Genomic DNA, 220298 nt, shown 5'->3' on the forward strand with positions numbered 1-220298 from the left:
AAAAATCTCATTTTTTAAAATCTTTTTAAAATTGTGTGTTTGTGTGTGCAAGCATGTGCTATGGCATGCGTGTGAAGGTCTGTGGATGACTTGCAGTAGTTCTCTCCTTCCACCATGTGGGTTCTGGGCCGCAGACTCAGGTTATCAAGCTTGTTAGAAGGCACCTACTGATGCCTCCTGTCAGTCCGATACCTGGCTTTTGTTCTGTGGGTGCTGGGATCTGAAGTCAGGTCGCCAGGTTTGGGCAGTGACTGCTCTTATCCATTGAGACCCTTTCCTAGGGAGGGAAATCAGGTTAGCACACTGCCCTGTTCTAAGACCTGTAGAATAAACCAAAGTATCATCCAGCACTATGCATAATGCAAGATGTCAGAAAATACATTAATATTACGCAACCCAAACCCTTTCAAAAAGTGGCATAAGCCAGGTACGGTGGTATATACTTGCAATCCTAGTATTCAAGGGGTTGGGAAGGAGGATCAAGTTTGAGGCCAGGCTGGGTCAGACAGTAAGACAGGTCTCAAGCAAAGCATGACAGAGACCTCTGAAAGGTAAAGTGCCTTACCTGCGGTTCCTCAGCAGCGGAGCAGCCTGGGTCCAGCCAGCATTCTCCAGCTGTATTGGGAAACCATCCCATTCTTCCACCAACGTACTCACTCACCTCCTGCAGCTCTGCTCTCACACCTCTTCCACATAAATCACTCAATCCAGGCTGCTGTCAATTTAGATTTCACGCAAGAGTTTATTAAGCAATGAAATTAAGCCAGGCGGTGGTGGCGCACGCCTTTAATCCCAGCACTCTGAGGCAGAGGTAGGTGGATCTCTCTGAGTTCGAGGCCAGCCTGCACTACAGAGCAAGTTCCAGGACAGGCTCCAAAGCTACACAAAACCCTGTCTAAAAAAAAAAAAAAAAAAGTAATTAAATTAAGCAACTTTAACTCTCCCTTCACCTCCCTTCCCATCAGATGTGGGTGGGAGGGAGGAGGCAGTACCGTCCTCGGAACAGCTAGCTATTCTGCAGAATTCACCACGTGTGGTCTCAACCCTGAGTCCTTCTAAAACAGGGCCATTGTTCAGCAAGCAATGGGGCTACCCTGAGAACATTTATGTCAGCTGCCATCTCCTGAGTTCACCGGTCACATCTGTCACTGTGGTTACACGCAAGCCATCAGTGGTCCGTCAAAGGAAGACAGAGCAAAGGCTGTTGAGGGAGTAACCTCTGGCGGGGCAGGGGGCAGGGGGCGGGGGCGGGGGTAGACTCACACAGATGCTCAGTATGTTAAAGTGCTCACTGTGTAGCCCCGACTGGCTTGGAACTTGTTATGCTGTATAACTAGGTTATCCAGGCTTGTCTGGAGCTCACAGAGATCCGAAGCTCCTGCCTCACACGTGTTGGGATTAAAGGTGTGCGCAACCACACCTGTTGCATGTTCAAGTACATTTTTAGAAGGACTTTTGGGGAGGTGTCTCCTGGTGAGAAAGCAAAGTACAACCTAGAAAGCTTCTAGAAAGAAACAGCAGGAAGAAGTATAGAAACAGAACACTGCCAACAGTGTGTGTGTGGAGGGGGATGCTTGGGGCTTAGTCTGACAATTACTGCGCTCTGAATCAAATACATTCCTAGTCGGAGACCAGCTCCCTTACCTCCTGGTGAAGAGGAAGTAAAGTTACTAGGTCATTTTGTTCCAACTCTTCGTTCACCAACCTAAGTCAATGGTTTCCTCACTGGCCACCAATACAAGAGGGGCCCTTTAGGGTGAGTGGTCAAAACTATGACTTTCCTACAGTCTGTTCAACAAACAGCTGGACTGAGAAACCTGAGCTTCCAAGTACACCAGGATGAGGCCCATCCCAAGAGCAAGGGGTCCACAAGCTATATAACCTCCTGGACTACCCAATCTAGGACTGAGGTGGTGACGGGTGAGAGCCCGTCAGCAGCAGCGGCTACTTCTAGAAGTCGGTACAGAGCGCTAGCTGTCATTTGTAAGTCCAGTGGGCAGTGCCCGAACCCTGCCCTTTGCACAAGTCCCGGTGGCGAAGGTAAAAGGCATGGACACGAAAGCGGCGGCCGCAGTGGGGACAGGCATCCAGAGCTTTGGCGTGGGTCCTCATGTGCTCTGTGAGGTGGTGCTTCAACTTGAAGCGTTTATTACAGACTCCGCAGCCAAAGGGCCGAAGGCTGAAGGTCAGCATGATGTGCCTGTCTCGTTTGGGCTTCACCGCAAAGCGCTTTCCACACAAGCAAGCAAAGCACTTCCCATCTGCTGGCGGCGTCCCTCCCAGCTTCACAGGCCCGTGCACAGCTTGTCCCGATCCTCCAGGCCCTCCAGACATGATTTCATTCCCATGAAGGTCCACTGGTTTCCAGGATGGGTCTCCTGACCCCGATGTTTCTCCTCCTCCTGAGGACAGCAAGTATCTTAGCTCTCCCTTTCCCTCAGAGTCTGCTTCAGAAAGAGCTCTGGTCTTCTCCTTCGCTCCTCGAGGCATAGTCCTACTTTCTGATGTCTTCTCTACAGACATAAGGGGTTCCAGATCAACCTCTATGACATGGGAAGCCTGTACAGGAGGGGCAGGAAGCTCAAGGGTTGAACTCTGGTCCTCTGGAGGCATGCTGGGGAAAGCAGACACAGGCAGGGGGTGGGATCCACAAGCTGGGGGAAACTCTTCGGGTAGTCTCTGAGGTTGAGTCTGGAAGAGGTGGGCTGCCGACCCCTGCTCTTCCTCCTCCTCCTTCACCTGAATCTGTAGCACTTCTTCCAGCTCACTCTTCTCCCCTCCAACGAGGCTCTCGGCGAAGGCAGAGTTCTCTGTGGAAGCGGAGGACTGCGCTGGGTTCTGGAAAGAGGAGGAGCGAATGCACCAGCCTCCTGACGGGGTTGTGGAAAGCAGTGTGTGGCAGGCGGCTCCTCCGCCGCCTGAATTTCCACCGCCTGACGTTTCCAGTTCTCGAAGAATCTCTGAGCACTGATTCACGACTTGCCACATCTGCAGGCCACTGGCTACAAGGAGGTGGGCAGGGAGAGCATCCAGTGGCAGGCGGAGGCGCCCTGAATAAATGAGCTGAAGCAGTCCCTCGAAGGCATCTGCCTCAATGACACTGGGTAAGGTGAGTCGGGGCGCGTCCCCCAAAAGCAGCTTGTCATGGAAGTAAGGAGAGGCGGCAGCCAGCACTGCTTTGTGAGCCCTAATTTCCCTGCCCTGAACCAGGAGGGACACATCACAGAACTTCCCCTCCAGCCTGTGGCGATTCAGGGATTCTAGCAGCGAAGAGCTATGGTGAGGGAACTCGATATGGATTGTCCGTGAGGTTAGGCTGCAACTCGGAGAAGTGGGTGTAGGAGGCTGAGTCGAAGCATCCATGGCCAGCTCGGGAAAGAGAAATCCCAGGGAGTCGGGAAAAGCAAGACTCTAACGACGGCTGCGGAGGCAAGAGACTGGACAGCTCGGGACAGGAGACCTGTCTCAAGCTGCTCCCCACAGACGCCTGAAAATCCTCCCGTGACAGTTTCTGTCCATTAGTCCCGCCGACCGAGGACACCGATAGAACATCCAACAACCAGGGTGTTTACTCCCAGGCCCTGCGGAAGCCGAAGAGGGGACTGTGCCCCGCTCGCCGGCTCGGGCCGCCCTCGGCTGCCGCTCGCCCCGCCTCACCGTGCTCCCACTGGCCGGCTCCGCGAGCTCCCGCCACGCGCAGGACGACCGACACGCCCCCACCGCACGGGAGACCTTCTCGGAACTCCGCGGCCTCCACGGCGTCCGGTCGGCCGGAAGCGACGGCCGCTCCGCCGGACGCCGGGGCTGCTCAGCGCGCAGGGCGGGGCCGGGTCTGCAGCCAATGGGAGGACGTCAGCCTACAAGCCTCCTTCTTATTGGCTGTGTGGCCAGAGGGGGCGGGGCCAGGAGCCGGCGGGCTGCCCGAGCGTCGTCGGAGGAGCGGTGGAGGTGGACGGCCGGTCCGCGGGCACCGGGCCGCGGTGAGGGGCGCGATGGGTTCGGCAGCGCGGGGTGGATCTTCCCTCCCGCCGCGCGAGATAGGTGCTGCCGTCCCCGGTGTGCACGCGGGGTAGCCAGATCGGAAGTCTGGAGCGTCCCCACACTGAGCACCCTGATCCTTTCCTCCATTTCGCAGAGGCGCGTCCTAGCCGTTAAACCCTGCATGGAGAGAGTTTGGGAAGACTGTTCACTTGGGCCCTTTCAGAGAGCCTCAGCGCCTTCGCGGCGAGTGGCGAGCGGGAGTGGAGGTTCGGCCAGGACGACGCTGCGGTGTAGATTGTTCTCCTGACTGGGTGGGACAGTGTAGCACTGATTGCAGGCTGGCAGCTTTCTCCCCAAAAGTAGTTACTGTCACCCCCTCCTTGGGACTTCAGACTAAAATGTCAGCCCAGTGCTGGGCCAAGTGGCGCACGCCTTCAGTCCCAGCACTCGGGAGGCAGAGGCAGGATGATCTCTGAGTTCGAGACCAGCCTGGTCTACAGCGCGAGTTCCCGGACAGCCAGGGAAACTGTCTCGAAAAACCAACTAATAAATAAAATAAAGGTCAGCCAAGCGATAAAAGAACAATCTCCGTTTATTAAACATGATTTTTCTGTTTCACCACACACTCCAGAAAAAAAGGAAATGGGAGTGGGAGAAAAGGGGGGTGTGGCAGGGCTGGGAGCAGGGGAGGTAAGGAGAACAAGTAAACAAACAAACAAAAAAAAAACGAGTAAGAAGAGCAGCTCCCTACTCTTAAGGTGGTGGGTGGGGAGAGAAGTGAGGGGCGGGCTAGGGAGCCAGGAAGCTCTGTACAGAGGGGTCGCCTCCCAGTCCCCACCCCGGTTATGTACAGTACAAACCCCAGATAATTACAACAGCCAAAGAGAAGGAAGGAGGTAAAAGGGTAGGGCCTGAAGTGGGGTAAGCAGAGGAAAGGGCGCGGGATAAAATTTCACATATTTACAACTTTTATATAAGTATAAATTTGGCCCCGGCTGGGTGGATGTGTAGAGGGTAAGACTGAAGGAGAGCTGTCCATACAAAAGGTCGAGTCTGGAGTCTGGGAGGAATTCTCAATACCAAACGCAAGAAGGGGTGAGGAGACAAGTCTGGGCAAGGGTCAGCAGTCAGAGAAGAGGGGGTACCCAGGAAGGATTTCTCCCCTTCCATGGCCTACCCACCCCAAACCCCATCCATCCTACCTCCCCTATCCCGCCAGAGAGCTATGTACAGAGAAACACCGAAAAATCGTGGAGCTGGCGGGAGGGAGGGAGACTGGGTGAGGGGGGAGGGTGAGAGGGAAACCCAGCCCTGTCCTACCTCCCCAGGGGACAGAGTCATGGAAGGGGGCCCCCAAACACCCATCCTCCAACACAGGTCCCCCACCCTGGGGGAGAGAGACATGGCTTTTCCTAGAGTAAATTCCCCCCTCCCCATGGGAGTAGAGACAAAGAGGGCAAGGGTAGGGGCTGGCTGTGTGTCAGGGTAGGGCAGATCAGCTGGTCTGTCCTCCACAACCCAACACACAAGGCCCCTAAACCCTAACCCTTCATCCGAACCTCAGTTCCACCCCACCCAACACACTGGGGGAGGGGAGGGCATAAGCCCCCTCACCCCGCTCTGGGACCAGCCAAGAGCAGATCAGGTGTGGGAAGAAGGGGAGGCAACTCCCATTCCCCCCTTGCCGCCCCCTCCCTGCCCCGGTGGCCCCCTCCACCCCATCTGGGTTCTGGGTGGGGAGAGTAAATGTAAGAGTGGAAAGAGGAGAAGGAGTTTGTGCGTGCTGAGCCCCCCCAGACGCTCCTGAGAAATCAAGGGGTAATAGGGCCCCTTCACCTGGGGTCCCCTCCCCATTACAAGGGGGACAGGGGAGGCCAAAATGGGGTGGTGGAGGGGAGTTAGATTGTCAGCTCTGGTTACTGCTAAAAAAATCACCCTGAAGTTGAAAGTTTGGAGGTGCCACACCCCCAGTGTGGGGGTGAGGGTCTGTCCCCCAGTGCTCAGGGGAACTATGAGGCAGAGGGTGGGGATAGCACCCCGGAGTGAAGGGGTTGGTGGGGTAGGCGGTGTCCTGGGGTGAAGGTCCCTGGGGGTGAAAGAGGGCAGCTAAGGGTCCCACTCTCCCTCCTAGAAATGGTGCAGTGGAGGTGGCGGATGGGTGCCTCAAGGAGGCATTAAGGGAGGCAATCCTGCTGTCCCTCGGTGACGTCCAGTCCTGGTGGTTGGTGATGTTCCGGGGTGGGGTGCACAAGGAAGGAGGTCTGTGATGCTGGGTGGGCTAGTGGTCTGCGGTGTTTCGGAACTCGCCGTTCTCTGTGATCTGCAGCCGGGGTGGGGGGGGTGGGGCTGGAGGGGCCAGGCCGTTCCAAGGTGGGGCCAGCGTCACACGCGGGTTTGTTGGACCCAAGGGGGGAAGCTGCCTCTCCTGCAAGACACCAAAGAGGAGAGCGCGGACTTATTGAGACGCTTCGCGGGGCAAGGATGCTAGCCCCAAGCAGTGCTCTTCACCCACGGCCAGCGTGCTCCACAGCCATTCCACCCGCCTCCAGTTTTGTTTGCACCTCCAGGGGTCTTGGGGGATCTGGGAGAGAGCTCACACCAGAAAACCAGCTCAAAAGCAACTAGCTCTCACCTTCCCTCTGACATAACTTCTGCTTCAAGAACTGTGTTTCCTCCCCAAGTCCCCTTCCATGGAGTCCCTCCCAGCCCCCTCCATCCCAGGCAGGAACTTCAGCACTGAGGAACCAGAGGAGGCAGTACAGTAAAACCTCATTAGTCCAAACCCCTACAGATTTGCAAGTTTGCTCATAATTTGAACAAAACCAGGTATTGAGTTTTCCTTTATCTGAGAAGAAAGGGTGAGCTGAGCAGTCCTGGGAATGTGTCTGTGGGCGGAGCCCTGGCTACAGCAGCAGCTGGACTTCAGCTGTGCTCCTGAGGCCAGCGCAGGGCCTTCTTTAGGGTTCTACTTACTGTGTTCTGAAGACAGGCACTTCACTAAACAGACAACTGTCACTCAGTTCTGCCAGCTACTCAGAGTGGACCTCTCAAACAGAGCATCCCCAATTAGAGAGGGTTCAGGGAAGTGGTCGGGAGCTCCTCACGCCGGCAGGAATGACAAGGGTCTAGAGCAGTGTCTCTCAGCCTTCCTATCAGTTCCTTATGATGTGGTGGCCCCAACCATAAAATTACTAATGTTGCTACGTCATAACTAATTTTGCTGCTGTTATGAATTATAAATATCTGATGTATGACCCGTGAAGGGGTCATGTGGGGTCACGCCCCACAGGTGGAGAACCCCTGGTTAAGAAACGTCACATAGCAGCTCCACTCCTTCCCACCCTCCTCCTTTCCAGCTCCTCTCCGCGGGCTTCCGGCTTGAGCAGCAGACCCTGTGCCACCCCTGTATCTATTTTCAGAACATTGGGTGGCTCTAAGACCCATTTCCTGGTTCCTGCCCTCAACCCACCCTTCTGTGCCTCTGCTGGGAGAAGACCACCTGGGTCTCCAAACTCCTGGATACTTAGTTGGCTTTTAAAAATCTAGCTCAAAACTAATTTTTATTTTTCCTAGCTGGGCTGCAGTGGGACCAAACCCTACAAATGGTTTGGAACAAATACACAAGTTACTGTCTGCCACAGACTTTAGGTAGGGCAGCGTGTAGCTACCTGTATCTGACCCTGTCTCCAAAGGATACAGGAAATGACGGTTTCCAAGGTCAGTTGTCCTCTATACCAGAACCAAAGACTCACCTGGTCAGGGCCACTCAGAATATAACTTTAGTCAAAGCTGTGCTCATGGCTATGGGGATCTCACGGGCAGGCAGGGAGAGAACAGGGAAGGAACCCTCAGATGCCCCCACTCTGCTCATGACGACACATGGGCATGCCCCCTACGCCCTCATGGACTCACATTTAGAAACTGGATAAGTTAGGATCCCATTATTCATTTTACAAAGAATTCACTGCTGGAGTCCTTTAAATGGTGAGGTTCCCTGGCGTCTTTCAGTGTCTACAGATCACTAACGACTTTGACAGAGAGGAGCCACTGCCCACCACAAATGAGTCCCACAGGAGTGCGTCTCAGGACTGAGGTGTGCCCGACAGCTTCCCGGTTACTGGCTTCTCAGTAGGATTGTGTGTCCTAAAGGCTACTGGGCCGCAGGAGAGGGAAAATGAGTGGCATTAGCAACTCAGGAACTTAAGCTCTGACAAGAGAGGTTCTTTAACATGCTGTTCCTAGTGTCCCTGCCTGGGACCACAAATGGCTACTGAGCCCTTGAATACATTCTAGGAAGCTGTTTCTCCTCACTTCTGTAACAGGCCACATGAAAATGCCCAGCCTGACATCTGTCCAGGACTCCTGCCTGTTATATGCCATCCACCTTGTTGACATGTCAGGACATCTCAGCAGCATCTCCCAGGGTCCCTTAGTGTCGCCCTAAATTAACTACCTGCTCCCATTCTGCCTTCTGCCTTACAAGAGCAGGGAGAGCAAAGGGAGAGAGCGGGAGGGGAGGAATCAAGAAGGACCGAGCAGACCCCACCTACCTGATGTGGAGTCAGTACAGCCCCCTAGCCTGGCCCCAACCCAATATCCCTCCACCCTGTTACACCCACACCAACGGCCCAACTCCCAAGGACGCTCTGGTGAAATGGGGGGTGACAGACAGACACTGGATAGGTAGAGGAAAGGGAGGATGGTGTCAGGAGGTGGCTGGTGGGGCCAGTGTGGAGAGAACCAAGGAAACTGTAAATGTGCTTGATCTTTGTAAGGGTCAAATTTGGTACTGCTAAGGCGTCAAAGGGTGTGGGGGTGTCCACAGGTGCACTCTGGCTGTACCTTGGGAAGGGGTCTGTCTGTGCAGAAAGTGTCAGGAGGGTGGGGTCTGTGGAGGATCTCTGGGTGTAGTGGGCAGCAGTGAGGGGGGAGAGGCTGCAGAGAGTTGGGAGGGGTGGGCTTCACCACCAACCTGCAGTGGTCCGGAGTCACCTCCCCCAGTGTCCTCCGCCCGTGGTCAAAGCGGAACCAGGAGAATTACCTGATGAGGAGCTGCAGGGGGAGAGAGTGGGGTCATGGGGTCAGGAGGCTTAGTTGGGGAGGAGCAGTGAGTCCTGGTGGTCAGAGCAGAGGGAGGAGGAATATGAATAGGAAAGAGCAGGGGCAAGGGTGCGGAGGGCCTGGAAGCTGGCAGCTGAGCAGAGAGTGTGGTGACAGGGACACCAGAGGCCAAAGGCAAGCAGAATTTGAACTATGGAAAGGGGCTTCTGGGAGAGGCCTTATGATCTGAAGAGTCAGGAGCAAGAAACTACATAGGATCTACTAAAGAGTCAGAATGGGGAGTCAAGAGAACCCTGAGTCTCTAGGGTACCCAGAGCTTGGAGAAACTACAGCTCAGATTATCTATGTTCCATTCTATCAGTAAAAACTTCAGCCTTCCTGGATGAAGAAGAGCTGAGGAAGCAGACAGGAGTGGGCTAGTAAGAGGTACAAGTTCAAGGGCATTGGAGAAGATGGGAGCTGAGAGGCTGAAGCTCTAGTGGAAGGCCCTAGGATGCAGGCAAGAGTGGGAAGACAAGACAGGAAGGCATGGGAGTGACAAAGGCGCAGACAATGGGATGCAGATGATCACGAGGTGCTGCAAGGAAGCAGCCAGTAGACAGACAGGACCACGGGAGACAGATGGTGGTGGGGCCAGGGTGGCTGGTGCAGTGAGTGCACAGAGACAGTGGGATGGATGGGGATGGGACACGGAGAAGATAAATGACATTGTAATTTCCACCTGAGCGTCGAGCAGCCTCTTCTTGGGTTCAGGCAGCGGCTCAGCCATGGCGGGGTGGTCCCGACGCAGCTCCTCCTCCACCAGCATCAGCCTGAAGGGACGGGCTTCAGTGGGGTTAGTGGCGGGCACGGGCTCAGAGCCCACCTGTAGTACCCTGGGGAACCCTTGCAACTCTGGAAGAGCCTTGGACAGTTTCCCCTCCTTGCAGAGTTCTTGACCCAGAAGATGCTCTGCCACGCAGGAACCTTGCTTTCCACTTCCTCCCAGGAGTCCTCATGCCTGCTTTCTGAGGGACTTTTAAAGGACTTTTTTCTACTTATTTATTCATTCATTTATTTATTGGTTTCTTGGACCGCCTCACTATGTAGCTTTCACTGGCCCGAAACTAATTTTAAACTCAGAGATCTGCCTGCTTCTGCCTCACCAGGTATAGAATTAAAGGCATACACCACCATACCCAGCTTATTTCTTTTCTTTTCTTTCTTTTTTTTTTTTTTTTTTGTTTGTTTTTTGAGATAGGGTTTCTCTGTAGCCTTGGAGCCTGTCCTGGAACTAGCTCTTGTAGACCAGGTTGGCCTCGAACTCACAGAGATTCGCCTGCCTCTGCTTCCCGAGTGCTGGGATTAAAGGCGTGCGCCACCACTGCCCAGCCTATCCAGCTTATTTCTACTGTTATTATTTATTATTATTACTTTTTTTTTTCTTTCTTTTTTTTTTTTTTTTGGTTTTACAAGACAGGGTTTTTCTGTGTAGCCCTGGCTATCCTGGTCACTATGTAGGCCAGACTGGCAGACTGGTCTCAGGTCTCACAGAGATCCTGCTTCCTTCCATGCTAGGATTAAAGGTCTGTGCCACCACTGCCCGACCTATTTCTGTTATTTCTATGTATCTGCGTGAGTGTGTGCATATGACTGCAGGTGCCCCTGGAGCTGAATTTTTAGGTAGTTAGGAGCCACCAAATGTGGGTGATAGAAATTTAACTCAGATCCTCTGGAAGAGCAACATTTCCTCTTTACTTAGTCACTTCTCCAATCCTAAAAGTAGATTTGACCTCTCCCTATTGTTTTTTTCAAACGAGTTTCACACTGTAGTCAAGTAAGCCTAGAATGCACTATGTAGCCAAGGTTATCCTCCTGCCTCTGTCTCCTAAATGCTGGGATTACGGACATGGGTACTCCTGAATCCTGAGGTTAGATTTGTGTCATTTTGTTTGTTTTTTGAGACAGGGTTTCTCTATGTAGACCAGGCTGTCCTGGAACTCTCTATGTAGAGACCAGGTTGGCCTCACACTCACAGAGATCCATTGGAAAGCTTGGATTAAAGGTGTGCACAGCTATGCCCAGCCAGATGTCTGTGTCACAGAGATCTGCAGCTCAGCCATCCCTCCTGTGCCCTAGGCCATTGTAACCAACCACTGTTCCTCAGTCCTAGCCATGGCTTCAGTGGAGTAACCATTTTCTTCTAATTAAGTCTCACTCAAAAACAGCATCCGCAGCAGATCAGAGTGCAGCTGCTCTGGCTATAGTGGCCTCCATATAAATAACATAAGGCTGCTCCTTTGGAGGAGTAACAAGCTGAAAGCCCATTTCTCACGGAACCCCTTCCCACAGCTGGAGAAGGAGCTCTGCTCAGGAACATGGGAATGATTAAGGGCTCCTGTGGCTAAGGATCACTGCTTAGCTTTGTGGTGAACCTCACAGTGGGATTAAGAAAAATGGACAGGGAGTCTAGGCCTAAACTAAGTCCAGACAGTGATGTTAGACAGTAATTGGTGTTTTCCCCCGGACTTCAGAAGTTAGTGTGTAAGCAGTGTTGGGGCTTGGCAAGGGATTGTTCCACGTCTTAAGCAGGCTTTCCCACGTCCGTCTCCCTCCAGCCTCAGCCCCTTCCCACCCCTCCCCGGGCCGCCCCTCACCTGCCAATGATGCTCTTGATCTGTGAGTCCTTTTCCACTTGCTGCTGCCGCAGGCGCTTCTCACTCTGCTCCAGGCGGGCTTGATATTGCATCAGGATCTTGCTTGTCTGCTCCTCCTGCGACAGCAGCCTCCGCTCATACTCTTCCAGCTTCCGGTTGGACATGTGCAGCCTCTCCTTCAGTGAGTGGATCTCCTCCTCGTACTCCTTCACCTGCCCGCCGGGCACAGGACCCCGCACTGTGAGGGCACCCTGCCCTGGTTTTACCAGCCTGCTCCCATCCCCGTCTGTTCAGTCATGACACAAGGAGCACCCAATCCTTTCTCTGCCTGTTGAACATACTTAATCTGCTTTTAAGAAAGCCCTGATGTGATAACTGAGGCTTCCTCAAGATGCAACAAGGTCCAAGTCCCACATCTTAGAAGTGTGCCATGACCTCACACATGCATGGGGGTTATGGGGGGCCCATAGGGCACCCTGGAAAGACTACTGGACAGTCTTTGAGAAGCATTATCTAGAAATTAAAAAAAAAAAAAGGAACTGTATTTCCAAACCAAGATTAAGGACATGGCAGGGAGTGAGGGCAGGCTGTCTCATATGTGACTCCCTCCTTAGGCCTGCCTTTCTTGCAGACAGGAGACCAAGGGGACCCCAGGCTGGAAATGTTGCTATTCATATGAGTCTGGGTTTCCAGGGTCAGAGGAGCTCAGACCAGTTACTTCATTTTCCCATTGCTTAATGTAATTGTCACATGTAATTCTTTGGTTTTATTATTTTCAGTGTTAGGGATCAAATCCAAAGCTTCACTTACACATAGCTATTTAAAAGTTAAATAACTCTAAGATTTTAGTTCCTGAACTACAACAATAACATGTGTCATATAGGTAGCCACTAGCTCAGGCAGTGTTATGTTCCCAGCTCTGGTGTCTAGTGCTAGGCCTGATCCTTCCTCCCAGGATTCCACCTTTGAAGCAAGGACAAGAAAGGCAATCTGAGAAGCTTTACCACCCTGTGAAGGTCCATACCTAAGCAGTTCCATTCTAGACACACAGGAGAGAGGAATCCATGGCCTAGGATGTTGCCTTGGGAAGGAGTAGACTTGTTGATAACCAGGGTTTCATACACTCTAGGCAGACATTTCACTACTAACTGTATTCCACAGCTTTCTTTTTTTATGGTTTATCTGTAACTTTGGAACCTGTCCTGGTACTCACTCTGTAGACCAGGCTGGCCTCAAACTCTCAGAGATGCACCTGCCTCTGCTTTCTGAGTGCTAAGATTAAAGGCCACCAAACTGCCCGGCTTACTTTTTACTATTTATTTTGAGATAGGGTATCATATCATAAAGTTGCCCAAGCTGGCCTTGAACTTGACATCTCTTGCTGTAGCTTCTAAGTAACCGTCGGCAGACCTGTGCTACGAGGTCTAGCTTGGGTGGTGTTCTTCCTACATGCCCTACTCCTTCAGTTAGACAGACCAGTTCTCTCCAGTCTACAGTGTATGTAACCCACAAACAGACTGATACATAAGGACCTAACAGACTAGAAAAGAGGTCTGCCTATCTTTCCTTTTTCCCCAACTAACTGAGCATGGGTCTTTTTCCCTTGGAAGGACTAAAGGCCTTCCTTGGCATGAAAAAGGAGGAACAGGACTGAGAGGGCAAGGCCAGCGTACCCTGTCCAGGCGGCTCTCATCCATTGATTTTGAGTACTCCTTGAGCTTGTACTCTTCCCGCTCGATGTGTGCACTCTCGATGTCAGCTGACAGGTGGGGCATATTGGAGACCCAGGCGACCGTCCGCTCCGAAGCCGGCATTGTGGGGTTCAGCGTGGATGGAGTCTGGGAATGCTGAGATAAGCAAGGCAGGGCAGAGAGCAGGAAGGTGGGAAAGGGAGGGTGTGCTCAGAGGAAGAAAACAGAAGTACAACCCAGACCTGTACCTGCCTTTTTCCTTCTGCCCTGAGCACTAATGGGGTAACTGATCCTGCCTCCCTTGGGAGTGAGTGCTGAGGGTCGGGTCCTCCACTGATCATCTACATCCTTAGTACCTGGACAGCTCACAGGACACTGCTGAGGCCCTCTCATGCTTGTAAGCTTTTTGTTTAGAGACACGGTATCAGTACCTAGCCTCCTGACTGCTGAGAATACAGGCCAAATGCCACTTATTTGTTTAAAGAACAGAGAAGGTGAGAAAATTGTAACACCCACTATTCCAACCCCCATTTCATTCCCTTGCTGCTCTCCACCCACCCTACCTCCCCCTTACCCTCACCTACCTGCTTCGTGATGGAGGGCTTGAGCCCCCCACCCCCTCCGCCACCGCTGCCCCCGCTGCCCCCAATGCTGCCCTCTTTGCTGAGGCTCTGTTGCCGTGGACGGGCAGGACCATAACTTGGCTCCGGGGACTGCAGTAGGTTCCCGCTGGATGGCCGGGGTTTCTGGGCAGCACTCACTGTCAACTGCTGAGACTTCCCCCTCTGCAAAGGAGGTGGCTGGCTCCCACCACCCCCACCACTGCCCCCACCACTCCCACCTCCGGGCCCTGAGGGAGCTGGCCTCTGGGGACCGATGGTGATCTGGGGAGGGGACAGCATGTGCTGAAGGTTGTCCTGAAGTGAGAGCTGCCGACGGGTGAAATCAGTACCAGAGGGTCCAAACTCATCACTGTAGCTGTGGCTGTGAAGGATGGAGGCAGCAGGGGGCTTAGGGACCCCTGAAGAGAGGTCCTCGCTCTTGCTATAGCCATGGAATGGGGCAAAGGTGTCTCCTGGGGGCTCTCCACCTCGATGGTGGTGATGGTGGTGGTGGTGGTGATGTGAGGAAGGTGGACCATGACCACTGCCCCCTCCGTGGCCCCCTGGGGGCCCTGGCCCATCAGCAGCCATGTGGAAGAGAGGGTTCTGGAAGGAGAGGGGAATGCGCAGTTGCTGGGCAGGGACACCATCCGTGGTGACACCCATCTGGCTAAGGCGCATGCCGGCTGCTGTGATGGAAGAGCCACTCCCTTGGGAGAGGCGCCCGGCAGGTGCAGGCCGCAGCCCTAAGGCTGCTGTCAATGAGGCCTGGCTTGAGTGCAGCAGGTCCCCAACAGCTGCCAGGTTGGAAACACTACTACTGTTAAGGCGGCCCCCAGGCCCATCACCCTGAAGGTCCAGCATGGATACGCTCTTGTTGACACTTAGCATCTTCTGCTCTGGCTCTGTGATGTCCGAGCTGCTTGTGCAATATGCTGGGGATGACCGGGCCAGTGGTGGCCGGCTCACATAGAACAGGTCTTTACCCCCACCGGGTGGTGGTGGTGGTGGCTTTTCCTTGGTTGGGGAGGGGAGGCGAGCCATGTCCATAGAGCTGTTGGAAGGGAAGGCACACACAGGTAGAAGTAAGGCTAGGACTACTGGCTCCCGAGCCTGTGGTCTGGTGAGAAGTGGGACCCACAGGGAAGGGCTGAGCGCTGGTGGTAGCAGCTCTAAAGAGGCAGGCAGGGAGGATGGGAGGGGAAGCTGGAGAAGGGAAAGGACAGGCCTAGGAAAGGGGTAAGGCCTGGAAAAGGAGGTGGGGGCAGCAAGAGAGGAATGAGGGCTGGTCTGGGCAGGCATGGAGGAGATGAGGTGCACTGAGGAGGAGAGGAGCAGAGGTGGGAGAAGCAGCAGGACAGGAGGGTGGGGAGGACAGAAGAGCCCTCACCTGTTGAGGCCTCGAGCCATGAAGGACTGAAGGTCGATGGAGCTGGAGAGAGATGCAAAGGGGCAAGCAGACAGGAGAAGGAGAGAGGTGGAGATGATGGGAGGATGGCGGGACGGTGTGGTGTCACAGATGGAGACACGGGTGAGGAATAGCAGAGCAGTCACAAGATGAAGGACAGTAGCTGAGGCCCAGCCCCGCCCCCATCAAACTGAATGCCAGGCTCCGGGGCCCACTCAGCTCTAGCTGCTGCTTCTCTGGATGCTGGGTCATGGGGAGTTCTCTGGGGCAGGGGTTGTTAGGTCACGTAGAGACACCTGAGTATTTTGGTACCACATGGCTGAACTGCAGCCTACAGGAGCATGGGCTGGCAGAGGGACAAAGCAAGTCAGCTGCAGCAGAGTCCCTTTGGCTTCAGCTAAGCCTGGAGCTGAGGAGCCGCAGTATTTCTGGCTCGGTATACATTTCTCTCTCTCTGGCCCTAAAGAGTTCTCAGCCTCCCACTGCCTGTACCCTCACCACTGTTCCTAAGAACTTGCAGCTTCCCTTCTGAAGTCTAGAGAGATGCATCTAGGGCCCCGCAAGAAGCATCCAGGAGCGATCAGGCTCCCAGAGCACAGCAGAGAAGGAGCAGGGTGCTCACCTATTGAGGTCCCGCATCATGTAGCCCTGCATCTCGGCTGATGGTCCTCGCAGCACCACGGGCTGAGGCCGAGTCCGTTCACTCTGGCGGCTCGGCTGCCTTTGGATGTTAGGGTTCCTCAGGGCTGTGCTGATGTCATTGAGGAGCCGGGGCAGTGGACCCAGCTTCAGGAGGGCTTCCTGGAAGGACAAGGCTGTCACCTGATGAGTAAATGTCCAGTTCTAAAAGGGCCTCAGAGGGCACAGGCAGAGGTTGTGTGAAGTGTGCTGGAGATGGTGGTGGTGGCGTTTCCAGGAACAGCTCTATGCAGAGAGGAAAGCGCCTGGGGGCAGGATAGAGGAGACAGCCACTAACCTTGCTGAGCTGGGGCAGCACCTCCCAGAGCAGGGCATGAAGTGTGGAGAGCTCGCGGCCCAAGTCTATGTAGCCCTCAAAACTGCTGCTGTTGGTCAGTGTGTCCAGGTTGGATATCTCGTACAAGAACTGCTGCATGGAGCCCCACTCCAGTTCCAGAAACTCATTCATGAAGCCTAGGAAGTCCTCCTTTGAGGTAAACCTGCTCAAAGGCACAGATGCTCTGGTGACTCAGGAGACCCTTCCAGAAGCATAGCTCTTCCCCACCCTTCCTCAGGTTTCCCTCACTTGGAAAAGTTGGCCAGGTTCTGGATGACCTTGGCGATGAGGGTGAGGGTTCGTGAGGTCTGCTCATCTGGGTACTCCTGCATAAGCCCAAACAGACTGGGCGACATGATGGCTGGGCAGAGGAAGCGCAGGAAGAGCGAGGCGCTGATCAGCCTGTCGGCAATGTCCTCCCGGCCCCGCTCTGCACAACGCAACCGCCAAGATGCAAACACCTCCTTCAGCTCCCTCGGGAACACGCTGGGGGGAAGGGGTGGGGAGACAGAGAGAGAGAGAGAGAAAGAGAGACCGGGACTGAGCCCCAGAGACCCTCAGCTTCCAGGGAACATGCTGAGGGGGTGGTAGGAGGTGAGGGTGTGGAGACAGGTGAGAGAGACCAGGAGGGAGGGACTGCAGGAGAAAGACAGGAGGCTGCTGAAGAAGAGGGCCATGGTAGAGGGCACAGATTCTGAAGAGAGAAATGGAGAGGGAGAGAGGGTGAGGAGAGAGAGACACATGGGAGAAAGACGGAGGGGTGTGTGAGAGAGACAAGGAGAGGAGGAGAAGAAAAACAGACACCGGGGAAGAGACAGAGATGGGAGAGAGATGGAGGGTCACTTGAGGTACAGGGAGCTCGGACCCCCCAACTCTTCTGGATTCCAGGGAAATGGGGATGGATGTGCCCCAGGCATGATCCCCAGTCCCTGGAATGGCTCAGCTCATTCTTCCCCGCCTCCCAGTGCCACTTCAATGTCCCACTGACACCTTAAACTTGACTAGTGTAAAATAGAGCTCACTATCGCCCCCACACTGCCAGCTGGCTCCCTTTGACTTCCCTGGTTCTGTCAATGAGGCTGTGGGTCTCATGCCCTCTAAGTCATCCTGACTCCCTACACAACCCTCAGATGACAAGTGCTGATCCTTTCTGTAGAGGACCCTAAGCAGTCTCTTTCTCAGCCTTCTGACTCCACCCTGATTCAAGGTCTGGTTTTCACTCCTGCCCATCAACCATAGCACCAATGGTCTGGACTTCTTTCTTTCCCTTCCCATATGGCTCACTTGACTCATGGGCCAGTCTCAATCATGCTACTTCCTGGTACCAACAGACACTCCAAAACATTCGGATAACTGCAACTCCTGAATCTAAGGCTTTGCAGAGTCTCACTCTTCCCCAAGCACACCGCTTTCCTATGGCCTCCACTATAGCCACAGCTCTTCTAAGCCTGTTCCAGTTACCAGCCATCTCCTGAAAGGCTCCCACACCTTCTCATATCCTGTGTGTTATCTCACAGCCCTGGAAAATGTCATCAGCCTACTGTGTGTAGATGCCAGCACCTGTCCCCAGTCTTCAAAACCTAGTCCTGGACACTTTTCGTGTGTGATTTTGTCACAGCTTTGCCTTCTCTGACTGGATGCTGCACAAGGGACCCTCCCTGAACACACATTATAATGGTTCTGTGGCTTTTTGGACATCTCATGTCCCTACTTATTTTGGCTGGAGGCCCTCTGAAGTCAGGGACCATGCCTCGTTCACCTCTCTGCTCTACAACACCCCAGAATGCTTTGCCCGTACTGATGCTCAGTCCTCTGAGGATGGACAGATGGATGAACAGATGAACACACAACTGCCCGACCCTGGCCCCCCAGCCCAGCGTTCCCAGTCTCACCAATGGGAGTTGACCACCTTGCACAGGGCCAACTCACAGCACATCCGCAGGTTGGCCTGGTGCTCTGCCAGACTGGACGCTGTGCACTTGATGGGGTCCACTTCACAGTTTTCCTCAGACTCGTACAGGGCACGGATGAACTCCCCTGGGAAAGGGGGTACGACAGGGAGCGGTCACACTTTCCAAGGGCAGGGACCGGGGGGGGGGGGCTCCCTGGGTTGAAGGAATGGCAGAATCAGATGGTTGGAGGCTGGGGTCCTGGGGCTCCGAGGAAGGGTGAATATGGGGTCTGGGGTGGCCAGGTTTAGGAGTGATGGGGTGGGCATGAGGAGGTTCAGGAACAAGGCCTGATGGTGGGCCATACCAATGGCATCCTTGAGGTATTTCTGACCAATCAGTCTCATATACTCTTCTATGGCTTTAGTGGCGAGCGTGTTCTCGCGGAATATGAGGTGTTCCCGTTCCATGAACCGGTCTACCTCTGACATGGCCATGTCTGAAAGGAAGTCCTGGGGCCAGGAAAACCCCAAAGTCAGCCTCTGCAGAGCCCAGCCTCCTGGGTCTGCTCTCCCTTCACCACCCCCGGACCAGCACCCATTCTCACATCATCTTTCCCTGGGGGCAGAGTACTCACCTTGGCCTTGCCTGTACTCTGCAGTATGTGAACCAGTGCACTGGCAACCTCCTCCTTGCCCTTGACATTCAGGGCGGGCTCCAGGACTGCACACAACATCCGGTAGTGGTTGGTCACATACTCTGCAAACTCCTTGTACAGCTCCATGGGCAGGATGCTCATTGTCTGGTAGCGGGCTTTCAGCCTTACAGCAGGGCAGCCTCCTTTCCCCTTGCCCCCCGAGCCACCCCCAGACCCCCCTCCTCCTCCCGAGCCCATACCCCCAGAGCCCCCACTGCCTGTTGGCAAGGTCACAGGGTACCACTGCTCTGTAAAGTGGCGCCCAGCCAGGGTGGCCACGGGTACAGTCACCAGGCCAACATAGCCTGCCTTGTCTTTCTTTCGTTTTTTGTCTGAGTCACGGTATAGATGCAGCCGTAGGGCCCGGACAGCCGGCAGGTTGTTAAACTCAAAATGCTCGCCCCAGAAGACAGTGTCTCCTGAAGCTGAGCGGGGCTTGGAGGTGGTTCGTGCATACAGCATGTCGTCCAGGCACAGCTCGCAGTAATATCGCTTCTTGGGGGGCAGCTCTCGAGCTTCTATGATCCATAGTTTCAACACGTTATCTACCCGGCGGCTGTTGTCCTGGCATGCGGAAGCGGTTAGGGCAAACAGAATGGAGAAGTCAGCACAGCAGGAGAGACAGCGAGCATGTGGTGTGGGACTGGGGTAGAAGCTGCGAGGCAAGCACACTGGGCCCGAGTAGTGCCCACCAGCCAGCACACTGGGCCCAAAGAGTGCCCACCAGCCAGCACTCTATTTTGCCTTGTTTCTGGTTTCTGAGACAGCCTCACCAGGTGGCCCTGGCTGGTCTCTCTAGAAACTGAGGGTGACCTGAGGTGGAAATAGGGTCCTGGCAGATGTAATATAATTAAGATGAGGGCATGTTTGATTAATGTGATCTCTTAATCCAGTGACTGACTTTATCACATGGAGAGGGTCATTCAGAGACACCCAGAAGGAAGCTGGCCATGCAGAGATGGAAGGACTGAACTTAAGAGCTCGAGAATGGACACGGCCCTGCTTATGTCTGGACTTCAGACCTCCTGAACTGAGAGAGGATAGTCTCAGCTGACTCAGTTCATGGTGGCTTTTTACAGCAGCCCTGGAAGCTATCAGAGAAGGGTAGCCATACACACCAGGGTTAATGTCGAGAAATGCTTGAGCACCCACAACACAGTGGAAGGAAGACCCACTTTCAGAAAGTTGTACTCTGGCACATGTACATGTGCACTGTGGCACCCCCACACCACAACACACCCTATATAAATAAATAAATGTCAGTTTTTATTTCATTTATTTGGGTTTTTTTTTTTTAAATAGAATCTCTCTCCATAGCTCTGGCTGTCCAGGAACTCACTATGTAGACCAGAGTGGCTGAACTCACAGAGATCGACCTGCATCTGTGCTGGGATTAATGGTGTGCGCTACCACAACCAGCAACATTTTTTTTTAGTAAAGAAGACCTAAAGGTGGGAATGAGAAGTCCTGCAGAAGCATCAGATGTTGCAAAACAGAATATGTTGCAAAACAGTTGCATACGCATAGGAGCAGTGAGACTTGACCAAGCTCCTGGTCAGGGTCATGTGACACGGCCATGTGTGGAAAGCAGTGTGGCTCACATTGTGTCTAGCACTTTAAGTGGGATTCCTTAATAAAGGTGCTGGGAAACGAGAGGATGACGGCAGGACTGTGAGCTGGCTACAAACTGTGGTCAGAGACCAGCTGACAGGAAGGCAGCTTTTCCTTGGGGAACAGAAGACTTGGTTGGAGCACAGATGCACGGGGACTCTGTCAACGGAACCTTGAGGTCACCTAGGTCAACCATATTGCACAGACTTTATAAAGAGAATCAGCGTTCACACAGAACACTGTCAGTGGTGCTGGGTAAGCACCTGTTAGGTGTGAGCGAGGCCTTCTATCTGCAGGGAAACCAGACCAGAGGACTCGAAGAGCCCTGTCGGCTCTCTAAATCTATGGCTTTCGTTGTAGAAAAGCAGAGTGTGGTGTAAGGTAGCAGTAAGGAAGAAAGGGAGCCAAAGGGAGGGTTCAGAATAAGGAGAATCACCCCTGGCTGTCCAGGTCTCTTAGACCTCTGTCCCCTCCTTCTAAGCCCCTATCCTTTAGCCTACAAGACCCCCCCCCCCCACCAGCCTCCTGTTTCCCCTTCCTCTCTAGTACCTTGTTGGGTTTTACTGCCCGCTGTAGATTCTCAATCCATTTGTCCCTTTCGGCTGCAGACCGACAGGCAAAGCACTTTGTTCCAGACGATGTTGTTACCTGGATCGGAGTATGGATTTAAGACGGTGTTTCAAAGAGAGACAATGACCACCATGTATTCCTTCCTAGTCCCAGGTTTGTTTCTGGGATATTCCTATATGCGGCACTTAGTCGTGGGCCCCTTTGCCCCAGCCTCCACCATCCCTGCCCGCCACCCTCCTCAGTCCACAAGAGCCGCTACCTCAAAGCAGAACTCCTGGCCCAGGATGGAGCTGTGCACCGGCTTGATGATGGAGTCTTCATCTAAGTTGAGCTCCAAGGCCTCAGCAGCACTGCTAGGACTCAGCAAGGACTCATGGGAGTGGGACTCCTTAAAGCTTTGCATCAGCCGGGCCCTGGAGGGCAGGAGGTTCAGAGAAAGATCAGGGCAAGAAAGATCTCCCCTCATACTCAGGACTCTGCCTCACCAGAGGTTCTGGAAGGCAGCCTTAGAAAGAAGGCCTCAATCCTTCACACACAGACTCGCAGAAGGAAGACCAAACTCCCTGGGGAAGGACAAAAAGCAAAGCCCTTCAACAGACTTCTCTACTTCAACTCATACTTAAGGAGTTGGGGTACCTAGAAATAATTCAGAATTGCTGGGTATAATGGCACAGACCTTTAACCACAGCACTCACAAGACAGAGGCAGATAGTAGATTCCTGCTAATTTTGAGGTCAGCCTGGACTACCTAGCAAGTGCCGGCTAGCCAGGGCTACATAGTGAGATCTTGTTTTTTAAAAGAAGAAACAAAGCCAGGCATAGTAGCGTACACCTTTAACCCTAGCACTCAGGAGGCAGAGGCAGGCGGATTTCTGTGAGTTCTAAGCCAGTCTGGTCTACAGAGTGAGTTCCAGGACATCAGGGCTACACAGAAAAACAGTGTCTCAAAAAAACCAAAACCAAAAACAAACAAACAAACAAAAAGCCAGGTGGTGGTGTTGCACGCCTTTAATCCCAGCACTTGGGAGGCAGAGGCAGATGTATCTCTGAGTTTGAGGGCAGCCAGGGCTACACAGAGAAACCTTGTCCCGAAAAACCAAAAAGGGAAAACAGACCCCCCCAAAAAACAAAACAAAAAAACAGGACAGAACAAAAAAACAAACAAACAGGGAAAAAAATGTCCTGGACATGTCTACATGGCTCCAGAAACCAGAATCTCAATACATAAAGAAAAGAAGCACAGAGAAAATGCAGTATTGTCTGGATTGGACTTGGCACACAGCTAGTGCCTAATAAACATTTCATGATTCAAACTATGAATGAAGTAAGAGAACAGTTTTAGCACAACCCAGGGAAGAGAAAAGCACAAGAGAATGCTGTGGGCAGAATGGAGCAGAATAAAGGTCAGAGACGGGAGAGCACATTTGGGAAGAGGAGGCAGACAGCAGCCGTGGAGCAAGAGCAGGTGCAGTGAGGCTGAGGAGAGGCAGCAAGCAGCACTGTGCAGAAGACAGAGACCAGGCCAGCAGTGCACACAGCACTGCAGGGGAGCACAGAGAAATAGGACCGAGGGACTAGAATGAGGGGAGCCGGGATAGCAAGTGGTGTGGAATGGATAGGGGACAAAGAGTAGGGAGCATGGGGAAACAGGAGGGAGAGCTCGGGTGTGGGAGCCTCCATGAAGTTATTTATAGCAGCCCCGTCATCACAGGCTCTGGCTGCCGTCAGCACCACGCTCCCCCGGCCCCCCCCCCGCCCCCGCGGCCAGGAATACCATGCCCTCACCCCCTGCCAGCCCCAAATCCAGCACTGGTTACTTGGAAGTGGGGGCAGGGAAAGGTGTGACTCACCTGATCCCAACCTTCCTACCCGCCTAATCCCTGGGCCAGCCAGACACAAGGGAAAAGAAGGACAGACTCTCTCCAGGGAGTAACTGGACTAAGGGGAAGCCCAGAGAAGGACAAAGGCAAGCAGCCAGTCTCCTTCCTCATCCCTTGATTAACCCCAGCCTTTGCCTCCATTCTGTTACCTGCATACCAGACCAACTCCCTTCCAGTTGTTCTTCCCTCCAACGACTACTGGGGTCTCTTAGCCCTAGCCCTCACCCAGCAGCAACACCAGCTACCCCTCACCCATTTCTAACCTGCTGCCCTTCCTTCCACTCTAAGATCCCCTCCTTCCCTGCCTCTGCAGGTCCTCCCCATCACCTCCCCTTTCCTGCTACCTACAGCTTAGCCCAGCTCCTCTCTGATGCCTCTGCACCCCAACCAAATGAGCCCCCGCAACCTCTGTACTCAGGGAATCCCCCAGCCCACTCAACACCATTATACCGCATCCATCTCATTTCAGGCCCGGTACCTACCGGTCATGGTCAGCACTTCGGAAGCGAGGCAGGATCTGACGAAAGCTGCTGGTCCGGTCAAGTTTGGGTTGTGACTTTGTACGTTTGATAGAGCTTTTTAGCCTCCGGCTCAGGAAGCCTTGCTGGGGAGCAAATGGGAATAAGGGTGACTGGGGCAGTACAGAGTCTCTCTAGACACCCCTCAGCAGGCAGAGAATCCCTGGAAGAACATGGAGCAGGGAAGGGGATAGGAGCCCTGACACCAGTTTGTCTTCTTGCTCCCACGGATGCTGTGTGATGTGAGCAAACACAAACACACATACTAGCTTGAAAAAGGTGGGAGGGCTGGTCTAAGAAGTAGGGGGCAGAGCCTAGAAGGGGTAAACCAAAGAGGTGGTGATATGCATGCACACTCTTCCTTGGTCCTTTGTCAGAATCCTGGGACTCCAGCTGGGGCTGGAAGGGATGGGGCCCAGCTGGGCCACATCTGGCAGGCACTTCCATTCACTCACCGAGGGCCGGAAGGGCGCTGCGGGGGCGGCCTCCATGCTGTACTGCTTCCCCCCTGGGACACTCTTCCTCCTCGAGCGACCCAAGTGGTATTCTAGAGGGGAGGAAAGGGCCCGAAGGAAGTTGGGGAAGGGGACAGGGGATTCTAAGTCCCGATATCCATCCTGGGTCAGTGCATTCACCACCTCCCTCAGTCCCTCAGCTTCGGCCTCACCTACCCCCCGGAAAGCAGCAAGAAGAGCAGCGGCGGCGGAGAGGCTGGCGGTGGGAAGGAGGGGGCAAGGAACCTGAGCCGGAGCCCCCTGATGGGGTCGGGGTGGGAGGCCTTAAGCCCATGACTGGGGCTGACAGTCAGCAGAGGGGCATAGTCAGGAGGAGAGTCAGTAAAACCTCCGTAATGAATAATACCCACGATCCAGGTAGGCTCGGTCCCCCGGCTCCCACCCAAGAGAAAGAAGGGGCTTGCTTGCGGGGGAGATGGGTTAAAGGTCATTGCCCAAGGATGGGCTTTCCTCTTTTCTCAGCTGGGCACATCCTCCACCTGCCCCACACCTCCCCAAGCCCCTGTCTATCTGGAGGTCCAGGGCTGCCTCCCATGACCCCCTCCCAGGACTGGAGGGGGGTCTCAGAAGAGACCTGTGCTGCGAAGAGGGGAACAGAAAATCCGAGGAAGGGGCAGATGGAAGTAGGGGCGAAGGAGCCGGTTCCACGTGCACTGCAGTGCTAGTGAAGGGTTGAAGAGGAGAAGGCAGGGGAGTGGGGAGGATGGGCAGTGGGGTTCTAGGGACTCCCCAGTAAAGGCTGGTGAGGAGGAGGAGGGGAGGTAAATGCGGATGAAGCTCAGCTTGCCAAGAGTCTAGTGGAAGGGAGCTGAAGGTCTGCTGCTAGGGAATTTGGAGGGGATAAGGGGCTGAAGGAGAATGAAAGTGGGGGGGATGCCAGGCTCCGGCTCCAGCTCCAGAATGGCTGCCCAGGCCTGGGCTCCCCCCTCAGCCCCAGTCACCACTGCAGCCAATGGGGGGGCCGGTGCTGCATCAGGGGCGGGGCCACCATCTCCATGGCAACAAGAAGCTACAGGCTTGGGTGGGGGGGTGGCGGCGACCGGAAGAACTGCCTGTTAACCCACTAGGTTCCAGAATAGAACAGTGAAAGCCACACTACATTTTCCTGCCTGCTTCTAGACTGCATTTTGCCTCAGAGCCAGTCTGTCCCTGCTCCTTTTATAGACAAACTCAGGTCTGCACACACAAGTCTGGATCCCGAGACAAGAGAACCCGCTCAGTCTCCCAGGAACATGTGTAGAGCACAAAAACACACACTAAACAGAGGTAATAACGTGTATATCACAGCTGCAGTATGAGAAATAAGAGGGAACTCTGTGCTTCGGAGACATACAGACAGCCTGGAGCATAGGGGCACTAGGGACCCACATTGAGACCCCAGGCCCACACACCCCACATGCTTAGACATATGCGAGCACTGTACAGGGGTATACATTCTTGAACTCAGTCAGCCATATGAGAACTGCTGATGTGGGCAATACACTACATAAAGGGACATGTAACCCTATAACAATTCATGTTCCAAAGGAAGGGGCATGCCAGTATGAGCCCAGAGACACATGCTTAAGTATACTGTGGTCCCATGTGTCATCCCTGCACCATGTACACACATGATCTCGGTTAGATAAAGGAAGCTCCATGCCCCTGAAGCACAAACACTCAGAACTCACACTAAGGACAACCACAGTCACTGTCTTTGGACAGCCTCCCATCCCCCTGCTTCCTTCTAGCTCTCTCATGACTCTACACCAGCATCTGTGATGGCTAAGAGAAAAACAGAACAAACAAAACAAGAAATGAGGATCAAATGTGTTAAGTAACCTTCTGTCACACAGTAAGCAGTGCACCCAGGGGCCCAGCCTGTCTCCCTCCTAATCCAATCCTCTTCATCTCTCAGGTATGGCTGCCTTACTCTCATTCCAGGGAGCCCAGCTCAGCCATTCCTTTCACACATAAGCATCTCTATTAAAGGCAGAAAAGCCTTAAGCTTAAATCCACTGAAATTCTCTTTTGGAGCAAAATGCATTCACAGAGGGGGAAATAATCTGCTAATTGCTTTGCTTAGTTTCTGGAAGCAACACACATAATGCTAAGAACTCAGAAACAAGTCCCAGGAGCATGGAGGCCACACACATGTGCTCACAAGGACTCTGACACAAGGAAGAGAAAGGCAGAAGCACAGAGGAAAGCGGGCTGAGTGACAGAAGCACAGGATATCCTGTCATTAGTGTTGCCTGCAGTGACAATCCACCAGCACACAGTCATGTACACACACAAACCTGAAAAGCATACATTGCCACGCTGGGTCTCCATGTCCCATCCCTGCACGATATATACACTCATGCACACACATAACAGCCACCTACACAGGCCCGTAACACAGGCATTGTGCATACACCCACACAGTACACACCCTGTATACACACACAATTGCAAGCAAGCAAGCACACACACTCACACACAGAGCAAGGGCTTGGACTCCGCCTCTCCAATGTCTCTAATCTTGCCATCACCCACAAACATTTCTCCTGCCCTCCAATCCCCCAGATCCCTACCCTTCCCTGTAGCCTTTCTTCCCCATACCCAGCTGACAGTTCTGGAAGGGAGCCAGGGAGAAAGGTAGCCAGAGAAAGATGAGGAGCAGGGTTAGAGAGGGAATAGAGAAATTGAGGGGAGGGCATGCTCTGCAGTCTGTGGTGACAGGCCTCATTGGGCACCAGCTTCTATGACTGGATGGCCTCCTGCACCACAACCAAGCCTGATCCTCCAGACCTGCACCAGCCTAGGCTCTCCACCCTGGCCGACTGCTTCACAGAAAGACCTGGCTCCTCATCTGCCTCCCCACTTCCCTATATTAAGCCCAGTCTCTTTTCTAAGTCCAGCTCAGCTCTCTTACATTTCCATTTCTTCCTGGCTCTTTGCTCTCCTCTTTTTGACTTTCTCATCCTTACTTTCTCTCTTCACCCCACTCCTTCCCTTCAGGCTTTCCTGTCCCCATCTGGGAGCAGGCAGAGGCTCACCCTGCCTATCCCTAAGGTGTCTCATGCAGTCAGACTACAGGGAACCACTCACACACTTTGTCCCCACCACTGGCATACCACCCACATCCAGACACGCCCTGGACACCCATGCGAGGACTGACACAGATACTCAGGCCAGGGCTGGAACACACATGCAAAGACACACACCTGCCACCAGGGACACTGAAAATTCTGCACATTCGACCAGCCACACATTCCTACACACTTCAGCCAGGGACATGCACGCTCAGGGTCAGAGGTGACATGAATCAGTATGTCCACAAACTGCCCCATAAACCAGTGGCTGGTCCCGCAGGCCCTCTTGCTCTTCACTGTCAGAGGCAGGGCAAGACAGGACATACCTGCACAGTGCTGGCTACACATGTGTGCAAGAGGAACTGGGCCCCATGTGCACATGGCACCGACACACGGAGACACCAGCACGGTCACGATCACACACGCAAACACCAGGACTGCCCCTCCAACAGGGCTCCAAGACCCCCCCCCTCACACCAGCCACCCCCACGCGTGCCAACACCCTGCCCCCACGAAGATGCCAAGACCCCCTCCTCCCGACCTCTGCTGCCCCCCTCCAGTTACCATAACTCCCCCCACTCGGAAGATGCAGCGAGAACATGCGGAGGGAGCAGCTGCCGCCGCCGCCGCCGCCACCGCGGCCTCCCCAGCCCCCTCCCGTGCCCACGCACACGCGCGCCCCCGCCCCACGCGCGCGACCCCCACGCGCGCGCCTAGTCTGCCCGGCCCCGCCCTTACCTCGCACCGCCCCCCGGGGGGTCGAGGGTGTCCCCCGATGGGGGAGGGGCCCGCTCTGCGCGGGGGAGGGGCGAGTGCGGAGGGAGAGGGGGCGGCGGCCCGGCTCGCGCCGCCCGGCGCTGTGGGGCGGCGGCGGGGCCCGGGACGGCCTGGACGGCCGCGCGGTGACAGCCGCGGGAACGGCTCCCTCCGCCGCCGCTCCCGCCGCTGCCGCCGTTGCCCGGGCCCCGCCGCCGTTGCTAGGCGACCGCTGCTGCCGTGGCCGCCTCTGTCACGAGCCCCGTCGCCCGGAGACAACGCGAGAGAGACGGGGGAGGGGGACAGAGGGACCCCCAAAACCAACTAGGCCTCCCATCATCGCCTCCTGAGCAAGACCCCCACCCCCAAAAGAGAGAGAGAAGCCCTTGAAGAGAGCGAGGGTTTGCAGCTCCACCCAGCAGAGGAGGAGCCCTGGATTCCAATGCCCTCAAAGGTCCGGCGACCTCTCCCGGGCTGGAGCGTCCACAGCCTCAGCAAACACCTTTGCAGACCGGAGACCCCAAAGCCCCAAAGACCTTTATGTCCCCTGCACACCCTTCATGCCCTCTACACATTCTATTTCCCTCAGAAGATCCCAAACGTTCATCAGCTATTAACTTCCACTAAACCCTGTCCCCCCAATATATATATTTACCCTGGAACCATTCCCAGCCTCTACAGACACCTCCTACAGTAACCTCCACAGACCACCTTAACTCCACCCAAAACACAGGAGACCCACACCAAAAGCCTCAACACTCTGAGGACCCAGCGTAAGGAGACAGAGAACTGTGTGGGCAGAGCGGCCAACCGCAGGACACATGACGAACACGCTCTGTGATCATGTTACCATTCCGGTGCACACAGGTACACACTGCACACACAAAAATTATGCACCAGACACGGACATGACAGACAGACATCATCCATTCTCTACACACTCTCCACCACCACACACTGGCTTGCCTCACAGTGCTACTACCTACACCCCTGTGTCAGTTTCCATGACAATGACACACATCCCTGACCACAGGTCCGGGGTCCCAAAGCTGCCCCCCCCCCCCGAGGGCAGTGAGGCCTTGACCTATCAGAAGGCAGAAGGCAGCTGGCTGGAGCCAATGGATAACACAGGCCACTGGTTCTCTAAGGAAGCAACTGGAAGCCTGGATCCCTGGGGAGGAAGAGATGGTGGGATAAAGGGGTCGCCTGGGGTTGAAATGGAGGTCATGGAAGGGAAATGCTGAGGACCCGGGCAGTGGCAAGGGGGTTTCCGGGGACTGAGGGCGTCTCTTTGCACCTCGGCTGCAGATCCCTGTTCTCTGCCTTCATCTCCCCTCACTGTTCCCATGGAAACCTTTTAAGCGAACTTCTCAGAGGAAGACAAAAATCTTTTTTTAAATGACTAAAGGGGGGGTGGGGGGCAGAAGGGAGGAGGAAGGGGAAGAGACAGATGGAGAGAGGGAGAGACCGTGAGGAGATGGGGGTCTGACAGAGTTCCACCCAGAGCGAGGGGAGGGACAGGGGATCAAGAGGGAAAAATGAGAGTGGGGAGAAACAAGAAAGCAGACGCGATACAACTGCAGGAAACAGAATAAACTGACGAAAGAGGGGCAAGAAGAGGGAAAGGCCACAGACCTGAAGGTCTGGAAGAAGATGAGAGTTCGCGGTGGGACACAGGTCTGGTGGGGCGGGGACTAGGTCAACCTCTCCAAGTTCTCAGACGGAGGATGTCAGGGCCGTGGCCAGGAACACGGACGGGGGATTAAAGATCTAAGGAGACTATTTTTACAAGCACCGGGAAACAGTCAAACTTCGCTGCTGGAGAGGAGCGAAGCAGCGTTGGGACACGCGGGGGCCGCTCACCAACAGCCCCGGTACCCCACGCAGCCCGGACGAGGGCGCCCTGTCCTCGGTATCGGGATCACGGCAGCTCTCCGCCCCCGCCCGCTCCCAGCGACTGTCCGGGGCACGAGCCTGCTCGGCCGCCGTACCATGCTCGCCGTGGGGCCGCCCCTCCACCGGCACAGAGACCGTGCGTCTCAGCAGTTTGTTGCGGCTGGACTCGCTCCTCCGGTCGCGGATCAGAAGGGGGTGTATCTAGGGGATTGGGGAGTGTGTCAGACCCCACGGGTCTGTGCCGCCCCCCACCCCTTCCATTGAATGCCGGCCCCTTGCCAGCCCGCCTGCCCCTTCCGTCCCTGACAACTTTACTTGGCCCTGGTAAGGGGACTTTCCGTTCCCTGATCTCCCTCTTGAAACACAGTCTAGAGAATTCTCCCAAACCCCACTCCGCGCTTCCCGCAACTCCACAGGAGTTAGCTGCCCCCTGAATCTGGTTTCCCCTTGACCTTCAGTTCGTCCATTCTCCCTGCTTCCCTCCCAACCTCCTACCTTCCTCACCCCCTCCCCTCCCTCAAGCTTGTCGCAGCTGCATTTATAATCAGTTCCACAGCTTGTCTCCCTCCCACAGCCCGGCTTGCGGCCAGACTGGGACCCAACCTCCCCTCCCCCAAGAGGGCCTGGTCACCTCCCCCCTTCATCTCCTTCCTTTACCCTCCACCTGCAGTTCAGTTTCTCTTCCCTCAGCCCTACCTTCCCCTGGGCCTCACCTCAACTCCCCCTGGGAATCGTCATCCTAACTTCCACCCCTCCCAGAAGCTAGACTCCCACGAGGCCCCAGCCCCACCATCCACCCAGCTCCAAGTCCCTAGGGCCTTCATTATTCCAGCTCCATCTTTGCCTTCCCACTCCCACCTTCCTACCAGCCAGGCTATTCCTGCTGGCCTCCACGGCTAGTGGGTCCTCTCTGTCTCCATCTCTGTGGCTCTCTCCTTCTCACCCCTGCACCGGTTCCCACTCATGCTGGTTGGTTCTCCTCTTCCCAGTCCATCCAAGGGACTTCAGATCCTTAGTGAGGCTGATGACCGATGCCAAATCACTTAAACGCCTTCCAACACCCCAGACTTGCACCTCGCCTGCAGCCAGAGTGACCCTGCTTCCCCAGACGCTTCTGTTTTATGGTCTGGTGGTCTCTCCACATTCTCACCTGCCCTCAAGGTTCCTCTCCACCTTGGTTAGCCCCAGTCCAGTGCCAGCCCCAACAGTTCTTAGAGACACCTCTCACCACCTCTTCCAGGCTAAGTCTCTAAAGATGGCTCCCCAGCCACTCTCATGTCTGACTCACTCCAGAGGGCCTCACCTTCTTCTCTGATGAACTAGCTACTACTGACCCTGCTCCTCCTTTGGAAGCTATACTCCTCTGACTCAGATCTTACATGGCCACTCCTCTGTCCACCCAAGTCCTATTCCTGTACACAACTACCCATGCTCTGTTGCCCGCCTCCTCGGGCCTCTCCTCCTTGCATCTGTCTCCCTTTGGGAAACCTACCCAGCCCTACAGAAGCCTATGTAAACCCTGGTCTCAGGCCCACACCTTCTCCAAGAACCAGTGACCGCTGGTTCTTACTTCTGTCAGTAAGATCCAGATCCAGTGACCGCTGTCACTTCTGTCAGTCCCTCCAGTCCCTCCCACTTTTCTCAGGGTCACTCAGTCCTGGTCTGAAGAACTAGGGGTGGCAGGGGAGAGGAAACAGGCTCACTCACTCTTTCCCTAGCTCTTCATTTTCCCTCCCTGGCTCTAACCTTTTCCCAGAATATGGATGGAGCTGAACTGGGAGGCACACTCAGACCTGAGAACCTTAGCTCCTCCCAGCACTGCTAGCAGAAGTCAAAGGATGGCTATCCTCATCATAACACCCTGACCATGTCTCAGCGGTTGCCCTCCTTCCATCGCTCCTTGGGGTGGGCTCTCCCTTCCCAATCGTCCTCTCCACCCTCTCCCACTTTTCCCAACCTCCTCACCCCGCTCGCTCACCTCATCCTCATCCAGCATGAGCAGCTGGTTCCCCGAGATGATGCAGAACCGAGGGTTCCAACCAGGACGATCATACGGGGAATGAACGTATTGGGTTCGGTGCATAGGGGGTCCCCGTACATCTGGGGGACAGAGACACACAAACAGTAAGGGAGGGTCAAGACTTTGGGTGTCGAAACCTAAAACAGAAAGAAGAGCCTGCAGGTGGGAGGAGGAGAGCCACCTGCCTGGAGAGATTTGTTGGGCACAGGTGGCTCTGGGAAGGAGTTGAGGATGGCTTCAGGGACAAGAATTAGTCTCACGACATAGAGGGGCTTTAACAGGGGCAGGAGAAGGTGAAAACTCTGCCCATTCACTTGTGGGGGAGTAAAGACTTATTGAAACTGGCAAAAGATCCAGCGAGGTCAGAGGGAGGGTGTTAATAATCCACATACAAAGGATGTGGCCCCAGTCATTTAGGAGAATGAGAAGTACCTAGCTTGTGGTAAAGAAAATGGGTGTTTAAGAACATTTGGGTCATGAGAATCTGAGAGCTAAACATCTGGAAGGCAGGAAGGCGGGCTTCTATGTTCAAAGAAGTATGGTGGCCTCCCTCCCTTCTCTGTCCTTTCCTCCCTGGTCCTACCCTGTTCCTCCTTTGGGGGAAGTTCCCAGGGAGAAGATGTTGAGAAGGATCAGGGTGGGAGACGGTGGGAACTGTACTGCTGGGATAGCAGAGACCAGTCAGGCCTCTGTCCATGACATGCTCAGCAGTCAGGGGTCAGGAAGGGTAAAGGAAAGATTGGAACAGCCAAGCCTCGTGACAGAGGACGACCCCAGGATGACATATGAAGAAGGGCAAATTTCCAGAAAAGAAGGGACCTTCAAGGACTGAGGTTTCCTGCTGCGTCTTTGCTGCCTTGCCAGCACCATTCATGGAGGGACGATGACGGGCCTTACGGGAGTCAGGAACATTAGACTGGTGACAACACTAGGCTTAAGACATTAGTTAGAGAATGTTCACAGGAAGAAACACCAGTGCTGTCACCTCCATGGGATCATTAATTTGACACATTTCTGGAGAAATGGCCTTTGTTTGGGGCTTTGTTCTGGTGCCTTGAGTGAGCTCTGAAAAACTCCATCCTCTTACTGATTATGGTAATTCCTCAGATTTACCCAGCCTGCAGGTCAGAGATAAAGACGAGCCCCTGGGATGGAAGTGTCTAGAAATCATGATGCTTTCAAATTTTCACTGTGCTTTCTTGGAGACCCTGACAACATTCTCCAGACACAAAGGTCCCTGACAGGGCTGGGGAGCATAGCAGCCCCAGCACTACAACAACTACACCATCACCCATAACTTGGACTACAGACGCCCAAGGCAACAAGCCTACAGTGTCTCAACACATGGGGAGCCTGAGGAAAAACTGTTGATACATATAATCATAACAGAACAGAGAAGCTGTCCAGGCTGCAGCTGGGGCGAGTAGGTTAGACCACAGGGGACAGGAAAGGGACACAGGGAACCTTAGCTTAGGAACAACTACAGACACACACACACACACACACACACACACACACACACACACACAATCTAGACTTAAGAAAGATGATGATCCTGGAAGGCAAAGGAACAGGGCACAGAGGAAATGGGAAATGTTTACTGCAATGACAGCTTCCACAAGAGTTCAAGACAGGGAGAGTTCAAGACAGGGATTCATTAGAGCCCCTGTTCCAACCATCACAATCTGTGTTTTGGTACCCCCAAGTCCCCATCACCCCAGGAAGCAGAGGGGACCAAAGAGGAATGCTGATGAAGGCAGGGTATACAAGGAAAATAAACAGGCACAGACCCTGGCGACGAGATGGGATGGGGTAGGAAACAGAAGATGGGTTGAGGGACACATAACAGAGTAGATCTAAAAGAAAAGAAAGCAAAGATGAGGGGAGATGCCTAGGAACAAGGAAATAGATCAAACGGTTTAAACCAACATGGGGCAGAGAGAATGAGGAAGACCTAACAGGGGCAGAAACATGGGGGTCCAGGAGCAGTGATGGTGTAATAAGGAGTTATTAGAAGAGAGGGAGAGGGAATATATATGAGATAGGGGATTAATACAGGGGAAGGACAGAAGGGGGACTCATATAACAAACGGACACCATATGGGGGGAAAGATATAAGTGATGGACAGCAGAGGAAGGGAGGGGGAATGGAAATAAGAGGTGGGGGAAGGGGTCAAAGTGCTGAAGTGAAGCAACCCCAGGGGTTGCATTTCATGATCAAGAGTCCTGATGAGGGTCAGTCACCAGCAGAATAGAACCTGGCCCTTGCTCCCATGACTCAATCTTACATCTCCCCTGACCCCCCCCCCCAAAAAAACCCACTTGGTCCTCCCTCTTCTCTGGCATCCCCTCCCCCAATCCTTTCTCTCTCTCCTCTCTTCCCTCCATCTGGACCCCCACCCCCCCCCACCGCCACCCTCTTTCTCCATCTGGCCCCTTCCCTCCCTCCATTCTCCTCTTTTCCTACCCCTACCATTCTGAGCCCCTCACCAAATTCCCTCCCCATCTTCTCGGTCTCTCGTCCCACCTCTATGTTTTCATTTTCCCCTTCTCCCCCTCTCCTAAGATCGTGCCTCTATTTCCTTGATATTTTCCTCCTCACACAGCTCCCAAACCCAAATAATTTCTGCAGCGTTTCCCCAAACTCAATCCTCCCTTCTCATGCCGTTCTGACGCTCCTTCCCCCCCATCATCTTCCCCTCAGCCCCCTTCAAGGCCTGTGTCCCAACCCCTCCATCCCTAACATACCCTATGCCTCTAACCTCCAATCCCTCCTTTCCCACTGTTCCCACCTCTGCCTTCTCAGCCCTCCCCTCTCCCTCCATTTCAGCCGCTCCCTCCCCTCGGTGGCCCCGGCTCTCCCCCGCCCCCTGCCCCTCCCCCTCTTGCCCCCCCATCTGGCCCTCCCCCTACCCCTACCACCACCGTACCTCTGAAGGGGGCATAGGACATCGCGGGGATGCTCCCCCGATGGATGGAGGCTCGAGACCTGCTCATCAGGCCTGAGGGGGAGGGGGCGGGGGGACGGGGGAGAAAAAGAAGAGAGAAAGAGGGGGAGAGAAAGGGGGAGAAGGAGGAGGTGGAGGAGGAGGAGAGAGGAGGAGAGAGGAGCGGAGAGGAGCAGAGAGGAGGAGAGAGGAGGAGGAGGAGGAGAATAAGAGCCAACGGCAGCAGCGGCAGCACGGAGAGAGAAGGGGGGCGGGGGAAGCGAGCTAGTGAGGAGAGAGCGGGAGGAGGAGGGAGAGACTCTGCAGCCCCCACCCCTCCTCAGGGAGACCCGGAAAAAGAGAGAGCGAGAGACCCCTGACTCATACACACCGGAGGCAGCAGTCCTGAAGAAGCTGACCCCAGACCCTGAGACAGACCCCAGACCCAGAGAAAGATACCTCATCCCTCACTCCACACTCAAATTAACCTCGCAGACCCAAATCTAGAAGGAAAGAGACCCCTGATCTCAGAGGAAAAAGTCACCCCCCCTCCCAAGAAAGGAGTCCTAGATCAGAATCTGATCCTCAGACCCTTCGGACCCTAGAGTGTTAGTTTTGAGGACCCAAAACAGAGACCCAGACTCAAAGAAAAAGATGAAACCACTATTAGAAAGAGCCCCAGGCCAGAATTAGATCTTAGGACCTAGCTAGAGATGAGAAACCCCGCATTCATATCCCAGAGAAAATACACTGCAGACTTGGGGGTAAGAGAAGAGGCATTCAGCTGACCCAAAGATGGAGAAAGAGGACCACAAGAGATCCGAAACTCATTAAATCTGAGAGATCTTAGTCGGTGATTATGGACTCAATTCCCACAAACGACTCGAAAAGTAATTCAGACCCTATAAAGATCCCAAATATTGGACTCCCCCCCCATACACACACACAAGGATCTCTGAGGCAGAGGGATCGCCCCCAACTCAAGAGGAAAATTAAAGAGCCTGAACTTCAGCCTGCGGGAATCCAGCACTCGTGCCAGGGACCCCAGACCTGAGAGGAAGGGGTGATTTTTGGGTGGCAGAGCCTTTCCCCCGCTGCCTCCTCCCTCTTCTCTGACCTCTCTCTGGCCCCCTCTCCATTTTTGGGTCACTGGATGTGTTTGGGCCCCAGGGAGGTTATGTAGGGCAGGTCCTGGCTCCTTAGGGGAATTGGATGAAGGTGAGGAGACCCAAGACAGAGAGGTGGGTGGGCCGATCCAGGGGAGAAGGATCAGCAAGGGAGAAGGAACAGGGCCATCATTCCGAACCCTAACTGCCACTCATTTCTCCTCGCCACTCATTTGCGGGTTTTCGGCGCCTCCCATCACCGAGCCCATATACAGGTGTCACCCCGTCTTTTGATTATGGCCGTGATGGCCATGGCTGAGCCTGCCTGCCCGCTGCCCCCTACCCGGGGACAGCTGGCTTCCCAGCCCGGTGCTAACGTGCGGGCGGGCGGGCTGGCGGGGGCGCTGTCCGCACCCAGCATCGCCTGCTCAGACCCTCGCCGCTGCCGGCCTCGGGGTGGGGAGGAGGAGGGGACTGTTACTAGGCACATTCCGGGGCTCAGGACGACTCCCCGGCCCCAGCCTGACGCAGCGCGGGCGCCGCTCGCCAGCTCCCGCGTCACGTGGCCCGGAGGCCGCCGGCCATTGGCCGCCTCCCGCAGCTCCTGAGGCGGCGCCGCCTGAGAGGGCGAGAGCCGTCACGTGACGGCGGCCGCCGCAGCGGCGTCCCCCAGCCAGAGGCCGGCTTGGGCTTCACGGAAACGGGCGGGCCATGTCGGCACACGGCCTCCGTTCTAGCTGCCGATTGGCCAGAGGGCCATCCGCCCCGCCCCTTCAGGAGGCGGGGCAATCGGCCCACTTAAGGGCCGGGATTGGCCAAATCTGAAGACAGGAAGGCGAGGCCGCTCCTGTCACGTGGCCGCCGCCCAGGTAAGAGGAGGCTGCTCCTCTGGGGCTCTCGGTCCCAGCTCCGCGAAGCGCGCGGCTTTACATCCCTTCCTTCTCCTCCAGCCTGGGCTGCATGAGCTGGGGGCGGGCGCCCCTTGTCCTGCTCGGCGGAGGGGTGAGTCTTGCCCCGCCCCTTCCGGTCTCCAAGTTTCACTGGGCTTCTGCACCCCGAAGCGCCTAGGGAGGGTCCGACGGGGTGTTCCAAGTGTCTGTAAGTGTCAGGGGCCGTATTCCTTGCTGGTGCAGAGGAGGCCGGGCAGAGGCTTGGCGCCTGGCCCAGGGAGGCGCCCGGCGTGCTGTGTCCTGGGGCAGTTGTGGGTACGCTGAGCCCCCCCCCCCCCCCAGGCCACGCTGCTCGTGTCGATTCTTTGGATGCCCGCGCTGCTGCCTCTGGCTTCCCGCCTTCTCTTGCTGCCCCGAGCCTTGCTGTCCATGGCTTCTGGAAGCCCTCCATCCCAGCCTTCTCCGGCCTCGGGCTCCGGCTACGTTCCAGGATCAGTTTCTGCAGCCTTTGTCACTTGTCCCAGTGAAAAAGTCGCCAAGGAGATCGCCAGGTGGGGACCTGGGGACCGCGGCAGGATGACCTACAGGGGAGAGCTGGGCTAGGGGAAGGGTGCTGCCCGCCCAACTCCAGGCCGGCCGGGCGCACTGACTGTGCCCGCGCTTCACCCTCAGGGCGGTGGTAGAGAAGCGCCTGGCAGCCTGCGTCAACCTCATCCCGCAGATCTCGTCCATGTGAGTCGCCACACAGAAACTCAGTCTAACTGGAGGGGCTGCAGCTTTTGCTGGTGCAGGGTGGGTGTGTGTCATTCTTCCCCAAGATTTTGTGCCCTTCTTTCTCTGACCTCTTCAGCTATGAGTGGAAAGGGAAGATCGAGGAAGACAGTGAGGTGCTGATGGTGAGAATCCCCCTCTTGTCTGGCTCCTTGGACAGCTGTGGCCCTTGCCTGGCAGCAGTTCCACCCCTTGGTTGAACTGTGTCTGTCTTTGCCCTTTAGATGATTAAAACCCAAAGCTCCCTGGTCCCTGCTCTGACAGAGTTCGTTCGGTAAGAACTTTGTTTTCTTTGTGGCGGTACTGGGGGACGGACCAGGGCCGCGAGCATTTCACGCAAACCCCATCTCACTTAAAGAGCTCTGAGGTGGACTTTGTTGGGGTGTGCCTTTGGGTGAGCGAATAACCCCAGCCCTGTCCCTTCTGCAGATCTGTGCACCCTTACGAAGTTGCTGAGGTGATTGCATTGCCTGTGGAGCAGGGAAATCCCCCGTACCTGCATTGGGTGCACCAGGTCACAGAGTCCGTTACAGATTCTGGCATAGCCCCCTCCTCTGCTTAATGCCCCCTGGTTTCTAGGTGACGACTGAGCCCTCAATAAATCCTCTTCTGTTCTGTCTGTCTGTTCCCGTGTAACAGATGTGGGTGGCGGAAGATCAAAAGCGCCTCTCGCCCTTGTGTTCTGCCCCTCTTTCAAAATGACCATGTTTGCCACGTTCGTTTATTTCTCTTTATTACAGTCATACAGAGTCTGGAATCCTGGACCACCCCCATCCCCATCTTTCTACCCAGGGGTTGAATAGTTTTAAAAAATACTTTAAAAGCTGTAACAAAATAACGTCAAAGGAAATGAGAAGGATGAGGGGTCAGGGGTCATGAAGGGGCAGAGGAGAGGACCTCTTCCCCACTCCCCTGGATTCCAGCCTGGGCAGTAGGGAGGACTACTCCCCATCTCTCCAGGTACATCCCAGCTGTAGGTGAGGTCAGAGGTCAGGGCATGAAAGTGCCAGTGTGTGGATGGGGAGGCGGGCAGAAGAGGGCTGTCAGAAGATGCCCCCTCCTCCCCACTCAACTAGGTACTGCACAGAGCCGTCAGGTCGTACTCTTCGAGCAAGTATCCTGACGGGGTCCCCTCGGGACAGGTAGCCAACCCCACCTCGGCCTCCTCCCCCAGTCCCCGGAGACAAACTAGGACACAAGGGGGAAGGGGGTGCTGAGCGTCCAGAAAGGCCAGGGGTGGGGGCTGGGGCTGGGGCTGGGGCTGAGGAAGGTGAGGCAGTCACTGAGTGGGGGGAGCTTCTAGGGATATCTGTGGGGAAGCCAATGGGAAGTCCCAGGGGTGATCTGGAAGAGAGAAGACAACAGTAAGACCAGACAGGCCAGATGTGGGTGGGTTGTACCTTTAATCCCAACACTTGAGCAAGAAGGGCTGCCATCTGGGCTACAGAGACCCTATCTTACAGGCATGGAGCCCACATGTGGATCAAAGGAATGAAAATATAGTTTGAGACTAAGGAGCCTAAGCCCACAGAAGGAAAGGAAGGAGCTGACCTTAACAGAGACACACTCACCTGTCTGGGGGTTCACTGTCCCCAGAGGTCCCTGCAGTGCTGGCAGAAGGGTGGAAGGAAGCAAACATCCGGATGGGGCTGCTGAGGTGTGGGACAGGCAAGTCAGAACCTGAGGACGGCAGCGTGTCTTCCCCACCAAGGGCAGAGTTCAAACAGTTGCTAGTGCCCTGAACTCCCAGAATACTGGGTGTCATTCATGCTACAAGTCTCTTAGAGACAAGAATTGAGAAGCGAAGCGGAAGGAGGAAAAGAATCGCAGGTGATAGTGGCTGGAAAATGGAAATAACTGGGGCTCATCTCGATCAGGCACTGACCTGGGCAGACAGCGGGCGTCTGTGGGCCGGAAGTTGTAGCCGCTGCTGCCCTGATAGCTCTGGTTAGGGCTGGGGGGTGGTGGAGACACTGAGGCCTATAAGAAAAGCCAGAGGGATCCTGTAATGATCCCTGATCCTTCTCCTCAATCCCACCAGTTTGCCCAACAGGATTCCCCTTGCCCTTGTACCTGCAGTGCCCTCCGTAGACGAGCCCGCTCCCTCTGCTCCTGGGACCCATGCCGACTGTGTGCTGCTGTGGATGGCCCCAGCTCCTCCTCTTTCCCCTTCTGCCTCCTTCTCAGGGGTTCTGCCTCCGACCTCCGGCGTTTCCCCAGGGGACGTGAGACCCCTCCCCCAGGGCCCTGCCCTGAAGGGAAGCTGTAAGAGGCCTCCTTATCCCCCCAGCCCCCTCCCAGGCACCCCAAGACCCCCCATTCCTATACATATACCCTCCAAACCGATTCTATCCCCCCTGGACCAGTGACCTGGTGGGGGCTCCATCTCCAGTGATAGGCTCCACAGGAGGAGGGGTCCGAGTATGGAGACCAAAAAGACATTTCCTCTTTTTAATCTCCCTCCCTGAAATGAAACTAGGACAAGGAGAGAATCAGCAGGTCAGTGCTGTGGCAAAGCTCCCCAATCCAGACTCCATATCACCCCGTGCCCCTTTTCCTGACTACCGGTCCTTGTGGCTGTTAAGTGCAGAAAGGAGCTGGGAAGAGCGCTCTCCCTTGGGGGTGTCTGAAAGCTGAAGGAAGAGGGTAAAGGTCAGGGAGCAGTCATTCTTCTTCATGTCCCACCCCAGGTCCCAAACATTAGAACCCTTACCTCCCCCAGAAGCAGACTGTCCCAGTTCTCAGAGGTGAAGGGGAGGATCTCTCGGTCAAAATCGAAGTACTTCTTCTTACAGCAAACACTGAGATGGTAGAGGACAAGATGGGCTACATCCACCCTAGGAGGAGCATAAAGTCAGCGTTGTGGAAGTCAGGAGTCACTGGGGTACAGTAGCAGGCAATAGAATTGAGGGCACAGCCGCCTCACCAGCGAAGCTGTAACCGTCGGACCTTCTCAGGGCCACCGCAGCACACACAGCATTCAAATTCATAGAATCTGGACGGAGTAAGGAAGGTCAAGAAGGCACCTCCTTCAGCCTTCCTGCGCAACAAGTGACAGCGGGCCAGGAAGGCACCCTGGGCAGTCTCCCTCGGCTCACCTGTCTCCGTAGAGGAGGGGCTTGCTCAGACACTGGGTGCAGGCCTCATGGAACCACTGAAGGCAGCGCCGGCACTGCAGCATCTTCAGGTTCCACCTCAGAGGAAGACAGCGTCCTGTGCCTCCGCTGCCACGGGGCCCCTCACCCTGCTCGCTCCACCACCACCACGCCCGCCCCCAGCTCGCACCCCTCATCACTCACTCCCCAGGACCTCCACAGTAACAGTAGCTCTGTTGCCGGTTGCTCAGATGGCCAGCATCCCAGTCCAGCCCCTTTAGTCCGTATGGCAGAGAGAGTTTCATGCCCAGCATGGCCCGCGCATAGGGCCCCTTCTTCAGCGCGCCTCCCCTCTGCAGAGGAACAAGTGAGGACCTCAGAAGCAGGAGGGGAAATATGGAAGGCTCCCACAGGAAGGGGCAGAGAGCTGCCTTTACCTTGGTGGCAATCGCAAAGACACACTGGCGGCAGACCCAGGATGTGCTCTCTCCTTCTCCAGGGGCTGGGGCCCTGGGAACGTGACAGTCCTGGTGATAGGCTGAATAAGGACAATGTTGAGAGTGACCACTGTATGCACACCTCAATGGGCTTGGCACTTGGACACAGCAGCCTTCCCTTGTGCATTTAAGTCCTGACCATGGTCCTGCCAGGTGTGTGTGCATTATCCTGACTTTGCAAGCGAGTTAATGGGTATACAGTGGATAAGGGCCTTGCCCTTGCATGTAAGCTACCTTCAACCTGGCGTGGCATATGTCACCTTCATCCTATGACTCCCTCTCTACTGAGAGATGAAGTGACAGGGTGAAGACTGGCCAGGACAGGAGACACAAAACTCATGCTAGAAAGGCTAGTGGCAATCCAGAAGACCCAGGGCAAATTCTACCATTCAAGTACCCTCTGCCCTCTCACCGTGGCGACACTTCTCACAGCTGACCAGCTGGTTCCCAGGGACCACAGTCTCAGAGCGACAGACACAACAGAGGAGCTCCTCCCCAGGGAGGGCAGCTATGAGGGAACAAAGTGTCAGGAGGCTGGCTTCAAGCCAGCGCCTCCATCCCCTCCAGCTTCTGCAGGTGTGCAGCACCTCCCAGCCCCTCCAGCTTCTGCAGGTGTGCAGCCCCTCCATCCCCTCCAGCTTCTGCAGGTGTGCAGCCCCTCCAGCTTCTGCAGGTGTGCAGCCCCCATCCCCCTCCAGCTTTTGCAGGTGTGCAGCCCCTCCATCCCCCTCCAGCTTCTGCAGGTGTGCAGCGCCTCCCAGACCCTCCAGCTTCTGCAGGTGTGCAGCGCCTCTCATCCCCTCCAGCCCTAGGTGTGAGGGATCTCACCAGGGCTGATGTCCTTCCATAGAACCAGAAACTGGGAATCGTCCTCAAACTGGACCAGGCATACCTCCCGAGCACTGTCCACCTGGAACAGGTGAGCAAAGGTTATAAAGTGAGAGCAAGAGTCAGGAGAGTGAAGAGGTGGCAAGAGACCAGAGGTGACTCTTACCTTTTTGATGGTGCCCAAGTACAATAGCCCATCAGTCCATCTGGCCAGCACATCTTGACCCTCCCAAAGTCGAGGTCTGGGGCCTGAGGGAGCAGGGGAGGCTGGATCCCAAAGAGAGGGTGCACCCAAGCGGCTCAGCCGGGGGAGCTGCGCCATTGCATCCTGGGGGGGTGCTAATCAGAAATAAGGAGAGTTTATGAATGTTAAAGCTTTCTGCTTTCTTTGCTTTTTTTTCTGTCACGGGTAAGGACCAAGCACCTTCAACCCCAGCCTCTTAATCCTTTAGACACCTAAGGAGGTGGGTCACCCTGGCCAGCTTCTTGACTCCACTCCTCTTCCTACAGTCTTCCCAGCCTAGTTCTGTAGCATCCTACCTCCCAGGGACCTCAGGAGAAGAGATGTTTGCAGGACCAAGGTTACCACTCAGGTTCGCCTTTCCCAGCTGTTTAAGAGTTATCCTAATTAGGATGCTCTGTTGCCTTTTGGGATATTTTAGGAGCTTTTCTGGATTTGTTTCCCTGAGTAGAAACAGCTGCCTCCCTGGGCCCGTGTGTCTCATTTAGAACCACTATCCTGGTGCCAGGTTATGTTAGGTCACCCTCAAATTTGAGGCTCCTTGCCCCAGGATTAGATAACTTCCCTGAGTGCCCCAGGAGGGGGGCGTGTCCCTGTCCAGGTCTCTACTCCCCTACACCGCTAGTCTGAAGAGGGATTTGAGTCATCCCAGCCCAGATCCTAAACCGGGACCAGGAGACTGTCATGTCTCTTCCTGCGCACCGACCCCCGCTCCCTGCCCCCGCTCAAGGCCTCCCGCCTTCTTACCGGTGACAGCTGGGGCAGCTGGGAGACAGGCAGGGGCAGACCCAAGAGACTTGGGTGAGCCTCGAGTGCAGGAAGAGTGCGTGTGGACGCCGGAGGGCGTGGAGGAGGAGGCCAGGGGGTCCCCGGGCCCAGCCCCTCCGTCCTGGCGGCTCTGGGGCGTATGACGCAGCAGCCAAAGCAGCGGCAGCGGCAGGAGGAGTCGGCAGAGGGAGGGAGGAGAGTGGTGGGTGGGGAGCACCAGGAGGAGGAGAAGCCGGAGGGGCGGGCAGCACCTCCGGCAGGCCCGGAGGGCACTGCACGGTTAGGGGCGCGGCCGGTCGGGGAGGACGAGGGAATCCTAGCAGCCCCCTTTTCGGGTGGGAGGCTCGCTCCAAGAGCAGCAGGAAATAACCCTCTTGGCAGCCAGCCTGCAGGTCAGGGCTGGGCCCCGCCCCATGCCACATCCGTTAGCTGCCCCGCCCCCGTGGCCACTCCAAGCTCCGCCTCCGCACACGGCACCGCCCTCCCCCCATTCACACTTCCTGTCGCCCCACCCTTTTGCGCACGCGCGGCCCCGCCTGGGCGCTGCACCTGGTCGGACAGCCACACCTCCTGCCGCGAGAACCCTGGTATGACTGAACTCCTGGGCTTTGGAAAGGACGTCGCGGCTAGTACCGGGGCGGTGACGTGTCCACGGGCAGCCAATGGGCAGCGTGCGGCAGAGAACCGTAGTTCGAACCGTTGGGCAGGGAAAGGGAGAGAATGTGGAGCGCACTGGCACTCACACCAGGCAAGGACATTTCTATCCCTGACTGGGCCTGGTGTGGGCAGCTATGGGTACAACTTCCTGTGCTGAAGGATAGAAAGGGGCATCGGGACAGTCAAGTTCTTGGCTAAGTGAAATGCCCACAGCCTCACTCTGCAAAACACAAGGCAACGGACACTTGTACTTGCTTACAGATACTGTTCGCGGTGGTGGCGCACGCCTTTAATCCAGGCGGATCTCTGTGAGTTCGAGGCCAGCCTAGTCTACAAGAGCTAGTTCCAGGACAGGCGCCAAAGCTACAGAGAAACCCTGTCTCAAAACAAACAAACAGATATCTGTTCACAGTACCTTCCTCTAGCAGCTACACCTGCTAACAAGACCTTTATACAGGCAATGAGGACTGGAGAGATGGCTCAGCTGCTAAGATCACTTACTGCTCACGCAGAGGACCCAGGTGCTGCTCCCAGAACCCACTAGCCACTCACAGCCCTAATTCCAGTTTCAGAAGACCTAAAGCTCTCTTCTGAATTCAAGGGGCACCAGACAGACACATGGTGCACATGCGTATACACCCAGGCAAAACAATTATACATAATAAAAAAAATCTAAGATTAAGAAAAATGTCTTAAGCCTGCAACAAAATGTCTTTATTTGATAGTTAGGTACATAATGTTGTCCACCAAATAAAAGCATCTTTCACACACACACACACACACACACACACACACCAGGTACACACACACCAAAACACAGACACATGCACACTCGCTTGTTCGGGAATCAGGCGCGCTGGCTCCAGCTTCATTTCTTATTAGCCTGAGCAGTACCAATAACACACTGGTTCACCTGTGGACAATAAGGTTATACAAGATCAAAGTATGCAAGGTAACTGGAACAACCTGTCCATTCCACCCCCAGCCCCTGCCTTCAGGAATGCTGAAATAAGGGCTATGAAAGTAGGCTCAGCCTGGCTTCCCTTAAAGATAACTGTCCCATGTTCACTAAGCCTAGAAGAGGTCAGAAGCCTAAAGAGACGAAGCCCTATAGTGCTGGGTAGTTTTATGTCAACTTGACACAGCCTAGCTCTCATTTGAAAAGGAAAAAAAAAAAAAATCAACTGAGAAAATGTCCCATCAGATTGGCTTATGGACAAGTCACTTAATTTGTGATTGATAGAAGAGGACCCACAACCCTATTGTGGGCACTATTACCTAGGCAGGTGGGTTCTGGGGTGGATAAGAAAGCAGGTTGAGGAGCAACCCAGCACTCAGGAGGCAGAGGCAGGCGAATCTCTGAGTTTGAGGCCAGCCTGGTCTACAGAATGAGGTCCAGGACAGGCTCCAAAATTATAGGAGAGTTTTGTCTTTGCATCATATGCATGTCTGATGCCTGCAGAGAGTGTAGCAGATCCTGAAGTTAGAGTTAGGGATAGTTGTAAATCAACATGTGAGTGCTGGGAACTGAAATCAGGTCCTCTCCAAGAACAGCAAGTGCTCTTAACCACAGAGCCATCTGCCCAACCTGTACATCACTTTAAAGCCGCCTCCCTCCGTTTTGAGTCAGGGTCCCTATACATAGCTCTGTAGACAAGGCTGGCCTCAAAACTCAGAGATTTGTCTGCCTGCCTCCCTGTGCTGGGATTAAAGGTGTGAGCCACTACCACCCAGCTTGGGGGCTGCTTTTCAGAGCAAAGTAAAAAGGGATTAAAATACATACATAGGAGGGAGGGAGTCAGAGCACAGACACATCTACATAATTCAGAAGGCAGTAGTTAAAAATGGAAATCAGTGTGCAGTACCTAAGATGCCTATCAAGTTTTAATTCTATTTGGATACATGTGCCCCAGCCTAGAAAACAGGAGTCATGATGGAGATGCCTCTAAACAGCCAGCTGACATATGGGCAGATGTGGTGCCTTAAACGAGAAGGCCCCCATAGGCTAACACATTGGAATCCTAGGTCCCAGTTGGTGGACCTGTTTGGAGAGGATTAGAAGATGGAGCCTTGTCAGAGAAGTGTAGTGGGGGTGGGAGATTCCAGTCCCAATCTCTCTGTTCTCTGTCTCTAACCCCATCTACCTGCCTTCTGCTGTGCCCCACTGCCATGAAGACCATGGACTTGAACCCTCTAAAATCGTGAGCCCCCAATAAACTACGACAGCAGGGTAGCAATTGTACCTTGGAGGCAAAGCGCAGTGAATTGAGAGACTCGGAGACATTCTCTTCCAAAGGGGAAATGTTCACAAACATGAGCCTGTGGAAAGAGAAGGCCCATGCCAGCATCAGTGATACCAGCAGTAGCGGTCTGCCAGGCTGAACACACACACACACATCCCCTTCAGTCTGTCCCTTCTACTCACATCTTGGCACTGCCACCCAGCGAGTTCTGCAGCAGGTAGGTAAGCTTGCTGTTTCGGTAAGGTACATGAGACTCCTAAAGGGTAAGGGCACAGGCAGTTAGGCCAGGGCAGAATCTCCACAGCTCCTGGCGGCTGGCCCCTGCCTTATCTGCCCATGCCATCCACTCCTACCTTATTGCTCAGGGCCATTATGACCAGTCCCAGTGTAGACAGACTGCTGTTGATAGCCTGTGTTTCCCGAAGACGGTCACGCTCCCCAGGGCCTAGGGCTAAGCCAGGGTCTAGCCGCTCACTCCCAGCCAGGTCTATAAGGTTGAGGGGAGCGCCACACTGCAGGCCCCGAGCAGCATGCTCTCCAGAAATCTGCAGCTGGAACACACTGTGACTGCGTGATGATCTCTCATTCTGGGCAGTGCGGGCCACAGCCCGATTCTGGCGGGCCAAATGGAGCAGAGCCTCCACCTAGGGATTGTATTAGCAAGGCGTAGAGGCAATCAAAAGTTAGGCCATGCTGCTGAAGTCTGGTAATGAGTACACCCCTGCCCTCTTGGAGCGAAATCACAGACTAGCAGAATGAGAATGAACACATTTAGACAGAACAGCCTGGGGTGGGCCTTATTGTACAGGGCTGCAATGCCAAGCACTTGGGAGACTGAAGCAGAGCTGAAAGTTCAAGGACTCCTTGAGATACAGAGGGTGTTCTAGGCAACTTAGTAAGGCCATGTCTCAAAATAAAAACTGACTAGGCATGGTGGCTTGGGCCTATAATCCACAGCACTCAGAAAGCTAAGACAGGAAGATTGTATTGAGTACACAGTCAGCCTGGGCTGGAGTGCAAGATTCTCAAAGTGAATAAAAGGACAGAGAAGGTGCAGTGGAGCAGCCCAGCCCCTAAGAGCCCTGAGACAGAAACAGCCAGGTAACCATCATGGTTGGGGTGAAGAGCAGAAAGAGTCCTGATGTCCCTGCCCCTGGGAGGCGTCTGGTGGCAGTCGCCCCTCAGATGCACACTTCTCTCTACCCCTTGGAGCTAAGTCTAGTGACACCCATGCTCGCAGCCCATCCTTGTCCTTTGGTATGCTCTTGTCTACACCACCCTGCCCACTTCTCCCACTCCAGCCCCCACTTGCCCTCACCTCTTTTTCACAGGAAACAGGGACATAGCGTGCATTGGTGACAGTGAGCTCCTCACTCCCTGGACCTGCTCGACGAATCTCACACTCGCCCCCTTGCCCTTTCCGGGTCCCAGTGGCTAGCAGGTCTCGGACGGTCTCATTGTAGATCTCTACGTAACTTGCCACAAAACTGTATGTCCAGCCCTGGCCACCCATCTCCTGGGCCACGGAGAATAGATGCCGCAGGGCCCGAGGGATCAGCCCCTCCAGTTGGGGGTCTCCCCCAGGCCCACCCTCCATAGTGAAGGTCTTGCCACTGCCTGTCTGTCCATAGGCAAAGATACACACAGGGTAACCATCCAGTGCTGACTGGACAAGCATGGAGATCTCCTCAAATACTTCCTCCTGCTTGCTTCCTGGTGGGAATACCCGATCAAAGGAGAAATCATGGCGGGTAGTAGGTGCTGGTGCCCCGGTCAGGGTGGCACGTCGATCATCAGACCGTGAGAGGCTAAGGTGGGTTGGGGGATCAGAGGGTCCAGCAGGCCCATGGGGAAATAGGAGGAAGCCAGGGGATGGAGTGGGCTCCCCTGCAAGGACAGGGCGCACCCGGCAGAATACCCGGATATTGCCCTTGAGTTCCTGCAACTGGTTGTGGAGTCGACGGCGCTCCATCTCCAGGCCATGCAGCCGGTCTCCTTGCTCAGCCAGTAAGGTCACCTGGGCTGCGGTCTTCTGCCGCAGAGATACCACCTCTGCTTCGCTGCTTGACAGAGCCGTTTCTGAGGCCTGTAACCTCCTCTACCAGAGCAGAGGAACAGAAGGTGGGGTACAAATAGTAATTAGAACAAGGTGCCAAAATGGGGTAGGTCTCTTGTCGCATGGTCGTCACAGTCTGGTAAACAGGTAAGAAAGCCAGGCAGTGGTGGCACATGCCTTTAATCCCAAAACTTGGGAGGCAGCCAGCCAACCTGGTCTACAGAGTTAGTTCTAGGACAGCCAGGCTATATATCAACCCTGTCTTGAAAAACCAAAAAGTAAAAAATAAAATGCAACCGGGCAATGGTGGCACTCGCCTTTAAACCCTAGGGAGGCAGAGGCAGGCGGATCTCTGTGAGTTCGAGGCCAGCTTGGTCTACAAGAGCTAGTTCCAAGACAGGCTCTAAAACTACAGAGAAACCCTGTCTCAAAAAAACAAAATAAAATAAAATGCAGTAAGAAAATGGGTGTGGAGCTCCTTGGACTAGAGAGATCGCTCAGTGAATAAAAGCCATCAGTGTGAAAGCAGGAGGCCCTGAGTTAAAACTCCCAGCATGCATGGAAGAAAAGCTGGGCATGGCTCCATGTACCTGTAATCCCAGCGTTGGGGAGCTGAGATGGGCAGATCTGGGACCCTGCTGGCTAGCCAGGAAGATGCCATCAGAGTGGCACAACAAAGGGGGACGGGGATGTGCTATCACAAGTGCAGGAAGTGAGACAGTAGTGCCAGCTAACTGGAGCTCACCAGACTTCATGGACATGGGAAGAGGGAGAAATGCCAGAGGCGTGAGCAGGTAGCCTAAGGAGATGGAAGGCCTCTTGAGGTTTCTGGGAGCCTGAGGAGGGGAGGGAGGCAGCACTGTGAGAGTCCAGCCCTTACCTCTTGCTCCTCCAGGCGGGTGGCCAGTGCCTTCTGTTCCTCCTGCAACTCCAGCTTTTCTTTCTGGAGCTCCTGGAACAATCTTTCCTTGGTACCCAGACATTCCTCCAGCTCCAACACACGGGCACACAGAGTCTCTAGCTTCTGCTGGCTCTGCTCAGCCTGGGTCCGAACACTGGCCAGCTCCCCTGCCAGGGAGTTCCGCTCTGTCCCCAGCACTGTGGCCTGCTCCTGGACTTCTCTGAGTTGCTCCTGAAGCCCCTGGTTCTCCTGGTCCAGCTTCTGAGTCTTCTCCCGATAGCGTTTCAGCTCTTCATTGAGGTCACACAGCTGGCCCTTCAAGTCCCAGGCAGGACGTTTACCAGGTCTCTTCCCTGCCACCATTGGGGCAGCTGATGCTGACAAGGCACAGAAGAGGCATGGGTCAGGAGTCTGCCTCTACCCGCAGGCCTCTAGCCCTCACACCACATCCATCTCTCTCTTCTCCAGACAGGAAGGCAGCAGATCTTTTCTGGGCACTCACCACCTCAGCTTCCCATCCCAGCCTCTCACCCAATGTTTATGTGTCACCTACTGCCAGGCTTCTGGGCAGGAGCAGCAGGAGCAGCAGGAGCAACAGGAGCTGCCTTCGGGTTCTTCAGCACTAGAGAATCAGAGTTGCCGTGGAATTAGAGGTTGGACATGCTAGGACACACCTGTAATCCAGCACCTGAGGTCAAGGCTGGAGAATTGCCAGTTCAAGGTCAACCTGAGCTCTAGTGAGACTCAAAAGAACAAATAAGCACAAAGGCTGGGCTGGGGGGACGGCTGAGCAGTCGAGAACAATGATGCTCTCTCTCACAGAGGACCCAGGCTTGGTTTCCATCATCCCTGTCAGGAGACTCAGAACCATCTGTAACTCTAGCTCCAGAGGATTCAATACCTCTGTGCACATATCTGCTCATACACATAAAGTAAAATAAAAAAAACAACAGATCTTGGATCTGGAGAGATGGCTCAGCGGTTAAGAGCATCTCTTCCAGAGATGCTGCTCTTCCAGAGGTCCTGAGTTCAATTCCCAGCAACTACATGGTGGCTCACAACCATCTGTAATGAGATCTGGCGCCCTCCTCTGGCATGAGGGCATACATAGAGGCAGAATGTTGTATACATAATAAATAAATAAATTTAAAAAAATAGATCTTAAAAACAAGCCCGAGGGTTGTGTGTGGTGTGACTTCATGGTAGAGCACTTCCTGACATGTGCAAGGCCCTGACTTGCTCCCCAACACCACCCTACCCTACAGAAAAGACTTGCAGGACCAGAGCTCCTCAGAAGCCACTCTCCCTCACAGGGACCCAAACCCCTGGTCAGCCCCACCTTAAGCACTATTACCTGAAGCAACAGTAGTGCAACCACGAGGTCCTGTCTTCTTAGGGCCTTTCTGAGCTGTTCCAGGATGCAAGAGAGAAAAAAAGTACAACAACCACTGCTGTGGGAACTCCTTCAGCCAACAGCCTGCTAGATACCGGCCCATGGTGGGCACAGGCTCATGTACTATAAGTGCAGATGAAAAGTGTGTGCAACCCCTTTTCTGCTGGATTCCGGCCCCGTTCCCAGCGCACACGGAGGACTGTGGACCGCTACTCTTACTGTGAGTTTGTCCCCAGGTAAATAAACCTTTGTTATCCTGCATTCTGGGCTATTGTGGAACTCTTCAATACGACTACAGCCCGCTCTTGGGTAGCACATACTGATACATATCTCCAGGGTTAGAGAGAACTCTCCTTGCCCTGTGAGTCTCCAGCCAGCTCCTAATGTCCCTTGTAGGACCAGACACAACTCACTACACCAAAACTCAGCCAGTAAAGAGTAGGCAGAGCTATTCTTCTTGTCTGCCTTCACAGCGTGTCTCCTCAGACTCTTCGCAAGCATAAACAGCTACCCCTGAAGAGCTAGACTTCAGAGAAGAACTAGACTTTGAAGAAAAGAATTTCACTTAACAACCTTTGTGCCTTTGAAATTCTGAGCCAAGTAAAGAGTTATTATTTACTCAAACTGAATGAAATTTGGAAGAAAAAAGAGAGCGGTTCATGCCTCACTCTTGGTCCAGCCCACCCGGAACCCACCTGCAGCAGGGCCCTGTGTCTGTGACACTGTGCTGAGCACTGGTCCTCTGGGGCGGGATGTGTCAATTTTAGTCACTGCACCCAGGCCTCGTGTCCGTTTCTGGGGAGAGATAAAGATGGGGTTCCACAGTGACCTGTCCTTGTCCCTCCCCACTCTTTCTCACTCTCTGCTCTCCAAATACATCTCACCTTTGCAGGTTCCAAGGCATCCTCCATCTGGTCAGGACCCCTCTTGAGTTTGCTTCCTGGAAGGGGCAGTCGGGAAGAGGCCTTGACCAGGGTTGTCTTCAGCTCAAAGTTCCTCTTCACTTCCAACAAAGGGGGTCTCTGTTAGAAAAAGAGGCTCTTAAACCAGGACCAAGCTGGGCATGTTGGCACATGGGAGGCAAAGGCAGGCGGTTCTCTGAATCTGAGGCCAGTTTGATCTACAGAGCAAGTTCCAGGACTGCCAGGACTAGGCAGGGAAACTCTATTCTAGAAAATCAAAACAAAAGACAGGGTCAAAACCCACAAACTCCTCTTTTTGGGAGCCCCCCAACCTTAGTTTTCAATGTTGACTATCAGCAAGCATTAACTGAGTTGGGCTGTGTGCCAGTTATACAGCATAAAGGGATGGTGAACATGCGAGGAGTCGGGCTACCTTCAGGGGGAGCTAAAGGGGAGCTGCTACAGCTACAGAAACAGATAAGCTGGAAGACACAGTACAGCCACGAAGCCAACAGGCCTTTCTAGTTAAAGCTAGGACTGTACAGTAAAGGAGAGGGTCCCTTGCCAGGAGGAGCAGGCTGTTTATAGAGTGCCATTTTAAATGCTTCCTCTCTAGGCACCATTATTAACTACTTAATTCTGCAAACAGGGGAAAGCAGACACCAAGAGGTGAGATGCCTATCTGAGGTCATGTCTGTGCACTGTGCATATACAGTACTAGTGGAGGTTGTCAGACCCCTCAGACTGCTGTTAGCCACCACGTGGATGGTAGGAATTGAACTCAGGTCCTCTGCAAGCCCAAATGGGCTAAGCCATCTCGCCTGCCCCTCAGCTTGCTTTCTTGTCTATCCGTGGCCCACCTGCCTAAGGATGGTGCCATCCATAATGCAGGGTCTTCCCACATCAACATAAATCAAGACAATTCCCCAGTTAAAGTTTCCACCACTCAAGTCCAAATGGATCAAAGACTTCAACATAAAGCCAGCCACACTGAACATTATAGAAGAGAAAGTAGGAAGTACACTTGAACACATGGGCACAGGGAACCACTTCCTAAATATAACCCCAGCAGCAGAGACACTGAGAGAAACAATGAATAAATGGGACCTCCTGAAATTGAAAAGCTTCTGTAAAGCAAAGGACACGGTCGGTCAACAAGACAAAACGACAGCCTACAGAATGGAAAAAGATCTTCACTAACCCCACATCAGACAGAGGTCTGACTTCCAAAATATACAAAGAACTCAAGAAATTGGACACCAAAAGATCACATAATCCAATAAAAAAAATGGAGTACAGACTGAAACAGAGAACTCTCAACAGAGGAGTCTAAAATGGCTGAAAAACACTTAAGGAAATGTTCAACATCCTTAGTCTTCTGAGAAATGCAAATCAAAACAACTCTGAGATTCCATCTTACACCTGAATGGCCAAGATCAAAAACACTGGTGACAATTTATGCTGGAGAGGTTGTGGGGAAAAAGGAACACTTCTGCATTGCTGGTGGGAATGCATGCTGGTACAACCCCTTTGGATGTCAGTGTGGCAATTTCTCAGAAAATTAGGAAACAACCTTCCTCAAGACCCAGTAATACCACTTTTGGGTATATATCCAAAGGATGCTCAATCATGCCACAAGGACATGCGCTCAACTATGTTCATAGCAGCTTTGTTTGTCATTGCCAGAACCTAGAAACAACCTAAATGCCCCTCGACCAAAGAATGGATAAGGAAAATGTGGTACATTTACACAATGGAGTACTACACAGCAGAAAAAAATAACAACATCTTGAATTTTGCAGGAAAATGGATGGAGCTAGAAAACATTATTTTGAGTGAGGTAACTCAGACACAGGAAGACAATTATCACATGTACTCACTCCTAGGTGGTTTTTAAACATAAAGCAAAGAAAGCCAGCCTACAAACCACAATCCCAGAGAACTTAGACAACAATGCGGACACTAAGAGAGACTTACATAGATCTAATCTACATGGGAAGTAGAAAGCAGAAAAAGACAAGATCTCCTGAGTAAATTGGGAGCATGGGGACCTTGGGGGAAGATTGGAGGAAGGAGAGGAGAGGCAGGGAGGGGAGCAGAAAAAAATGTAGAGCTCAATAAATATCATGGAATAAAAAATAAATAAATAAATAAATAATAAAAAAAGTTTCTACCACACATGTTCTCAGGATCCAGTTCAGGTGGTCAAGCTTGGCAACAAGGGCCCTATCTCTCACAAGCCCTTTAAGGTACAGTTGATGCAGTCTTTTTTTATTTATTTATTTATTTACTATGTATACAATATTCTCTCTGTGTGTCTGCCTGCAGGTCAGAAGAGGACAACAGACCTCATTTCAGATGGTTGTGAGCCACCATGTGGTTGCTGGGAATTGAATTCAGGACCTTTGGAAGAGCAGGCAATGCTCTTAACGGCTGAGCCATCTCTCCAGCCCCAGTTGATACAGTCTTAAGGATGAACAGGTTTCATGAGCATGGCCAAGGACAAGTGCCAGTAAAGAAGCAAAAAGGGGCACATGGAATAGCACTGTCCTGTTCAGATCAATGGGACACCAGAAAGGGAGGAGGAAACCTGCCAGAGGGAAGGAACTGCTGGCTGGTGTTGTGATGAGAAGTTTGGACGCTCAGGGGAAGAGGCACCGTGGGTCACACGTGGCAGCACTCTGACCCTAGCACTCAGGTGACTGGGACAATATGGTCATAAGTTGGAGGCTGGCTTGGCTGGACTACAAGCAAGATCTTGTGGGGAGAACAAAAAAACAAAAAACAAAACTGAGCATTTGAAAAGGAATAGAGGTAGTAGAGAGAAGATGCGTAGCATCCCATGCAGAGACTATGTTATCCATCCACAGGGGCTGCGAACATCTGCCTTCTGGCAGACATGGCACTTGTCAGGAGTGGTGCACCCCAAGTCCATGCCTTCTCTGTGCTTATTTTCTAGGGTAACTGCCAAACTCTTGAATTGTACTGAGTGCCTGGGACAGAACCTACCTCACTGCATATAGTGACTAGGTGCAAAGGATGCATTTGGGCACCAGGGCTGCACGCTGATGGGACTCGGTGAGACTGTTTCCAGGGTCTGAGCACTGAACACAAGCATTCTGAAGGAAGCCAGTGTTGGTGTGATTAAGAACTGGCTGGGGTTGGGTGCGCAGGAGCTAACATAGTCTAAGCTAACCCCAGGGTGCCAACTACTGTTCACTACCACAGCAATGGAGGAAGGTCTGATTCAGTTCAATTATTTTTAACTATTGCTCTGGAGAGGGGGTTGGGTGTTGAGCAGAAACCTGAAGGTTATTGGGGGGAACTGAGTATTAGCCAGCCCACTGGCCAGAATCTGTAGTCTGCCCCAAACCCAAATCGCTTGTATACTGGCTGAGCCTGGAGCATCAACTAGATGGACAGAAAGGATATCCAGCAACTGAGCCCCTGAGGACTCAACACATAAAGGTCAAATCTGGCCAGGCAGTGGTGGCACACGCCTCTAATCCCAGCACTTGGGAGGCAGAGGCAGGAGGATCTCTGTGAGTTCGAGGCCAGCCTGGTCTACAAGAGCTAGTTCCAGGACAGGCTCCAAAGCTACAGAGAAAACCCTGTCTGAAAAACAAAATAAAATAAAAAAAAGGGCAAATCTGGAAACCGTAATGAAGCCTAGAGAGGGGTTCTGACTACATAAGCCCTGGTCGTCCCATGTGTCACTGACAGTGCGGGGAGCTAATCAGCTCACCTAGTAGTGAATTTAATGCAGGAGAAGAATTAAAACATTTAATGACACTTGCAGGGTCATCAAAGTGGAGTCGCGCAAGAATGAGTTGTGATGGCACGGAATGTGAACCTCCTCAAACTCCTGCACACATTACAAAGCCTTAATGAACCAAGCTGGCTTGGCCCAGCTTCAGGAAAAGAATCTTTGTGGTTCCAGTTATCTGAGAGGGTGAGGCAGAAAGAGGTCAAGCTCAAGGCTGGCCTAGGCAACTTTGCGTGACTGTGTTTACCAGAGCTGGAAAAAAGACTTTGGGAATAGCCAATAGCGTGTAGCAAGAGCCGTTCAGTCTCCTGCACAAAAACAGAAAGAGATCGGCAAGGTAGTTCAGGAGGTAAGGGCGCTGGCTGCCAGATCCGAAATTCAGCGCCCAGAACTACAACTCCAGAAAGCTGTTCTCTGCCTAAGCTCTGCAAGGACGCCATGGCACACGTGTCCCCACTCCCACACACGCAAGACTTAATACATGGCTTGGCTTTGCTAGTAGGATAAACTTACAAGCTGACAGTCGCACCACGACTTGAATTGTATGGCGATGAACACGGACATGGACCTGCTACTGTGCAGAGGTGTTAAAAGCTGTCCTGGCCAGCAATCTTCAGTACATAAAATCCCAGGTCAGCCTCGGCTACATGGGTTGGGGGCCGTGGGTTATCCTTGAAAAGTGACTACAGTGGTGGGTTTTGTTTTGTTTGTTTTGGGGGTGGGTAGGTTTAAGACAGGGCTTCGCTGCAGTTTTTGGAGCCTGTCCTGGCACTAGCTCTTGTAGACCAGGCTGGCCTCGAACTCACAGAGATCCGCCTGCCTCTGCCTCCTGAGTGCTGGGATCACATGCATGTGCTATCACTGCCCAGCCAGTGGTAGGTTTTTGTTGGATCTCTTTCCCAATTTCCATTAACTGCCATCTACAAGCCATGTGCATGCCAGGCTAAGCCAAGAATGAGGTGGAACACGAACATGTGTGTAGATGACAGCGGTACACCACAATGTCCAAGAGGTTAGACACTCCTGACAATGATGTCTAAAAGATGATGCTAGGGCTAGAGAGATGGCTCAGAGGTTAAGAGCACTGACTGCTCTTCCAGAGGTCCTGAGTTCAATTCCCAGCAACCACATGGTGGCTCACAGCAATCTATGAGATCTGGTGCCCTCTTCTGGCATGCAAGCATATATGAAAGGAATGTTGTATACATAATAAATAAATAAATCTTAAAAAAAAAAAGATGATGCTAACATGGTTCCCATACCTTTTTACAAAGAAAGTGACATCCCCCCACCCCCCAAAAAAAGTCAGGCATGGCGATCAGACACTTTGGCAGCAGAGCAGGTGCATCTCTGAGTTTGAAGTCAGTCTGATCTACATAGCCAGTTCTAGACCAGCCATAGCAACACGGTTAAGACCCTGTTTCAAACAAACAACTTTATTGCTGATGAAAAGCATTACCTTTGGGGCTTGGTTTTTGTCCTCCAGTGACTTATTTATTGTGGACACCTCTAAGCACTACAAATGGTATTTCTCTCCCTTCTATAACGGCAGAGGCGGTGACCGACTCTCGGAAGCATTTAACATTCACTACAAGGAGACATACTCAATCCTTTCTCTCCAGAAGATCCTAAACAGAAGTTTTTCACTCTGCTCAACTATCCAATCAGTGTACAGCAGACACTACAATTTCCTCCAACCCCCAAACCTCCTCTCTCCACAGTGCTCCCTGGCAGATACTGCCTTTCACTCACCGCCCTGCTCTTTGGAACAAAATTTCTTTAAAATTGTATCCAGAGCAGGGTTTCTCCACCTACGGGTCACCCCTTCACAGGGGCATAGCAAAACTACAGCTATGAAGCAGCTTTCGTTGTGGGGCCACCCACATGAGGAACTGTATTAAAGGGTCACAGCATTAGGAAGGCTAAGGACCACTGATACAGGACATACATTGCGTTCAATTCATCTTCTAAACAAATTTCACTTCCACCGTCCCAACAAAACTGCCATCCTCAAACCGGGCAGTGGTAGTGCAAGCCTTTAATCCCAGCACTTGGGAGGCAGAGTCAGGCAGAGTTCTAGACTAGCCTGGTTACAGAGCAAGTAGTTTCATGATTTCATAATATGTTTCTTTTCTTCATTTGTTGAGACAGTGTATCGCTGGTCTGAAACTCAAACCCTGTCTCAGCCTCTTCCGGTTGACCTCAGAAAGGTTTTGTTGCTTTTGGCAGCTGGGTTTTTGGATTAAGGGTTCCTGGGTGCTTGCCTAGCACCGCACCATCAAGCTCCTCCTTCCAGCCTTTAGTCAGTTAATGGTCCTCCTCCTCCGCCTGGCTTTCTTCCCCTGAACTCGCCTGAACCCTCTCTCAGCCAGCATTCACTGCCTTCCAACAGTTTATTGACTTCTGCCTCCCCAGTGAAGATCAGCTCATTGGTGGCTGGGAAGTCTGTCTCCCACATAAGTACAGAAGATGCTCTGCAAGTGTTGCATGAACAGATCCGAGAAACCTCTGGCATTTTTACGGTCACCTGTCACAGTGTCTCCTTTTTGGCTGAGTGTACCAGAAAGTCCAAGTTGAACGCCGACTGTGGATCAATCTAAGTTGAAATACAGTAAACAAAGAATGCAGGCTGGCATTTCCTGTCACTAGAGTTCAGAACGTTAATTGCCATACACCTTAGATGGTTGTAAGTGGAGCGAGATACCCATAAAGTATTCAACCAGTCTCACTGGGCAAAAGAAAGAGATGAGAGAATAAGAAGTCCTTTATATAGATCGCCCCATATCTCCTCTCCCTTCCTCCACCCTGATCCAGCAGCAATGAGAATCAACACAACAGAGCACCGGCAGGGATGTGCCTTGGGACAAGGGACAGGGCCTCTCGGAACCCTCGCTTCTACCACAAGGATATCTGTAAAGAACTGAGACGCAGAAACGCGTCGGATCCGCTTGAGAATTAGAAATGGAGAATGCTGGAGATAGCTAAGCGCCGCACGACGGGGGCAGAGGGCCAACATCAATGCGACCGTCTTGGGAGCCTCGCTGCCTGTGGCCTGCACGGCCTCGGCCGCCCGAGTGCAGATCTCGAGACTATACGGCCCTCCCCTGGCAGCCGGGCATGCATGCCCCGGGCCTGGTCCCAAGGCGTCTCCGCCGCACTCACCTGCGCCTGCATGTTCATTGCGCTCCGCACAAGACGGGATGCAAAGGAAGAGGACAGGGGGACGGCGCCCCGGGATCTGCGTCCTCTCACGGGCTCGTGGGACGCAGCCTGAGCGACAAAGGGGCGTGCAGCCGGGCCACCTGCCACACCCGCCACTTTTGAATTTCAAACCGCCGCGCCGTGGACTCACCGCTCAATCCGAAAGGGCCAATCCGCGCCGGCGACACGGCCGCGAGCCAATCACAGTGCCCTCCGCCTGTGGGGCTCCGCCCTCTCGGCGATTCCAGTTCCCGTCACCTCAGCGCCGGAGAACCGGACCCTGGGATTCCACTTCCGTACCAGCTTTTCCTGCCCCCCTCCCCTCCTGGACGGGGAGCGCGCTGCACTTCCGCTGGGCTACGTCAGACGTGCGCGTGTGTGGAGGAGTCCGGTAGGGGAGGGGTCTGCGGGACGGACGACAAAGCGCATGTGCAAAGGCGCCCCGCGCAGCGCCGGGGTGGAGCGAGCGCCACCCAGCGGAGTATTCGGGAAATGCAAGCCTCACCGCCAACCCTTTGGACCCGAGACGCTGCAGCCGGGTCGCTCAGGTCCGAAAAGCGGGAGGTGCTTTGATGGCGCCAGCCTGTCTCCGAAGAAAAAAAGTGGAGGTCTAGCGGTATGACAACAGGTGTAGCGTTTACCTAGAGTGCTGAGGCCCTGAGTTCAATCGCCAGCGTAAGAGAGAAGGAATAAGAGAAAGGAGGGGGGAGAAAGCACGAGAAGGCGAACAATCAGAATACAAGACTCTTGTAGTGTGTTCTCAAATGTCGTGCAATATGGTCATAAACCAGGCGGTGGTGGCGCACGCCTTTAATCCCAGCACTCGGGAGGCAGAGGCAGGCCTATCACTATGAGTTCGAGGCCAGCCTGGTACAAGAGCTAGTTCCAGGACAGCTAGGACTGTTACACAGAGAAACTCTGTCACGAAAAAAAACCAATTCAAATCACTGGGCAGTGGTGGTAGATTTACAACTTGATGTAAAGAAACATACTATTTATTTATCTGAGAAAGGGTCTCTCTACAGAGCCCTGGCTGTCTTGAAATTCACTATGTGAACCAGATTGGCTTTACAGAGATCCACTTCCCTCAGCCTTCTGAGTGCTGGGATTAAAGGCATGCACCACCACCACCACCACCACCGGGTCTGAGTTTGTCTTTTATTGTGTTGGACTCTAGTGTCCAAACCGAGGAGTCGCCCCCAGAGACCACCTCATATACCACAGCCGATGTAAAAGCATGAGGATTTTATTAATTCTGTCATGACAGGGTCCCTCAGCGTTCGGGAAGCCGAGAGACCTCGAATAGCTGGTACAGTCTACTTTTAAAGGAGAAGGCCCCATAGAAACAAGGGGGTTGTTCTTTGATGATTGTGATTGGCTTATACGAAAGGGCTAATACCAATAATTGGCTGGAGAACTATTGTCAGATCAGATGAGGTAAGAGGTCATTTTGACCCCGTTTCCCAGGGGACTGAGTCAAAACATACGTGTAGGGTAATTGTTCAGGAACTGAGTACGTGCATGTGTAGCTGTTAGGTCCTTGGTTCCCAGGGGAAGAGGGGAAGCACTAAGGCACGGAGACTGAGAGGGTTCAGAATTGTCAGAAATGGCTGCAGAATTGTCTAAGATCTTACAATTGAAACCTGCTTTTTGAGTTTATCTTTCTTAGCATGAAGCCTGACAGCAAGGTAAACGTGCTGGTGAGTTTTTCCATATGCAATGTATTGACCTGGCAGCTGCAGCCTTTGGGGAGGCGCTGGCTCAGGTGGGCTTGCTGCTGCAGAATTGTTTTCTAAAGCTAGAGCCCCCGTCAACGCAGTCACAGGTGTCCGAGAAGGATACATTAGAGCAGGAAGTGTAAACCAAATGGCCTCTTATCAATTCTAATGAGAGAGACTTACCCATAGCTAGCCTGAGATCCTCCACAATGAATCATCTCTGGATGGCTTTGTCGGGGGCAGAGGTCGGCCTTCAGCTCTCACACTGGGCAGCATCGGCCTTTGGCAACCAGACCCAGAAGGGCTAAGAGACTTTTCTGTGGAGGAGGACCTAACTTAGGAGAATGAATCCAGCGTGGTAGACCCAGTAGGACAGTCAACTCAACAGTCTCCTTAGTTTGACCAGGGCCCTGCCAGCAGGAAAGGAATGGGCAGTTCTTTGCCCAGTGGTCAGTGTTCCTACGCCTGAAGCAAGCTCCAGGTGAAGTCAGTTGCTGCCCATCTTCTTTGGAAATCGCCTCAGCTGCTTACTACGAGAAACTGGTATTGTGTCTATGAGGGAATGCCCTTTACATTAAACATCTTAAATGCACATTCAGAAGATTTCTCTGAGGAGTTTGAAGGCTGTCGTCTAATCTATTAAGTATACCTGATTTATTATTTATTTTTGAGACAGGTTTCTCTACGTAGTCCTGGCTGTCCTGAACTTGCTTTGTAGACCAGACTGGCCTTGAACACACAGAGATCCGCCCTGCCTCTGTCTCCCAAGTCCTGGGGTGAATGGCATGCTTCATCATCACTGCCCAGCAAGTATACCTGATTTTTGTTTGTTTGTTTTTTCCAGACAGGGTTTCTCTGTAGCTTCGGAGCCTATTCTGGAACTCACTCTGCAGACCAAGCTGGCCTCTGCCTGCCTCTGCTTCCCGAGTGCTGTTACAAGTTTAAGCTATATTTGTTACAGATTTTAACCACACCCAGTGAATTTACAAATTCTGAGATATAAAAACTTTATACAATGGTCTTACAAATCTTGAGATAAAGTTATACTATAGCAAAAATTTCAGAGATGTAAGAGAAGGGGGTACCCTAGATAGTTAAATAAAACCTAGAAAAGGAGTATGGGATGAGCAGTCCTAATCTCTATTGGGAGCAGTTTATATTTTACCTGTTTGGTTTTGTTGTTATTGTTTTTGAGACAAGGTTTCTCACTGTAGCTCGACTGTCCTGGAACTCGCTCTGTAGGCCAGGCTGGCCTCAAACTCACAGAGATCCTCCTGCCTCGGCCTCTGGAGTGCGAGGATTAAAGGCGCGCAGTGCCGCCACCACCCACCGATTTTACTTGTTTTAAAGTGTGTAGCGTCTTCTCTTGGCCTGTTTGTGCCATGGTAGATAAAGGTTGTCAGATCTATGAGGAGTTGGAAATCGTGGGTGCCATCTTTGGCCATCAAGCTGCACTGAGGCCAAGCAGTGAAACAGTGAGGCTTTAAAGAAAGCCGAGTCTGAGGGAAGAGATAAGGAGGCTCCACCAGAAAGAAGAGCAGCAGGGGCGAGCTGAGGGCAGGGGCAAGCTGAGGGACAGGCGGGGAGTGGGCCAAGAGAGAGACTTCAGGAAGTGGGGTTGCTAATGGGCAGGGAGAGCAAGGATGGAAGAAAGAGGGGTCCTGGTAGCAAGAATTTCAATCCTGGGTGTCTCCAAGTGGAGTGAGAGACTTGTCATCGAGAAATGTCCCAAATCACAAAGGAGAGGTGCCCCTTCCTGTGTGATAGGTGCTCAGAGGGTGAGAGAAGCTGCCTGGCTCCAAGAGCCAGCAGACAGCTCCAAGCTGACACCCACCTGACTACCATGCCAGAGCACAGGGGAACAAAGACGTGACTGAAGAGGCAGACTCTAAAATTCGGACTCAGATATAGGGTGGGTGACAAAAGCCAACAGGAACAAATGACCCACACCTAGGGACAGCCACAACAGCACCTTGGTTCAGCTCCAAGAGCCCAGGCCCCCCAGGAAAGGAGTCCATTTGTGTCCTTCCCAGCTGTTCAGCTGTGTTAGCAGATGACGTGACCACAGGAAGGTTTTACTACAGACATCTGGAAGTCTGGAACAAGAGGGAAAGAGAGAGAAGTGGACTGATCTTGGCCAGCAGATGGGACACCACCAGGCCTGTCAGTGAGAGACAGGAGAGGTTCAGTGGACACAGACTAGTGGAAGCAGCAAAACAGCAGGCACATGTGGCAGAACAGCTGGGTTGCAAGAAGAATGAGCAGGATGAGCAATTGGGGGAGGGAGAGTTTAAAGAGAGTTTAAAGAGGGGTAGGACTTTAGTGTGGACTTTTTTCTTCAGTTTAACTTTATTTTATGTGCATTGGTGTGAAGGTATCAGATGCCCTGGAACTGGAGTTATAGACAGTTGTGAGCTGCCATGTGGGTGCTGGGAATTGAACCTGTATCCTCTGGAAGAGCAGTCGGTGCTCTTCACCACTGAGCCAGCTCTCCAATCCCCTCTTGTGTGGATTTTGACATGTGTAACAGGTATTCGTGATACTGAGGGAGCCTGTGTAACAGGGCCACAGATCTTAGCACAACTGACTCCATGATGGAAGTACCACTCAGGCCATAAAACTCAGCACGTAGACAGAACCACCTGCCAAAATGAAAAAGCAGAGACCTCATCCATCAAAGTCCATAGTTCTGGGAAAGTCTCTAAATGCACTGGCCTTGCTTTTTGGTTTCTATATTTCCGTTCCTGACTAACTGTTCTTGCTGCCTAAAGTATGTCAACCCAGAGGACCCCGAGAAAGGCTTCATGCTGTACTGGGATCCTAAGCACCCAGTGTAGTCACCGGCCCGCTAATAACGACTCCTTATTGACTTAAACCTGTGTCCAAGCAGACTTCTCTGGTGGAGACTTCACAACTTTTCTGAAGGTCCCATCGAGATCCCCAGATACCAAACCTCAAGACACCAGGAGTCTCAGGGCCCTCAGAGTAAGGCAGAGTAAGGCAGTGGGGATCAGGGAACTCTGAGGGCATGAGATGTTTCAGAGCCCCATTCTCTGCCTAATGGAGAAGTCCACTCCAGAAGAAAACAAAGTTGCTTGGTCTGTCTCCTCCAGAAGTAAGTCTGGTTAAGTTACCTCTGTTTAGACACATAGGGGAGGTTGGCCATGCAGCTGTTGTAGTGTCTGGGATCTGTGTGAGATGTTACTGGATTCCAGTGTGTGTGTGTGTGTGTCTGTCTGTCTGTCAGATCCCCCCGGCTTAAGACTTGTGCCCTCTTGTTCAGGATCTGAATTCTTTTTTTTTTTTAGTATTTATTTATTATGTATACATAACTCTGTCTGTGTGTGTGCCTGAAGGCCAGAAGAACACACCAGACCTCATTACAGATGGTTGTAAGCCACCATGTGGTTGTTGGGAATTGAACTCAGGACCTTTGGAAATGCAGGCAATGCTCTTAACTACTGAGCCATTTCTCCAGCCCCAGGCTCTGAATTCTTTTTGCTCTGTCAAGTCCTCCAGAGAACCCTCCCCCACCCCAAGACCCCTCCCCCTGTCCCACATGGAGCGCTGACTTGTTTCATCACTTGCCCCCCACCCCCAAGTGGCACACACACTCACAGCCCCCAGATCATTCCAGATCAGTCCTGGTCCCTGTGTGGTGTCTAGGAGGGGCGGAGTCTCAACCAGGGTCCCCTGCCATCTAAGCAAAATACACACATGAAGGGGGAATGAGTTCCCTGAGGTGCATTCCCTCTGTTCTCCTGCGGGCTCTAAGCAGTCCCAGAGAAGGGGAAAGAAGTTCCACTACTTCTTCTTTGACCATGTATGTCTTCACTTCAACCATTGATCTGTAGAAGTGGAAAATAAAACCCACCATTCTTTGATGAAAAAAGTAGATAAACGGCCTTTGGGTGAGGTGGGTGATGCAGGGGGTGGGGGTCACTGTGGACAGTACAGCCTGGACAGGACAGACTTTCCCTTCTGTCCAACACTGACCAAGGAGACTTTAAATAATCTTTGCGGGGCTGGAGAGATGGCTCAGAGGCTAAGAGCATTGCCTGCTCTTCCAAAGGTCCTGAGTTCAATTCCCAGCAACCACATGGTGGCTCACAACCATCTGTAATGGGGTCTGGTGCCCTCTTCTGGCCTGCAGGTATACACACAGACAGAATATTGTATACTGTGGGAATTTTGAGAAAGGAGGGGCCTGAAGTCCTGCCAATCGCCATGTTCTCCCTTTGGAGACTGAAAGTCTGGGTTAAGCAGGCTTTGAAAACAACAAAAGAGGTGTTATCTAAGATTCAAGACAGTGAGACTAAGGCTTCCCTTTGTTCTGATATGGCTTCTGCTATGGAGGCCAAACCGCTCGCTCGCGGGGTAAGGTAGAGGAGAGAAAGATTAGGAAAAAAAACCTCCAGACAGGGAGGGGAAAATGAGTCACGGGACAGAGTTTCCTCTCAGAACTTAGGAGCTCGTCCCAAACTCACAATTCCCCCTACTCACCTACTGGCATTTTTTGGCAAGGGGGAACCCATTTATTGGTTGCTTTTACCCACTTCCCCTAAGAAGGTGGTGACCCCATATTATGAAATGGTGCTACAGCTTCTATGGAAGGCATATGATTTTAGTTTACAAGTTTTTGGCAGGATCCCAAATAAATTTCTAATCCCTTATCAAAAAGAGAAAATAACAAGGCTACAGAGGGTTCAAGATGGATGGACCTTGTTCATCGCAACGACTGGAGCCATTTTTGATAACCATTATCCTGATTCTCATTTAATTTTATTTTTTAAGAATCATCCTGTTATCTTTCCAAGAATTATTAAAACTTCCCCCCTTAAGGGAGTGCGCTCAATGTTTACTGATGGTTCTTCCAAGGGCTATACAGTAGTGATCTCTGGTTCAGTTAAAGAAAAGCAGCCCCTAGGTCCAATTTCTACCCAAGCTGCAGAACTCATGGCCTGCCTTATGGCCTTTTCTCTCTTTCAAGGATCAACCCTTCAATTTATATACTGATAGTATATATGTGGCAAGTATTGTTGGGGCATTGGAAACCTCGCCATATATATTACCTACCTCTCAGGTTTTCCACCTTTTGGTTCAGCTGCAAAGTCTTATATGCCAAAAAGTGTTTCCTGCCTTTGTTGGCCACATTCAGGCCCATACTGATTTGCCAGGGCCCTTGGCAGAGGGAAATAAGCTTACAGATTCCCTCACCCGCCCAATGGCATTGTTCCTTTCTGAGAAACAACGAGCCGTCATCTTCATAAAAAGTGTCATTTAAATGCCTCTTCTCTAAAGTTTCACTCTGGCTGTACTCTAGCCACAGCTACTCAAATCACATCCCAATGTCCAGCTTGTGCTCCATTTCATAATGCCCCCAATGAAGATGTTAATCCTCAAGGCCTCCGTCCTAACCAGAGAGCAGAAACAAAGTTATGAAAGTTAAAACAATTTAGGTTCCAGTTGCTGGAGACAGGCCAAAAGGTGTTTGACATCAGAGAAATGAGCCGGGCAGTGGTGGCACATGCCTTTAGTCCCAGCACTCAGGAGGCAGAGGCAGGTAGATCTCTGTGCGTTTGAGGCCACCCTGGTCTACAGAGTGAGTTCCAGACAGAGAAACCCTGTCTCGAAAAACCAAACAAGAAACAACAGAGAACTGACTGGGCCAAGACCTTTGCATAAATTGAGGCCACCGTCACCTTCTCTGACGATGAGACACAGACCTAGAAAAACTTTTGGTGTCTTGGTTGGGTCTGGTGGCGCACGCCTTTAATCCCAGCACTTGTGAGGCAGAGGCCGGTGGATCTCTGAGTTTGAGGCCAACCTGGTCTACAGAGTGAGTTCCAGAACAGCTCGACCTGTTACACAGAGAAATCCTGTCTCGAAAAAACAAAAACAGAAAAAAAAAATCAGTGTTTTATCCTCTGTCAGAAAAATACCTCATAGCCTCCAATCAAAAAAGATACATTTGAGGTGGCTCAGAGGTTAAGAACACTGACTGTTCTTCCTGAGGTCCTGAGTTCAATTCCCAATAAAGATATGGTGGCTCATACCATCTGTAATGGGATCTGGTGCCCTCTTTTGGCCTGGATGGATACAGGCAGGCAGAACACTGGATACGTAATAAATAAATCTTTAAAAAAATACAGTTCGGCTGAGCAGTGGTCCTGAAACATCCGGAAGTGCATGGGCTGACCTGAAGTCAGAGCTGTTTTCAAAGCTGCAGATGCCTTTAGGAGGTACACACCTCTAATCCCAGCACCCAGGAGGCAGGTGGATCTTTGTGTGTTCGAGGCCAGCCTGATCTACAAGAGCTAGTTCCAGGACAGGCTCCAAAACTACAGAAAAACCCTGTCTTGAAAAGCCAAAACAACACAAAAAAAACCCCCTCATCCTGAGAAAGGCTCGATGCTATATTAGGATACCAAACACCCAGTGTAGTTGTTGGCCTTCTAGTAAAGACTTTCTCTCTTTTTTTTAAAGACTTATTTATTTATTTGATGTACACTGGTGTTTTGCCTGTACATATTCTGTGTGAAGGTGTCTGATACCATAGAACTGGAATTAGATAATTGTGAGCTGCCTTGTGGTTGCTGGGAATTGAGCCTGGGTCCTCCTGAAGAGCAGCCAATGCTCTTAAATTGCTGAGCCATTCCCTCCAGCCCATAATGAAGACTTTCTATTGGCTTAAACCCACGTCCAAACCTTCTCCTCTGGTGGAGACTCCACAATGGCCTCAAGGCCAGCAAACACTTTGATATGTTGACGGGAAGTATATGCTAACATGCCGACGGTAGTCATGGCAGTCCCTTCTGTCACAAGTTAGGGACAGGACTCCTCACAGCTCCTGAAAGATGATGGCTTCATGTGACAGACAGAAATCCTCCAGTCATCTGGGCTGAGCTCATTTCTGGATATCCGGACTGCCTTTTGGGGTTTCATTTGGCCCTGACACCCTGGTGACAAGAACGTCAGTCCGCAGCCTCCCCAAGCAGATTGAGAAACTGCAGAGAGAAATGCCCCAAATCACAAAGGAGAGGCAACTAGATGTGATTGGGTGCCCAGTGAGGTGAAGCTCCCTGACTCACTGACAGGGCTTTTCTGGTAGTAGCAGGCTCTGGGGACTCAGGGACAGGGGACGCCAGAGTAGATAAGGACAGACGGTAATGCAGGAGAAGAAAGTGAAGAGGTTGACCCCAAAATTTAGATTTGAACTTGGTGGGTGTCAGGAGCCAGTGAAAGACCCCCAGTGTGGGGAGACTCTCACTCACGTCTCGGGATAACACGACCCCCCTCACCAGTAACTCACGAGAGACTGTCCTTGCTGCAATCACACGAGGTTTAATGACAAGACGACAAGACGGAAACCAGTGCACTGGGGTCAAGACTCAACCCACGCAGGGGAAGAGTTCGACCCCGAGCAGCTGGGAGAAGGGGTTTTTAAGGGAAGAAACCACAGCCCAGTAATCCGAAAGGGGTAGGGAGGTCCAATGATGGTCACAAGGGGGCAATTCCCTGTTCCTCAAGGTTATTCAAGATTATAATCTGCTAGTTCCTGAAACACAGCACCCCAAAAATACCAATGATAATCACAAGGGGGGAAACTCCCTGTTTCTCAAGATTATCCTCAAGATTATAATCTAACTTTATCTTCAGCTAGTTCCAGAAACACTGAAGCGGCTAATCCTAGATTTCTGAGTCTTCCCTCCCTGCTTAGATTTTTGGCTCTGTGTTTTCCTGCTAGGGGGATCTGGATTTATCCAGGTCTTTCACCAGCAGAAACAAATGTTCCATATCTCCAGAGAGTCACATCAGTGGCTTGGTTCAGCTAGGAAAGGCCAGGCCCCGGGGAAGGGGGTCCATTTGTCCCCTCTTGGGTGTTCAGCACCTGGAGATGAAATTAAGAAACTGCCGATATGGCTGTTTTTTATTGCAGACATGAGAGAGAGAGAGACAGAGAGAGAGGCCAGAGGCATCTGGAAGAGTCCAGAGCAGAGGGAAACAGGAACAAGCTGGACAAGTGGAGCCCTGGAGAGAGTGGAGACTGAGATAGGCAAGGGATAGAGAGAGAGGATGGGGAATGGGAGAAGGGTAGAGGGTATGAAGGATGGATGGCCGTCTGACGGGAGAAGGGCCAGGGTGCCAGGGTTTTGGTTTTTTTTTTAAAAGATTTATTTATTATCTATACCATGTTCTGTCTGCATATATGCCTACAGGACAGGAGCGGGCACCAGGTCTCCTTCAGGATGGTTGTGAGCCACCATATGGTTGCTGGAAATTGAACTCAGAACCTCTGGAAAAACAGTCAGTGCTCTTAACTGCTGAGCCATCTCTTCAGCCCTCAGAGTTTGGAAATGTACAATAGTACTTGTGTGAATTAGGATGGAGGGAGCCTCAAGGCCAGCATGGGCTTCAGAGTGCTGCTACAGGTACATGTCAATGGAGAGCTATTATGTACCTTCTGCCAGGTAAGGAAAATGTCTTCTTTTGGCAGATGACAACTGGTTTCAAAGTTGCTGAGGAATGCTGGCTTTTATCTAACTGCCAGGAACCCTCCTGTAGTCCAGGTTGAGCTGGGCTTAGACTTGGATAGAGGCTTGCCCTTTTAGAGGCAGGGAAATATTAAGTAACCTTTGGACTTGACAGGGGCAACCTTTAAATGTTTGATTTTGCTGGGTAGTGGTGGAGCAAGTCTTTAATCCCAGCATTAGGGTGACAGAAGCAGGTGGATCTCTGAATTTGAGGCAAGCCTGGTCTATAGAGTGAGTTCCAGGACAACCAGGGCTACACAGAGAAATGGTCACAAAAAACAAAACAAAACAAAACACAAAAACCCCAACAACAACACCTTTGCCCCCAAAAAGTTTGATTTTAAGATATGAAGTGAAGGGTGGGCTAATACTGTCAGACACACGCTGCTTTTCTGATTTTATTTTACTTTGTTTTTAGATTTATTTATTTATTATGTATACAACATCCTTCCTCCATGTATGCCCACACACCAGAGGAGGGCACCAGATCTCATTACAGATGGTTGTGAGCCACCATGTGGTTGCTGGGAATTGAACTCAGGACCTCTGAAAGAGCAGCCTGTTCTCTTAACCACTGAGCCATCTCTCTCCAGCCCCTTATTTTACTTTTTGAGACAAGATCTCACTATGCAGCTCTGGCTGTCTTGGAACTCACTGTGTTAACCAGGTGGTTCTCCAATTCACAGATAGGCCTCTGCCTCCTGAGGACTAGGGCTAAAGAGGGGCCCCACCCTGCTTCTTGTTTATTTGAGACAGGAACCTCAGTGTCCCAGGCTGACCTTGAATTTGTAAATGACCTTGAGCTTTTGACCCTCCCCCCCCCCCCAGTTCCCCAGGGTTGGGATCCTTGAACCTCCCCACCCTGCAGCTGTTTTTGTTTTTGTTTTCCAGTGCCAAGTAGTAAATCCAGGGCTTTCTGGAAAACAACCAAAATTCATTACATGTTTAAGGGATGAACTACTAGACAACAGAACAACTATCATTTGAAAAATATCTGTAGCTCTTGTTCCAAGAAATAAAACCGAACACAGTACCCTGCATACTTAATCCCAATGCTTAGGAGGCAGAGGCTGGGGATTGCTCTGAATTAAAGGAGGCACAGAAGTCTTTGTGCACACAGATAAGCACCGGGGCAACCCAGAATGTTAAAGTGCACACAGTTCTATGAAATACCTGTGTCTGCCCAGAAGTCTGCAATGGACTGTCCTCTGGTGCTGCGTGACTAAAGATCTTTCTGGCACCGGATCCTCCACAGACCCTTATCGTAAATTTATTTTTCTCAGTCAATCTACAGAACCTGATTTTACAAAGAATTTCAATATTTCCTTCTATTTGCTTTACTTTGTTTCTCAAGGGGATGGATGTAAGCTTTGTTGTGAATGTGGAACAAAGCTAATTATCACCAGGATGATGTTCACCAAACTGCGCTCTGCTTAAATATGCTGGAAATAAACCACTCCAGGAGTTTGAACCAACATCGGCCGGAATTGTATTCAGCCGAACTGCCTTCTTGCCTCACACACATTGTTTCTCTGCGACTGTGAAAGTCATTGAGCCACTCCCGAAAGCCTGGGCTACCTGGTGAGCTCAAAGCCAGCCTCCAGAGCTACAGAGAAACCCTGTCTGGAAACAAACACAAACAAAAACAGAAAGAAGAGAAAAAGAGGAAGGAGATACAACCCAGAAGTCAGACCTTAAAATTAGGTTCAAGTTTTGATTCTAGCTGGGCAGTGGGGACACACACTTTAACCCCAGCACTTGGGAGGCAGAGGCAGGCCGATATCTGTGAGTTCAAGGCCAGCCTGGTCTACAGGAGAGCCAGGACAGTAACACAGAGAAACCCTATCTTGAAAAACAAACAAAACAAAACAAAAAAGAAAGACAAAACAAGAAGAAGAAGAAGTTTCGATTCTACACGCTCAAGTCTTCATTTCCACACAGATGCTCTGGTAGACAGCCATGTTCGCGTCCTCCCGCCCCCATCCCTGCATCCTGATTATCTCTGCCTGGCACTGGCACTGTTGTATCTGTGAGAAAGCCCGGCTTCTCTTCTTGTTTCTCCACTCACCCTTTTTTTTTTTTTTTTTTTTTTTTTTAAGGCAGGGTCTCACTCTGGAGCTCACTATCCTGGAACTCACTCTTTAGACCAGACTGGTCTCAAACTCGCAGAGGCCTGCCTCTGCCTCTCAGTGCTGAACTTAGCAGTGGGGTGGGTACCACCATCCCACCATGCGGGGGCACCTTCCCGTCAATTTAACAAGTGGGACTATGGGGTGCCCTGGACAGGGTTTAAGATGATAAAGTCAAACCAGGGCCCACTAGGATTGCACAGAGGTTCCAGGAGAGACCCTGAAACTATGGAGAAAGTCCTTCCAAGCTGCTGACTCAGCTGAGAGACCCTGACCAGCCTCCTGTACAGGGCACCTTTCTTCACCTATGTCCCCATAACTCTCCCTTTTATCTTACCTCAGACCTACCCTGCTTCCTCAGACTCGGGCATGAGACTAAAAATGTGAGACCTCGGATGGATGCTTGGTGTCTCTGCTGTCCTTGGTGGCCATCTTCCCGATGCCAGAGGGCTCCCCTGTAAGTCACCCCACTAGTTGCTCTCACAGGCACCAAGGACAAGCTTCACAAGTATCTGTTTAGAATCCAACACAAATGTCCCTCCTCCTTTGGTGGCCCAAGAGTCAACACTCACCATCAGACCAACCACAGGTCCTCTTACAAACATCTTCAGTGTGTTCATTCCAGTTAAGATCCCCCCCCCCAACACACACATTCTGCAGGACCAGAAGTCAGGGGGTTCATTTGTTTGTTTGTTTTTAGGATTTCTTATCTTATTTTCATTTAATTACTTAGATGGTTTGCTGTTATTTTGTTTGAGACTATGTAAACAGACTCACCTTAGACTTGTGCAATCCTGACCCTCCTGCCACAGCATCCTGCAGGCTGGGATTTCAGGCACCTCTCAGTCTCCTTAGATTTCAGTCTCCCAATCTGAGGGTCACCCACAGAAACCCAGCAGGAGGAAACCAGCCTGCTTGGATTATAGACATTCTTCCTTCACCCTTCCCTTCCCCTGGTTAGAAGAGACCACACCCACCTAACCTGTTGTCACAGCTGCTGGCTCCTTCTCCATCCTGAGAGACCCTAGACTGACGCTTGAACATAGCGGCCAGGATGCCAGTTCATTCCAGTTTAAGTGTCTGTAATGGCTCTTCAGTTTCCAAGGCAGAGTTACATATGGTAAAGCTGGACAGGACTTAGTGACCATAGAGTGCGACATCAGGTTAGGAGATTAAATAATTGTCCTGGGCTAGGGAGACAGCTCAGCAGGTAAAAGTGCTTTTTGTGTTAGCCTGATTCTGAGTGCGATCCCTGGACCCAGGGAAGGGTGGAATGAGAAAACACGCTCACGCAGTAAAACTTACAAAGAAGTAAAAAATTGCCCCCAAACTCGAAAACCTTTCTCTCCTTTCTACTTGAGCTCTGGAATTAGGGTCAAACCCATCCTGATAGGTATGGGGTCATCATAGCCACGCCCTTTAATCCTGGCAGTGCTGAGCCAGGCCTTCTGAACCTGCACCGAGCCAGCCAGCTGTCCCGCAGTGGTGAAGATGGCAGAGGAAGAGGGCAGTGTGGAGGAGGAGGATGTGTTCCTAGCATTCGCCCAGGGTCCCACTCCTCCTCGGGGGCCCCTGTGGCGTGCTCTGGACAAAATCTTTCTCACCTTCCTGGTCCTCTTCCTGACTCTGCTGATGCTGGAGGCTGCTTACAAGCTGCTGTGGCCCCTGCCATGGGCGACGTTTCGGGACTGGCTCCTGCAGACACCCGAGGAGGAAGGGGCGCTAGAACTCTGAGCGTCGTCCTGTAGACACCCCGTCTTTGCGACTGAGGTGAGAAAAGGAGACTTCAGAGAGACTGGGGTGGGAGGGATAGCTTAGGCCAACATTCTAAGATCCTTTCTGTTCATGCATACGTGAGTGGGTGTCTGTGGCTGTGCAGGCGCCCAGAGGCTAGAGGGTGCTGGATCCCCTGGGGCTGGAGTTACAGGAAGCTGTAAGTGGGTCCTGGGACCCAAACTCATGTCCTCTGCCACCCCCCCACTTTTAACTTCATATACACATACAATGTATTCAGATCATATTCATTCCTCAGACATCCCCTCTAACTCCTCCAGGATCCCCCTCCCTCCCTATAAGTTTAAAAAAATTAACTTTTTAGTCAGCATACGAGTGATGGGCTGTTTCATTGTGACATTGCCATATACATCATTGTGTTTCCTGCCTCCTCCACTGCCATTCGATCCCAATCCTTGCTGGTCCCCCAGGGCCTCGTGCCGCTTTGTCACCTGTATCCCATTTCCCTCCCTTGAGTCGCCCTCTAGACTGCTTCTCCCCTTTCTAATCGCATGCCCTACACATATGAGCTCACATACGAACACACATGAACACATACACACACATGCAAACACACACACCTCTCTGTATACACACGGTCTATAAAGTTTTAAATCCAGATTCCCACATATGAGAATAAAAGGGATAATCTATTCTTTAGAATATAGCTTAGTTTTCTTGAGTGATTTCCATTTCCTCTGCTTTCCTTCTAATGTCACAACTTAAGTTTTCTTCCCAGCTGAATAAGACCCAGTGTATATCTGTCCCACATTTCTTTGTTGATGGACATTTAGGCTGCATCTATTTTTTTGGCTTTTGCGAGCACTACAGCAATAAACATGGATGTATGTGCAGGCGCCTCTGTGGTGTTCTGCCTTAGGCTTCTTCAACCACCGCTCCGGGATTGACACAGCTGGGACAAGTTTGATCTCAGGCCGCGCATATGTCCAGAAGTGATAATCTTGGCCCACCTCAAACTGGGCTATAGAAGGGTTTCTGGCAGATAGATAAAAGTCAGAATTCCTCAGGAATTTGTGAATCAGGTTCCTGTCTGCAAAGAGGACTGATTTCCCTTGCCTCTGGAAAAAGGGACAGATGGCTCTCCATTGACATGAATGCTTGGTGTCTCTCAGCATATAAGAACCCATGCTAGGGCTGGAGAGATGGCTCAGGGGTTAAGAGCATTGCCTGCTCTTCCAAAGGTCCTGAGTTCAGTTGCCAGCAACCACATGTTGGCTCACAACCATCTGTAATGGGTCTGGTGCCCTCTTCTGGCCTGCAGACAGACAGAATATTGTATATGTAATAAATAAAAATAAATATTTTTTTAAAAAAAGAACCCATGCTAGCCCCCAGGTTCCTACAGTCCCCATTCATAAATACCTGTTGTCTCTTTCAAAGCTCCATTGCTAACATCCTGGCCCCCCTCACCTCTTCCCTAAACTGCCAGACCTGCTCCAGCTCCGGGTTTCCATACCCCAGCTGCTCATCCTTCTTATAACCTGGTACTGGGGACCAGCATGGCACTCACAACTCATCCCAGGGGCCAGTAGCCCTCTTCTGGTCTTTGTGAGCATTAGACATATATACATTCATACACGCAGGCGAAACACCCACAGTTCTGAGTAGCTGCAATTATTGCAAGAACAAAAGTATGCAAACAGCACAAACCCATGTTTATATTTATTCATTATGTACTGTATCCTGCCGTTTTCACCTCCATTACTCCCTCACACCCCCTCTCACTCCCATGGAAGATGTTTTCCAAGTCAGCATTTTCCCCATCGTCCTGCGCCTTCCTTAGTTCCATCCCCTTATTCCATGTTACCGCAGCCTAGGACTTGCAGTTAGTTTGCTTAATTACTAATTTAAAAAATATTTGTTTTACTTTGTGCTTATGTTCTGCCTGCATGTATGTTCATCACGAGCATGCCTATTGGAAGGCTGGGAACGGGGTTACAGGTGATTGAGTCTTTATGTAGGTCCTGAGAACCTGCGATCGTGCGCGAGGCACACAGACAAAAACAGAAAATAAAAATTGTGAAAAGATGGGCAACCTTCATTTCAGGCATCCACTCAGGAAACCCAATGGTATGGAAATTAAATCCTTCATTATCTTTAGAGTCCCGTTAACTATTGAAGAGCTTTTCTGTTTCCCAATTTAAATGCCATAAGCTCAGAGGACTGGACAGGAAGCGAGGTGGGTTTTTTGTTTTGTTTTTTAAGCGAGTTTGAGGTTCGGGTCCTCTGCGAACCACTGGACTTCTTGGCTCCGCGAATAGGCAAGATGTCCAACACCTGAGGAACGTGGAAGGCTGCAGAGGGGTGACCATAGCGCGAAGGGTGTTCACTTCTGGCTTCCTCAGCAACACACGTGCGGGCCTCGCCTCCCTAGCCGGCGGGCGTCACAGCGGATCTCCCGGACCTCTTTTCTCCGCAGCTCCGTGAGGAGACGCCCCGAGGGATTTTATGAGCCTCTTTTCGTCTTCCGCGCTCCCAGCGGCAGTTTACGCGGCTTCTCCACAAGCCCGCGAGGTTGTCCCGCGCCCTGCCTCCGGCCCTGCGAACCCCACCGTGAAGCACAGCCCTCTGGTCAGGATGACCCCCGGAGGAACAGAGGGCCGGCCGCCACGTCGGTGGTGCCGCGTGGGCAGCGCTCACCGACGGCAATAATAACAATACCTCACTTGCGCGGCGTGCTGTGCTCATTCGCGTGCATGTGCGTCCGCCCCTGAGAGAGAGACCGGTAGCGAGTGTCAGGCTTACACCAACCCAGCACAGGAAAAAAAAAATATTCCGTTCCCTGGGGCCGTGCACAGCTGTAGAGAGAGCCCAGCACTTTAGGTACTGTGCGGGTTTTTTTTTTCCCCTTCTAGGAGCCGGGGTTAGATCTTCCCCGCCCTCGACCAGACTGTGTCGGGGAAGCCCAAGGCAGGAAGATTCCGACTGACCAGTCGGAAGGCACCTCGGCAGGCACCAGGTGCAGAGGCAGAGAGCTCCACGCCTTCCCCGAGGAGGGTTGTGCAGGCCAGGCCGGTGCCGTACGGCAACATGGCGCACCCCATACTGGAGTGCCAAAGCCCCGCCCCCCGAGCGTCTGCGCACTGGAAGCGGCATCCTAGGTGGGCGGGTCACGCGACGCTTCCGGCTAACGAGAGGACTAGGTGCCGTACAGCAACATGGCCGCCCGCAGGTGCTACTGGCGGAAACTCTACGGCTTCCGGTCCGTAGTGGGGCCTACTGTGGGGGTTGGGGGAAAAGGAAGGCGGAGGGAACCATGCGAGGTTCTGTGATCCGCTGTGAGGGGATCCTCGAGAGACCGTTTCAGAGGTGGGGGCCGGGCCGTGCGCGGAGCGGGGCTGACGGGGCAAGAGTGGCGAGGGCGAGGGATCGGCTGGGCCTGAGTGCCGAGCCTGGAGGGGCTAGCTGTATGGTACCTTGCCAGCCCCGAGGAGGAGTGAGGCGGCCTAGGGCTGAATTGGGGGAGGGGGTAGGTCTCAGCTTCTTGGCGGGAAGCTGAGACTGGAGACTGGCCCCACCTGCGGCTGGGAGCCCAGATTATCAGGAGTGCCCAGTGGTGAGCTCGCTGTCGGTTACGAGTCAGAGAATGGGAGGAACCGGGGTGCGGTGAGAGGCAGGGGACTTAAGGTGGAAATCTCCAGCCTAAAGTCCAGGTTGAAGGAATTCCAATGGAAGATGGAACATGGACAGAGCTGTAGGAGGGGAGAGGGGACTGATTGCGCTTCACCTGGCAGTCAAGAGTTGGAGTTAGGGAAAAACTCGCAGAAGCCAGGCGGTGGTGGCGCACGCCTTTAATCTCAGCATTCGGGAGGCAGAGGAAGGGGGAATCTTTGTCAGTTCAAGGCCAGCCTGGTCTACAGAGCGAGTTCCAGGACAGCCAGGTCTACTCAGAGAATCCCTGTCCTGAAAACAAACAAACAAACAAACAAAAAGGAAAAACTCGGAGTGAGACGGTTGTCGTGTTTGAGGACGGAGGTGGCACCGACGGGGTGTTGGTTTTTGTGGACGGAGTCAGGGAAACTCAGGGGCCAGCGTGGGACCTTTTACTGGAATGGGGCGTAAGAAAGAACTTTCCAGCTGACAGAGGGAGGGGAAAACAAAACTGAGAGACCGGAAATTGAGGGGTGGAGTTCAGGGTCGGGATTTAAGATGATCTGGGAGGTTTGCCCCCAGAACTGCTTTAAAGTTGTTGAAGACAGGGAAGGTCCAAGCGATTCCGAGATCAGGGTATGTGATGGGGCGGGGCCCTGCAGGAGGTGCTCCTCCTGTGGCCCCTTCCCTTCCAGAACTCTGACCTTCCCAACCCTTCCCCCCTTAGGGGGATTTGATCCCCCATGGCCGCCGCTGACAGTGTCATTGTGCTGGATGATGACGACGAGGATGAAGCAGCCGCACAGCCGGGGCCCTCCCACCTGCCCTCCAATACTGTCTCACCAGGGCCAGAAGCCTCTGGTCCCTCTGAGTCCCATGGGGATGGAGGAAGCAGTCAGTCAGGTGGCAAAAAGTGCTACAAGCTGGAAAATGAGAGGCTGTTTGGAGAGGTAAGCTTCTGAGAAGTCTTTTGTTTTTGAGACAGGGTCTCTGTGGCCCTGGCTGCCTGGAACTGTCTAGGTGAGGCTGGCCTTGAACACTAAGAGTTCCACTTGCCTCCTGACAGCTGGGATTAAAGGTGTGAACCTCTATGACCTGCTAGGGAAGATGGAAGGGGATTGGATTGGCTATTGTTCTGGCTTTCCCACTAATTCCATTTTTTTTTTTTTATGCCTTCCTTGTCTCCCACCGTTCCCATGAACTCTCTCCAGTTCCTTGAACTGTGTAAGATGCAGACCGCGGACCACCCTGAGGTGGTCCCGTTCCTCTACAAACTGCAGCAGCGTGCCCAGTCTCTGTTTCTGGCCTCTGCAGAGTTCTGCAACATCCTTTCCCGGGTTCTGTCTCGGGCCCGGAACCGACCAGCTAAGCTCTATGTCCACATTAACGAGCTCTGCACTGTTCTTAAGGCGCACTCAGCCAAGAAGAAACTGAACTTGGCTTGTGCAGCCTCAGCGCCCAGCGAATCCTCTGGTGATAACCCTCCCTCTGCTCCCTCCTCCGACCTGACAACTGCTGAGAACACTGCCTCCGAGGCCTCAAGGACCCGTGGTTCCCGGAGGCAGATCCAGCGCCTGGAGCAGCTGCTGGCACTGTACGTGGCAGAGATACGGCGGCTGCAGGAGAAGGAGCTGGATCTCTCAGAACTGGATGACCCAGACTCCACATATCTGCAGGAGGCCCGCTTGAAGCGGAAACTGATCCGCCTCTTTGGGAGGCTGTGTGAGTTGAAGGGCTGCTCTTCTCTGACTGGCCGGGTCATAGAGCAGCGAATCTCTTACCGTGGCACCCGCTACCCAGAGGTCAACAGACGCATTGAGAAGCTCATCAACAAGCCAGGGCCTGATGCCTTTCCCGACTATGGAGATGTGCTGAGGGCTGTGGAGAGGGCAGCGACCAGGCACAGTCTGGGCCTTCCCAGACAGCAGCTCCAGGTCATGGCTCAGGATGCCTTCCGGGATGTGGGCGTCAGGTTACAGGAGCGCAGACACCTTGACCTCATCTACAACTTTGGCTGCCATCTCACAGATGACTACAGGCCAGGTAGGAAGCCACTGGGATACCTCCTATGGGTCCCTTAGGTCACAGAGGCTGCATGATCTGACCCCGCTTTCTCACACAGGCATTGACCCTGCACTGTCAGATCCCATATTGGCTCGACGCCTTCGGGAAAATCGGACATTGGCTATGAACCGGCTGGATGAGGTCATCTCCAAATATGCAGTGATGCAGGACAGAAGCGAGGAGGACGAGAGACAGAAGAGAAGAGCTCGGCTCCTGGGCACCTCTTCCCAGTCTCCAGGCTCCCCCAAAGCCTGCTTGGATTCTGGTGAGGTATGGAAGGGGCAGCACCTGTCAGAGAGATCTTGTCCTCAGCCTGCACTGACCACCAGGGCTTCCAGGGGGCTCATAGAGCAGTATGTGGAAGCATGGGAAGAACCAAGTCCTCCCTCGGGGGTGGAGATTTGTGGCCTGCCTCCCTAGCATTCTGGAAAAAGGAATTCCTTACAGAGACTCCTTTGTTCCCCAGGGTCCTAGTGGACTGGTGTCCCAGGAGTGCCCTACTACCTCTAGAGCTGAGACTGATGATGATGAGGAGGAGGAGGAGGAGGAGGAAAGTGAGGAAGAGGAGGAAGAGGATGAGGAAGAGGCCACTGAAGATGAAGATGAGGATCTAGAAGAGTTGCAGGAAGATCAGGGGACTGATGAAGAGGAAGAAGAAGGAGGTACATGTGTAAGCAGAACAGCCCTCTGGGTCAGTTCTGCTCTGTTGGGCCACCCCCCCCAGCTCCTTTGCACACACACACACACACACACACACACACACACCCCTGCCCCAGTCCTCACTCCACCCCTCTCTTTTCTTTTCAGTTAATGAAGGAGAAAGCCCCAGGTCCCCATCTGAACCCAGGAAAGGGCTCATGTCTCCTGCTGAGCAGAAGAACAAAGGACTTAGAGGGCCAGCAGCATCGCCCCTGGGAGAACCCCTGGGAGAATCCCCAGACCCTCCCAGCGGGGAAGCAGAAAGCAGTGGGGAACAGCTCCTGGAAGAAGAGAGTCCTGGGTCCCAGCTTTTTGAGCGAGAGATAGAAGCCTTGCCTGAGGATGCCACCCCATCCCCTGAGGAAAAGGACATTTCCGTTTCCAGGAAACAGTCAGAAGACTCCCTCCCCCCCATCTTGGAAAATGGGGCAGATGTGGTTACCTCTACATCCTTCAATGGGCGTGTTGTCTCTTCTCACACTTGGCAAGATTCCAGTCCCCCCTGCAAGAGATCTCGGAAGGAGAAGCAACTGGGATCTGGACCATTAGAAGACAGGTAACAGCAGGCGGAAGAAGAAGGAAGGCAAGGAGCTGGGGCTTTCTGATAGCAGACCCAGTTCCGCACCGGGCAGTCTGCAGCACAGGCCCCTTCCCATCGTTCCTTAATTCATTCTCTTTATCCTTAGCTATCTAGAGAAGCAGACAGCTCAGCAGGGAAATGGGAAGAGCGAATGGACTCCCTTGGCCCCCCTGGCTCCTGTTGCTGATTCCTCCACAAGGGTGGACTCTCCCAGCCATGGCCTAGTGACCAGCTCCCTCTGCAGCCCCTTCCCATCTCTGAGAGCCCAAACTCCTCAGTCTCCATTTCCCCGACCTTGTATTTATAAGGTAAGCTGGGGCTGCTATGTTCCCCTGAGAATTTATTTCTTACTGTCCCTTGCCTCTCTGCGGGGTACTGCACCTGCCGCCTCTGTTTCCCTGTCCTGTGTCTCTGTGTGTGTGTTTAGGTTTATTCCCTGTCCTGTGTCTCTGTGTGTGTGTGTGTGTTTAGGTTTATTCCCTGTCCTGTGTCTCTGTGTGTGTGTGTGTTTAGGTTTATTCCCTGTCCCGTGTCTCTGTGTGTGTGTTCAGGTTTATTCCCTGTCCCGTGTCTCTGTGTGTGTGTTCAGGTTTATTCCTTGTCCCGTGTCTCTGTGTGTGTGTTCAGGTTTATTCCCTGTCCCGTGTCTCTGTGTGTGTGTTTAGGTTTATTTTGCACAGCACAGTGTCTTATGCATGTAACCCCAGCACTTAGGAGGCAGAGGCAGGCAGATTTCTTAAGTTCAGGCCAACTGTCTTGTCTACCCAGTGAATTCCAGGCCAGTCAAGGTTACATACCCGTGTTTCCCTGTGTCCCCCCACCCCCTTAGAGAGACAGGGTTTCTCTGTAGGTTTGGAACTTGTCCTGAAACTCACTCTGAAATCAGACTGACCTTGAGCTCACAGAGATCCACATGTCTCTGCCTCCTGAGTGCTGGGATTAAAGGCCTGCTCTACCATGCCTGGCCAGACCCTTGTTTTAAACAAAATGAAACAAACAAACAAACAAAAAAAAACTGGTTTATTTTATGTGAAAAGGTGTTTTCTCTGCTTGTATGTCTGTTCACCACATTTGTGCCTGCTGCTTGCAGAGGCCAGGAGAGGCATCTGGTCCTCAAGAACTGGAGTTACAGAAGGCCTGGAGCTGCCATAGGAGTCTGGGTACCAAACCCAAGGTCCTCTGCAGAGCAGCTGGGTTGTCTTTCCAGCCCTCCTTCCTAGTTCTGTTTTGTTTTTGAGACAGGGTCTTTTCTATGTAGCTCTGGCTGTCCTGGAACTCTGTTCAGACCAGGCTGGCCCCAAACTCAGAGATCAGCCTGCCTCTCTCTCCCATGTGCTACCACACTGTCTTGACCTTCATAGTTTTTTAATCTAACTCCTTCCTCCTGATTTATCTGCAGACGAGTGTGGCCACGCAGTGCGATCCCGAAGAGATCATCGTGCTGTCAGACTCTGATTAGCAGCCTCCCTCCCGCGCTCCCCGCCTCCAGAATGTTTTGGATGGCTGTTGGAAGATGGCGAGAGGCAGATGACTGAGCAAAGGATGGACTGAGCGCCTCCCCTTTTGGTGGTGTTTCTTTTGTGAAAAACATCAGACGTTTTAAGTTTTACACAGACACATTAATAAACAATGAATTTCTTTTCTTACTGTATTCTTGCCTTTACCTTGTTTTTCTGCTGCGACAGTGACACCTTCTCGGGCGCTCTCATCACTCTTCCATGAGCCTTCCCTTAGGCACTTGAGAAGATGGGCGCTTCGGAAGCCTTCCTAAGCCGCCTTACTTTCTCACTTGGAGCGGTTGAGTGGAAAGGCCAATCAGGGGCCGCCTCAAGGTTATTTGGCCAATCCGAGGGGAGGCGGGGCTTCAGGAGCACTGTCATTTGCTGGGAAGAGGGCTGTTAGATCCCGCGAGCCGCTAATGTCCACAGCTCGGGGTGGAGCCTGGACAGCGGAAGCCGGTACTGGTCGTCAGTGGGAAAAGGCAAGCTTGGAGGATTAAAGGGGAACGAAAGCTTCGGCCAAACCAAGTCCTGGGTCCGCAGCGGCGGAGGGGACCTGGCACCTTTAAGGTGGACTGGCGCGCTGGTCCTTTAAAGGAGAAGCGTCGGCGTCGGTCGAGTTTTGCCCAGCGGCACGGGAGGGGTGCTGGCCTGCGCCTTTAAGGTCGCAGGTCCGGGAGGCGGAGCGGAGGCGGAGGGCGGAGGGAGTCGGCACAAGATGGCGGCGGGAGGGGCCGGGGCTGCGGCTCTGGTCGCTGAGTGAGGGGGGGGCCGGGGGCGCGCGGCCAGGTAAGCGGGGATGCGCGGGGCTGGGGGGCCCCCTCGGGTCGGGGAATCGTCCAGGGCGCCTTTGGGGCGGAGTGGGGGGGCGGGGTTCTGGGGGCGGGGGCAGACACGAGGCGGGGTCGGGGACCCAGGAGGCGGAGCCCGGCAGTAGCTGGGGGCGGCAGGGGGAGGGGCCCGAGAGTTGAGGGGGACACCCCTTCGCCCCAAGAAGTAGGTACAGAATGCCAAGGAGGTGCGCGTTTGGAAGAGAGGCGGCCGTGGGTAGGGTGGACAGCCATTCCCCGAGAGCCCCGGGTCTCCTAACCTAGGAATGCGCACTAACGAGTTGGGATACTTTTCTTTTGCTAGCGCTGCGGTTTGATGTCGTTTGATGGCTGCACTTGGATGACTGACTTAATCCTTCTGAGCCTCAGTTGCCTCATCTGTCCCATGGGGTTGAAAGGTACACCTACCCCAGTGTTACGGGGGATTACTAAGGCTGACACAATGTTTTTATGCTGTGACGGGCTTTGACTTTTCAAAATCCTATCATTCTTCTCTTTTCCCCCCCCAGAGACCCCCCCGGCCGCCCTCTTCTTTCCTTTGTTCCTGTGGCTGGGGGGGTATCTCCTCCTCCCGCAACATGGAGCCATCTCCTCTGTCACCCAGTGGGGCGGCTCTCCCGCTGCCTCTCTCGCTGGCTCCGCCGCCGCTGCCTCTGCCCGCAGCTGCAGTGGTGCACGTGTCCTTCCCTGAAGTGACCAGTGCCCTCCTGGAGTCCCTCAACCAGCAGCGGCTCCAGGGGCAGCTGTGCGATGTGTCCATCCGAGTGCAAGGCCGGGAGTTTCGCGCACACCGGGCTGTCCTGGCCGCCTCCTCTCCTTACTTCCACGACCAGGTCTTACTCAAAGGCATGACCTCCATCTCGCTGCCCAGCGTCATGGACCCGGGTGCGTTTGAAACGGTCCTGGCCTCGGCGTACACAGGCCGCCTCAGCATGGCCGCTGCTGACATCGTCAACTTCCTCACGGTGGGCTCGGTCCTCCAGATGTGGCACATCGTGGACAAGTGCACGGAACTCCTTCGGGAGGGTCGCTCCTCAGCCACTACCACCACAGTCGCCACTGCCGCAGCCCCTTCTGTCTCCGTTCCTGGTGCCAGTGTCCCGTCAGGGAGTGGGGGTGCTGGAGCCCCGGCCACCATGGGCTCCGTCCGCTCCCATGCTTCCAGCCGGGCCAGTGAGAATCAGTCTCCTAGCAGTAGCAACTACTTCAGCCCCCGGGAGTCCGCCGAGTTCTCCTCTTCCTCCCAAGACACCTTTGTAGCGTCAGCAGTCGGTTGTGGGAACCGTCGAGATGGTGGCCCTGGGTTCCCAGGCCCTGTAGTTGGCAGCGCGGGTGCCACTTCTGGAAAGTTGCTGCTGGAGGCAGACGAGCTGTGTGATGATGGTGGGGACGGGAGGGGGACCGTGGTACCCGGCGCTGGGCTCCGGAGGCCTCCCTGCATGCCTGCCGGCTCAGTGCCACAGAAACATTGGGTATATGTGAAACGAGGTAGAAATTGCCCTGCGCCAGCCTCTCTGGTTCACCAAGATCCAGATCTAGAGGATGAGGAGGAAGAGGAAGATCTAGTGTTGACTTGTGAGGATGATGAGGACGAAGAACTGGGGGGTGGCTCCAGGGTTCCTGCAGGGGCAGAGCCTGAAGCTACGCTCAGTATCAGTGATGTGCGGACCTTGACCGAGCCTCCAGTCAAAGGGGAGGAACAGGTCAACTTCTGTGAGTCCTCCAATGACTTCGGCCCCTATGAGGGTGGGGGGGCCGGAGCAGGGCTTGATGACTCAGGAGGACCCACCCCCTCCTCCTATACCTCCACCCACCCTCCACGACCCCTCCTTCCTTTGGATGTGCCAGGCAACCAGATCTTGGTATTCCCATCCTCTTCCTCACAGGCTCCAAGCCAGCCACCGGGGAACCCAGCAGAACACGGGGCAGTGACCCTGGGGGGCACCTCTGCCGTGGGTCTAGGCATACCAAGTGGCTCTGGTGGGGCCCCTGGAGGGACGGGCAGTAGCGACGGGAATAAGATCTTTTTGTGCCACTGTGGGAAGGCTTTCTCGCATAAGAGTATGCGGGACCGGCATGTGAACATGCATCTCAACCTGCGACCTTTCGACTGCCCGGTGTGCAACAAGAAGTTCAAGATGAAGCACCACCTGACTGAGCACATGAAGACACACACAGGCCTCAAGCCCTATGAGTGCAGCGTCTGCGCCAAGAAGTTCATGTGGCGGGACAGCTTCATGCGGCACCGGGGACACTGTGAGCGCCGGCACCGGATGGGCGGGGGCGGGGCCGCATCAGGACCGGGACTCGGGGCTCCTACTGGACCTGCCTTGCAACCTAAGAGGGAGTCTTCCGGAGTGGGTGGGGGCAGTGGCGATGAGGCGAATTCGGCCACACCCCCATCCCATAGGCGTGTCTGGTCCCCACCCACCGTGCACAAGGTGGAGATGGATTTCAGTGGGGGCGGAGGAGCACACTGAAGGGTAGGCAATGAGGCGCTTAGTCTAAGGGCAACGTGGACCCCAGAGTTTTTCCCACTACACTGTTTTCCCTTATCTCTGTGGACTTGTATATATTCTGGAGAGGGCCCAGGTTGCACCATCGCCAGTAGGTTCCACTCCTCAGCCCCTTCTTCCCTCGGTATCTCCGAAAGTAAGCCTTTTTTCTCCTCTCTTGGGCACACCACCTTTACAGAATAGGGCCCACACGATGAGGAGTGGAAAGGGGGCATTTTGAGCATCCCGAAATCACAGGGTCAACGGTCAGGTTGTGCTGGTTTGTGCCTGGTCTGTGTTTGTGTTGTGGGACGAGGCCTTTCGAGTCTTATCCTTTCCCCTCCTGAAGGATGCGCCCCTTATTTCTGTACCAACCCACTCTTCCCAGGGAGATTCCCAATTGGGTTTTCGTGAAAGTGGGTGGAGACAAGGAATGAGTCGCGTAGTATAGATTTTAACTTTTAATGGTGATTAAAATATTTATTGGTCACTTCACTTGGCTTCCCGATAGCCCCTCTGTGTTTGCTGGGGCCTGGCACTGGTCGGGGAGGTCGGAAAACGCGGGAGTAAAAGCTTCTAAAGGCGGTGGCATTGAGAGGACGCAGCCGGAGGGCGGAGCCTAGGTTGCTAAAGGATTCAAAAGTTGGCGCTGCTGGGTGATCCAGGAGGGTGTGCAGGGCGCCGAGGGGCAGAACTGGAGGCAGGGTGTCATGATCTCGTTTGGCCCTGTGGGCTGCGTGCCTGCAGCGGGCGGCCAAGCCTTCACACCTGACTGAGCGGGAATTTCCGGTCCCTCTCGCTGGCTTTTGGAGGAAAATGAAAGTGAAAGGGGGAAGCCGAGACAGAGTAGAGGAGATCGCAGCGCCATGAAGCCTCTGCCCCTGCTCGTCGCTGTGGCTTTGGGTGAGCGAACCCCATTTCTTCTTGTTTAGGAAAAGGCGCACTGGGAAGGAGAGGAGTTCCAACTCCCTCCTGAAGGGGCGGGGCAGGTCACTGAACATCCTGGTCACTGGAGCCCCTTTCCCCCAGGCCTGGTGACCGCCGTCTCGGCTGGACCAGCAGCGATTGAGTGCTGGTTCGTGGAAGATGCAGGTCGGGGTAGCCTGAACAAGAAACCTGCCTCGTTGCTGCTGCGCCAGGGACCCATGGGTCCACCGCCCCGACCAGATCTTGACCCTAAGCTATACTTCAAGGTGGATGGTGAGTCTTCGGAACTCACTTGCATCTATGGCCTCTTTAGCTCACGTAGGGCCCTGGGCCCCAGTTTCCCCCTTTGTAAATATGTCTGGGTTCTCCCTAAGTCTCTCAGTACTTTGTTAGTATGTGCATTCCAGTCTGTGTATGGTCAGCACGTTTCCAGCCGGGCTACAGTTGTACTCTTTCGGTCCCGCAGACCCAGCGGGAATGCTCCTGGCTGCCTTCAGGCGGTACCCCTCCGGCACCCCCGCGCCACACTGCGAGATGAGCCGCTTCATCCCGTTCCCCGCTTCGGCGAATTGGGCTAGACATTTGATCCCGCAGCGGAGCTGCCCACGGGCCCTGGATGGGGATTGGCTGCTGGTCAGTGTGTCCAGCACCGTCTTCAGCCTCTCTAGCCTGCTGCGACCACAGCCGGAGCCTCAACAGGAGCCCGTCCTTATCACCATGGCAACAGGTAGTCGTGGAGAGGTGCGGGAGATGGATGGGGAGTTTTTAAAGGTCTAGATCGGCCAGTGGCCACTGACTGAGTAGGTTTGAATGAGTCTTTTTTCCAATTGGGGTTAATATATTTATTTTTTGCTAAGCGAGGCAGTTGGCTACAATTTATCTTTACCTTTCTTGGTCAGGCCAAGAGTAAAACTGAAATCGACTCTGGTTTTGGGGCGGGGATTAGGGAAGTCATGGTGGTTTCCAGGGGGCAGAACTTGAGGAACTTGTAGAGTGACAGGCAGTGAGTCTTAAAACCCGAATTTTGTCTGTACTCCTCCAAGGACAGTAAATTGCTAGCCCCGCCCCCCAACTCCTATAATTGACTCTGAGACTCTGAGTGTCCTAAGCCCATTCAGGCCTAGTGACAATCAGCCAGGCAAGGAAACTCTTCCTCAGGCTCGGCTCCGGGCCACGGTCTGTGGTCCGTGAATAGCGGCCTCTAGCGGGCAGAAGGGACGCGACAAAGACGGAGGATTCTGCAAAGGCCACTTGGTGACTAGCTGCCGCTGTGTTCCAGGGGTCCAGCACTTTGCTGGGCTGGACTCGGGGTTACTCTTTAGGCAGATATGCTGAAGCGGGGTAGATGTGACTAAATGTCTAGGAGCTCTCGCTGTTCTCTCTGGCCAGTCCCCACACAGTTGGTCTTCACTGTGAGGTGGTGGTGGCGCCAACCTTTCCTCTATGGCTCTATTTTTTCCAGCTGTGTGAAAAGCAGGACCTGTTTTCCCAGCTGCCTTTCCTTGCGATAGTGAAGCAAGGCACTTGTTACTTTACTCACTGATCCAAAAGAAAATGTTCACTAGCACCAAGAAGTTAGGACGCAGAAATTTCCAGCTCCAGCTGACTGTTGTTGGAAGTTTATATAGACCAAAGCCTTGGCAAGGTGTGCGGGCGTGTGCCTGTGGTCCTAGCACCGGGAAGCTCAGGCAGGCCTCTCAGGCGTGTGCAGCTACCCTGGGCTAGCCTGCACAACATAGCAAGACTCATTCTCGTCCCCTCACCCCTGACAGGGTTTCTCTGTAGTTTTGGCTCCTATCCTGGAACTTACTCTGTAGACCAGGCTGGCCTCAAACTCACAGAGATTCTCCTGCTTCTGCCTCCCAAGTGCTGGGATTAAAGGTGTGTGCCACCACCACTTTGGAAAAAAAATAAATCTTTTACAAAACAAAATAAACGGGGCTGGAGAGATGGCTCAGTGGTTAAGAGCATTGCCTGCTCTTCCAAAAGTCCTGAGTTCAACTCCCGGCAACCACATGGCGGCTCACAACCATCTGTAATGAGATCTGGCGCCCTCTTCTGGCCTACAGACATACACACAGACAGACTATTGTATACATAACAAATTAATTAATTAATTAATTAAAAAAAACAAAAACAAAATAAACAAAGCATTAATGGGTTGGGGAAACTTAGTGGGAGAGATTCCCTATCTGCATGAAGCTCTCGTGTGTAGACTTTCTGAGCTCCGTGTACTAAGAGCCTCCTGTAGAGGTGCTTATTAAGCCAAGAATTTACAGATTTGATTAGCTAGAAGCATCAGCTAACACAGCCTTCACTACAGCTCAGTAGGTAGGCACTATTCCTATTGCGACCGCCTCTGTTATTCACTTCATTTGTTTTTGAGGCTGGGTCTCACGCCCAGGCTTGTCTGGCACTCATGCCTGAGTCTCCTGCCTGAGTCTCCTGGTTTGGAAATTAGGAGGGGCTGAGTTAGGTGTAGCTCAGTAGTAGACCCATTGCCTACTATGTGTGAATCTGATTGTCAGTATTGGAGATGCATGCCTACAATCTTAGCACTTGTGAGGCAGGGACAGGAGGCTCAAGAATTCCATGACAGCATGAGCTACGTGAGACTGTTTCAAACAAGATAGTCCAGTGATGGAGTACTCGCCTGGCCTGTGTGAGGTCCTCAGTCCATTCGTTAGTGCAGCACCTGTTAGCCACCCACCACCTCCCCCCACATACATACACACACACACATAAAAAAAAATAAATGGAAAGAAAGAACTTGAGAGGCTGAAGTAAGAGAATCAATTGAGTTCCAGACTAACTTAGCCTACATAGTGAGTTTCAAGATAGCTGAGCCAGAGTGAGTCTTGTCTCAAAAAAAAAAAAAGGTATGTGTGTGCAGAGATAGCCCAGCAGTTAAGAACACTGGCTGCCAGGGTAGTGGTCCTAGTGCCTACATGATGGTTCACAGCCACCTGTAACTCTAATTCTAGGGGATCCAGTGCCCTCTTCTGGCCTCCTTGGGTACTGCACCCACATGGTGCACTTACATGCAGGCACTCACATGCAGGCACTCACTCATACACATAAAAATTTAAAAAAAAATTAAATGTGCCCTTAGATCTTGGACATCTCCAGAATTTGAGAACCGTGGTGGGCTCAGCACAGCCTGCCCAAAGCCATACCTCTGCCCTACATACACATGTCGCCTTGATTTATCCCTATACTTCCTGCACTTTCTTAACTATGTTAGCTTAGAGCCGGAATAAAGGGAAGGCTTGGAGGTAGTATTACAAATGGAGGTGTCTCTCAGGGGTGGGTCAACTGGAGCTTGGCCCAGGCCCACAGTTCTGCCTCTCTACCTTCCCTTTCTCCCCTCTCTCCCAATGCCCAGTGGTGCTGACTGTCCTCACTCACAGCCCTGTTCCCCGGATCCAGCTGGGAAAAGACGCAGTGCTGGACCTGAGCTTTGCCTACATGCCCCCTGTTCTGGAAGATGCTCTGTCTCCGACCACTGGCCCCCCTCCCTTTGGGCTGGAGTGGCGACGGCAGCACAGGGGCAAGGGTTACCTGCTGCTGGCTGCAACTCCTGGGCTGGCTGGGGAAACACCACCAGCCCAAGAAAAGGCCGTGGCCTTTGCTGCTTGGGATGACAATGAGCCCTGGGGCCCATGGACTGGGAATGGAACCTTCTGGCTGCCGGCTGTGAAGCCTTTTCAGGAGGGCACCTACTTGGCCACTGTGCACCTGCCTTATCTGCAAGGACAGGTCTCCCTGCAGCTGACTGTGCACAGTGAGTGGGGACGCCATGGCAGAGGGAGGGGATGACAGAAGGAAGATAGACTGGGGTCCTGGGATTCCCCACCATTAGAGTACCCTCTCTAGTTTAGGAAGCCAGAAGACAAACCGAGGAACGAAGTGGAGTCTCTCACTTTCCTTTCCATTCTTTCTTAGAGCCTCCCAAAGTGTCTCTGACACCAGCACCCCTTGTGTGGGCTGCCCCAGGAGAGACACCCCCGGAACTGATCTGCCTTGTGTCCCACTTCTACCCTGAGGAGGGCCTGGAGGTGGAGTGGGAGATCAGAGGTGGCTCAGAAGGCGGTTCTAGAAAGGCTGAGGGGGAGACGTGGCTGTCCACCGTCCGCCACCATTCCGATGGCTCTGTCAGCCAGGCTGGGCACCTGCGGCTGCCCCCGGTCACTGCCAATCAGCATGGAGTACGCTATGCCTGTCGGGTCCGCCACCCCAGCCTGCCAGCATCGCGGCGCAGTGCTGAAGTCACACTGGAGGTGGCAGGTAACCTGGAGAACCCTTGAACAGGGTGCAACCTCAGAAAACACCAAGCTCATTCACACTGCTTCCCTTGCTAGGCCTCTCCCGGCCCTCAATCGAGGACAGCGTAGGCCTGTTCCTGTCTGCTTTTCTCCTTCTGGGACTCATGAAGGCACTAGGCTGGATCGGTAGGTGTGAACCTGCGTACTCTCTGCAGTCTCACCTCGTCCTTCCCTGCCAGCCACTAACACCCCTCCCTTCCATCTTTCCCATAGTGGCCCACCAGACCATTCATGAAGACTCAAAGGAGAAGGCGGCAGCTGCCAGCCTGAGCTCAAAGGTAACAGTGCCCATTCCTGGGTCTTTCCCGCCTCCTGCTGTGTTATACTCCGTGGTGGGGGTGGGACGCTGGCTGCTGGCATGGCAGGCAGCCGCAGGTGTAGACTTCACACAGTCCTTCGTCCTAACTGTAGCTCACCTCAGACTTTCCAGTCTGGGTCTGTTTCCCTGGGTGCAGTGCAGTCTGTTAGAGACGTGACTCACACACAGAAGCTGGAGTAATTAGTAGCTACCACACAGAAGCTGGAGTAATTAGTAGCTACGGTAAAAAAAAAAAAAAAGAAGTGGGGCAGTGGTAGCTCACACCTTTAATCCCAGCACTTGGGAGGCAGAAGCAGGCAGGTGTCTGTGAGTTCGAGGCCAGCCTGGTCTACAGAGCGAGTTCCAGGACAGGTTCCACAGCTACAGAGAAACCCTGTCTCAGAAAAAAGAGAAGAAAAAAACCAGGTGTGCTGGGCCATGCTTTTGGGCACAGCACTTTAGAGGCTGAGGCAGAATCTGAGTTCTAGGCTGCTCCATTGAAACCTTGGCTCATGGGGGAGAGAAGTAAAATGAGCCAGGCAAAATAATCTAATAATATGTTTATTGAATTTTCGTTGAGACAGGTCTTCTAGTCCAGGCTGACCTCAAACTTGATACATAATTGAGGATAATTCTATTTATTTTATTTTGGTTTTTCGATACAAAGTTTCTCTGTGTAGAACAGGCTGACCTCTGTTACTTTGGGGAGTAACCCCACCACAGGGCTTATTGAGTATGATCATAACTCTCCATTGTTCTCCCTCCCTTTCCAGTGCTAGGGTCACAGGAGTGTCACCACACTCAGTTAACAAACCTTTCCTTTGTAATTTTTAGAAATGACATTGATTTATCTGTGTGGGCATGTGCATCTCACAGCATACACGTGGAGCTCAAAGGACAACTGGGGGAGTTGTTTTCTCCTCCTAACATGGGGGTCTTGGGGATTATTACACTCAGATTGGCAGGTACCTTTACCCCCAGTCGCCCCACCAGTACATCTTTCTGAAGGTTTTATTTTGTGTGTGTGTGTGAATGTGGGGTGTGTTCTCACACGTGGTTGGCTGTCAGGGGACAACTCTGGGGCACCAGTTTTCTTCTACAACATGATGGGAGCCCAGCTCAGACTCGACCACCTGCAGTCAACTCTGCCTGCTGAGCCATTTCACCAGCAGAAGACAATCAGAATTTATTACAGAGTAAAATGGGTGCCGTCAAAGTATGAGGATAAGTGGTGGCTAAAGGGAAGAACCGCTATGGAGGAAATGCTCTCATAAAACAAGGAGGCCACTGTGCACTCTACATTAATTCTTGAATCTTACCTGTCCAGAATATTTAAACATGTAGACAATGCAAGAAATCCCAAAGCTCCCAGCACAGCCCAGGGGTAGAGTTTGCTTGGTCTCAGATGACCCCTAGGGCCTTTGAGAAGATGGCTCCTCTCTTCCAGAGAACTCAGGAGGTAGAACACTCAACACTGTATCTAACAGGCGGGAAATACCAGCCCCATCCTGCTCCCTACCCCTGACAAGAATGTTTCTGGATTAACCTGGAGGAACTCACTCTGCATCAAATCCTCCACTTCTTTCTTCTCTTGCAGAAGTCACAGTAAGGCACAGTTTCCGTGGGAGCCACCTCATCTTTACCCAGCAGACTCCAGCAGCCCCTCCCCCAACAGTTTCCGTGGGAGCCACTTCATTTTACCCAGCCGACTCCAGCAGCCCCTCCCCCAACAGTTTCTCTTCCATTGAGCATGCGGCGGGAGTTGTTTAGTTTTTACTTTAGTTGTTGTTTTTGTTCTTGTTTTTAGACAAGGTCTCTCCATGTAGCCTTGGCTGGCCTGGTCCTCATCAAACCAACCAGGCTGGGCTTGAAATCCCAGAGATCCATCTGTCCCTGCCTCCAGAGTGACATTGGCCACCATGCCTTGAGGATTATTATTATTATTTTAGTTCTTAAGGCTCGAAGACAGAGGTTCTCAAAATTTTGAGTCCCAATACATGTTAAAATGATCAAGAAGCCCAAAGAGTTTTTGTTATGTGGGCTATTGGAACGTAACTTAAAAAAAAATAAAATAAAATAGAAAAAAGAAGAAAAGAAAGAAAAAGTGACCTACGCCTTTGATCCCATCACTTGGCACTCCAGACTCCGGAGGTGGAGGCAGGCTGGCATGAAACTCACTTGAGTCTCATGCCAACCTGATTTACAATAGGGAGTTCCAGTTTAGCCAGGGTGGGGATTCTTTTGAGAGAACTAAACACAAGAATAAACATGCGGTGGGGTACACGCCTTTAATCCCAGCACTCAGGAGGCAAAGACAGGTGGGTCTCTGAGGTCGAGACCAGCCTGGTCTACAGAGTGAGTTCCAGGACGTGGCTCCAAAGCTACACAGAGAAACCCTGTCTCGAAAAACAAATGAAGTGTCTCTATGCTCTAGAGCAGCGTTTCTTAGCCTGCAGGTCTGCAGGTCATGACCCCTCTAAGACCATCAGAAATATCAGATGTTTACATTAGGATTCATAACAATAGCAAAATCACAAGTATGAAGTAGCAACGAATATAATTTTATGGTTGGGGTTACCACAATATGGGAAACTGTATTAAAGGGTTGTAAGATTAGGAAGGTGAAGAATCACTGGCTATATAATTACAACGACTAAGGGATTAGAGCATCTTAATGTGCTGGGGACCTCTGGGACAGCTCACGACGGATCTAGAGCCCAGCGGTCAGTGTGTCTCCCATGACCGACTAATGCCTACCTCTCCAGTTCCCCTCACACCACAGCGTTTTTTCCGCCTGCTCTACCTTCGCCATCTTTGGGCCACAGACCTGATGGGCCTCGTCCTTCCACGGACTCCCGAGTGTCCCTCTCGTGAGGTTCACCGGCCGTCCTTAAAGGATGTCCGTCCTCTCCTGCCCGCCCGCCCGCCAAGATATCGGTCTAGTCGTGTGCCAATAAAACTGTTTCAGAGTTCTCCACGCGGGTCTCATTCTGCCCTCTTTACAAGCGCAGCGAACCACCCGGTCGCCTCCGTGCCTTTGCCAGTACTTGGCCTTCCCCGTGCCGGGAGGCGACGCAGCTATGTAGGAACTGCGTACACTGGCGCACCGAGAGACCCGGATTCCGGCAGCGGCGGACCCAAGAGCGACGGAAACGCCGCCGCACCTCCTTAGCCGACTTCCGGCCCCGCCCCTGGGGTGGGCGGACACAAAGGCGGCCCAGAAAACCCGGGGCGGATTTGCTCCGTTGCACCCGCGCGCTGGCGTGGGCAGTGTCATTAGCGGGCTGCAATAATAGGGGCGCCCCCCCACCACCACCAGAGCGCCTTCCGAGGGAGTTGCACTTGTCCTTGTTAGAGAAAGATTTAAAATCCTGCTCTTGCCCTCCCGCGGAGGCTTGAGAGGACTAGATCGCCAGTCTGTCTGTTCTGGGCGACAGGGTCTCCGGAGTCCCCGAGCAGGAATTGCAGGGCATAGTGGAGTGGGGCTCCTGGCGCCTGGGTCCCGAGCCCTGGCGTCCAGCACTTCCCTAGTCGGCGGCCCTGGCTCCTGTCCTCACTTCCTTCCCTTTTTGGCTCCTGCTGTCGGGCGGGCGGACACGGGGAGGGGGGAAGCGGAAAGGGCGGGAGAGCCCGGGAACCCGGCAGGGTTCGGGAGGGGGGGCGCGGAAAAGCTCGGGAGGGGACTCGGTCGAGGGCCAGAGACCGACCAGGACAGAGGGCCAGAACCCGAGCGCAGCCTCTCACCCCTCGCGACAGGTCAGAGCCAGAGCACCGGGTGACCCTGCCCATCCCGCACTTATGATCCCCTAACCCCTATCGGGCACTGAGGACCCCGGTTTCCCACTCTCGTGTGCTCCCTCCCCCCAGCCTTCCTGAGGGACCCCCACCCAGGTCCCCTTCCCTGCCCGTGTCCCCCACGCCCGTGTCCCCCACGCCCGCCTGACTCCACCCCCACCCCACCCGTCTCTCCCCAGGCGCCCCCATGGCTTGACCCCGCTGATTCCTTCACTCGGCCATGCTCCCGCGGCCCCTGCGGCTGCTTTTGGACACGAACCCCCCCGGGGGAGTCGTGCTGAGCAGCTTCCGGAGCCGAGATCCCGAAGAGGGTGGGGACCCAGGTGGCCGGGCCGTGGGCGGGGGGCAGGAGGAAGAGGATGAGGAAGAAGAAGAGGTGAGACGCGGGTGGTGGGAGGCAGGGCATTAAATATTTCTGAGACTCTCCTTCTGGTGTCTCTGGGTCCCTCGGTCTCTTCCGCCCTGCCTCGCTCACATCCGGACCTCTGTCTGGGTATCTTGCCGCGGGTCCTGGTGTTTCTGTAGTCCTCCCTGTCCGTCTGACTCGAGACCCGTCCACAGGAACCTCCCGAGTTCCTGCCTGGAATGTCTGGCTGGCAAGCAGACTGGCTGTGCCTGCGGGGCTCAGGCCCTCCGTGCCCGTACCTGCCTCAGAAAGCTGTCTCTGGGCGGTGTGTCTAGGTCCCTGTCTCCCTCCTGGTTTTTGTTTGGCGGGGAGGGGTTTGTTTCCACGGTAACCAGCTCCTCAGCCTCTAGGATTGGGGAGGGAACCCTCAGATTTCGCCGCCCCTTCCCCCACCCCCTGGTGCCGGATTGAGCCAAACTAAGAGGTACTGGCACCTGGAGAGATGATCCCAGGATAGGTAGACAGTGGTCATCTTCGTTCTTTGGGACTGATAGTTGTGGCCAACAACAGGTCTTAGGGCTTCAGGAGGGTCCAGAAGTTAGATTCGGAGCTCAAGAGGCCCTGGACTCCTGGGTCCCGACTAACATTAATTAGTAAAGTTAGGGTGACTGGCAAGGCTGGTTTTTCGGGATCAGTCCGGGGAGGGGCTAGGGCCACATGACTATGAGTCTACCGCTCTCCTCCCGCCCGCCCCCCATCACCCTTACTTCCCCTTCTTGTAACTGGGATTGGAGCCGCCACCTTCAGGGGGTCCCCAGTGCTGAGATTTAGTGGAAGCTGCATTCGGGAGACCTGGGAAAGGGAGTCTATGAAGAGGGACTAAATTTGGGCTCCTCTGCTTCTGTCAGGGAGGGCGGGGCATGAGACGGCCTGACGTTTCAGCTTCTCTCTGCTTCAGGTCTCTCTGCCTTTGGCTTTGGGCCTCTTGTGGCGCCCTGCTCCTGCCCTTTGCACCCCGCTTTTCTGCCTCGTTGGGCTCAGCTGTGTGTGTGGGGAAGGGATTTGGGTGTGTTCCTGCATTCAGTTGACACACTGCAACCTCTATTCCACCGAGCTCTGAGGCGGTTGGGGGGGGGCTGTCTGAGCCCCAGTGGGGGTAGACCTGGGGTCACCAGCACCCTCTACCCCTCGTACTCGCTGGTATTGTCCCCCGCCATCGCAGGTGAGGGGTACAGCGGGAGGAGCAGGGCCTAGGGAACAATGGCTAGGGACCGGGATCAGAGGTGCTGTGGAACTGACTTCCTCTTCCTTGCTTCTCCAGGCTCCTGTGTCTGTCTGGGATGAGGAGGAGGATGGTGCCACCTTTACTGTCACAAGCCGCCAGTATCGGCCTCCTGATCCCTTGGTGAGATCATGACTTTGACTTCTCACCTCTGACCTCTCATCTCTCAGTTCTTTCTTTGATTTCTTTCCTCTCTTTTTGGCCAGAGCACTGGTTGGATGTCTGGAGTCTAGGACTCTGTGTGGTGTGATTTAAGCCATGTACCTTGTCCTTTCTGAATCTTAGCAAAAATGAGCGAGATCTGGATTACCCCAGACATCCAAGTAGGCTTGGGAGATCAGTGTGCTCCTCCGTGTTCTCCAGGCCCCCTTGCCTCCCCCACGTTCTTCCCGACGGCTCCGCGCTGGCACTCTGGAAGCCCTGGTCAGACACCTGTTGGACGCCAGGACGGCAGGGACTGACGTGACTTTCACACCAGCCTTGCTGGCCACCCACCGGGCTTTCACCTCCACGCCCGCCCTGTTTGGGCTTGTGACTGACAGGTCGGGGACCGAGGGTTGAGGGGCTCCGGACGTGCTCTGAGCTCACAGCACCAGGGGGGTTGGCAAAGCGGTGTAGGTAGAGCCTCTCCTCATCCCCAGGCTGGAAGCCCTCGAGCTGCATGCTCCTGGCGAGCTAGAGAGGACCACAGGGTGAGTGGCCCCTGACTTTACCTCGTCCCCTCTGAGGAAGCCGAGGTTGGACCTCTGACCCTTGGCTGGTTCCCCTTCTCTCAGGGTAGCCATCTCCGTTCTTTCAACCTGGCTGGCCTCTCACCCTGAGGATTTTGGCTCTGAGGTCAAGGGTCAGCTTGACCGGCTTGAGAGCTTCTTGCTTCGGACAGGGTATGCAGCACGGGAGGGTGTTGGGGGGGGCAGTGCTGACCTCATCCGAAACCTTCGGGCCCGGGTAGATCCCCGGGCCCCCGACCTTCCTAAGCCCCTGGCCCTTCCTGGCGATTCCCCTGCTGACCCCACGGATGTCCTGGTGTTCCTCGCTGACCACTTGGCCGAACAGCTGACCCTGCTAGATGCGGTGAGACCTTGACCTTTGACCCTACACTCTCTGACCCCTCACTAACTCTCCTCGGCTCCAGATCCTTTCCTTGCTTCCAATGCTCCTGGATTCCTCTGCCGTCTGCTGCTCTGACCCTCCCCTCCCTCCTCCTTGTGGCTGTAGTCCTCCAGCTCTGTGCCCTGCTGGTCCCTGGTCACTTAAGAGCCTCAGATCCCTGGTATTGGAAACTTGCCTGGCTTGACTATGAATTTTAACCTATGACCTCCGCCCTGCAGGAGCTGTTTCTCAATGTGATCCCTTCTCAGTGTTTGGGAGGCCTCTGGGGTCACAGGGACCGGCCGGGACACTCTCACCTCTGCTCATCTGTCCGAGCTACTGTCACGCAGTTCAACAAGGTGGCAGGGGCAGTAGTTAGCTCTGTCCTGGGGGCCACCTCAATTGGAGAGGGACCAGGGGAGGTGACCGTGAGGCCCCTCCGACCCCCACAGAGGGCCCGGCTCCTGGAGAAGTGGATCCGAGTGGCAGAGGTGAGAAAGAGCAATCCTACTGGGGGGCTGTGCTGTGGAGAGGGGCCGTAAACCTTGACTCTGTTTCCGGTCCTCACAGGAGTGCCGCCTGCTTCGGAACTTCTCCTCAGTCTATGCTGTTGTGTCTGCCCTGCAGTCCAGCCCTATCCACAGACTTCGGGCGGCCTGGGGGGAAGCAGCCAGGTGGGAGGCGTGGAGCGCCTGAGGCCTGGAGTGCAGCAGCTAGGCCAGGCCTGTGCTCAGACTGCTCTTCCTCCCTAGGGACAGCCTCAGAGTCTTTTCCAACCTGTGCCAGGTTTTCTCAGAGGAAGATAATTATTCCCAGAGCAGGGAGCTCCTCATGCAGGTGAGGCCAGTCTTGCTTCCCTACCTCTGCACCTGCTCCCTCCTCCCAGTCACCTGGTCTCTGTCACCACCAGGAAGTGAAGCTGCAGCCCCCTGTTGAGCCACACTCCAAGAAGGCGCCAAGGTCTGGCTCCAGGGGTGGGGTGAGTAACCAGAGGGGCTGGGATGGGAGGCTCTCCTGGTGAGGTGACTGAAGCAGGTTCTGTGGTTCTGTGGAGGGAAAGGCTGTACCCTGACAGGAGTCTGACCCTGATCTCTCTGCAGGGTGTGGTTCCATATCTTGGGACCTTCCTGAAGGACCTTGTGATGCTGAATGCCGCCTCCAAGGATGAGCTGGAGGTCAGTGGTGTGTGTGTGTGTGTTTGCAAGAGGTTCGTCCTGGAAGGCTTAACAAGGGCACCTAAGGGTCAGACAGACACCCTTCCACAGACAGGACAGGCTACAAGACAGAAGCAGCAGACTGGCTACAGTTTCATGGCAAACAGTTCAACCTCTACACTTCAGTGGTCTGTCGGTATATGTCTGACTGTCTATGTCAGCCCATTAATGGGAGGGGTAAATAGATACATATTTGTCAAGAGCTTCGAGCATCCTGGAAACACTGGTATATTGTTTATTAAATATACAAATGCTGAGTAACTCATGGTGGTGTGAGGGCCCTAGTATGTCCAAGACCCCGGGTTCCACCTTCAGTGCTGCAAACGAAAGAAAACGCTGAGGCTTCCAGAAAGTTCCATGTCCTGCCGTGAGCCCAGTTTTCTCATCTAGAAGCTAGATGCTTTCCCTCAGACAGCAACTTAAAGTCTTAAAGTGTCCAGTGGAGCTGGGCGTCAGCTGGAACCCCAGCACGGCACGTGGGGCAGACGCAGGCAGATCTCTATGACTTCAAGGCTAGTCTTATCTACGTGGTGAGTTCTAGACCAGTCAAGGCTACACACAGTGAGACCCTGTCTCATGGGTCTGAGATGTGCTTGGGGACAGGGATAGAACCCAGGGTCTGAGTGGCTCGTGCCCTGGCTGTTTGCGGACGGGGGTGTTCTCTCTGGTGCCTGAGCAGGGTCATTATTTTCATCCCTTACTGCCCCTGCAGAACGGCTACATCAATTTTGACAAGCGGAGGAAGGTGAGCAGACTGGGACTGGACGCTGGGCTTCTCTGTCCATGCCCCAGGAAGGGGAAGGGGGAGGCAAACTCAGGGGCTCCTGAGTTTTGGCTCCTGCAGTTTGAGGGCTCCTTCCCAGGAGTTTGCTGTCCTTTCCGAGCTGCTACGCCTCCAGAATGAATGTCGTGGCTATGACCTCCGACCTGACCCAGATATCCAGCAATGGCTCCAGGGCCTCCAGCCATTAACCGAAGCTCAGAGGTGACTGGCTGGGTGGTTGGAGGACACGGGCTGGGGGACGTGGGTATGTGTGGGTGTGTTGGTGGCATGTGCTGACCTCTGCCCATGGCTATCTTGTCCAGTCACCGTGTGTCCTGTGAAGTGGAACCACCTGGTACCAGCGACTCTCCTGCTTCAAGGATGCTCCGGCCGACGCTAGTCATCTCCCAGTGGACAGAGTAGGAGCACTGCTGCCCGGGAGCTGGTTTTCTGGGGACCTGCCACTGCCCGTTCTCTAATTCCCTGCCTCTCCAGAGTCCTGGGCTCGGTTGGAGGCCCCACTCCTCTGGTGTCCTGGGATCGGCCCAGTGTTGGGGGAGATGAGGTACCTGGAACCCCTGCTCCCCTGCTGACTCGGCTGGCCCAGGTGAGTCCGCTCTTAACTCTGACTATGCTAAGACATTTCTCTTTCGCCTCCTTTCCTTCTGACTTGACCTGTTTGCCCCTAGCACATGAAGTGGCCATCCGTCTCCTCTCTGGACTCTGCCCTGGAAAGCAGCCCCTCCCTGCACAGTCCTGCTGACCCCAGCCACCTCTCCCCACCAGCCTCCTCCCCTAGGCCTTCTCGAGGTCACCGCCGCTCAGCCTCCTGTGGATCTCCACTGAGTGGGGGCACAGGCGAAGGGGCCTCTAGGGGTGCTGGGTATGGGGGAGGGGCATCTGGACCAGGGTCCTCTGATTGCCGAATTATCCGAGTCCAGATGGAGCTGGGGGAAGATGGCAGCATCTACAAGAGCATCTTGGTGAGAGCCTGGGGCTGGACAGGGTGGGAAGGACCCTGCCATGTCAGACATCTGTCACATTGGGCTTGGGCAGCCAGGACTCAACTGTGGCTTCTGTGGGACTCCTCAGACCAAGTGTTTGATGTTGATGGCAACTCTGCATTAGCGGGCCACTCCCTGAGTTCTGGGGGCTGCACTACACCTTCAGAGCCAACAGTTTTCCTGCATGCTTGTTGTACTGGGCACCATGTGGGCCAGTTTACCGGGCACTGGCAACCACCATTTTGGGTTTCCTATTCATTTTAACTCTTCTGGATGGGTTGGAAGGGTAGGAAACTGGCTGTCATGTATATTTATTGCTCTTTTGGTCTCTTGCAAGGTGACAAGCCAGGACAAGGCCCCAAGTGTCATTAGTCGTGTCCTTAAGAAAAACAATCGTGATTCCGCAGTGGCTTCAGAGTTTGAGCTGGTGCAGCTGCTGCCCGGGGAGCGAGGTGAGCAGCCAGGGGAAGACAGAGTGGAGGGTGTGTTCTCACCGGGCCTGGGGGAGCAGTGAATGCCTGACCCCCTCTGCACCCACAGAGCTAACCATCCCACACTCGGCTAACGTCTTCTACGCTATGGATGGTGCATCTCACGATTTCATCCTGCGGCAGCGCAGAAGGTCCTCTGCTGCCACACCAGGCTCCCATGCCGGCCCCTCTGCCTCAGGAACTCCCCCTAGCGAGGGAGGAGGGGGCTCCTTTCCCAGGATTAAGGCCACAGGGAGGAAGATTGCGCGGGCCCTGTTCTGAGGAGGATGTCCTCTTGGTTTACAGAAGTCATAGCACTTGCACCATGTGTGAGCAGCCACCAATGGCGGCCATTAAACCAGGGCGGAAATCCCAAAAGGTGGCCAGCAGTCCTGGGACAGTGAAGTGCACTTGTTTACCAAACCACCTCGAAGGCCAGCCCTGTGGGACTGGTGACCATATAACCAAACTGGGTCCTGCACATAGCGTTCACCTGGGGAATGTGGTATACTGTCAATGCTGGGAAGAGCATACTCCTGCCATGCGCTAGCCTGTGAAGGGCCCAGGAGAGGCCTAGAGGCTGAGCCCAGGGTGGAGGACAGTGACAGGACGTTCTGCTGGGACCTTCTCGTCCCACGCTGGGGGTTCTTGTCACCGTGACAACACTAAGATAATAAACCAAACACTACCTGATCCCGTCCCCATCCTTCAGTGTACAGAGCTGGACACGAGGACTGGGGAGTGGGTCGGAAGAAGGCACAGGGCCAGGGCCAGTGGTGCCACTCTCAGAGGTCCCCAGCATGGCTCTGTGTTCATGGGCTTGGCAGGATGCACAAGGCTCTGGTCCGTCCTGGAACCTGAGAGCAAGGTCCTGGTGACAGTTAACCCGGTGATGCCCTCACTCCTGGCCCCTTCACAGACCCGGCTTTCCCTTGCCACAGACCCCAAGACTCAAGGGGCTCCCAAGGGACAGCAGTCACTGCAGATGTCCCTCAAGGCAGAGTTGTAAGAGATAATTTAGGACAAAGAAGTTAAAGAACAACTTTGTGGATACGACACATAAATTCGGGAGAATCTCAGATTAGTTAAGTTACATTCAGTCAGGTGCTGGTGGCGCACACCTTTAATCCCAGCACTTGGGAGGCAGAAGCAGGTGGTCAAAGCAATGCTAAGACGACAGGTGAAGATGCACTAATGCTCTAGGGCTGTCCCGGGGCCAGGTGCTCATAGTGAGCAACCACATCCTATCCCGGGCTCTCAGGCTGGAGAACTCCGAGTTCCATAGCTAAACTGACATTCTCAACAACACGCTGCACTGCGTCTTCGGGTTAGACCCCATGTCTTAGGGAAGGGAAGATAACGGGCCGCACGAACAGGCAAGACATCGCTTGAGACATTTCAGACTCCAAATTGAAGGCACACAGGCGTTTAGTTCTCAGCACCAGAACCGCCACAGAGATTCCAGCCGCAAGGACTCTATCTCAGAGGCCGGTAGAATGACTTGCTTTTGTTTACATTTTATTGGCTATTCTAGTGGGGACCCTGGAGCTGCCTCCCCCTTCCCTCCCCTCCCCCTTCCATGCGGGTCAGGCCTTCCCAGGAGCCTTTGCTGCCTGGGCTCGCTGGAACTCCTGCTGCAGCTGAGCAAGGGTTTCCCTCTGTTGCTCTGACTGCCGTTCAAGGTCCCGAAGCTGCGATTCGTAGCGCTTACTGAGGAGGGGAAAAAAGGGACAGGCACAAAGGAGAAATTAGTGGGGCTCATTGCTGAGTGGTGAAGGGTGACTGGTGAGGTTTGTGGGATGGGGGTGCTAAGGGAAAGAAAAGGCTGATGAGATGAACCAGTGGATAGGTTGGGCCGGTGTCCTCCGAGGCTGACACCTCAGTTCAATCTCCAGAACCCATAGGTTGTCCTCTGACTATACATGAGTTGCCATGGCACACGTGACACCCCCTCCCCCAATTGTAACACAAAAAGAAAGGTTGAGGTGGTGGTGTCTCTAAGCCGGTCTCGGAAGGCAGAAGCAGTCATATTTGTGACTGAGGCCAGCTTGGTCTAAGCAGTGAGTTCCAGGCCAGCCAATACTCTGTGGCAAGATCCTGTCTCAGGGAGGAGTAAAGGAAATGAGGGCTTGGGAAATGGATAAGCGGGGCGGCTGTGGAGAACTACCCAGCCCGGGCTCAACATTTCTACGCTGAAATGCCAGCGCAGGGCGGCGAGGCACTTACATTTCCGCTGTGATATAGTCTAGCCTCTTCCCCACCGTGGCCCGAGCCTCCCCTAGCTCCTGTTTGACAAGCACGGGTCCCAGCAGCTTAAAGACGACGTTGGATCCATCCAGCAAGGCCAGTTCCTGAAGAGGATGGGAGGTTTTATGGGATAACCGTGCCCAGCAGAGCTCCTCCTAGCCCCAGCGTCCCAGATCCTCACCTCCTTCACGATATTATTTTCTGTAAGCTGGGCCTCAAGCTTCTGCCTCCCTGACATGGATTTACTCAAGTCTGAGGTGGTGAGAGGAAACGCATGATTAAAAACAGCGCATGGGCCAAGACCCGCACAATCCCGGAGAGGCTGGAGGTGAGGACAGAGCGAGGATGCGGAGGCGAGGGGCCCGTGGGGCAGGACCACGCCAGCTCTGCTCTTACCCTTCTGCAGCTGTTGGTATTTCTCCACTTCTCCCTGCAGCTTCTTTTGGATCAGCTCAGCCATCCTGAAGATGAAAGCCTAGGGCGGGGGTCGCTGGCTCTCAAGCGATGGAAGGCACCTGGGCTCCGATTTCTGGCCCTGCGGAGGGACAGCACTTTCTGTTGGCAGCTCTCTGAGGCACCGCAGCCTTTCCTCATCCAGAGTAGCCACTCCCTAGGAACTGGAGAGCGAAAACAGACCCGAATCCTCCAACTCAAACCCTAACCTCTTCACGTTAGACCCACTGTCTTAATAAACCCGGAAGTAAACAAGGCATGCCGGGAGAAAGACGGCGCCGGAAGTCGCATTCTGACACATGCCGGGATTTGTAGTTCTGACCTGTATGACACGCGTTCTACCGAAAGGGCTCGACCCAAGAGGTTTTAGGCAAGAGAGAGAAGTTGATCTGGCAAAAAAAGAATTCACCGTTACCAGGATTCTGGACCCGGACTTGCCTGTTAGTCATCATTCGGTCAGAATCGGGCGACCCTACCGGCTCCTAGAGGCTCGCGGAGGCTTGCCCTCACTCAAGATGGCGCCAGAGGCTTCAGATCCCGTACGGCGATGATTGGATGAAGGCCGGAAGTTTCTTAGCTGAGAGGAGTTCCGCACGTGGGTCGTTTCGCATCGCTCACCGAGATGGAGACAGCTCCCAAGCCGGGCAGGGGTGTCCCACCCAAGAAGGACAATCCTCAGGCCAAGAAGAAGGTAGCGGCTTGGGTGGGAGGCGGCGGGCGCCATGGGGCTCGGGATCCGGGTCGGGCTGCGAGTGCGAGCGCTCCTCCTCTGCCCCTAGAAACCGCGACGGTACTGGGAGGAGGAGGCCACCCCGGTCGCCGCCCCCGCGGGGCCGCCTCGAAAGAAGGCCAGGGCTCGGGAGCCGCGACCCCCGAGGTCCAAGGGCGTGCGCGGCGCCCCGAAGTCTCGCTTCGGCCGGAAGCCTCAGGCCCCCAAGAACGCCTCGGACCGGAAGAAGCCGCGGCGGACCCTGTCTGGGGTGAGCCTGGGACCGACGGGGCGGGGGGCAGTGCGGGTGAGAGGAACCGGGTCGATCGGAACCTGCCCCTTGCCTCCGTTGCCCTCGCCAGGCCCAGGACCCGTTCCCAGGACCCGCCCCCGCGCCCGCGGAGGTGGCCCGGAAGTTCTGCCGCATTGACAAGTCCAAGAAGGTGAGGATGGGCTGGACTGTGGGGCGGGATAGCAGGATAACTCGGCTGGTGGCCTTGCTGGGGCCCCGCGGGTGCTCAGCGGCTCTTTCAACCCTGTTGACAATACCCTAGCTCCCCCGATCGAAGCCAAAAACCCGCACCAAACTTGAGACTGCTGAAGCGCAGGAGGAGGAGGCGAGCGTCAGAGCTGCCCGGGCCGAGCTGCTGCTTGCTGAGGAACCTGGGTGAGTGGTTCCGGACCCGCGCTCTCCTACCCTGTCTTTCTGGGACTTTGATTTTTGCATTTTCGTGTTTGGGTGCCAACTTCATGCTAGAGAGCGTCCCCGTGGTTCTAACTGCCTTTCAGCTTCCTGGAAGGAGAAGATGGCGAAGACACGGCCAAGATACTGCAGACAGACATCGTGGAGGCTGTGGATATTGCAAGCGCTGCCAAGGTGAGCCTGAGGCGGAAGAGGGGCCCAGGAGACCACCTGGCCGCCTTCATTCGTTCATTTTGTTTCCCACCCTCTCCCAGCACTTTGACCTGAACCTGAGGCAGTTTGGACCCTACAGACTGAACTACTCTCGAACAGGGAGGTAAGGTTGAGTTCCAGTGGCTCGTCCCTCTTTCTGAAGAAGGACTTAGTGACTTGTGTATGTGCGGGTGTGCACACGGAGGCCAGAGGAGAACAGGCTTTCTCTGTAGCTTTGGAGCCTGTCCTGGATCTGCTCTGTAGACCAGGCTGGCCTTGAACTCACAGAGACCCGTCTGCCTTTGCCTCACAGGTGCTGGGATTAAAGGTGTATGCCACCACCACCTGGCAGGGCTTGTGTTTTCTTAACCAGGAAGCCGTCAGGTTCCCTGTGGTCATCCTGTCTTCCTTTCCTTTGGGGTTGGGGTTATAGGCATGTCTAGGACACCCAGACTGCTACTTGTGCGCAGTCCCAGCTCTGCTCTGTCTCTCTGCACGGCCTCTCCTATACCTCCCCTGGCCGCTTTTTAGGGAAGAAGGGTTGATTGTGGTCTGTAGCTCTGGGGGATGCTGTCTCTCACGGTAGGGATCATCACAGCGGGAGCTGGAGGGAGTCCAGCTCTTTTTTATGGTTCTGGATTTGAAACCCATGCCCTTGTGCGTGCCTGCAAAGCACACTCTTGACTGTTGAGCCATACCCACCCTCGGCCGCTCAGTTTCCAGTGACTTTGTGTTTGTGTGTGCGTATTCACTCGTTGGTGTACCTGCACGTGGGCATGTATGTGTGTGATTTCCAGAGGTCAATGTGGCATCTTCCTGTGTTGCTTTCCGGTTTCTCTCCTGTTTATTTGACCGGGTGTGAGTGTGTCTGTGCATGGCTGTGACGCGCATGGCTGTGACGCACTGGAGTCGTTCTCTCCGTCTGCCTGTGTGTGGGTCTGGAGTTCAAACTCAGGTCACCAGGCTCGCCTAGCAAGTGCTTCCAGTCACTGAGCCTTCTTCCTGAACCTCCACTTTATTTTTTAGCGTTTCTAAATTTTTACTATTTTACACATGAGTGTTTCGCCTGCATGTGTAAACATCATGTGTGCCCGGTATCATGACATCAGAAGAGGGCATCAGATCCCTAGAAATTGGGGTTACAGATGGTTTGGTTGTGAGTTGATGTGTGGGTGCTGGGAACCGAACCCAGTGTTCTCCACAGGAGCGGCAGGTGCTCCCCGCTCAGCCGTCTCTTTAGTCCTCCACCTTATTGCTGAGCGGGATCCTCACTGAACCTGGAGCTTGTTGGCCGCCTGGTCCGTGTCCATCAGGATCTGTCTGCCTTGGCCTCTTCGGCACTGGGATTACACGTGTGACCGGGATCTGGGCCCAGGTTGTACGCTTTCGTGACAAGCTCTTCACTGAGTGAGCCATCCCCCTGGCCCCTCGTGTGACTCATGACCTCGTGTGGCCGCGTTTCCTCAGTGGCAGGAGCTGTGCCCCTCTCGGTTATGCCGTGTGCTGTCTGGTTGCTGCTGCCCACAGCATCGCTTCCTCCGTCTGTCGAGGGGCTGGGGTGGGGCTGACCGAATGATTCCCGTCAGGTCAGGACGCCCCCTGAATCAACTCTGCTTCACCTCCACAGACACCTGGCATTAGGAGGTCGTCGGGGTCATGTGGCTGCCCTCGATTGGGTGACAAAGAAGCTCATGTGTGAAATCAACGTCATGGAAGCGGTGCGGGACATCCAGTCAGTGTTCCCCCTGCTGGCAGTCGATGGGCGTGGGTCGGCGGATCCCAACTGGGTGATGCCCTGTGGTCCTGGCTCCATAGAACTCCTTCCCCCTTTCTACCCAGCTTCCTTCATTCTGAGACTTTGCTCGCTGTGGCTCAGAACCGCTGGCTTTACATCTACGACAACCAGGGCATTGAGCTCCATTGCATCCGTCGCTGTGACCGAGTAACTCGGCTTGAATTCCTCCCCTTCCACTTCCTCCTGGCCACCGCTGTGAGTGGCTGTGGAGCAGAGGGCCCTGTGGCAGCCCTTGGGAGGAGCTTTCTCCTTTAGGACCAGCAGAGGGACACTGGACAGCTGGACATCTATCTCTTTCTCCCTCTCAGTCAGAGACGGGGTTTCTGACCTACCTGGACGTGTCAGTGGGGAAGATTGTGACAGCTCTCAATGCTCGGGCTGGCCGGCTCAGCGTCATGGCGCAGAACCCCTACAATGCTGTGGTCCACCTGGGGCACAGTAATGGTCAGTTCCTGGCTTTTCTTTTTTTCTCTTTGAGACAGGGTCTGGTGTTGGAGGAGGCCGCTTGTTTGTCCTGGCTGCCCAGAACCAAAATAACCACACAGAAAACTATTAATTAAATCACTGTTTGGCCCATTCTAACTTCTTATTGCTAACTCTTTCATCTTAATTTAACCCATTTCTATTAATCTGTGTATTGCCACGTGGCTGTGGCTTACCAGCAAAGTTTCAGCATGTCTGACTCTGGTGGCTCCATGGCTTCTCCTTGACTCCGCCCTTCATTCTCCCAGCATTCAGTTTGGTTTTCCCTGCCTGGCTCTGCACTCCCTGCTCTCTGCTGTAGGCTCAAAGCAGTTTCTTTACTAACCAATGGTATTCACAGCACACAGAGGGGTCCACATCAGTCTGGTCCTGTAAGGAGTCCTTTTCTGTCTTGTCAGCCGTCTCCCAAATATCAGCATGGAGACTTATTAATTATGAGTGCTCAGCCTTAGCTTAGGCTTGTCCCACTAGCTCTTACATCTTAGCCCGTTTCCATTGATCTATGTTCTGTCATAGACCCCACCCGAACCTACTGCCAAGCTTGTTACCTCATCTCTGCATACTGTCAACTGTCCATGCTGCTTTCTCTGTGCTTGGTTGGGTCTCTGCCTTCTTCCTAGAGTTCTCTCTCTCTGCCCGGAAGTTCTGCCTATACCTCCTGCCTAGCTATTTGCCGTTTAGCTTTTATTAGACCAATCACAGCAATACACCTTCACACAGTGTACAAATATTCTACAAGTACCTGTCTCAAACTGTGTTTCCAGCAGCCGGCCTGCCTCAGCTTTGCGCGTGTGCTGGCCTGACTGACTTGCTTCTCTTGTGCTTTTCTGGCCCTGGCTGGTTCGCTTTGGTAACCCGGATTCTCCTCTTACCTCCAGGTACTGTGTCTTTGTGGAGTCCAGCTATGAAGGAGCCACTGGCAAAGATTCTATGTCACCGTGGTGCGGTGCGGGCTGTGGCAGTGGATTCTACAGGCACGTAAGTCACTTGTTTGGGGTGGGGTGTTGGGCGTGATTAGGCAGAAAGAGATGGAAGGCAGTTCCATCCTGAGTTCCCTTAGGAGCACAGGCTGCATCCAGCCTACATGGTGTGTGTGTCCTTGCCGTCCTGTGCAGACATATGGCCTAGTTTATGGGAACACTTCCCAGCCTGCTAGTGTTGTGTCACTGAAGACCTTTGGTGGCTCTATTACTTGATGTTTTGCAAAAGTTTCTCCAACCTGAATTGAACTCCTCTCTAGCCACAGGAGAGTAGATTTAGGGACCCATGCTAATGTCCCCAGGCAGCCCAGAGCCTTGCCCACCAGAGGTGCCCTGTGAGTGTCTGAAGGATGAGAGGATTAAGAAGAAAATACAAGTCAGAACAGTTGTGGAATGTTGGTACTCCCTCAGAGACAGCAGACCCCACCCAAGCCTACTGCCAAGCTTGATCTGAACTGACGTCTTTGATGAGGATGCCACAGTGTTGTAGTTGCTAGCACGGCCCGACTGCACCTGACCTCGTTCTAATGGCTGATAAAGGACAGCTCAGCAAGCTGACATTCCCACACAGTGTGTGCCTGAGGGTGGGGAGCTCTCGCTCCATAATTTACGGTGGCCTAGAACATGAAGCAAGCCTCCTGCCTCAGCCTTCTGAGTGGGATTACCGGTGTGTCCCACAGTGCCTTTTGAGCCACAGTTCCCAAGTTCTTCAGGAATCAAAAGCATTGGTTGCCTGAGCAGGGCCTGGTCGTGCACACTTTAATCCCAGCAGCCAGGAGACTGAGGCAGGAGGATTGAAAATTTGGAACTAGTCTGGGCTACATACTGAAACCAATCAAAAACCCCATTCTCCACGTGTCCTAGGCCGAGGTCTGGCACTTGGATCATCACTTTTTTTTTTAAATTATTTGTATTTTATATACTTTGTTGTTTTGCTTGCATGTATGTCTGTGTCAGGGTGTCAGATCTTGGAGTTACTGACAGTTGTCAGCTGCCATGTGGGTGCTGGGTCCTCTGGAAAAATAATCAGTGCTCTTAACCACTGAGCCATCTCTCCAGCTCCTTTTTTGGTTGTTGGTTTTTCGAGACAGGGTTTCTCTTTTTAACAGTCCTGGCTGTCCTTGAACTCACAGAGATCTGCCTGCCTCCCAAGTGCCGGGATTAAAGGTGTGCACTACTACCACCTGGCTTAGATCATCACTTTTGATCTTTCTTGTACTCAAGTCCTACCTGCTGTTCTGTCCCTCTGGGGGCTCATGCTCTTTGCCCTCTCCTGCAGGCATGATGCTGTGTTTCCATGGCATTTTTCTGAGCGGTCTTAAGAGAAATTTACACTCCCTCTTACCCCAATGATCAGGAGTTTTGTACATGAAATTTCTGTTACTGCAGCTTTGTGTGTGTGTGTGTGTCAGGGAGTTTATGAACAGGGTTTCAGACTAGCCTTGAACTCGGTGCTGGGACTAAAGCTGTGTGCCACCACCACTGCCTGGCCTTTTCTTTCTTCCTTTCTTTTTTTTTTTTTTTTTTTCCCCAACAAGGTAGGACAGGGAAAGCCTGAAGTTACCAATTACCAATGTGCAAAAGTTTTCAAGATGCTGGGATCGCTCTGGCTGCTGCCATTGTCTTTGTGAACAAGTGATTTGGTTCTGCCCGATCTCTATCTGTGCCAGCTTGGCTCTGGAGAGTAAGGAAGCCTGGCTGAAGCTTTGTGCCTTTAATGCCTACTAGACCTGAGCTGTAACTTATCCTGCCGGGGTGGTAACTCCTGCCCAGGGCTTCATTGTCCGGTCAGCACTGTAGTCAGACACTCCTTAGCCTGCCTCTGCTGAGCTCTGGTTCTCCTCAGGCTACAGCTGAAGCAGCCCTTTCCTCAAGGCTTTCTGGAAGCCTGCGTCAGGACCGCCCTGAATTGGCTTCTGGAGGCTGACATACTTCTTGCGAGCACAACAGCAGGGTTGCCAGACTGGGACTTACCCAGCCTCCGGTCCTTCCGAGGATGTGACACTGTCTGGATCTTTCTGTCATTTCTGGTTTGTACCAGTGGCTTTTTCAGCAGGACATGGTCTCACTACATAGCCCTGGCTCACTTGGAACTCGTTATGTGGACAAGGCTGGCCTTAGTGCTGAGATTAAAGCCATGCACATCATGCCTAGCCCAGGGGCCTTTTTGTCCTGCCAGGGTGCTACTGGACTGCCTGCCGTAGAATTCTTCAGTTCCTTCCTGGATTCATGGCCAAGGCCAAGAGACTCCTGGGCGAGGCTCATCACCTTTACCTCCCCTCTCGGCCTCTGAAAGAAAACAGCTTATCTGTGGGGCAGCGCTACACTGTCCGTGGACTGTCCTGGCACCGCCAGCGATTAGGCTGACGAGCGCGAAGCTCCTGGAGACCCAGTCCTCCTCTCACTGTAGCTCTCACCAGCCCTTGGAGAGCTTCTACTTTCATGTCTGCTGTAGTGGTCGGGTCTCTTGCTAGGGGAGGTCTCCCTCATCTTAAGTCCCTTTGTTGAGCCACCCTGCTGTCCTTCTGAAGTAGAATGCATGTTTAGGTGTAGACTGACATGTTCTACAGATCTGTGACTTGCCTGGGGCAGTGTGGGGCCAGTAGGTGCGTGAGCAGACACTAAATAGGCCTGGGCCAGGAGTAAAGGGTAGAGCAACTGTCCAGCGGGCCCTGAGTTCAACACCCCACAAAATCACAAAGGACTTGTTGTCTGTCTCAAGCCACTCCCTAACCCAGATTTCCTCTCTGACCTTGGAAAACAGGTCTAAATCCTTAATCTCAGCCTTTGGGAGGTACAGACAGGTTGATCTCTCCGAGTTCAGGGCTCCATAGTGAGACCATCTCGAAACGAACAAATAATAAGTAATGAATGGAAACAGTGGGGTGAGTTGTGTGAGATGCGGCAGTATTTAGTGTGGAGAGAACTTACTAGTCTTTTCTTTCACAACCAGAGTAGATACTTGGGATTTCACCACAGGTTCTGTCAACACCCACTGGAGATTAATTGGTTTGTTTCTCACAGGTACATGGCCACTTCCGGCCTGGACCACCAGCTGAAAATCTTTGACTTACGAGGGACATTCCAGCCCCTGAGTGCCCGGACCCTGCCCCAGGGAGCAGGACATCTGGCCTTCTCCCAGCGGGGACTGTTAGTTGCAGGAATGGGTGATGTGGTCAACATATGGGCAGGGCCGGGCAAGGCTAGCCCCCCCTCCCTGGAACAGCCCTACCTTACCCACCGACTCTCAGGCCACGTGCATGGCCTCCAGTTCTGCCCCTTTGAGGACGTGTTGGGGGTGGGACACAGTGGAGGCATGACCAGCATGCTGGTCCCTGGTAAGTGGGCCAGAGAGCGGAACAGCTGGGGAGGGCCGGTGGGCCCAGTCTGTCCAGAGTGGCAGGACTGGTGCATGCTCCTCCCTCAGGGTCTGCTGAGCCCAACTTTGATGGTTTGGAGAATAACCCATACAGAAGCCGGAAGCAGCGCCAGGAATGGGAGGTGAAGGCGCTACTGGAAAAGGTGAGCTCTGCTGGCGCCTTGCCCCCCCATCCTATATCCTCTCTGGTGTTACCTCCCTGGGGCTCCTACCCATGCCTGCAGTGTGACTCCTCCAGGTACCTGCAGAGCTCATCTGTCTGGACCCTCGAGCCCTGGCAGAGGTGGATGTGGTTACTCTGGAGCAGCAGAAGAAGGAGCGGATAGAGAGACTGGTATGAAGCTGTCCAGTTGTTCAGCCCTCCTCGTCTCTGTGCCCTACCCCATTTTAAAGTGCAGCTCAGGAGGTGGGGGCTGCCAGCTCCTGGGCTGTCCTTGATTTCATCCCTGTCCCTTGTCAGGGCTATGACCCTGATGCCAAGGCTGCCTTCCAACCCAAGGCAAAGCAGAAGGGCCGAAGCTCCACAGCGAGCCTGGTGAAGAGGAAAAAGAAGGTCATGGACCAGGAACACAGGGTACATAAGCGTGGGTATGGTCAGGTGTCAGCCTGCCCCTCATCAGCCAGTCCCTGCTCACTTTGCCTGGTGCTCCCCACTTCCTTTTCTCCAGGACAAAGTCCGGCAGAGCCTCGAGGGGCAGCAGCAGCAGCGACAGAAGCAGAAGACAGCCAAGCCCACTGGAGCCCGCCCATCTGCACTGGATAGATTTGTACGTTGAGCCAGAGACAGCATTCCCCAAGATAACCATAGGGGCGAGACAGCTCAATGCGCAAAGGCACTTGCCGCCAAAGCTGAAGACACATGGCAGAAGAGAGCAACTCACACAAGTTGTTACCTTTCTGTGGACATGTGGACCAGTGCACATCCAGGGCGGCGTGCAGTGTATGTGTACACACACACAATGTAAATAATAATAAAAGATCTATAGGGAGTTCATCCCGTGTGCCTTGTCTTACTTAGCTAGCTTGGGTGGGTGATAAACAAGGTTTTGAAGAAGTGTCTGGATCACCCTGTAGATGTCTTCCCCATGTGGGGCTGTTCTAGACTCAGCTCATTGCCCTGCCTCTCCTACCCCACACTCAGCTCATTGCCCTGCCTCTCCTACCCCACACCTACCGCTGCCTCAGCCCTTGCCTTAGCCCGGAGTGGCCCTCCTAGATGGACTTCCATGCAGCACAGCAGGTGAAGACAGGTGAAAACCTGCACTTGGGGTGGAGAAACGTTTATTGGGCTCCTGTCCCAGCTGGTGACAGCAGCTCCCTGGCACCCCTCCTGCGTTTTACCCCCTCTGCTGTCTCTGGTGCTCTCAGGACAGGCCTGATAGTGGCTTCAGAGTCTGCTGTGAGGAGATGGGTCACCGCAGGGAGGGAGCTGCAGCCTGGGCACTGATCCCGGGGCACAGGTCTCTGAGGAGCTGCCTTTCTCAGCTGTTGAGCCAGGCTATGAACCGGCACCTCAAGACACCCAGGAATTCCTGGAGCCAGGAGCAAAAGGGCTCAGTCCTTTTCCCATCCCGTCCGTTCACCAGCTTCCACGCTTCCTGCATTTTCCAGGGATCGACCTGGTGGGATGTTAGCAGAAATTTCCCATAACAACACCTGTCCAGTGGGTAGTGAGTGGCGCCAGCCAACTTGACACAGTGTGTGGGGGCAAGGCCCCCTCGCCTTGCACTAACTCCCACAAAGACATCCTCTAGAGGTAGAAGGGGTGCCCGGCTGGCCACCTTCAGAATGAGCTGCACAGCAGAGGCAGACAGTACGTACCCTGTGCCCGAGGCATAAGGTGGGAAAGGACCCCAGGTTTCAGGCCACAGTTCTTCTGACACGTGGTGCCGGTTCCTTGGGGTCCGAGTGGGGCGTACCCTCCAGTGCACTCGGCCTAAATACAGAAGTGGTACCGCCTGGCCTTTGTGCTCCTCATGGGCAACTGTGGTCTCTGCCTGTGGCTCCTTGCCCTTCTGCCACTGCTCTGAAGGACCCCCTCTCTGGATCAGCTCTGACACTAGCTCATGGACGTTGACATAAACGTCGTCGTCTGTCTTGAGGATGTAGCGGGCCATAGGACAGTATTTATTCATCCAGTTCAGCCCACTGAGGGTCTTGAGAGTGAGGTTGCGATAGGAATCCTGGAAGGAGGCCTGCAAGATGTCCTTCTGCGCCGCCGACTCCGAGGCCAGGTCGGCTGCGAGGTGCTGTCCTGTAGGTTCTCCCAGGAGGAAGAGCGTCTGCACCCTGAACCCCCGGGCCTTGCGGATGGCGCCCCAAGACCTTCGAATGGCATTCCTCTGGTTCAGGTGCTCCGGGGCCGTACACACCAGGATGAGCAGGAAGGGAGGGGGTCCGGGGCCACCGCAGGCCTGGGGGTTGGAAATCAAGAGGCGGGGCAGGGCGAGGGGCGGCCCGGGTGAGGCTGGGGCTGGAAGCAAGGACGCCAGGGACAGGCTCAGCAGCTCCTCCCCGAAGCCGGAGGGTCCAAAGAGGGTCCAGAGAATCACCAGCAGCAGGATCGCCAGGAGGAGGCGCCGGAAGAGGCTGACGGGCATGGTGAGCCGCGGAGACCTGTGGGCAGAACTGTTAGAGCGCCAGGAGGCGGGAAAGCGGCCCTAACCGGCCGCTGCAGCAGAAACACGAAGGCCTGTGTGCGGCGGGCCTGGCGCATTGCGAGGTGCAGCCCCAAGCCCACCGCAGCGGCCCTGGGAACCACAATCTTCTCCTAGCCCACACGCCAAGCTCGGCTCCTCCATTGCGCCCCTCCCCCACTGGCTTCCCATCATGCCACTCAAGGCCGGAAGTCGGCAAGCAGCGTGCAACGCGCTTGGCCCAGCCCTTCCCGTATTCGTTCTTGCGGTCAAAAAGCGTGTAGGGAACCAGGCCACCTAGTTCCCGTATTTAGCACCTCTGGTGTTGCCAAGGTCTATTAACTCACCGGAGCAGTATCCGGCCACGATGTACCCACTCAACAGTTCGGCCGTCTTCGGCACTCTAACTCCACGTACTTTGTACTAAGAGATCTAAAGCGTGCTCAAGCTCTTCCCGGGCGTGGCCCAAACCGGCGGCAACACCTCTGCCTACTTCTCAACAGCTCTGAACTCAGAGATCCAATTAAACCTTGCTCAAGCTCCCCCTTGAGGTTATCAACACAGGTAGCAAAACACCTTTGTTCCTGCCCAGACATGATTGTACCAGAGGGTGGGGACTGGCAGTTTCCAAACCATTGTTCCTGCAACCCTATACCAAACAGAAAGCAAGGTATAGGACTGCACTGTTGTCTAGTTAGGAATCAGAGCCGGGTTATAGGCCTCAGCTCAAACACAGTAGCCTGTGTAAGGGAGATAGATATTTTAATTCAGCCACACTTGAGCTGTTACAGCAGGGACCCAGCCAGTTAGTAACAAAGACTCTGAGCCATTGCAGAATCCTCCACCACCGCCACCCAGCCACATGGAAGACGCAGAGACCGAGGTCACAGGCATATAAACTATTTATTAACAGCAAAGGCCAGGGACTCATTTCTTCTTGGATACACCCACAGTGCGGCCCCGGCGGCCTGTGGTCTTGGTGTGCTGGCCTCGGACACGAAGGCTGCGGGAGGAAAACAAACCACAGGTCACACACCGGCAAGGTCAGACAGCGGGAGCAGCCCACTCAGAGCAACATGTGATGCCCCCCACTCACCCCCAGAAGTGGCGCAGCCCCCTGTGTGCCCGAATCTTCTTCAGTCGCTCCAGGTCCTCGCGCAGCTTGTTGTCCAGGCCGTTGGCCAGAACCTGGATTTGGAGACAGGGAGACCAGCTTTACCTCAGACTCCCCATACCAGTTCTGAACACCCCTGAAGCGGCACCCCTACACACCTGGCTGTACTTCCCGTCCTTCACATCCTTCTGTCTGTTCAAGAACCAGTCTGGTATTTTGTACTGCCGGGGATTCTGCATGATGGTGATCACACGCTCCACCTCATCCTCCGTAAGCTCTCCAGCCCTCTTGGTGAGGTCAATGTCCGCTTTCCTCAACACCACATGAGCGTATCTCCGCCCCACACCCTGGGCAAAAGTTTGGGAATGAGGTTTGGCTTACCCTTTTTCTTATTAACCTATTTACTCAGAAAGCACAGACTGGCTGTGGTAGTATTCACCTCTAATCTCAGAACTCTCCTGAGTCCTGGACCAGGAAGGCAGGACTGTTACTGTGGGTCAGCCTGAGCTACCTGTCTTAATTCACCAATCCCATAATGATAGAACCCACAAGGAATCCATTCTGTCATTTCCCAGATCACTCTTCCAGATTGTCATTCAGGCCACACTGGACCAGTAACTCAAATTTGATGCCATGACGCCCAGCCTCCGGTTTCAAGCATTTAGATTTTGCCCGGTGAAGAATGAGGCCCTTTTTCTCAACAAGGGAACAAAGTTAGGATCTTTTGTGCTGACCAAGAATTGGGATGAGGTGTGCAGCCCAGGGAACGCAAAAAGCACCCAGATGACACTCCACAGGAGGTCCAGAATGGCAGAGTCAAGACCCATAAAGGTTACAATTGTGCCGACAGTGAGGCCATGCCAAAACTGAGCCCCAAAGCGGGTTTGACTCTGCCCCCTAGAATTTAACGGGAAAAGTGTTGTTTTAGTGGCTGGAGAGCAGCTCAGCGTAAGATTTCTGGCTGCTTTTCCAGGCCCAGCAGGCCATGCAGGCAGAACAAGCGCACACTCTCCCCAGTCTCAGTTCCGACTGACTGTTCTTGTGAGACCCTGTTCTGCACTCAAGGCTGCAAGTACTGAAGGTGCTGTGTGATGCCACCTTGGTGGCAGAGGCCAGGCTTAAGCTAGGGTGAGACCTTATTTCACAATAATGGCACTATGCCCAGTCTTTCTGAGTTTTGTAAACACTTAAGAGGGCAGGCAGTACTTCCCAGGTCTGCCCAACCCCTTTCTACATGCTTCCAGATGGTCAAACATTAATTTACCACCTTAACAAAGAAGCAAAACACAAGCCTTCAAGAATTCATAAAACCAACTGGGCAGTGGTGGCACATGCCTTATACCAGCACTCAGAAGGCAGAGGCAGGTCCATGGATCTCTCTTGAGTTCGAGGCCAGCTTCGTCTACAAGAGCCAGTTCCAGGACAGCCAGGGCTGTCACACAGAGAAGCCCCGTCTCAAAAAAAACAAAACAAAACCAATTCCTAAAACCGCTGGGCGGTGGTGGTTCAGGCCCTAACCCCAGCCCTTGGGAAGTAGAGGGCAGGTGGATTTCTGTGAGTTCAAGGCCAGCCTAATCTACAGAACAAGCTAAACCCTGTCACAGGAAAGAAAAAAAGAATTTGGAAAACAAGTCACAGCACAGAATCCCATCTCTCACCCTTTCTCGGTTAATTTAACTACACCTTAACCACACCCCTGGAAGGCCACCCCCCATTATCTCTTTCCTCATATTCCTAATCCTCCTCCCCTAAATCTCCAACAAGCTTTACTTCTTAGGAACCCTCACTACACAGGATCTCCAGACACTGTGTAATTATCTCTTCTATGATCAGCAAGATGGTCAAGTTTGAAACGGCAGGTCCCACACAGCACAAGCATCACCCCCAGACACTGCGTTCACTCTGCCCATCAGCTACCTCACTGTTTCCATAAGTACAGGATACATCCAGACTTCCTTACATCCCTCAGGACCATCCACCCTCTAACAGCTCACAAGAAGCCACCACACACAGGAAACTTGGGATGGCATAGACAAGCTAGCCCTTGCCCTCAAAGGGTACAGAATGATTGGCAAGATGTTTTTGAGTTCCAAAATTACTAGCTCTGGTAAAAACGAATAATGGTCCTACCTAGAAGGTTCTCAGCTCTGCGCAGAGAATTATTCAAGTTTCCACTCACTCTTTGCGTTGGCTATTCCAACTAGAGCAAAGGCTACCTTCCACTCCTGGCATTGTGTTGTAGGCTGCCCTCCACGACACCCCAGATCCACGGATGTTAATTAACAGAAATACGACCCAAGCGTCACCGCTACAGTGTGCCACAGAGAACACTCCAGTCCGGTCAAGGGAAGTCACACTCACGCCCCACGTCCCCGGTTAAATGTTATGGCCTGACCTCAGATCACCCTCCAGCTTTACTATTCGTTAGGTGAGGTTAGCTGCAGAACCCGGGTCTCCTCTCTTCTGCATTCCCTGCCCGCTAACACTGCTGTTACCTTAATGGCAGTGATGGCAAAGGCTATTTTCCGCCGCCCATCGATGTTGGTGTTGAGTACTCGCAGGATGTGCTGGAACTTCTCAGGAATCACGAGAGACTGCAAGGGCACGGGGGACAATCAGACACAGGTAGTTACCAAGTAGAAAAGGCGGCTGCGGCGGGGGGACAACCGGCGAGCACCGAGCCCTCCTATGACAGCTCTTCCACAGCTCAGCGCTCACCGCAAGCGCTCAGGCGCGGGAAGATGCAACCCCGGACACGAGGGGGGACGTTGGCCGCGGTCAAATGCGTCCCGGGTAGGGAGGCGGAGGACCCACCCGGCCAGGCTCCTGCAACTTTCGTGCGTGCAGGGCATGCCTCTTCCTCCCCGGAACTCCACGTCCTCGGTCGCCCCCTCCCGCGGTCGCGCGCCATCGTTTCGGGGGAAGATGTAGGCAGGCAGCCCAGGGCCTCCTCAGACCCCCGACGGGAAAACGCTCCCTGCCCCGGCTCAGATGTCGCCCGATGCCGGCGCGGAGTCGCTCTTACCATGGCGGCGGCACAACCGGCGGCGTGTAGGCCTCCCGTGGAAGAGGGAGCGGAAGTGACGCATCGTTCTTATATACCGTCCCGGAGGAAGAGGCGGGGCTACCTCGGAGGCGCGCTTCCGGAAACGGCTTCTCTTCCCGCCCCTCCCTTGGCGAGGAGTCGAATTCTGAGAGTTTAGAATGGGGATCATAACTTCCGGTCCGATTGTCTTTACCGTCGTAAGGATCCTGTTCCGGGCGTAAGCGCAGCGAAGGTTCCGGAGCAGGGTTGTATTTGTTTGAGGCGATCGCCTTCCTTCGCTCTCACACTTGACCGAAGTGATCTGAGTCTCACAGGGGAAACTGGTGTTAATCACTTTAGCTCAGATATCACGGAACTTTTTTTTTTCGCCAGACAAGACGTTCTGGGACTTGTGGTTTTGCTTCTGGAAACGGACTCCGAGCCTGACAGCTGACGGAAGTGAAGCTGCGGGGGAATGGCAGCGGCTGCGACCATGGCGGCTGCTGCCCGCGAGCTGGTGTTGCGGGCCGGGGCCTCAGATATGGAGGAGGAGGAGGGCCCGCTGGTGAGAGCACGGGGCAGTGTGTCCTCAGGAAGGTGGAGGCTGAGCTCAGACAACGGTCTCCTCCTGCTCCCGGTGATGGTGACCGAGCCTTCGTAGGGACCAGAGTGGCAGAAACTCAAGTTCCACGGACACAGTGTCAGCTTCCTATTCACGTTAGAAAAAAAATTTCTTAGTAGAAAAGAGAAAGTAGTGTAAAAGATTAATAATGTGAGCTCTGGAGCTTGATTGCCTTGTTCCCACTTCCAGCCCCACCACTTATAAGCTGTGTTTTCCTAGGCCTCGCTTCCCACACTTGTAAAGGGGAGGCGTTATTCGGACCTACCTTATAGGTAGTCGTGAGGATTTAGCCAAATGAGTATGTGTAAGGGTGCACCCGACACACAGATAAACAGCATGTAAAGCTCACAATTTTAGCATCTGGAACTCCCTAGGGTGCGATGGTAGAACACCCGAGGTAACAAGACAGCGGTCCTAAATTCAAAGGCAAGTCCGGCTAAGCCTAGTTTTTCTCATTTGAACACCTCCAGCGAATTGCCTGATTTTTTTTTTTGACATAATTTCTACTGTTAGCCCAGAAAAGTAGATTTGAGCGCGTGAGAATCTTTGACCCACTAACTGTGGCTCCCCTGAGAAAGCGCCCCCACCTCACTTTCAGGATTAGGAATATCCCATTGTATTTTGTTTCCCGCCTTTCTGTATCCCACATTCACTAATCTGCCCCTCTTCAGGGGGGTGCTTCTGGACTCCAAGAGCCCCTGCAACTTGGGGAGCTGGATATCACCTCTGATGAATTCATCCTGGATGAAGTGGATGGTGAGTGGTGACGTGGGTGGGGGCAGCATAGCCATCCCCCTTTATCCTTTAGGAATATGTTATGCGACTGGCAGTAGATGACCCCCCCCATACTAACCCCTGCATGTTTTTTTTTTTTAAATGCAGTATAAAGTTTAATCTAGTTTAGGCTCAGTAAGAAATGAACAGTAATAGTAGAACATTTACAGCAATACACTATGATGAAATTGCTGTGTCCCCATTTTGCTCTTCGGGACTCTTATTAGTGAAAACAAGGTTTGTTTGAACATAGACATGTGCAGACAGCTAATCTGAACACGAAGACAGCTAGTGAATGATTGACAGGCTGGTACCACACACACCATAGATGCATTCAGCAAAGACGATGCAAGTCCAAGGCGGGTGAGGGGGCCTTCAACTTCTCAGAATGCCGCACACTTTAAAGCTTCTAAATCATGCTTTGGAATTGCCATTTTTGGTCCGTGGTTGGCTAGACTGTTAGGAGCTGAAGCAGCAGAGTCAAAGCTGCTGAACTTATCACTGGAGAGACCGGGCCGGAAGGAAAGGGGAGACTGGTGTGCGGGTGCCCAGGGTGGGCAGAGGGAGGCATGGCGCTGAACCCTGATGGAAAATGTCTGTTTCCAGTTCACATCCAGGCAAATCTGGAGGATGAGTTAGTGAAGGAAGCTCTCAAGACGGTGAGGCTCTCCACTATGCCAGTCTGCCCCACCCTCCCTCCTCAGCCTTGTCTCACCTTGGTACTGAGTCTGTTCTGGTGTCCTTTCACGGTGGCTTCATCCCGACCTCTCCTTGTTGTTTCCTCCAGGGTGTGGATCTGCGACACTATTCGAAGCAGGTGGAGCTGGAGCTTCAGCAGATTGAGCAAAAGTCCATTCGGGACTGTATCCCCTAGCGGAGGGAAAAGATGGGCTTATCTACATGGGGTCTGGGGAGGTGTGATGCGGGTAGCCCCGACAGGGATGGCATCTCTCTCTAAGGTTTCTGTCACTTTGGGGAGACTTTGTGGGGAGGTACTGCTGGTCCTCAGAGCTCTGTGTTCAGTGTGAAGCCCTTGACTTTTGGGGGTCAGATATCCAAGAGAGTGAAAACATCGCGTCTCTGCACAATCAGATCACAGCCTGCGATGCTGTCCTGGAGGTTGGTGGCCCTCGCCTGTGACCCCTGACAACCTTGAACCCGTCATGCCCTCTGCTCCTGTTTTTTTGTTTTTTGTTTTCTTTTTTTCTTTTTTTTTTTTTTTTGGCAATACTTTTTGTTCCCTGGGCAAATGAAGATCTGCTGCCCTCCTGGGCTGTTGGATCCTGGGGTGTTCACTCAGACACTTGGGTGGGATGCTTGTCCCCGTCAACCCTGTGACATGCCCACAGTGTTTTCTGCCCTCCCCGTAGCGCATGGAGCAGATGCTGGGAGCTTTCCAGAGCGACCTCAGCTCCATCAGCTCCGAGATCCGGACCCTGCAGGAGCAGTCAGGAGCCATGAACATCCGACTTCGTAACCGACAAGCAGTGCGGGGGAAACTTGGGGAACTTGTAGATGGGCTAGTGGTGCCCTCTGCTCTGGTCACGTGAGTCACTGGTTTGTAGGGTCATGCTGTCCAGAGCAGGTGATCGGGCTGGATTACCTATCCACTTTATAATGCGGGTCTAGGCTGAGGTTGTCAGGTACCATCTAGAGACCAGGAATGCTGGCTCATGCCTGTAATCACATGCTTGGGAGGTCCAGGCAGGTGGTTTGCTGCAAGTGATCACTCTGGGCTACAGAGTGGGTCCAGGCAGTAGAATGCTACAAGTCACCAGCCTGGCTACAGAGTGGGATCTTGTTAAAAAAAAAAAAAAGTTGTAGAAATTAATGGCTGGATTAATAACTCCAAACCCTGCTTTAGCCACCATAGGATAGCATGTGGGTTAGGCGTGATCCAAGGTCAGGTGTATAGTGAGGAGCTGTGGGGAGGCGGGCTCAGGAGTTGAGACCTTTGTACATACAATGAAGGTATGAGACTGTGGAGGAAGGCAGAAATGACGCGAGCTGTGAGGATGTGGGTTGGTCTGTTTTAGTACTGTTGAGTGTCCCTTCTCTTGATCCCCATCCTCCCTGCTCCTCAGAGCAATTCTGGACGCTCCAGTGACAGAGCCCAGGTTCCTGGAGCAGCTGCAGGAGCTGGACGCCAAGGCAGCTGCGGTCAGAGAGCAGGAGGCGAGGGGCACGGCTGCCTGCGCAGACGTCAGGGGCGTGCTAGACCGGCTGCGCGTCAAGGTAGGGAGTGGACACGGAGTCACCTCCCAAGAACCCATGCAGCTTCCCTTAGGGTGGTGCTCGCTGGCCCTCTGGTTTCTCCAAAAACCTAAAGAAGCTGGAGATGTGGCTCAGTTGGTAGCGCGCTTGCTTGGTGTGCATGAAGCCTGGGTTCCACCCCAGCTCTGCAGACTGACCTGGTGGCACTTGTCTGCTGTCCCTGCACTCAGGAGCTGGCAGAAGGAAGATCAGAAGTGTCAGGGTCCTTCTCTGCTGCACAGGGAGTTTGGGGCCAGCCTGAGATACACAACACCCTGTCTCAAAAACGAACAGCATAGAAACTAAAATTAGAACAATAGAGAGATTAGCACAGTCTCCATGTAAGAGAACACATGAAAATTTGTAAAGCATTCCATATTTAAAATAGAAAAAGAGGGCTGGAGAGATGGCTCAGCGGTTAAGAGCATTGCCTGCTCTTCCAAAGGTCCTGAGTTCAATTCCCAGCAACCACATGGTGGCTCACAACCATCTGTAATGAGGTCTGGTGCCCTCTTCTGGCCTGCAGGCATACATGTAAACAGAATATGGTATACATAATAAATAAATATTTAAAAAAAAATAAAATAAAATAGAAAAAGAAACAAACAGCCTGAAAAAATAAGGCCGGGCACGGCAGTAAATGATTTTAGCTCTAGCACTTGAGAGGCAGAGGCAGGTGGACCTCTGTGAGTTCCTGGCCAGCCTGGGCTACATAGTGAGTTCCTGGCCAGCCAGGGCTACGTAGACCTTGACTCAGCAAACAAAACATAAATGGAAACACAACCCGAGTACTCTCTGCCTTCCGTTTACCCTCTCGTCTGTCACCTCCTTGCTTCCTTCCTCACAGTAAAAGCCCACAGCTTCATGGCCTCTTTGTCCCCCACATCTAGGCAGTGACGAAGATCCGCGAGTTCATCCTCCAGAAGATTTATTCATTCCGAAAGCCGATGACCAACTATCAAATCCCCCAGACAGCCCTGCTGAAGTACAGGTGGCCACCCCGGGACAGGCACAGGGTGGACCGTGAGCTTTCCAGCAGCCCACCATGAATGTCCAGGGTCTGACGCGCCCTGGCCCTTCCAGGTTCTTCTATCAGTTCCTGTTGGGCAATGAGCGAGCAACAGCCAAGGAGATCAGGGATGAGTATGTGGAGACGCTGAGCAAGATCTACCTGTCTTACTTCCGCTCCTACCTGGGGCGGCTCATGAAAGTGCAGGTGAGCTGGGCAGGGAGAGGTAGCTTGGAGGAGGGCGGAGCGCCCTCCTGCTGGTGCTGGGGGCCTCGGTTGAGCTCTATGTTGTTTTCTCTAGTACGAGGAGGTTGCTGAGAAAGACGATCTAATGGGTGTGGAAGACACAGCAAAGAAAGATATCCTGGATTGGGGGCCTCCTGTCACGCCCACGCCGTGCCAGGCTCACTGTGGGGATACCTGGCTCTAGACCCCAGAGTTCTGCTTTTTACCATCTCCGTGGGGCAGAGCCTTTGAGGATGTGAGAGCGAGAGCTTCCCCTCCCAGAGGCACACATCATTCTGAAGTTCTTCACGTTGATTCAGAGGGTTTGTAGACTCCCTGATGCCCATTAAGATGTCAGGTGAAGCGAGGTCCTAGTTCTGGAAGGGGGTGTGCAGGTCATATTTAACTTCCCAGGATCCTCAGGTCATGTCTCCATGGCCTAGTGTTGTCAGTCTCAGTGATTTCCCTGACTCTGATGCTATTCACGATTCTTCTCGAAGCCGTCCCTCCGAAGCAGGAACACCATCTTCACTCTGGGCACCCGAGGTTCTGTCATCTCCCCCACTGAACTTGAGGCCCCCATCCTGGTGCCCCATACTGCCCAGCGTGGAGAGCAGAGGGTATGATGAGGCTTCCCTTCCATGACCGGGATCAGTCCCCTAAGGAATCAGAGTGGACTTTAGGTCCCCAGTCTGCTGTAATTGAGGGCTAGGAGCCATGGACCTAGATGCATGCAGAGGGAGACTGGCCACAGGGGTGTCAGTGAATGGATGTGGGGGCAGCAGCAGCTGTGGGAGGGCTTTCCTTCCCTCATCAGTGCCTGTTCAGGGCACTCCTCCCTGCATGGAGGTCAGGTGTGTGTGAGCTCTGATTCCTGAGATATGCTGAGTCCCCATATCCATGGGGTCAGTGTTGAATCTCACCCTTCTCTCTGTCCCTTAGTATCCGTTTGAAGCTCTCTTCCGCAGCCAGCACTACGCTCTTCTCGACAATTCTTGCCGTGAATATCTTTTCATCTGTGAATTTTTTGTTGTATCTGGCCCAGCTGCACATGACCTATTCCACGCTGTCATGGGCCGCACACTCGCCATGACCCTGGTGAGCCCCCGGATTCTGTGCTTTACCCTCAGTTCTCAGGGCTCCTCCACATCCAGTGGGGTCACAAGTGACAGTATTGAAAGCAGGAGTGTCCCGTTCTAAAAAGTCTAAGCTTTTATCTCACAACATGGCCCCCTATGAAGCCCTCAGAATTCGGGGAATCTGCTACTTCCTTTGTGTTTTTCCTCAGTAGAGAGGGACAACTTTAAATCCTCAGCTCTGGCTTCTGCTGTGAGGAACTTTTATAATAGAGGCCAGTGAGCAAGTCAGGGGCCCCGGAGGTGCCTGTTGACAGGAAAGGCGGGTCTCCCTAATCAGCTTTGTCCACTAGAAATGTACGACCATTTGCTCATAGCCACCTGAACAACAAGCTAACTTCCGATTGTCTTCCTGTTGCTGTACCACAGAAACACCTGGAGTCCTACCTGGCCGACTGCTACGACGCCATTGCTGTTTTTCTCTGCATCCACATTGTTCTCCGATTCCGCAACATTGCAGCCAAGAGGGACGTTCCTGCTCTGGACAGGTCGCTGCACTCGGGTCCTGGTTCCTATAGGCTTCAGGGCTTTATCTTACACAGACAACTCCATCCTGACACTGGTTGTTCCTCACCTGATATGCTACACCCTTATTCCCATATGTGTTTAGAGGAAGCATTGGTGTCATGCACACATGTGCCCCCGCACCACACTCACTGTTCCCCTGAAGGATGCTGTGCTCCCATGGCCTGCCAGCATCCCTAGTCAGCTGACCTTTGATTCTGATTAAGCCTGCAGGTACTGGGAGCAGGTGCTTGCCTTGCTGTGGCCTCGGTTTGAGCTGATCCTGGAAATGAATGTCCAGAGCGTCCGCAGCACCGACCCCCAGCGCCTCGGGGGGCTAGACACTCGGCCGCACTATGTGAGGGCGGGTGAGGGTAACAAGGGAGTCCTGTGGTCACATTCAGTGGTTTGGCCAATGCAGGAGGAGGGACTGGGGACAGGAGCTGCAGGGGCAGCTGGGAGGTTGTGTCTGCCAGGCAGGCTGATGGGAGTCTTCACTCCTTGGTCCTAGATCACACGCCGCTATGCTGAGTTCTCCTCTGCGCTGGTCAGCATCAACCAGACCATCCCTAATGAACGCACCCTGCAGCTGCTGGGACAGCTACAGGTGGGGCTGGCACACAGGCTTCCCAGCACGGGGAGGGCCCTGTGCTCTGGCTTTCTCACTTGCTGCTTCTGTTCGGCTTTTGCAGGTGGAGGTGGAGAATTTTGTCCTCCGAGTGGCCGCAGAGTTCTCCTCCAGGAAGGAGCAGCTTGTGTTTCTGATCAACAACTATGACATGATGCTGGGTGTGCTGATGGTAATGCCGCTCTTCCACGGGGTCCCACGGCTTGTCAGCTCCACAAGCTCAGCGCTGTGCCCTGGATCCTGGCTGTGTCTGCAGTGTGGGGTGGCAGGAGGTGCTGGCGTGAAGGGTGTCCCCAAGTTCCCCACTCCATGTGTCTCCTTAGGAGCGAGCTGCTGACGACAGCAAAGAGGTGGAGAGTTTCCAGCAGCTGCTCAATGCTCGGACACAGGTGGGGCCTGGGTGTGGCAGGGAGACCTGGGTGCTGCTGGGCTGACCTCAGTGCAGTTGTTATTGCAGCTCACTGCCTTGTTGCTAGTCTGTCATTTAATTTTAGTGATGTTAGTAGCATAAAAGCAAAATAAAACTGTATCTCTCTGTGTGTGTGTGTATGTATGTGTGTGTGTACGTGCCAAAACAAACAGTTCTGCTTTGTAGGGGATTATTAGTGTGTGTGTGTGTGTGAGAGAGAGAGAGATAGAGAGAGAGAAAGAGAGAGAGAGAGAGAGAGAGAGAGCGATGTTACGAAACACATGTATGTCAGAGGACAACTCCAGGACTGGGTTCTTTTCTTGCTTCTTCTACTTTGTGTTCTGGGGTCCAGTGCCCAGCACTGCTCCCCCTGAGCCAGCTCATTGGCTCTTGATTTTCCTTGGGGACTTCCTCTCCGCCTTGTGAGATCACCACCTGGAAGGCCCACAGAGGCTGGCTGCTCTATGGAGTGTCACCTCCTAGTTGTCCCAGTCCAACGTGGGGTCCTTTGTTCCCGGACTCCTGACTCTGTTTCTGGCTTGCACATCTCTCTAGGAATTCATTGAGGAGTTGCTGTCTCCTCCCTTCGGGGGTCTGGTGGCCTTTGTGAAGGAGGCTGAGACTTTGATTGAGCGTGGACAGGCTGAGCGCCTTCGAGGGGAAGAAGGTACGAGGCTGTTGTCATGAGCCTGGGGAGGGGAGTTAAAAAGGACAGTGAGCAGGGGCCGGGCACAGGGGGTGGGACAGCGGGGAGGACTTGAATGCAGGAAGACCAGGAAAGCCAGGCTTGTCAGTGATCATGGCTGTGCCCTGGGCAGGCCTTGCCGGGGTGGACGGTCCCCAGGCCTGGTGCTCTCTGACATTCCCTTTCCCTGTGTCAGCCCGAGTCACTCAGCTGATCCGTGGCTTTGGTGGTTCCTGGAAGGCGTCGGTGGAGTCTCTGAGTCAGGATGTCATGCGGAGTTTCACCAACTTTCGAAATGGAACCAGCATCATCCAGGTGCCCTGCCACTCCCTGCCCTTTGCCCATGTCTAATGCTTGATGGTTTCCTTGCTGTTTTCTCTGGGAAGTCACCGACCAGCTGTGTCTGAGATTCTGGTGAAGCTCTGACCTCCTGCCACCATCAGTCTGACCCCCGACTGTCCTCTCTGTGCAGGGGGCGCTGACCCAGCTGATCCAGCTCTACCATCGCTTCCACCGGGTGCTGGCACAACCACAGCTCCGGGCACTGCCTGCCAGGGCCGAGCTCATCAATATTCATCACCTCATGGTGGAGCTCAAGAAACACAAGCCTAACTTCTGACTTGGTCCCAGGGTCTGACAGCTCCATGGACTCTGCACCTCACACAGTGTCACCTGGGTCCCCTTCCCCCTCCTGTTGTCTCTGAGGCTTCCACACTCCTCCCCCAGCCTCCATTGAGGACTCTGCCTCAACAGAGTGTGCTCAAGGCCGCTTCTTCCTGGACTTCCTGGACCTTTACCACCCCCCCCCCCCCCCCGTCACCTCCGCCCCTGTTGGGTCGCACCTGTGAAAGCTTCCACTGCCCTGTGATTGCAACTCAGGTCTTAGGACGGAGCTGTGACCTCCGCCCCTGTTGGGTCGCACCTGTGAAAGCTTCCACTGCCCTGTGATTGCGACTCAGGTCTTAGGACGGAGCTGTGGAGGCTGCCTCTGCTCTCCTCTAACTTGGTGAACACCAACCCATCACCTCCTGGCTGGGGCTCAGTCTGCCTGTCTGTCCGTCTGTCTGTAGGCAATAATAAGTACTAATGTGCTGACAGCTTCCTCTCCTTTGTCCTGGGCATTCGAGCTCTCCAGCATTTCCTTACTGTAGACCTATCCGGGTCCCAGCCTGGTGGGCATCCAGGAAGAAGGCAGGGTGGTGACCTATGACCTATCCCTGCTTCTGACCCCAAGGGTGGTGAATTGCTTAGGAGCAGACTGCTTTGTAGCTCTCCAGGATGGTGGTACACACCACAAGGCCTGGGAACATGGACAGCCTTGGGCACTGTCCTGAGGGCTACCATGGGAAAAGTCCATGACTCTGGGATTGTCTCTCTCAGTCCTTAGATGGACGTCACAGCTCCTCTGAGGGTGGAGGGTCTGCAACCCCTGCACCCAGACATTGGGGCAGTGTTGGACCTGGCTCCAAGCACACATCATGTGGTTTACATTTGACCCAGACCCTCCTGCTGCCCTGCTTATGTGCCCAGTGAAGACCACAGCAGTGGTTCCCACCTTCCTAATGCTGCGACCTTTAATACATTTCCTGACATTGTGGTGACCCCAGCCATAAAATTATTTCCATTGCCACTCCATAGCTGTCATTTTGCTAGGTATGGGAAATAATATAAACATCTGTGTTTTCTGATGGTCTTAAACAGGTATGAAGAGTCCTTCAATCCCCACAGTGCTGGAGACTTAACCTTAACCAGGTCCTTTTTGGGGGCTTTCGAGACAGAGTTTCTTTGTGCAGCCATGGCTGTCCTGGAACTCACTCTGTAGACCAGGCTGGTCTTGAACTCAAAGCTCGTCTGCTTCTGCCTCCCAATTGCTGGGGTTAAAGGTATGCACCACCATCCAGCACCTGACCAAATCTTGAACAAAAACCATGTAGTTTTAGACCTGTAATCCCAACTAATTGGGAAACTGTGGCATGGTATAAAAAGCCTGCTTGGGAGCTGAGCAGTGGTGGCACACTCCTTTAATCCCAGCACTCCGGGAGGCAGAGGCAGGGGGATCTCTGTGAGTTCAAGGCCAGCCTGGTTTACAAATTCCAGGATAGGCTCTAAAGCTACTGAGAAACCCTGTCTCAAAAAACAAAAACAAACAAACAAACAAAAACCATGCTTGGGTTACAGAATAAGTTCAAAGCCAGCCTGGTCCAGGTCTTGGTTGTGCCCAAATCCGTGAAGTCCCCACACAAGCCAACAAGGAGACCGAATCCTGAATCCCGTATGTAAAAGTGAAAAGTTTTTATTTTAAGCAAGTTTGCAAACTCGGAGAGCCTTGAGCTCAGTTTGAATAGGGTTTTATAGTAGTAAAGGTGGGGGTGAGGGGTTTCTGAGGTTTAGGATCCCTGATTGGCTGACATTTGTCTAGGGGTGTCCTGGTGAGTGTGTACTGGCTGGTAGTCCTATCTACAGCAGTTGGAATGTTAGACATTTCCTTTGGATGGTTCGTTCTTGGGTGGTGGTCAGGTAATCTCAGCTTGTAGGTCTTCCTGTAACCAGGTATTGCTTCAGGGTGAAGTATAGAGACTCAGGCCTCCATTTAAATTTATCAATGGCCGAGTTCTACTCTGGCAGGTGATAATGGTTGGAAGTAAAGAACTTCCTTTGGGTGACCTGCCCAGACTTAGCTTATCATGGCTGACTCCCACAGTCTTAAAAGACAGGGACAGGGAAAAGACAGCGGTTAAGAGCACTGGCTGCTCTTTGGTCCTGAGTTCAATTCCCAGCATCACGTGATGGCTCTCAGCCAACTATAATGGGATCTGGTGCCCTCTTCTGGCCTGCAGGTGTATGTGTAGATAGAGCACCATATACATAAGATAAATAAAACTTAAAAAAAAGTAAAGGGCCAGGGATGTAGTTCGGTGGCAGGAAGCTTGTGAGGTGGACAGCGAGGTGGACAGCAGTCCCTAGCTTCCTTTCATCATGGGGGAAATTCCAGGTGAAAGAAGCAATCCAGAAAAAAGTAATGAGGTAATTTCCTCCACCCAACTCATTTTCATGTCCTTGGCCAATGGCGCACCTAAGGATCTGGCTGTTGCTGCCCTGAAAGAGCAAAGGAAGGAGGAAGACTCTGAAAGCCACTCTTGATTGGGCCGTATGTCCTGTGGGCGGAGTCAACGCTGTCCTTATGGAGTTTGCCCACTCCTCCTCATTTCCCCTTCCTGGTTCCCAGTTCCAGCTTTTCCAGTCTCGCACCGGCTCCCAGAATCCTTGAGGCTCACCCGGCACAGCACTAGGTTGGGGGTCGCAGGCTCACCCCAGATCTGGTTTTAAACCTCGAAGGCGTGTGTACTACGTGCTATACGGTACGTGCCTGTAGTTCCCATGTCACTACAGGTCGGTATGCAAGCCAGCAACTGGGCTGAGAGACTTAAAATCATATACATGCACACACACAAACACAGAGTGACAGAGACACGGATCATCCTTGGTAGAAGAATGCCAGTTTTATTGAGCTCAGGGGCAACTTATATGGGGTTCTGGCACGCCCCTGCTCTCAGGATCTTTCAGCTACAGACCCATCAGAACCCATTCTCCTGCCAATCAGGGTTTGTGTTCAGAACAGCTATAGGCTGCTTAGAGCAGAGGAAAACAAGTTGTTTACAGGGAATTCCAGGGCTGGGTCTGCAGCCCCCAATAGCTCCCAACAACCTGACGCTGGGAATCCTTCATGTTCCTTTCTGGCTTTCCATGCTTTAACCACCCCGCCCCCTCCCCAGGTGTCAGTGTTGTGACTCCCTGTGTTCTGGTCTCACATTACAACCCTGGCTGTCCTGTAACTTGCTATGTGGAGCAGAAACTCAGAGATCCTCCTGCCTCTGCCTCCTGAGGGCTGAGATTAAAGGTGTCCCCAAAGAATCCATTATCTTTGGATGGATACCTTGCTCAGCCTAGATATAGTGGGGAGGGCTTGGTCCTGCCTCAAAGAGATGGGCTAGACTTTGTTGACTTCCCTTGGGAAGCCTTACCCTCTTGGAGGAGTGGATGGGGGTGGGGTGGGGGAGAAGGGGGAAGGGAACAGGAGGAGGGGAAGGAGAGAAACTGGGAGTGGTATGTAAAATGAGAAAGGATAGTTTTTAAAAATAAATAAATAAATTTAAAGAAAAAAAGGTGTTCCAAAAGAAACCGGGAACCCTTTCTTTGGGTTACATCTAACTAAGCTAGTGGGGCTGAGGTGTAGTCAGGTATGACCTGCTCAACACACAGGGTTAAATCCCGGGCAACATCAGCAACTAAAGAGAAAGAAAGTAACGCTATGATGTGAGGGGCTGGAAAAGTTTCTGCATCCCAATTAGCCACTCCACCGATGCAATAATCCGAATCAGATCAAATCAAACCAAATTAGAAACAGCCCAGGTTAATGTATACCAACGCTCCTGGATGGCATTCCAGTCCCCCAGTGAGGAGACAGGGAAGGAAGACCAGAAAATTATGTGTTTGTTCTCTGGGGGGCAGTTTAAATACCCTTTGGGAGTGGTCTTGAGTATCTCTGGGGAAGGGTCATCTTTTGACGGGCTTCCACGGGGGCGGAGTCTGAAATGAAACAACTCCCAGGGGAGAGGACTCCAGATGGAACTTCCACCCCAATATTCCAGACTCTGGATATATGGATGCCAGGGGCTGGGATGTGGCTTCCATCTAAACAGGGCTGTGCAGGAGACAGCCGGTTCTTCAGTGTGGCCCAAACAGCCTCTAATGCTCCTGAACCCAGCAGTTGGGTGATTCTGAAGCCTGCAGTCTGATGGGACATTTAAAGTTGCTCTGTTCTTCCTGGAACCATCAGAAGCCGCGATGCTGATAACCGCCTCCAGGGGGCAGCAGGACCCAGGAGTAGGAACTGATCCAGGTCCCAGCTCACTAAGCTGCTGTGAACTTTGAATACTGGGAAAAGCAGGATGAAGGATGCCCACTTCATCCTGAAGCAGCAAAGCATTTCTCCTTCAGCCCCGAATCCTGTTTTGTGGTTTGCAAGGGTTCGTGGTACTGACAGGCCAGAAAAGGGTGCTGGATTCCCAGGACTGGAATTGTGGGCGATTATAAACCTCCTCATGAGTCTCCTGTAAGGGCAGCAAGTGCTCTTAACTGTGGACCCAGAAGGTCAGCTGGATGATGATTCCTCTGCCTCCCTGAGCTAGCAGGCTTTTATCCCAGCATCTGGCTTATGAGTCTTTATTGGTAAAATTGAATGATTGAGACTTGGTTAAAGATGTTTGGCACTTTAACCTGTGGTGTGATCACACAGGCAGGGAAATCATGCCAGCTGCAGACTGAGAAGTCATAAGATTTGGTAAGACAGCTGGGCAGTCCTCAAGAAGAGAGCTAAGTAATATTAAAAGGAAAAATATTTTCCACATTGAGAATGGAAAAAATCATAATACAGGGCATTAGTGTAATGGTCTGCTCTGTTGCTTTAAGAGACAAGCCACTCCCACTCCCTCCCCCTCCAATCTGCCTAGGCAGGCTGACAGCTTCCAGCCTGGTCCTTTCCTTTTCCATCTCCCTCTCAAAGAGGCAGTTTTGTATCTTCCTTCTCCCCACTTCTTCCCTTACCCCTTCTGTTTTTTTTCTCTCTCTCTGCCCCTCTCTCTGCTCTTCTCCCTTCTCCCCTTCCGCCCTTTTCCCTTCCCTTCCATAACCCACTAAATAAATATCCAACTTCACTCTTCATGGAATGCCTATCCATGTCTCTTGCCCGCTGGGGCTGGGGCTCCTTGTGGGACCTGCTGTCCTGCTGACTGGCTCTCACCTGTCATGTGGCTCCCTGCTTAGGACCCCCTGGCCCTCATGACCTGTGGGCTCCCTGCCTGGGATTGGCTGCCTTTGTGGCCTGCCATGGTCTCAGGACCCACTGCCTTCTGCCGCTTGGGGACCTGCTGCGTGGTCTCATGGCCTGCTGCTGCCACTCAGGGACCTGCAGCATTTCTGCCCCTACACCCCTCAGGAGCCTGCAGCATTTTACTTAAACCATAACAATTCGTACCTTATTACTTAGCTACTTTAGATGACTTGAAAACAGAAGCAAAAAAAGAAATAACTGAACTGAGACTGACATAATACTGGTTATAATTAATATCAGTCTGGTCATTCGTATTTTATCCTTAATAGACATAGCAATGTTTTTAGTGCCAAATATGAAAAGTTTTGATAATTGTGTCAAAATGAAAAGTGGATTTATAAGATACAAGCTTTATTTATTTTTATTTTTTTGTTTTTTTGAGACAGGGTTTCTCTGTGGCTTTGGAGCCTGTCCTGGAACTAGATCTTGTAGACCAGGCTGGCCTTGAACTCACAGAGATCCGCCTGCCTCTGCCTCCCAAGTGCTGGGATTAAAGGTGTGCACCACCACCGCCCGGCAAGATGCAAGCTTTATAAAGACTTATAAATGAAAATAAGAAAAATACACAGACACAGACAGAAGAATTTAGAAAAGAACCTACTGTGCCCCCTCATGATGAAACTAAGGAGGGACGGTTCAAGATTGTCAGAACACCAACCTTAATTTATCCAGTTATTACAAATAAAAATCTACCCTCAGGAAATAGGCAAAACCTCTGAGGTTTTGCAGATGTTAAAGGAATCCGATAGAGATATTACATTTGAGGAGATTTGAGGAAGGGCTCATTTCATGTGTATGCCATCATCCTATGTGAAACAGATGTTAAGGGGCTGGAGAGATGGCTCAGTGGTTAAGAGCATTGCCTGCTCTTCCAAAGGTCCTGAGTTCAATTCCCAGCACCCACATGGCAGCTCACAACTGTCTGAAGATCCAGTTGCAGGGGATCTGACACCTTCACACCGATGCACATAAAATAAAGTTAAATAAACCATAAAAATATTTAAAAAAAAGAGAAACAGATGTTAAATTCATGGATAACTCAGAAATCAATTATCTGCCAAGACTGGAAAGGTTTGGCAACAGCAGCTTTGGAAAATGGTCCTCAGTTACAATGGTGAACATGGTGGACAGAGGAAGCCAGGGCCCTAGAACAATGAGATAGGGCAGAGGTGTTGATATTTCTCAAGATCAGTTTCTAGGTGAAGGCCAGTGTGCTGGGTTACAAAGGCAGCGTGGATTTGATGCCCATACCTTGCCGCTGTGTCGTTTAGCAAATGTTGGTGGTAAGGTCGAAAAACCAGGAAAGAAGGTTGAGTCATTTACCATACAAGACCCCAAAGAAGATTTCACTGACTTTTTGCAAAGATTGATTTCAGGTGTAAATAGAATAGTATCAGATTCAGAAGTCAGACAAATATTAATTGAATCTTTGGCTTTTTAAAATGCTAATTCAGAATGCAAAAGGGTGATTAGGCCTTTAAAGACAAGATCAGCACCAATAGATGAATGGATTAGAAATATAGCTGATACTGGATCTCAAGTTTATGATACTTTGATGGAAGAAGTGATTTCTAAAAATTTTAAGGAAAATCAAAATGTCAGGTGTTTTAATTGTGGTAAGCAGGTCATCTGAAATGGGATTATAGGCAAGGCATTCCTAGAAACAATGTATCTTTTCTAGAGAGAATCCAAACAGAAGGCCCCAGCCTTCTAAAGTATTCAGAAGGTGTGGCAAAGGCCAGCATTGGACTAATAAATGCAGATCAATATGGGACAAGCAAGATAACCCTTTGCCATCAGGAAATGCCAAAGGGGACCTCTTGCAGGCTCCAGGGTTCAATTTGGTTCAATCATTCCCTGTCAGCTTTGGAGAAACTCATCCACAGAGCAATTAAAAGACTCAATGCCTGTTTGTTACAAACAGCTCTGCCCTGGATGTGATCAAGGACAGAACAGCCTTAGTAGAAAAAAAAAGTTCAGGAGAGACAAGAAAACAAGTATTTTTGGCAAACTGCTATAAATGATCAGAGATGAAAGCTAAAAATACAGAAAAATGGCATTGAGATAGAAGGTTTACTAGACACAGGTGCAGATGGAACAACAATTTCATCAAAGTCTTAACATCCAGCTTGGCCTCTTCAGGAGGTAAATATTCAGCTCCTAGGGATTGGAACTTTATCTCTGATAAAACAAAGTGCGAGGTGAGTTGAATGTATAGGTCCAGAAGGACAAATAGGAAACTGTTTTTACTTTTTCATTTTTGGTGGGTTTTTTTTTTTTTTGGTTTGGTTGTTTGTTTGTTTTTTGAGACAGGATTTCTTTCTTTTTTTTCCTTAAAACTCAAGATCATATTTTTATATATAAGAGTTTTATAAACCCAATGGCTACTGTGCAGCTCCTTTGAAAAGTCAGCAATTTTTTAAGGCATGAGATCTTTATATTAGCTTTTGATTATAATTCTTGAGACCAGCAGCTGATCAGAGCGCTCCTTTTGAAATGCTTGATTCATTTTTTCTTTTATTGATTTTATTGTGATCTATATTTTTCTCTGCTCCCCTCCCTTCCTCTTCTCTCCCCTTCAACCTCCTCCCATGGTCCCCCTGTGGTATAGGAGGTCCTTCTGTCTATGTGTTGCTTTTATTGGTTAATGAATAAAGAACTGGCTTGGCTTATAGCATGGGAGGAGAAAGACCCAGCCTGTAAATTCTTGAGTCTCCACTTGAGGAAACACCCAGGATTCCCAGAGGCAGAGAGGGAGAGGGGACCTTGGGCAGAACACAGGACAGATCTGAGATGAGACCCTGTGGATTCCTCCTCTCTGCCCGTCCTACAACCTGGGTTAGATTCTGATAGATGGGAAAGGAGAGAACCTCCAGGGAGGGAACTGAAGGGAGGCAGGAGCTCAAGAGACTGAAGTTCATGTTTCATCCCACAGTCTCCTGAGTGCAGGGGTCTAGTTGGGCCTTGAGGGGACAGGGACGGAAAACACCTCTTACTGCTGTCACTCAGGGACCCCACAGGGTAATGAGGCAGGTACCGCTCACAGGAGCAAGAACAGGCCTCCATACGAATTTAAAAAAAGAAAAAAACAAGAAATTAACACTAAAGACAGGGGAAAGAGTAACAGCCAGGAGAGCAGCCCTGGTGACCTGTCACAGCAGCCCTGGCGGTTCATAATCCCAGGGACAGAACGAGGCTCTGGTCATCCCAGTGTCCCTGTGATCACAGGTGTCAGCATATGGTTCTAAGTGATGAAGAGAACAGAGCCAGGAGGGGACAGAGATGAGGAGTGACCTTGTCAGAGCCAACAACGGACTGAGCTCCACCTGGGCACAGCCCTGTTCTCACTCAGCTCCCATGGCCTCATCCTGTCCCACCAGATGCACACAGCATAGTGAACACAGGTTCTGGGAGGTTCTCCATGTTGTCATTTATTTCCTGCACAAACTCACAAACTCAATGTATCTCAAACCTTTATATTACCTGACAATTAATCTGTTAGATCAAGGACATGAAGAATCAAGTTCACATTCAGGTTATTATTTTCAGTGGGGAAGTCAGGGGCTGCAGCTCAGGACAGCATGGAGGAGACAGGATGGAGATGTCCCATCCTGTCTGCAGGAACAGGAATGTTGGCTGTGGAAGAGAACAGGGCAGTGCAGGGACAGGGTCCTGGTGTGCAGGGTGGGCTGGGCTCCCCAGTTCTTCACACTGAGCCCATAGGATCACAGGGAACATCAGACACTATTGCTGACAGTAAACTGAGTTGCTCTGGATGTCACAGGAGAGACCTGAACACATCGTCTGTCAATCCATCCACACCAGGCAGCTGTCTTCACGCTACAGAACAAGAGTCATGAACAATCACGGTGAAGACAACATCCCAACAACCCACCACTCACTGAAAGGTGATTCATTCCTGAAACCCAATTGTGTCCACTCTGCCCCTCCACAAGTCAGGTCCCAGAATGTCACCTTTAAAGTCTGGGAGAGACACATCAGAGCTCTGGGCACTGTCCCTGCCTGGGGTAAAATTATATATATATATATATATAAAGGTAAAAAACAGGTATCCCAGAATATTTTCCTGCAGGAGCTATTATCGATTGTCAGAGCTCCCCAGATAATTCAGTTTCAACCCAAAGGCTTCAGGGAAAATCCTGTTCCTCACATTTACCTGACACTGGAGCATAGTTCCCTCCTTTTCCACCTGTGAGAAGAAAAACTGTGAGAGACCAGGGAAGTCCCAGACACTAGAAATTTTCCAGAACTGACAGCAGACCCAGCTTAGAGACAGCAGCAATGCAGGGTGTGGGTGTGTTTCCTGTTAATGAGGCAGAACACACTTCTAAAAGGGGCAGAGAGAGAACTCAGACCCTGCCCTTTCCTATCTGTGTTTCTCCTCCTCTGCCACGGACCGGCTCAGGGGAGCCACTCAGACCGTGGGAAAACAGGGCAAAAGGCTCAGGAGTATTCAGGAATTGGCAAAGGAAATGACAGTCAGACGCCCTCAATGTGATGAAAATGCTGCTGCGATTTTTACTTTTTCAGTAAAAAAGTAAAGTATAGTAAAGTAAAGCTTTTTCAGTATAAAAGCAAGGCTTTTATATTTTACAAACAAAGAACTTGGCAAAGGCATACATCATCAGATCATAAAAAAAAAGCATAAAACAGTTTACAAAAAGAATCTTTGAAAATACTTTGGCATGGGTACAAGGACTTTTGCTCTCTCATATTTTGACTCTTTTTCTTGCCTACAGAGAGGCTATTGCCCTTGAACTAGGCTATCTTTATCAGTCTGTACCAGGTGGCTGGCTGGTTTGAGCTAAGTGACCTTGTGCTCAGAATATCCTGGGTGGGAAAGAAGAAGGCTACTATCTTTCTGGGAAAACTTTCTGCTAGGAAAATTTAAAGACATGATCTCAAACTTGTCTGAAACTGGTCTCATACCATAAATCTCAACTTTCTTCCCTCTCCGACTCTCAGGGTCAGATGTTATAACTAGCCTAGGTTTATTCTGGCCATAATGAAGGCTGCATAGGCCCCCTGCACGTAATTCTCAGGCAAACATCTAGTGTTGCTGCAACTGTTTTCCTACAGAAGGCTTCTAAGGTTTCTCCTGATAAGAGCAACTCCTTTTGCTCCACATCATTAAGGAATTATTTTAACGATGACCTCCCAATTTCCAGAACTGGCTATTTCCTTAAAGGCTTTAATGAATAGTGGGGCAGAGCTCAAAAATGTCCTCAGCAGTCTTGTTTGTATCCGCAACTGACTGGAATAGTCTGATCTGTTAGCAATATGCAAGGATCACAAAGAACACAAAAACAAGGGAAAAGACAGATATATGGCGCCAAGGACAGCCAGGTCGAGTCAGTGCAGGTAGCAATTTCAGGTGGCATCATGACCACAGCTGATTGCCAAGGGACCGCCTGGAACACAACTCCGTGAAGCGCAGATCCCAATCCTATGGCAACAGTCCGTTCAGTCAGCATTTCTGCTACACTGGCGTGACAGTGGATGTAGCACTCCTCTTCCTCACAACAGCCACCACAGCCACCACAGCTCCAAGGAGAACCAGACCAGCAATGACTGCCATGATGGGGACCGTGGACTAAGGAGGCTCTGGGAAGGGAAAGACAGGAAGAGAAGGTGAGGGTCATGATTATAGCTCTTAGCCCTGAGCCTGCTCAGAGTCTGCAGAAGGCTCCAGCTTTCCCTGACCCCAGCTCTGCACCCACTCCCTCCTTACCCCATTTCAGTGTGAGGGGCTCAGGCAGCCCCTCATGGTGCACATGGCATGTGTATTTGTGCTCCTCCCCAGAAGGCACCACCAGAGATGCCCACTTCTGGAAGGTTCCATCCCCAGAAGGTCTGGTCTCCACCAGCTCCATGTCTTGAGTCTGTTCCTCTTCCTCCCTCTGCCAGGTTAGAGTGATGAAGGCAGGATAGAAGCCCAGGGCCCAGCACCTCAGGGTGACATCACCTTTAGGTCCTGGATGATGGGTCACATGTGCCTTTGGGGGATCTGTGTAGAAGATTTAAGAAATCCTACAATTAACAAGATAAACTGAAATCTGCAAAGACAAAGTTAAATCAACGATCACACTGAACTATGTGACTGAACACTTCTGTCATCACACTAGTGACCTACAGGTAGAGCTGGTCCCCTCATTCCAGAAATGCACAGTTTCCTGGGGGACCCAGAAGCTAAGAGGGAATCCACATGAGCCAGCAGGTCAAGATGGTCTTCTTATGTGATACTCTATAGCATAAAGTAGGTAGTAAAAGAATGAAGGGATAGAAAATAATTTATATACGTGATATTAATTTTCATATCCAAATAAGAAATTAGGGGAACAGGTTACATGAAATGTGCTACTAACTCCTGCTGCCACCATTGAGGCACAAGCATTGTGACCATCTTTCTGTCCAGCATTAACTGTCCATCCAAGTGAACAGACATCATCACAGTGAGCAGCAGAAATGTGGTGAAACTCTGACACTCAGCCGGAGAAAATAAGTCCCTTAGCTCTGCCTCTGGGAGGACAAGATACCAGGTATTGTCACCCAGGATCCCTGAAGTGTGCTGTGGAGCCCAGTGCAGCTGTCACTGGGACACAGAGGTGCTCACAGGGTGTGTGGATCTTCCCTGTCACTCCAGTCTGGAGTTGCAGAAGACCCTGTCTCTGAGGAAGTTCAGTTCCTAATTCACTAGGGCAACACTGTGACTTGGTGGGGCTGAGGGAGAGCAGGGGGCTCTGGATGGCTAATTCTGGCAGGAAACAGTCTAAGTTCACAGGAATATTTCTCTTTAGAGGGCACACTGATTTAAGTTGTCTAATTATCCAGAGTGTCAGTCCCCATGGCACCTGTGGAGACTGATACACATGATAACACAGGGAAGGGAGAGAAGGAATACCGTCCCAGTGAGGAAAATGACTAAAATGCAAATGACAACTTAAAAAAAAGCGAAATAAAAAAGTAAAAAAAGAAAAAAAAACTCCACAATTTAGTATTTGTCCAGGGCACCCCATAAGTGCCCACGTGACAATTCTAGGAAGAGATAGAATTGGGGTGTGGGAAGAATGCAAACCTCACACACAGGAATCTGGGACAATGCATTCTTTGAAAAGTTCTAGAAACTTGGGGATGCAACCTAGGGTAGAGACATCCATGTCTACCCTAAGGTGAAGCAGACTCCGGTACTGGTGTGTAAGGGCTGATGCACTCAGATGACAGGACTCAGTATCCACAGAGAACCTGGCCTGGGAGAGGCCATGGCTGACAGAGGCTGCAGACTGAAGGAGCCACTGTTGGTGATGTCGGGATCCTCTCTCCTCCCTCCTGAGACAGATGTGGAACTGTCTGTTTTCCAAGCCTACATCCCCAATACTCCTCCAGCTCTAATGGATCCCTCATGGATTTCCCATGATTCATCCTGGTAACACATAACTTTTGTTTTATTCCTTCTTTTTTTTTTTTATTTATCAAGACAGTGTATCTCTATGTAGCCCTGGCTTTCCTGAAACTCACTATGTAGACGAGGCTGAACTCAGACTCAGATATCTGCCCGCGTCTGCCTCCCAAGTGCTGGGAATAAAGTTGTGTAACACCATGCCTGGCTCTCTCTTGTTTAATTTTTTTAAATGCTTATTTATTTATCTATCTATTTATTATGTATACAATATTCTGTCTGCGTGTATGCCTGCAGGCCAGAAGAGGGCACCAGACCTCATTAGAGACGGTTGTGAGCCACCATGTGGTTGCTGGGAATTGAACTCAGGACCTTTGGAAGAGCAGCCAGTGCTCGTAATCACTGAGCCATCTCTCCAGCCCTCTCTCCTGTTTTATGAGACAGTTTTTCACTGCCCAGTCCTGGCACGTAAAGGCTTCATGGAATCCAGTTATTTGTCAGAGGGATGAGGTTGAGCTGAGGAGAGGGTGGTGCCTGCAGGGAGCAGAGTGAGGCCTCTGTGCACCTTAGTTGTATCTAATGCAGTGATAGACACCATGGCCAAAATCAACTGGGTAGAGAAAGGGTCTAACACTGGTAAGAAGGAAGAACCCAGGCTGCAGCTGTCCCACTGTTCCCACTGGGGCACAGCTGTCAGCCACTCCCCTGCTTGTTCCCAAGTGGGTGATGGAGAAAGTCACCAAGCCACACTCTGTTGCTCTGTTGCTTCAGCAAGACCCTCCACCATCCAAGGCAGCATGCACCCACCTTCCTTGGCTTTTTTATCCCAGTATTCAAATCATGGACTTTCTAAAGAAGACTCTTCCCTTTTGGCCAAGCCACTCTTTACTATAGGTTATCAGACTGAATGGCAGAATTCCCACATTTCCCCCTTCTTGTCTAATTAAGAAGGAAGGTTCTAATCCTTACAGAATAAAACTAAACACAGTAAAAAACTATTATCAAGTATTGCTCAGAAAAAGTGAAAGGTAATAATCTTAACAAAGAGTGAAACTACCATGCAACAAAAACAATTATCTAGTAAGAAATACAGCATAGACATCCAGACCATGGATAACTGGCAATTTTTATAGAGGTTACTCCAATAATTGTCCTTTCCTGAAGAATCTTGATTTTGTACTGAAGATGTCCTTAGCTAAGATTCAGGAGAGTTGTAACTGTCACTGTCTAATCTTCAGCTCCATCAAAAGTCCTGAGAAGAAAAATAATATTACCTGAGCAAACAGTAAGTGCAAGCAAGCAACTTCCAAAAAAATTTAAGAAATTACAGAAACTGCTGACTGCCTGGACAGTCACCCAAGGTTTCTCTGTGATCCTGAGGCATCCAGCTTTGGTTTATAGACTTGGAATATCTGACAGACCTTTTTCAGAACCAGGAAAATTTAAAAGACTGTCCTGTCCTGTCCTGGCAAAGTTTAGCAGCTGCTTTTCTTTGTGTCCTGCTTGTCCAGACTGGCCAGAGTACTTATTGTCGGCAGTCAAGATAAGGGCAATTTCTTGCCCAATAGACCAGTCTTGCCAAAAAGAAAACAAAGTCTATATGGAGTGTCTTCAGTGCCAATTGTCCTCTCAAAAACAGATGTGTCTCATGTCAAAAGGTTTCTAAGTTTTCTGTTTTAAATGCCATATTCTGTAGGTCTTTGAAGTATTTGAAGATCAAGCACCTATTTATTTGGAATTTTCTCTGCATGCCTAGAAAGCCTAATTAAAATAACTATAAGTTTGACAAATATGGGTGACTATTGTCCTGTAATTCTTTTTAACCTATATATCTTAAGGACTTAGGCTTTATTTGTATAAATAAACAAGCTGTAGAGATAATACCTCATGCAAAATTAGGAACAGAAGTGCAATTTAAGCACAATAACCTCTGTATTTTGACAATATACAAGAAGATCTTAACTAGAGTAGAAAGGGATAATGTAATATGACAAAATAACCTTAATTCACATCAATATGCAAAAAATCCTAAACAGAAGTAGAAACATAAAAACAGTATAATAAAAATAATTTTACATTTGTATCAATATACAAAAATAACATAAACAGGAATAGAAACATAAAGTATAACAAAAATAACTTTACATTTGTATCAATATTCAAAAATATCTTCAACAGAAATAGAAATATATATAGTATAACAAAATTAACTCTGAATTTGTTTTGGTTTACAAGAATTTATAACAATGTAAATGATTTAGAATGATAGTTGCTTTTTTAGTTTACAAGTAGATTTAATAATCTACCTTTTAATCACGTCATATCTATCCCCTTTTGTCTATTCCAAACAAGATCCTTGACTCTAATGTCTATTGTTTTGCCCTCAACCCTTAACAATTTACTACCAATCCTCTATGAATGGCAATTATACATAAACATGAGGAAAACCAAAAACCATCCATCCTACCTATTGTGAAAGTGGGTGTCCTGTTCTTAGAATTACTTCATGTTGCCTGGAGCAGGCAACAGTATCTCTCTGGGACCCTGGAACAGCTAAAGCAATGGCTAAACATTGGGAAGACTAGCTGCAACATTTGTAGCCCGTCTCTGAGTAATGGATAAGGCTTATCTGAGGTTCTGGCTGGACTGGAGCAAGAGGGTAGCTGATCTTGGCAAGCCACCTTGGAACTGTCCTAAGCAGTTTGTAGTCAAAACTCAAACTTTGGGTGGTGTTTATTGGCTCATTGGCATTGATACAATCCAGATAGAATCTTTGTTGTGAGGTCCCATCATCTTTCTGGAGACTTCGGAGATCACTGTTTGGAAAATTTATTGTTCACTGTAGAAAACTTAAACATTATTTGTTAATATCAAAATAAAAAAGTTTAAATTTTAAGATAGTATTATACCTAAAGAAAGGTTCTAAAGGGTCAAAATAAATTTGAGGTGAAAGATATCTGTGACAATAGCCCCTAGATTTTGGTTTTCTTCTGTCCCATATTAGGTGGCTCTTCTGATAGGAGACAGAGACTCTCGTTTTCCTTTAACAACATGCTTAAGTTTAGAGAAGCCACACTTCAACTCCAAAGTCAGCTTGAGTTTTAATTGAGTTGGGACAACAAGTATTTAGACAGGTAAAGCGGTGTTACCCTGTAGAAAACAGTTACACCATCATGCCAGATTCATTCTTTTCTTGGTAATTCTTTCTGAACAATTCTCCTTTCTTATTCAGATGTCTATCTGTTCACAGGTCCTTGTCGTCTTTAAAAAGGCTATTTTTATTCTCCTGTAAAAGACAAAAACAGAACCCTGCCCCAATCCAAATTTGGTGAGTTTTCGTTTTGACATGTTGAATTGTTGCATTGGCTGGTGAACAACCACTTCTAATTAAGAAGTCTCTACTGTTTGAATCAAATTTTTATTAATTTTGATAGTATTTATAGTTTTTCTTCTCCTGTGGAAACAAAACCAAAACTCTTTCCCCAACATAGCACCTTTCCTGGTTTCCATTTTGAGGTCAACTCATCTTTAAAGGATATAGGATGATTTAATTCTAAAGTTTTTTTCTACTCTCCAAAGCCTCTCCAGAACCGGTATTCCTTTCTCATTAGCATTTAGAAAGTATAGAGTAAACAAGGCATTATGCAATCTGTCTCTGGGGGTCTTTATTACCCTTTTCTGTTTATTCAGCATTTCTTTTAAAGTGTAATTAGATCTTTCTATAACCACTTGAACTGTTAGTTTGTGTAGTGTACCTGTAATATGTGGGAGGCCCTTCTGTCTGTGTGTTGCTTTTATTGGTTAATGAATAAAGAACTAGCTTGGCCTTTAGCATGGGAGGAGGAGTTAGAGAGACACCATGGAGCCATGGCCAGAGTCAGACATGCCAAAACTGTGCCGGTAAGCCACTGCCACATAGCAATACTCAGATTAATGGAGATGGGTTAAATTAATATAAAAGTTAGCCAATAGGAAGCTAAAGCTAATTGTCCAAGCAGTGACTTAATTAATACAGTTTCTGTGTGATTATTTTGGGTCTAAGCTAGCCAGGTGGCCGGGAACCAATAAGCGGCCTACTCCTACAGTGATATGTTTTATATTGTAATATACAAACAATGTGTTTCATTTTACTAGAACATATGCTGAAGTGTTGGCAGTCTTGGTTTGTACAGGTATCCCATAATGGCCATAAATTCTGATAGATGTGTAATCACAGAATTAGCCTTTTCAGAATTCAAAGAGTTTTCCATTGAAATCCTGAATATGTATCTAATTTTCCAAACTCTGCAAAATGAAGCATAGCCATTTGCCAAATCTCATTTTTTTTGAGCACCCTTAGGGTTACTTCCTGCAGGTACTGGAGTTTGATTATACTAGGAACAAGTAAGAAACTTTCTTATAATTTCCTTGGTTTGTTGCCAAGTGATAGAAAATTTCTTTTTCAAAACCTTGCTATTGACATGGTGGTTTTATGAAATTCTGAGCCTTCTAGCACATTTCCTACTAATATCTGATCAATTTCATCACTACCTTGTGCTAGAGGGCCTGGTAGACCCACTGGGGACCTAATGTGTGTTTTACATATGGGATGATTTCTATTTCTGACTATTTCCTGTAATCATATAAATCCACAACAAAGGTAACTCTGATTCATCAAGAATAAGTTCAGCAATTTCAATATGCAAAACAATTCTTTCTGCATATTGAGAGTCAGTTACTATATTAAAAGGTTCTGTAAAGTTCATTAATACCATGAGAATAACATATAACTCTGACTCTTGTACAGAATCATAAGGGTTTGAGCTACTTTCTTAAATTTTTTGATTTGTACCCTGCTTTTTATGATGTATTTGCGTCGGTATAGAATGTAGGGGCTCCCGATATTGGTGTCCCCACACAATGTGAGGAGGACCCAAGTGGTTCTTTATATGAATTGAAGTCTCTTGCTTTTGGGGTATCTGATGCTAATCTCTCCCAAAAAAATATTGCAAGCTGTTTGCCAATGTTCATTTTCTGCCCATAAAGAGGAAATTTCAGCATTAATATAAGGTGCTACAATTTCTGCTGGGTCCATCCCTGTCAATTGATGAAGTCTTAATTTTCCTTTTAGAATCAACTCAGAAACATTTTCCATATAGGTCTTTAATTTCTTAATGTTTGTATGGTTTAAAATACATGCATTCTAAGATAATATCTTCCCTGGGCATTAAAATTCCTGTGGGAGGATTGCAGAGAGTAACATGATCAGAGTGTAATCAAGCTTCAGATCCAAACGATCCACATGTGCGTCCTGTAGTTTCTTTTCTACCAAAGCCAATTCTCTCTCAGCTTCAGCTGAAAATTCTCTGCGACTATTTAGGTCCTTGTCACATTTTAAGGTTTGAAACAAATTGCTCATTTCTTGATTTGTTACTCCAATAGTGGGCCATAGATGGTCAATGTCTTCCAACAATTTTTGAAAGTCATTAAGAGTCCACAATTGAACTCTCCTGATTTGTACCTTTCTGGATTGAATTTTTTGTAGACCTATTTTATATCCCAAATAATTAGTAGAACTTCCTCTTTGTATTTTTTAGGAGCAATTTGTAATCCTGAGCAAGACAAGCTTTATTTCTTCAAACACTTTTTCTAAAGTAGCTATACTTGAATCATCTAATAAGATTTCATTTATATATTGGGGAAACTATTCCCGAAGGCTGTCACACAAAATATGGGTGGGGATATTTAACATCCCTTGTGGGAGAATCTTCTATTGATATCTCTTAACAGGTTGAAAATTATTATAAGGAGGCACTGTGAAGGTAAATTTTTCCCTATCATTTTCTTGTAGAGGTATAGTGAAGAAACAGTCTTTTAAATCCATAACTATACTATACCATCCCTTAGGTAACAGAGAACGCAGGAGAATTCCAGGCTGTAGATAGTCCATCAGCTGAATTATTTTATTTATGGCTCTCAAATCTGTTAGGAGTTTCCATTTTCCATATTTCTTTTTAATGACAGATACAGGAGAATTCTAAGGAGTAGTTGATTCTTCAATATGTTGAGCGTTCAGCTGTTCCTGTGCCAGCTGTTCTAAGGCCTGTAATTTTTCTGATGTCATAGGCCATCATTCTACCCAGACATATTTGTTAATTAACCATTCTAAAGGTAGGACTGTTTGTACCCATGAAAGATCAGAGCTGTTGTGCCCTTTTATGTACAGCCCAAATGGTTGGTGACCGTTCTTTATAATACCTTTTAATATTTTTCCCAGAAACATACATTGGTTTATAGTATGCTTCTGAGATCGGAGGAATGTTAATCTGAGTATTTCATTGCTGTAACAAATCATGACCCCATAAATTCATTGCTATATTAACCACATATGACTTCGATTTTCCTCTCTGTTCTTCTGGCCCTGTACCTTCAACCCATCTTGTGCTTTGTTTTATCTGAGATAAGGTTCCGATCCCCAAGAGCTGAGCATGTACCTTCTGAAGAGACCAGTTTGGATGACATGATTCTAGTGCAGTTATAGTTACGTCTGCCCCTGAGCCAAAAGACCTTCAATTACAATGTCATTTATTTGGATCCTTAGCTTTGGTCTTTGATAATTTATAGAAGTCTGCCAAAATATTGATTTTTTTTTGGTTTCTCCTGGAACTTTATCTTCTAAAGCTATTTTATCATCCAGAGCAGTATGATCTTTTGCCATAGGCATTAGGTCCTTTATTTGATCTGGGAAAGAGTTTCTCCCAGAGAGACAGGTAATAACTGAACCAAGTTCAACATGGGGGCCTGCAAGAGGCCCCCTCCCAAGGTATTACCCAATGGTAAAGGGTTGTCTTATTTACCCCTTGTTGATCTGCATTCTTTGGCCCAAATGTCAGCCTTTGCCATGTCTTCTTCATAATCCAGAAAATTGGAGCCTTTTGTTTGAGTTATCTCTAGAAGAAACATTGTGTCTAGAACCACTCTGCCTACAATTTCTTCTTAGATTACCTTGTTTACCACCATTAAAACATTTGGCATTTTGATTTTCCTTTAAGCCTTTGGAAATCACTACTCCTACCCATGCATCAATCATCATAGTTAAGAGATTCCATACTGACTGTGTGTTGGAGTCGTGGGTGCTGATCTAATCTTTAAAGGTCCAATTATCCTTTTGCTTTGCAAATTAGCGTTTTCAAAAGCCAAAGATTGAATGAGCACACATCTAGACTCTGGGTCTGACAGTTACATCTGAAGTCAATCTTTGCAAAAACTCAGTGAAGGGTTCCTTTGGGTGTTGTATAAGGATATGGCTCAGTCCTCTTCCCAGATTCTTGAATCTACTTCAAAGCATTTACAGCTTCTGTATGACATAGGGACAAGGTGTGTTCATCAAATGTAGCCTGACTGCTTATGTCAGCATGACTGCTCTCACCAAGTGTTTGATCTTGGGAAACCTCAAACCTCTAGACTTTTCTTGCTGTTGAAGGGCCTCAGCTTCTTCTCTTAACCAGCTGTTCCTTTCTAACTGAGGACCATATTCCAATTCTGCTGTGCCTAGTTGTTTCCAGTCCTTTGGAGTAAGCTTGTCCTTAGCAGACCGTGTATTCACATCTGTCTCACATATGCTAAATGCATACCATAGGGAACTATGGCTTCCTTAATATTCTTTGAGTCTAACATTTTCATAGGATCCCACTTATATTCTCTGTATCCTTGGGTATACTTGTCATCTGGTGGTCTTTCATAAGTAGTTATAGGGTAAATCATTGTGTATTAACAGCCTTAGGCCACACGTATCCAGTTCTATGAGGTAATGGTAAGGTTGGTTCTTCTCTGAATTCTTCTGCTTGTGTTTGAATGCTTTTATTATCAGTTCTGATAAATTTTTCTAAAACTTGGAATTTACCAGTGGTTGCCTCTTCTAGGGCTTGTGTCTCCTGAGTAGAAGGCTGTTCTAAAACTTATGTATCAACAGTTACTTTTTGTCCTCAATTGTAAACACCTCTAACAATTTTAGCTTATCAGTCAAAGCTGTCTTACCCTCCTTCATGACTATCTGAAAGGCTTGCATATTATCTTCCAAGGTCTGTATATTTCCAGTCAATTTCTCAGTCTTGACATTGTTATCAAACCATTTTAAGGGTAAGATATAAATTGTCAGACTAATCACAATTATAACTGAAATTGTATTGATCCCAGCTAGGTTGCTTATCTCTTCAGTCAATTTTTCTAGTATCCCATCCAGAGTATCAGTGAACAGGGACCTAATTCCCTGCATTGTGATGCTTGCAGCCATTGACCTGGGAAAAGTTTTACAATTGTCCTTTCCCTTCATTCTTTTGCCCTCCTTCTTCTCCCTCTTTCTCTCTCTCTCTTCCTCACTCACACCTCCCTCATCATCAACTTAACCTGCCGGTCAGATCCTCCAATAATTGTTACAGATGTAATATTGATGTTTGACCAGCAGGTGGAGCACGTACGGCACCACAGCAGCCATGGGAGATCCAAATGGGACATTCAAGTACGAGACACTTGCAGCGCTGTGCAGATTCAGCTCTCTAGAAGCTGATTCCTTCTGATTGGGGAGGTCCCACCACGATAGTCCCCAGCCTGGCTCCTGTGAGTGCCAGGCAGAATAGGGCCGGGAGGTAAGGCTATATTATACGGGCGTCTCGACTTTCCCGCCTGCCACCAGTGACTTGGCAACAGCTCCAAGTCCCGAGCGAGGGCAAGTGAGACTCAAAGCCAGCTGAGCTGCAAGCGACCCCAGAGGTGGGAAAAACAAGCTACCCCCCCCCTCCCCGGCCACAGCAGATTCTGTTCCAGGACTTGTTCCCGCCGCACAAGATTGGTTTGGGAGAGTAGTTGTACGCCGCAGTAGATTCTAGTTGTGAGGTTGCCGGCACAGAAGTTGGGAGATTAGCGGCGCACAGCGAAAGTGACCTGGGCTTCAGGACCAGAGTCTGTCGGTCCGAGAGTGTCTGCCTGGAGTCATGGCTCATCAGAGACCGGTGACAAGCACATGGTTCAGGTAAGCAGGTGCACGGACTGGACGCGGCGGGGTGGAGGGCACAGAGGGACAAGAAACTGCCCACCAGCTTTAGTCGCAGGGGACTGGGAGCAGTCCTGAGTGTTTTGGCTATAAATGTATAAATCTGAGTATATTTTCCCGAGCTTGTACTGTCAGGTACTGGTGTTACTCTCTTGTTTCTCTCCTCCTCCTGTTCTTTGTACTTTCTTAGCTGTGGTCACCACGCTTTGGGTTTGTAGAGAAAGTGCTGTTTTTAGGAGCCCTACGCAGAGTATTTAGATGTGAAACATCAGGTTACCCCACTGTTTTAGTCAGTGTTCCGTTGCTGTGAAGAGACACCATGGCCACAGCAACTCTTATAAAGGAGAACATGTGATTGAGGTGGTGGCTTACAGCTTCAGACGTTCAGTCCGTTATCATCATGCAGGCTGCAGGCAGACATGGTGCTGAGGAGGCAGCGGACAGTTCCACACCATGCTCCACAGGCAACAAGAAGGGGACTGAGACGCTGGTGTGGCTTGAGTGTACATGAGACCTCAAAACCCATCCGCACAGTGACACACTTCCTCCAGCAAGGCCACACCCACCCAACAAGGCCACACCCACCCAACAAGATCACACCTTGTAATAGAGCCACTCCCTTTGAGGCCTTCACCCCTCCCCCCAAACTATCACAGTCACATTGTCACTGGTTTAAGAATCAAGAGCCAGGTTGGGGACATGGGCCTGTGATCTCAGCTACTTGGAGTCTGAGTCGGAGACTGCTTGTTCATTTTCTGACTGCTCAGACTCAAATAATCAATTACACAGAAACTCTATTAATTACAACACTGTTTGGCCAATAGCTTAGGCATCTTTCTAGCTAGCTCTTATATCTTAAACTAACCCCTTTCTACTAATCTGTTGATGTGGGAGGGCCTTCTGTTTATGTGTTGCTTTTATTGGCTAATGAATAAAGCTGCTTTGGTCTATGGCAGGGCAGAATGTAGCCAGGCTGGAAGAGATAAATAGAGAGAGTAGGCTGAGCCAGGGAGATGCCAGGTAGCTAAGGAAGGAGACCGACAACAGAACCTTACTGCTAGTCCACAGCCGTGTGGCAGTACAAAATAATGGAAATGACTTAATTTAAGATATAAGAGCCAGGTAGGAATACACCTAAACTGTTGGCCAAGCAGTGTTGTAATTAATATAGTTTCTGTGTGATTGTTCGGGTCTGGGTGACTGGGAATGAAAAAATAGTCTCTTGTTTTACAATCTGTGTATCACCACGAGGCTGTGGCTACTGGTAAGGTTCCAGGGTCTTTGTCCTTTGGCAGCTATGTGGCATCTCCCTGACTCCGCCTACTCTCTCTGTCTCTGTTTGGATTTCCCACCTGGCTTTACTCTGCTAAGCCATTGGCCCAAACAGTTTTATTCATCAACCAATAAAAAAGCAGCACATATACAGAAGGACTTCCCACATCAGGAAGATTGAAAGTTGTAAGGCTGCCTGAGCACACTGTGAATTCAAAACCAGCATAAGCAAGTCAATGAGATCCTTACTCAAAACAAGACTGCAAGAAGCTGAGCATGGTGAATGCATCTTAAATCTCAGACTCAGGAGGCAGAGGCAGGAGGATTTCTATGAGTCTTTGGCTACGTAGTAAGTTTTAGGCTAGCCAAAAGTTGTTGTTGTTGTTGTTGTTTTTACTGTGTACATATGTATGTGGTTCCAGCCACACTGTGCATATGGAGGTCAGAGGGCTCTCTCTCTCTCTCTCTCTCTCTCTCTCTCTCTCTCTGTTTTTTTGAGACAGGATTTTTTTTGAGTTGCTATGTAGCTCTGGTTATCCTGGAACTCACTCTGTAGACCAGGCTGGTGTTGAACACACAGATGTCTTCCAGCCTCTGTCTCACAAGGGCTGGGGTTAAAGGAGTGTACCACCACACCTGCCTTAGAGGATTGCTTTCAAGAGTCAATTCCTGGGGCCGGAGCGATGGCTCAGTGCTTAGGAGTATTTGTTGTTCTTAAAGACCTGGTTTGAATTCCCAGCATCTTCGTGGGAGCTGAAAATCAACTGTAAGTACAGTTTCAGGGGAACCAATGGCCACCTCTGGTTTCCTGGACCCATGGTGCACAGACATATACACAGCAAAGCACCCACACAAGTTAGATTCTTGTTTTTATTAAAGAGCCAAAGCTGATGCACACCTTTACCCAGCACTGGGCAGGAAAATGCAGGCCTGTCTGTGGGTTCAAAACCAACCTGGTCTACATAGTGAATTCCAGGCCAGCTAGCTATATAATGAGATCCTGTCTCAAACAACAATAAAAAAAAGCTAGTTAAATAACAATTATCTTTCCCTGTGGGGTCTGAGGAACAAACTCAGGTCACTGCATTTGTTCAGGAAACACTCTACCTGCTGAGTCATCTCTCTGACCCCACAAACCTTTGGAAGCAGGAATTAGGATCTCTCCGCTAATGTGGAAACACCTCAGACTTGAAGCAAGGGCTCCACTGATGATTGATTTCTTTACCATTTATTATCAAGTAAAATCAGTGCACAAATAATAAAGGGCAGATGAAGAAACTGAGTCATGAGTGACCACTTACACCCACCATCGCTCGTTCATTGCTGCCACCTCTTCCTTGGTCGCGTTCCTCCCCAGTAAAAAACCTGCCTCTTGGACCAAATACTCCTCTCAATTGACTAGCAGATCAGTGACAGAATTCCCATGACATTTCCCCCTTTTTGTCTAATTAAGAAGGAAATTTTCTAATTCTAACATAGTAAATCTATATATAATAAGAATTATTATCAAGTATTGTCCAAAAAGAAAGAAACGGTAATAACCTTAACAAAAATGAAGCTACATACAACAAGAACAATTATCAAGTAAGAAATACATTCTCAATGTCCAGTTCCTAAGTAATTGGCAAATTTGTAGGATTACTCTATTAACTGTTCTCTCCTGAAGAGTCTGAAGTTTGTACCTGATATGCCTTCTACCAAGATTCAGAAAAATAATGTAACTGTCTAGTCTTAAACCTCATTAAAGACCTGAGAAGGAAATGATATTACCTGAATAAACAGGAAGTGCAAGCAAGTGACTTCCAAAAAAATGTGAGATATGACAGAAGCAGCTGTCACCCAAGGTTTCTCTGCAGCATCGGAGAGAAATTTATCTTTGACCTACCGGCCAAGAATATCTGACAGACTTTTTTTAGAAGCAGAAATATTTGAAGGACTGTCCTATCCTGCCTTGGTAAAGTTCAGCAGTCACCTTTCTTTGTGTCTTGCTTGTCCAGTTTGGACAGCATAACTGTCGACAGTTGAGGCAAGAGCCAAATGGCTAGCTTATGCTACAAAAAAACCAAACTCCAGATGATGTTTCTTTGATGTCCATCCTCTTATTTACAAGTAGACTGGTGTTGACAGGAACAGTTATCATGTCAAGAAAAGTCTAAGTTATTAAAACATTTTCAATGGTATATTCTGTAAGTCTTTGGAGTGTTTGAAAATCAGCTATCTATCTGAAATTTATCTCTGTATACCTAGAAAACATAACTAACATGACTGTAATTTTGATGGCTATGGGTAACTATGAGCCTGTATTTCTTTATTATCCTAAATAGATTTAAGGACTAAAAGTTACATTACATAATTAAGCAAGCTGTATAGGTATGAGCTGTATAGATAATGCCTTAAGAAAAATGGAAACTTATGTGTAGTATAAGGACAATAAGCTCAAACTCGTATCAATATACAGAAATACCTCGAACAGAAGTAGAAACATAAACAATATAACAAAATAACCTTAAGTTTGTGTCAATCCGTACCAAAGTAAATTATTTAAAACTAGTAGTTGCTTTCTTAGTTTGAAAGTAGATAAAAAGCAGAACCTTTCTATCCTATCATTTCTATCTCCCGTTATTTTGATCATACCCAATAACAACTTGTAACCAAGCACCCCAGACGATGATATCCATAATATTATTCCTATATATATCCATAACATTATGTGTATATATATATATCCATAATAATATCTATAACCCAGTGAATGACCAAAAACCACCTACCCCACCTCTTGGGAATGTGGGCATCATGTTCTTTTTTTTTTTTTGGGCAACATGTTCTTAAAATTACTTCCTGTTATCTAGGGTGTGACTGCATCACTAGAGGACCCTTGGAATTATCCTGAGCAGTTTGTAATCCAAAGCCAATCTTGAGGTGGTATTTATCAGTTTAGTGGCATTATCAAAATCTAGGTAGACTCGTCATTGTGGGGCCCAATCATCCTTTTGCAGACTTCAGAGATCACTCTTCGGAACGCTTGTCGTTCACTGCAGAAAACTTAAACACATTAAATGTCACATGTTATACGCAAGATACAGCACGCTAACAGCAAATATCAAATTAAATGGAAAGAAACTCAAAGTGATTCCACTAAAATCAGGAACAAGACATTGTTGTCCACTCTCCGTGGCTATTCAACATGGTACTCGAAGCTCTAGCTAGAGAAATAAGACAACCAGAGGAGATTAAGGGGATACAAATTGGAAAGGAAGAAGTCAAATTTTTGTTATTTGCATTGATATGATAGTGCACATAAGTGACCCCAAAAATTCTACCAGGGAACTCCTACAGCTGATAAACCCCTTTAGTAATGTGGTGGAATACAAGTTTAATTTAAAAAAAAATCAGTAACCCTCCTTCCTATATACAAATGATAAACAAACTGAGAAAAAAACCAGAGAAACAATAGCCACAAATAACAGAAAATACCTTGGGATAACTAACCAAACACGTGGAAGACCTCTGTAGCAAGAACTTTAAGTCTTTGAAGAAAGAAATTGAAGAAGTTATCAGAAAATGGAAAGATCTCCATGCTCTGAGGTCAGTAAGATTAACATAGTAAAAATGGTAATCTTACCAAAAGCAATCTACAGATTCAATGCAATGTCCATCAAAATCCCAACACAATTCTTCACAGACCTCAAAAGAACAATACTCAACTTCATATGGAAAAACAAAAAACCCAGGATGGCCCAAACAATCCTGTACAATTAAGGAACTTCCAGAGACATCACCATCCCTGGCTTCAGGCTTCACTACTAGAGTTATAGTAATAAAAACAGTTTGGTATTGGTATAAAAGCAAACATGGATCAATGGGATCAAATCAAAGATCTGGACATAAATCCACACACCTATGACAATGAAGTGATTGTCATGTGAGAAAACTGGGAATTGGTCTATCTCAAGACCCAGCTCTATCAATCTTGGGCATACCACAAGGACACTTGCTCAGCTATGTTCATAGTAGCACTATTTATAATAGCCAGAACCTGGGAAAAAGCTAGATGGCCCTCAACTGAAGAATGGATAAAGAAAATGCGGTACATTTACACAATGGAGTATTACTCAGCAGTAAAAAACAATGACTCATGAAATCTGCAGGCAAATGTAGGGAACTAGAAAAAAAAACCATCCTGAGTGAGGTAACCCAGACTCAGAAAGACAAATATGGTGGGTACTCACTCATTAGTGGATACTAGATGTAAAGCAAAGAATAACCAGGCTACAATCCAGAGTCTCACAGAAGCTGGGTTACATGGAGGACTCTGAGATGGATGGATGCATGGATCACCTGGGGAAGGTGAAATAGATGAGATCTTCTGGGTAAACTGTGTGTGGGGGGGAGGGGTGAGAACTGGAGGAGCAATGAAAGAGATGGCTTGATAGAGGGAGCCTTTATGGGGTTAGGGAGAAACCTGGTGCCAGGGAAACTCCCAGGAATTCACAAGGAAGACCCCAGCTGAGACTCCTAGCAACAGCAGAGAGGGTGCCTGAACTGGCCTGCCCCTGTAGTCAGACTGGTGACTACCCTAGTTGTCATCAAAGCACCTACATCCCGTAACTGAAGGAAGCAGATGCAGAGATCCACAGTTAGGCGCTGGGCCGAGCTTCAGGAGCTCAGTTGAAGAGAGGAGGGAGGGATTATATGCCCAAGTGTGTGTGGGGGGGGGTGTCAAAATCATGATGGGGAAACCACAGAGACAGATGAGCTGAGCTCAGGGGAGTTCACAGACTCTAGTCCAACAGTTAGGGAGCCTGCAAAGGACTGACCTAGGCCCTCTGCATGTGGGTGACAGTTGTGTAGCTTGGTCTGTTTGTGAAGCCCCTAGCAGAAGGACCAGTACCCGTCCCTGGTGCATGAGCTGGCATTTGGAACCATTCCCTATAGTGGGATGCTTCACTCAGCCTTGAAGCAGGGGGAGAAGCTTGGTCCTTCCTCAACTTTATGTGCCTTGCTTTGCTTTGTTGACTCCCACGGGAGGCCTTACCCTTCCTGAATGGAGACAGAGGAGGAGTGGATGGTGGGAGGAGAAGGAAGGTGGGGGAGGGGACAGGAGGAGAGGAGAGAGGGGAAATTGTAGTGTGAATTCTAATTATTCTTAATAATAAAAACCCGGAGTCAGATATTAGGGGTGAAAACTGCAAGATCAGAGAAGCAGAGCAGCCAGTCATAAGAGAGACCTTTTACCTCTGTCAAATCCTCAGACCAAAGGGGCGATCCCGTCCCTATGATTCCTCAGATCGACGGGGTGATACTGTCTCTACAAATCTTCAGACTGAATGCTTTCTGTCTCTATGAAACCTCAGGCTGCACTGAGCTCCTTCCTGTCTCCTTCTGCCTAATATTCTTCTCGCTGCCTAGCCATATCACTCCTATCTCCACCTCCATAGTGCTGGGATTAAATGTCTAAGCTCTGTTTCTCTTTTAGACTGATTCAATCTCAAGGTGGCCTTGATCTCCCAATCTTTCTGCTTCCTCCTCCCAAGTGCTGGGATTAAAGGTGTGAGCCACCACTGCCTGACCTCTTTGGCTAACTAGTATCTTAGCTCTGAACTCTGATCTTCAGGCAAGCTTTATTTGGTAGATCACAAACAAAATATCACCACAGGAAAACTGTGGTTGATATGTAAAATACATTTTAAAAATTTAATTAAAAAAAAAACCCTTTGGACTCTATTAACTTAGTAGACCACTGGCTCCCACTAACCTGAAAGCTAAGAATGCCACCAAACAGCATCTGAGGGCTATGGGAGGGGATCCCCATCTTACTGTAACTGTCTCTCTCACGTTTCTGCCAATGTATTCGTGATGTGGGAGGTGACGTATGCTGTGAACATGTTTTATTGCCACTGGTTAATAAAGAAGCTGCTTTTGGCCAATGGCTTAACATAGTAAAGCCAAGCTGAAAGGAATGTATAGGCAGAGTCAGGGAGAAGCCATGTAGCTGCCGCCAGAGACAGATGCCTCCGCTGGAGCCCACTGAAACTTTACCAGTAGGCCACGAACTCGTGGTGATGTCCAGATGGATGGAGATGGGTTAGTTTAGGAGGTAAGAGTTAGCCAATAAGAAGCTAGAGCTAATAGGCAAAGCAGTGATTTAATTAATACAGTTCTTGAGTGGTAATTTCGAGTTTGGGAAGCCTCCCCCAACATATTTGAAGTGTCTTTATTCATGGCTTTCTTTGTTTTGCTCCTACGAAAACTTCATGAAATGGTTAGCATATTGGAATATGGAATTGGGGTGACCTAAACCCATGGTCTGACGTTTTTCTGTCAGCTTAGTGACTGTACATAAACCTACTGATATTTTAGTTACCGTCTGTGGCCTCAAGGCCCTCCAGTCAGAACCCCACTGGCCACTCAGGCCATTGTCTGGAGGGACTTCTGGTCCCACAACTGTGGCAGAGAGGTAGGCTTAAACCACAAGTATATAATATGCATATATACATGTAACAATATGTTTATAGTATGTATACATACATATAATATGTATACAGATTTGCAGCTTTAAACTGATTCTCTATCATTCTATTTACCAACAAAGACTTGGAAGTTAAATGTGGGGTGAAAACCTACTAGATCAGAGAGGCTGAGAAGTGACCAGTTGACCTTGCTTTTTGGTCAGAGACCCAGCAAGAGATATGTCTCTCCACTTGTCCTAAACCAAAAAGAAGTGCAAAATTCCAAGCTCATTCTACTTCTTTCTGTGTGTCTGTTCATCCATTTTCCTGGCTCCTCCAGACTCTCTATGGCTAGTTCCAATCAAATAGTTGATGGCCCTGCCCCCTAAATCATGGTTGACTTTATTTAATTAATGCAAATGCAAACTTGGAGTTCACGATACGATTGACTATCCTGAAACAATGGTCACTGGAATTTGACTCTATGATAAACCATCTACAATTCCCTTTGAAGAGAGAGTGTGTGTTTTGGGTGACACAGGCCAGCCAGGGCTTCCCTGTGAGACTCTGTGGAAAGACAACAGAATGGGAGATGCTGGGGTGGCCTCTCCAGCGCCCTTTCACTGCTGAAAGTGTTGAGTTCCATTTAGCTTCTGTCAGTTGTCACCGCTGATGCATCACAGGGAACAATGTTGCCAACTTCGAAGAGTAAACTGTGTGTGGGGTTAACACAAGGACTGAGGTCCTACTTGGCCTGTGACGGGAACAAAGTAGCAACTGTTGTTGAAGCCAGAGACTTTCCTAAGGGCACCCCCTACCAGACTGAGCATGGCAGCTCCCTCTTTGGCGCCAGGCTGTGTGGAGGGCACTGCTAATGGTTGAGACTTTGTTCAGGGGCTTCTGTGGGAGTGGCAGTCCCCGCATGGTGGAGACTTGAGCTCTGGCTTTGCTGGAATCCATGATATAGATGAGACTGAACTCAATTCCCATAGATCCGCCTGCGTCTGTCTCCTGAGTGCTGGGATTAAAAGTGTGTGTCTCCACCTCCCGTAGTAACTGTTTCTTAGTATCAGGGAAGGTAGAATCAAAGAAAAAGTGGGCAAGCCCCATCCCACCATATTTCTTCCAAAAATTTTTGTTGTTGTTGTTTGTTTTTGTTTTTTTTTTTAGTAAATTTTATTAAATTATAAAAGTTTCCATTTCCGCTCCCTCTCCCAACACCCTCCCACTCCCCCCACTCCCCCCCTCCTTCCCCTCCGTCCCCCAGGGCAGTCAGGGTTTCCTGCCCTGTGGGAAGCTCCAGCTCCCTCCCCCTCCCTCCAGGTCCAGGAAGGCGAGCGTCCAAACAGACTGGATCCCCAAAATCCAGCATATGCAGAGGAAACAGGTCCCAGTGTCATAGTCAATGGCTTTTCAGAAAGACCCCGGGCCAGTCACAGTCAGAGAATCCGGCCAAATTCCGAGAATCTGGCTAGATCACGTCCTCGTTCAGTCCCAGTCCGACTGGCCCTGGTAAACTCTCATCAGATCCGTTCCCTTGTATCAGTGGGTGCTAGCATCCCTCGCAGTACTGATTTCGTCTTTCATGTTCCTCCTCCTTCCGCTCCCCCTCCGGACCTCGGGGGGCTCAATCCAGTGCTCCAATGTGGGCCTCCAACTGCATCGCCGTCCTTCGCCAGACGAAGGATCTATGGTGATAAGCAAAATATACATCAGTATGGTCATGGGCCACGGCCGATTCAGGCACCCTCTCCTCTGTCCAGAGAGCAATCTGGGGGATTTCTCCTTGGACCTGGGATCCCATATATAATCAAGTCTCCTGTAAACCCTAAAATGGCTCCCTTAGTTGAAATATATTGTTCCCTGATCCCATATTCATCCTACCTCCCTCCCCCCCCATCCCCGGCCACCAAGCTTTCCCCGTTCCTCCCCTACTCCCTTCTCTCTAGCCCTCTCTCCCTCCATCGACCCTCCCACCCCCCCATGCACCCGAGGTTACCTGGGACTCTTGTCTATTTCCTACCTCCTGGTGGATAGCTAAATAATCTTCATCAGGTTCATCTTCTTATTTAGCTTCTCTAGGATCACGAATAATAGGCTCAAAGACCTTTAATTATGGTTAGAATCCACTTATGAGTGAATACATACCGTGTTCCTCTTTTTGGGTCTGGCTTACCTCACTCAGTAAAGCGTTTTCTATTTCCGTCCATTTGCATGCAAAATTCAAGATGTCATTGTTTTTTACCGCCGAGTAAAACTCTAATGTATATATGTTCCACACCTTTTTTAACCATTCTTCTATTGAGGGGCACCTAGGTTGTTTCCATGTTCTGGCTATTACAAATAGTGCAGCTATGAACATAGTTGAACAAATGCTTTTGTAGTATGTTAGGGAATCTTTAGGGTATATTCCCAAGAGTGGTATTGCTGGGTCCTGAGGGAGGTTGACTCCCAGTTTCCTGAGAAACCTCCACACTGATTTCCACAGTGGCTGCACGAGTTTGCATTCCCACCAACAATGGATGAGTGTTCCCCTCACCCCACATCCTCTCCAGCATAGGCTATCGTGGGTGTTTTTGACTTTAGCTATTCTGACAGGTGTATGATGGTATCTCAAAGTGGTTTTGATTTGCATTTCCCTGATCGCTAAGGAGGTTGAGCATGACCTTAAGTGTCTTCTGGCCATTCGAAGTTCATCTGTTGTGAATTCTCTGTTAAGTTCAGTACCCCATTTTTTAATTGGGTTAATTAGAGTTTTAGTGCCTAGTTTCTTGAGTTCTTTGTATATTTTGGAGATCAGACCTTTGTCTGATGAGGGGTTGGTGAAGATCTTCTCCCAGTCAGAAGGCAGCCTTTTTGTCCTACTGACAGTGTCCTTTGCTTTACAGAAGCTTCCCAGTTTCAGTAGATCCCATTTATTCATTGTTTCTCTTATTGTCTGTGCTGCTGGGGTCCTACTTAGGAAGAGGCCTCCTGTGCCTAAATCTTGTAGACTACTTCCCACTTTCTCTTCTATCAGGTTCAAAGTGGACGGATTAATGTTGATGTCTTTAATCCATTTGGACTTGATTTTTGTGCATGGTGATAGATATGGATCTACTTTCATTTTTTTACAGGTTGACATCCAGTTATGCCAGCACCATTTGTTAAAGATGCTTTCCTTCTTCCATTGTATACCTTCAGCTCCCTTGTCGAAAATTAGGTGTTCATAAGTTTGTGGGTTAATATCTGGGTCTTCTATTCGATTCCATAGGTCGACTTCTCTGTTCTTATGCCAATACCAAGCTGTTTTCAATACTGTAGCTCTATAATAGAGTTTGAAGTCAGGGATGGTAATGCCTCCAGAAGTTCTTTTATTGTATAAGATTGTTTTGGCTATTCTGGGTTTTTTGTTTTGCCATATAAACTTGATTATTGTTCTCTCAAGGTCTGTGAAGAAGTTTGATGGGATTTTGATGGGGATTGCATTGAATCTATAGATTGCTTTTGGTAGAATTGCCATTTTTACTATGTTGATTCTCCCAATCCAAGAGCAGGGGAGGTCTTTCCATTTTCTGGTATCCTCCTCAATTTCTTTCTTCAAAGACTTAAAGTTTTTGTCAAATAGGTCTTTCACTTCCTTGGTTAGAGTAACCCCAAGATATTTTATGCTATTTGTGGCTATCATGAAAGGTGATGCTTCTCTGATTTCCCTCTCTGCTTCTTTATCCTTTGTGTATAGGAGGGCCACTGATTTTTTGGAGTTGATCTTGTATCCTGCCACGTTACTAAAGGTGTTTATCAGCTGTAGGAGTTCTTTGGTAGAGTTTTTGGGGTCGCTTATGTACACTATCATATTGTCAGCAAATAACGAAAGTTTAACTTCATCCTTTCCAATTCGAATCCCCGTGATCCCCTTATGTTGTCTTATTGCTATTGCTAGAACTTCAAGCACTATATTGAAGAGGTATGGAGAGAGTGGACAGCCTTGTCGCGTTCCTGATTTTAGTGGAAAGGCTTTGAGTTTCTCTCCATTCAGTTTGATGTTAGCTGTCGGCTTGCTGTATATTGCTTTTATTATATTTAGGTATGATCCTTGTATCCCCAGTCTCTCCAACACCTTTATCATAAATGGGTGTTGAATTTTGTCAAATGCTTTTTCAGCATCTAGTGAGATGATCATATGGTTTTTTTCTTTCAGTTTATTTATATGATGGATTACATTGATAGATTTGCGTATGTTGAACCAGCCCTGCATCTCTGGAATGAAGCCGACTTGATCATAATGGATAATTTTTCTAATGTGCTCTTGGATTCGGTTTGCCAGTATTTTATTGAGAATTTTCGCGTCGATGTTCATGAGTGAGATTGGCCTGTAATTCTCTTTCTTGGTTGTGTCTTTGTGTGGTTTTGGTATTAGGGTAACTGTAGCTTCATAAAAGGAGTTAGGCAGTGACTCTTCTGATTCTATATTGTGGAATACGTTAAGGAGTATAGGTATTAGCTCTTCCTGGAAGTTCTGGTAGAATTCTGCATTGAAACCATCTGGTCCTGGGCTTTTTTTGGTAGGGAGATTTTTGATAACAGCTTCTAACTCTTCGCGACTAACAGGTCTATTTAGATTGTTCACCTGTTCTTGGTTCAACTTTGGTATATGGTATTTATCTAAAAAAATGTCCATTTCTTTTACATTTTCCAACTTTGTGGCATATAAACTTTCATAGTAAGATCCAATGATTCTCTGAATTTCCTCTGTGTCTGTGGTTATGTCCCCCTTTTCATTTCTGATCTTATTAATTTGCATGTTCTCTCTCTGCCGTTTGATTAACTTGGATAGGGGTTTGTCAATCTTGTTGATTTTCTCCAAGAACCAGCTTTTTGATTCATTGATTCTTTGGATTGTTTTCTCTGTTTCTATTTTGTTGATTTCAGCCCTCAGTTTGATTATTTCCAGTCTTCTAGACCTCCTGGGTGAATCAGCTTCTTTTTTTTCTAGATCTTTCAAGTGTGCTGTTAAGTCTCCAATGTGTGCTTTCTCCGCTTTCTTTAATTGGGCACTTAGTGCTATGAACTTTCCTCTTAGCACTGCTTTCATAGTGTCCCATAGGTTTGAGTATGTTGTGTCTTTGTTTTCATTAAATTCAAGGAAGAGATTAATTTCTTTCTTTATTTCTTCCTTGACCCAGGGGTGATTTAGTAGTTGACTGTTCAGTTTCCATGAGTTTGTTGGCTTCCTGGGGGGAGCATTGTTGTTAAATTCTAATTTTAGTCCATGGTGATCTGACAAGACACAGGTAGTTACTAATATTTTTTTGTATCTGTGGAAGTTTGCTTTGTTACCGAGTATGTGGTCAATTTTCGAGAAGGTTCCATGAGCTGCAGAGAAAAAGGTATATTCTTTCCTATTTGGGTGGAGTGTTCTATAGATGTCTGTTAAATCCATTAGATTCAATACCTCCAATAGGTCTCTCAATTCTCTGTTTGGTTTCTGTCTGATTGACCTGTCCATTGGTGAGAGAGGAGTGTTGAAGTCTCCTACTATTAGTGTGTGTGGTTTGATGACTGCCTTGAGTTCTAGAAGAGTTTCTTTTACATATGTGGGTGCCTTTATATTAGGAGCATAGATATTCAGGATTGAGACTTCCTCCTGATGAATTGTTCCAGTTATGAGTATGAAATGTCCATCTCCATTTCTTCTGATTGATTTTAGTTTGAAGTCGATTTTGTTAGATATTAGAATGGCCACGCCCGCTTGTTTCTTAGGTCCATTTGCTTGGAAAACCTTTTCCCAACCCTTTACTCTGAGTAAGTGTCTGTCTTTGTGGTTGAGGTGTGTTTCTTGTAAACAGCAGAATGTTGGATCCTGTTTTCGTATCCAATCTCTAAGTCTGTGCCTCTTTATAGGTGAATTGAGTCCATTGATATTAAGTGATATTAATGACCAGTGGTTGTTGACTCCGGTCATTTTTTTTTTTTTTTTAGGTAATAGAGTGTATGTGTTTTTCTTCTTTGATTTGTGCTTGTGAATGGTCGCTAGATGTTCGAGTTATTGTAGATCGTGTTGGGAATGTTGGATTCCTTCGGTAGTGATTTTCCTTCTAATATTCTCTGTAAGGCTGGATTAGTAGCTATGTATTGTTTAAATTTGTTTTTATCCTGGAATATTTTGTTTTCTCCGTTGATAGTGAACAATAGTGTCCCACGCTACCGTCTCGCCAGCAAGAACCACGCGGAACACTAGGATCCTTCTGCAGGAATGGCTTTAATCCTCTTGGGAGCTAGAGCATAAGCCAACATGGCCGGGGACCCAGATAAGATGGAACCCATCCCTTATAAAGGAAACAGACCCCGCTCTGGACGTGTCATTCTTGGATTGGTCAACTGCTCCCAGTCCCAGGTGAAACCTTGGGAGTAGTGGAAAATACCAACACATGTGAGCTTTCTAGCTCACCTGGCGGTGCAGCGCCATCTATGGTGGAAAGTGTGGTTGCGGCCCTCTACACAATAGCTTGGCTGGGTATAGTAGTCTGGGTTTGCATCCATGATCTCTTAGTTTCTGCAGTACCTCTATCCAGGATCTTCTGGCTTTCATGGTTTCCATAGAGAAATCCGGTGTAAGCCTGATAGGTTTACCTTTATAAGTTACTTGACCTTTTTCCTTTGCAGCTCTTAAAATTTTTTCTTTAATATTTATGTTTTGTGCTTTGATTATTATATGGAGCGGGGATGTTTTTTTCTGATCCAATCTATTCGGTGTTCTGTATGCTTCTTGAACCTTCATAGGAATATCGTTCTTTAGGTTGGGAAAGTTTTCTTCTATAATTTTGTTGAATATATTTTCTGGGCCTTCGATCTGCAGTTCTTCTCCTTCTTCAATCCCTATTATTCTTAGATTTGGTTTTTTTATTGTGTCCCAGATTTCCTGAATGTTTTGTGAAGAGAATTTGTTGGATTTGCCGTTTTCTCTGACCAGAGCATTTATTTTCTCTATGGTATCTTCAGAATCTGAGATTCGTTCTTCTATCTCTTGTATTCTATTGGTTATGCTTGATTCTGTAGTCTCCGCTCGTTTACCTAGGTTTTCCATATCCAGCCGGTTCTCGTTTTGTGTTTTCTTCATTGCCTCCATTTCAGTTTTCAATTCTTGGACTGTTTCCTTTACTTGTTTGATTGTTTTTTCTTGGTTTCTCAGGGTATCACTCACGGATTTACTTATTTCTTCAAACTTTTTGTTATATTTCTCATCCATTTCTATACTCATTTCTTCAAACTTTTTGTTATACTTCTCAACCAGTTCCTTAAGGGAGTTATTCATATCCTGTTTAAGGGACTCTATTGCTTTCATAATGGCACTTTTTTCCACTTCATCTGGGTTAGAGTGTTCAAATCCTTCTGTTGTAGGGTCATTGGGATCTGATATTTTCATGTTGTTTTTCAGATTGTTGGAGGAGGTCTTGCCTTGGCGTCTGCCCATCTCTTCGATCAAATGCTCTCTATTGGAACTTCTGGTATCGGGTCAGGTTCCCTTGTTGGGCAGGGAGTTCACTGATAGAATGCCTACCTTTCCCCAAGCAGGGTATTGAAGCACAGGCACTGCCTCTTTCCGGGATGCCCCTACAGAGCAGGCCCAGTGTGCAAGGCAGCTGAACTGGGGAAATTTTATGGGCTCAGTGGGAGGGGAGAAATACAGAAATTTGTACCTGGATGGAAGCTGGGATGGCAGGTGGGAGAGCCTAGCAGGGTGGAAACAGCACTGCAGGCTGATCTGGGAGTCTATGGGGTCGGGGAAAGTCCTAGCTCCCCCTCGCCGGGCCCCTGCCGCGGGCCCGAATCAACTCACCACTCCGAAGGCCCTCTGGATGGAAGCTGGGATGGCTGGCGGGGAAGCTAGCAGGGTGGAGCCAGCAGAGCAGGCTGACCTGGGAGTCTATGGGGTCAGGGAGAGTCCTAGCTTCCCCTCGCCGGGCCCCTGCCGCGGGCCCGAATCAACTCACCACTCCGAAGGCCCTCTGGATGGAAGCTGGGATGGCTGGCGGGGAAGCTAGCAGGGTGGAGCCAGCAGAGCAGGCTGACCTGGGAGTCTATGGGGTCGGGGAGAGTCCTAGCTCCCCCTCGCCGGGCCCCTGTCGCGGGCCCGAATCAACTCACCACTCCGAAGGCCCTCTGGATGGAAGCTGGGATGGCTGGCGGGGAAGCTACTGTTGTTTGTTTTTGTTTGTTTGTTTGTTTTGTTTTGTTTTGTTGTTTTTTGTTTTTTTGAGACAGGGTTTCTCTGCAGCTTTGGAGCCTGTCCTGGAACTAGTTCTTGTAGACCAGGCTGGTCTCGAATTCACAGAGATCCACATGCCTCTGCCTCCCAAGTGCTGGGATTAAAGGTGTGCGCTACCACTGCTCAGCCCCCAAAATGTTTCAGTCCTGATAATTTTCTTTGTGACACAGTGTTTCACGTACCTGGAAATCAGTATGTAGCCAAGGATGACCCTGAACTTCCGATCCTCCTGCATCCACCTCTGGAGTGGAAGGATCACAGGGCTGTACCTTCACGCCTGCTGCAGTGAGCCTTGCTCGGCCCTGCTTTCCCTTCTCCACTTTCTCCTCCATCCTCTCCTCTTCCCATCGCTGCCTCTACTCCGCTCTTTCCCTGGGACACCTGTTCTGCTGTTCGTTCCACTTAGAAACCTCTAAAACAGCTGGAGACGCCTCTTTCTGGGCTTCGTTTCTGGTCGTCTGTAATAGGATTTTGGGAAGTCCAGGAAAAGGCGAGGTAGGGTGGAGGGGCAAAGGTGATGAAGCCATTAGCGGAGGAGCTGGTGTGTGCACTTAGCTTCTAGGCAGAAGAGTTGGGTGGATCAGTAGGGGACAGGAGTCTGACCACGGACTGAGAATGGTCGGTAGGTGATAGGAATCTGACCTCGGTCTGAGAATGGACGGTAGGGAACGGGTGTCTGATTGTGGTCTGAGAATGGTCGGTAGGGGACAAGTGTCTTACCACGGTCTGAGAATGCTCTCGGTATGGGACGAGTGTCTGACTGTGGTCTGAGAATGAACGGTAGGGAACAGGTGTCTGATCACGGTCTGAGAATGGTTCACACTCAGGTGACGCCTCTTAACCCTCAGAGTATAAACTGTCTGAGTGAAGGTGGCTGCGGCCAAGACTTAGTCCACTTCATTTTAGGCTCTCCTCTCCCAGGTTTCATCGCCTCTAGAATGGTAAACAGACTAGGATTTGATTGAAGTGGTTGCCATGGAGATGTGGAGACAGTTATCTCTTTAACGGACCTTGTTGGAAAAATCCCAGGAAATATGATCCATTTGTGCCACAAATCTAAAGAAATGTTAAATTCCTCAGATAGAGGACAAGAAGATGGGACACTGACCAGAGACCCATTATTTGCTTATTTTAGCTGAAAAGTACAGATTTCCTTTCCTTTTCTCTCTGTATTTCTGGCTAACTCTTATATCCTAAACTAACCCATCTCCATCAGTCTGTGTTTTGCCATGTGGCTGTGGCTTACCAGGTGTCTGTCTCTGGCGGGGGCGGGGCTACATGGCTTCTCTCTGACTCTGCATACTCTCTATATCTCTTTCAGCCTGGATTTACTCTATTAAGCCATTGGCCAAAAGCAGCTTCTTTATTAACCAATAAAAGCAACACATAGACAGAAGGACTTCCACATAGACAGAAGGACTTCCCACACCATTTCCCTTTTTCTGTTTAAATAAAAAGGAAGGCTTTAACATAGTAAAATTACATATAACAAAAAGGTATCAAGCAAGAATTACAATTACAATATTTATAGATTTCCTGTGCTGCTCCATTGGTCTAGCCCAGGACTAGGAGTCGGGGGAAGTGGGTGTGACCCTTGGAGATACAGTGACCATCTCAAGGTAACATGAAGAAGCTGTAGCCTGGTCTTGTCCTAGATCTGGCCTCCCTGACTCAGCATCTCACTCACTGCCCCACACGCATCCTGTTCCTGAACTGAGGGAATAATCCCATGGCTCCTATAGGCTCTGCTTAGGTGACCCACAAGTAGCAGCATGGTGGCCCCCAAGAGCTGCTGTTGCAGAATATCTGTTTACACTGTAAAGACGTATCTTGGCCAAGGCGCCTTCTGATTGGTTTGATAAAGAGCCAATAGCTAGGTAGGAGAGATGGTGGGACTTCCAGGCAGAGAGAGGAAGAGGAGACTCAGTAAGGAGGCCAAGGAAGGTAGGAATGAGTAGGACACGGGACAGAGGAAAAAGCCACATGGTAAAATGTAGATTAATAAGAACATGGGTTAAGTTATAAGAGCTAGTGGGACAAGCCTAAGCTAAAGGCCAAGTTTTCACAGTTAATAATCAGTCTCCATGTCATCATTTGTGAGCTAACAGGCCAAGAAAAATCCGACTACAAGGTGCCCTGTGGTAAAGCTTCCTCATCCTCTCCTCCTTTAGACAAATGTCTTGGTTTCTCTTCCTGACAAAGGCAAAGTGAGGGGGAAAAGGCTCGCTCTGGCTCACAGTCCAAGGGTGCAGGCCATCACCATCCTAGGAATCAAAGTAACAGGACCTGAAGCAGCTGGTCACATCTCAGCTCTCAGTCAGGAGGGGCTCACAGGAGGCTGAGTGATGGACGCTCAACTCACTGTCTCCACTCTAATGGGCCGAGGATCTCCTGCTAGGGAATGGTCCCACACACAGTTAAGATGGGCTTTCATGTCAATTAACATAAAGATAACCCCTCACGGACATTCTCAGAGGCTAACCTTAGTCTAGATAACTTCTTTTCTGTTTGCTTTGAGAGAGTCTTAACATAGCCCTGGCACTCACTCTGTAGGCCAGGCTGACCTTGAACCCCCAGAGATCTGCCTGCCTCTGCCCCCTTCCAAATACTGGGATTAAAGGTATGTGTCACCATGGCCTGCTGGTCTAGATAGTACCTGAGAAGTGTCACCGAGACCCGTCTCCTGGGTGATTCTGGGAATGTTAACCATCACACTCTCTTACACAGGCTGACCTTGAACTTGCCACGTGGACAGGCTGGTTGAGAACCCCTGGTCATTCTGTCTACTTCCTGAGAGCTGGGGCCATGGCTTGTCCCACCTCACCTATTGTCCCCATTTTGCAGGCCAGGACACCACAGAAAGACGCAGTGGCTTGTGCAGGTGAAGATCCTGTCTGTGGCTGCCTCTGCCTTCATCCTTCCTATCTCCGTCCTCCACAAAGGTATAGCTGCTCTTGTGAATGTGTGTGCACATGCGTGTGTATGTATGTATTTATGTGTATATACATATTATCTCTCATCTTGCTGAGTCGGTAATGCTGCCTTGAGAATGTGGGGCGCAAACACTCCATTTGGGTCAGTGCATGGAGAGCTAGCACCACACTTGTATGCCGCCTTCTCCCAGAACTGGGGAGAACTGTTGGCAGAGGCGGGGACACTTACCCCAGGTGACCTGTGACAGGGCCCACACATGGTGTCTCCAAAGTAGGGAGCCATGCTTATGAAGTCCTTAGTTATAGAGGGGCAGGGGAGCTGGGAAGAGGCTGAGTAGTACTGAGAAGTACTGAAAGGGAGCCAGGTGGTAACTCAGAGAGAAGCCACTAGGGATGAGCGAGCACTGATTGCCTGCTGGAAGGTGGGCTTCCTCCTCAGTGTCTCCCTGGCTCCTCTCTACTTCTCTACCTCCCTGGCCTGCTGCACGGCCTGGGCATTGTTGGATTAAGGGGATGCAGCTGGCCATGGTGGTGCAAGCCTTTGATACCAGCACTCAGGAGGCAGAGGGGGGCAGGTCTCTGTGAGATTAAAGCCTGATCAGGCAGCCAGGGTGGCATAGTGAGGCCCTATCTAAAAAACAAAGCAAAGGGGTGGGGGGGGGGGCTCCCGGATGGACCTTGAAGAATGGGGCTGCATTGGGGGGTAAGAGAGCATCTTGAACCTCCATGGGACAACGGTGGCACACTGACAGGTCAGTGGTACTCAAAGGCGCTAGAGAATGGGTGGGCTGTAATTGTCGGTGCCAGGGATCACACAAGAAAATCCAAGGGATCCAAGGGAGCCCACCCAGTCCTGCCTGCAGCACCCTGAGGGAGACAGGGCAGAGGGTGCATTTATTCTGCTGCAGAAAGCCTGTCCCTGAAACCCCTAGACTCCTCTGGAACTCCAGACCCCAAGGCCACAACTGGTTCTCACAGCCCGCCCCCGCCTTTTCTTTTCAGACATCAGTAGTGATGGAATGTTCCCCTTTAAACTTCATGGCTGTCTTCTCAATGGCCGACTGACTTTGCCAGGAGACCTGCTTTGCACCTCTTGCGGGTTAACTGGATTTGACTGGGCCGATGGGGTTTTGCAGTATGTTTGGAAAGTCTGCCCCCTTCATCCTCTCCTCCAGCTTCTCAGACTTGGTCTCTTGTCTTTAGGTTTTTGGAGCTCAGGTGTAACTAGTCCAGGCTGGCCCAGAACTCATCATGTAGACCAGGCTCAGGTGTAACTAGTTCAGGCTGGCCCAGAACTCATCATGTAGACCAGGCTCAGGTGTAACTAGTCCAGGCTGGCCCAGAATTCATCATGTAGACCAGGCTCAGGTGTAACTAGTCCAGGCTGGCCCAGAATTCATCATGTAGACCAGGCTCAGGTGTAACTAGTCCAGGCTGGCCCAGAATTCATCATGTAGACCAGGCTCAGGTGTAACTAGTCCAGGCTGGCCCAGAATTCATCATGTAGACCAGGCTCAGGTGTAACTAGTCCAGGCTGGCCCAGAATTCATCATGTAGACCAGGCTCAGGTGTAACTAGTCCAGGCTGCCCCAGAACTCATCATGTAGACCAGGCTGGTTTCAAGGTTGTGGCAATCCTTCTGGCTCTGCCAACCAGATCCTGGGATTGCAGGAATTCGAGACCATGGCTGGCTCCTCCCTCTTTTCATGTCTATTGTATGGGGGGAGCTATAGGGGAGCTAACCTCTGCCATCACCTCCTATTTCCACCACTCATTTCCTGTGAGTTTTAAGCTTTAAACACTAGGTAGCCTTGGCTGGCCTGGAACTCGCAGAGATCCACCTGCCTGTCACCTGAGTGCTGGAATTAAAGGCGTGTGCCACTATGCTCTGTTAATTTTTATATGTGTGGGTGTTTCGCTTGCACAAGTCAGTGCACCACGTGTTCCCGGTGACTGCAGAGGCCAGAAAAGGGCTTCGGACCCCCTGAAACCAGAGTTACAGATGGTGGTGAGCCACCATGTGAATGCTGGGAATCAAACTCAGGTCCTCTGCGAGAGCAGCCCGTGCTCTTAACCACTGAGCCACTTCTCCGGCTCCCCCCACCCGTTTATTATACACCCTTGATAGACACACACAGAGGACTGCAGCTTTCAAAGAAGTAAGCAAATTTGTTGTTGGTAGGAGGGTGGGGAAGGGGCCGTGTTCACCTCCCCGTCACCTGCAGGATGGGCAGTTAGGGTCAATAGAAAAGGCAGTAGTGGGCACAGGTCCGTGCTGTGCAACATAGAAGAATCTGATATAGATACTTTGTATAAAAGCCATTTGTCCTTGCTTGTGTCCTCTTGCTGTCTAGCTGGGAGGCATTGGGAGATGAAGCTGGCAGGGCGAGCCGGGACACAGGGACACCCTGTGGTCCCCACCTTCTGGCTGTGCCCTTGTGAAGTCATTTTGGGTCCTTAGTGGGGGCATAGCAGAGCTCTAACGGCCTGGACACCTTCCAGAATTTCTCATTCACGAGCTCCAAGGTCAGCGAGCCATTCAGCGTCTAGAGAGGAGGAGAGAGGCAGGGGAGGAAAGTTGGAAAAGGAAATGGATGAGAGACAAGGGAAGAGGAAAGAAGAGAGGGGAAATGAGTGTGTGGCAGAACCAGAGCCCAGAGAGAGGGACAGAGCAGGGCTGAGACGCCGGGAGATAGGACGTGCTCACCGTGAACGCTCCACCCCCGGGCGCTATGTAGATGGTGTACTGCTTCTCGCTGATGCCTTCCAGGCTGGGCAGGGCAGGCTCCTCAGGACCTTCGCCTCCTCCGGCAACCCCACTCTCCCCACCACCCCCATCAGGTCCGCCTGTGTCCGAGGCACCCCCACCAGGCCCTCCTGGCTCTATGGTTTCCTGTTGCTGCCTCCGCTCCAGGGCAATGCGAAGGGCCAAGTACTTGGAGAGATGATCCACCGTGGCGTTCCCAGTGGTCTTCACGTACCTGGAGGACAGAGGGGGGACGTGAGGGCAACAGAGTCCTCGAATGGACAACTTCCTCCAAAAGGCCTGGCTAGAGATACAGGTACCCCAGGCTGGCCTCTAGCTTGCTATGTAGCTGAAGGTGACCTTAAGCTTCTCATCCTCCTGCCTCTGGGACGACGGGCGCACACCACCACCCTTGGTTATGTGCTGCTGGAGGAGAAACTCAGGGTCTCATGGCTGTTTGAAAAGCATGCTACCAACTGAACTACGCCCCAGGCCTGAAGCCCCTTCTGATGCAGACTCCTGAGCTCAGGCAGGCTCCTCACCTCGTCTGGCAGTACTCTCCCTTCTCCACAAGCAGGGGGTGGGGCCGGAACACAAGCTCGATCTCGCCGCCTGGCTCTGGAGGGCTGGGAGCCCCAGGAGGGCTGGGGGGGCCCAGGGTTCCCCCTCCCAGGGTGCCGCCCCGATCACCAGAGTCTTCAGAACCAGCACCCCCGCAAACCCCCCCAGCAGCACCACCTCCTGTCCCTACACTGCTGCCCCCTGCACCCCCTCCACGGGGTCGCTTGGGAGCAGGGCCTGGAGTGGAGTCAGGAGCGGAGTCGGAGCTTACATCCTCTCCATCCCCTTCTCCCTCCCCAGCTTCTCCTTCCCCCCCACTCATGGTGGTGGTCTGATCTGATCCGGGCATCGGCCGCCTTACACGCTGGGCCCTGTAGAAATAAACAGTCCGGGTTAGAGAGAGCAGAACTCAGGGCCCTAAGTGTTAAACTTCAGACGACTCTGAGGCCATAGAAATCCTAACGGTGATGTTGCGTGTTTACCAGTCGCTAACGATGTACCAAGCATAGTAAGTGTTTTTATTTCTATCTGACGACTGAAGAAACAGAGAGGACTAGACCAGTCTGAGAACACAGGCACTCACCCTCCAGTCTGCCCAACGGCACCTGCCTGGTCAACACCTGGCAGCTGCAAGAGGGTAGTCTAGCAGACCCCTACTCCAGACCTCCTCACAGCTCACACCTGTGCATGGCCTGCATCCGAAGCCCCTCCTCGATACTGGAGCTCAGCGCCTGCTGGTTGTGCAGGCGGCTGAGGCGGATGAGCACTCGGTCCTGATGGGCCTCGTATTCTTCCCGGCTAGGGTAGATTTTGGAGATCAGGGCATCGAAGTTGGGGTCTGGCCGGAGGGACCGCTTGGATACCAGCTTTTTCCGACAGGTAGGGCACTCCTTGTTCCTGGGTTGGGAGAGAGGAAGCTCTATGGGCTCAGTTGGCCATCGCTGATGTCCCCCCCACCTTACCCACTGCAAATGGTCCCTCCTGTTACCCGCTCCGCAGGGCAGTGACGATGCAGTCAGAGCAGAATCTGTGGAGGCACTCCTTGGTGGTCATTGTGTTCTTCAGCATGTCCAGGCAGATGGGACACATGAGCTCCGAATGCAGCGACCGAGGCGAGACCGCTATCTCTGTCCCATCCATGATGGCTTCCTGGGCCATTAGCAGGTGGCAGAGGGTTGGGGGAAGGAATTTCAGAACCCGGACAGCCATGATGGCCAACTGAGGAAGATGGGAATTCTGGGATGGAGACTAAGGACTTGGAAATTACCCAGAAGGGATGAGGACTCATTCACAAAGAGTTTTGAAACAGAAGGAACAGACGTTTGGTGAGATGTTAGGGTTAGTTGGGGATGGCACAGGTCTATGGCTTGGCGAATATTTATTCAACAAACTTCTTTTTGTTTGCTTTTTGGGGGTCTCACTATGTGTGTGACCCTAGCTGGGGTGGATTCACTATGGAAAACCAGGCTGACCTCAAACTTAGAGATCCACCTGCCTCTGCAGTGCTCCACCATACCCAGCCTCAGCAGGCTTCCTTAAAACTCTAAGAGCGAGACTACTAGAATTTCAGTGGGCCTGTTAAAAAAACAGATTTCAATGTCCCACTGCACCCAGTCAGAACACTGCAGAGTTGACTTAAACTCGTAGGACGAGTCTGTGTACACGAACATGTGGGACATGTGCGAACCGAGAGGAGAGAGAGAGAAGGTAACTTCTGGCGTCTGTTTACCGTGCTCCAATTAACGCAGCAGTATCCGCCGTACATCTCTGACACGGCTATTTGGAGGGGGTTAAATCGGATTAAAAGAGGTAAGTGTAGAAGTGCTTTGAAAAGATGAAAGGTGATTCAAACGCAGAGTCGGGCAAAGAACAGTGTGAAGGGGAGGGGGAGAGCTGGCGGGAGGGGGTGAGTTGGGACTGGAAGATCCCTGTCACCTGCGGGGTCCGGTGCAGCTCGTAGAGACTCAGTTCCCACGTTTTGCTGGCATTCTGGGCATTCGCCGGCGTCGTCATGGTGACGGGGCACGAACCCCCTCCAAGCAGGGCTCGCCGAGAGAAGTCTGCGGAGTGGGGGGGGAGGGGACGCTGTCGGGGCCGCCCCTCTGCAGACCCCGCCCCCGAAGCCCTGTGCGCGCACCCCGCGGCCCCTCACCCGGCTCCGGCCGCCGCGCTGCCCCGCCGCGGGCCTCTCCCCGGAGACCCCCGGGCTGCGCCGCCCTGGTCCGCTCGGTCCGCAGCTGCCACTCACGCCGCGGCTCTCGCTGCCGCCGCCGCCGCCGCTGCCGCCATGGCCCGGGCGCTGAGGCCCGACGTCACTTCCGCCCTCCTTGCATCCCACCCCCGCTGCGGAGACGTCACCGACCTCGCGGCGCGCGTGGAGGGTGCCGTGGAACCGGGTTCCCCCTCCCCCGCGAGGCGCGCACGGAGCCGGCCTGGGGGTGGGGGTGCTGTGCGTGCACGTGGAGAACCCGAGGGCGGAGCTCCCCTCCGCGGCGCGGACGATGATCTCCAGCTTCCCCCAAGCCGGTGCCCGGGATCCCTGGAAAAGCCGGCCGCAGCTGCACCTCTGCTGCTGGGCGCGCGCCCTGCGCCCCTAGGGCTGCGGCGGGGTCCCGGGTGTCCGGGGGACCGGCCCGCGCTCCTCCCGGCCTCTCCCACTCGAGGTTTGGGGGCGGCGGCTCGGGACGTCCAGACGCAACTCTCGGCCGGAGCCAGAGACTCGAGAATTGCGTTTGGACAATCAGGAGCCGCGGCCCGGGGCGGGGAGGGAGGCGCACCGGAGGCACCGGGGATGGAGACGCCACGCGGAAGCGGGGACACCAGATGGGACCCCCGTGGGGAGTCGGGGAACACACGAGTGAAATGTGTGGCGTGGGAAAGTGGGCAGAGCCTCTCTGGGACTCGGAGTGAAGGAAGCGGACGGAGAGGAGCGCGAAGAGGAAGGAGCAGGACCATCCCGGTTGAGGGCAGGGAATGAAGAGCACGGAGGAAGAGACCGTGACGGGCGTTCTGCCCCCCGCCAGCCTGCGCTGCGGCTGCCAGGGGGTGGCTTGTCTCTGGGACAAGTTAGCAGTGGATCCCCTCGCCCCCAACCCCAGTTACCCCCTACTTCCCTGTTCTCTCCTTCAGTCCGTGGCCAGTCCTTATGTGGGCGCCAGAGTCGATTAGCGCGGACCCCCTCCCCTTCCTCCTCCTTCTCCCAGCCCCCTCCCTTCTGCTCTCCTCCAGCCCCTTTCATCGGCTAGTCCATTCCCCTAATCCTGGCCCCCTCCCCTAATCCCCCCCCATCCGACCCCAGGCCGGCTGCGGCTATTGTAAGGTGGAGAGAAGGGAGGGGAACAGAGAAAGGAGGGGTGGGGGTGGGCCACCTGTTCCAAGACCCCCTTCCAAGGCCAGACTGGACACCAGGATGGAGCCAAGAACAAATCACCCTTGGGGGCCATAAGGACCCGGGGATGGGGGGTTATGACTGGTGCTGCAGGACCAATGAAAGGGGGTGGGGACAGAATCCCCCTCCCTCTGAAAAGACCCCGAGTGTCACGCACACACAGTGACATACACTCTTTCCTCTCACACCCGGCGGCGGGGGTTGCCCTGGGAGACCAGGCAGTGAAAGGGAGCAATCCTTCGGAAAGGGGAGAGAGGGGGAGGTGGGGAAGGGTCTGAGGGCTTGGACACAAGAAGAACCGGAGGTGGCAGGGAAGAGGATTTGGAATTTATTAGGGTCACAAGCACCCCTGCCTTCCATATTCAGCATGCCTGAGCCACACACTGCCACCCCTTTTGTGGCCTGGGAACTTAGCGTCCTCGTCAGCAGGAGGCCAGGCAGTGGTGGGGGAGCATCAAGCAGCGTCCAGCTTCCACGAGGCAGTTACAAGAAAAGACCTCCTGAGAGGGGCAGAAACATGAGAACAGGTGCATGGGTCACCGGTGAGGTATACGGATAGGCACCCACTTCTGTCCCTGGTCTAGAGAAGGGGCTGCACGGTCCCCTCACTTTCTCATTCCAGCAGTAGAGGTTGTGCTTTTCCGTCCCATCCGCCCTCCCCCACGAAGGCCTCATACCAGAGACTTCCACTGAGGCCCCTGTGATATATCCACTGTCTTCAGATGCCAAGAACGCAACCACATCTGCCACATCTATGGGACGGTGGGGGAAGGGCAGGCTCACTGCTTCAGATCCGGAGTGGCTATACTCCCACATAACCCCAAGCCACACCAATCTTTAATCCGTCTGCGACCTTTTCAAAAATATTACAGATTTAAGGATCTCTTCAAGTCCCCAGAGCCTTCTCCCAACTCATGCTTACCCTCAGGGTCCCCCAAGTGTCCCAACGGTATCATTGCAGTCACCTGTAAGGAAACACTCATGTCGCTGAAAGTTTCTTTTATGGACTTTTTCTTTCTTCTTTTTTTTTTTTTTCTCCTCACTAAGTACATGTCTGGAATACTCACCGTTTGCACTGTGCCCAGTAATCTCCCTCAAGGCCTCCTCTGACTGCTCTCCACCCACAGCCTACCTTGTCCTTCACTTTCTCTGGCATTTTCTGTGTCATGGGTGTTGTAATGAACCCTGGGAGGACTGAGTTACATCGGATCCCATGTCTGTGGGAGGAAGAATGGATGCTGACCCTGGGAAAGACACTGACCCCTCCCTCAGTAGGGTGCCCCCGTTCTGACCCACCGTCCAAGTTCGCGGGCTGCAGTCTGGGTGAGCCCAATCACTCCCGCTTTGGAGGACGCATAGTTTGCTTGACCAATATTCCCCACCTATGGTGAGTCAGAGACCCAGGGTGAGTCAGGAGTCTCCAAGGAAGTCTTCCCAGTGCCCACGTGGCTAGCTGCCCTGGTCCAGCTCAACCTGACCTTTCCAATGATGCTACTGATGTTGATGATGGAGCCACGAGAGCCACTGGACACCAAAGCCTGGGCTGCAGCCTGAGTTACTAGGAAGGTGCCCTGGCACGAGAGGGTAATGAGCTGGCAAGATCAGCTGGGGTGGCAGCCCTCCTCCAAGTCCTTCCCCAGGCTGGGGGCGGGCACAAGTCTCGGGTTCAGAGGTCACCACCTTGAGATTGACAGCTATGACTCTGTCCCAGTCTTCCTCTGACATTTGGAGCAGAAACTTATCGCGTGTGATGCCCGCACAGGACACAACGACAGATGGCGGGCGAGAAAAGCAGGCCTATGAGAGGGAGGGGGAGGCTGACACCAAAGACCACAAAGGGCCGGGCCGAGGGCTGTGGGACGCGGTGAGTGGTTCACCTGCACTTGCTCCAGCAGGCGCCTGGCTGCGGGGGCCTGCGACACGTCCGCCTGGAAGGCGGCGTGCTTCCCGCGCGGCGCCCCGGCCTCGCTCCCCGAGCCTCCCAGCAGCTGCACGGTGTCCTGTGCCGCTGCCCCGTCCAGGTCGCAGGCGGCCACGGCGGCGCCCTCTTTCGCCAGGCGCACGCTGATCGCGCGGCCGATGCCGCTGCCCGCACCTGAGATGGGGGAGTCCGCGGTAGTGGGAAAGACGGGCGGAGGTCAGAGGTCACGGGGCGCCAAGTTACTGAAACTCAGACAAGAGCGCCAGGGACCCCAGGGATGGCGCCCGCTGACATGGCCCCGGCACCCCAACCCGCCCTGGGAGGGAACCCCTGAACCTGTGACCAGAGCCAACGCGGAACGGAGCCGGAGCTGAGACGCCATGGTGGCTGGGGGAGGCGGGTACCGCAGCCCAAGCCAATCCGAGCACATGGGGGCGTGGCGAGGGCCGAACCGGGTCCAATGGAAACCCCGTCAGCTAAAGGCCTTCGGCGCCACCGCCTCGGACGACCTCCCACTGTGGGGGCGTGGCCACCCGCCACCCTGGGGACGTGGGAGCATGGGGAGACAAGGGGCCCCACCCCCCCAAAAAACAAAGACTGCACGCAGGGCAGAAGATCCAAGTACTTTATTTCTGATCATCGTGCCTCCTACCCATTCAAACAGTGATATAAAAGGAATAGAAACAAAAATAAATCAGGCCGTGAGATTTTACCAAGGAACATTCATTCTTCCATCCCGCTACTTCCAAATCAGGACACACGATTGATGTCTACCCCATTCCTGTCTTCCTGAAGCCACCACTAATCAGTTCAGAAGGGGTCAGACCTTGGAGGACCCCGTGTGGCATGTTGGTGCTGGGAAAACAAGCAGGGTAGGGACCACCAGGTAGGCTAGTCAACCTAGTCTTTTTCATGGTCCCTTTATTTCTCACCAACAACATAGTTGGGCAGTGTCCAACACTTTGGTCCCCCTGACCTGTCACACTCTGTATGACTGTCATGACTGTCACACCTTTAAGGCCCCTAACTCAAGACGAATTCTCCAAGGCTAAAACTCCTTCTTCAGGCGAGTTAACGCTGGCCAGGGCTCCCAACTGTCTTTATTTGGGAGTCAGGGGTGGTGCAGATTACCCCGCCCTCACTCGAGGTGGGCAATCAGTACCATCATGACGACTCCCCCCAGCAGGCCCAGCACCTCCAACAGTGACTGTAATGGGGACGCCTCTCTCAACAGCTCAGGCAACACGGACACCGTTGCTACATAGATAAAACCACCAGCAGTGAAGGGCAGAACCCAGCCAGGACCGGTACCACCTGCCACCTCGCTGCCTACTGCCCCTCCTTCGGTGAGAAGGGCACACGCTGTGCCTGCCAGTGCTCCTACTGCGGTCAGGAGTTGCAGACGCATTGCCTGGTGGACAGAAAAGACAAAGGCATGACCATCGACGGCCAAGGGCTAGGGTGACAGTGGCGACAGCTGTACAGGTGTGCATGCTTTTAGAAAGGTGGAGACGGTAAGGGGCTGGGGCAATGGCTCCATCGATAGTGTTTGCCGCACAGCGTGAGGATAGGAATCTGGACCCCAGGCACCTGCACGGAAAGGCAAGTGCGGTGGGGGTGTTTGCAATCCCAGCACCAGGAAGCAGAGACAGGCAGCTGCGTGGGGCTCCCTGGCCAGCAGAGTCACCTAAGACCCCCAGCCCCCAAAGGTTGAAAAACACTAGAAAAGTGGTGGTGGCGCATGCATTTAATCCCAGCACTCAGGAGGCAGAGTCAGGCGGATCTCTGAGTTCGAGATCAGCCTGGTCTACAAGAGCGAGTTCCAGTTCCAAGGCTACAGAGAAACCCTGACTTGAAAAACAAACAAATAAATAAATAAAAAATAAAAATTTTAAAAAAGGAAGAAAGGAAGTGAACCACTAGAACAGACATCTGAAAAATCTTCCACCCTCTCCCCCGTGGCCCTTCCAGGCTGCGCACCAAGCTGCACATATGAGGGTCACGGCCCAACAGAGCAGAGCAGAGGTAATGGGGGTCCCGGAGTGACAGAACAGAGGTAAAGAAAACAACTTGCCCCTTTCTAAAAGACTTGTCGATGGTAGGACAGCTTGTTAGGAACAAATGACAGGCAGTTGGCACCAACCTGCTTTTTGCTGCAGCCAGACTGTACCAAGATGGCAAAGTCCCCAACCTCATGAGGCACTTCATGTAGCAGGACTGTCATTGTGGTCAGGATCCCTAGCCCTCGGCCCCCACGAAAGGAAGCTCCAATGGCCAAACCATCTGTGAAGTTGTGGGCCAAGTCAGCAGCCAGGTTCAGGTATCCAGACACACGCAAGTCTTTTGCAAAGAAACAAGACAAGAAGATTGAAGGTCATATGCACCTTAGAATTGTCTAGATGCCAACATCACCTACAGCACACATTCTGTCCACCCACATGTCCCTCACCTGAACCTGGTTTTTCTTTCTCTTCAGGGTTCTGAAGTTTCACTGGCCCATCCTTTGGCCCGTTCCCTCCTCTCCTTTTCCTCAATGTCCCTGCTCCCCTTTCTTCTTCCTCTGAGCTGGGCTTATCCTTGGAAGGACACTCTGAGGGAGAACAGGAGTCGATTAGAGTGAGGACAGAGCCTTCGATGTGTCCTCCATAAGAAGTCTGCTCCACCGTAAGAGCCTACAGTTCTGTGGCAGGCTAGGTAGGCTCACCCTGTCTCCCATGGCTGTGGCTCCCATGTGTGTGGCTGTCTCCGTGTCCGTGGCTGTGTCCGTGTCCTCCTTTCACATGTCTCACGAATTTCTCCACCACGAGGAAGGCGACAATCCCACTGAGAACCCACAGCCCCACAGACAGAATGGGGCCCTGTCCTGGGAGCAGAAGCATCGAAGCATGAGGAGATGCGGATTCCGGACTCCTCCTCCAGTGCAAGAGGTGAAGAACTGGCAGAGGCAGACACTCCCCAGCATCCCGATCCCCATTCCCATCTCTTTCTCACCACTGTGGGAGTGTCCATGTCCAGGCTGCTCCACAGCGTGGTGAGAATGAGGTTCTGCAGGAAGTAGAAAAAAAAGGGAACGCTTGGCACAACGCATGTGCAGTTGAGGACTATTGGAAAATCCGGGGTCACAAAAGAGAAAGAACCTCCTTTCCTTCTAGAGAATAAATAATCTTAAGTTTCTGAGGTAGTGTCGAGGTTACTTACCCAGAGCATGAGGGATGAGGTGCAGGAAGGCATCACCCAGAAGCCCCCCAGAGGCAAAACTGAGCAGGATCTGGAGCAGGGAGCGATGCCTGGGAGAGTTAGACTCCACCGGGATGAGGAAGAGCACGAAGAACGGGGCCGCAGAGATTAGCACTGTGGCCCCCAGGGCCTGGGGAAGGGGAGTCACAAGTCACACATGGAGTTTTCCAATGACTAAGAACCAGTCCCTCTTCCCCACGTCCCACGGGGACTCACATAGGCCCAAAGAGAGAGAGTGTCCAGGTGGTGCTTGGCGCCTGGAGCCCCCGTCTCCCAAGAGGCTCCGTGGCTATGTTCATGGGCAAGTCCATGTCCTCTGTGGTGGACGCTATCATGGGAGTGACCATGGCTATGGCCATGGTGCAAATCCTCATGTAAATGTTCATGGTCGTGGCTGTGGGCATGCCCATGCCAGATGCTCTCATGGGTGTGGCCATGGCCATGGGCATGGCTGTGTCCATGGTGGAAATCCTCAGGTGAGTGCCCGTGCCCATGGAAGTCCTCTTCCACGTCTTGGTGCGGGTCACCATGACCCCCGTGTCCGGCCACCAGCAGCCCCACAGCCGCCCAGGTCAGCAGTCCCACAGCCACCCAGACCCGGAGGCCCTCGGCCATCGCGCTGACCGGAGGGACAGACGACGACTCTACCTGATGCTCTCCCTAAGCGGGGTCCGCTCCCCGGCACTCGTGCCCTTCCGCCACCCCTGGATGGCTCGCTCCCCTCTCACATTGTCCCCAAGGCGGGTTCTCTCGCTCCCCGACACCCCATCCGGATGCAGACCCCCCCACACACCGACACCGCTCTAGCCTGCGATCCGCAACTCCACGGTCTGTCTGGGCCCTCGTCTCTATGACCCACGGTTGGGGCGAGGGGGAAAAGGCCTGCAAAGCGCCGCAAGGCAGCGGCTGGGAGTCCTCACCGGCTCCGGGATCCTCTCGGTTCTCCGTGTGCTGGGACGTGGCAGTCACGCCTCGAGCTCCCGCGAGATCAGGAAGTTCCTGTCGGCCCGCACCCCGCTACCTTTACCAATATGGCGGCGCCCCGCGGACGGCGCGGCCGCGCCCCCAGCGCGCATGCGCACGGCCGGGGTCATCCGAGGGGACGGCGGCCGGGGGAGCTGACGGGCGGGCGGGTGGAGACCGCCTCCTCCGTTCCCACCTCGGCGAGGGGGCGGGAGCTCGCGACGAGACTTCCCGTCCGCACCAAGATGGCGGCCGCCCCGGTGCCGTCACCCCGGAGCCGAGCCGAGCGCGGCGCCTGAGCCCGCTGTCCCCGGCGGCGCTCCCCGAGTCCCCCCGCTCAGCCCCCCGCGCGTCCCGGGCGCCTGTCGGGCTTCCCCCACCCTCGGGCCCGGCGTCATGTCTTGGGCGGCTCGTCCGCCCTTCCTCCCGCCGCGACATGCCGCGGGGCAGTGTGGGCCGGTGGGGGTGAGGAAAGAGATGCATTGTGGGGTCGCGTCCCGGTGGCGGCGGCGGCGGCCCTGGCTGGATCCCGCGGCGGCGGCGGCGGCCGGAGAGCAGCAGACCCCGGAGCCGGAGCCTGGGGAGGCTGGCCGGGACGGGATGGGCGACAGCGGGCGGGGTGAGTGTCCCGTGGGTCCCGGCCGGCGCCCCCCGCGCCCCCTCCCCGCGCGCCCGCCCCCTTGTTTGTAAACACGCGCCCTCGCCCTCCCGAGGCCCAGCGCCCTCCCCCGGGGCGGGGCGCGGCGGGGGAGCTTCCGCCCTGCAGGTGAGGCTGGGCTGGGCCTGCTGCAGGTATCGGGCGTGGGAAGGACACCATTCCCCTTGGGCTGGAGGACTCCGGGCGTCCGAAGGCTAAGGCTGAGCTTGCGCCCCGGGACCGGGGATCTCGTCTATGCTTTGCGCCCCGAATGTTCTGAGTTGGGACGAGGGTGTCACTGGTCCACCGGCACGTGCTTCCCCATCCCACCCCCGAGGTCAGGCTGAACTGGCTCCCTCTGGTCAACCGCCTCCCCTCGCGACCGGGAGGAGTGAAATTGTTGTTCGACAGCTTGGTATTTCTGAACTCCAGGGTCGTGGGGGTGTGGTTGGTCAGGGAGAATTAAAGTGTCCATTTGGATGATGAAAAGACTCAACTTTCTCTTCTTGTCTCTCCTGTGTGTCTGCCTGTGTGTACCTCCCTCTCAGATTCCCGAAGCCCAGACAGCTCCTCTCCAAATCCCCTTTCCCAGGGGATTCCCCCCTCTTCTCCTCCTGGCCCACCTCTTACCCCTTCGGCACCCCCACCTCCAATGCCACCCCCTCCATTGGGCTCCCCCTTCCCAGTCATCAGCTCTTCCATGGGGTCCCCTGGTCTGCCCCCTCCGGCTCCCCCAGGATTCTCCGGGCCTGTCAGCAGTCCTCAGGTGAGAGGTCATGACCTACTTATTGCCTCTCTGCTTTCATTTCCCTGTTTCCACCTTCTAAGCCTCTCCCTACCATCTTTATGTGGACTTCCCCATGACCCTTTGACCTTTCTGGTTCTCCAATCCTAGCAGCCCTGTGATCTCATATCCCTTGCTCTTCCTGAAGTGAACAGTGTTTCGGTGCATGTTTCTTCCTAGCCCTATTTTGAAAACAAAAACCCTGAGCCCAAAGGGAACATTTGTGATGTTCTTTTCAGCTCACAGTGACTTTCTGCCCTTTTGGTTCTGTGCCCTTCCGGGCCGCTGTGCCCCACACTTCCAGAAGGGTGGATATCCATTCTTGGGGTTATGCTTCAGGGAAGGCCCTTTACATTAGACCACAATGTTGTCAGTACTCTCCGGGATGGTTTCCCTGACATCCGAGAGCTTCCCAAGAGCCCTCTGTGACTTCCCTGTTCCCCCATCCCAGATTAACTCCACAGTGTCGCTCCCTGGGGGCGGGTCTGGCCCCCCTGAAGATGTGAAGCCACCGGTCTTAGGGGTCCGGGGCCTGCACTGTCCACCCCCTCCAGGTGGCCCTGGGGCTGGCAAACGGCTGTGTGCAATCTGCGGGGACCGAAGCTCAGGTATGGGGCTCAGCCCAGGTGCAGAGGAGGAAAGAACATAGAGACTTTACCACTGCCTGTGGGTGCCCATGGCTTCCTGAGGGTGGTCAGAGCAAGGAGACCTGTGGGGCCTTTAGATTCCTATCAGATGCAGGTAGGGGCAATCAGGGAAAGCGGATGGTTCAGGGCTCAGGTCGCTGAGGAGGTTACTGGCTCATCTCACCTTGTGAACTGCTCTATGTTTGGAAGGATTCAGCCTTGGATCCCCTGTGGGCAATAATGGGAGGTCTTCACTAGTCTTCCCTACCACACTTCTCTCCCTGTAGGCAAGCACTATGGCGTTTACAGCTGCGAGGGCTGCAAGGGTTTCTTCAAACGCACCATCCGGAAGGACCTGACCTACTCCTGCCGCGATAACAAAGACTGCACAGTGGACAAGCGCCAACGGAACCGCTGTCAGTACTGCCGCTATCAGAAGTGCCTGGCCACTGGCATGAAGAGGGAGGGTAAGAAGCTGCCCCAGCCAGCGGGAAAGCCTCCATGTCTCTCTCCTCCAGGGGGCGAAGTTTCGTTTCTCTTTCCTGTCCTCAGCTTGGTCCTGGGTACCTCACTCTGTCTCTAAGTTCCTGTCTTGACTGTTGCTCCTCAGGGTTAATCCTGTGATGCTATGGCCTCTCCCAGCTTGCTTTGGGACTATCCAGGCCTCTGCTCTCTCTTCTCCACTTCATACAGCCCCTTTCTCGCTTTGATCCTATGTTCTTTCTTTGGTCTCCCAGTCTTTCCTTGAACCCTCAAGACTCTACCCTATTAACTACGGAATCACTGAAGAGGTCAGAACTTGGCATCTCTCTTCTCTGAAACTAAGTAAATCTGATGCCTGGAATTTTAAGAGACACTTTAGGGCTTATTTTGGTCCGATCCTTGCTTTAAAGAAGATGAATCTTGGCTTTCCCAAGGTCACACGGTGACAGAGTGGCAGGACCAGAGTCAGAACACACCCTCCAGAGACCTGGACCCAGGTCACCAAGATCATAACATCATCTGTAGCCAGCAGAGCATAGGGTTTGCCGTCAAGCGCGTAACTGGTCATGTATTGCGTGAATTTAGGAGGCTATGTCTTTAGCCTTGGGTTCCTCATCCTTAAACCTGGGGGCAGGAACCCACAAGGCCATTAAGACACTCCAGTACATGTTAAAACACGTTGGCACATTTTTAGCATATCATTAACCATATTAAATGCAGATTCTTCTCTGATTCTTTCACTTGTCTATTGCCAGGTCTTTATCTGCCTATTTATGTACTTAGTTGTGTATTTATTTGTGGTGATGGGGATAGAGCCCTGGGTCTCGTGTGTACTTGGCAGGTGCTCTCACCAGAGCACTTTGCTTTCGGATTCCCCAGTCTAACGTTTCTAATCACCTCTGGCTGCCATACCCCCAGGGACATCAGACCCTCCTAGCTGGTTTCCAATTCTGCATTTTTCCCTCCCCACCCCACAGCGGTACAGGAGGAGCGGCAACGGGGAAAAGACAAGGACGGGGACGGGGACGGGGCTGGGGGAGCCCCTGAGGAGATGCCTGTGGACAGGATCCTGGAGGCAGAGCTTGCTGTGGAGCAGAAGAGTGACCAAGGCGTTGAGGGTCCCGGGGGGACCGGGGGTAGCGGCAGCAGCGTGAGTGATGGGGTTGATCCCTCTCCCTCAGGTGGGGGTTGGGCAAGGAGTTGAGGTGTGTGTGCTCCACCTCTCCTCTTCCTCCCTTCCTCCCCTCTGCACCTTGCCCTGGACTGGAAGTGAGCCAGGCGTAGTGGCACTTGCCTATAATCCCACCACTTGGGAGACAGAAACAAGTGGATCTCTGTTGCATTCAAGGCCAGCCTGGTCTACATAGCAAGTTCCAGGCCAGTCAGGAGCACATAGCTAGACCGTGTCTCAAGAAGTCTGTCTCTGCTGTGGGGTGAGAGGAATGTCCAGAGCAGAGAGAAACCTAAATCAGAGAGGGGTTCAGCCGGGGCTTGTAGGGTTGAGGAGGAGTGCCACAACCTCCAGCAGGGACGGTGACTCCGCCCTCCCATGCATCTTGTGGTCTCTGCAGCCGAATGACCCAGTGACTAACATCTGCCAGGCGGCTGACAAGCAGCTGTTCACACTTGTCGAGTGGGCGAAGAGGATCCCACACTTCTCCTCCCTACCTCTGGATGACCAGGTCATATTGCTACGGGCAGGTCAGTGACCTTGACTCTTTGACCTCTTGACATTTGACCCCTCTTTGTCCTCCTGACCTTCAGTGACCCTAGTAGCTTTCCTTGCATATTCAGGGAGCTTGACTTGCTGACTTGCCCCTATTTTCTTTGTGCTTTGGATCCCATGACCTGGTGTCTGCCTGCTGACCCTTGGTGCCCTCTGGCCCCTAGGCTGGAATGAGCTTCTCATTGCCTCCTTCTCCCATCGGTCCATTGATGTCCGAGATGGCATCCTTCTGGCCACAGGTCTTCATGTGCACAGAAACTCAGCCCATTCCGCAGGCGTGGGAGCCATCTTTGATCGGTCAGTGGCCGTTGGCCAGGCTGTCCTGTAGCTAGAAGGGGTGGGGCAATAGACTGGTCCGTGTCCAAGGCTGGCTGAGCTGTGACCTTTGAGTGACCTGCAGGTCCCTCTCCAGGGTGCTGACAGAGCTAGTGTCCAAAATGCGTGACATGAGGATGGACAAGACAGAGCTTGGCTGCCTGCGGGCAATCATTCTGTTTAACCCAGGTAAGGAAAGACCACCCTGGAGCCTCCTTTCCTCCAGCCCCCACCCCCACCCAGTAAGACCCTCAGCCCAGAAATGTCTTAGCTGACCTTCCCCTTCTGACGGGGTCCCACAAACCCAGCTGGCCTCAGTTCCCTGGGGGGCATCTTGAGGGCCCCATCTGCATGTCCGTCCTGAGGGCCCCATCTGCATGTCTGTCCTGAGGACCCTATCTGCATGTCCGTCCTGAGGGCCCCATCAGCATGTCCGTCCTGAGGGCCCCATCTGCATGTCTGTCCTGAGGACCCCATCAGCATGTCCGTCCTGAGGGCCCCATCTGCATGTCCGTCCTGAGGGCCCCATCTGCATGTCCGTCCTGAGGACCCCATCAGCATGTCCGTCCTGAGGGTCCCACCTGCATGTCCGTCCTGAGGGTCCCACCTGCATGTCCGTCCTGAGGGTCCCATTTGCATGTCTGTCCTGAGGTCCCCATCTGCATGTCTGTCCTGAGGACCCCATCTGCATGTCCGTCCTGAGGGCCCCATCTGCATGTCCGTCCTGAGGTCCCCATCTGCATGTCTGTCCTGAGGACCCCATCAGCATGTCCGTCCTGAGGGCCTCATCTGCATGTCTGTCCTGAGGGTCCCACCTGTATGTCTATCCTGAGGGCCCCATCTGCATGTCTGTCCTGAGGGCCCCATCTGCTTGTCCGTCATGACTCGACTCACCTGCCTTCTTCCTCTTGCTCTTCCTCCTTTACCATCCCAGATGCCAAGGGCCTCTCCAACCCTGGTGAGGTGGAGGTCCTGCGGGAGAAGGTCTACGCGTCACTGGAGACCTACTGCAAGCAGAAGTACCCTGAGCAGCAAGGCCGGTGAGAGGGGCTCCCGGGCTGCGGCCCCCCAGAGGGTGAGGCTGGAATATGTCCAGGGCCTGGCTGGCGCTGGCGCTCACTCCCTTCTGCTCCCACCTCAGGTTCGCCAAGCTGCTGCTACGTCTTCCCGCCCTCCGCTCCATCGGCCTCAAGTGTCTGGAGCACCTGTTTTTCTTCAAGCTCATTGGCGACACCCCCATTGACACCTTCCTCATGGAGATGCTCGAGGCTCCCCACCAGCTAGCCTGAACCCAGACGCACACGTGTGCTCCTCAGTGGGGAGCACTGTGGAATAGGACTGCGCCTGGGCGGGTGGGAGGCCCAGGGCCCAGCCAGAGCAATGGGCAAGTGGTGCAGAGCAGGAGGGCACTTCTGCAGCCTGCAAGGGGTCTGGTCCCTTAGCAGCGTGTGCCCAGTCCCGGAGTCAGACGGGACCTCAGATCCCTGTGACCACTACATGTCTACCTTCAGTGGCCTTGAGTCTCCTGTGATGTAGGTGATTGCTCATCCTGGCTCCCCGAGCACAAAGCACTGGCCCTGATCCTGGGACCCTGCTCCCTTCTCAAGAGCGGGATGGAGTTCCTCTAGAAAGGGTGTTGTGGGGCAAGCCCCCCCCCCCAGCTGATGGTCTTCGGAGCAGGGCTCTGACAGCCCTTCATACCCCCAGCCTGACAGAGGGGGGCAGAGGGGGGCGCCCGCCTCCTATAGCTCCCTTTGCGGCACACTGCAGTCAGACTGAAGAATAAAGGGTGGCGGTGAAGGGGCCGGCGGAGATGGAGGACCGACTGCTACTTTAATCTCCTGTGAGGAGACTGGGAGTTAGACTCAAAGAAGTACTGTACATCCCCAGGCTGGCATAGATGCCAGGGCTGGAGGTGGCATGTGGGCAAGGAGGCCCTTCAAGTGGTCTGCCCCTGTGGCTTTCCGGGCACTGCCTTTCTCATCTCACTGGCTCGTGGAAGGGGTCTGGGCTGTGAGGGGGGGCGCTGATTTGGGTGGCCTTTCCTTTTACAGCTGTCCCTACCTGCTCCTCAGCACACAGGCTGGGGACTGGGGACAGAACTGACCGGGATGGCCAGCCTTCAGAGATGGGTGCTGGGCTGCATGGGTTTTACCCCAGGTCTCTTTTCCGGGGGAGGCTCCCTCCCCCGCTTTCTCTTGCACATAAAATCGCTTTCCAGTTAAAATAGCTGTTTTCTGGACTGAGGTAACTGGGCGGTGGGCACCGTGGCATCGTCTAGGTGTAGGGATTTTTCGGTGAGAAACCCTGACATGCTCCCAGGGTGCTGCAGGGGCCGACCCGAGGTTCCCTGGGGCTGCAGAGGCGGTGCAGGGTGGGAGACACAAGGCGTGCTTTGTCGGGAGGGGGAGAGGGTGTGCCAGGTTGGGGGCGGGGCTGCCCACGGAGAAGGGAGACCGGCTGCTTCTCAAAGGCGCCTTGTTCGCGGGTGCCCTCCCAGCGCCAGCGGGCGGCGGCGTCTCACTCGCTCCAGCTTTCTCCCCGGCTGCGCCGCAGGCTCCGGGCAGACCCGGCAATGTGCCCACACGAAGGGGTGCGCTGGTTTTAGCGCTGCCCTCCTAGAGTGGACACGTCCCTGAGTGACCCTTTTGCCAGACCCTTCTGGTAGCATCACCTGTCTCCACGGCACGGTTCTGTGCCTCTTTTCACTGTTTTACCTAGTCCAGTATTTCTATCTTCTTGGACGATTAGCCCATTTGCCTATCTCTGATCTATGCTCCGCAAGGCGACCCCACACACCCCCACGTTTGGATCGCTATCTATAGCTGGGTCCATAAACATCCCGCCCAGGACTGCTCTGTAATTACATGGGGCGGGACGAAGGAGGTAATTATGGAGACCTGATTACGAGTGGGCGTGGGACAGTCGCCTGTAGGCCCGCCCCTTATGTCCCACTGTGCCCTGAGTCCCTCCCCGGACTCTGCAGAGGGGCCCTGGGCCCCCAAGGGCAGGGACAGTTGTATGTGTGACTGGACCATAGGGTCCTAAAAAGAAAGGAGCTAGAGAAGGTATATTGTGTTCCCCCAAAGATATTGAGGGTGCACAAAGACCACCTAATCCCTCCAGGAATAGAAGTGTATCCTTCCAGGGCCTGTGAGTGAGGAGCGCGGTTCTCTCCCCAACACTCCCCTGCCCAGGTGGAGATCGGGGGTGGGGTTTTCCTTCGGTGGCTGTGGGCGGGCAGCAAGAGGCGGGGACCAGACCTAGGGGCGTGGGCGAGCTGGGGTCTCTGAGCTGCCAGGGTGGCCAGGGGCACACAGTAGCAGCCACCGAGGAGCAAGCAGACGTCCGTCCCCTCAACAGCACCTTGCTGCATGGAGTTGACCACTGAAGGCTGCTGACATCCCTGGGTCCTGGTTCCAAGGCTCAGCACGCTCTGTCTACTGTCCATACCAGGGCTGTCTGGGTCTGGGACCCGGCATTCTGAGCCATGGAGCGGGGCAGCGGCTGCCCCTGCCTCCTTCTGCTCCTACCTCTGGTGCTGGGGCTGAGTGCTGCCCCGGGATGGGCAGGTAAGAAGTCTTGTCTGGGTGTCAGTCAGCTGGAGGTCAGAGCATCTACCTGGAAGGGACCACAGATGTCTGGAGTAGGAGCGTCTGAGTCTTAAGAAAGGGATTTGGGGTTTAGGATGAAGGATGAACACTTGAGTTCCTTGTAGCCAATATGGGACTGTCATCCTTGAAATGACTGGTGGAAAGCAGGTGACGGCAGCGGCTGGGGACCACAGAGAGCCTGAGCGGGCTGGGTTCGTGGTTTGGGTCCTTAGAAAGATCCAAGAATGGCCAAAGCCAGTCTTGTCCAGGCTTTGCTGATGTCGGGGCAGTGAATGCCAGGGCTGATGGGTAAAGGAAGCAGGGTCAGAGCCAGGGAAGAAGGCTACCTCCACTGTCCTGTCCTCTTTGGGTCCCCCAACCCCTCCCTGTGCCCTGGATGCTGCCACGCGGCTGGCTCTAGGGAACACCAGGGCTGGCTGCCAACAGGACGGCCGCTGGACAGGCCAGGATCAGGTGTCTGAGGCCAGAGCCAGCTCTTTGCATTCCTGCCCCTCCCCTCCCCCTCTGGCCAGCCGGACTCCTCTGGGACCCTGGTGTCCACAGGCCCAATCTTTCCTCCCTTTTCCTCCAGAAGGGAAAGGCTCCTAGAAAAGAGGATTTGATATCAGAATAGTCTGGGCGTGCTGGGTCTAAGCAGGATGTAACCAGCTCCTCTCTCCCAGAATGGAGACAGGACTGATTTTGTATGTATCTCCATTATTCATGTTTTCTCTTCTCTGGAGAGAAACTAGGCAGAATGGCAGTGTAAAGGATATAGGCTAGACCAAAGAAGTAACATAAAATGAAGTACAAGGTGTTTGCAGAGGCCGGGGACCGAGATCACTGTCCCTTGTTTGGGAGCTGAGCGGGTGGAGGAGGGAGTCCAGGGAAATGGGTGACTAAGAATTCCCGAGAGTAAAGGACAGGGCATTTGGGGGCTCAGGGTGATTGATGGGGTGCCAGTGTGTCTCAGACAGTGGGCTTAGTATGTGGCTTGAGGGGGGCCAGCCTGTGGGCAGTGAGCGTGGTGTGGAACTGTCCTCCACTGGGCTTTGGTAGAGGGTGGGGACCTCCGAGGTCTGCTTGGCCAGGGGTCTCTGTGAGTCTCTGTCTCTCTGTCTCCCTCACCTTGGTCTCTCAAAGCTGCCCTTGTGTGTTAGTGTTTGCAGAGCTGCCACACTTGGGGGCCAGGCTCCTCAGGGGCGGGGGAAGGTCGCGGTTTCCTCAGCTCCTGGACTCAAAAGGCCTTTTCTCTCCTGCCGGCTCCACCTTGTCCACCCCACCCAGCTCTGCTCTCCTGACTGCCCTGGCCTCTGCCCGCCCCCACTTCCACCAGTCTTTGCGAGCACCCTCTGTGGGAGCTCTCCACTGTGGGGTGGATGCTGTGCTTTGGGGGGCAAGCCTTCACTTTCCAGGGAGTTTGGGCCCAGGAAGCTGAAATTTAAGGAGTCCTGGCTGATGGCCTGCGACTTGAATCTTTAGATTCAGATGGTGGGGGTAGCAGGGCAGGACTGAGGTTCCAGGTGTGAGGAGCTGGCCTGGGATTTGGGCAAGAACTCTGATGGCATCTACAGATGTGTGGCTTGGGGCCCTGGACCTGCTCCTGCCCTGCGTGGCAGTTTTAGTTTCCCCTTCCCCCTCTCCAAACCTGGGGGCATAGACATCTGGACCACCCGGTCCTGGTCCTTTTATCTCCTTCCTTAGCCCAGTCAGAGCTGCCCCTGCCCCCACCTCAACCCAGTCTTAAGCAGCTGGTAGACCTCTTTTACACAGCCGCCTCTCCGCCTCCCTGTGCCCAGGATGATCGATCGCCCAGATGTTGTTTGTGCTAGAGACCAAGCAGATGCCAGGAAGCCAGAAACTGGGAGATACAGAAAGGGAGGGAGAGCAAGGGAGAAAGAAAAGGATGGGCAGGGTGTGGGGAAGACGGGAGAACAGAGGAGGGATTGGAGGGAGGGTCTGACAGGTGCACACGCAGGAGCAGGAGGAGGGGAGGGAGGGAGGGAGGCAGGGAATGACAGGGAGAATCTTAGCAAAGATTCACAGCTTAGATGGCAGTGGTGGGTCTGAGACACAGATGTGGGGGACTGGTGCGAAGGCTTAGAGCCGCATGCCAGCCACAGCTAGCTGCACTTCCCTCTGGGTCACTTTGCTTTCCATCCATACAGGTTCTTTCAGGGTAATGTAAAGGATCGTGAGTTGGAGATCTGGGTGTTCCCTCTTTAGACCCTCCCTGGGACCTGTCCTGTCCCCTGACTCGAACCCTGACTTTCCCAGGTGCACCCTCTGTGGATGTACTGCGTGCCCTGAGGTTCCCCTCCCTTCCTGATGGTGTCCGGAAATCAAAAGGGGTCTGTCTGACTGATGTGGCCTACCGTGTGTCACGACCTGCCCAGCTCAGTGCACCCACCCGCCAGCTTTTCCCAGGTTTGGGCAGTGAGATAGGGAGGTGGGGAGGTGAGGTTTTGGAATCTCCTCACCTCTGACTGCATCTGTGTGTCTCTTCCCCTGGGGTACCAGGAGGCTTTCCCAAAGACTTCTCCCTGCTGACTGTTGTCCGGACCCGTCCTGGCCTCCAGGCCCCCCTCTTGACTCTATACAGTGCCCAGGGAGTCCAGCAGCTGGGCCTTGAGCTTGGTCGCCCCGTCCGCTTTCTGTATGAGGACCAGAGGGGGCGGCCACAAGCCTCCTCTCAGCCTGTCTTCCGAGGCCTTAACCTAGCCGATGGCAAGTAAGTCAGTTTGTCCCTTTGGCCTGCCTGACCCAGATTGTCACAGAAAGTCACTCAGAAGCCCCAGTTTCTAAACTGAGGGCTTCTGCTGGCCCTTTGAGCACACTAGCTCGCTGCTCGAACTTGTCACTTCCTGATCAGGGTTTGGGTCTCAGAGTCTGGGTAGGGGAATAGGAATAAAAAGGTACCTGCTGGCTCTCTGGTAACGTATTTAGCGTTTTGAGCCTTAGTTTCTAGCAGACAAATATCACCAAATATGACACCCCAGCTAGAAAATGATTGCAGGGCGTGCATGCTGTAAGCACAAGATACATGGTAACCCTTGCCCAGAGTTCTTTAAAAAAAATTTTAATTAATTTATATATGTGGGTGTTTTGCCCGCACCTACATCTACGCACCACGTGCATGCCTGGTACCCACAGATGCCAGAAGATGATGTCCGATCCCTGGGGACTAGAGTTGCAGGTGGTTGTGAGCCACTATATGCATGCTGGGAATTGAACCCAGACCCTCTGGAAGAGCAGTCACTGCTCACTGCTCTTAACCCTTGAACCATCCCCCAGCCCTATCGGTGTAATTCCTAATCCCATCATCACGGCTGTCTGTTCTACTAGTTGTCTCCCAGTCCTGTTGACTCCCACCACCTGTCAGTCACATGAACTTCTTACCCCACCGCTAGGTGGCACCATTTGGCTGTGGCTGTGAAGGGTCAGTCTGTCACCCTCATTGTGGACTGTAAGAAGCGGGTCAGCCGACCCCTTCCCCGAAGTGCGAATCCAGTGCTGGACACCCGTGGGGTGGTGATCTTCGGTGCCCATATCCTAGATGACGAAGTCTTTGAGGTAAGCACAGCAGCAGTCTGAGCAGGGTGATTCTGGCCCCTGGCGTGGTCACACTTCTGGCTCCAGCCCTCTATCTTCCTAGGCTTAAGCCTTAGTTTTTCTTCCCAGGATTTTCTATTTCCGCCTCTGGTCTTCAGGGCTGGTCTTTTCAGTGGGCAGCGAGAGGCCTGCTTATGTAAATACAGCTTATTGTCACCATGTCACTTGTTACCCATCCGCCAGCCATTCATCTATTCCTTCACCCGATTTGTCTGTTAATTCACCTGCCCAGTCACCCACAGACAACCCCTCTTCCTGTGTCCACCCGTGCGTCCACCTGGCCCATTGACACCACTGACCTGTCTCTTCCTGTGTCCACCCAGCCCACTGACACCAGTGACCTGCCTCCAGACGCATGCACGCCTTACCTCTTGGTCCACTTACCCACCTGACCGTCTACCCAGGCCCCTCCCCGCTCATGCAGCCAGGCTCATATTGAGCTGCTCACCTCTCTTCCCCTGCACAGCTACTCCCCCCTCAACCCCCCACCGTTCATCTACCCGTCCCCTTTAACCTGTCCCCACACCTATTCTCTCCTCCACTCACCCGCTCGCTCCGTCCACCTGCACATACACGGACGCATGCCTCGGTTCACTAGCCGCGTAGCCGCTACAAACTCAGCCGCTGCTCCGCTGTACTGCACTCACTCATTTCACCGCCCACTCGCCATCCTGCCGCTCAGGTACCCACGCATTAGCCCCATCCACACAGTTAGACCGCAGTGCGTGCCCTTCACCTGCCCCCCCACTCATTTGCCCGCGAGGTCACCCACCCGTCCATCCACCATCGTTCTTATTGCATTCGAACCCCTGTTGACCCGTCTGCTCTTCCATTCCGTCTATCCATCCACCCATCGACCCGCCCGCCCACACCCACTTTTTCTGAACACGGCATGATAGTGCAAGGTCTCTGCCATCCCAGGATGGTCTTTGTTTTGCTTTGAGATGAGCCAGTGTGTAAGCACTGTGTGAGACTCAAGTCATTGACTGAGATTCAGAAGGAAATAAGTTCCTTGTTTCTAGAGAACTCCCATCATCACTGATGGTGGAAGGTCAAGGTCCCCAAGGCCATACCTGTCTCCAGAAGCCCTGTGGAAAGACCTATGTGTGACCATAGGAGAGGGGAGTTGCTGGCCTGTGTTGAATCTGAAGTTGGAAGGCCTGAGTTCTAGTCCTGACCGGTCATTCTGAGTGACTTTGCTCATCATTGTCTTGTTGAGATATGAAATAAGGGATGGCAGTCCTTGTCCTTCTGACTGTTCCTATTGTCCCTGTAGGAAGCTGATCATGACCTTCCTTCATGATATAGCTTAGTCTGAGACTGTTGTGTGGATACAGCTCATGGCTGTTTATTCGGTCCTTCGTCACCTGTCCAAATCTGTTTGTTTATCACCTGCCCAGTCCCAGTTACCCAGAGACAACCCCTCTTCATGTGTCCACCACCCATTCGTCTCCCCAGCCAGCCAACCTGCTGACCTCCCTCCGGATGCATGCACGACGGCCTTACCTGTTCATCCATTTCCTCGCCCGAACATCTCCCCAGTCATTTGGTCCCGGACCACCCCTTTGGCCTCTCCCTCTCCATCGCTTCCCCCTCCTCGTATCTTCGCAGGGTGATGTCCAGGAGCTCCTCGTCGTCCCAGGCGTCCAAGCCGCCTATCAGTCTTGTGGACAGAAGGATCTGGAATGTGAGAGGGAGCAGAAAGACGCGCCTCAGATCCCGAAGCCTCACAGAGCCCAGAGATCTCCAAAGAAGCAGCCATCAAGACTTCATAAACCGCAGAACCAGGAGCCCCAGCGACAGGTAAGGGTGTCGGGCAAACAGAAGCTGCAGCGTGGTGGGGAAGACACTGGGGGTCTTCAGGGCAGCCCCCCCAGCAGTGGTCCACGCTGCTCCTCCATCCTCTCCCTAGCTCCCAGCAGTATTTCTCTACTCCCATCATGCCCTCCTCCCAGTCCTCGGTCATCAACCTTTTTATTTTCATTTAAAAATAAAAAGAGTCATTATGAAGAATCCCCAGCGGGAGCTACGTGCCCTGCTTGTGTGGCATCTTCTTCCCGTCTGCCTTGGGTTTCCCATCCCTTTCTTGAATTAAGAGATTGGGGGACATTAGGGGACAGGTGACTCTGAGGAGGTGAGACAGGGAAATGAAGCTGAGATGTGATACCAGGGGGCAGTGGTGATAGGGAGGGACTCAGCGCGGGGGGGGGGGGTTGTCTGTGGACGTGTGGAGATGGCAGCAGAGTTCCTGCTCACCAAGTGCCTTGGGGTGTGATGGGAAGAGAGATGAATGTCTAGGTTGGGGGGGATGACTGGGTGGTTGGGGTGACAACTGTGTTCTGGGCACAGTGATCTGAAGACTGGAGGGTCAATCTCTTAATCGTGTCTGCTTCTGTCCACATGGGAAACCCATTTCCTCCGTCTCCCCTCTCCCACTCTCCTCCATCGTCACCCTCTCTGTCACCCTCACCTCTCACCCTCCAACTCCACACCATCTCCTCACGGCCCCCCTGGACTCTGCCCTGTCTATCCCCCTCCCCGCTCCTAGCCCCCTGAGTCTCTCTACTACGACTACGAGCCCCCCTATTACGATGTGATGACTACGGGGACGGCCCCTGATTACCAGGTAAACTCGAGGGCCCCCCTTCTCCCAGCACCTCCTACCAGCATTTCTTATGCTAAGTCCCCATCAGCCCCAGCTTCTGGGAGAGACACTAGATTATGGAGGTTCACTTGCTCACTGCCCGCCCCCCCCCCCATCTCTCCACTGCAGCGTCCTCAGAGCTCCAACCGCAGGGCTCCCCCTTCCCCTAGGGGGCGTCGGACCCCTCCCCGAAAGCCTAGCCCTCCTGCCAAGAGGTCAGCAGCCAGGCAGGCGCCCCCCTCACCAGCCAGGAGGCCCTCTCCAGCTGGAGGCTCTGGCAAAGCCCTCGGCCAGCCTCCCCCCTCCCGACGCCCAGCTCCGCGGGCAGCTTCCCCCACTGCCCGGGCCCTCCCCAGGACCAGAGGCAGCGGTTATCGGCAGGTAGAACGGGCATCCAGATCTTTGCCCCCAATTTACAGACATTGGAGATTGACTCTCTTTAAATTGTCTTTCTCAAAGGGGCTGCAAGATCTGAGATTTCCCCCATCCCCCATCCCAGAGCCTGCCTGTGGTGGGGACAGGTTGCAGCTTTGCTTTCTTTCCTGCTAACCTCCCCCCTCCCCTCCTCCCCTCCTCTCCTTGGGGCTAGTACCCCACCCCAGGTGAAGAGGAAGGAGTCCTGGAGTCCAGCCCCTTGCCATTTCTTGAAGAGGTAACTTTGTCCCCAACATCACCCAGCTGGACTCCTCCCCCCCCCCCCAACATCCTAATGAGAACGTCTCCCTGGCCGGAGGGCTCTTCCTATACCCACTTAAGACTTCTCTGGTCACTCCAGATCTGACACCTGCTTGTCTATGTGTGGCCTTTTCTTCTGGTGTCACAGCCTTCTCCTCATTATTTTTTGACTCTAAAATAGACTCTCTATGTTGGTGTTAGGTGAACCCCCTTCCTGTGTCAATGGTGCCATTCCTGGGTCCGTTTTCTGTCCAACATTCTCGCTTTTTTCTTCTCTTTGTCTCTCTGTCTTTCTGTCTGTGGTCTTACAGTCCTCATTTGCCATTATGTCCATGGACTGTCCTGTGTCCAGCCCTCCGGCCACCCTTCTTGTTCTTCGCTATTTCCCCAATCGCGTCCATTTCCAGACATCCATTGTGGTCAATAGTCGTTGCTCTTCTGTCTGGTCCCTCCCCTTGCTCACTGTGCGGGAGAAAACTCCATTCCCAGTGACCCTCGGGTTCTTTGGGGACAAGAGCCTCCTCTCAGGTCTAAAGCCTCCATCTATCCCTTCTTACCCCGCCCCACCCCGTCCTTGGGAAGGAGCAGACAGATCTCCAGGTCCCCCCAACAGCTGATAGTTTCCAGGCAGAGGAGTATGGGGAGGGTGGCACAGACCCCCCGGCAGGGCTCTACGATTACACCTATGGCTATGGGGACTATCATGAGGAGACCGAGCTCGGCCCTGCCCTCTCTGCGGAGACAGCCCACTCTGGAGCCGTAAGTGAAATCAGCTTCTAGCCCGTCCTTGACCATCGGGGGCGCTACATGGATGGCTTCCTGTTTGATCCTGGTTGGCTATGTGCTACTTCCTGTTGGCTTGTCACTTTGTCTTCACACGAGATGTCTGTGCGGCTGGAGGAGATCATGTCCTGCTTTTTCTTGCCAAACGTCTTACCCCGTGCCTCCCTGTAGGTCCTCTGTCTGTGGCAACCGGACTTTTTGCAATCGCATGGCCACTTCCTTTCTCCTTCGGCCACGTCGTGTCTAAATTGAGATAGATGTTATAAAGCTTTTTCGTCAATAAGCAGCTGCCTTGTGTCCAGTTTCTGTCTGTCTCATCCCTCTCCTCCTGCTCAAATCCACTTCTCGTCCATGTTGATGCTCCAGGTCCCATTGACGTTTTCTAACCTCGAGGCCACTTCTGGTCTCTTTCCCTGTCTCCTGCCTTCATGTTTCTCCTATGTGAAGCTGAGGTAAAAGGGACTGTTTGTTTGTGTTCTGATTTTTCTGCTGACTTGTGGCAATTTTCTTTGACAACAAACTACTTCCTGGATACCTCAGATTATCAAAATTATTAGACTAATTCATTGTGGTCCTATATATGTATTGTGGCTGTTTCCTATGTGTCCTTCCCTGGTGTTGGTGTGTTTTTCTTGCCTTTTACCCTCTTAATTCTCTTGGCAAGAGTCGCTTTCTGTTTGTTTTGTGATTTTCTTTTCTCTCTTGGTCATGGTAGCCATGTTGTTTTTGAAGGTCCACTTCCTGGATTCTTTTTTCTCGGAGGCTTCCTGTCTCTCTAACCACTTCCTGTTTGTTCAGTGTGTTTTCCAGCCATCTTGGCTGTGTTTAATTTTTCTTGGCTCTGGTGTCAGTCTTGCTTCCAAGTGTGTGTCCCTTTGTTTTATCTCCTTAGTGGCGTCCCAGGTCTTCAAACGTCCCTCTCTGTTGGACTGCTTCCCGTTGGCTCCACCTTGTCCTTTGCCTGCTTGGTGTCATGGCTGTCTCCTTGCTGCTGCTGCTGCTGCTGCTGCTGCTGCTTAACTCTGCACCCGCTTACCTGATTCTGCCACCCTTGCTGCTTTAGCTGTATGGTGCTTTCTGAGTGTTTGGGGTTGAGCTGGGATTTGGGAACCGATCACGCCTAATTGGCCAAGATGGGGGTGGAGGGGAGAATCGGGAGTAGTAGTAAATGACCTTCGTTCTCTCTGCCACTGTCTTTGCTCTGGCCTAGAGCTTGGAGTGGGAATTGGGGTAGAAGAGTGGGAGGGAGGCACTGGTTTACTTGGAGTGTAAGTGGGGGTGGGGAGGGAACTAGGGGACTGTGAGGGTTGATAACTAACCTACACGCTGTATTTTCCCTAATCCAACTGAAAGGCCAAAATGTAGAATACCAGTGGCAACAGCTTACTAAATCTCCTTCATGTGTATGTTTGCCTGTCCACACACACACACACACACACACACACACACGCACGCACGCGCACACACACAGACACACACTTATGTGTCTGTGTATCACAGGCGTGCCTGGTGCCTGCGAAGGTCAGATCAGGGCATCAGACCCTCCAAACTGGGGTCACAGGTGTTGTCGGCCACCAGATGGGTGCTGGGGACCAAACCCAGATCCTCTGCAAGAGCAACAAGTGCTCTTAACTGTTGAGCCACCTGCCCAGCCCCTCTGGGGCATTTTTGACTTGTGAACCCCTTGAAATTACAACTAGATATGGGCGTGGTGGCGATGCCTATAATCCCAACACGAGGGAGGCTGAGGCAGGGTGACTGAGTATGAGGGCAGCCTGCGGTACTCTGAGTTTTCTCAAGAGTGTCTTGAAACAAGCAACCTGGAAGCTATAGATAAACTTCTATACCTTAGGACACATGCTTTTCATTTTCTGGAGGAAAACCCGTAGCTTTAAAAATCAGATTCTCATCTGATTCTGCCAGGAATAAACCTACCTACTTACTCAGGAGGTGGGGTCAGGGTGAGGAAACAGGCACCTCTTCAGGTCCTAATGATTCCTAGGGTCACCTTTGGTGACAGGGCGGGGTCCCCAGAAGAAGAATACTGGGGAAGCCGCTCTTGGAGACACAGCATGCGCTTGCTTTGGTAGGCTGGGGAACTGGCTTAGAGCTTGGAGGTGGTGTCCAGGAGGTCCTGCAAGGGAGGCTGGAGTTGGGATGGGGCAGTTGTGGTGTCCTGGCTATTCACGGGCCCCACTGCGGGTTACATGTATGTCTCCCTCAGGTTGCCCATGGACCCCGTGGTCTAAAGGGAGAGAAGGGAGAGCCTGCGGTGCTAGAGCCTGTGAGTCATACTGGGTGCAGAATTGGGGGAGGTGGACAGGAGGAGGAAGTAATGGGGTGGGTGCTGGCCCTGTGGCCTCTGACTTTGGATGTCTGACCCAACAGGGTATGTTCGTAGAGGGACCGCCTGGCCCAGAGGGCCCTGCGGTGAGTATATTATAGAAGCTGCCTTCCTTTCATTAGAGACATTTCCTACAGGTACTTCTGTGGCTTGCCTAAGTATGTCCAGGTCTCCACTCTGAAGAGTGCTTCCAAACCAGGCTCCAGATTCCCACACCTCTGCTGTAGAGACCACCCCCCAGTCCGTGCCCCTCGTCTGTCTGATATGTACCCCCAGTCTGCGCCCCTTGTCTGTCTGATGTGCACCCCTCAGGTCATTCCCCTCTTCTGTCTTATGTGCACCCCTTGGCCACATGCCCCTCTTGTGTCTGATGTGCACCCCTCGGCCACATGCCCCTCTTGTGTCTGACGTCCACATCTGACCTTCCTTCTTGTCCCTCAGGGATTGACTGGACCCCCTGGCATCCAGGGGAACCCAGGGCCAGTTGGAGACCCTGGCGAGAGGGTAAGTAACTGTTCTGGGTGTGGAGAGAGCTGCAGAGGAACCACTCACACCCGCGGGTGCTGTGTAGGGTATCCTTTATCAGCTGAAGACCAGACTGTGCCCCCTCTAACCTAGAGTGGGCACACACACTAGTGGGAGAGGACAGTAAACTGGTGTCTCCCTGCAGTTTTCTTCACAGGGTAGAGCATTCAGGGGGGATCTAGAGATGTCTGTGTTAGTCCTGTAGGGAAGGATTTCAAAAGGATGTCACACCTCTGACCTGCTCCTGTCTCCCTTTCTTCCCATTCTTTCCCATCAGGGTCCCCCTGGCCGGGCAGGGCTCCCCGGGTCAGATGGAGCCCCTGGTCCTCCTGGCACATCTCTGATGCTTCCAGTGAGTTATCTTTTGGGCTTCGAAACAGGTTGGGGGTGGCGCTTGTATCACTAAGAACTAACCGAGAAGGCTGTGGAGGAGAAGCTGGGCATGACGGGGCATGACGGGGCATGACGGGTCTTGCCAGAGCTCTCAGCCATGGACCATGACAGTCGAAAGACCTGAAGTTCATAGCATCAACGGAAGCGATTGATCTTTGGGGGTGGGAAGATTGCACCCTCTTTAGACCAAACATGGGTCTTGAAGAACCAAACATGAATGATCTAAAAGAGGGCAGAGAAATGTCGTATGTTAGGAGGTGAAGAAGCAGAGGAGAGTATTGTGGTGACCACAATGGAAAGAGGCTGGGAGGGACCCTAGATTCCTCTGTGTGCCCAGCCGGAGCCAGGGGCACAGCCGAGACATCGGAGGGCGTCTCTGGCTTGGAGGGCGCTTGGATTTCCTGAGGGGAACTTGTGTCTTCTGTCTCCCCTTAGTTCCGGTTTGGCAGCAGTGGGGGTGACAAGGGCCCCGTGGTGGCAGCCCAGGAGGCCCAGGCCCAGGCCATTCTGCAGCAGGCACGGGTGAGCAGGGCCGGGAGGGGGGTCCTGGTAGAGGGAGGTCTGTGGTGAAAAGGGAAGGCGCTTGTGGGGGGCTGGTGTGAAAGGTTGGGGGGACAGCCTGGGTTTGCTTAGGAGAGATGGAGCCGGGCTAAGGGTGAGGATCGGCTGGAGGAAGGACAAATGTTGGGGGGGGGTGCTGGGCTCTCAAGTTGCTTCCCTCTCACCTCTGCTGTCTCTCTTGCTCCTCAGCTGGCACTCCGTGGGCCGCCTGGCCCCATGGGATACACAGGCCGCCCTGGACCCTTGGTGAGTGAGCTGGGAGTTAAAGTAGTGTTTCTTTATTTGTGTGTGTAGTTAGAGACAGAGAACCGGGTCAAAGGTTGTTTTGCTTCTTTGGTGGGGGGGATGCGGCTGGGTCAGGGGTCCCTTTGAGATCACTGTTGGCTGTATCCTTCAGTATGGCCATTTTCTCTCACAGGGTCAGCCTGGGAGCCCGGGCTTGAAAGGAGAATCTGGAGACCTGGGCCCTCAGGTGACAACACCCACATGTGATTTGTAGCTCAGTGTCTCCCTGGCCTATGCCCCAGTGTCCTCCCGTTAACCATCTCTGTCTCTCCCTCACTAGGGCCCCAGAGGACCACAGGGCCTCACAGGGCCTCCTGGCAAGGCTGGGCGAAGGGTGAGTCCTCTAGAGATGGAAATGGAGCTTGGAGGATAGGGGGCCATATCTCAACTTGTTCTCACACATGCTTTGTGCCCCCAGGGCCGAGCCGGTGCTGATGGAGCCCGTGGGATGCCTGGAGAACCCGGTGTGAAGGTAATCTTACCCTCCTCTGACACCTGTAGCCGCCTGCCCTGCCCCAGGGCTCACCAGCTTCTTGTGGGATATAGCCCCTCACTTGGGACAGAGTAGGAAGGGGGGATGGGAGATGACTGGACCTCACTTTGCTTCTCCCTCTTCCCCCTAGGGTGACCGAGGCTTTGACGGACTTCCAGGACTGCCCGGCGAGAAGGGACACAGGGTGGGTGTGATGTGGGCAGGCTGCAGTGATGGGGACTGATCTCTAGAGGGGAGGTAGGGACCTCAGAGTAAGTCAGAGAGGCCTGGGGCTCAGCAGTTCAGTGAATGGGCCAGTGTCTGCCTGTGTGAGGAATCTGAGGCCTCTCTTCACTGCTCCCTTCTTCTCCAGGGTGACACGGGCGCTCAGGGCCTTCCTGGGCCTCCTGGCGAGGATGGAGAGCGGGTAAGTGCCGTGGTCAGGGCGGGAACTGGACTCAGAAGTCTGGAAGGCAAGACTGGTCCGTTCAATACGCCCTCCTTCTCCAGGGTGACGATGGAGATATTGGGCCCCGAGGGCTGCCTGGAGAGTCGGTGAGTGTCCGGGGGTGCTCTGCGGGAGCCACAGGAAGTGATGGGAACCAAAGGGACACATTATCACCCACTCATGCTGTCCCTGTCAACTCTGATGCAGGGACCCAGAGGACTTCTTGGCCCTAAAGGTCCACCTGGTATTCCTGGGCCTCCGGTAGGTGACTCCCTGACTTCCAGCCCCGACCTTACCCCTGACCTCTCCTAACTACTTCCTTCCTCCCTTCCTCCCCTACCCATGAGCTTTTCCACTTCTGGACCCCCCTTATTTCTGCTCCAGCTTCCCCCCAAGCAGCACTTGGTGGATCATATGGTACAGTGCACCAGGGCTCTGGCTGTAGCCCCAAACAACAAAAATCCTCAAGAAAAACAAAACAGAAGCCCTCACAGCCACAGGCCCACACCCTGCAGGTCTGGTCAGGCCACGCCAGCCTGGCTTGGAGACGAATGTGCGGTCTGATCGGGCGTTTGCTGTCCACCCTCTGGGATGACCAGGCCATGTTCCTCAGAAACCACAGTGCTCCTGGCCTGGCCCCAGCTTCCATCCTGCTTACCCCATCTTGTGTTTCAGGGCATTCGAGGCATGGACGGTCCCCACGGCCCCAAAGGGAGCTTGGTGAGTGATAGGCATAGAGACCCCGCCCCTCATCCCTGCAAGTCCCTTACCCAGTCTTGTCTGCTGCCATTTTGAACCCCTTCCTGTTTCCTGACCCTGTCCTCTTGGCTGCCCTTGAGATTTCTATCTTTTCTGTTCTGTCACTATCTTCTGACCCCTGCCTGACCCCTGCCTGACCCTGCCTGACCCTGCCTGACCCCTGCCTGACCCTGCCTGACCCCTGCCTGACCCCTGCCTGGCCTTCTCTGGCTACTTGTTTCTAGGGACCTCAAGGAGAGCCAGGGCCTCCTGGACAACAGGGTACTCCTGGGACCCAGGTGAGTGGTCCTGCTCTCTTCCTAGCTGTAGTGACTGCCACCTAGGCCTCACCATGGGGCGCACTCTGGGTGGGGACAGGTCACTGGGCCCTTCTTGCTCTGGCACTTACTGGGGATGTAGAGAATGAGCCCCGTGGCTCGCATGACTTCTCTTTCTCCACATGCAGGGCCTCCCCGGACCTCAGGGTGCCATCGGTCCTCATGGAGAGAAGGTGGGTGACTGATTCCCAGGGCATCACATTCTAGGAATGGGCGAGGAGCGCTTCCCTCTCTCCTGAAATCCCAATTCCTCCTGCAGGGTCCGCGTGGGAAACCAGGGCTCCCTGGCATGCCAGGATCGGATGGACTCCCGGTGAGTGTCCCCGGCAAGCCCCTCAGCGGCTACCTTTCCAGTGTGTACCCTTTACTGTACGGTCACTCATAGGTTGCCTGTGATACTGACTTTGTCAGCTCACAGGGCAATTTGGGGACTCCTGGGAAGGTGACAGGACTCAGCAGTGACATTCTCTGTAACTCCTCGCAGGGTCACCCAGGGAAGGAAGGTCCTCCCGGAACCAAAGGGAACCAGGTGAGACCCTCCACACTTCCCTTTGCCCTCTGAGGTGTCTTCAGACTGGGGGCAGGGGTCACAGTCCTTGGGATTCCTGTCATCCTTCACTTGGCTCTGATAATGTTCTGTGTCTGAGTCCCATGACCCCCTCCCCTGAACCTAGTGTTCCCCCAACCCCAGTATAGTTGCTATGTTCTCCTGCTCCCTGAGGCCCTCACAGTGACATCCTGAGGGACTTCATAAATCCCTCTCTTTCTTTCTCCAGGGTCCCTCTGGACCACAGGGTCCTTTAGGATACCCAGGCCCCCGAGGTGTCAAGGTAACTGACTACCAGGGAATGGGTTGGGGGCTCAGTACTCTAATTTAGCCGATCACTTGATCTCTGCCCTCCCTCTAATTCTAGGGCGTGGATGGAATTCGGGGCCTGAAGGGCCACAAGGGTGAAAAGGTAAGCCTTGTGCATTTGCTTCTAAGTATTCGTGTACCTTCTCCTGCCCTCCCCTCCCGCAGTGCCCACCTGCCCTCCCCTCCCGCAGTGCCCACCTGCCCTCCCCTCCCGCAGTGCCCACCTGCCCTCCCCTCCCGCAGTGCCCACCTGCCCTCCCCTCCCGCAGTGCCCACCTGCCCTCCCCTCCCGCAGTGCCCACCTGCCCTCCCCTCCCTCAGTGCCCACCTGCCCTCCCCTCCCGCAGTGCCCACCTGCCCTCCCCTCCCGCAGTGCCCACCTGCCCTGCCATATCTAAAATCCACCCCTTTCTGCCTGTGTTCCCTGAGCCCACGCCCAGCTCCCCCAACCTTTACCCTCTGTCTTTCCCAGGGCGAGGATGGCTTTCCTGGGCTCAAAGGTGACATTGGTGTGAAAGGAGACAGGGTGAGTGGAGGTTCCTGCCCACCCACTTCCCCACCCCATCCTGCTGCGCTTCCATTTGGAGCTGCCCTGTGCTTCCTTGAAATGGAGACTTCTCTCCACCTCCGTGTCGCCTTTAGAGCTGTGTCCCTCTGAGATGGCCACCATATTGTCAGCCACACTGGCCCCTCCGGTCTCTCCCTGTCCCCACACTCACCTCCCCACTCTCCTCTCAGGGTGAGGTTGGAGTCCCTGGTTCCAGGGGAGAAGATGGCCCTGAGGGGCCGAAAGGACGCACTGGGCCTACGGGAGACCCTGGACCCACTGGGCTCATGGGCGAGAAGGTGATGGGGATGAAGGAGATGGGGGATAGTGGCTCGGCCACGGGCCAGGCTGGATGTGGGGTGCCGGCTGACTCCATCACAGTTTGCCTCTGTGTGCGGTGCATCTGCTGGTCCCAGTGACTTGAGTGGGGGTGGGGGTGCATGGAAGTCAAGGGAGAATCCTTGGTGTGGCAGGCACAGGGCGTGCGAGCTGGGGTGAGAATGTGGAGAGGGGAGTCAAGGGGAAGGGGAGGTCTGCGGCCTTGTCCTGCCAGTCATGCAGGTAGCCCTACGACAAGCCTGCTTCACAGAAGCGGGGGGGGGTGGGAGGACACACATTAGGATGGTTGTGAGCCCATCCCTAAGTGAAGGGCAGAGCCAGGCTGTGAGCTGCAGGGCCCTTGTTTCCTACCCCAGCCCTGCAGCCCCTTGGTCAGGGTCATATGAGGGACATTGGGAGGGAAGGACCAGAGGGAGGAGCTGGGCTGGTGCCCCCCCCCCAGGGAGGGGGGAGGCTGAGTACAGCAGTGGGCGCTGGGGTGGGTGGCAATGGCTGAACCACAGACTCTGCAGGACTCCATCAGGACAGAGATGGGCTTGGGACGTCTGCTCTTGGGGTACTACAGAAGCCAGGGCCTGTGGGACTTCTGCAGCCAGTGTTGCTGCTCGGTGCCTGTGGCTCCCGTCCTTCCTAATTGTGTTCTGTCCTTCCACAGGGCAAGTTAGGTGTTCCTGGCCTGCCTGGCTACCCCGGACGCCAGGGTCCCAAGGTGATGTGTTGCCCCCTTTCTGTCCTCTCCTCATTGTCCTCTCTTTGACTTCTGACCCCAGGAGGCATAGACTAGCAAAGTGTGGGGTTCCCTAGAGTGGAGTTAGCTGATTCCCATTTTACAGATGACAAATAGAGGCCCATAGATCAGCAGGGGTCTTTCCAAGACCACCTACTTGCTGGGAAGGCCCAGTTGGCACCATGGCTGCCTTCATAGCTTTTCTTCACCCTCTTTGGCCCTTTCCAAGCCCCCTCCTCTCATCTTCTTCCTTCTCCATCCTCACCAGGGGTCCCTGGGCTTTCCTGGTTTTCCTGGAGCCAGCGGAGAGAAAGGAGCTCGGGTAAGCTGGTGGGCAGGGAGGTGCAGAGGGAGGAACGGGGTGTTGGAGAGGTTGCTGTGGGACTCTTGCCTTGGCTAATGTTTGCTTGGCTTTATTCCCACCAGGGCCTGTCTGGAAAATTAGGACCTCGGGGAGAACGGGGCCCCACGGTGAGTGCTGTGGGCAGACACCCATTACCGAATGGCTCCAGATCCAAGAGGTGGGCTGGGCAGGTAGCTCAGTGGGTAGTGACCGCTTGTGCACATAAAGTCGTGGGTTCGAACCCCAGCACTACCTCAGCTGAGCGTGGCTGTAGACTCAGGTAGAAGCGAGATCAGATGCTTATGTTCACCCTCAGTGACATGGACTTTTCAAGACTCAAGGATGTTTCTACCGTTCCCCCCTCTGTCTCCCTAGGGCCCGAGGGGTCAGCGGGGACCTCGAGGTGCCACTGGGAAGTCTGGCGCTAAGGTGAGCAGACTCAGTACGGCTGTGTCCATCCCCTCAAGCTGGGCCTTGAGCGTTCCCACCCCATCCACTGTCTTCCCTTGGGCAATGACGAATAAACGTCCACCTCACTCTCTGCCTGTTCACCCCCACAGGGAACATCAGGTGGTGATGGTCCCCACGGGCCACCCGGAGAGAGGGTGAGTGTGGCTTGAATGCTCCATCTCCCATGCTCATTTGTACAGAGTCTACATTCACTCATCCCGTCCCTGTCTCTAGGGTCTTCCGGGTCCCCAAGGCCCCAATGGATTTCCTGGCCCCAAAGGCCCTCCGGTAAGTTGACAGCTAACTTGTGACCTGCCTCCCTTCCTTCTCCCTCATTCCTCTTTCTCATCAAGAGTTCACCTGACCCCAAACTCTTTCCAGGGCCCAGCAGGGAAGGATGGGCTGCCGGGCCACCCAGGCCAGAGGGGAGAAGTGGTGAGTGATTCCAGCGGTATAGGGTGGGAAGGGGCTTGGATCCTGCTGCCCCAGCTGCCCCGGGAGCCTGGTACTTCCTGCTCCATGGCCACCCACCCTTGACCATCCGTGTTCTGACTTCGCTATATCTCTTTCCTCTCAGGGATTCCAAGGAAAAACCGGCCCCCCAGGACCCCCTGGAGTGGTGGGACCTCAGGTAGGTTCTCCCAGGAGAGGATGCACCCCAGACCTGGAGTTCGGGACTCCTTCCCCCAGTCACACAGCCCTGCTGACTGCCTGGGCAGGGACCCTGGGCTGAGGCCCTGAATTTCTGCTCCTTCTTGTGTGGGTCTCTCTTGGAGAACTTTCCCAGCTGTGGCACAAGGTGGCATGGTCACGTCACACTGGGGATGCTGAGCCCCAGCAGCCAGGAGAGCATCAGTGTCCCCAAAGGCTTTTGGGGAAGACTAAGGAAGGGGTTCTAGACTGGCACTTTCCGGGGTGCAGAGTGGGGTCTCAGGGTCACAGAGCTAAGTTTAGACTGTGCCATTTCCAGGGAGCAGCTGGGGAAAGCGGTCCCATGGGAGAGAGAGGTCACCCTGGCCCCCCAGGACCTCCTGGAGAGCAAGGACTGCCTGGAACAGCTGGAAAGGAAGGCACCAAGGTCAGTGAGGGGGCGGCCACCAGGGAGGTGTTGGGGGGGATGTGGGAGGCTTCAAGGGGCCGGACACCAGGGAGGTGTTGGGGGGTGGGAGGCTGCAAGAAGTGGACCAGTGTGGATCTGAGAGGTCAGAGACCTCTGTTTAAATTATGGTTGATCACGCCTCCTTTTGTTTCAGGGTGATCCTGGTCCCCCTGGGGCTCCAGGAAAGGATGGTCCCGCTGGTCTGAGAGGCTTCCCAGGAGAGCGAGGCCTCCCAGGCACTGCTGTGAGTGTACCCCCAAAGCCAACAGCCTATAGTTTCACCCTTCTCCTGGCTCCTTGATTGTCCTCCCTGCTTTCACCTCACTGAGCCTACACTTTCCAGCACATCTTTTTAGGGTCCCCTGCCTGCGAAGCCTCCCCTTCCTATCTCACCTGTTGCCCTAAATCTGGTTCACAGGGTGGACCTGGCTTGAAGGGAAATGAAGGTCCAGCTGGCCCTCCTGGCCCTGCAGTGAGTCTGGGGCCCCTGGGAGGCTGTGGGTAGGAACCAGGAAAGGGGACAGATGTGTGGAGGAGGAAGCTGGGCAGGATGTGGCAGGAGCCGCGGGCTGGGCAGAGGGGATTTGGGATCAGCCAAGATGCATCTGATTTACTGTTTTTTCTGAGATCCGTGGTCGGGGGTCCTAGGGTCTCCTTCCCGGAGGGTCTGACTCCATCTTTCTCTCTCAGGGCTCCCCTGGGGAGCGAGGTGCAGCAGGATCAGGGGGCCCCATTGGTCCCCCAGGGCGTCCAGGCCCACAAGGTCCCCCTGGAGCAGCGGGAGAGAAAGGTGTCCCGGTAAGCATGGGGCAGGGGGCTGTGAGCTGTGAACTGAGGGGTGATGGATACCCAGGTGTTTTGTGGAGGTGCTTGAGGGTGAGGCTGCATCCTTCCCTTGTTCCTTGCAGGGTGAGAAGGGCCCTATTGGTCCCACTGGCCGTGATGGGGTGCAGGGTCCTGTGGGGCTTCCTGGTCCAGCGGGACCCCCAGGTGTGGCTGGAGAGGATGGAGATAAGGTGAGACCCTACAGTCTTCTCTCCACATGAGACTGCTGACCTCTGACCTCTATCTAATTTGCATATCTCCTTTTTCTTGTATCTCATTACCTTCTCCTACAGGGTGAGGTGGGAGACCCAGGACAGAAGGGTACCAAAGGGAACAAAGGCGAACACGTAAGCATCCGTGACCTTGACTTTTGACCTCCTGACTTTTAACTTCATCCCACCCTTGATATGACCTATCCTGGCATCTCTGACTTCCTTTCCTCCCTAGGGCCCACCTGGACCTCCTGGTCCCATCGGTCCTGTGGGACAGCCCGGAGCTGCGGTGAGTGCCTCTGGGTCTCCACAGAGGCCCCAGCAGGCTCTAGCCTGCCTCAGTTTCCCCCTTGTCCTTGTGTCTGATGCTCAGGTCTGTGTGAGTTTATGGATGGCGGACACGTGACCCATGACCTATCACTCTGTCCTTGTCCCTGCTCCAGGGAGCTGATGGGGAGCCTGGAGCTCGGGGGCCCCAGGGACACTTTGGAGCCAAAGGCGATGAAGGAACAAGAGGATTCAATGGGCCCCCGGGACCCATTGGCCTCCAGGTGAGCGGAGATGGGAACAGGGCCTGAGAGGTAGGCTCTGGGAGGGTCTGTGAGTACCCTGCCAGTCACCCCCTGATGAAGACAGGGGAGGTGGGGACAGAGGACTGTTAGGGGCTGAGTGACAAGGGTTGGGTGTTGGATGGGCTGGTCACTGGGTCTGTGCACAGGGCCTGCCAGGACCTTCTGGAGAGAAGGGAGAAACAGGAGACGTGGGGCCTATGGTGAGTGTGACCCTTGCTGACTCGAATCCACCTGCCACCCAGCCTGTCCCCAGCCTGACACTCCACTGCCGACCTCATGGCTTGCATGTAGCCTTGCCATCTGCTCTCTGCCTGGACCTCTGCTCACACAGCCCTACCGTCCTGCTCAGCCATAGACTTCCTTCTCTCCCTTCCTTCCCCATCCTGATGTGTTCATACCCCACCCACCCAGGGACCACCTGGCCCTCCAGGACCTCGCGGCCCCGCTGGACCCAATGGCGCTGATGTGAGTCATCTCGTCCCTTGTCCCCCTGTCCCTTCAGACCCATGTAGTTGAGTCCTCTGTCTCCCCTCGTAATGGCTTCTCTTCCTCTTCCAGGGCCCACAAGGTCCTCCTGGAGGCATTGGGAACCTGGGTCCCCCTGGAGAGAAGGTAGCTGAAGAGGGGTGAATGGACCAGTCTTGGCAGGGGGAATGGGGTTAGATTTCTGCTTATTTTTGACAGAGATGTGGGGTTGTCAGGATGTGTGGGGGACTTTGATGCTCCTCTCTTTGTAGGGGGAGCCGGGAGAGTCTGGGTCTCCAGGCGTCCAGGGCGAGCCGGGTGTGAAGGTGAGTGGCAGTTCTGAGGCCTTGTCCCCCACACCTTTTGTCCTTCGCTGTACTCTCGTCCTTCTCTCTGACCTGGGACCTCCACCTGCTTGATCCCTGGGCCTGAAGGAACCCAGCCACCATTTCCTGAAGGGAGGAAGGGCCAGGACATTCCCCATAGGCCTCACCATGATTGTCCAGTTGTCACCAAGTGGCTGAGGGGAGGCTGAGGCTGTCTTAGACTATTTCCCTGACTTTCAAGACTCCCTTGAGACCATCTGTTCCCTTCACTTGCTCTGCAGGGTCCGCGTGGTGAGCGTGGTGAAAAAGGAGAGGCTGGGCAGGCGGGAGAGGCTGGACCACCAGGGCCTAAAGGCCCTACAGGCGATGATGGCCCCAAGGGGAACCCTGTGAGTTTGGGGAGTGAAAGGAAAGTCTGAGAATGGGAGACCCCAGGACATCGGTGTGTGGGGGCATCGGCACCTTGGAATGTGGGGAGCCTGAGGGCGGGCTGGTCCCTGGGAGGGAGGCTGTGGGGATGGGTGCTCTCCCATGGTTTGGGAGCACTGAGGAGGCTAAAGTGATGGGCAGAGGGGAGGAGCACAGGAGACCCTCCTCCAAGGGCGACGTGTCCATGGGGCTCTGTGTTGGCTCTGGATGGCCTTAGGGAGCTTTGGTGTTGACCTTGTTCTTCCTTTGGATTAGGGTCCCGTTGGCTTTCCTGGGGACCCTGGGCCTCCTGGAGAAGCTGGCCCACGGGTGAGTCTTGTTGAGGGAGGAGGGAGGGGGAAAGGCCAAGATGGTGGGGCTTTATGGGTTGGCCTCTCTGTAGCAGGTGGGCCTGGGTCTCGAGGGTGTGGCAGGGTGAGAGCAGATGGCCAGAGTGAGTCTTGACTGAGATGCCAGTCAGGTTGGGGACCCTCCCCTGACTCTTTTCACCCCTTCAGGGCCAGGATGGTGCTAAGGGTGACCGGGGAGAGGACGGCGAGCCAGGACAGCCTGTGAGTGACCGGTGCCCCTCTCTTCTCACTGACCCTTTGGGTCGTACCTGTTCCCAGAGGTCCTGACTGGATCCTACTCACACTCCTCATATCCTTTCTCTGCAGGGATCCCCTGGTCCCACTGGGGAGAATGGGCCCCCTGGACCCCTTGGGAAGCGGGTAAGTGATGCTGACTCAGCTGCCTGTCCTTGGATAAGGTGGATGGAGGCAAGGCAAAGGCAGGTGATGGGCAGGGAGAGACTGTTAGCTGGTTATTTGTGATACATGCGGCCGGCCATCTTTGGTGTGCTTGGTGCCTTGCGTGTTTTAGCAGTGGGTGTGGTTGCTCCGGTCTTCAGTATTTGTGCGTGGCCCTTTCTAAGAGTGCATGTGTGTGTGTGTGCATATGTATGTAGGTTTTTGCATGTGTGCGCGTGTGTGCATGCAGCAGGAGGGGCTGAGTTGAGTCTGGTTATTGACTCTCATTTCCTCCCTGTTCTCTTCCTCAGGGACCTGCTGGCACTCCTGGTCCAGAGGGACGGCAAGGAGAGAAGGGAGCCAAGGTGAGGGAGAGGCCACCCTGGGTGCTGGGACTTACCCTCCCTTCTTCCTCCAAGTTCTATCTCCAGATGCCTTCCCTATGCCCCCCCTTCCCTGCTGAGTCCCCCCTGTTCCTCTGCCAGGGATCCTGAGGTGTCGTCCTCTCCTCCCCGCCTCACCCTTCTGCCTCAGACCTCCTTCTGCCCCCCTCTACCCCCCTCTGCCCCCCTCTGCCTTGAGAACAAGTTCTTTCTGTGTGTTTCAGGGGGACCCTGGTGCTGTCGGGGCCCCAGGAAAGACAGGCTCGGTGGGTCCTGCAGGCCCAGCAGGAAAGCCTGGCCCTGATGGTCTACGGGGGCTCCCAGGCTCAGTGGTAGGTTGCAGTGTGAAGGAGTTGGGAGGGTGTAATGTGGGGATAGCCCTCCTGACCCCGCGGTGTTCTTTCTTACCTTTAGGGTCAGCAAGGCCGCCCTGGAGCCACAGGTCAGGCTGGGCCCCCAGGTCCTGTGGTAAGTAACTGGGATATATGAGTGGCTCAGGAGTGACCAGAGCCAGGGAGGAAGTCGAAGGTTCTGGGGAGAGTGACTTCTTGTCTCCCTACAGGGACCTCCAGGGCTTCCTGGCCTCCGGGGTGATGCTGGAGCCAAGGGGGAGAAGGTGAGTGACAGATCCAGGATCATGGTCTCAATCCCAGGTCCCATGGGAATGGCCAGTGTCCACTGCTCTGCTTCAGGCCCCCAGTACCCAGTCCTCGGGGTTCTTATTCATGTCCGCTGAAGCTTTCCCCAGATCCCGTGCCCATCTCCCTATCTTCCTGCCCTTCTCCATCTGTGTAAGGTCTTTAAGAATCCCTGTGACCACCTTCCCCCTTATCCAGGGTCACCCAGGTCTCATCGGGCTGATCGGGCCGACGGGAGAGCAAGGAGAGAAGGGTGACCGGGGCCTTCCTGGCCCTCAGGGCGCCCCCGGACAGAAGGGGGAGACGGTGGGTACAGGGATGGCTCAGAGAGATCTCGGGGGGTACGGTGGAATTCATGCTGAAGGTGGGGGTGGGAACTGGGCTGCGGGGTGGAGGGATTGAGGGACCCAGCCTCTCCCCGTGCTGTTGTTCTAGGGCATCCCGGGAGCATCTGGCCCCATTGGTCCTGGAGGGCCTCCTGGCCTGCCGGTAAGTGCACCATCTACCTCCTCCTAACCCCACTACTGACCGTTTCGGCTCTCAGCGCCCCACGGTTCTCTCTTCTGATGTTTCTGTGTCCCTCATGTGGAAACCCAGGGTCCATGGACTTGTGACTTCGTCTGGCCACGCCTGTGTCCATTCCTGTGCTGATTCCTTCTGTTTATTTACAGGGACCCGCTGGCCCCAAAGGAGCCAAAGGAGCCACAGTGAGTGACCTATTAGCTTTGACTTTGCCCTCCCTGAGCTGGGCTTAACCCTGTCTCTCCATGGCAAACGCGGAAGTTCCCCCCCTTCGCAGTGGGGAACCCCTCATTTCCGACAGGAGACCAGTTTGACCCTTTTATGACCTTGAGCCCATGCTTCATCTCCTGACCCCTCCTTGACCTCTTTAATTCCTTTGTTAGGGCCCAGCCGGACCTAAGGGAGAGAAGGGCGTGCAGGGCCCCCCAGGACACCCGGTGAGTGGGGAGAGCAGGCAGTGCCCAGTACCTGCTGCTCTGGCTGGGCAACCTGATGCACCGGGCCCGCTATACATTCACCGCGACCTCACTGCACCTCTGTCCCCATCCAGGGGCCCCCGGGTGAGGTGATCCAGCCACTGCCCATCCAGATGCCCAAGAAGACCCGGCGCTCTGTGGATGGAAGCCAGCTGATGCAGGACGACGAGGCTGAGCCCACTGGTGGTGCCCCGGGCACCCCTGCCGGGCTGGAGGAGATCTTTGGCTCACTGGACTCTCTGCGGGAGGAGATCGAGCAGATGAGGAAGCCCACGGGGACCCAGGACAGCCCTGCTCGCACTTGCCAGGACCTGAAGCTGTGTCACCCCGAGCTTCCCGATGGTCAGTACTGGTCTCAGGCTGGGGACGGCCGAGTGGCTGCTGGAGTGGGGGTCTTAGGGACCGTGCGGGAGTGGGGAGTCTTAGGAACCGCACTGGAGTGGGGGGGGTCTTAGGGACAGCGCTGGAGTGGGGGTCTTAGGGACGGCGCTTGAGTGGGGGGGTCTTAGGAATGGCGCTGGAGTGGGGGGGTCTTAGGGACGGCGCTGGAGTGGGGGGGTCTTAGGGACGGCGCTGGAGTGGGGTCTTAGGGACGGCGCTTGAGTGGGGGGGTCTTAGGAATGGCGCTGGAGTGGGGGGTCTTAGGGACGGCGCTGGAGTGGGGGGGTCTTAGGGACGGCGCTGGAGTGGGGGTCTTAGGGACGGCGCTGGAGTGGGGGTCTTAGGGACGGCGCTGGAGTGGGGGTCTTAGGGACGGCGCTTGAGTGGGGGTCTTAGGGACGGCGCTTGAGTGGGGGGGTCTTAGGAATGGCGCTGGAGTGGGGGGGTCTTAGGGATGGCACTGGAGTGGGGGGGTCTTAGGGACGGCGCTTGAGTGGGGGGGTCTTAGGAATGGCGCTGGAGTGGGGGGGTCTTAGGGACGGCGCTGGAGTGGGGGTCTTAGGGACGGCGCTGGAGTGGGGGTCTTAGGGACGGCGCTGGAGTGGGGGTCTTAGGGACGGCGCTGGAGTGGGGGTCTTAGGGACGGCGCTGGAGTGGGGGGGTCTTAGGAATGGCGCTGGAGTGGGGGGGTCTTAGGGATGGCACTGGAGTGGGGGGGTCTTAGGGATGGCGCTGGAGTGGGGGGTCTTAGGGACGGCGCTGGAGTGGGGTCTTAGGGACGGCGCTGGAGTGGGGGTCTTAGGGACAGCGCTGGGGGGGGTGTCTTAGGAACGGCGCTGGAGTGGGAGGTCTTAGGGACGGCGCTGGAGTGGGGGGTCTTTTTTTTTTTTTTCGAGACAGGGTTTCTCTGTAGTTTTTTGGTGCCTGTCCTGAAACTAGCTCTTGTAGACCAGGCTGGCCTCGAACTCACAGAGATCCGCCTGCCTCTGCCTCCCGAGTGCTGGGATTAAAGGCATGCGCCACCACTGCCCGGCTGGAGTGGGGGGTCTTAGGGACCGCACTGGAGTGGGAGTCTTAGGGACTGCGCTGGAGTAGGGGGTCTTAGGAACTGCACTGGAGTGGGGGTCTTAGGGACTGCGCTGGAGTGGGGGTCTTAGGGACAGCGCTGGAGTGGGGCTAATATGGAGTGGTATCTAACATGAACTGGTTACAGGTGTGTGACAGTCACAGGTGTGTGACAGTCACAGGTGTATAACCGTCACAGGTGTGTGGTAGTCACAGGTGTGTAGCTGTAACAGGTTTGCAACATCCAACTGGGTGAAAAGTGCTTTGGGGTCTTAGCAGCTGACGTGGCTTCATCTGTGGGCAGCAGTGCCCACGAGAGTCGACACATACATGTGTGCACACATACCTGAATTCACACAGATAGCAGCTACCCATCACACTCCTTCTGGAGGGGAGCCCAGAATCAATACTGGAGCTGCAGGCACTAACTGGAGACTGGGGTGGGCTGTGGGGTGATAGGAGGTAAACTGAGCCAGGGCTAGGGGTGTCACAGGGCTGTGAGTGGGAAAGCACTGGGAGCCTGAGCTGTGGCTCTGGCTGGGATCCTGGGCCGTGACTCTGGCTGGGAGCCTTGGGGAGAGGAGGGAAGGGAGCACAGGGATGGAGGAGCATCTCGAAGCATGGCCTGTGATCTGACCTCCCTGTTCTCACCCAACAGGAGAGTACTGGGTTGACCCCAACCAGGGCTGCGCTCGGGATGCCTTCCGGGTGTTCTGCAACTTTACAGCAGGAGGGGAGACTTGTGTTACACCTAGGGATGACATCACACAGGTACGAGCTGATTGGTCCTCAGTCTGCCACCCTTGCCCATCCTGACCCTTCGTTCCTTTTTGTGTGACCTTTGATGCTTTCTTTGTCTTCTTTCCTGGAATCCCAAGACTGAAGTTTGTTGTTCCTTACCCCGTCTGTGTCTGCTTTCCAGAACCCCTCAGTGTCTAGTGTTTCCACTGACCCTTACCCTATCTGTGGCTGCTCGCTGGAGCCCACGGTGCCTCCCCTGACCCTTACCATATCTGTGGCTGCTAGCTGGAGCCTTGACTCTTCTTTCTCCCCAGTTCTCCTATGTGGACTCTGAGGGCTCCCCAGTGGGAGTGGTTCAGCTCACCTTCCTGCGGCTGCTCAGCGTCTCTGCCCACCAGGATGTCTCTTACCCTTGCTCTGTAGTATCCCAGGATGGCCCCCTGAGACTCCGGGGGGCCAATGAGGATGAACTGAGCCCCGAGACCAGCCCCTATGTCAAGGAGTTCAGGGACGGCTGTCAGGTGGGAATCAGAGATACTGGGTGGGAGGCAGGTCCCCGATTTGGGCTACTGGAAGGAGATGGGGAGAGCATTCGGTGGGATGCCTAGGGAAAGTAGGGAGGAGCCCGCTTCCAGGTGTCAGTTGTGCCTGAGGGGTGGGAGCTTAAAGGGCTAAGGGGGGGGGAGTGGGCGTTGAACTTGTGTGAGCCATCTCGGTGGCCTCGTGTGTGTACACACACCAGCGTTGATGCAGTTACACAAGTTCATGGATTTGTGGACCTTCAGATGCCTGGCAGAGGCACATGGAGGGCACACACATAAGTATACCTAGTCCATACATCCAGAACCATCCGGGTGTGGTCAGGATTCTCAGGAGAGGCGAGCCTGGGGCTGGGTTTGGGTCCATTGCTTCTCCCCCATGCTCATAGCTCTCCTTCCCTGCCTCTCTGTCTAGACCCAGCAAGGCCGGACAGTATTGGAGGTGCGCACACCGGTGTTGGAGCAGCTGCCCGTGCGGGATGCCTCCTTCTCAGACCTGGGGTCCCCCACAAGGCGGGGAGGCGTGCTTCTGGGGCCTGTCTGCTTTATGGGCTAAGCCCTTTCTGACCCTGTCAACCAAAAGCAGACCCGCCTGGAGTCACACAGCATGAATTTCACGCCACCTCCCATGAAAACCCCTTGTCATCTAGGGGACTTTGGGCCAGGGCACCTCAAGCCTCAAGTCAGGGGCAACAGCCAGGGGTGGGGTGAACCAGGGGGTGCTGGGACAGCCCAGTGGAAGGGTGGGCACCCATTAGAGAGCTGAGACTTTTATTTAAAACAGTTCCCTGTCCCTCCAAATAAGTGGAAGAGAAAGGACACTGTGTATTTTGTATTTAAAAAAGTAATTATATTAATTATTTAAAGAGAGGAAAAAAAGTAACAAAGAAGATAAAGAAAGAAATGCCCGAAACTCCAGCAGATACTGGGGACAGGTGCTGCAAGGGTGGGCCAGCACCCCACTCTCCCCTCAGGGTTTTCCTTAGTGCCCGTGGGTGTGGCTTTCTGGGATGAATCCCCTTTCTCACATCCACGGGATGCTAAGAACGCTGGAACACACACACTCCCCTGCCTCAGGGCTCCAGCTCTCGCTCCCCAGGAAGGAAGTTCTGTGACACACTGTCCCTGTCAGGAATGGCCTGCCACTTAAGACCAGGCCCCTTCTCGGGGGACACCAGACCAGAGGGCTGTGCGGGGCCTGCCTTGGGCAGGTTATTGAGATACTGAAGTTCTCCCAGTGGCTGAAGTCGCCAGGGCTCTGGGCACTGTCCTGACCGCACAGTTTCTTCCCTGGGCACCTCCTCTCCTCCCTGATGCTGAAGAGAGCTAATGTCTAGCCTATGCCAGAAGGGGCTCCCAGGAGCCCACTAGCCCTGCGTCCAAGCCCCTCCTGACTGACGGTTAAATAATGTGATTGTCTCCTCCCGGGTGTGTGTTGGTGCTTGCGTTGTTATTTCAGCCTCCCCAGGTTCCTACAGCACTCCTGTTCCCCCAAAAGGCTGGCTTCGTCCTACACACAGGAGTCCCCAGCGGGTCCCGGGGCTTACACAGCCTGGGTGTCAAGAACAGATCCCCAAATGGATGCTCCCAGTGACATCATACCCAGGGCCCTGATCCAGTACAGGGCTGCCACTGGTTATGTGAGCTTTGCCTCCCCATCTGCCCACAAATACAGTTGCCCTTCGGTCTTCAAAGTTAGAAGAAACTCTGGGTGGTTCTGTGCAAGGGGTAACTATGCCTACTTCCAGACGTCAATTTCTGCACCTTTCCAAGACATGCTGTAACCCCCAGGCTTGCCATGTTCTGTGGTCCAAAGCCAAAACTGAAGTCAGGTCTCTTACATGTACATGTTTTCACATATTCACACAAAAAGCATCTTTATTCTGTACGGTTCCGTGTATGTATACAGTTTCTCTGCCTGGGGACTGCTGACCTCCTTCCTCCCCAAGATGCCCTTCTCTGGGCTTGTTCAGTAGCTCAGGTCTGCTCTGGTTAGGAGATCCTTGGGTGCTGGGCACCCCTAGGGGACCTCCTGCTCTCCTGGGGCTTCCCATCCTCACACAGCATTGCTTGCTCTTGTCTGTCAATTGGAGGTTGAGAGTTACCCCAGGGTCTTACCCAATTGGGATGCCCTCCTTACTGAGGGAGGGAGACCGCAGGTGTTTGTCCAGTCCATCTGTGACCTGTGGATGGGATGGCTGAATGTTGCTCATTTGCACCCAACACTCACGTCATCCCCACCCCCATTGTCAACACTTCCCTGTGGTGAGTCCCAGTCTGCACCACCAGGACAGTTTTTGCTGGAGGGCAAAACCATGGAACTTTGGACCCCAACCATTTTTGATGCTAGGAGCCCCCCGACCCCTGTGCAGGTGCAAACTCATGGAGATAAAGAGTTCACCGCAGGTGTAGACTCAGCATAGGGGGAGAATTTAGTGCAGGTGGACACCCCAGTGCAGGTGGAAACTCAGTGCAGGTGGAGATTCAATGCAGGTGCAGAGCCAGTGAAGGTGGAGACCCTAGTGAGGGGCAGAGTCAGGGTAGGTGCAGACTCAACACAGATGGAGATGGTTGCAGTGGAGGGCACAATGCAGGTGGAGCCAGTGCAGGCACAGACAGTGCAGGTGGAACCAGTGCAGGCACAGACAGTGCAGGTGGAGACAGTGCAGGTGCAGACAGTATAAATGGAGACAATGCAGGTGCAGACAATGCAGGTGCAGACAGTTGCAGGTGGAGGCCACAGTTCAGGTGGAGACAGTACAGGCACAGACAGTGCAGGTGGAGACAGTGCAGGCACAGACAGTGCAGGTGGAGACAGTGCAGGTGCAGACAGTATAAACGGAGACAATGCAGGTGCAGACAATGCAGGTGCAGACAGTTGCAGGTGGAGGCCACAGTTCAGGTGGAGACAGTACAGGCACAGACAGTGCAGGTGGAGACAGTGCAGGAACAGACAGTGTAGGTCGAGACAGTGCAGGTGCAGACAGTGTAGATGGAGACAATGCAGGTCCAGACAGTGCAGGTGCAGACAGTTGCAGGTGGAGGCCACAGTTCAGGTGGAGACAGTGCAGGCACAGACAGTGCAGGCACAGACAGTGCAGATGGAGACAGTGCAGGTACAGACAGTGCAGGTGGAGACAGTGCAGGTGCAGATAGTGCAGTTGCAGACAGTGCAGGCACAGACAGTGCAGGCGCAGACAGTGCAGACACAGACGGTGTAGATGGAGACAAAGCAGGTGCAGACAGTGCAGGTGCAGACAGTGCAGGTGCAGACAGTGCAGGTGCAGATAGTGCAGTTGCAGACAGTGCAGGCACAGACAGTGCAGGTGCAGACAGTGCAGACACAGATGGTGTAGATGGAGACAAAGCAGGTGCAGACAGTGCAGGTGCAGACAGTGCAGGTGCAGACAGTGCAGGCACAGACAGTGCAGGTGGAGATGCCAGTGCAGGTGCAGACAGCACAGGTGGAGACTGTGCAGGTGGAGATCCCTCCTGCATCTGAGTGCCCCAGTTCTGCCTTTCTGTCTCTCCTGTCATCTACTTAAGTTGTCTTTCCCCACTGCAAAGTAATCAGAATGATACAGTTGGGGGCATGATGGCACATGCCTTTAAAATTTGAGCATTGGGAGGCAGAGACAAGTAGATCACAGAGTTCAAAGCCAACTTGGTCAACACAAATTCCACGCTCCAGAGCTACATATAGACACTCTGTCTCAAAAACAAACAACCCAGAACAATGCAGGTCCACGATATCATGAAATCTTTTCTCCTTCTTTGTCCATCAATTTATTTCTTATTCCTCAGACCCTAAGAGGACTGAAGTGTGTGTGTGTTGTCATCATCTCATCTACCCAGTGTCACAGTGGATGGAAGTTTGGGGATCCTGTGTGCCTTTCCATGTCTATAATCAAGTCCGGAGAGAGACCTCTCCCTCCCTGGCTCTCTCCCTGGCTTCAGAGACGCTCATCCTCCCCACCCACACTCATTCCCAGCAGGGCTGGGCCAGACCTGAGGTTTGGCCAGGGCTCTCTCTGCAGCTGGTACTAAACCGCAGAGGTCACCCATAGAGCACAGAGGGGAGTGTCCCCAAAGGTCACTTTTGCTTTTCACTTCAACAGGTTTTCTCCATGGAAACAATGCCACACAGCTACTCAAATAACTTCTACATTTGGATTTAGGTCCCCAGGCCAACCCACAACAGGCTATAAAATTTCTCTGCCAACCAACCCGATCTGAGAGTTCTGAGCAGCTCTGCCAAGTGGCAGCTGCATGGCAGGTTCACAGCCTCTCCCTGCAGTGGCTTCTCCTTTCTCTCTAGGAACCTTGGGCCTGGCCCTCAGGCAGGGTGGGAGGATCTGAAGGGCAGAGATTCTGAGCTGGTATTCTGGGGTGGCGCTGGGGATTGGGGTGCCCTGACATGTAGGCATGTGGGTGCTGGCAGTGGCTCTGATGGCTTAGGGCAGAGGACATTTATGTGTGTGTGTGTGTGTGTGTGTGTGAGAGAGAGAGAGAGAGAGAGAGAGAGAGAGAGAGAGAGAGAGAAAGAGAGAGAGAGACGGGGGATGAAGGAGAATCAGAAAGACAGTGGCAAGTGACCCAAGGTTTTGAGGCTCCACAGTGGATCTGTCTGGGACAGACCATACCAGCTGCTGTAGGAGGTAACAGATCTAGAAAGATTTCTGTCTCTAAGTTTAACTGAAACCTCAAATTAGAGGGAGACATTAGTGTCACCAGAATAGGACAGAATTGTGGGGAGAATGGTGACACAGCCACACAGCCCACTGTCCTGTTGGTGGCTTGGAAGAGGAGGAGGAATAAAGAGGGGAGGGATGTTGCCAAGCGGTGATCCCCTGGCCTGTCACACCCTGGCAGCTGCTTCTTGGCTTTGGGCATCCCTGATTTATGGGTTAAAAATAATCTTATAAGTCAGGGGTGGCGGTATGTGTCTGCAAATCCAGAACCTGGAGAGGCTGAGTGTTGTCTACTGCCCAGACTCGAAGTAATCACACAGAAACCACATTATTTGCAATACTGTTTGTCCAATAGCTTAAGCATATTTCTAGCTTGCTCTTATATCCTAAACTAACCCATCTCCATTAATCTGTGTATTGCCATGTGTCTGTGGCTTACCAGCAAAGTTTTGGCATGTCTGTTTCTGGCAGCGGCTTCATGGCTTCTCCTTGACTCTGCCCTCTTTCTCCCAGCATTCGGTTTAGTTTTCCCACCTACCTAAGTTCTGCCTTGCACAGGCCTAAGACAGTTTCTTTATTAACCAATGGTACTCACAATATACAGAGGGGAATCCCACATCAGCTGAGGCAGGAGGATTGGTTAGTAGCCTGAGCTGTTGTAAGTTAGAGGGCAGTCTGGCTACAGTGTGAGCCCTACCACAAATAACGTGAAACAACAGAACAAAACCACGAAGAACACACTTGGGCCACTGTCGCCTGGAACACTGCATATCCCAGAAGGCCAGGGCCTTCCCTGCTATGGATCCGGCTAGGTGGGAATGGGGAGAAGGGAGGGAGGGAGGAGCAAGGCTCCAGCTGCCTCCCAAGGACGTTTCTCTGTGGTAGGGTAGAGACTCAGGTTTGAGGGGTGTGACCTCTGTTCCTGGGAGCCTGACAGAGCAGAGCTGTGCAAATCACTGCCACGTTCTTCCTGGAGAGCTTCTGAGAGCCTCCAGTTTGCTGAGGGGAGGTGGCATCATGGAGCCTTGGATGCTCATCACTGTCCTATCCATATTTAATGGCCCTTTCATGGGAAGTAGCCTTGTGGGCTGTCTCTCTGGTCCTTTGTTGTGTAACATTCTAATTTGTAAGGAAGTGTTAAAATTCAAACTGGTCTAAAGGAAGGGGGGCTTTCAATCCTGCAGGGAGACCCCTTAAAACTCAGGAAGTGGCCGGGCAGTGGTGGCACATGCCTTTAATCCCAGCACTCAGGAGGCAGAGGCAGGGGGATCTCCACAAGTTCAAGGTCAACCTGGTCTACAGAAAGAGAGTTCCAGGACAACCAGAGCTACACAGAGAGACCATGTCTCTAAAAACAAAACACAACCAAAACCAAAACCAAACAAAATGGAAAAACAACCAAGCAACAATAAAAAAAAAAAAAAAAAAAAGCTCAGAACGTGAACAACTCAA

The 220298-nt window shown here is 52.6% G+C and overlaps 20 protein-coding genes and 3 long non-coding RNA genes across 51 annotated transcripts; 10 read left to right on the top strand and 13 right to left on the bottom strand.

The window, feature by feature from the left end:
* Nucleotides 1-718: 718 nt before the first annotated feature.
* On the bottom strand, nucleotides 719-3792 carry Zbtb9 (zinc finger and BTB domain containing 9). The gene has a single exon (XM_085679928.2). It carries the CDS (start codon nucleotides 3361-3363, stop codon nucleotides 1978-1980), a length of 1386 nt encoding a protein of 461 aa, XP_085536054.1. The 5' UTR covers nucleotides 3364-3792; the 3' UTR covers nucleotides 719-1977.
* Nucleotides 3793-4555: 763 nt separating this feature from the next.
* Syngap1 (synaptic Ras GTPase activating protein 1) lies at nucleotides 4556-34956 on the bottom strand. Of its 14 annotated transcripts, XR_015735502.1 has the most exons (21): nucleotides 34733-34953; nucleotides 31761-31882; nucleotides 29878-29983; nucleotides 24015-24106; nucleotides 23524-23645; nucleotides 21421-21574; nucleotides 21141-21239; nucleotides 18921-19544; nucleotides 18651-18795; nucleotides 18287-18431; nucleotides 16644-16880; nucleotides 16356-16557; nucleotides 16002-16180; nucleotides 15362-15403; nucleotides 13954-15025; nucleotides 13352-13525; nucleotides 11679-11890; nucleotides 9764-9854; nucleotides 8954-9033; nucleotides 7894-8131; nucleotides 6320-6406 (listed from the first exon to the last, which is right to left on the bottom strand). XR_015735502.1 is itself a non-coding variant. In XM_087898409.1 (19 exons), the coding sequence occupies exons 1-19, from the start codon at nucleotides 34797-34799 to the stop codon at nucleotides 6260-6262; spliced, it is 4026 nt and encodes a 1341-aa protein (XP_087754535.1). In that variant the 5' UTR covers nucleotides 34800-34955; the 3' UTR covers nucleotides 4556-6259. The 14 variants fall into 14 exon arrangements, 11 of the variants coding, with proteins under 11 accessions (XP_087754535.1, XP_087754534.1, XP_087754537.1 ...); XR_015735501.1 differs by lacking the exon at nucleotides 7894-8131 and having other exon boundaries at nucleotides 6272-6406; XR_015735503.1 differs by lacking the exon at nucleotides 7894-8131 and having other exon boundaries at nucleotides 6354-6406; nucleotides 9764-9867.
* A 1730-nt stretch (nucleotides 34957-36686) lies between these two features.
* On the top strand, nucleotides 36687-38115 carry Cuta (cutA divalent cation tolerance homolog). 3 transcript variants are annotated; one of them, XM_048451138.3, is made up of 7 exons: nucleotides 36687-36704; nucleotides 36786-36933; nucleotides 37068-37276; nucleotides 37398-37457; nucleotides 37576-37621; nucleotides 37721-37770; nucleotides 37926-38115. In XM_048451138.3, the coding sequence occupies exons 3-7, from the start codon at nucleotides 37095-37097 to the stop codon at nucleotides 38056-38058; spliced, it is 471 nt and encodes a 156-aa protein (XP_048307095.1). In that variant the 5' UTR covers nucleotides 36687-36704; nucleotides 36786-36933; nucleotides 37068-37094; the 3' UTR covers nucleotides 38059-38115. The 3 variants fall into 3 exon arrangements, with proteins under 3 accessions (XP_048307095.1, XP_085536058.1, XP_085536057.1); XM_085679932.2 differs by having other exon boundaries at nucleotides 36688-36704; nucleotides 36786-37276; XM_085679931.2 differs by having other exon boundaries at nucleotides 36698-36837.
* Nucleotides 38116-38390: 275 nt separating this feature from the next.
* Nucleotides 38391-43195, bottom strand: Phf1 (PHD finger protein 1). 2 transcript variants are annotated; one of them, XM_048451134.3, is made up of 15 exons: nucleotides 42905-43195; nucleotides 42083-42255; nucleotides 41917-41998; nucleotides 41501-41596; nucleotides 41029-41129; nucleotides 40796-40944; nucleotides 40595-40690; nucleotides 40423-40491; nucleotides 40210-40333; nucleotides 40062-40129; nucleotides 39867-39971; nucleotides 39570-39759; nucleotides 39382-39476; nucleotides 39068-39148; nucleotides 38391-38840 (listed from the first exon to the last, which is right to left on the bottom strand). In XM_048451134.3, exons 2-15 carry the CDS (start codon nucleotides 42236-42238, stop codon nucleotides 38540-38542), a joined length of 1713 nt encoding a protein of 570 aa, XP_048307091.2. In that variant the 5' UTR covers nucleotides 42239-42255; nucleotides 42905-43195; the 3' UTR covers nucleotides 38391-38539. The 2 variants fall into 2 exon arrangements, with proteins under 2 accessions (XP_048307091.2, XP_048307092.2); XM_048451135.3 differs by having other exon boundaries at nucleotides 39068-39145; nucleotides 42905-43038.
* A 1079-nt stretch (nucleotides 43196-44274) lies between these two features.
* Kifc1 (kinesin family member C1) lies at nucleotides 44275-58168 on the bottom strand. 3 transcript variants are annotated; one of them, XM_048451132.3, is made up of 11 exons: nucleotides 58006-58167; nucleotides 51060-51197; nucleotides 50871-50970; nucleotides 50137-50190; nucleotides 49336-49404; nucleotides 48762-49159; nucleotides 47144-47923; nucleotides 46179-46469; nucleotides 46008-46081; nucleotides 45826-45901; nucleotides 44275-44495 (listed from the first exon to the last, which is right to left on the bottom strand). In XM_048451132.3, the coding sequence occupies exons 1-11, from the start codon at nucleotides 58021-58023 to the stop codon at nucleotides 44451-44453; spliced, it is 2043 nt and encodes a 680-aa protein (XP_048307089.3). In that variant the 5' UTR covers nucleotides 58024-58167; the 3' UTR covers nucleotides 44275-44450. The 3 variants fall into 3 exon arrangements, with proteins under 3 accessions (XP_048307089.3, XP_085536055.2, XP_048307090.3); XM_085679929.2 differs by lacking the exon at nucleotides 46008-46081 and having other exon boundaries at nucleotides 58006-58168; XM_048451133.3 differs by lacking the exons at nucleotides 50137-50190; nucleotides 50871-50970; nucleotides 51060-51197; nucleotides 58006-58167 and having other exon boundaries at nucleotides 49314-49404.
* A 13748-nt stretch (nucleotides 58169-71916) lies between these two features.
* Nucleotides 71917-72313, top strand: Smim40 (small integral membrane protein 40). Its single transcript, XM_048451065.3, has one exon. It carries the CDS (start codon nucleotides 71917-71919, stop codon nucleotides 72157-72159), a length of 243 nt encoding a protein of 80 aa, XP_048307022.2. The 3' UTR covers nucleotides 72160-72313.
* A 1544-nt stretch (nucleotides 72314-73857) lies between these two features.
* LOC148119194 (uncharacterized) lies at nucleotides 73858-75453 on the bottom strand. Its single transcript, XR_015735504.1, has 2 exons — nucleotides 75150-75453; nucleotides 73858-74929 (listed from the first exon to the last, which is right to left on the bottom strand). It is a non-coding gene; the product is annotated as an uncharacterized LOC148119194 (long non-coding RNA).
* On the top strand, nucleotides 75369-80804 carry Daxx (death domain associated protein). 2 transcript variants are annotated; one of them, XM_048451117.3, is made up of 8 exons: nucleotides 75369-75421; nucleotides 76538-76760; nucleotides 77022-77853; nucleotides 77933-78144; nucleotides 78341-78536; nucleotides 78682-79129; nucleotides 79260-79461; nucleotides 80553-80804. In XM_048451117.3, the coding sequence occupies exons 2-8, from the start codon at nucleotides 76554-76556 to the stop codon at nucleotides 80610-80612; spliced, it is 2157 nt and encodes a 718-aa protein (XP_048307074.3). In that variant the 5' UTR covers nucleotides 75369-75421; nucleotides 76538-76553; the 3' UTR covers nucleotides 80613-80804. The 2 variants fall into 2 exon arrangements, with proteins under 2 accessions (XP_048307074.3, XP_085536059.2); XM_085679933.2 differs by lacking the exon at nucleotides 75369-75421 and adding an exon at nucleotides 76331-76446.
* A 223-nt stretch (nucleotides 80805-81027) lies between these two features.
* Zbtb22 (zinc finger and BTB domain containing 22) lies at nucleotides 81028-84472 on the top strand. 3 transcript variants are annotated; one of them, XM_087898418.1, is made up of 3 exons: nucleotides 81028-81134; nucleotides 81787-81880; nucleotides 81992-84472. In XM_087898418.1, exon 3 carries the CDS (start codon nucleotides 82061-82063, stop codon nucleotides 83960-83962), a length of 1902 nt encoding a protein of 633 aa, XP_087754544.1. In that variant the 5' UTR covers nucleotides 81028-81134; nucleotides 81787-81880; nucleotides 81992-82060; the 3' UTR covers nucleotides 83963-84472. The 3 variants fall into 3 exon arrangements, with proteins under 3 accessions (XP_087754544.1, XP_087754546.1, XP_087754545.1); XM_087898420.1 differs by having other exon boundaries at nucleotides 81124-81222; XM_087898419.1 differs by lacking the exon at nucleotides 81028-81134 and adding an exon at nucleotides 81261-81441.
* Nucleotides 84473-84630: 158 nt separating this feature from the next.
* Nucleotides 84631-92504, top strand: Tapbp (TAP binding protein). Its single transcript, XM_048451123.3, has 8 exons — nucleotides 84631-84880; nucleotides 85007-85177; nucleotides 85371-85631; nucleotides 88290-88688; nucleotides 88850-89191; nucleotides 89266-89355; nucleotides 89443-89507; nucleotides 91125-92504. Exons 1-8 carry the CDS (start codon nucleotides 84844-84846, stop codon nucleotides 91134-91136), a joined length of 1377 nt encoding a protein of 458 aa, XP_048307080.3. The 5' UTR covers nucleotides 84631-84843; the 3' UTR covers nucleotides 91137-92504.
* Nucleotides 92505-93147: 643 nt separating this feature from the next.
* Nucleotides 93148-100186, top strand: Rgl2 (ral guanine nucleotide dissociation stimulator like 2). Its single transcript, XM_048451113.3, has 18 exons — nucleotides 93148-93283; nucleotides 93502-93698; nucleotides 94990-95073; nucleotides 95314-95492; nucleotides 95592-95642; nucleotides 95727-96024; nucleotides 96282-96533; nucleotides 96613-96716; nucleotides 96795-96879; nucleotides 96953-97021; nucleotides 97143-97217; nucleotides 97969-98001; nucleotides 98120-98241; nucleotides 98343-98438; nucleotides 98515-98626; nucleotides 98709-99002; nucleotides 99361-99475; nucleotides 99564-100186. Exons 2-18 carry the CDS (start codon nucleotides 93543-93545, stop codon nucleotides 99773-99775), a joined length of 2337 nt encoding a protein of 778 aa, XP_048307070.1. The 5' UTR covers nucleotides 93148-93283; nucleotides 93502-93542; the 3' UTR covers nucleotides 99776-100186.
* Nucleotides 93711-94344, bottom strand: LOC146890876 (uncharacterized). Its single transcript, XR_014998399.2, has 2 exons — nucleotides 94163-94344; nucleotides 93711-94074 (listed from the first exon to the last, which is right to left on the bottom strand). It is a non-coding gene; the product is annotated as an uncharacterized LOC146890876 (long non-coding RNA).
* A 703-nt stretch (nucleotides 100187-100889) lies between the features above and the next one.
* On the bottom strand, nucleotides 100890-102809 carry Pfdn6 (prefoldin subunit 6). Of its 3 annotated transcripts, XM_048451131.3 has the most exons (6): nucleotides 102670-102809; nucleotides 102516-102582; nucleotides 102137-102275; nucleotides 101922-101992; nucleotides 101720-101844; nucleotides 100890-101203 (listed from the first exon to the last, which is right to left on the bottom strand). In XM_048451131.3, the coding sequence occupies exons 3-6, from the start codon at nucleotides 102198-102200 to the stop codon at nucleotides 101080-101082; spliced, it is 384 nt and encodes a 127-aa protein (XP_048307088.1). In that variant the 5' UTR covers nucleotides 102201-102275; nucleotides 102516-102582; nucleotides 102670-102809; the 3' UTR covers nucleotides 100890-101079. The 3 variants fall into 3 exon arrangements, with proteins under 3 accessions (XP_048307088.1, XP_048307086.1, XP_048307087.1); XM_048451129.3 differs by lacking the exons at nucleotides 102516-102582; nucleotides 102670-102809 and adding an exon at nucleotides 102403-102464; XM_048451130.3 differs by lacking the exons at nucleotides 102516-102582; nucleotides 102670-102809 and adding an exon at nucleotides 102377-102443.
* Nucleotides 102742-111428, top strand: Wdr46 (WD repeat domain 46). Its single transcript, XM_048451122.3, has 15 exons — nucleotides 102742-102884; nucleotides 102973-103173; nucleotides 103265-103345; nucleotides 103457-103569; nucleotides 103692-103779; nucleotides 103860-103921; nucleotides 105425-105529; nucleotides 105637-105787; nucleotides 105901-106036; nucleotides 106954-107053; nucleotides 110080-110393; nucleotides 110483-110577; nucleotides 110673-110768; nucleotides 110895-111008; nucleotides 111103-111428. The coding sequence occupies exons 1-15, from the start codon at nucleotides 102816-102818 to the stop codon at nucleotides 111208-111210; spliced, it is 1833 nt and encodes a 610-aa protein (XP_048307079.1). The 5' UTR covers nucleotides 102742-102815; the 3' UTR covers nucleotides 111211-111428.
* A 270-nt stretch (nucleotides 111429-111698) lies between these two features.
* B3galt4 (beta-1,3-galactosyltransferase 4) lies at nucleotides 111699-113573 on the bottom strand. Its single transcript, XM_048451124.3, has 2 exons — nucleotides 113418-113573; nucleotides 111699-113050 (listed from the first exon to the last, which is right to left on the bottom strand). The coding sequence occupies exon 2, from the start codon at nucleotides 113032-113034 to the stop codon at nucleotides 111916-111918; it is 1119 nt and encodes a 372-aa protein (XP_048307081.1). The 5' UTR covers nucleotides 113035-113050; nucleotides 113418-113573; the 3' UTR covers nucleotides 111699-111915.
* Nucleotides 113574-113954: 381 nt separating this feature from the next.
* On the bottom strand, nucleotides 113955-117364 carry Rps18 (ribosomal protein S18). The gene is made up of 5 exons (XM_087898421.1): nucleotides 117210-117364; nucleotides 116680-116778; nucleotides 114343-114531; nucleotides 114167-114258; nucleotides 113955-114073 (listed from the first exon to the last, which is right to left on the bottom strand). The coding sequence occupies exons 1-5, from the start codon at nucleotides 117210-117212 to the stop codon at nucleotides 113998-114000; spliced, it is 459 nt and encodes a 152-aa protein (XP_087754547.1). The 5' UTR covers nucleotides 117213-117364; the 3' UTR covers nucleotides 113955-113997.
* Nucleotides 117365-117427: 63 nt separating this feature from the next.
* Vps52 (VPS52 subunit of GARP complex) lies at nucleotides 117428-126274 on the top strand. The gene is made up of 20 exons (XM_048451114.3): nucleotides 117428-117774; nucleotides 118503-118587; nucleotides 119212-119264; nucleotides 119393-119468; nucleotides 119657-119724; nucleotides 119976-120151; nucleotides 120690-120840; nucleotides 121749-121849; nucleotides 121942-122074; nucleotides 122169-122226; nucleotides 122579-122712; nucleotides 123035-123190; nucleotides 123598-123716; nucleotides 123967-124090; nucleotides 124244-124339; nucleotides 124425-124532; nucleotides 124684-124749; nucleotides 125325-125436; nucleotides 125651-125769; nucleotides 125927-126274. The coding sequence occupies exons 1-20, from the start codon at nucleotides 117685-117687 to the stop codon at nucleotides 126071-126073; spliced, it is 2172 nt and encodes a 723-aa protein (XP_048307071.3). The 5' UTR covers nucleotides 117428-117684; the 3' UTR covers nucleotides 126074-126274.
* Nucleotides 126275-134749: 8475 nt separating this feature from the next.
* Nucleotides 134750-135373, bottom strand: LOC125411158 (uncharacterized). The gene is made up of 2 exons (XR_007235255.3): nucleotides 135320-135373; nucleotides 134750-135184 (listed from the first exon to the last, which is right to left on the bottom strand). It is a non-coding gene; the product is annotated as an uncharacterized LOC125411158 (long non-coding RNA).
* A 33470-nt stretch (nucleotides 135374-168843) lies between these two features.
* Nucleotides 168844-172306, bottom strand: Ring1 (ring finger protein 1). The gene is made up of 7 exons (XM_087898429.1): nucleotides 172154-172306; nucleotides 171937-172061; nucleotides 170990-171150; nucleotides 170683-170898; nucleotides 169983-170372; nucleotides 169402-169675; nucleotides 168844-169240 (listed from the first exon to the last, which is right to left on the bottom strand). Exons 2-7 carry the CDS (start codon nucleotides 172012-172014, stop codon nucleotides 169139-169141), a joined length of 1221 nt encoding a protein of 406 aa, XP_087754555.1. The 5' UTR covers nucleotides 172015-172061; nucleotides 172154-172306; the 3' UTR covers nucleotides 168844-169138.
* Nucleotides 172307-173694: 1388 nt separating this feature from the next.
* Nucleotides 173695-175744, bottom strand: Hsd17b8 (hydroxysteroid 17-beta dehydrogenase 8). Its single transcript, XM_087898428.1, has 9 exons — nucleotides 175647-175744; nucleotides 175267-175484; nucleotides 175070-175186; nucleotides 174868-174960; nucleotides 174686-174771; nucleotides 174522-174606; nucleotides 174312-174354; nucleotides 174067-174141; nucleotides 173695-173889 (listed from the first exon to the last, which is right to left on the bottom strand). Exons 1-9 carry the CDS (start codon nucleotides 175738-175740, stop codon nucleotides 173873-173875), a joined length of 828 nt encoding a protein of 275 aa, XP_087754554.1. The 5' UTR covers nucleotides 175741-175744; the 3' UTR covers nucleotides 173695-173872.
* A 177-nt stretch (nucleotides 175745-175921) lies between these two features.
* Slc39a7 (solute carrier family 39 member 7) lies at nucleotides 175922-179554 on the bottom strand. The gene is made up of 7 exons (XM_085679942.2): nucleotides 178764-179554; nucleotides 178509-178677; nucleotides 178302-178355; nucleotides 178015-178173; nucleotides 177760-177900; nucleotides 177454-177650; nucleotides 175922-176721 (listed from the first exon to the last, which is right to left on the bottom strand). Exons 1-7 carry the CDS (start codon nucleotides 179160-179162, stop codon nucleotides 176449-176451), a joined length of 1392 nt encoding a protein of 463 aa, XP_085536068.2. The 5' UTR covers nucleotides 179163-179554; the 3' UTR covers nucleotides 175922-176448.
* Nucleotides 179555-179725: 171 nt separating this feature from the next.
* On the top strand, nucleotides 179726-186308 carry Rxrb (retinoid X receptor beta). Of its 5 annotated transcripts, none has more exons than XM_087898426.1 (10): nucleotides 179726-180129; nucleotides 180696-180913; nucleotides 181383-181539; nucleotides 181845-182024; nucleotides 183018-183190; nucleotides 183612-183741; nucleotides 183931-184063; nucleotides 184167-184270; nucleotides 185016-185121; nucleotides 185223-186308. In XM_087898426.1, exons 1-10 carry the CDS (start codon nucleotides 179907-179909, stop codon nucleotides 185368-185370), a joined length of 1572 nt encoding a protein of 523 aa, XP_087754552.1. In that variant the 5' UTR covers nucleotides 179726-179906; the 3' UTR covers nucleotides 185371-186308. The 5 variants fall into 5 exon arrangements, with proteins under 5 accessions (XP_087754552.1, XP_087754548.1, XP_087754551.1 ...); XM_087898422.1 differs by having other exon boundaries at nucleotides 179765-180129; nucleotides 184179-184270; XM_087898425.1 differs by lacking the exon at nucleotides 179726-180129 and adding an exon at nucleotides 180159-180276.
* A 1048-nt stretch (nucleotides 186309-187356) lies between these two features.
* Nucleotides 187357-215584, top strand: Col11a2 (collagen type XI alpha 2 chain). Of its 2 annotated transcripts, XM_087898430.1 has the most exons (66): nucleotides 187357-187653; nucleotides 189952-190101; nucleotides 190195-190405; nucleotides 191085-191247; nucleotides 192898-193089; nucleotides 193835-193912; nucleotides 194520-194582; nucleotides 195188-195364; nucleotides 197613-197672; nucleotides 197777-197818; nucleotides 198174-198236; nucleotides 198535-198609; nucleotides 199086-199172; nucleotides 199401-199457; nucleotides 199630-199683; nucleotides 199777-199830; nucleotides 199915-199968; nucleotides 200120-200173; nucleotides 200342-200395; nucleotides 200479-200523; nucleotides 200624-200677; nucleotides 201092-201136; nucleotides 201400-201453; nucleotides 201621-201665; nucleotides 201752-201805; nucleotides 201977-202021; nucleotides 202269-202322; nucleotides 202407-202451; nucleotides 202821-202874; nucleotides 203087-203194; nucleotides 203890-203943; nucleotides 204230-204283; nucleotides 204388-204432; nucleotides 204680-204733; nucleotides 204865-204909; nucleotides 204989-205042; nucleotides 205136-205189; nucleotides 205332-205385; nucleotides 205725-205832; nucleotides 206008-206097; nucleotides 206272-206325; nucleotides 206544-206651; nucleotides 206762-206869; nucleotides 206972-207025; nucleotides 207126-207179; nucleotides 207334-207441; nucleotides 207609-207662; nucleotides 207874-207927; nucleotides 208021-208074; nucleotides 208200-208253; nucleotides 208535-208642; nucleotides 208938-208991; nucleotides 209180-209233; nucleotides 209339-209392; nucleotides 209722-209775; nucleotides 210018-210125; nucleotides 210208-210261; nucleotides 210356-210409; nucleotides 210630-210737; nucleotides 210867-210920; nucleotides 211103-211138; nucleotides 211337-211390; nucleotides 211504-211771; nucleotides 213534-213646; nucleotides 213931-214137; nucleotides 214571-215584. In XM_087898430.1, the coding sequence occupies exons 1-66, from the start codon at nucleotides 187572-187574 to the stop codon at nucleotides 214709-214711; spliced, it is 5208 nt and encodes a 1735-aa protein (XP_087754556.1). In that variant the 5' UTR covers nucleotides 187357-187571; the 3' UTR covers nucleotides 214712-215584. The 2 variants fall into 2 exon arrangements, with proteins under 2 accessions (XP_087754556.1, XP_087754557.1); XM_087898431.1 differs by lacking the exons at nucleotides 193835-193912; nucleotides 194520-194582; nucleotides 195188-195364 and adding an exon at nucleotides 194060-194311.
* The last annotated feature ends 4714 nt before the right edge of the window (nucleotides 215585-220298 follow it).

Source organism: Myodes glareolus, chromosome 18 (genome assembly GCF_982192425.1).
Source record: "Myodes glareolus chromosome 18, mMyoGla1.1, whole genome shotgun sequence".
In the NCBI taxonomy this organism is placed as follows: Eukaryota; Metazoa; Chordata; class Mammalia; order Rodentia; family Cricetidae; genus Myodes; species Myodes glareolus.

Bases quoted from the DNA above. Each gene is read 5' to 3' on its own strand.
- Zbtb9 (XM_085679928.2), bottom strand. From the start codon at position 3,363: ATGGATGCTTCGACTCAGCCTCCTACACCCACTTCTCCGAGTTGCAGC.
- Syngap1 (XM_087898408.1), bottom strand. From the start codon at position 34,799: ATGAGCAGGTCTCGAGCCTCCATCCATCGGGGGAGCATCCCCGCGATG. The intron at 23,646-24,014 runs GTGAGTGAATGG...TTTGCTCCCCAG, and splicing joins CAGCGCCCTTCCGGCCCTCG to CAAGGCTTCCTGAGCCGGAG. The intron at 13,526-13,953 runs GTAGGTGAGGGT...TGCTTATCTCAG, and splicing joins AGCCCTCCATCACGAAGCAG to CATTCCCAGACTCCATCCAC.
- Cuta (XM_085679931.2), top strand. From the start codon at position 36,796: ATGAGCTGGGGGCGGGCGCCCCTTGTCCTGCTCGGCGGAGGG. The intron at 37,277-37,397 runs GTGGGGACCTGG...CTTCACCCTCAG, and splicing joins GTCGCCAAGGAGATCGCCAG to GGCGGTGGTAGAGAAGCGCC. The intron at 37,771-37,925 runs GTAAGAACTTTG...TCCCTTCTGCAG, and splicing joins GCTCTGACAGAGTTCGTTCG to ATCTGTGCACCCTTACGAAG.
- Phf1 (XM_048451134.3), bottom strand. From the start codon at position 42,238: ATGGCGCAGCTCCCCCGGCTGAGCCGCTTGGGTGCACCCTCTCTTTGG. The intron at 40,691-40,795 runs GTGAGTGATGAG...TCTTCCTCTGAG, and splicing joins TACTGTGGAGGTCCTGGGGA to GTGGAACCTGAAGATGCTGC. The intron at 39,760-39,866 runs GTCACTGGTCCA...GGCCTCTTACAG, and splicing joins GGAGATGGAGCCCCCACCAG to CTTCCCTTCAGGGCAGGGCC.
- Kifc1 (XM_048451132.3), bottom strand. The intron at 47,924-48,761 runs GTAAGGGCTGGA...CTGCTCTGGTAG, and splicing joins CCCGCCTGGAGGAGCAAGAG to AGGAGGTTACAGGCCTCAGA. The intron at 45,902-46,007 runs GTGAGTAGAAGG...CTCTTTCCACAG, and splicing joins CTGGGTGGCAGTGCCAAGAT to GCTCATGTTTGTGAACATTT.
- Smim40 (XM_048451065.3), top strand. From the start codon at position 71,917: ATGGCAGAGGAAGAGGGCAGTGTGGAGGAGGAGGATGTGTTCCTAGCA.
- Daxx (XM_048451117.3), top strand. From the start codon at position 76,554: ATGGCCGCCGCTGACAGTGTCATTGTGCTGGATGATGACGACGAGGAT. The intron at 76,761-77,021 runs GTAAGCTTCTGA...AACTCTCTCCAG, and splicing joins ATGAGAGGCTGTTTGGAGAG to TTCCTTGAACTGTGTAAGAT. The intron at 79,462-80,552 runs GTAAGCTGGGGC...ATTTATCTGCAG, and splicing joins CCCGACCTTGTATTTATAAG to ACGAGTGTGGCCACGCAGTG.
- Zbtb22 (XM_087898418.1), top strand. From the start codon at position 82,061: ATGGAGCCATCTCCTCTGTCACCCAGTGGGGCGGCTCTCCCGCTGCCT.
- Tapbp (XM_048451123.3), top strand. From the start codon at position 84,844: ATGAAGCCTCTGCCCCTGCTCGTCGCTGTGGCTTTGG. The intron at 84,881-85,006 runs GTGAGCGAACCC...CCTTTCCCCCAG, and splicing joins GCTCGTCGCTGTGGCTTTGG to GCCTGGTGACCGCCGTCTCG. The intron at 89,356-89,442 runs GTAGGTGTGAAC...TCTTTCCCATAG, and splicing joins GAAGGCACTAGGCTGGATCG to TGGCCCACCAGACCATTCAT.
- Rgl2 (XM_048451113.3), top strand. From the start codon at position 93,543: ATGCTCCCGCGGCCCCTGCGGCTGCTTTTGGACACGAACCCCCCCGGG. The intron at 96,025-96,281 runs GTGAGACCTTGA...TCCGCCCTGCAG, and splicing joins AGCTGACCCTGCTAGATGCG to GAGCTGTTTCTCAATGTGAT. The intron at 99,003-99,360 runs GTGAGAGCCTGG...GTCTCTTGCAAG, and splicing joins GCATCTACAAGAGCATCTTG to GTGACAAGCCAGGACAAGGC.
- Pfdn6 (XM_048451131.3), bottom strand. From the start codon at position 102,200: ATGGCTGAGCTGATCCAAAAGAAGCTGCAGGGAGAAGTGGAGAAATAC. The intron at 101,993-102,136 runs GTAAGAGCAGAG...TCACCACCTCAG, and splicing joins ATACCAACAGCTGCAGAAGG to ACTTGAGTAAATCCATGTCA. The intron at 101,845-101,921 runs GTGAGGATCTGG...CATCCTCTTCAG, and splicing joins AAAATAATATCGTGAAGGAG to GAACTGGCCTTGCTGGATGG.
- Wdr46 (XM_048451122.3), top strand. From the start codon at position 102,816: ATGGAGACAGCTCCCAAGCCGGGCAGGGGTGTCCCACCCAAGAAGGAC. The intron at 103,922-105,424 runs GTAAGGTTGAGT...TCACCTCCACAG, and splicing joins AACTACTCTCGAACAGGGAG to ACACCTGGCATTAGGAGGTC. The intron at 107,054-110,079 runs GTAAGTCACTTG...TGTTTCTCACAG, and splicing joins GCAGTGGATTCTACAGGCAC to GTACATGGCCACTTCCGGCC.
- B3galt4 (XM_048451124.3), bottom strand. From the start codon at position 113,034: ATGCCCGTCAGCCTCTTCCGGCGCCTCCTCCTGGCGATCCTGCTGCTG.
- Rps18 (XM_087898421.1), bottom strand. The intron at 114,532-116,679 runs GTAACAGCAGTG...ACTTTTGCCCAG, and splicing joins TTGCCATCACTGCCATTAAG to GGTGTGGGGCGGAGATACGC. The intron at 114,259-114,342 runs GTGTGTAGGGGT...CTCCAAATCCAG, and splicing joins AGGACGGGAAGTACAGCCAG to GTTCTGGCCAACGGCCTGGA.
- Vps52 (XM_048451114.3), top strand. From the start codon at position 117,685: ATGGCAGCGGCTGCGACCATGGCGGCTGCTGCCCGCGAGCTGGTGTTG. The intron at 119,725-119,975 runs GTTGGTGGCCCT...CCCTCCCCGTAG, and splicing joins CCTGCGATGCTGTCCTGGAG to CGCATGGAGCAGATGCTGGG. The intron at 122,227-122,578 runs ATATCCTGGATT...GATGCTATTCAC, and splicing joins GGAAGACACAGCAAAGAAAG to GATTCTTCTCGAAGCCGTCC.
- Ring1 (XM_087898429.1), bottom strand. From the start codon at position 172,014: ATGACGACGCCGGCGAATGCCCAGAATGCCAGCAAAACGTGGGAACTG. The intron at 171,151-171,936 runs GTGACAGGGATC...CTAATGGCCCAG, and splicing joins AGCTGCACCGGACCCCGCAG to GAAGCCATCATGGATGGGAC. The intron at 169,241-169,401 runs GTGAGCACGTCC...CCTCCTCTCTAG, and splicing joins CCGGGGGTGGAGCGTTCACG to ACGCTGAATGGCTCGCTGAC.
- Hsd17b8 (XM_087898428.1), bottom strand. From the start codon at position 175,740: ATGTGCTCGGATTGGCTTGGGCTGCGGTACCCGCCTCCCCCAGCCACC. The intron at 174,961-175,069 runs GTGGTGACCTCT...CTCTCGTGCCAG, and splicing joins TCATAGCTGTCAATCTCAAG to GGCACCTTCCTAGTAACTCA. The intron at 174,142-174,311 runs GTAAGCATGAGT...ACCGTCCCATAG, and splicing joins ACACTTGGGGGACCCTGAGG to ATGTGGCAGATGTGGTTGCG.
- Slc39a7 (XM_085679942.2), bottom strand. From the start codon at position 179,162: ATGGCCGAGGGCCTCCGGGTCTGGGTGGCTGTGGGACTGCTGACCTGG. The intron at 178,678-178,763 runs GTGAGTCCCCGT...CCCCTTCCCCAG, and splicing joins CTCTCTCTCTTTGGGCCTAT to GCCCTGGGGGCCACAGTGCT. The intron at 176,722-177,453 runs GTTGGTGCCAAC...TCTGTCCACCAG, and splicing joins CTGGCTGCAGCAAAAAGCAG to GCAATGCGTCTGCAACTCCT.
- Rxrb (XM_087898426.1), top strand. From the start codon at position 179,907: ATGTCTTGGGCGGCTCGTCCGCCCTTCCTCCCGCCGCGACATGCCGCG. The intron at 184,271-185,015 runs GTAAGGAAAGAC...TTACCATCCCAG, and splicing joins AATCATTCTGTTTAACCCAG to ATGCCAAGGGCCTCTCCAAC. The intron at 185,122-185,222 runs GTGAGAGGGGCT...CTCCCACCTCAG, and splicing joins TACCCTGAGCAGCAAGGCCG to GTTCGCCAAGCTGCTGCTAC.
- Col11a2 (XM_087898430.1), top strand. From the start codon at position 187,572: ATGGAGCGGGGCAGCGGCTGCCCCTGCCTCCTTCTGCTCCTACCTCTG. The intron at 207,928-208,020 runs GTGAGTCATCTC...TTCCTCTTCCAG, and splicing joins CTGGACCCAATGGCGCTGAT to GGCCCACAAGGTCCTCCTGG. The intron at 208,643-208,937 runs GTGAGTTTGGGG...CCTTTGGATTAG, and splicing joins ATGGCCCCAAGGGGAACCCT to GGTCCCGTTGGCTTTCCTGG.